General features: G+C 45.3%; 1 protein-coding gene across 2 annotated transcripts; it reads right to left on the minus strand.

The window, feature by feature from the left end:
• Nucleotides 1-102946: 102946 nt before the first annotated feature.
• On the minus strand, nt 102947-213191 carry MAP3K14 (mitogen-activated protein kinase kinase kinase 14). Of its 2 annotated transcripts, none has more exons than XM_069237969.1 (16): nt 213083-213191; nt 169181-169447; nt 168315-168387; nt 162744-162957; nt 161989-162627; nt 160555-160692; nt 153368-153497; nt 151917-152048; nt 150362-150466; nt 144863-145026; nt 135275-135425; nt 120708-121094; nt 118943-119049; nt 110986-111139; nt 110385-110485; nt 102947-109609 (listed from the first exon to the last, which is right to left on the minus strand). In XM_069237969.1, the coding sequence occupies exons 2-16, from the start codon at nt 169422-169424 to the stop codon at nt 109436-109438; spliced, it is 2913 nt and encodes a 970-aa protein (XP_069094070.1). In that variant the 5' UTR covers nt 169425-169447; nt 213083-213191; the 3' UTR covers nt 102947-109435. The 2 variants fall into 2 exon arrangements, with proteins under 2 accessions (XP_069094070.1, XP_069094071.1); XM_069237970.1 differs by lacking the exon at nt 213083-213191 and adding an exon at nt 201122-201247.
• Nucleotides 213192-288358: the final 75167 nt, after the last annotated feature.

Below are 288358 nucleotides of genomic sequence, written 5' to 3' on the forward strand. Positions count from 1 at the left end.
AGAGGCCCCCTAACTTTTTGTCCCCATTTTCCACATTTTGCTGGTGATTTCCTGACTCTGATGGTGCCCTGGGTACTGCTAACCAGTCCCAGGGCCTGTGCTCTGTGTAAAGTGGATATGCAAATTAGGCTAATTATAACTCGCTAAGTCAACCTTACCTATAAGTCCCTAATATATGGTACGGCATGTAGGTTTAGGGACCACAGAATAGGTAGTGCACCCATAGGTGCACTGCTGAGGTGCCCAGTGTCATTTTAAAGGCAGGCCTGCCTTGCTGGCTGCTTTTAAATTAAAGTTTTAAATTAAAGTTATATGCAAATTCGACTTTGGAAATAAAAGTAATAAAAGTAGTTACAAAGTCTTAAACTACCTTATTTTTATATATGTCACCCCTAAGATGTGCCCTATGTGCCGCTAGGGCTGGGTGCCATGTAACTGTAAGCAGGGACCTTATAAACATAGTTTTATAAGCCCTGGTGAGGTAAAACAGCCAAATTCGTTTTTCCCTCATTGTAGCGAATGGCCTCCATAGGCTAGAATGGGGAGACTTTATTTAATTATTAATTGTTATAATAAATCCCACAACTTCCAGTTGTTGGATTTAATATAATTTGTTCGGGTAAAGAGTTTTCAACTTTACCTTTAAAGTTACCAATTTCAGCCCTGCATTGTTTTTGCTGCTGTGCTCTGATTGGTCAGCCTCTGGCAGCCTGGCCAGGCTGCCTTGATGAGGTGTGAAGTGGCCTGGCTTCACACAAAGAGATGTGCCTGTGGGAGGGTATCTCCCCTCAGCAGATGGTGAGGTAGGAATGGGGAGGGCTGCCAAACTGGACTTCAAAGGCAGAGAAGGACATTTGGAGCAACCCAGCAACACCCCCACATCCTGCAACCCCAGACAACTAGGTGCCCCCTTGATTAGATTAGGAGCGGGCAGGAGAGGGGTGTGTTTATGATTTTTAGCCACACCAGTGGGTGGTCAGCCAGATGTTACCTCCAAAAATCACTTTCAGCCATGATGGATTTTTGAGGAATGTTGCCTCCTGGGATTGATTTTTGCCACACTCCCCAGGAAGTGGTCATCACAGGGGGAAGGACCCAGCACCTGATTAGCGAACCAGGACCCCCTTGTTTTTCACCCAGGAGCAAGGATAAAACTGGCAGACCTGCACCCACACCTCAGTTCCCTGCCACATCCCTACCAAGAAGAACTACAGAAGAAGGACTGCCTTGCTGGACCCCTGGCATGCACCTGGAACCTGTAATCAGAAGGACTGCACCAGCTGCACACTTGGGCTTCACCACAAGAAGGACTTTGCCTGGCTTCAACTGGTTCAAGGAGGGACTCCCTGTTTGCTGCAGGTGAAAAATTGCTAACCAGAGTCCCCTGCACCAACTCCGGAAGAAGTCAACCAGCTGACCACTTCCCAGTGGCCAAAAAGGAGTTTGCGCCAGGTGCATTCTGGGAGTTGTAGTCCACACCCCCAAGGATCATCTCAGAGCTTCTGGAACCTTGGGGTGAGCTGTGGACCCCAAAGGAACCTTAAAGGAACATCTGGGAGAAGATCCAGAAGTTTGGAGAACTTTTGAAAAAAAGCTCCATAGAGGGACTGACCCGCCGCGGCAACTCTAGCCGGCTTGCCTCAACCGTGACTCAGCCTGATTTGCAGGTTCGTCCCAGTGAAGAAAATCTCCAAAAAAGAGACTAAGTCCGAACGTAGAAAGTTGACTGGGACCTCCTAGCCAGCATATCTGCGGATCAAGATCCAGGTTTACCCCGGTCGAAGGATTTTCACCTCGAAAAAACGACTAAGTCCGAAGGTAAAAATCTCCACCGAGGACTCCCGTGACGCGTACCCGGATAAGAGTTCCAGGAGGTCGGATTGGACTGGCAGGTTCGTCCTGCTGAAGAAAATCTTCAGAAAAACGACTAAGTGTGAAGGTAAACTTTTGACCGAGGCCTCCCGCGGTCGGCGTTAAACTTTGGCTTTGCCCCGGTCGAGGTGCGACCAGATGACCAGATTGGCGCTTTTTGTTTCTAGGCGCTAGAAAACAATAATTCTTACAAAATTCATATCTCTGGTTCCCCTTATCCGATTTTATTTGTTTTTGTGTCATTTTAAAGATAAAAATATAATCTATTTTTAGGAATTGGTTTTGGATTTTTAAACTATTTCCTGTGTTTCATTTATTTAGTGTTTTGTGATATTTGAATGCTTTACACTCTGTCTCCTAAGTTAAGCCTTGTCGCTCGTTGCCAAGCTACCAAGGGTTGAGCTGGGTTTAATTTACTGAGACCTAACTGTACCTAAGTGGAGGTTGGTGGCCTATTGCTAAGTGTAGGTACTTACCTGCCCTTAACAATAACCCATTTTCCAACAATTGGCATAAAGTGGAATGGCGTAGAGTGGAGGACAGTGGAGTAGAGTGCAGTGGTGTAGATTGTTATAGAATAGAGTGAACCGGCATAGAGTGGAGTGGAGCAGGGTAGAGTGCAGTTGCGTAGAATGGCATGGAGCAATGGCGTACAGTGGTGTGGAGTGCAGTGGCACAGAGAGCAGCAGTGCAGAGTTGATTAGTGGCGAACAGTGGATTGGCATAGAGTGAGGAAGCATAGAGTTGAGTATTACAGAGTAAACTGCCTAGAATGTATTAACATAGAGTACAACGGTGTAAAGAGGAGTGTTGCAGAGTGGAGTAGAGTACATTGATGTAGAGTGGAGCTGTGAAACGCAGACTGGTGTGGTCTAGACTGGAGTAGTGCAGTGCAAACAGTGCAGCGGTGTAGAGTGGCGAAGAGTGCACTAGCATAGAGTACAGTGATACAGGGTACAGCAGAGAGGCACAGCGTGAAGTGGTGCAGAGTGCAGTTGCGTAGTGGAGTGGTGCTGAGAGCAGTGGTGTAAAGAGGAGAGGTGCAGAATAGAGTGCAGTGGTGTGGAGTGGTGCAGAGTAGAATGGAGATGTATAGAGTGGAGTATTCATGCTGTGGTAGCACACTGCCATTAGGCAACACATTTTCAAATGAAATGACCATTACATTTGTCCAGACATACAGTTTTAAAACTATACAGGGAACAGATGAAAATGTCTGGAAATTGCATCACCTAGTTTAATGATTTGTTTTGATCATATTAGAGAATTTATTTTCAGCACACTTCAGAAATAACAAAAGTGTGCTTCATTTGTACTTTCATAATTCTGCTATATTCTGAAATAATTACATAGTTCATTTAAAAGTTGTTGTGTGATAGAAAAAATATCTTTCCTACCATCAGTATCCAGCACGATTGTCACATAAATCCTCTCACTTTGATGTCAGATAAAGTAAAGTAAACAAGCACTCTTGGAAGCCAGTGCGATATTTTACCTTGGTCTTTGAATGCACAGCAAACGTTAAGAGATCAGAACAAGATTTAAAGTCCTGTTAACAGAAGGCAGGTTTGTGGAAGGATACAGAAAAAGTGGTTTAGGCAACTGGAAGGATGAACTGAACCTGGAGAGTCAAAAGCAAATAAAGCCTGCAAATGGAAAGTCAGAAAGTAGGAGTTACAAACCACAAGGGCAATGATTATCGACCGCATTCCCAGGTCAAATTTCTGAACGTCCCCAAGATGTCTTAATCAAACAAGACTGCTGCGCTCGCTGTCTGGTGGGCTAATATGAGAGGTTGCTTCAACTGCAATGGTATTGTAAATAAGGGTATAGTGCAAACGTAGCTACTCAAAACGGAGAAAGTCTCACCTCGTCTTCTTGCTCTTCCATGCAAGCTCGCCTTCTTGGACCTCAGAATGTGCGCAACATCTCTCCCCCATTCGCACCCCGGCCTGCTCTGATGAATCACCACGGGATCAGAGGGAGATTGGGCAGCAGTGAGAGAATTAAGCTGCGCAGTCCAGGAGTGACGTTGTGCGTCCTGTGCAGCATGAAGTCGCGCAGAGTCACGCTGTCAAAGGAGGCCAGCTCCTACCGCGTGCGCAGTACGAAGCCTCGTCTTGCGCTTTGTTCCTTCAGGGCCCTGTTGTGGAGATGATGTAGCGCGCTGCGCGTGGGCATTAAGGGCCCGCCTCATCTGTCCAGATCTTCACGGTGCAGCCCCAGACGCAGACTGCGGGTGGTGTTTATGATGTCAAAGGTGAGCTATTTGCTGGGTATTGAGAGGAGAGGGAGGCGAGGAAACATGGGTGTTGCTTTAAAAGGGCAAATACCGTCAGGTAGATTCAGAGGGAGTACCGGCACTTCTCAGTAGATGTTCAGTACTTCTAATGGGCGAGTCCTGGCACTTCTCAGAAGCAAGCTATAGTCAGGGGTGTAATACCTGCACTTTTATGTTTTTTTCTATTTCAAGCATTGACAGAGCGCGATGTTTAATTGAAGCATACATGCCAACAAACCCAGCTCAGGGTGAAGGCTCATGATTCTGTAAGCCTAAAATTACTTTAACCCCTTCGCTGCCAGGCCTTTTCCCTCTCAGGTGCCAGGCCTTTTTTTGGCTATTTGGGACAGGGCGCACTTAGGCCCCCATAACTTTTTGTCCACATAAGCTACCCACACCAAATTTGCGTCCTTTTTTTCCAACATCCTAGGGATTCTAGAGGTACTCTCCCTGAAGGAGACCAACAAATTAGCCAAAATACAGTAAAAATGTATTTGTTTTAAAAAAAAATGGAAAAAAAGGCTGCAGAAGAAGGCTTGTGTTTTTTCCCCCTGAAATTGGGATCAACAAAGGGTTTGCAGTGCTAAAATCACCAGCTTCCCAGCTTTCAGGAACAGGCAGACGTGAATCATAAAACACAATTTTGGCATTTTACTGGGACATACCCAATTTTTACGATTTTTTGCCCCTTCAGCCTCCTTCCAGTCAGTGACAGAAATGGGTGTGAAACCAATGCTGGATCCCAGAAACCTAAACATTTCTGAAAAGTAGACAAAATTCTGCATTCAGCAATGGGTAATTTGTGTAGATCCTACAAGGGTTTCCTACAGAAAATAACAACTGAAATAAAAAAATATTGAATTTGAGGGGAAGAAAACAGCCATTTTTCTCTACGTTTTACTCTGTAACTTTTTCCTGCAATGTCAGATTTTTTAAAGCAATATACAGTTACATCTGCTGGACTCTTGTGGTTGCGGGGATATATAGGGCTTGTAGGTTCATCAATAACCCTAGGTACCCAGAGCAAATAAATGAGCTGCACCTTGCAGTGGGTTTTCATTCTATACCGGGTATACAGCGATTAATTTGCTGAAATATAAAGACTGAAAAATAGGTATCAAGAAAACCTTTGTATTTCCAAAATGGGCACAAGATAAGGTGTTGAGGAGCAGTGGTTATTTGCGCATCTCTGAATTCTGGGGTGCCCATACTAGCATGTGAATTACAGGGCATTTCTCAAATAGACGTCATTTTTACACACTCTCTTATATTTGGAAGGGAAAAATGTAGAGAAAGACAAGGGGCAATAACACTTGTTTTGCTATTCCATGTTCCCCCCAGTCTCCCGATAAAAATGGTACCTCACTTGTGTGGGTAGGCCTAGCGCCTGCAACAGGAAGTGCCCCAAAACACAACGTGGACACATCAAATTTTCCCAAAGAAAACAGAGGTGTTTTTTGCAAAGTGCCTACCTGTGGATTTTGGCCTCTAGCTCAGCCGCCACCTAGGGAAACCTACCAAACCTGTGCATTTCTGAAAACTAGAGACCTAGGGAATTCGAAGATGGGGTGACTTGTGGGGCTCTGACCAGGTTCTGTTACCCAGAATCCTTTTCAAACCTCAAAATGTGGCTAAAAAACACTTTTTCCTCCCATTTCGGTGACAGAAAGTTCTGGAATCTGAGAGGAGACAATAATTTCCTTCCACCCAGTGTTCCCCCAAGTCTCCCGATAAAAATGGTACCTCACTTATGTGGGTAGGCCAAGTGTTTGTGACAGGGAAGCCAAAACACGTCGGAATTGAGGGGGAACCAAAGTGGGTCCAAAAGGGCAGTTTGAAACAAGACATTTTTAGGCTGACAGAGTGAAGCAGAAATTGTATCGGTATAGATGAGACAATGCTGGGTGGTAGGAATATTTTGGGTTCCTGCAGATTCCGGAAGGTTCCATCACAAAAATGTGGGAAAAATGTGTGCTTTCCAGCATAGTTGCAGGTTTGCAGGGCATTGTGGGTAAGGAAATGGTGCGGGGTGCATGTGAAGCACACCACCCTGGAATCAACTAGTTGTTTAGTTTTCAGATGTGTCTAGGTCTTGTGGATTTTTCTACATGGCAGCGTCCCAAAGTACAAAAAAGTGCAGCCCTCACCATTCCAAGTGGGACGATTTTGAGAGTTACCAAGATCTCATGGCCCAAATGTAAAACAAAAAACAAAAAAATCAAATGTCCTCTTGCTTTCCATGGGATAAGATGTTTTAGTGTGCGGGGGAGAGCTGAATGACTGTTAGCCCCTTCAGTTCGGGTGAGGGCATAACCAGGCCCATACTGGTTGGTAGTCACCACCCCACTATTTTTTTTTTCCATTGCCCCCCCGGGGTGTGGATCAGGGTAATTGCCCCATCTGCCCACTGGTGGGCAGAACAACTTTGGCCCCATTTATTTGGGGTGGGGGTATGGCCATAACCCCACCCTCTTATTTTGAAAAATAAATCTACCCCGGTCTCAGGTGAGCTTTCTGCCCCCCTTGGGGGCAGATGGGCCTTCCAAAAATAAGCCAATCTGCCCCCAACGGGGGCAGATATGGCCAACAGTAATGTGTCCCCATGGGGAGCGACCCTTGCCCAAGGGGCTGCCCCCCCAAACAAAACACACACATACACACACACACACACACACACACACACCAATCCCTGGTGTCTATTGGTTTCTGCCCCCCTTGGAGGCAGATTGGCCTAACAAAAATAGGCCGATCTGCCCCCAAGGGGGGCAGAAATGGCCTAAATAAAATGTGCCCCCCAGGGTAGCGACCCTTGCCTAAGAGGCCGCTCCCCATACATAAAAACATAAAGTAAATAAAAATATATATATATCCCTAGTGTCTAGAGGTTGCTGCCTCCGGGGGGGGGGGGCAGAAATGGCCTAAAAATAATATGGCTCCCTAGGGAGCGACCATTGCCCAAGGGGCAGCTCCCTTTATTAGAAAACACAAAAAAAAATGTGGCCCCCCAGGGAGCGACCCTTGCCCAAGGGGCCGCTCCCCTCATGTAAATTAAAAAAAAAAAAAAAGTCCCTGGTGTCTATTGGGCATTTCTGCTGCCCGATCGCATCGCGATCGGGCAGCAGGAATGCTCAGAATGACATCGAAAGAAAGGAAAAGCCTTTCCTTTCTTCTGATGTCTCTCCCGCCCCCCTCCTCGGGAGCTGAAGAGAAATGCTTAGCATTTCTCTTCCGCATCGCGCTGGAAGCATGCTTCCAGTGCGACGGAAGGCGACCTCTGATGAGGTCAGCACACGATCGCGTGCTGACGTCATTAGACGTCACTGGGGGGATCAGGGGATCGGGGTTGAAAGGGGAAGCGATTCCCCTTTCATCCCTGACGGGGGGTGTGGGTGGGGGGCTCATGGGGGGAGCGCTAGTGCTTCCCTGTGGGCCCGGTGCAGGACGAGGTGGTCTCGTCCCAGGCACACGGGAACCGTATGCTGGGACGAGACCACCTCGTCCAAGGCACCGAGAGGGCTAACTCACTTCCGCCTAACATTATTTCTGTTTTAATAGAAGGCATTGGTAAAAATACACTCTTGACGATTTTCTTTTCCAAATCTTCCACTTTCCTATTCTAAAATGTTGGCATGTATATTGGAGAGGCAACGGCCTCAACCTGTTGCCTCTGTGTGTGCCAGAAATGGTGGTGGGAGATTAACAGACTGTGGCCCTCATTTTAACCTCAGTGGTCTTTGGAAGACCGCCGAGGTACTGCCGTGCTGAAGACCGCCATTGCAGGTGGTTTTCCGCACAGCGTATTATGACTGCTGGCAGCCCTCCGTTCTTTTTTGGATGGAGAGCCGCCAGCAGCCATGCTGGCGGTCGGCGGGGAAGTGGAGGCTGCTCAACCTCCACCGCCACGTCATCAGAACACTGGCCACCGAATCACGTCCCATGATTCGGTGTGGCGGTGTTCTGGTGACGAGGAGCTGGCGGCGGAGCAGCCCCCATGGATCCCGTTCCCTCCCAGAGGATCACCGGACCAGGTAAGGTGATCATCCGTTAGGGGAGGGGGGTGTGGGGGTGTTGTGTGCGTGCATGGGTGTGTGCATGTGAGTGTGTAGAGGGTGTGTGTGAGTGCGTGTATGCATGCGGGGGGGTGTTGTGTGTTTTGAAAATGTGTGTCTGTTTGTATGTCTGTGAGTATGTGTGTGTGTATGTCTGTGAGTATGTCTGTTGGAAAGTCTGTATGTGTGTGGGTATGTGTAGTTGTAGTGTATGTGTGCGTGTAGGGGGGTGGGTGTCTATGTTGGGGGGGTGGGGAGAGGGGTCCTGCCACCTTTGGGGGGGTGGCAGGGGGATCGGGGGTGTGGGGGGAGGACTCGGGAGACCCTTATCAGTGCCTACCGCCATGGATTTTATGGCGGTACTGAACCCCACGAAATCCATGGCAGTATGCGGGGTCGTGATACTGCCGGTGGTGTAGTGACAGCCGCTGGTCTGGAGACCGAAGTCTCCAGCCCAGCGGTCGTTACCACCCTGGCGGCCGGAGTGGAGAAGTGGCGGTTTAGCATGGCGGTCACCGCCATGCTTGTAATTGCATTTTTTTCCGCCGGCCTGTTGGCAGTATTACTGCCATTTCTCCACCGACCGCCAGGGTTGTAATGAGGGCCTGTATGTCTACAGGTGGTGTGAATACCAAAACATCTTACACACCAAAAATAAAATTCAAACATGGATACAATGGACAAAGGCTGTTTAACAACACTTAGAACATATGAAGTGTCTTTCCAAACAAGGTACCAGCGCATTAAGAAACTGACCTATAAAGTTATGAATGTCTGTAATCTGATCAAGGCACCAAGAAATACTTTTCAGTGTGTGGCACTGGAACATGCATGTCTTTAACAAATTAAAGAGGCCTCATTGAGCCCTAGTGTGCCTATTACTGCAAGTCATCTTGGTAAATTTTGAAACTGGTGGTTAAGATGTCCTCATCACCAAGACACCCACGTGTGGCAATCCAAAGAAGAAAGAAGAAGGGACTGCCGTCGTACGTAGGAATTTAATCAGTGACGGGAGGCAGCTTAACATCTGCCCGTATCCATGAAAGATCAGCTCTCCACTCCAACTGTCACCCCCTGACATTCCACCCCCCAACATTCTATCCAAGATTACAATGGTAGCTATACATGCATACCACACATCTTTACCCCCTTTTTTAAAAAGAAAGGAAAGAAAAAAAAACAATAACAAAACGTACCCCCACAAATACAAACGACGTAGTACTAATTACCACATTGATAACAATATTTAACCATAAATAAATTCAATACAACCATAAATAAACAATAAGTTCCAAAAATAACATAAACAATGCAATTATGCTATATATATTCCTTAAACTATATGCACAATATAGATCTACATAAATTATACATAAAATTGGGAAACGCATAACACTACTGTAAAAAAAGATATATTAATTCATTACATAATCCTTGCATTCCTCAGGAAGCTTTAAATTACGTTGGCTTCTACGAAATATTTCGTGAGATTCTCTTTGCAAGTTTTTGGAACAAAATGGAAAATTCTCCACTCCACATCCTTGTTCAAACCAGAATCATTCTCTCACTAGGAAGTTTATTTGAAACATTGTTCCCAATATTAAAATGAACGTTTGTGTCACCTTCACTGAACAAATGATCTGTAATCTTATTCAGGTTTCCTTTATACATTGATATTCTTCTAAAATTCCAAATGTTACCATCTTCCACACGCACAGCTTTGCTGAAAACTTCTGCCACTTTCTTAGGTTCAGACCACCTAGGAAAGCCTTTCCCGACTACATTTGGAAGCTTAATTCTTACATAGTTCCCCACACACAACTTAGAATTAGGAATGTTTTTCTTCACTCCTGCCACCCTCCTTTGGTGATCCATTATGTTCCTCCTAGCAGCAGAAAAATCCACTAAATCATCATCTTGTCTCTTCCCTCTCAACCACCAAGGAATACGTTTACATCCTGGTTTTCTACCTCGTAAAAATTCGAAAGGTGAAATCCCAGTGACAGAATTAGGAGACGTCCTGTATGTTAACAAAGTTGCTTGTAATGCCTTTTTCCATGACATACCACTCTTTGCCGCCAACTGGATAGATTCCGTCACCACTCAGTTGAACCTTTCTATCTGACCATTTGTTTGAGGATGGTAATTAGATACCTTTTTGTGCTTAATTCCACATCTGGATAAAAACAATTCAAATTCATTACTGATGAATTGAGGTCCATTGTGTGACACAATCCCCTCAGGTAAATCTTCTCCGCAAAAAATGTCATCCAAAAATTCAATCACCACATGAGAATCCACTCTCTCGACCATTTTTACTTCTGCCCATTTTGAAAAATAATCAATTAAAACAAGAGCAAAGGATAATTTCCTTGGGATAGCCGCAGATGGACCCATTATTATATCAATAGCTAGCTTTTTCCAAGGACCTGAAGGTACTTCAATGTAATCATTTTCCACCACACATGCTTTAGCAGTTTTATCACTGCCCGCACAAGGAGTACATTCTCTTAACCAATTGTCTATCATGTCATCCATTTTTGCCCACCAATAGAAATAATTTTCCTCTACAGATTTTGTGAAGGCACAACTTTATCACCTCTCAAAATAATGCCCTTATTAAACATTACCTTATTATTGACTTTCTAGAAAGAAGCTAAATCCCCTCTGAATTTCCTCTCTTCTGGCCATCCCTTGACTAAATATTCACTCACCAATTTCAACACCTCATCTTTTAGTAAAGATTCTCTCCACATATCTTCAGAAATTGCACACAAGGATTCACCAGCCACACACTCATCCTTCAAATCTTCAATTGTATACGTAACATCATATTCATTCACATCCTCTAGTTCCCTATCATCCTTCAATGGAAAGTGTGACATGCAATCAGCATGAATATTTTTTCTACCAGGAACATATGGTTCAATGCATTGACACTCTTGCAATTTTGCAGCTAAAAGAGCAAGACATGCTATCAATGTCCTCCCTCCTCCAGCTGATAATATATTGATTGTAAATTTTGTTCCCCACAAAAATTGTCTGAAATGTTGAACAGCCCACGCACATGCCAATAATTCCTTTCCAATTACAGCATAATTCCTTTCAGAAGAATTAAGAGTGTGCAAAGCATATGCTACAATCCACTCCTTTCCATCATCCTTTTGCATGAGTGTCGCACCTAAACCCATACTACTTGCATCCACAGCCACTACACAATCTTTACCAACAATGCACGGTTTTAAACAAGGAGCCTGAATGTCCTTCTTCAAAAGATCAAATGATTCTTGCTGTAACACAACCCACTCAAATGTCATGTTTTTCTTCTGCAGTGTTCTGAGAGGATCAACTTTTGTAGCATAGTCTTGCACAAATCTTGCATAAGATTCTGTCAATCCCAGAAAGGGCAATAATTGTTCCTTAGAGGTAGGCGCAGTGGCACTCACAAATGCAGCTACATGGTTTATTTTGGGTTTGCTCCCCTCTTATGAAATTTCATGGGCCAAATATTCAATAACATTCCTTTGGAAACACATTTTTTTCAATCTTACAGTTAAACCCCTCTCCTGCAGCCTATTTAACACTACATGTAAATTCTTATAGTGTTCTTCATACATTTTCCAAACACTAGAATATTATCCTGAAAAGCCACAGTACCAGCGACCCCTTCCAGTGTAATCTTCATCAAGCGTTGAAATACTGAAGCCGCACTCGCTAAACCAAAGGGCATTCTCAGAAACTGATACATTCCCTCCGATGTTATAAAAGCGGTAAGATACCTGGAATCCATCTCCAGCTCAACCTGGTGATACGCACTCACTAAATCAATAGTTGAAAACACCGCTGCACCTGCAATAGTAGAAAGCATCTCATGCAAATTAGGCAAAGGATGTCCATCAATCCAAATGTTATTTAGACTACGCAAGTCCACATATAAGCGTAGCTCACCAGAACTTTTAACAGAAATCACAACAGGAGCTACCCAAGGAGATGATTCGATTGGTTTAATCACTTTTTTGAGACATAAGTCTTGTAACATCACCTTTAATTTGTCCCTATACACCAAAGGTACCTCCTGACTTTATGTCTAACAGGAACAGCCCTTTCTTTCAGAATAATCTTATGTCTGAAACCCTGAAATTTCCCCAACTCATCTCTAAACAAGTTTCGGAACAAACATTTTAAGTCATTCACAACCCCAGAGTTGTCTACCACTGATGATATAACCAATACAACTGGAAAAGCATTGGAATCTAACTTCATTCCCAACTCTTGCTGATGCGGCCATCCCAAAATAGAATCACCCTTCTTGGCCACATAAATCTTTCCTTTTGTTCTCCTATTCAATGACAGACCAAAAGTATCCTTCCAAATCAATTTTGCGCCCAGAATAACCATCTAGGTTGTTCATCTGGAGGACATAACTCTCGTTCATTCCATAAGTCTTCAAATTTCGATTTCCCTATTATACTATACCATGTGCAAGAATCTACCATCAAAGAAATGTTTTTCCCATTCAATTTCAAAGTACATTTAGGAAATCCTTTAGCTTGCTTATCAGAAACACGAAGTACAGAACCACTACTAAATGTTTCTGAATCGAAGTCATCACTTGTCACACAATTTACTTTGTTGGACGTAACAGCCCTACACACTCTTCCAAAATGTCCTTTTTTTTTTACATTTTAAACAAATGTTGTCTAAAGCTGGACACCCTTTAAAATTGCCAACATGGTAAGGACTACCACATCTGAACATAACATGCCATTTATCTTCCTATTCCTGTTTCTAAAATATGAATCTTTTCTTTGTTTAACATTAACCTTGCTTTTGATGGCATTAACTTCTGTACAGACATTGATAGTCTTTTGATGTTGGCCTCTAATCTCACTTGCAGATTTCTCCTAATTTTCAGTACGTTTGGAAATATTTATTAAAGCACCCAATGACGTCTCTGTACCAGCCCACAACCTTTCCTGGATTTTTTTTTCTTTTCGTCTTCATCATTATTTGATCTCGAAGTACTTGATCATCTCAAATTCACAAAAAACAGCTAGAGCTCTTAATGCTGAAATATAGCCTTCAATCGATTTATCTTCTTTTTGAGAACAAGACTTAAATTTGAACCTTTCCATCACTGTAGTTATTTTCTTCCCAGATCTTTTTTTTAACTTTTGCACCGCTTGCTCAAATATATACATTTCGCTTGTGTTTTCTAAAGGAGGAATTATTGAATTAATTCAACCCCATTCCTCCCAAACAATGTTTGAGTAAAGCAAGTTTCCTTTGCGAAAAACAGTTTTGTCTTCTAAAACATCTACTTATGCTTGAAAAACTAGAATCCATAATTCCTATTCCATAGGAGGTTCACCTGCAACTTGCAAAATTGGTATAGGACCCACAATGTTTGACATTTTGACAATGGTTGTCAAATAATAATATCTGTTACAAGCTTTAGAAAAAAAAAAAGAAAGAAAATCTGTAAAAATTTCACCCAAACCAAAATGTCTGCCGTAGATACATCAAAAATATGGATTTCCAAAATAAGATTGAATGAATCTTTCCCAATCCAAAATGTCCGCCGTAAATATTGCCCATTCCAAAATGGCCACCGTTATAATGTGGTAAGTGCAATTGTGGGAGAATTAAAGAAAGAGTTCTTGCTCCAAAATGTGGTAAGTGCAATTGTGGAAAAGAGTTCTTGCTCCAAAATGGCCACCATAATTTTCCGCCCAATCCAAGATGGCCGCTGCAAAGATGTACTATGCGCAATGCATTGTGGGAGATGAGAATTCTCTTGATTTGAGGAATCTGAAGAACAACGAAAACGGCACAATAAAGTACACGGCCTTACCTAACCCTTCAGGGAATACTGTCCCACTTGAGCCACTGCTGCTGCAACGAGGCTGCATTTAATAAATCCTGCACAGACAACAATGGACGAACGCTGCCTCCAGCCTCCCACTTGTCGCCAAATAAGTGTGGCAATCCAAAGAAGAAAGAAGCAGGGACTGCCATTGTAAGTAGGTATTTAGACCCTCATTACAACATTGGCGGTAAATCCCACTTACCGCCATTCAGAAGACCGCCAACACACCGCCGCAGCCGCGGAATTCCGCCACAGGTATTATGACCCACAGTTCGGAATCCGCCAAAATCTAGACACCCACACAAGTCCACCACACCAAAGGTCAGTGATAAACTGGCGAAAACAAAACCTCCAACGTCACGCCAACAGAAATACGCCCACACTATCACGACACACTAATCCACGCGGCGGTCTTTCAACCGCGATATTCCATTGGCGGTACACACCGCCGCGCTCAAAATACACACACATTTACAAAACACATCCACATTGGACAATTCCAAATACACACACCTGATACACATACACACACCACTCCCACACACCCAATACAATATAAAAAACACACCCACATCACCCACAAACTCTTACGACAACAATTCACAAACGAAAGCCAGAGAGAGACAGCACCCGCAAGAACACTAGCATCCACAGGCACACAACACCATCACCCACATAACTTCCACGCCCCTTACACAACACCCCACTACATATCAGCACACTTATCACCAAACACACCACCCCACACATCACCTACACCACCCCATGGCACGGCAAAGACACCCCAGGTTCTCGGAGGAGGAGCTCAGGGTCATGGTGGAGGAAATCGTCCGGGTAGAGCCACAGCTATTCGGATCACAGGTGCAGCACACCTCAATTGCAAGGAAGATGGAGCTATGGTGAAGAATAGTGGACAGGGTCAATGCAGTGAGACAACACCCAAGAAATCGGGAGGACATCAGGGAGAGGTGGAACGACCTACGGGGGAAGGTGCGTTCCGTGGTCTCAAGACACCACCTGGTGGTTCAGCGGACTGGCGGCGGACCCCCACTTCCTCCCCCACAACTAACAACATGGGAGGAGCAGGTCTTAGCGATTCTGCTTCCTGAGGGCCTCGCAGGATTAGGTGGAGAAATGGACTCTGGTAAGACAAATCTTAACTATTACATCCCCCACCCTACCTGCATGCCAGCACATACCCCCACCCTCACCCTCAGCACTCCAACTCCTCACAAATGTCCCAACATCACAAACCACACATCCCAACACCAAGGTCTGCATGCAACAACAAAGCATAGACACCCATCACTAAAGCATGCCCACTGCACATACTCATACACCCCCCTAAACCATCGTCACACGAGGTCCCACACAGGACTGCAAGCACTGGGGTACACGGTCACCCACCCATTGCACACCATGACACACACAGATGTAATAACCATCCTTTTATACCCATGCAGGACCCCTACCCAACGTCACCGGACATGAGGGTCCACACATGTCCACACCACCAACAGAAGAGGCCCACAGTGATGACAGCACTTCTGTCCAACTGGATCTAGATGACCAGCCGGGCCCGTCAGGGACCTCTGGACAGTCGGTTACCTTGACACAGTCACAGCACACTACAGATCTTCCCCCCTCTGGAAATACCAGCACAGCAGCCACCCAGCGGCCCCATACCTCCGTCCCCAGGACACGTCAATCAGCTGTGTGTCCACTTCTACAGGGAACCCAGGCTAACCCACCACCCCAACAACACCAGGGACCTGGGGGCAGTGGTAGTGGGCACACGGTCCAGGGGACGGAGGCCCAGGAACACAGGGGAACTGGGAGGGCTGCTGTGCGACAGGGGGCGGACAGGCCAAGTGAACCCACTCTCGACAAGGCCCTCTCCTCCATCATGGGAGCCTACCACCACTCCCAGGAGATGATGGCAACGATACTGGCCAAGTTTCAGGAGACCCAGCGCCTGCAGGAGGAACAGTATATGGGCTTCAGGGAGGAACTCAGAACCATCAACTCCTGCTGGATCACTGAGTCCCTGTTGTTCATGTCTTCTTCCTCTGCTTCCTCGTCTTCACTGTCCACCGGCTCCACAGCTGCCACAACACCTCCATCTGGACCATCCTCCTGCAGAAAAGGCACCTGTCGTCGCAAAGCCAAGTTGTGAAGCATACAGCAGGCCACGATGATCTGGCACACCTTCTTTGGTGAGTAGAATAGGGATCCACCTGTCATATGGAGGCACCGTAACCTGGCCTTCAGGAGGCTGAAGGTCCGCTCGATCACCCTCCTAGTTCGCCCATGGGCCTCATTGTAGCATTCCTCTGCCCTTGTCCTGGTATTCCTCACTGGGGTCAGTAGCTATGACAGGTTGGGGTAACCAGAGTCACCTGCAAATGGCGAGGGACAACTGTTAGACACACACTAACCTGGAGAGATATCCCCAGACCCAGACAACCATTCCCACTGACTAGCTTCCAGGTGCTCACCTAATAGCCACACACGGTGCCTCTGGAGTTTACCCATCACATAAGGGATGCTGCTATTCCGCAGGATGTAGGCATCATGCACTGAGCCAGGGAACATGGCATTTACATGGGAGATGTACTGGTCTGCCAAACATACCATCTGTACATTCATCGAATGATAACTCTTCCGGTTTCTGTACACCTGTTCACTCCTGTGGGGGGGGACCAAAGCCACATGTGTCCCATCAATGGCATCTAGGATGTTGGGGATATGTCCCAGGGCATAGAAATCACCTTTCACTGTAGGCAAATCCTCCACCTGAGGGAAAACGATGTAGCTCCACATGTGTTTCAGCAGGGCAGACAACACTCTGGACAACACGTTGGAAAACATAGGCTGGGACATCCCTGATGCTATGGCCACTGTTGTTTGAAATGACCCACTTGCAAGAAAGTGGAGTACTGACAGCACCTGCACTTGAGGGGGGATTCCTGTGGGATGGCGGATAGCTGACATCAGGTCTGGCTCCAACTGGGTACACAGTTCCTGGATTGTGGCACGGTCAAGCCTGTATGTGATTATCACATGTCGTTCCTCCATTGTCCACAGGTCCACCAACGGTCGGTACACCGGAGGATGCCGCCATCTCCTCACATGTCCCAGCGGACGGTGCCTATGAAGGACAACAGCGAGCACAGAGTCAAACAACTCAGAGGTACGTACCCACAGCTTACACAGAACACCATTCATACTCAAAAAGTGGCCTGTATGTGTGTTGAGTCTAGGCCTAGGTATGTGTGACGCAGTTGAAAATGAAGCCATGTGGGACCCTGAAATGGCGGCTGCCTGACCTGTAAAGTGGGAAAATGGGATGTGAGGTAACTGCGCTGGCGTTGTACACCGTCGCGGTAGGTGGTCGAAGACCGCGGCACAATGCTGCATTGGTTAACATTGGACCCTATGGGTCCCAGGAGCCAATGACGATGTACGCCAGCGGTGACGGTACGCACCGCCGCGGACGTGACCGCCATTTTCTATCACTTCAATCACTCGATACCTGATCTTCGACAGGAGAGGACCTACACTGCAAGTGCTGCTGTGACCTCTGTCTGGAAGAGACAATGGCTCGTGTGTCTGGGAAAGGGCCCCTGCCTTCACATCGGAGGAGTTGGAGAAACTCGTGGATGGGGTCCTCCCCCAGTACATGCTACTCTACGGTCCTCCAGACAAACAGGTAAGTACACAGGGAGCATGCTGTATGGGCTATGCCTGTGTGGAGAGGGCTGGATGTAAGAAGGAAGGGGGGAGAGTGCGGCGTGCATGCGTGAATGCATGTGCCACATGGCAAGGGTAGGGATGGGGGCCAATCACTTTGATGGTGCAGTTGGTAATAAGTTTCTCTTCCCCCTGTACAATTCATGTTAGGTCAGCTCCCACCAGAAAAAACATATTTGGCGTGCCATCGCCAAGGACGTCCGGACCCTGGGGGTCTACCACAGATGGAGCACCCACTGCCAGAAAAGATGGGAGGACATTCGCCACTGGAGCAAGAAGACGGCGGAGGCTCAGTTGGGGGTGGCCTCTCAACGTGGGAGGGGTGCCCGTCACACCATGACCCCCCTGATGTTCAGGATCCTGGCGGTGGCGTACCTGGAGTTGGATGGGCGCTTGAGGGCATCACAGCAGCCACAAGGGCGTGAGTACACTCGCATTCTGCTGACTTTGCGCGCAGTGGAGGGGTCTGGGTGGGGAGGTGGGCTGTGGGTTTCCCTAGGCCAGGGTGAGTTCTGTAGGCAAGGTCCCTCAGTAAGACAGGCCATGTGGCACCCCACCCCACCTCTGTAGAGTGCCAAGTACACCTAGTCATGCCCCTGTGTCATCTATGTGTGCAGATGTCATCCATAGCCTTGTAGGCCATTTCCCAGGAATTGAACAGTGGAGCCCAAGAGCGCAGCGTAGTGCAGGGGACTTCTGTGTCTGTCGTGTCCGCCAACGGTAGCGGTAATGCATGCACTCAACATGTCTTTCTTCTGCCACCCCCCCCCCTTTTTGTAGTCTCCCTGTTCTTGTCTGCATTAGCATCACCAGGTGGAGGAGCAGTGGCAACGGAGCACCAGGGGGCTGCATCCCACATGGCCATGGAGGGCCACATTACGGGCTCAGACTTCAGTGGGACGGAGGGCGAGGGGAGCTCCATGGCGGGGACAGGAGCTGAGACCAGTGACACAGACTCGTCCTCTGATGGGATCTCCTTTGTGGTGGCGGCAACATCTGTGCCACCCCCATCTACAGGTACAGCCACCACCCCCCCTTCCAGCACCGCCCTCCCAGCAGCCCCTCAGCCTTTGCCCCATGCCGGCTCACCCGGGAGGGTGGGCATCACCTTCGCCCCAGGCACCTCAGGCCCTGCCCCAGTCACCCCTGCTGCCCTCAGTGAGGAGGCCATTGACATCCTCAGGTCCCTCACTGTTGGGCAGTTTACCATTTTGAATGCCATCCAGGGTGTAGAAAGGCAGTTGCAACAAACAAATGCATTCCTGGAGGGCATTCATTCTGGTCAGGCGGCCCTTCAGCAAGCTTTTCAGACTCTGGCCTCAGCACTGATGGCAGCCATTGTCCCTGTGTCTAGCCTCCCCCCTCCAACTTCCTCCACCCAGACCCAATCCCCTCTACCTCAGCCTATCCCAAGCACACCTACAGACCAGCATGCACACACATCAACACACAAGGGAAGCTCAGGCAAACATAAGCACCACACATCTCACAGGCACTCACGCAAGCATCACACACATGCAGACATACCAACATCCACTGCCTCCACTGTGTCCCCCTCCTCCTCGTCTCCCTCCTCCCTCCCTGTCTCGTCTACACTCACACCTGCATGCACTACCTCTACAGCCACTATGTCCCTCTCCAGCACACCCACCACCACACCCCGCTCACGTGCACTCACCACCCCCACTACCATTCACACGTCCCCTGTGTCCTCTCCCAGTGTCTGTGACACCCCCTCCCAAGATACACGAACGCAGGCACACACCCACCCAACAGCCATCCACCTCACAACAGCCTCCAGCGCATGCACCTTCACCCAAAGTCAGCAAACGAACACCTCCTACAACCACCACCTCTTCCTCCACTCCCAAACCCCCTCCAGCTACCCGTCCCAGTGTCTCCCAAAAACTATTCCTGTCCAACCTTGACCTCTTTCCCACACCTCCCCCACCCCGTCCGTCTCCCAGGTCCCGATTTAGCACCTCAGTCACAACATCTCTGGGACCTGTGGTGCCTGTAGTCACCGGAATCTGGAGTGCACCGGCCACCAGGGCAGCCAGTGTTGCACAGATCCACAGCACAGACAGTCCCTCACCTGTGAACCATCAGAAGTTGGCCAGTGCCCGGCGGGAGAGGGGGAAGACTCCAGCCACCAAAGCCGCTCCCAGTGGTCCCGGTGGGAGTGTGGAGTCAGCTGTGACACCTTCCAAGGTGGGGAAGGGCCACAAGAAACCCGGCAAGTGTGGGAAGAGCAGCACGGCGGAGAAGACCGCCATCATCCCCGCTGCCCAGGAGTCCACCGCCATCATCCCCCCTGCCCAGGAGGCCACCGCCAGCACAAGCCCAGCTGCCCAGGAGGGCACCGCCAGCACAAGCCCAGCTGCCCAGGAGGCCACCGCCAGCACAAGCCCAGCTGCCCAGGAGGCCACTGCCAGCACAAGCCCAGCTGCCCAGGAGGCCACCGCCAGTGCAAGCCCAGCTGCCCAGGAGGCCACCACCAGCAAAAGCCCCGCTGGGCCATGAAGGACCACCAGCAAAAGCCCCGCTGGGCCATGAAGGACCGCCAGCAGCTGAGTCCCTGCAATGGAGACCGCCGCCTCAAGCACCGCTGAACAGGGCACCGCCGTCTCAAGCACCGCTGGCCCATGAGCGCCAAGGGCACTGACGCTACTGAGTCTGTCACGGGGTGAATGAAGCACTCTGGGCACAAGGCCCCCTCCAGAACCAGTGGAGACTGTTATCCACTACCTCTGTTCTTAGCAGGATGAAGCACTCTGGGCACAAGGCCCCCTCCAGAACCAGTGGAGAGATCCATCCACTACCTCTGTCCTTGGCAGGATGAAGCACTCTGGGCACAAGGCCCCCTCCAGAACCAGTGGAGACTGTTTTCCACTACCTCTGTCCTTAGCAGGAGGAAGCACTCTGGGTACCATGCCCCCTCCAGAACCAGTGGAGACTGTTATCCACTTGAGAGACTGTGGCTTTGCACTCCCCAGGATGGAACAGTGGGCAAGCCACCCACTGTAGAGACTTGAGAGACTGTGGCTTTGCACTCCCCAGGATGAAACAGTGGGCAAGCCACCCACTGTAGAGACTTAAGAGACGGTGGCTTTGCACTCCCCAGGATGAAGCAGTGGGCAACCCACCCACTGTAGAGACTTGAGAGACTGGTGCTTTGCACTCCCCAGGATGGAACAGTGGGCATGTGGCCCCCTCGTGGATTTGGCGTCGTGCACTCAACCGGCTGAGGTGCCTCCCCCCTTTCCCTCCCCCTGAGGTGCCTGTTTTCTTGCTCTCTGATGCCCCTGCAGTGTTCTCTCCGTCATGGTCGGGGATCGTGTGTGGGCCTCACCCATACCGTGTGATCCCAGTGTTCCACGGACTTAATTGGAGCACTACCTGGACTACTATGCTTGGTATATATTTTGTCAATGGTGTATATATATATATTTCTGCCTACTTGCTTTTAATATATTACAATGGTTACACTCATTTTCTATTGTCTTTGCATTCTTCCGGGGGCTTTGGGGGTGTAACTGTGATGTATTAATATGCATTAGTGTGTGTGTTGTAGTGGGTGGGGGTGTTGCGTGTGTGAGTGTCCCTGTTTTTTCCCTCCTCCCTCCCCTGTGTCGCAGGTGCAGTACTCACTGTGGTCTTCGCCGTCGGCGTTCGTGCTCCTGGAAGAGGAGCAGGAAGACTATCGCAGGTAGAATTTGGAGTTTGGGTCCAGCGTTTTCCCTTCGGAATTCCTGTTTCCGCCGTGTTTTTATCCGCGGTGAATCTGCCCCGGAAAAGGTGGTGGATTGGCCTATCATAATAGTGTGGGCGGTATTTTGTCCTCTGCCTGTCTGTTGGCGGTGACCACCAAGCTGTTTGTTTGTACCGCCGTGGAGGTCGGAATGTTAAAGTGGCTGTCTTTGTTGGCGGTTTCCGCCACGGTCGTAATTGCACATTTTTTTCCGCCGGCCTGTTGGCGGTCTTACCGCCGCTTTATCACCGTCCGCCAGGGTTGTAATGACCACCTTAATCAGTAACAGGAGGCAGCTTAACATACGCCAGTATCCATGAAAGATCAGCTCTCCACTACAACTGTCGCCTCCCAACATTCTGACATTCCAGCCCCCAACATTCTATCCAAGGTTACAATGGTAGCCATACAAGCATGCCACACCATGCCAGACAATGGATGTCCACATTAAATGTGTGTGCTTATCACTGATGCACTCATACAGTGTTGTCACAGAATTCTCCCACACTGTGCAGAGTCTAGGCCTCAGTTATACAGCTCCAAAGACTTCTGTAAAGGCATCCGGATTGTTTTTTCAAACGGTGCAGTGTCACATTGATCACAGCACCTAACAATAAATATCTGCTCATGAAGGACTAGGCAGGCTTGGTGTAATGATGTGCTTGCCACATATCTCTTGCTTTGCGTGCATCATGTAAGTAGGGTCTGAGGGTTTGAATGCTATATGTGTTCCACTGCAGCCTGAGAGAAAAAAATCCTCCCACTTCTCAGCGTAAAATGATTCATTGTATCAAATGGAGCAGATAAGTAGAGAAGAATGAGACAGGAAGTTGAGGATAATTACTCCTGAACTGTGATAGGGAAAACTCATATGTTGGCACTTGTGCAAAATTACTTTTAGGAGTGCAGATTTACAGTTCCCTTTGTGAATCAGGCCCTTATTGTATTTTTCTTGATTGAATCAGCAGTCAAAACAGCAATCATGCAAAAGTCTTGTTTTGTAAATGCAGTGCTAGTCTTTAACACCCTATTTTGATTCTGTAGCACAAATCCTTTCCACTTTAACTGGGCTACTGAACCTACTCTTCCCTAATCTGCACATGGACAGAAGACTTGAGACAAACGATGTATCCAACCTTCACAGTGACCAGTTTTACACTTTTTTAAGTCATACCAGCCTTTCTGCTTTCTTGTGTATGGTTCACATTCTTCTTCACCAAGGCCATCAAGTGTTCCACATCAGGCTCACTCTTCAGCCATTTTGCCATCCATGCTGGACAGAAACTGGTATTTGCCCTCCTACCCTTCAACAGTTCAAAGAAAGACACTTTTGTGGTAAGAGTGTGGCGTAGTTCTATATAACCAGAACATACTGTCTCAAACTTCACCACATAATGATTTGCACTCTTGACCCACTTGATACACTCACCCACCACCCTGCTCATCCTCTCCACAAGACCATTGGTTTGAGGATGGAGCTTCTCAGGTGTCTGACCCCACATGACTCTAGGAACACCTGCAGTTTTTTTTTACTAATAAACTGCATCCCATTATCTGAGGCAAGGCACTCAGGACAACTCTCTCTCAGAAACAAATCTCTAAGAAACTCAATAACTGTGCCCACACTAGGTTCTTTAACCATCTTGAGCTCAGGCCATTTTGATCCATAATCCACCAGCGCAATGATTAATCTGGCACCACCCAGCAGAGAATCATATGACCCCATAATATCGATTCCCTTGATCAATGGCTCTGAGGGACACCCAGTCTGCATGAGGGACGGTGTAGCCACCTGCAGACTCTTGTCAGCTGACCTGCATACAAAACACTCTTCCAATTTCCCATGTACCTCACTGTCCATTCTAGGCCACCAAAAGTATTTGTAAATGCGTCACTTGGTGAGGGAAGACCCCAGGTGTCCTTCATGAGCCTTTCTAATTATGTTGTTTCTCATGGAATGTGGAGGGATTAACTTGTCTGATTTTAGAAGACGACCATCCTCAACTGATATTTCATCACGCACCTTACTATACAGTTGTAACAAATGAGACAAAACCTCCTTTGTAAGCGGGCCTTCTTTAACAAGCTCTATAACTTGTGGCAAAACTATGCCATTATTAACATCTTCAATACATTCTCCCTCAAAATAAACCTTCAATTTAGGCATTTCTAGAAAGGCCGCTAAGCAATCGTCAAAGTCTTCATCCATCAAATCAGCCAATCTTACATGATTGTCATTATCCTCTTTGCACGGAAACCATGAAAGGAAATCAGCTCTACCACTTGGGATGTGTGTCGACATTGAATTGGTACTGTTTCAATTTGGTGGAGAGTCTTAAAATTCTAGGTCTACTATACTTACTTCCATCCCCACCCAGAATATAGACTAGAGGCTTGTGGTCTGTTTGTAGCTTAAACCGTCTTCCCCACACATATGTGTATGTGTGTGTAATTTCTCTATAGCTCACCAGCATGCCAACAGCTCTTTTTCTATAACAGAGTACTGCAACTCTGCCTCCCGCAGCACTCTAGATAGGAAAAGCTGCTTTGTGTTTGCTTTCACCATCCCTTTGCTTGAGAATAGCACCTAACCCTTCATGGCAAGCATCCACTGTGATGCAACAAGGCAGACTAAAATCAAAAGGCTTAAGCGCCTTATTTGACTCAGCAAAGATTCAGTTTGCTGAAAAGCTGTAGAACGTTCCATATACCATTCAAATTTGACACCTTTTTGAGTAGATTGCTAATGGGCCTCACCTTAGACACAAAATCAGGAATAAAATGAGAATAAAACTTGCACAGTCCAAGGAAAGCTTTGACTCTCACCTTTCAAAGTAGGGGAGGTACTGCAACAATGGATTCCACTAACCCAGGTCTGGGTCTAAAGCCATCCTTGGGGACATATCTCAAAAATTCAACCTCTCTGCATAAAAATGTGCACTTCTCTTTTCTCAACACAACTCTATGCTCTTTGAAAATTCCCAACACTCTTTGTAGAATGGCACTGTGGGGTACAACATTTTCTACGAATACTAACACATTGTCCTGGAAGGCTAAGCCCCCCCTTTATTCCCTTTTGTTGTACATTAGTCTCTGAAAGATAGAGGCCATTGAGGCCAAGGCAAATGGCATCTGGCGATTTTAGAAAGTGTCTGTAGGTGAAATAAAAGTAGTCGAGTGTCTCAAATCGGGATGGAGTTTCACTGGATGATAGGCAGAAGCCGTATGAAGTTTGGAAAATACAGTGGCCCCAGCAGTGCAAGCAAACAAATCATTAATTTTAGGTAATGGATGAGAATCTACCAATAGCTCCTTGTTGAAAAACCTAAGAACCGTACATACTCTCAATAGACCACACCTCTTGCACACCACAACTAAGGGAGAAAGTAATTGTAAAGATTCAGATGGTTCGGTAATTCCCTTCTTACGCCACCTTCTGAATTATTTTTTAGATCTTCCCAGACAGTAAAGCGTACCCCTTTAAGGTTGTGCTTTAATGGCATTGCCCTTTCATTCATCTTGATTCTGACGAGATCCGCACCAAACACAGAATGGAATTTCTTGCTTCATTCTAAAGACAACTCATCACATTTAACAACAAGAACCTGTTTTTTGGTGCCCGGCTTTAAAATCATCCCAAACAAACCTAGGTGAACCCAACCAAGAATGTTGAGACCCTTGACTGCCACATACACTTTTCCTCTGATCCTCCTCCCTTTGAACTCCATTACATCTTCAATATATGCCAGAAGCTCAATCTTGCGGCCTTCATATGAAACGGGAGATCGATCCAGGGGCATTAAAGGTCTATCACCTCAAGTATCAGTGAACTGCTGCTGAGTACTCATGGTGATTTTGGCACCTGAATCCACTAAAAGCTTAGAAACTTTTTTTCCCACCATAATGTCATCAATGGGATCAACACACATGGAAGGATCACCCACCCTGGGTTAGTCATCCTTGAATTCCTCATCTACCCCAAGAACTAGATCTTGCATGTCACATATCTCGGAATCAGATTCTAGATCCAAATCAATCACACATGCAACAGACCTCTTGTTGGTTTTCTTTGTTAAACAAACCTTTGCAAAATGACCAACCTTTTTGCAAAAGTTGCATGTGACATTGGTTGCAGGACACCTACTCCCCTTGACATGTGATTGTCACACCGGAAACAAGCATTACAATTTTGTGAAAATTAAACCTGCACTTTCTTACTGTTGAACACATCCATTTTTCTACTGTAATTAGCAGATTGACAAGGTTGCCCTGTTGAAGATTTTACAACACTGACGGCCTCAACAGGTTTGTCCTCCAATTCCTTTACAGCAGTCTGCGAAATTTCAATGCTTTTTGCCACTTTGATGGTTTCATCCAGTGATGGGTTACCCATGGCCAAAAGTTTCTGTCGAATCTGTTTGTCCTTGCAGTGACAAATAAATTGATCTCTGATGAGTTTGTCTGTAAAATGGTCAAACTGACATTCAGAAATCAACCTGCACAAAACACAGAAATCTAAGCACCAACATCGTCCTCAGTACCTTTCTTACGTTTAAAAATGTGAGCCTTAAAATCATCAAACTAGGTTGTTCGTCAAAACGTAATTTAAGCTTCTTCACAGGTTCCGCATTTTCATCTAGATCTTCCGAATCTTTCTGCAATAACTCCGGTAGATGCTTGAACACAGACCTGTCCTCAAAGCCAAGAGAGTGCAGAAGAAGACATTGTTTTCTCTCAGCTCTGAATCTCAATGCCCCAGTAGCCCCCAAATAGGTCTCAAAGGCATCAAACCACACACCCCACCTGACGGTTGTTTGCGTTGTGCATTAAAAAATGAGGGTGGAAGTGCACTTGTCTGCATCATGCAGATCAGGAGGATCACTAAATAAAATAATTCACCTGTCATTAGGCAACACAAATAGTGAACTCTGGCCCCATTTAGTAATGTACCTGCAGATAACAGAAATGAGCAAAATATACAAACTTTGACATGTCCCTATAATATGTGACAAATAAGGAATGTCTTTAAGGAGTATGAGACACTAAGGAGACACGTCCTAAATTTTCTTCCCAACAGCATGGTGTGCGTATCACTCGATTAATAGCTGCTTACTTAAAGTGTGCGCATCACAGTAAGAGAATGCACAAAGGTGTACGCACAAACTCCAAACTAGTACTTCCTTTTCAAGAGAGTATAATGAGTGCACATCACAGACTGTGTACACTAGGAGAAGTAGTTTTTGTCTTTTTCAGAAAATAGGTGCTCATCACAGTGTACGCTCAGAGAAGTAGACACAGTGCGTCTTTGTAGTGAAGATATGGAACTCACATTGACGCACAAGCTAGTGTTGGCATACATAAAAGGTGTGCACATCACCGATAGGAGACAGACGCAGCTCCCAGCAAAATGTACACCAACAGCTTAATTCTCTATATTAACAAATGTACAGATTCTTTAAAGGTGTGCGTGTCACAGATAGAAGCACACGGCTTCACACAGCTGATTCGGTACTGAAGTTTACGCATAGATTGCGGCACCTTCATCACAATGTCCTAAATATACATCTGAGATGGCTACCTGACATTGTGATGCACAGTGTGCGCTACAATGATTATAGATTAAAACAATGTTGCTGTAATGTCTGCTTGCGTACTGATGAAACTGTCCATGTTTCACACAAAAATACCCCCAAGATGGCGGTGATCGAAACTGCTGACATAAATCTTCTATCAGGGAAATGATTCAGTGTGCAGTGTTGGGGATCTTGCGGCTGCACCAGCACAGAGGAAGACTAAAGAAGTTGCAGACAAGGAATCCCTCACCAAGGACACTCACCCCTGGACTCAAAGGATGAATGTCGAAACAATCTGTGCACCAGCCTGCAGAAACAAAGGTGTCATTGATAAGCTGTACATAACGACCAGCCTCAAGGAATCTGGTGGCAAGAAGCTTTCTGGGTCCCACTGTGTAGCACAGCTTGTCTCCAACAAATTGTAGTAATCAAGCCAGAATCAGCTGTTGTTTACAGGTAAGTTTATTACCACAGTAGAGCTACACGGTAGCGGAGGATGGACACGCAGGAGCTCCTCCGCTGCCGTCTGCAGTTCAACTGCCAGTCGTAACTATGAACATTCCAAAACCCACCCACATCATAACCTTCTCATCTAGAATCTCTATCAAAAGAGACTCCAGATGTGTGTTAAGTATTACAGGTTCCCAATTACATTTAAAAGGACGGCCCCATTTGGAATGTCTGCATCTTTAACCATAGGTATTGCTGGCATAGGTAATGCCAGAATACAAGGCTACCAGGGCAATACTAGTTAGTCTGTGAAAAATGGGAAATAACATGCAGAAATGTATGTTTTCACACCAGTTCCCACATGCATTCCTACATTACCTAGTCTGTTTTCACCTGGACATTTCACCTGCTTTTAGCAGGTGAAAAAAGAGGAGCTGCAGATTTCCTGCAGATCTGGTATTTTCTAATTTGGCCACTAACTGTTGTTACCAGCCGGACCAGAAATGATGGCCTCTTTTAATCATGACCTGCGCTCTTTCAATTCCTAATTCAGACAGTAACTCTTGTTATTAGTCAAATAAGAAATGATGGCCTCTTTTAATCTTGCCCATAGTGATTTTGTAGTATAAGAGAAGCACATTGTATCAGTTGTATGTCTCTCAGTGTATTTATTCTTCATACCAGGTGAAGACAGGTGTTTGTGGTGGTCAGTGGCGGTGGTCAGTAGCGGTAAATAATATTTTGGAAAATGAAAGAGGTATGCAAAGCTGGTGACCTATTGAAATATATGGGAAGCATTTAGCATGTTGGTGGATAAATATTATGCCACATAGAATGAAAGTGGGTTGAGAGTATGCCATTTGTGGGTTGAGAGTATGCCATTTGTGGGTTGAGAGTTTGCGATTTGTGGGTTGAGAGTTTGCCATTTGTGCTCTGTTTTACCACAAGCATATTGCTGGCTATAAATTAAGTGCAAAAACTAACTGAAAGCAGTGTGTACTGAACTCAAAATAAATTCAAGTGTAAAACCTGGCACTAAAATTGTTTGCCATGTTTTTTTTAATTTGCGTTGATCTCTGAATTAGGTCCCGGGTTTTACTGGGTGAGTGAAAACAGCATGTTTGTCTACCCTGATAAGGAAATCAGTGTTCCAAATCCTCTACCAGTTCCTGGAGTGCCTTGGGGAAGCAAACGTTCCATAACCTTCAAAGAGGCACTTTTACAAGTGAAGCTTTCATTTCAGAACCATTGTCAGAGAGCACTTCAGAATCAACATTGTAGCTGTGATTTACACAGAAGGCTGAAGAACTCCAGGGCCTCTTTTTCCTATTGTGACTAAAGTCACCATATCTTGTGAGGGATCAGCAGACCATTCAATATTAGGTTCATGTTTGAGGCGGCATGTTCTGGTTGGCTAAAGCATGGCCCCAACCAGGCAGAACCTGCCACTCCTGCCAAGGGTGGGTGATTAAACTTACTGTATAACCTGTGCTCACCCTTTGGTAGTTTGGCACAGAGCAATCAGGCTTATCACAGAGGCAATGTGTAAATCAAAGACACAGCACTTCCCCGCCACAACTATGCTGCGTGGCACAAAGGAGACTTCACACTCAGTGTATGTATAACAATATTGTATTCAACACACACATTGTCAACACATTATGATTATAATGTAACTCTTAGCCTATGCCCCAGCTAGCAATGGAAGTCACTATATGAAGCTCAACTGTCTTGAACACTACTACTGTATGTACACATGAGGCAAATGGTACATTCCCTCCCCACACCCACATAAGGTACCAAACGTTGTCAGCACCAGCACAAGACCCTCCCTAGAATTCCCCACAATCAGTGTAAGACATAAATTCAGGGTGCACCCTGGTTCCCAACGTTAGCAGCAAAGTGTACATACACGGTTTACAACACTTTTGCATAGTACTGCTGCCTAATTCCTGACAGGATAAACGTGACCAGTAGCACCACGGTACTGCCTTCGCCTTCACCCACACTCACTCTGGCACATGCACTCTGCACCACTGTGCCGTGACGCGGGTATCAGCTGGCGCGTCCACATACTTGTACGCACTCACTCCCAGCACCCATAATGCCATAATACCTGGATAGTGAATGCCACTGTGTTTGCTAGCACCCTCGGTCCCCAAACCGCCCCTTACCCATGAACCAGCTTCAGCTATTGCACCCCTCCACGAACCAAGATTGCATCAATCTTTCCCTGGTTACTCAGCCACTCGTGGCCAAGTCACCAGTCTCAGGGTTCCGGAGTCAAGGTGGGGAAAAAGAAAGACAATAGCTGGTAAACAATTAAGGAGGAGATGTTCAGGCTCCCCACAGGAGGTTCACTCAGGTCTGCAATACACAAGTGGATGGTCACTGGGGCCACCGTTAGACACTGAGGTGCTCAGCCCAGCCAGACAGTTCAATATTAACAAATAGTTACCAATTTCAGCACCTCCGGAATGGAGAGGAGCCGTCAGGGCTTGTTGACGTGAGTCACCAGCGCCACTTCCAGTTGCACACAACTAGTTACTAGGCCTACACCTTCTGTCGCAGGTGATCCCACGTCTGGGGCAAGAAGACTTAAGTGACCTTGGACACATATGTTTCCATGTGAAAAGTGCTCAGTGCTGTACCTCCACAAAAAGGAGCCACAACGTCAGGGGTCCGCTGATCTGAGTCACCCTGACTATATGCAAATTCACAAGCCAATTCCCATCTGGTGCATGATGACTTCAACCGCACTAGACCCTCCCGGACTCTCCCACAAAAGAATGTAAATCTCGCACCCCACTATGAGGCACAACGTGTAGCACACTATGACTTGAGTTGCACTAGACCATCCGGTCACACTCGGAACTTAGTTCCCTTACCTCTTTAGAATGAGGCACACTGTCTAGTACTCAATAACTTGTAGCTGCACCAGACTCTCCGGTCACAGACTTCAACACAAGTTCAGTCGTGCCATACAAGGCCAGATACTGCAAGGCTCAGGTTTTACCCCCACCTCCGAGGGTTGCAACCAATGAACCGGGCACCACACACAATGAGCATGCAGCAGAGTCTCACACACAAATGTGCCGCAACCGAGAATAGTGGGCCCCATGGGGTCCTGCACTGGGTGATCCTGTTCACACCAACAAGACGTTTCACTGTGTTGTGGTCCCCACAATGAAGGGGCGCCCACCTGAAGTGTGGGTAGTCCTTGGCAAGCTCCGCACCCGGCAGTTCCTGTTTCCAGAAACCATACTTAGGCCATGCTAACGCTGCTGCTGACAGGTGAAGTCCAGCATATGATGTAGATGCAGCAGAGGGCAATGCTCTTCAGATATTACTGGTTTTCGATGCAGGTCCCGCTCAGGAGGTCTTTGATGTCCCTGAGACCTCCTTAAAGAACCGGGGGCAAGCCAACCTGCCCTTGGAGAGTTATCCTTTGGGATGCAGTAGGCAATCAGCCCCAGGCCAGTCTCCAAGCAGGAAGGGGGGCTTGGATCACCTCCTCAGACAGTTATTCTCCTGGGCACAACAGATTCCTATGGCAGTATGCCCACACGGTCCAGCAGCACCGGTCCTGCGTTGCCGCAAAGGTTACTCTGCCTTTCAGACATTGAGTACCCCTAGTTTTACTAGATGGTTCCTTTAAAGTTGGGGATGGTTGTAAGGGTTCTTCCTTGAACCACAAATGTGTTCCCTAAATTTCCACCCTGTCCATCCTGGGGCTCTTGAATGCAGTTCTTTATCTTTAGTGGGGAAATGCTCTGGTTCCTTGGCCAACTGTCAAAAACCTCTCCCCCAATCTATCTAGGCCCCTAATGGCAGGGATCTGTTGTTCTGGATGCCGGAGTTTTTTAGCAGTCACCTGGGGAATGCACAATTGTGCTCTACCCCAATGACCCGTAGAATTAAGCCTAATTTACAAGGCACCAGAACCACTTTGGAACCTAGAAATGCCTACTTCCCCGAAGCGGTATTTCTAGGGCATCGATGACAAAACTACCTTTACCATCAGAAGGGGTTTGTCATTCTGAATTCAGCAATACTAAACATCGTGAGGCTGCTCCCCTGCAATCCACTATTGCAGCTAGACTTAATAAGACTAGGTAATGCGCACATGCGTGGGTGTTCGGCACTCCCTAGGTACATATGCCCTGGCGCACACCCATGCCCACAGGGGCATGTGGGACACTTTTGTTAAAGCCATCACAAATCAATCAATCAATCAATCATAGTATTTATAAAGCGCGCTATGTACCCGTCAGGGTTTCGAGGCGCTGAGGGGGGGGGGGGGAGGGCAGCGCTGCTGGTTTATCGGTCGAAGAGCCAGGTCTTGAGGAGCCTTCTGAATGCGAGGAGGTCCTGGGTCTGGCGAAGGGATGTGGGGAGAGAGTTCCAGGTCTTGGCGGCGAGGAAGGATCACAAAGGTGCAAGGGTGCCAATACTGGCCTGTACTGTCAGGCTCAGTTCCTATTTGAGATTAACCGTGCTTGAATTTGCACACCCTGACAAGTAATACCAGCTCCAGTACCTATCTAGGAAAACCACCAGGGTGCAAGATGCACACCCAGGCAAGTGATACTAGTCGCCACTCACACATTGCAACACCCGCATGCAAGTATGCACACACAGGCAAGTTGTGCCAGTCTCATTTAGGCATATGTCGCCCTGAGGCAAGTAGGCACCTTGAGGCCGGCGATGCCAAGCCACCCCAAATATATGAACTCCCACGGGCACACAGGCACGGAGAGGTCCTATGGGCCTGGCTCACTACATGATCTGGTGCCCCTTGACAAGGGTGCCCCTGTTGGCAAGCTATGCTAGGTGCAACATACATGAAATCCCCCCATCGTGTAGGTGTGCACCCACTGGCCTGGTATACCAGGCTCAGTACCTCTGAAGGCCCCATGGCCTCCTTGCACACCTTAGACCCTGCCCTGGTGTGATCCATTGGTCAGTGCCACATCCCGTCCAGGGGAGGACATGCGCATGCACTTCCTGTCTGACCATACAGGGGGACAGTGCTCATGGTACACGGCCACTAGTAGAGGACCGGCCCATCCTTATGGATGTTGCTAGCTCTCCCCACCCCCCATAAGTAGGGGACACCCACATCAAAGTGATTCCCCTACCTGAACAGGGTACACCTTTGTTTCCCCACCCTGCGCTCCGCCTGTCACCAGTCCCACAGTCGGGACTGCCACTCTGAACGCAGGCAAGCTAGCGCCCCTGCAGGCCTCTTTCATAGGCCTAGGACATGGTTAAAAGGGTGTTCTAGGGGGTGGCACACCCAATGCATGTCTCCCTAGTAGCCAGTACCGTACCCGCCCCGGGAATGTAATATACCTGTTTCACAGGGCCCTTGTGGGTACAGCACCCTACTTGCCTCATCCTACCATCGCTAGGATGGGCGTGCCCACTTTCCCACTGCCAGACAGTGGGGAAGTGCCCAGAGACCTACAGTCACACACAGAGTCAGCAAAGACTGGGAGAAAAAAGGCAAAAGGATTCAGGAAAATTCCCTCAGAAATCCATGTCCAACACTTCACTTATTAGTTTAGGTATGGGAACAGGAGTTTCTTGTGTAGAATATGGCTTCTCAGTTGTGGTCGGCAGCCATCTTCTCACTAGTTGGATGCTGATTATAAGAACCATGCAATTATTCCCCTGAAACCAGTCGTAAAAAAGCAGCCCCTTGTCAGGATCTTTAGACTGGTGTTTGTGTCTGTGCCAACAGCTCTCTAATTGATGTCTCCAAGCATGGACATCCACTCCACATATTGCATTGCTATCTCCAGTATGGATCCATACTAGGATATGTTGTACAGTAGGTTGGATTTTTCTGACAGCTTGTGAGTCACCTCTAAAGTTGTAATCACTGGGTACATTGGTGCTAGAAGGAGCAACACCATTGGTTTTAGGCTGATAAAACATATTGGTACTTAAGGGCACTAGATCAATAAACTGCATGGGTACTTCAGATCTATCAATGATCAATATTTTTGAGCATTGCATTGCTATGTTCCTCCGAGTTTCTGTTACTTTCTCTGGTACAAGGTTTGGGCATGTGAGGGTTGGGCACTGACAATATTTCTACAGTGGGCCTCGGGTGGGAGCAACTGAGGTTGTGGCATACTGTTAGAAAAGAACAAATAAATCAGATTTATTGAAAATGAAGGACCACTCACCTAGACTGGTGGGTCCTTGCCTTTGTCTGTGCAGCACAGTTTTAGTATTTCTGCAGTGTAGCAAATGCAAACAAGGCTTCCTCCAAAGAAGCAAATTCTATAGGACCCTGAAGAAAGTAAATATATTAGGATCCTTGAGACACTGCAAGCACAAGCAGTATACTTCAGGTTTTGGAAATTGGCCTTACCAAGATCAGCATTTCTAAAAGGTGTGCATGAACAGCATGGACAGAGGCAGAGACGGTGGACCTTTTCCAAAGAAGGTGCAAGAAACAAATTGTGATGCGCACGTCTCCTCACTTACAAGGGTGGAGCCTGCAGTGCATATGTCCCAGCAAAAAAGTGAACTTCAGTGCATCCAGCTCAATCGTTTATTCACTACTCTTATTGCCAAGTCTTGATTAACTGCACACTTCTATGAGCAAGTTGTGCTGTACATGGACCAGAGGAAGCTTGTCCTGTAGAGCAATTACCTTTCCACAAAGTTGTTTAGTTTTAATTTACTTTCAGAACTTTAGTGTGTCTGTGTCTACTGCCTTGAAGTCGCCATCTTTGAAAATTCCCTGCACTGCAGCACAAGTCACAGAGTATTTTTGTTTCATACCAACCTCAGGCTGGGTAGGGCCGTCCATATAGAACATGCTCTTATACTCGTATAGATAGAATATTCAGAGTTTGTGGTACATTTTGTGTGTACTGCAAAAATTATTGCATGGAACATTGTAGGGCCATATTCACACCTTATATGAGCAACATTTAAAGAATTGGCCCACTATAGCCACTGCAGGTGCAGAGCACGAGCATTAGGAAAACCAGTTGTTTTGCTGCTTTTATCTTAGGTATGGGAGAAACTGTGATTTGTTTCTCCTGCACCAGAGGACATGCCTTTAGTATAGCTGTTTGTACTGCAGCCAGCCCTTTTCAGTAGGAGTAAAGTGTTCCTCAGCGGAAGAATATAAAGTGACTTGCATGTTATGGGACTGGTATGTCCCTCATTTTACACCACATATGTATAGCCTGGAGTGCTGGGAACAACCTTATTCACTAGGTTTGTTTTGTTGTCCCTGTGTCTGTAAATATTTAATCTTTAATATGTCTGCTTTTGTCCAAGGAAAATACCTGTGTGTGTACTTTTGTCCAATATTGTTTAAAAGATTTTGCAGTGTTTAATTCATATGAGGGCTTCACTTGCCCAGCATAATGTGGCCATTAAGCTCTGCAGAAGTTAAGTAATCCCATTAGCGCTTGTAACTTCCTTAATGTGTTCCGAAGTTGTAAAGTAGCACACTTCTGTAGGAAATAAGGGGCTAAGCCTTTACCCTAATTGGATAGTTCATAATCTAGAAAATGTAGATTTCTTAAAATTGACTTTATACCCATTGTGGGCCAAAAGAGTTACTATACTGTCCATCCTAACAAGGTGTCCAGTCAAGTCATTGTCTGTCATGTATATGGGCCTGATTTAGATGATGGTGTAGGGCAATACTCTGTCATAAACATGACGGACAATCTGTCTGCCGTATTACGATCCCATAATATCCTATGGTGATCGTAATATGGCGGACAGGATATCCGTCATGTTTGTGACGGAGCATTCCATTCACCGAGATCTAAATCAGGCCCTATATCCTCAATGTGTGATAGCACCTTTGGATCATCGTATATGATCTCCATAATTGCTTCAAAAAGCCCATGGCTGTTTTTGCACCCTTGTGGTAATTGTGTATACACCTTTTAAAAACCACAAAATGACAAAGCAGTTAAATATTGGAATTAGGTGCTATATTTTGACTAAAGAAACTATTAGCTATGTTTAATGTAGTTTTAGATGTTTTCTTCATTTGATTAGTCATTAATCCAGTATTGGACATTTTATGGAGATTTTGTCAGCTAGTGGCTGCTGATTATACACTTCTTGCACCACTGCCCTTTCATATAGATTGCAGGGGGGAATAGTAGAACTACAGATTCTGTTGTGCAGGATTAAGGGGACCTTGCAGGTAAGGGTCAGCATTTTTTCTTTCCCTTATTACACTTTCATTTCACATTTAGGTGCATAAACCACACACACTTGTGTCTCTATTTTGGGTGCCCCAGACCAGAGTTTTGCCTTTTGGTCTCCTATAGCCTACAGGTTAATCAACACACAGTCCCTGCAGGCATTAGAGTCGTGGCTTGACCCAAGGCACCATAAGCAAACCTGGTGAGAATCTTTCACAGACATTTGTTGACAACAGTCCTTACTGGGCTTAAAACCTGCCGTTTTTTTTTAGGTGACATTTCCCTTGCACAGAAAAGGATTTTGAAGTAAGTTGTCTCATGGAGACGAAAGGTAGCTCTGGATCCGCATCTGGTGGCTTGGAAAGAAAGGAACTGATGTCAGCGTTTGGCAGTGGCATCTATATAGGCTGCTATGGTAATATGAAACATCATCGTAAGTCAGCTCAAATGCTGGTCCACAAATGGGACCCTTGCCTCGTCTGTCAAAAGAGATATTGATTGGTGTAAGGATTACTGTTTCTCCCGGGCCGACTCAATCCAATATCACTATGGGAGACAATAAGAAGATGCAATCCTTTAACCTAGGACATTTAGCTTTCTTGGTGCTACTTTTTTGTCCTGATGAAGACCCTGAGGAAATTAGATCAGTAAAGGGGTTGAAACGTTGATGATCTAACATGTGGATACATATTGATGAATACCCGTTTTGCAGTGGACTCCAAAATTGAGTCTGTTATTTGACTAAGTGCAGACTAAGGGGGTCATTCTGACCTCGGCGGTAAAAGGCTCTTACCGCCGGTCAGAAGACTGCCATTCTACCGCCGCGGTAAACCGCCACGGTCATTCTGACCCACAACTGCCAAGCCGCCAAAAACCCGACATCCACGGAAGGCCGCCTCATCAGCGGTCAGCGATAAACTGGAGATGACCAAACCTCCACCGTCACGCTGACACAAACACGCCCATGCCATTACGACCCACGAATCCACGCGGCGGTCTTTCAGCCGTGGTATTCCATTAGCGGTACACACCGCCGCGGTCAAAATACACACCCAGCTCCAAAACACAGCCACATTGGACAATTTGAAATACACACACCTGATACACATACAAACACCACTCTCACACATCCAATCAGCTATAAAACACACACCCACATCACCCACAAACCCCCACAACTAGAAATTCGGAGAGAAGGCGAGAGAGAGAGAGAGAGAGAGAGAGAGAGAGAGCACAGCTATCGAAAACCCCAACACACACAGGAACACAACATCATCACCCACACTACATCCACACACCACCACACACACCACACTCATCACCACAAACACCACCCCACACCACCCCATGGCACCCCAAAGACACCCCAGGTTCTCGGACCAAGAACTCAGGGTCATGGTGGAGGAAATAATTAGGGTAGAGCCCCAGCTATTCGGCACACAGGTGCAGCACACCACAATAGCCAGGAAGGCAGAGCTATGGCAAAGGATCGTCGACAGGGTCAACGCTGTGGGACAGCATCCCAGAAACCGGGAAGACATCTGAAAGCGCTGGAATGACCTACGGGGGAAGGTGCGGTCGATGGTGTCAAGACACAACATCGCTGTGCAGAAGACTGGCGGCGGACCCCCACCCACTCCACCCGAATTCACAGCATGGGAGCAAGAGGTCTTGAACATCCTGCATCCTGCGGGCCTCGCTGGAGTAGGCGGAGGAATGGACTCTGGTAAGTCTAATCTCAACTACCTTACCCCCCCCAACCACCAGCATGCCAACCCACACCCCCACCCTCACCCCCAACCCCTCAGCACACATCCTCCCTGCCAATGTCTCACCAGCACAACCCACCCAACCCAACACCAGTCCCTGAATGCCAACACAAACCATGGACACCCATCACCTAAGCATGTCTCCTGCACATACCCATCCCCCCCCACAAACCACCCTCACAACTCCACCCACAAGGGAATGCCAGCACTGGGGGACAAGGGCACCCACAAATCGCACGCCATGGCACACACAGAAGCAATAACCATACTCTTTTACCCCTGCAGGGCCCGAACGCCAACACACCGGCTAGGAGGGTCCAGATTTGTCCATCCCGCCCCCAGAACAGGCCCCCAGTGATGACAGCAGCTCTGTCGACCTAGAACCTGATGACCAGCCCGGACCATCGGGGACCTCTGGACAGTCGGTTCCCCACACACAGACACAGGCCGCAGCAAACCCAACCCCCTCTGGGAATACCAGCACAGCTCCCACCCAGCGGGCCCATGCCTCTGTCTCCAGGACGCCTCAATCAGCGGTGTGTCCGCCACTACAGGGCACCCAGGCTGACCCACCACCCCAACAGCAACAGGGACCTGGGGGCAGTGGTAGTGGGCACACCGTCCAGGTGACAGAGGCCCAGGGAAACAGGGGAACTGGGAGGGCTGCAGTGCGAGAGGGGGTGGACCGGCCCAGGGAACCCACTCTCCAAGAGGCCCTCACCACCATCATGGGAGCATACCACCACTCCCAGGAGACGATGGCGACGGTACTGGCCAGGTTCCAGGAGATCCAGGCACAGCAGGAGGAACGGTACATGGGGTTCAGAGACGAACTCAGGAACATAGGTACCGCAATGGGGACCATCGTCCTGGCCCTCAACCAGATAGTCACCACATTGCGGGACCATGTGGCACCCCAAAGGGCCCCTGTCACTAGCCCGGACCACGAACAGCCTACCACCTCCGCCGGCGCTAGTGGACAGGAGGCCCCCACACAACGACAGGCCACCAGAACCCCACCTCCTGCTGAAGATCAACCACCCCGCAAGCGGAACCTGAGATCTCACAAGAAGACAGAGTAGGATGCCAAGACCCCCGCCAGCAAACAATACCCCCTGATGTCATCCCACTGTCCCACATTGTCACCCTGTCCAACCTTGAACTGCCCCTGCTCCATCCTTCCACAGGCATATGGACAATGCACCTGTGCGAATGAGAACTGGACTCTGCCATGGACATTACTCCACCCCCACCCATCACCGTTTTACTATCATGGACCCATATGCAGCACTTAAAATAAATCACCAATTGCACTTCAAAAATCAGGAGTCTGCTTTTATTCTTTACAAATGTATTACACATAACGGTGCAATAATGTTCAGTCACAATGTGATTACAACATACCAATGTCCATAAGCATTAGTCCATGGGCAAACAAAGCAGCAGTCACGCTGTGGGTCATACAGCTCTGAAAAGGGAAGGGAAAGTCAAAAATCAGTTAAAAGGAACTGGGGGGAAACACAGAAAGTAGAGATGCAGGAGGGCAGAAGTAAATGTAAAAAGGCGTGGGTGATTCTTACCTGTGTGCTACTGAAAATACTGTTGTATAACTGTGTCCCTGTTGTCCGTGTCGTCCCCGTCGTCTTCCTCCTCTTCACTGTCCACAGGCTCCACAGCTGCTACAACACCACCATCTGGACCATCCTCCTGCAGGAAAGGCACCTGGCGTCGCAATGCAAGATTGTGAAGCATACAGTAGGCCACGATGATATGACACACCTTCTTTGGTGAGTACATTAGGGATCCACCTGTCATATGCAGGCACCTAAACCTGGCCTTCAGGACCCCGAAGGTCTGTTCTATAATCCTCCTAGTTCGCCCATGGGCCTCATTGTACCGTTCCTCTGCCCTGGTCCGGGGATTCCTCACTGGGGTCAATAGCCAAGGCAGGTTGGGGTAACCAGAGTCACCTATTAGCCACACACGGTGTCTCTGTAGCTGTTCCATCACATAAGGGATGCTGCTGTTTCGCATGACATACGCGTCATGCACTGATCCAGGGAACTTGGCATTTACATGGGAGATGTACTGGTCAGCCAAACAGACCACCTGGATATTCATCGAATGGTAACTTTTTCGATTTCTGTACACCTGCTCATCGTCTTTTGGGGGTACTAAAGCCACATGGGTCCCATCAATGGCACCAATGATGTTGGGGATATGTCCAAGGGCATAGAAATCACCCTTCAAAGTGGCCAAATCACCCTCCTCAGGGAAAACAATGTATCTCCGCATGTATTTCATCAGGGCAGACAACACTCTGGAGAAAACCTTAGAAAACATAGGCTGACACATCCCTGATGACATGGCCACTGTTGTCTGAAAAGACCCACTTGCCAAAAAATGGAGTACTGACAGAACCTGCACCAGAGGGGGAATCCCTGTGGGTTGGCGGATGGGGGACATCAGGTCAGGCTCCAGCTGGGCACACAGTTCATGTATAGTGGCTCGGTCAAGTCGGTATCGAAGTATAATATGTCGTTCTTCCATTGTCGACAGGTCCACCAGCGGTCGGTACACGGGAGGATTCATCCTTCTCCTCGCAAGTCCCAGCGGACGGTGCCTAGGAAGGACAACATGGAGCACAGAGTCAAGCAACCCACAGGTACATTCACACAGCTTGCACAGTACACGAATCGCTATGCATTGAAGGCTTGTATGAGTGGCAATGCAAGGCCTAGGCCTGTGTGACGCAGTAGAAATTAAGCCATGTGGGCCCTTGTAATGGCGGCTGCCTGACCTGAGAGGTGTGACAGTGGGATATGAGGTCAACGCGCTGGCGTGGCACACCGTGGCGGTCGAAGACCGCAGTGCGAAGGCGCATTGGTTAACATTGAACCCTATGGGTCTCAGGAGCCAATGACGATGTGCGCTGGCGGTCGCGGTACGCACCGCGGCGGTACGCACCGCCGCGGGCGTGACCGCCATTTTCTATCTGCTTAACCACTCGAGACCTGACCATCCACAGGAGAGGACCTATACTGCAAGTGCTGCTTTGACCTCGGTCTGGAAGAGACGATGGCTGCTGCGACTGGGGAAAGGGCACCTGCCTTCACTTCAAAAGAGTTGGAGAAACTTGTGGATGGGGTCCTGCCCCAGTATGCGCTACTCTACGGTCCTCCAGACCAACAGGTAAGTACACTGGGTGCACGTTGAATGGGCTATGCCTGGGTTGTGTATGGTGGATGTAAGATGGTGGGGTGGGGAGCGAATGAGGAGTGCAAGGCACGACAGATGAGAGCATGTGCCACATGGCAGGGTTGGGGAGGGGGGGCAATCACATCTAACATGCAGTAAATTAATGAAAATTCCTTTCCCACCCTGTACATGTCAAATAGGTCAGCGCCCATCAGAAAGTCGACATTTGGCGTGCCATCGCCAAGGAAGTCCAGGCCCTGGGCAGACACAAGGGGGTGAGTACCAGCACATTCTGCTATTTTTACACGCAGTGGAGGCGTCTGGGTGGGGGAGGAGGGCTGTGGGTGACATTAGGCCAAGTTGCTTCTGTAGTGTAGTCCCCTCCTTTAGGCATGGCCCTGTGCCCCCGCCCCCCACCTCTGTAGGGTGCCAAGTACAGCAATCGATGGTCCAGCATCACCCATGTGCGCATTTGTTGTCCATAGACCTGTTGGCCTAGTCACAAGTACTGAGTAGTGTACCCCGATTGCGCGGCGTAGTGCATGAGGCTCCTGTGTCTGTCCTCTCCGCCAACGGTGTTGAAAATGCATGCACTCAACCTGTTTTTATTTCTCCCCCCACCCTTTTTCTTTATCTTCTTGTGCATGTGTGCATTAGCATCATCAGGCGGAGGAGAATTGGCATCGGAGCACGAGGGAGCTGCAACTCACAAGGCCCCGGTGGGCCATGGTACAGACACCGAGGTCACCAGTGATACGGAGGGCGAGGGGAGCACCACAACGGGGACCCGTGGTGACACCAGCGACACCGACACGTCCTCGGAAGGGAGCTCCCTAGCGGTGGCGGCAACATCCGTGCCCCCCGCCTCAACAGGTACAGCCGCCACCCAGCGCACCAGCTCCGCCCTCCCAGCAGCCCCTCAGCCTTCGCTTCGTGCCCGTTCGCCCAAGAAGGCGGGCATCTCCTTCGCCCCAGGCACCTCAGGCCCTGCCCCTGTTACCCCTGCTGCCCTCAGTGAGGAGGTCATTGACCTCCTACAGACCATCATTGTTGGGCAGTCTACCCTTTTGAATGCCATCCAGGGGGTTGAGAGGGAGGTGCATCGGAGCAATGCTTACCTGGAGGGCATTCATTCGGGTCAGGCTGCCCATCAACGATCGTTAAATGCTCTGGCCTCAGCACTGACGGCAGCCATTGTCCCTGTTTCCAGCCTCCCTCTTCTAACTGCCTCCACCCTGTCTCTGTCTCCTGTTCCTCAGCCTATCCCATCCACACCATCAGACAAGCCTGCACACACCTCAACACCCAAGGGCAGCTCATCCAGACATAAGCACCACAGATCCCACAAGCATTCACCCAAGCAACACCCAGATGCAGACATGCCAACAGTCATTACCACCTCTGTGTCCCCCTCCTCCTCGTCTCCCTCCTCCCTCCCTGTGACGTCTCCACTCACACCTGCATGCACACCACCATCAGCCAGTACTTCCATCACCAGCACACCCTCCAGTACAGTCCGCACACGTGCAGTCACCACCCCCACTGCCATTTACACGTCCCCTGTGTCCTCTCCCACTGTGTCTGTCACCCCCTCTTCCAAGACACACAAACGCAGGCAGCCACCCACCCAACAGCCAACCACCTCACCACAGCCTACGTCACAAGCACCTGCACCCAAAGACAGCACACCTGACTCTCCTACAACCACATCCTCTTCCTCCACTCCCATACCCACTACACCTACCCTTTACATTGGTCCGAAAAAACTTTACCTCTCCAAACATAACCTCTTTGCCCCACCTGACCCACCCCCTCCATCTGCTAAGAGTCCCAAGAGCACCTCAGCCACCACTAGCCCTGCTTCAAGTGTCACCATTGTGCACGGGTTTTGGAGTCCACCCTTTCCCAGCACTGATACATCGGCCAGCAGCAAGGGAACAGCCAGCCCCCCCCCTGGAAAGAGGACCCGTAAAATCAAGGGCCGCCGCGAGAGGACTGACACGGCTGCCCCCAAGGAGCAAAGTCCTGGGCCGTCACCTGCCACAACATCCAGGGGAGGCAAGGGCCAGAGAGCCTCATCGAAGGAGGGCAAGGGCAGCAGGGCGGAGAAGTCAGCCAGCAGGGGCGCGGACCAGGAGGGCCCCACAAGCCCCATCCTGGGTGTGAGTGAGGACACCCACGGGCCCAGGACTCCGTCACACAAGGGTCCAGCAACTGCACGGTCGGAGGGCGACTAAGCAGGGAGTCCTGGCCAGGTCTGGCTCCCTTGAATGACTGGACAGGCACCGCTGAAGAGGGCCCCGCCGTGCAGAAAGGCACCGCTGAAGAGGGCCCCGCCGTGCTGAAAGACCCCGCTGAAGAGGGCCCCGCCGTGCAGAAAGGCACCGCTGAAGAGGGCCCGCCGTGCAGAAAGGCACCGCTGAAGAGGGCCCCGCCGTGCAGAAAGGCACCGCTGAAGAGGGCCCCGCCGTCTCAAGCACCGCTCCGCTGGGCCCTTCCTGTCAAGCACCGCTCCGCTGGGCCCCGCCGTCTCAAGCACCGCTCCGCTGGGCCCTTCCTGTCAAGCACCGCTCCGCTGGGCCCTTCATGTCAAGCACTGCTCCGCTGGGCCCTTCCTGTCAAGCACCGCTCCGCTGGGCCCCGCCGTCTCAAGCACCGCTCCGCTGGGCCCTTCCTGTCAAGCACCGCTCCGCTGGGCCCTTCCTGTCAAGCACCGCTCCGCTGGGCCCTTCATGTCAAGCACCGCTCCGCTGGGCCCTTCCTGTCAAGCACCGCTCCGCTGGGCCCCGCCGTCTCAAGCACCGCTCCGCTGGGCCCTTCCTGTCAAGCACCGCTCCGCTGGGCCCTTCATGTCAAGCACCGCTCCGCTGGGCCCTTCCTGTCAAGCACCGCTCCGCTGGGCCCTTCATGTCAAGCACCGCTCCGCTGGGCCCTTCCTGTCAAGCACCGCTCCGCTGGGCCCCGCCGTCTCAAGCACCGCTCCGCTGGGCCCTTCCTGTCAAGCACCGCTCCGCTGGGCCCTTCATGTCAAGCACCGCTCCGCTGGGCCCTTCCTGTCAAGCACCGCTCCGCTGGGCCCTTCATGTCAAGCACCGCTCCGCTGGGCCCTTCCTGTCAAGCACCGCTCCGCTGGGCCCTTCCTGTCAAGCACCGCTGGCCCATTGACAGTGCCGGTTCTGTGTCGAGCTAGTGTTCACGCTGCACTCGGGGCACCCTGCCTCCTCCATTACCTGTGGCGTCTGTAATCCACCTGATGGCCTGTGTCTCTGCACTCCCCAGGATGGCACAGTGGGCAGACCACCCACTGTAGAGACTTGTGAGACTGTGGCTTTGCACTCCCCAGGATGGCACAGTGGGCAGACCACCCACTGTAGAGACTTGTGAGACTGTGGCTTTGCACTCCCCAGGATGGCACAGTGGGCATGGTGGACCCTTCGTGGATCTGGCGTCGTGGACTCATGTGGCTGAGGTGCCCCCCCTTCCCTTCCCCCTGAGGTGCCTGTAGTTTTGTCATCTGATGCCCCAGCAGTGTTCTCTCCAACGGACTCAGGTCTCCTGTGTGGGCTTTGCCCATGTGTTGATACACTTTGGCCCACGGACAGTGGAAATTTAAGTGACTGTGCAGGCCTTAATGCCTATGTTTATAGATTTCGCATTGTTCATTCTTTATTTTTTATATTTCATATTGCTAATTTACCATGACTTCAATGAACCTATTTTATACATAAATTTAAAGTCTCAATTTTATTTTGTCTTTGCATTTTTCCGGGGGGTTTGGGGGGTGTCACTGTGACTTGTTGCTCTGCATTGGTGTGTAGATAGTTGGGGGGGGGGGTCGCATATGTGTGTGCCCGTAACCTTTCGTCCTCCCCCCTCCCCTGTGTCGTAGGTGCAGTACTCACCGTTGTCTTCTGCGCCGGAGTTCGTACTCGTGGTAGATGAGCAGGTAGACAATAGCTGGTAGGATGTTTAATTTGGGTTCCATGCTGTCCTCCTTCCTCGTGGAGTGTGTATAGGTGAGCGTTTTCCCGTTCGTAGTCTGTTTCCGCCGTGTTTTTATCGGCGGGGCTCCCGCCCCGGAAAAGGTGGCGGATTGCTGAGTTGTGATAGTGTGGGCGGTACATTGTCTGCCGCCTGCCTGTTGGCGGTGACCGCCGCGCTGTTTGTTTGTGCCGCCGTGGCGGTCGGAGTGTTAAAGCGGCGGCCTGTGTTGGCGGTTCCCGCCAGGGTCAGAATTCCCTTTTTTTGACCGCCAGCCTGTTGGCGGGTTGGCCGCCGCTTTAACACTGACCGCCAGGGTCAGAATGACCCCCTAAGTGTTTTTTCATCATATCTGTTATATCATTTATTGTACACTTGTCTTCCCCGTCCCACTATTTACTGCCCTGTTCACTAGAGCACTGCTGACTTATTGACAAAGTCTGTAATGATCACTGTATTATTGGTCAGTTAACAGTTGCATTAAACCATGTGATGAAGAGTTTGGTAAACAGGGCCCATGTAGAGCCTGTATGATTGTCTGTTGGAGCCAGCCCCTTACTTGCAAACATATCATCACATCAGCTATGTACCTCTGCCACAATGCAATATGAATGGTCCTTTTATTATAAAAGATGCCTCTGTGCTACATTCAGCGGAGGAACACTTCTGCTGGGATTATCCTGGAACGCTTTGCACTATGAGCGAGACTTAGCCCTTCTAACTCTGTCCTCCATCTTTTAAGGGATGATAACCTGCACTCGACCAGACTGTCTTCCTGGCTTCCCGGCACATCTTATCCAGGTATGGGGGTTATGCTGTCCCGATTTATCCGGCAGAGGGCACTCCCACTGTGCTCCTGATAGTGTAGATAGTAACAGATAGGAGTGTGCCAATACAATAACAGTATCACGGTTGTACTGTTTATCTTTTTTACCATTTTGGTAATGCTTGTTACCTTGCTTTCTTTTATCTGCCTAATAACTGCAGCTCATTAATTGTATACAAGAATACAATTGTTGCAATAAATGTTTGAAAAGAAATTGTTGTATCTTTCTTGGGTCTCGTCTTGGATAGGCAGAGAGACCATGAAATTGTGGATCTGTTTCCATGATTTCCTCGGGAGTCTGAGTAGTCATGTTCAAGGGTTCAGATGGGGCACTGTGGGCTAACTAGAACTGTGTCAACATTACCTGATGGTATAGGCAGACTGAGTCCCTATGATGTGAAGTTTATGTTGACCTGATTCACAGTCCTACTTGATTCATAGGAACCATATAACAGAATAAACCTTTGGTACCTGGTGATATTTGCCTAGGAAGCAAAAGCTTGTTTTGCTTCCTCTGAGGGAACTATTGTATATATTGCATATTATACTTCCAGGTTCCCAGGTTCCAAGGAACACAGGATTGCCCCTTATGATTACGTAACCAATAGGAATGTAGCAGCTCCAGGCACCCTTCCCTCTGGCATCCCTTTCATCCATATTAATTACTTTTTCATCCACCCATGTACACACTCAGCCATTGATCCATCCATACACTTACCCATTAATCCTTTAATGCATCCAGTCCCTCACCTTCTTATCTATCCATATGCACATGAGCCACTCACCTATACATGCATCTACCCATTGACTCATTCTCATTTACTCATTCACCAATTTGCACAACCATGCAACTAAAAATCACCAATCAATGAAAAAGCACCACCATTGAAAGAAAACCCAGAACTGATAGCTGTGCCGTTGTTTGAGTTTTATTAAAGTTTAATCTTTCATCTACACACCCTTTCATGGAGGTCAGAATCTGAGACCTATAATATCCTCCACAAGACTTCCTTACACCAAGGTCTGTGGTCTCTGACCCTTAGACTTTCTTTAAATACTATATAATATTTAAATTGACAAGGTATTTTGTGAGTGTTTATTATCATTTCCTTTGAATTGGTTGGGTTGTAGAGCAAGTTACTTACCTTGGCTAACATATTTCCGGTAGAGACTATTTGAGTACAGATTCCTCAACTTAGAATATTCCCCAGGCTTCAGACTGGTTCCAGAAAATCTTGAGCAGTACCTTTGCGTGTCGGCAGGTGGCATTGTTTAGCTTTGCGCTGGTGTTATTTGTGTCAGAAAATACGTTGCAGTGCCTATGTAGGCACCAACCCGGTGTGCTGACATCAGTTTATATTGTGACTGGTTCCACGCCAAAAACTAAGAGCCACATAAAAATCAATATAATGTTTTGAGCAGTATGCACAGTTTAAAGGGATCTTTCTGGGAAAAGAGCCCAGTTTGCAGAGCAGGGAGGGTGGAAGGGTTGGGTAGGAATCTGCTGTTAGAGGTTCTACCAGAAAAAGCATTACCAAAGATAACTTGTTCCTCTGATAGACACATTTAATGGCAGATTCCTCACCTTAGACTAGATACCCAAGCAATGCCATCCTGGAGGTAGGCCTAAAAAAATGGCTTAGACTTAAAAGTCTTGCAGAACTAAACTGGCAAAATGCCTGTCATGAGGACCTTTTGAGCCTGAGTTGGTTCTCCCTGTTATAGCTTCATTTTATATTTCATATTTTATTCATTTTAGTGGCACTGCTTTTATCAATGACATTTTACATGCATGTTTCGCATGATATTCTTCTAGGGATATGTGGTACGAGTTGCTTGTTTAGTTAGCCTTTGCACAAATGTAATCAATACTTACTGTTCAAGACTAGGAACACTGTACACAGTATCCTAGTTTCTTGTGTTGCCTGTTCAAGAGACAGCTTCTAATATCTAGACACAGTATTGTATCAGAGCTGTGCTTCCAACACAGTATGCCTTTCTTATATAAATGGATTGTTTATTTGCTTTACCATGTTTATAATGCTGACTACTTCGCTTTTTTCATCTGCTTAATCATTGCAGCTCATACTCTTTATGCCAGATTGCAATTGTTATTTTGCATCTCCTCTGTGTTTTGCCTGGCATGCATGAGTAATACAACAAAAGGGGTAAGATCTGTTTCCATACTTTTCTGAGGAGTCAGAGTGTCATGTTTAAGCTGCCGTAATCACCTTCGAATCCCAGTTGGTTTAGGAGCTCTGGTAAATGCACTGTGAGCTAGCCAGTGAATTGGGCCAACAGCTCCTGATGGTGTGACAAAGTTAGTCCCCAACATTCTGAAGTTCTCTTGTCCTATTATCTTAGCAGATACTGCATAACCTATTCAACATGATGGTCCTGACTATCCAAGCAGTAGTGCTTTGTGACCATATGGAGAGACACCCATGTGGCAGCTTGGCAGATGTCCAGGACAGGTACTGCTAACGCAGTAGTGGAAGCTTTGGCCCTGGTAGAGTGATCCCACAAGCCCTCCATGATTGCTTCTTTGCCAGTGCATAGCATGTTTTTATACAGAGCACTTTCCTTCTGGAAATGGTTTGTTTCTGCACAGCCTTGCCCTTCTTCACTCGATGAACCCAATGAATAGCTGATTGTCCACCCAAAGATCTTTGGTACCATCAATATAGATTGACAGAGCTCTTTTAGGGTCCAGACAACGGAGTCTTGCTGCCTTCTGGGACTATGTGGTGGAGCGTTGAATGCAGGCAGGGTGATACTCTAGTCAGTGTGAAAAGGGGTGACCACCTTTGGAAGGAAAGAGGCACATATTCTAAGAACCAATTTGTCATGGAAGAAATTGATGTAGGGATACTGGACCAACAAGAGCCACAAGCTTGCTGACCATCCTGGTCGATGTAATGGCCATGAGGAACAGAAGGCAGCTATGCAGGGATTCAAAGGTAGAACACACAAAAAAGTAAGGCCCAAATTAAAGCTCCATTGGGACATGACCAAAGGAGTAGGAGGGAACAAATATTGTAAATGCATACCTTTCAGAAACTGAATCACAATGTGTCACTCAAACGAAGGTGGTTGATCCAGCAGCTTCAAGAAAGCTGAGATAATTGACAAATAACCTATTACCAGTGCCTAGAACAAGGCCTTGCTGGGCTAAAGAAAGAACAAACAAACCTCAGAAAAAAAGGTGCAGAAAGGGGGCTCACGTGGTGTGAGGAAAACCAAATCACAATCTTAACCCTACAGCAGGTATAGACAACTTTGGTGAAAGGATCCCTGGTTGCCAAGATGATATCACAAACTTTGTGAGGGTAGATGGAAACCCCTCGACCTTCACCACTCAATCTCCATGCATTACGGTGAAGTGTGCTCAAGTTGGGGTCCAAGACCCTGCCCTGTTGTTGCATCAGAAGATCCTCACAAAGGGGCATCCTGACATAAGACAGCTGCTCATGCTCAGGACTTTTGGATGCCACACTCTCCGTGCCCAATTCAGAGCCACGAGGATGACTTGGATCTGGTTGGTCCTGATCTTCTGGAGAAATTTGTGCAGGAGTGGTGTCGGTGGAAAGGCATACAGGAGTCCTTAGTTCCACTAAAGGCAGAACAGGTCTCAGAGTGAGAGACGCTTTGGAAGCTCCAACAAACAGATGTGTTGACAGTGCATGTTCTTGGTGGTGAAGAATAGATATAACCAAGGTTCTCCCAAGTCTCAGAAGAGACCTTGCACCACCTCTGGATGTATATGCCATACGTGATCAATGGAGCATTGATGACTGAGTTTGTCCACCCTGGTGTTCAAAGATTCCACCAAGTGTTGTATGTACAGGAAAATGCCCTGACTTTCAAGCCATGTCCAGAGGCTCAGAGCCTCCTGGCACAGGGTCCCGACCTCCCTCCTCCTTGTTTGTTGCAGTACCACATGACTGTGGATGTTGTCCATGAACACCTGAACCAGCCTTCCTTTGATGGGTGGAAAGGAGGTTTTCAATGCCAGACAAATAGCTGTAAACTCCAACAAGTTGATGTGGAGCTGAGATTCCGCAGGAGACCAAAATCTTCTGATTTCCAGCTCTTCCAGATGGCCATTCTAACCTAGGAGGGAAGCATCTGTCACTACTTTGAGCTCTGGTTGGGAAAGGGAAATTGGTCTGCCTCAGACCCAATCACTGTTCGCCAGCCTCCTTTGCAGTTTCCTACAATATCTGGACCAAGTCAGAAAGATACCCCTGATTCTGCACCCTTGGAACTTCAGGCCCCCACACTGCAGAGTTTGCATATGTCATCAGGCCTGTTGTACCAGCAGAATGCAGGAGGCCAAAAGCCCGAGCAGCCTCCAAGGCATTCTTGCTGAAATCCAGGCTGGAACATCGTAATCATAGCCTGAAAATCCTGGACTCACCATTCTGGAGTATAGGCGTGGAAGTCATGGAACTGCACTGTGTCCAGAATGGCTCATATGAAGGTGAGTGTCTGAGAGCGAGTCAGGTGTGGCTTTGCATGTCGATAGTGAACCCCAGCAAATGCAAAAGATCTGCCGTGGTCTGGAAATGGGCGACAAATGCCTGGGGTGAGCTAGCCTTCAACAGCTAGTCACCAAGGTAGGGGAAGACTGGAATCCCTCATCTCCACAGATGGGCTACAATCACCACTATCACTTTTGTGAACACCTGAGGGGCAATGGTGAGGCCAAAGTGGAGCTCAGCTAACTGGAATTTTATGTGGCCCACCATGAACTGCAGGTAAGACCAGGGTGGCCAGCAGGACCGGGATGTGAAACTATGCGTCCAGCAGGTCCAGCACTACCATCCAGGATCCAGGGCAGACAGGACCTGAGCCATCATGAGCACCTTTAATTTCTTTTTTTTTTGTTTTAGGAAGGTGTAGAGAGGGTGCATGTCTACTTTAGGAAAGAGGCCCACATCCTTTTTGAGCACGATAATGTAGCAGGAATAACAATCATGCCCTACTTCTGGTGCTGGCAACTACTTGATGGCTCCTTCGGGGAAAAAAGCCTACACTTCCTGATGAAGCAAGGAGAGATGGTCATCCATCAGCCACCCTTAGGATGGTGGGAGGGTCGGAGCTGTTTCTAAAAATAGTAGAGCGTACCCCTTCTGTACAATCTGAAGCACCCACTTGTTGGATGTAATCCCTGACCATTGGGGCAGGTGGTGCCCCATTCTGCTGCCAATGGGAGGTTTGTGCTGGCTGGAGGGCAGGCTAGAAGGGTTATGAGGCTGTGGGGGGTTGAGCAGCACGCTAGGACTGGCTCCAGTGGCCTTTTTGGGCTCTGCTGCTCCTTCCTCAAAAGGGCTAGACAGGCTGCCGGACTGGGAACAGCTGGTACTGCAGGTGTCCAAAGATTCCCCTTCTGTGTCCACGGCAAGGGCGACTGCTGTTGCGGTCAGGTCAAGAGGGAAAGGCCAAGGAATTTGGCAGTGACTGTTCTTGCAAAAGCGCTTGAACGCCGCAATGGCCTTGTCACCAGTTAGGCAGAAGCCATTTAAGGGCATGTCAGTCAATGAAGACTGGGCATCCCCGAGAACCCAGTAGACAGCAGCCAGGCATGGCGATGCAGAACCACCGTAGATGCAGTGGGCTCCGTCCAGGAAGTCCGTGGGGTCCAGTCCACGCTGGATGGCGAGTTTGCCGCATCCCTACCGTTCACCAAAACTTCCTTGGGCAGCATGGGATGCAGCAGTATAGCCAAAACCCACTGTGCTTGGGAATATACTCCACGACGCATGCCGTGTTAACCGACAAGGCTGATGGAATAAAAATTGTGGTTCCCAAAGGTGTCCAGCTTCTTGGATTCCATATCCAGTGGTGTGGTAGGGAACGAGCTTGGATGACTGCTGTTGAGGCCTGCACCACCATTCTGTCAGACTAGTGGTGCTTGGAAAGGAAGGCTGGGTCTCTCGGGATGGGGCAGTGCCTAAGGACAATCAGTTGTTGCACAGGAGCCCCTATGCAAAGTTTTGCCCAGTTTCCCAGGAGCACATTGTGAGGGCTTCATTAAAGGGAAGCATGGGTTGAGACAACCCTCTCCCCCCACCCTCACACAGGTTGAATCACCTCTGTTATGACATTAGTCTTGCCCTCAATGACCAACTCATCATATGGTGAAAGATGCAACTTCTTCTGAAATCTGGCCCAGAGGTGGAAATCGTGCCTGAGTTTGGTGAGGTATCCAGGCCAGCTCCTCATACCAGTTGTCATCCGAGTCCTCAAGGAGACTATACACCTCATTTTCATCACCCACTTCAGGAAGGTAGGGATCAGGGGGTGAAAAATCCAGGACTGTGAAAAATGCTGGGGGTGAAAAAACCCGGACGGTGCCGCAGGAGCAACACCGGGTCACTGTCGGGGTGATAATCAGCTGGTCGTAGAGCAATGCCAGCGGCCCCGGGGATGGTGCTGGAAGGGACTGAGCTGGAGTGTGTGGAGGGATCAGTGACAGCGATGGTCTGGGAACCAGTCCAGTGGGCTCTGTTGGCGTCGAGGGTGAACCCACTGACGGTAACCCAGCAAGAGGCACTTCTCGGCTCCCTGGGGCCCAAAGATGGTGTGTATGGCATCATAAGATTTTTTAACTTGGGTGGGTGTTGCTCCGGTGCCAGGGAACTCGGGATAGCACAGAGAGGGCCCCAGCACTGGCTTCTCAGGTGGAGTGTGGGAGTGGGGCCTAGAAGCACGATGCAGAAAAGGTGACGCTGAAGTCCGCTTTCTTCTTCTTGTGCTTTTTGGACCAACACTGACAAGGAAACCTTGGAGCAGGAAGACGATCGTATGGCTCTGGGAACAAACTAAGTCAGGATCAAACACAGACATCTGGTTGTGACAGTCCCAGCAAGGCTTGAACCATGAAGGTTTTGCAGGCGACATGATGTCCTAGCATACTGGGAACAAAGCTAAAAAATGAAATCGGAAAAAGTTGGTCAGAAATGACCACAGTAGCTGACTGGATCTGGGCTGTTGGTGCATAGGCGATGTGCACGTCAGGGTGGCAACTGTGCGGCTCATTATGAGTTTGGCGGTCAGACGACCCGACCACCAAACTTGCGGGGATGAGATGGCCAGCAACCTGGCTACCTCACCCCCGCCGTATTACGATATTCCCAGCGTTTGCCCGGCAGCAAAAACGGGAACAGTGCTATTGTATTGGTCTTAGCTCCCTAAAGGGCATATATCATAGCACACCAGCACCCTCAGAATGCCCACTGCAAGAGGACTGGCAGAGGGCATTATGACCCTCAGCACTGTGTTTCTGCAAGCCTGTCCATGTTGGGGTCCCCGCCATGGAACAACTACCAATAACAGGAGTCGTCATCAGCATGGTGGCCCTCAGTTTAGCGACGTTGTGACTGACCACGAGTCCGACAGCCGTCAGCCTGTTGGGAACCATTTTCCTGGTTGTGACGGCGGTACCCTGGCAGTCTGACCGCCTGCGTTGTAATGTGCCAGTCAGACTGCCTGGAGTGCGGCGGTCTGACCACCACCATGAGGCTGTGGTCCTTGGACCACCAGACTTCTAATAAGGTCCTAAATATCCAACCCGCCACTTCACTTCCGATGCAGACTATGTGGATCTGAACAACACCTCCTACTGCCACGCAGAGGTACTGCACAGGATTTTCAAGATCCAGTCTGACACCTGGGAAATACTCTAAGATTGAGTATTCTGTGGTTAGAAGTCTATATCAGAAGGTATATTTACATATAATGCCACATACTTCTGACAATGCACATTACCATTTCTCCTCACTTCCATGTTGCATTCCTTAGATGAAGAGTCATAAAGAGAAACGGACAACCGCACTAGCCCTTTACATTTAATAGAAACGTTTACCCTCTTCCCCACTGATCCCACCATGAAATCTTAAACACCTAACTCTCAACTGAAAGTCATGTTTTTCAATTAGACTCACACCCTACACTGTACAGCGCCAAGTTCCCATTCTTCTTTTGACTTGTTTGCCTTGGGTACACTTTGAGAGATTCTGCTTCTAGAGACCTTTTTGTTCACATCCAGAAAACTATTTTGCTTCTTTATTCCTGGTTTAACATGATCAACATAGCCGTGCAAACATGGCATTCCCCATGGGGTCGGCCTGCATTGTGTGGGCTTGAGGCTTCTCAGTGTGTATGGACTAGTAGGGGGTTGTGCGCACATGCCAGGCCCTGCTTTTAATACCTTTTATTTTTCAGTCTGTGTTGATGGCAGCAAGAGTTCTGCATGTTCCTTCTCGCCCAGTCTCCTTCGTTAAGATTATCACTTTCTCTGGATCTTTGGGGGATGGAAGGATGCATCGAATGCGGAACTGTACGCCATACCCTTTTTAGGGTCGAGCCTGCGTTGCATGCGCTCGCGCATGCGTATCGCAGCGAGACGCTTTAGTTGTTAGAAAAGGGCTCAGAGCCCTGTCCACATCACGTCAGTGTGTTTGATTGGTTCGTGGGCTTGCCTCGTAAAATCTGCTTGCTTTCATTAGTCGAAGGCATGCCCACGTCATGCCTTTTCCGGTGGATAGCCCTCCTCGAGCGCAGCGACCAAGTACTGAAAACATGCGAGGCTCGCTGTTTTCTGTCCGGCCCGTGGACTACTTTTTCTCTATTTTCCTAGCGCGATTTCGCTTGGCAGAAGTCGAGCGCTTTACACAGTTAATTGCACTTTTTCGGGTTACGTACATAAAAGCACTTTTGCCGATAGATGAAAAGTCGGGTTAGGAGTTTACAACGCGATCAGCTCTAACATGAGCAAACGCGAGACCCGTTGCTTTGCAAATGCTTGTTAGGTTTTGCTTCCACAGCGCTTGCGCTGTGCTTGCAAAGTCTTTTGTTAGTAAAAAAATATATATATAACTTTTAAGGGGCTTTAACCGCCTCTAACTTTTCTTCAACCTTAATTTGTTTTCATGCTTGTTTGTCACTGTATCTTGCTTTTTTATTTGCTTCCGCATGTTTTGGGGAGCAAAACACTTTCTTCGATCTCCATGTTTTCGAGTTTGTGGAGTGTGGACTAAGTACTCCCTCCTATTGTAGATTTTATCCCCCATACCGAACCTACTTTTTTCTTTGGAATTTAGCTTGTTTCTTGAGTGAGCGTATATTGCCCCTTCAGCTCACTCTTGCAGCTTTCTGCTTTCTCATTTTGTGGCTCTTTTTCGTTTCTCTCCTCCTCCATCTAAAAGCTTGTTTGTTCAGTTGACATATATTGCTCCTTCGATTCACTCTTTCAGCTTTCTGCTTCCTCATTTTTTGTATGCTTTTTCGTTATTCTCTTTCTCCGTTTAAGCTATCTGAGCCACTAATGGCATTCTTCATGGTTATGTTTAATTCATTCTCAGAAATATGTTGACTTTAAGAACGTGGGTGTTTAAAAATCCACTTGTTTTACTAAACAGTTTTGGCCCTTTTAGCGCGTGGCTTTTTATTATTACAAAATGTACATTAATGCAGATTACTTTCAACATTTTTAAAACCATTTTACAACATGGATTGCAGTATTCTTAAAAGGTGGAATATAGATTGGAAAACATATTTGAAAATTTTAATTTAATTTATGCTTTTTACTCTGTTTTGTGAATAAAAACGTGCTGGTTCCCAAAGCTCTACTTTGAAACACGGGACTGCTGCATCTAAATGTGCAAGCACTGAATGCTGAGGCACCGTAATCCTAAGGACATCTTGAGCCTCTTTAATTAATTTACAGCCACTCCTTGCCCCTTCACCTCACTGTTGCAGCTTTCTACTTTCTCACTTTGTGACTCTTTTTCATTTTTCTCTTCCCATGTCTTTCCTATATGTGTCTTTTGCTCTCAGTAAATGCTGGATACTGAAAATAAGTGTTGGCCCTCAAAAGAAAGTACTGGTGCCCCGCACCAGAAAGCACCGGCCTAAATTAAGCACTACTTACAAGAGCACCGGCTCAAAATAAGCACTGCTTACAAGAACACTGGCTCAAATGCTTACAAGTAAACCAAAGTTGTGCCTTCTCCAGGGCCAGCTGTAAGTCTACCCTGCACGTTTATTTTCAGTTTCGGAGCGAAGGCATGAGCTTCTGTTTTTAACATGTGGAAGCCATAGTGTTCCCTGTTAGTTTCAGTGCTTTACATATTTACCAGTTACTTTAAATAAAACTTTTTGTTTGGGACACGTATACAGAGTTCTATATTTGTTTTTGATATATTGTTTTTGCCTTCCCTTTTTGTGACGCTTTTTAGTTTTTCTCTTTCCCCGTCTTTCTTATATGTTTATTTTGTTGGCAGTAAATACCTGATGCAGAAAACTAATTGCCTGCCATGACAAAAAAGTAATGGTGCCCTGCACCGGAAACCACTATGTTGCTGACAGTGTACCATGTGGTTCTTTTTGCCATTTTACAGTCTGTAGGGGTGATTTTTTTCCCCCGTTTTAAGAAACCTTTAGAACGCATGGTAAAAATGTTGCTGTTTAAATATTTAGTCAGCCAGCCAGTAGTTTGCAGTTTTTAACCCGTTTTTTCCCCTTTTTTCATGGCAGTGTAATTCTAAAGCTATCTTGAACCTCTTTAATCCATTTAATGCCACTCCTTGCCCCTTCAGCTCACTCTTGCAGCTTTTTTGCTTTCTCACTTTGTGACGCTTTTTTCCATCCTTCTCTTCCTCTGCCTTTACCATGTGTGTCTTTCGCTCACAGTAAATGCCTGATGCAGAAAAGTAAGTGCCGGCCCTCAGAAATAACCGCTAGTGCCCCACATCGGAAAACACCGGCTCAAATTAAGCACTGCTTACAAGAACACTGGCTCAAATTAAGCACTGCTTACAATTAAAGCAAAGGTGTGCCTTCTCCAGGCCCAGATGTAAGTACACCACGTTCTGATTTTCAAATTGGGAGCAAAGACATGCACTTCGTTTTCAGCATGTGGGAGCCACAATGTGCCCTGTTAGTTTTAGTGCTTTACCTATTCACAAGTTGCTTTACCTAATGTCACATTTAAATTAAATCTCTCCATATAGGAAAAAATTATAGCTAGGCTCCACTTGCCTCTCACAAACATACCCCACTACACTTCACTACAAATTGCTGCACTCCAATATACTGCACCACAGTCAAATCTTCCACACTCCTCACATCTAACCAACTACAACACAATAAACTACCATATAATCTATTCTACCACAATCTACACTACTCCAAAATACACCTCACCAATCTACCTCACCCCAACCTACAACACTCCAATCTAACCCATATAAACCACTACAATCACTCCAGTCCAATCTAACCCGCTATACAACCACTTTAAACCACTTTAACCCAATCTACTCCACTTCACAACACTCAAAACCAACTCAGTACGATCCACCCCACAACAGTCTAACCTACACCAATACACCACACTCCAATCTACCACAGTCCAACACACTATAACTCAGTCTACCCCTACTCCACTATATGCCATTATACCTCTCTAATCTAACAGAACCTACCCATTTCACTCTAACTCAAACTACCCCATTCCAATTTACACCAACCCAAACCACACCACTAACATTTAGCTATACTCAATGCCAGCCACACTGGTCTACAACATAACTAAAACACAAACCCCCCAAAAAATAGATATTGTATAGGTGAAACCTATTGACTTTGCCAATGCTTGTTTTTACTGTACAAAGCCAGGCCTTTGTGTTTTTGTGTACACAAAGTTTGAACCTTAATCTACAGTGTGGGTTCAATACCCCAGTCTCCTTCTTGATACTACACTATTTTGTGATGTTGAAGGTGGGCGTGGCATCCCTGTATTACCTGGGGATTTGTGCACATCTCTCTACCCTCTTTCCCCAGGAGCAGAAGGGCACCACACTGTGGCTTTTATCATCCCTTTGGGTTTGTTACCGAACGTTTGTACCTTTGTGGCCTGTCCAAATTTCAGGTTTAAATATTGTTTTAAGTCTTGAAGTGTCGGTCACATGCCCTAATTGTGAGACGTCAGGATTATGCATCTCATGACCATACAAGCTTGATTGCTGTGAATCTTAACAAGCATATTTATGGCATACTGTAAGGAATAGATGTTACTATGCTGCTACTATGCCGGTCATGGATATTTCATATTCAGTGGGCTCAAGCTAAGCCTTTTTATTTGCATTTATTATAATTGAAGTTTTTGTTCTGTACCCTGTGATAAATGCTCAAACATTTTTTTGGTTCCACAGTATACACTGAAATAGACTTGGTGGGGCTGTGCAGCAACGCATTTCCTGCCCTGTGCCACAGGGGCTTGTAAATCAGTCACAGATGTGGTAATAGACCTTAAGCTACTATGCCACACTTTGCATGATGTCTACACATACATATGCATGCCAGCTAGGAAATATGGATAACAGCTCTGTGTGCAAGGGAGGTGTACCATGTCCACGGGGTGGGGCACATGCAACACACAGGGCACAACACCCGTCTCATGGCACACACAACAGAAACTAGGACAATACTCACAGAACATGGCTATTGACAGGTCCCATGTTACTGGACACGTGCAATAATCTACAACATCACACACTTCCCCCCCTGGGGGAACTGTCAAGTCACACTAATCTCACAATCACACAGCCCCTAAGCCTGTACCCGTGACTGGAAGGTGCACTATCATACACAAATACAATCATGCATGCAAACAGGAACCCACGCAATGCCACATTCAAGTCTGAATCTCTACTTCATACACAAATACTGTGCAAGGCCAGTTAGTAAGAAATACAAGGGCAAGTCTGACAATGTCTCTCGTCTTCCATTACAGCTGACCAGGGATATGGCATCCAGCCATTAATGATGACACCTTATTTCCATCCACAGAGCAACGCCGAGAAGGCATACAATGTGGCTCACATCCGCACCTGGAATGCTGTGGAGCGGGCATTCGGCATCCTTAAGTCGCGTTTCTGATGCCTTGATGTATCAGGGGGGAGACTGCTATACTCTCCTCCCCTTATCTGTAAAATGATCATTGTTTGCACAGTATTGCACAATATCTGTGTGTGGACTAATGTCCTCTGGGATGAACAGGTGGAGTATCCCATGGAGGAGGATGAGGACAATGACACCCCCCTTTAGGATGGGGAAGAACATAATACAACTGCTGGGGAACACAGGCGTGCACGTATTGTTGAGAATTTCTTCTCATGAATATTGCAATTCATATGTCACTTTGAAAAAACTTGTAAATATATCACTGAATCACACAAGTGTCTTGGAGTATCTGTCCCATGCAAATGCAACAGCAATTCATACATATCTAGGAAAGCAAGACTAGACAACAGTGGGAAAACAAGTAGGAACAAACTCAGGAACACCAAACAACTACACACAAAGCAATGAGAATGGAATGCAGGTGTAATGTATGCATTGCCAGTTTAACATACATTTTACATAGCAACACATATATTTCACCGGTCTGTTGGGTTGAAATTTGACAGCAGTTACATTGTTACTCCATGTGAGGAATGTTTTGGTAGGACAAGAGCCGTCACTACCCACAACACTAGGTCCATGTCGGCTATGTGACCACGCAGTGTCTTCATGTCTCAATCACAGGTGAAAAATCATAACATACCCCTCAGTGGCACCCACATGTATGACAAATAGTGTGTGACATACAGAGGACACTGCACTAGTATATCTAGGCCTGTCCTACTCAAATAAGTAATCTCCCATGTATATCAAACAATGTCATAGCATCTCTCATACCCTTGGCAAAATCAATGTGTCTATCAGGACACAGACATATTTCCACATGCATGTGTGTACCATTGCTGTCAGGAGTATACATACAATCCGCCCACACTTGTGCATCTGACAAAGGATGTAGTTAGCAGCTGTGTGTAAGTGCCCACGTTTAACACACATTGAAGGACAGCTGAGACACTTCTGGATTGAACTGGCACAGCCAATTTGTGGAGGTGACTCACAGACTACCCAAGTGCTGCGGCTGGAGTCTGGAGACGTGTGGATGTCAGTCGTTCATTCTGCATACAATTAATATGCTACAGTAAATATTGTTTGCCCTGTATCAAACTCAAGGTTCATTGGCAAATATCACATGGACAAAATATAGTGACATGCATGAAGGACTGGAGAGTGAGGATGATGAAGATGAGGAACAAGTACCAGTTGTCCAAACAGTGGCAGCAATGTGGCAGTTGAGCCCTACATTACATTATCTGGCTGCTACAGCTTGGAATGTCTAAACCACCCACATAAGCAGACACATTGTGCGGGTTACTTAACATCCCAGTCACACTGTCCTAGTCACACTGTCAGCAAGTACACCTGTGTGTTTGCCAGCACAAACAAGTATGAGTGATGCATGTTTAAATTGACAATATCTGTACCCTGGGTCTGCAGACATGTCCCCGTCCCATCATCTACCAAATGTGTTTGCGATCTTGGTACCCTGTGAACCCTGGCAACACATGGCCTTAACCTTACAAATTGTTGAATAACTGCACCGTTCTCCCATGGCGTCTGCCCTAACATACTACCCATTAGCTGAAACATCGGGGGCCTTAATAACATGACAAAAAAGTACAAAGTATACACATACTTGAAACAACGGGATAGTGTATACAGAAGGCCAACCTCACCGCTGTTGAGAGAGAAGCACTACATAAACGATGGAGGGGTCAGTTATACGCAACATCCTACTTGCCCTTGCTAGAGGGGGCCTAGTTTGGATACGTACTGGAGTACCATTCCAGCTGTCCTCTGAAGTGATCAACCACAATGGACAATTCGTGGTGGTCACAGGCTGCTTAGTGGGTCGATTCTTGATAGTGGGAGTTTATGCCCCCAACTCAGATCAAGGGGGATTCTTAAACACTGACCCAGGTTTTGGCCCCATATGCGATACATGATATACTGGTGGGAGGAGACTACAGTTGTGTTGCGGACCCGATCTTAGACTGATCTGACCCTCCACTGAGGGATTCCCGGTTGACCAACCAGCACAAACCTTCAATGAGTTATGGGATTCCTGGAGCGGAATGCATACTGGGGGTCAGATATTTCTCTTTTTACTCAAGGATACAAGACTTGCACATATGTCTCATTAACTTTTTGTGCTCCCTAGATTCATAGGAATACCCAGCATATTGAAAATGTATGTCACACAATGTCCGATCACTACCCAATTCTGCTATCTCTGGGTTGGCAGAGGGAACGCCTGTGTATACGCGACTGACGCTTACGGCCTGAAGCACTGGAACTCCAAATATGTTTATACACCAAGAGGGGCGCGTCTAACAATTACTTTGTGGATAACGTTGCCACAGCTGCCTCCCCCCTCATCGAGTGGGATGCATTTAAAGCCTTTAACAGGGGACCATGTATTGCTGACATTGTAGGAGTACAACATACGCTGGTGAGAGAGGTGGAAGCACGAGAGGACGCTGTGTGACCTGGAATTCGCTCACCCCAGGCATCCTAAATTAAAACAACTACTTCTAGATGTCATAGAGTGACTAGTAGTTCACTGAAAAAATCTGTTGTTTTGACCACTGCACATATACGGTAAGGGTTCATTCTGAACGGGACAAGGCCGGGACTCTGTTGGCATGGTTGATTTAACCCAGCATCTACTGGATCCTTGATCCTGGACATAGAATCGGACTCAAGGGAACACCTATATACCCAAGAAGATATCAATAGCAGATTTATCAGGTACTACACAGTACTATATGCCCCTCCAGTGGCTCAACCCCCCGATTTAATGGGGGACTACGTGGGCACAACCCTCCCAACATGTACTCTGGAAAAAACTGAGGGCTTGGGAAGCTCCATCACAATCCAGGAAATATGAGGGGCTATTAAAGCTATAACAAGTGGGAAAGTCCTGGGGACCGACGGTTTACCCGTGGAATTCTATGCGGCCTATGCTGATGAGTTGGCACCACAACTGGTAACCCTTTATGAAACAGCCTGAGACATGGGACACCTACCAGCAACTACTAGCGAGGCACTGGTTGTTCCATTGTTCGAACCGGGATGCCCACCCCATGATGTCTGTTGGTCCGTGCTAAACATGGACTATGAAATCCTTCGCTAAATGCCTCAGCTTATACACGAGGACCAAGTGGGATTTATTCCTAAACCTAGAACAGCAACTAACATATGTAGACTTCTCTCAGTCATAGAGGCAGATATCCCTGGCAAGCACAAGGCAGTAGTAATGGCCATAGACATCGAAAAAACTTTTGATAGTCTTCGATGGGACTTCTTATACCATTCAGTGCTACGAATGGGCATAGGACAGAGGTTTGTGCAATGGACTAAACTACTATATGGGGGCATCCACTTCCTGGACTCCTGCTGGGCTTTCCACTGTGGTCTTCATCCCCACCGGCAACTGCTGCGCCAGCTCCCACTGGACTCCTACTGTTGCATTTTGGAAGATGATGTCTGGGTCCTCGGAATCCATGGCTGTAGGTGCGGTGGCAGGTGTTGTGTGTTGTCTGTTGGGTGGTTCATTTGGAGACTCTGCCACGCTGTGTGTCCTCCCTGCAACTGGAGATGGTGTCTGGATGGCACCCAGGATCTGCTGGATAGTGTCAGAATCGATGCTTTGCAGCTGATCATTGACATCCTCGGTGAAGACTAGGACAGGCATCTGGCCATGAGGTATAGCATCATCCTCTGCAAGGAGATGGAGATATGTCAGTGTTGATCTGTGTTTCATATGAGTCTTCAGGTTGTTAATCATTGTACCTCACTTACAGAGCTACACATCAGCTCCCTCATTTATGGGCCCCTAGCAGCACATTGTGCCACCAGCGTGTCATTTTTTTGGAGCGCACTGCTGGCACATTATGGCAAATGCATTTCTTAGTCATATGTGCTGGTATGGGGCACCAGACAGGGGTCGCCCTCTATCCCCACTGCTATTTGCCATCGCTGTTGAGCCTTTTGCCAGCAAGGCCAGAATGGGTACTTCTTTTTCGTGACTCAAAACTAAGGGCTAATTTCACCACACGACCCTTTACGCTGATAACATGCTATTATTTCTGTGTGATACATAACTGAAGACCTGCTGGAGGCAATAAAGCTCTTAGAGCAATTTGGGGGAGTGTCAGGCCTCGGTATCAACTGGCAAGAGTTGTACCTTTACCCATTATGTAAGGAAATGCCCTGCCCATCGGATCTCCATGGATTGGCCTGGAAAGGGTCGTGCCTGAAAGCCTAGGGGATCGGATTTACCATAGTCCCCTCAACCTATTGGAGGGCAATATTGGAACAATCATCAGAGGGCTCCACACCAATGTAGACTTCTGGAAACCTTTACCCTTATCTGTAGCTGGCAGGTTAGCAGTAGCTAAGGTGGTAGCACTCCCTGGACTATTGTATTTTTTCCTCTCCTCCCATTATTAATCCCCAATGGGTTTTTCGGGACCTGAATTCCCTGCTGACTGACCTTATATGGGCGGGACAGGTAGGCGTAGAGTAGCACTGACTAAACTGCAACGTTCAACCGTGGAAGGGGGCCTTGCAGCAACAGACTTAGAGGTATATTATTTTGCAGCACAACTGCAGTGGTTTAATCAGTGGCTAGCTTCTAGACTGAGACAGGAGGGGGAACTGGAAAGGGGAAACCCCAAACGTGGAGATGTTACTCCAGATTGTAGGAGGCTGGACTGGCTTGTAGTGAGTACCAAGGGGTACTTGCACCTTGCACCAGGCCCAGTTATCCCTTATTAGTGTATAGGGTGTCTAGCAGCATAGGCTGATAGATAATGGTAGCTTAGCAGAGCAGCTTAGGCTGAACTAGGAGACGAGTGAAGCTCCTACAGTACCACTAGTGTCATATGCACAATATCATAAGAAAACACAATACACAGATATACTAAAAATAAAGGTACTTTATTTTTATGACAATATGCCAAAGTATCTTAGAGTGTACCCTCAGTGAGAGGATAGGAAATATACACAAGATATATGTACACAATACCAAAAATATGCAGTATAGTCTTAGAAAACAGTGCAAACAATGTATAGTTACAATAGGATGCACTGGGGACACATAGGGATAGGGGCAACACAAACCATATACTCCAAAAGTGGAATGCGAACCACGAGTGGACCCCAAACCTATGTGACCTTGTAGAGGGTCGCTGGGACTATTAGAAAATAGTAAGGGTTAGAAAAATAGCCCACCCCAAGACCCTGAAAAGTGAGTGCAAAGTGCACTAAAGTTCCCCAAAGGACATAGAAGTCGTGAAAGGGGAATTCTGCAGGAAAGACACAAACCAGCAATGCAACAACGATGGATTTCCAGTCGAGGGTACCTGTGGAACAAGGGGACCAAGTCCAAAAGTCACAAGCAAGTCGGAGATGGGCAGATGCCCAGGAAATGCCAGCTGTGGGTGCAAAGAAGCTTCTACTGGACAGAAGCAGCTTAGGTTTCTGCAGGAACGACAAGGGCTAGAGACTTCCCCTTTGGAGGACGGGTCCCTCACGCCGTGGAAAGTCATGCAGAAGTGTTTTCCCGCCGAAAGACCGCCAACAAGCCTTGCTAGCTGCAAATCGTGCGGTAAGCGTTTTTGGATGCTGCTGTGGCCCAGGAGGGACCAGGATGTCGCAAATTGCGTCAGGAGACAGAGGGGACGTCGAGCAAGACAAGGAGCCCTCTCAGCAGCAGGTAGCACCTGGAGAAGTGCCAGAAACAGGCACTACGAGGATGCGTGAAACGGTGCTCACCCGAAGTCGCACAAAGGAGTCCCACGTCGCCTGAGAACAACTTAGGAGGTCGTGCAATGCAGGTTAGAGTGCCGTGGACCCAGGCTTGGCTGTGCACCAAGTATTTCCGCCGGAAGTGCACAGAGGCCGGAGTAGCTGCATAAGTCGCGGTTCCCAGCAATGCAGTCTGGCGTGGGGAGGCAAGAACTTACCTCCACCAAACTTGGACTGAAGAGTCACTGGACTGTGGGAGTCACTTGGACAGAGTTGCTGGATTCAAGGGACCTCGCGCGTCGTGCTGAGAGGAGACCCAGGGGACCGGTGATGCAGTTCTTTGGTGCCTGTGGTTGCAGGGGGACGATTCCGTCGACCCACGGGAGATTTCTTCGGAGCTTCTAGTGCAGAGAGGAGGCAGACTACCCCCACAGCATGCACCACCAGGAAAACAGTCGAGAAGGCGGCAGGATCAGCGTTACAGAGTTGCAGTAGTCGTCTTTGCTACTATGTTGCAGTTTTGCAGGCTTCCAGCGCGGTCAGCAGTCGATTCCTTGGCAGAAGGTGAAGAGAGAGATGCAGAGGAACCCGGATGAGCTCTTGCATTCGTTATCTAAAGTTTCCCCAGAGACAGAGACCCTAAATAGCCAGAAAAGAGGGTTTGGCTACCTAGGAGAGAGGATAGGCTAGCAACACCTGAAGGAGCCTATCAGAAGGAGTCTCTGACGTCACCTGGTGGCACTGGCCACTCAGAGCAGTCCAGTGTGCCAGCAGCACCTCTGTTTCCAAGATGGCAGAGGTCTGGAGCACACTGGAGGAGCTCTGGACACCTCCCAGGGGAGGTGCAGGTCAGGGGAGTGGTCACTCCCCTTTCCTTTGTCCAGTTTCGCGCCTGAGCAGGGCTAAGGGGTCCCCTGAACCGGTGTAGACTGGCTTATGCAGAATTGGGCACATCTGTGCCCAAGAAAGCATTTCCAGAGGCTGGGGGAGGCTACTCCTCCCCTGCCTTCACACCATTTTCCAAAGGGAGAGGGTGTAGCACCCTCTCTCAGAGGAAGTCCTTTGTTCTGCCATCCTGGGCCAGGCCTGGCTGGACCCCAGGAGGGCAGATGCCTGTCTGAGGCGTTGGCAGCAGCAGCAGCTGCAGTGAAACCCCGGGAAAGGCAGTTTGGCAGTACCAGGGTCTGTGCTACAGGCCACTGGGATCATGGGATTGTGCCAACTATGCCAGGATGGTATAGAGGGGGCAATTCCATGGCCATATTCGGAGTTACCATTGTGAAGCTACATATAGGTAGTGACCTATATGTAGTGCACGCGTGTAATGGTGTCCCCGCACTCACAAAGTCCGGGGAATTGGCCCTGAACAATGTGGGGGCACCTTGGCTAGTGCCAGGGTGCCCTCACACTAAGTAACTTTGCACCTAACCTTTACCAGGTAAAGGTTAGACATATAGGTGACTTATAAGTTACTTAAGTGCAGTGTAAAATGGCTGTGAAATAACGTGGATGTTATTTCACTCAGGCTGCAGTGGCAGGCCTGTGTAAGAATTGTCAGAGCTCCCTATGGGTGGCAAAAGAAATGCTGCAGCCCATAGGGATCAACTGGAACCCCAATACCCTGGGTACCTCAGTACCATATACTATGGAATTATAAGGGTGTTCCAGTAAGCCAATGTAAATTGGTAAAATTGGTCACTAGCCTGTTAGTGACAATTTGAAAGAAATGAGAGAGCATAACCACTGAGTTTCTGATTAGCAGAGCCTCAGTGAGACAGTTAGTCACTACACAGGTAACACATTCAGGCACACTTATGAGCACTGGGGCCCTGGGTGACAGGGTCCCAGTGACACATACAACTAAAACAACATATATACAGTGAAAAATGGGGGTAACATGCCAGGCAAGATGGTACTTTCCTACACAACCCCCCCCCCCCAAACGAAGGACAATAAGACTAGCCATGACCTGATGAGTCTTCATTGTCTAAGTGGAAATATCTGGAGAGTCCATCTGCATTGGAGTGGCTACTCCCAGGTCTATGTTCCACTGTATAGTCCATTCCCTGTAGGGATATGGACCACCTCAACAATTTAGGATTTTCACCTTTCATTTGTTTTAGCCAAAGTAGAGGTTTGTGGTCTGTCTGAACAATGAAGTGAGTGCCAAACAGGTATGGCCTCAACTTCTTCAGAGCCCAGACCACAGCAAAGGCCTCCCTCTCTATGGCAGACCAACGCTTTTCTCTAGGGGTCAACCTCCTACTAATAAAAGCAACAGGTTGATCCTGGCCCTCAGAATTAAGTTGTGATAGGACTGCCCCTACTCCTAATTCAGATGCATCAGTTTGGACATAGAATTTTTTAGAGTAACAAGGGCTTTTCAGGACAGGTGCAGAGCACATGGCCTGCTTCAGCTCCTCAAAAGCTTTCTGACAGTTTGCTGTCCATAATACCTTTTTAGGCATTTTATTGGATGTGAGGTCATTAAGAGGGGCTGCAATGGAGCCATAGTTCTTAATGAACCTCCTGTAATACCCAGTGAGGCCTAGGAAGGCTCTCACCTGAGTCTGAGTGGTAGGGGGAACCCAATCAATAATTGTTTGGATTTTCCCCTGTAGTGGTGCAATCTGTTCCCCACCAACAAGGTGTCCCAGATAAACCACCTTACCCTGCCCTATCTGGCACTTTGAAGCCTTGATAGTGAGGCCTGCCTTTTGCAGGGCCTCCAAAACTTTCCATAGGTGGACCAGGTGATCATCCCAGCTGGAGCTAAAGACAGCTATATCGTCCAAATATGCTGCACTGAAAGCTTCCAGCCCTTGCAGGACTGTGTTCACCAACCTCTGAAAAGTGGCAGGTGCATTTTTCAATCCAAAAGGCGTTACAGTGAACTGGTAATGTCCTCCAAAGGTTGAAAATGCAGTTTTAGGTTTAGCATCTTCTGATAATTTGATCTGCCAATACCCTGCAGTCAAATCAAAAGTGCTTAGATACTTGGCAGATGCCAGTGTATCTATGAGCTCATCTGCCCTGGGTATAGGGTGAGCATCAGTTTTGGTTACCTGGTTGAGACCTCTGTAGTCTACACAAAACCGCATTTCCTTCTTTCCATCTTTGGAATGGGGTTTTGGTACAAGTACCACAGGAGAAGCCCATGGACTCTCAGAGTGCTCAACCACTCCCAGTTCTAGCATTTTCTGCACCTCTTGCTTTATGCAGTCCCTGACATGGTCAGGCTGCCTATAGATCTTACTTTTGACAGGTAAACTGTCTCCAGTATCTATAGTGTGCTCACACCAAGAAGTGGTACCTGGCACAGTAGAGAAGAGTTCAGAAAACTGACCCAGGAGATTTATGCAATGGTCTTTCTGCTCAGCAGTAAGACAATCAGCCAAAACTACACCTTCCACAAGAGCATCTTGTTCTGTGGAAGAGAAGAGATCAGGTAGAGGATCACTGTCTTCTTCCTGTCCCTCATCAGTTGCCATGAGCAAGGTGAGATCAGCCCTGTCATAGTAGGGTTTCAGGCGGTTGACATGGAGCACCCTAAGGGGACTCCTGGCAGTGCCTAAGTCAACTAAATAGGTGACTTCACCCTTTTTCTCAACAATTGTGTGGGGTCCACTCCATTTATCTTGGAGTGCTCTTGGGGCCACAGGCTCCAAGACCCACACTTTCTGCCCTGGTTTGTACTGAACCAAAACAGCCTTCTGATCATGCCATTGCTTCTGGAGCTCTTGGCTGGCCTGAAGGTTTTTACTGGCCTTTTTCATATACTCAGCCATCCTTGATCTGAGGCCAAGTACATAATCCACAATATCTTGTTTTGGAGCTTTTAAAGGTTGTTCCCAACCCTCCTTGACAAGTGTTAGTGGACCCCTAACAGGGTGTCCAAAGAGGAGTTCAAATGGGCTGAAGCCCACTCCTTTCTGGGGTACCTCCTAGGCAAAAAGGAGGCATGGGAACAGGATATCCCATCTCCTGCGGAGTTTTTCAGGGAGACCCATAATCATGCCTTTGAGAGTTTTGTTAACTCTCTCCACCAGTACATTTGTTTGTGGATGATAGGGTGTTGTGAACTTGTAAGTTACACCACACTCCTTCCACATGGCCTTTAAGTATGCAGACATGAAATTGCTTCCCCTGTCTGATACTACTTCCTTTGGGAAGCCCACCCTGGAAAATATTCCCAGGAGGGCCTTTGCCACTGCAGGTGCTGTAGTGGTCCTTAAAGGAATAGCTTCAGGATATCTTGTGGCATGGTCCACTACCACCAAGATAAACCTATTGCCTGAAGCAGTAGGAGGGTCAAGGGGGCCAACTATGTCAACCCCTACCCTTTCAAAGGGAACCCCAACCACAGGCAGTGGAATAAGGGGTGCCTTTGGGGTGCCACCTGTCTTGCCACTGGCTTGACAGGTTTCACAGGACTTACAAAATTCCTTTGTGTTCTCAGACATCCTAGGCCAATGAAACAGGGGAACAAGCCTGTCCCAAGTTTTAATTTGCCCCAGATGTCCAGCTAGGGGAATGTCGTGGGCTAGAGTTAGGAAGAACTTTCTGTACTCCTGAGGAATCACTAACCTCCTGGCAGTTCCAGGTTTAGGATCCCTTGCTTCAGTGTACAAGAGGTTGTCCTCCCAGTAAACTCTGTGAGAGTCACTGACATCCCCATTAGCCTGTTTGACAGCTTGCTGTCTTAGACCCTCTAGTGTGGGACAGGTTTGCTGTGCCACACTCAGCTCCTCCCTGGCAGGCCCCCCTTCACCCAAAAGCTCAGCAGTGTCTGCTTCCAGCTCCTCTGGTGTAGGTTCTGCACAGGGTGGAAATTCTTCTTCCTCAGAAGTAGAATCCACTGTAGAGGGAGGGATAGTAGGAAGTGGTTTGCTTCTACTAGCCCTAGCTTTAGGGAGCACTTGGTCCATTGTTCCAGGATCCAAGCTTCCCTGTCCTTTTTGCTTTTTGGCCTGAGCCCTGGTTAAAGCAAAAATATGCCCTGGGATGCCCAGCATTGCTGCATGGGCCTCCAACTCCACATCTGACCAAGCGGATGTCTCCAAATCATTTCCTAGTAGACAGTCTACAGGTAAATCTGTGGCAACCACAACTTTCTTTGGACCAGTAACCCCCCCGCCCCCAGTTGAGATTTACAACAGCCATGGGGTGGCTAAGTGTGTTGTTGTGAGCATCGGTTACTTGGTACTGGTGACCAAGTAGGTGTTGTTCAGGGTGGACCAGTTTCTCTATGACCATAGTCACACTGGCACCAGTGTCCCTGTAGGCCTGAACCTCAACACCATTTATTAGGGGTAGCTGCTTGTACTTATCCATATTAAGGGGACAAGCAACTAAGGTGGCTAAATCAATAGCACCCTCAGAGACTAACACAGCCTCTGTGGCCTCCCTAACAAGACCAACCCCAACTAAGTTGCCAATAGTGAGCCCAGCTACTCCCTTGGATTGGCTATTAGTAGGTTTGCTCCCACCACCACTGCTATTAGTAGGGACACTAGGTGTAGCAGTAGGGGTTGTAGTGGTAGGAGGCTTGGTGCTTTTCTTTGGACAACTGGGATCTGTTGTCCAATGGCCTTTTACTTTACATAAATAGCACCATGGTTTCTTTTCTTTGTTTTGATTAAAGGAGGATTTGGGCCCACCACCCCCACCAGAGTGTTTTTGTGGGCCTGATGAAGACTCATTTTTAGATTTGTCCCCACCCTTGTCAGAAGACTTACCATCCTTCTTTTTGTTGCCATCTTTGTCACCCCCTGTATGAACTTTTCTGTTCACCCTTGTTCTGACCCATTTGTCTGCCTTCTTTCCCAATTCTTGGGGAGAGGTCAGATCAGAGTCCACCAAGTACTGGTGCAACAAAACAGACACACAATTATTAAGAATATGCTCTCTCAGGATCAAGTTATACAGGCTGTCATAATCAGTAACTTTACTGCCATGTAACCACCCCTCCAAGGCCTTCACTGAATGGTCAATGAAATCAACCCAGTGTTGTGAATGCTCCTTTTTGGTCTCTCTGAACTTTATCCTGTATTGTTCAGTGGTTAAGCCATAACCATCCAGGAGTGCATTCTTAAGAACTGTAAAATTATTGGCATCACTTTCTTTCACAGTAAGGAGCCTATCCCTACCTTTTCCACTAAATGATAGCCATAGGATAGCAGCCCACTGCCTTTGAGGGACATCCTGTACAACACAGGCCCTCTCAAGTGCAGCAAACCACTTGTTAATGTCATCCCCCTCCTTATAAGGGGGAACTATCTTATGCAGATTCCTGGAATCATGCTCTTTTGCAGGATGACTATGGGGAATACTGCTGCTGCCACCATGGGTTTCTAAACCCAACTTCTGTCTTTCCTTCTCTAGTTCTAAAGACTGTCTATCCAAATCCAGCTGTTGCTTTTTAAGCTTCAGTCTGGTTTGTTCCACCCTCAACTTATTGAGTTCCCTCTCTAACAATCTGTCATCAGGGTTGGTGGGAGGGACATTCCTAGACACAGAAGTATGATGGGAATGAACAGAAGGAGACCTGTACCTTACAGAGGGCACCCTAACAGCTTGGCTGACAGTGTAATGTGAGAGCACATCATCTGTATGATGTGACTCCACCTCAGTACCAACTATGCTAGACTGTCTAGTAATGGGCAGACTAAGAAGTTTCTTTCCTGAATCTTTTCCTGGGGGAGTCCCTGGATCAGATTGGGAACCATTAGCTACTTTTTCAACAGATGGGGCACCTTTAGCCTTATCTTGTTCAATAAGCATGTTAAGTAACAATTCCAAGGAAGGATTCTTCCCTACACTCAAACCTCTCTCTATGCAGAGACTCCTTGCTCCTTTCCAGCTAAGGTGATCATATGCAAGTTTGGACAGATCAACATTTTGGCCTGTGCCAGACATTTTTAGAGAGAGTTAAAGTGATAGAAAAAGAGAAAAAAGTTTGTCTGAACTTTTTAGAAAGACAGAAAAAAAACTTTTTTAACTTTTAAGAACTTTTTGAAAGTTTAGAAGTACTTTTCAGCACTTTAGAAAAGAGTGAAAAGAGGAAATGCAAAACTTTTTAGCTATGTGTACACACACTGAACTTGTTTTGTATATTTTTCTCTTATGAAAAGTACAATGACAAGAGTGGTAAGTAGTCTCAAAGCACTTATCCCACCGCTGCACAACCAATGTAGGAGGCTGGACTGGCTTGTAGTGAGTACCAAGGGGTACTTGCACCTTGCACCAGGCCCAGTTATCCCTTATTAGTGTATAGGGTGTCTAGCAGCATAGGCTGATAGATAATGGTAGCTTAGCAGAGCAGCTTAGGCTGAACTAGGAGACGAGTGAAGCTCCTACAGTACCACTTAGTGTCATATGCACAATATCATAAGAAAACACAATACACAGTTATACTAAAAATAAAGGTACTTTATTTTTATGACAATATGCCAAAGTATCTTAGAGTGTACCCTCAGTGAGAGGATAGGAAATATACACAAGATATATGTACACAATACCAAAAATATGCAGTATAGTCTTAGAAAACAGTGCAAACAATGTATAGTTACAATAGGATGCAATGGGGACACATAGGGATAGGGGCAACACAAACCATATACTCCAAAAGTGGAATGCGAACCACGAGTGGCCCCCAAACCTATGTGACCTTGTAGAGGGTCGCTGGGACTATTAGAAAATAGTAAGGGTTAGAAAAATAGCCCACCCCAAGACCCTGAAAAGTGAGTGCAAAGTGCACTAAAGTTCCCCAAAGGACATAGAAGTCGTGAAAGGGGAATTCTGCAGGAAAGACACAAACCAGCAATGCAACAACGATGGATTTCCAGTCGAGGATACCTGTGGAACAAGGGGACCAAGTCCAAAAGTCACAAGCAAGTCGGAGATGGGCAGATACCCAGGAAATGCCAGCTGTGGGTGCAAAGAAGCTTCTACTGGACAGAAGAAGCTTAGGTTTCTGCAGGAACGACAAGGGCTAGAGACTTCCCCTTTGGAGAACGGGTCCCTCACGCCGTGGAAAGTCGTGCAGAAGTGTTTTCCCGCCGAAAGACCGCCAACAAGCCTTGCTAGCTGCAAATCATGCGGTAAGCGTTTTTGGATGCTGCTGTGGCCCAGGAGGGACCAGGATGTCGCAAATTGCGTCAGGAGACAGAGGGGACGTCGAGCAAGACAAGGAGCCCTCTCAGCAGCAGGTAGGACCCGGAGAAGTGCCAGAAACAGGCACTACGAGGATGCGTGAAACGGTGCTCACCCGAAGTCGCACAAAGGAGTCCCACGTCGCCGGAGAACAACTTAGGAGGTCGTGCAATGCAGGTTAGAGTGCCGTGGACCCAGGCTTGGCTGTGCATCAAGGATTTCCGCCGGAAGAGCACAGAGGCCGGAGTACCTGCAAAAGTCGCGGTTCCCAGCAATGCAGTCTGGCGTGGGGAGGCAAGGACTTACCTCCACCAAACTTGGACTGAAAAGTCACTGGACTGTGGGAGTCACTTGGACAGAGTTGCTGGATTTAAGGGACCTCGCTCGTCGTGCTGAGAGGAGACCCAGGGGACCGGTGATTAAGTTCTTTGGTGCCTGCGGTTGCAGGGGGACGATTCCGTCGACCCACGGGAGATTTCTTCGGAGCTTCTAGTGCAGAGAGGAGGCAGACTACCCCCACAGCATGCACCACCAGGAAAACAGTCGAGAAGGCGGCAGGATCAGCGTTACAGAGTTGCAGTAGTCGTCTTTGCTACTATGTTGCAGTGTTCAGGCTTCCAGCGCGGTCAGCAGTCGATTCCTTGGCAGAAGGTGAAGAGAGAGATGCAGAGGAACTCGGATGAGCTCTTGCATTCGTTATCTAAAGTTTCCCCAGAGACAGAGACCCTAAATAGCCAGAAAAGAGGGTTTGGCTACCTAGGAGAGAGGATAGGTCAGCAGCACCTGAAGGAGCCTATCAGAAGGAGTCTCTGACGTCACCTGGTGGCACTGGCCACTCAGAGCAGTCCAGTGTGCCAGCAGCACCTCTGTTTCCAAGATGGCAGAGGTCTGGAGCACACCGGAGGAGCTCTGGACACCTCCCAGGGGAGGTGCAGGTCAGGGGAGTGGTCACTCCCCTTTCCTTTGTCCAGTTTCACGCCAGAGCAGGGCTAAGGGGTCCCCTGAACCGGTGTAGACTGGTTTATGCAGAATTGGGCACATCTGTGCCCAAGAAAGCATTTCCAGAGGCTGGGGGAGGCTACTCCTCCCCTGCCTTCACACCATTTTCCAAAGGGAGAGGGTGTAACACCCTCTCTCAGAGGAAGTCCTTTGTTCTGCCATCCTGGACCAGGCCTGGCTGGACCCCAGGAGGGCAGATGCCTGTCTGAAGGGTTGGCAGCAGCAGCAGCTGCAGTGAAACCCCGGGAAAGGCAGTTTGGCAGTACCAGGGTCTGTGCTACAGGCCACTGGGATCATGGGATTGTGCCAACTATGCCAGGATGGTATAGAGGGGGCAATTCCATGATCATAGACATGTTACATGGCCATATTCGGAGTTACCATTGTGAAGCTACATATAGGTAGTGACCTATATGTAGTGCACGCGTGTAATGGTGTCCCCGCACTCACAAAGTCCGGGGAATTGGCCCTGAACAATGTGGGGGCACCTTGGCTAGTGCCAGGGTGCCCTCACACTAAGTAACTTTGCACCTAACCTTTACCAGGTAAAGGTTAGACATATAGGTGACTTATAAGTTACTTAAGTGCAGTGTAAAATGGCTGTGAAATAACGTGGACGTTATTTCACTCAGGCTGCAGTGGCAGGCCTGTGTAAGAATTGTCAGAGCTCCCTATGGGTGGCAAAAGAAATGCTGCAGCCCATAGGGATCTCCTGGAACCCCAATACCCTGGGTACCTCAGTACCATATACTAGGGAATTATAAGGGTGTTCCAGTAAGCCAATGTAAATTGGTAAAATTGGTCACTAGCCTGTTAGTGACAATTTGAAAGAAATGAGAGAGCATAACCACTGAGGTTCTGATTAGCAGAGCCTCAGTGAGAAAGTTAGTCACTACACAGGTAACACATTCAGGCACACTTATGAGCACTGGGGCCCTGGGTGACAGGGTCCCAGTGACACATACAACTAAAACAACATATATACAGTGAAAAATGGGGGTAACATGCCAGGCAAGATGGTACTTTCCTACACAGATCCTCTTGAGCCCTGACTTACCTCTTCAGGAAAGCACCATGGCCCTTAAACTAGTTTGCCATTGCTGATGGCATTCTCTCCAACGCACCAGGTCCAACAGACACCATTCTCCTGATATCCCGTTAAGAGGACTGGCACAACTCACGACGGGGCATGTGCTCAGAGGATTGTCAGATTGGACGCAATATGGGGTCACACGGGTGGGCGATATCTATTATGACAGGGAACTACTTCCATTTGACTGTTTCTCCGCAGTATTTGAGATACTTGGCCCTGGGCGCTCAATGGCATGTTGGCTTCACAGAGGTTGCCAATTTTTGTGTATTACAACAGGCAGCTTCAGGGCAGTAACCTGCCTATATCGAGCTTTGCGGGCCGATGTGGTTACACCTTTAAAAAATGACGAGAAATGGGAAGAGGACTTTGCATCACCAATGAGGTCTGTGCGCTGTGGCATCCTTATGCGCCATCATAACTTGCCATTGGCGGCGTGCACTAAGCACAGTTAGTGAACCACAACACGTTCACCACTTGTTTTGTTTTCTTTAGGTACTCGAGTCAAGATAAATATGCAAATGTCCTTAAGTTGTTTATATCTGAGTGCAGTCATTCCTTAGCAAAACTTTAATTCTCAACTTTATCAAAACTGCACCAATGGTTTCTTATGAAAATGCTGGTTATGTTTGTGATCCGATTTATACTTTGGAATGGCTCGGGTCAAGTATATGTTTGATTGGCATGGCTTAAAAATGCCCAGTTTTATGGAAGAAAACCTGGCTAAAACGATTTCCTTTGTTTTGCATACAAGAAGCTGTTTATTTTGAAAATGGCCTGAGGTGCCTGTGCCCTTGGCATTGTATTGTCCTCATTCCTTTCTTGATGTTGCTGCCCAGTTCAAATGTCCGATCTCGCATAGTTACTAATGCAAGCCTTTTGATGTGAACTCTGCAAGCTTTCGAACTTAGGCGCACGCACGCGTGTCTTTGTACAATTAGTGGTTTAACAAATGTGCTCAAACGAGATGATGTGAGGCTGTGGAGTGCAATGCTGTTACCTTAAGGGAAATCAGATTTTTCCTTAATGCACTCGCAGTATATAGCATAGCTCGAGGCATGGGGCTTTAACCTATTAGACACTTCAGTAGTCTCTACGTTTAACCTGTGCAGTTGATGGGGCTTGGTAAGAAAACTGATATGTAGCATAAGCTTTTAATTGTTCCCTGACAGATACAGGTTTAAAGAGTGATAAAACAAGAAGCACGGTTGAATGTAAACCTTTGCTTTTTTAATCCAATAATGCATAGCTCATCCTATTGCAGGTACATGTGTACACCAAGGTATATAGTTCATCACGTGCAGTGATGTGTACGTAGCTTATTTATGTGTGTACAATGAGGGGCACAGTTTGTACAAATACAAGTTGATCTTCAACCCTCAATGAAGTCGTTATTGGCATTTACTCGTGTCTTCATGGGGGATTAATAGGAGTTAGGAGTGATCATTAGTGGCAGGAGGAAGTCTGTGTTCATGTATGTCTTGGGGGAGATCAGTGCTACAGTCAAGCACTCACACAGCACTGTTGGGAAAAGTCATATTACTTGAAAGTGTCCACTACTCCGTGCATTCTACACCACAAGCATTGCCTGGCCCTCATTCAGAACTGAATGTTCAGCATTGCTGTGAAGCTCATCCTGTAAGGGGCTGTTATTTGCCAAGAAAAACAAGCAATAACTAGCCTAAACCTGAGTCAGCGGCATGAACTTTCATACTACGCCAAGTTAGCTGGATTCACCCTAGACACGAACCTCTGTCTCAAGGACCACACTGCCAAGGCTACAAGGACAGCCTGGTACTGTCAGACTGGAGGCAATAATGTGCAAAAAATAACAAACTAGACCTCAGACGCAGCCATTCTGTCTCAGTGCACCCAGCATCTGAACCAGCATTCCTGTATCTATCAGGGCCTCACAAACCCTGCTCAGGAATGAGATAAAGACATACCTCTTTAAAGAGCACTACATCACAGTGCAGTAATGGGTTACTTCTCCAAGAACCCTGGGTCCCTCCAATCAGTTGTTGACACTGCATGGGGCTCTGCAGTGGATAGGATTACATCTATGATTATACTACCTTCATTGGCTTTATCCCATTTGTTTTCATAGAGATAAACTGAAGTACTCCTGAGGCCTGGCTTACATCCCACCACCTGCAAAAAAAAAAGTAACATAATGGAGAACTGCGGCCTATGGCCAGTAAGTCAAGTGAGCGGTGGGTCAGAAAACGTGTGGGAACCACTTGCATAGGGCATACCTCACCCCTGGTAAAATTATTTGTTTCCTTAAAGTGGCTGCCACAGAGTGTTCTGGATGTGGAGCACAAGGAGCTGAACTGTGTCACATGTTGTGGGATTGCCCTGAATTGACAGATTTTTGGGAAGGGGTGGTTGAATATATCAGTATGGTCACCCACACACATTTCATTGACATGCCTACTATGGGGGTCCCGCACCCACATGCCCTGAAAACCAACACTACATTTCAGATCTCACCCTGATATTAGCACAAAGGGAGATAACTATGAATTGGAAGGCGCCCAAAGGTCCAAGTATAACTAAATGGAGGAACAACCACATTAAGTGGATGGGCTACTAAAGCACGGTTCTACTTCAAGAGGCAAGACGAGGAAGGGGATAATCTAGTGGACTGCCTACAGGACCCTAATTCAGAAACCTCGGGCCACGCCCCCCTACCTGTAGACGAACGGCACCAGAGTGACAAGATCTGTGGATTACTATCTTTCATGACGATAAACCAGGGGCGCCACTTAACTAGAGGCTCTGCAATAATACATATCCTCAGAACTATGTCATTCAGGGAATCACCCTGATGGATGGGAGGTGGGCAGGCACATGGGGAGAGGTGAGTTTGTATTGTATGAACAGGCCTGTACCGACCTTTCTTCTACATACCTTGAACTCACTTCCGTTAATACTCCTGTTGTTATTTGACTACTGATGTACGACAAATTAGTGTGTTCAGCTCAAGCTGAACGAAAGTTGATTGTACTTTTGGAAAAATCAATACAAATGTTGTTTTAAAAAATGTGCCGTTCACAAAAAAAATTTCTCGCAAACATACAGTACCAATGCGAACAACAGAGCCTGAGTAACTGTTGTTCACATTTCTTTTGTTTCTTTGCGCTAGGCACACCCACATCCAAAATGGATGCTAGGAAGCATTTTGCACTAAATACAGTACTTAATGCTCGTTTTGCGTTACACATGATTTTGCCGGAGTTTTGCTTAATTACGCAAAAGCAAATTATATGCATTTTACACACCCCTAGTAACAAGTTGCCAAAATACACAGAGGCTTTGCATCCGTTGCTTGCAGGCGCGATGTGCAGTAATGTGCTTATTGTATACATGACAGTCATGGCGTAAATACTGCTACAAAGGTCATGTACCTGGTGCGGACAGGCATGCAGAAAGATTGCAAAAGAGTTACATCTATATCACACGTTTAGAGAAGAAGACAACCATACAAAGATGTCAGCTTCTGAAACATATTTCCGGACTCCCCGCCAAGTGGCACAGTGTCCTTCCTGGGAGCCCCCTTCTTATAGCAAACCATTGCGTCAAACACCTCATAGGTGTGAGCAGAAGGCTTAGATGATGGTTGCCTGGTGAGGCCAGACAACTGTAGGACATAACTAAGTTAACAAGGCTAAAATGGAGGTAAGGGTGACATCAACTAACGTTCTGAAACGCACCGACTGCATTAAAGGACTAGGGGCTGCTTCTGGCCAGACCTCATCCACGTACTCATGTGAAAGAAAGAAAAAACTGGCTTTAAGTGTGAAAATCTAGAAATATAAACAACACGTAGAAGAAGGCTGATGGAAACCAGATGTGGTACTTATAGCTTATACTGATGCTAACCACTAGACGCTTTAAACATGACTTATGTCTAGACACAATATGCAAAAGGAAGCATTGGGGTCTGCGTAGCAGAAGTAGAAGCTCAAAGCAATCTGCCTGGAAGAACACCTCCCATCTCCCTGTCTGTTGACTCTTTATTTTTCACAGCTGTTCGTTAGTCCTGTTGCTCGTTTTCCACTTCCTCCCTTCATATGGAAACCTCGGGGGCAGTCATTCTGCCATGCCCATCTTTACTGGGACACACACAGGCCCTTGCCTGTGGAGGCGTCAGTGATGAAGCACACAACCGACATGAATATATTGAAGATTAAAATGGCCCTTTGCTGATGTCACAGGCTCAAAGCTATTACTCATACACATCTTCCTGCTGCACAAACAGTGTCAGTTCTTGCCAGATGGAACTGATCTACAGCGGCCACACGCAGCGGCCTTCTGTTTCTCCAAGTGGCCTACTGTTGCGTTAAAGTATTCCCCTTTAAAGATCGTTTGGTGACTTCCCCTCTCTCCTCTGACATTTTCTGTGATCTGTGGATTATTAGTTAGAGAATTTAGCTATCCATCCTTCTGAAGTTTGAGCTGGGTACCATTAAAATTGATACCGGTAACATCTATCATTGAAGGCCGTTAGATGAAATAAAAATGCAGCATGGCTTGCTGTTTAAAACTCAATTTCTTACTATTTGCGGGGTAGGGTGGGGCTCATAAAAGAGGCCTAGAGTGGGTCTGTGTGTATGGAGAATTACCCTGTTACCAACAAGACAACACCGAAATCGACCTACCACAAACCACCTATATTGCGAACAAGATTTAGCACGTTCCCACATTTAATTAACCTTATCAATAGAAGTGTCTGTTTGACCAGCGGTAAACTAGGGTCAATTTCTAAACGTGAGCAAATCAACCACAAGTATGTTATACTGTAAACATTAATTCTACAAATATAGACTCACACAGGGCTTGTTCAATGTTGAGGTGGCGACAGTCAGTATGCCATTCTCGTTGCCAGTGTAAAGAAGAAGAAACATCAGGTAAAGGTGGCAGCTAGTCTTTGTTAATGCCACCTCCACCACCAATCTCCGCGCAACTCCCAACCTCCACCCTCAGATTTCCAGTATCTAAGACCCCGGAAACACAAGTATTAAGCTTGAAAAGACACCACATTCAGCTAAGTGGCTTATATGTCTCGTAAGACAACAGAACAAAAGTCAACGAGCAAGGCAAATGTTGCTTACCCTGTAAGCATCTGTTTCTGGCTTTAGTGCTGTAGCATACTCTTGCCATCTACTGTTGAGCTCAGACGTGTGCAGCTTGTTTTTCTTCTTAGAAGTTATTGAGTCACAAGGTATAGTGATTCCACCTATTACTAGTAATGTGCATGGCATCGGCTCCATTGTTAGATTGTTTCTCCGTATGGAGGGTGAGGATAGTAACAGAGTGTAGAGACACAGAAGGTCATCTGCAGCATCCAAAGGTTTCTGGGGAGGGGAGTGGGGGCATGTGAGTCTACAGCACTACATGTCACGAGGAGATGCTTACAGGGTAACATTTTTCGTCCGTGACATGTGTAGCTGTAGATACACATACTTATCATAGATAGTAAAGTAGTTCTCCCCTAAGTGGTGGCTAGCCAGAAGATGTTGCAGAGGACTGGTAGAGTGCACAGAGAACAGCCTGGCAAACCTTAGCTTGTTGGTTTGCTAAATCATCCACAAAGTATGCCTGGTAAAAGTGTGTGGAGTAAACAGGTAGCTCCTTTGCAGATGTCAACTATAGGAATATTGCCCTTGAGAGTCCTTGAAGGATCCTTTTTGCGTTTAGAATAGAGCTGTGAGGGCCACGCAAAGATCATTTGGCTTTACCGTAGCAGGTTTGGATACATTTGGCATACCATCACGCTATTCCCACTTTAGAGAGAGCAAGGCCTTTGTGTGATTTGGAAAAAGAGACAAAGAGTTGTTGTGTCTTACAACAGGGTTTTGTCCAGTCAGTGTAGTACACAAGGGCTCTTTTGATTTAGAATTTGAAGTGCCTTCCCCCCACCACCAACTCTGGATGTGGGAAGAACAACGCCATGAATGAAAATAGTTACTCACCGTTAAGAGTAGTTTTGAGCTTGAAGAATTTTCTGGATTCAAATGCTGTGCATTATTCCACCATCTAGTGGTTGGGTTCAGAAAGTCTCCTTGAAATCTCTTTTATTCGTGGCTGTTGTTGACTTTTTGGGTTTAAACTCCACCTTGTGTGACGTCAGAAGTATGTCCTGGATATCCTTTGACGCAGTCATCATCTTCAGATTGTTTTTTCTTCCTTTGGTTAGTTAGAATTCTCTTGACTTGAGTTTGTAAATGCACCCCTGTGGGTGGGGTGGGTCATAAGTGAATACAGGAAATTCCTCAAGCTGCAAAAGACTCCTACCAGTAAGCAACCATTTTGTTTTGCAGGGTGATTTTTTTCTGGATTAACATGCTGTGCATAGGTTTCAGAGTATTTATTCTTCATGTGGTTTGGTTGGGTTCTTTAGAGTGTGTGTTCGCAAATAGATGTTTCAGTACTCATTGTCCCACTTCTGCTTCTCTGTTGATCAGAATGTTCACGCAGTAGTGTTTTGTGAAGGTATGTACAGATGACCATATAGCAACTGTGCAAATGTCTTCTAATGCTACACTACCTAGGAAGGCAAGTGTTGCTTGTGACAATATTGTATTGTTTGCACCATATTGCAATGGTCCCTTTGGTGACTGGAAGTCACTTTCTTGCATGTGCAAAAGACACAAATAATTGTTTTCCTTTCCTGATGTCCTTTGTTTTTTCCAAATAATACAAAATTACTCTTCTGACATCTAGTGTGTGCAATGCTCTCTCCGCTTGTTTTTTAGGCTGTTGAAAAAAAAGCTGACAGGTGGATTGCTTGATTAATGTGCAACTTTGATACCACCTTGGTGTGAATCTTGGGTTTGTTCTCATAACTACGTTGTCTCTGTGTATCGGTAGGTATGGCTCCTGACTTAGAAAATCTCAGTTGTGCATTCTGCATTGGTTCAGAGGATGACGTAATCAGTTGAGTGATTACTACATTCAGGTTTCATGTAGGCATTGGCACACTTCTTAAGGGTGTTACTTTCTTTGCCACTTCTAGGAAGCGCTTTACCACCAGTGTGGTGTAGAAACTTCTACCCAGTATGCCCCTTTTGTATGGTACAATGGCTGCTAAATGGACTTTGATAGAGGCATAGGAGAGCTGCCTGTCCAGTCGATGCCTCAGGTATCGAATGACGTTGGCCTCTTGTGTCCAGCTTCTGTGTTTTTTCAAGTCTAACACTATTGATAGAATCTCTTTCATATGGTGCTGTAAGATTTCCTTGTTGTTGGTCACCTCATTTGCTTTTAGAATCTCCATCATCCTTTTTGGTAACTTGAAGGTGGCCAATATTCTAAGTCTAATGTATCAAATGTTCAAGGAGGACTCATTTTAATAATTAACTCAATATAGATGACTATCAACATTTAGGCCCTAATTATGACATTGGCGGGGAAAAAACGCCTACCGCCACAGCCAAAAGACCGTCACTGCGGCTACCATCCATCCGCCATATTATGAGCACTGCCGGACTTTCGCCACAAGAAGGGCAGAAATCCGGCAGTGATCATAGTGGTGGATGGTGGTAAGGTGGCGCTTCTACCACCAGCACCGCCACGCCAGTAGACCTCCGCCTGTGTTCTGCTGGCAGGTGCTGCTGGCAGCAGCAGTGCCCCTTCCGGTTCCCTGTCTGAAGACCACCTAGAAGAAGGTAAGTTGGGGTTCTGACAGGGGAGCAGGGTAGGGGTTGTTGTGTGTGTGTGTGTGTGGGGGGGGGTTGTGTGCATGAATGTGTGAGTATGTGCGTGAATGTGCCTGTGTGTGTGTAGTGTTGTTTGCGTGGGTGTATGCATGTGTGTGAATACATGTAAGAATGGTAATGTGAGTGCGTGTCAGTGTGAATATGTGTACAAATGTGTGCGAGCTTGACTGGATGTATGCATGTATGAATGCGTGTATGCGAGTGAGTGGGTGTGTGTGTGGTGCGTGTCTGCGGGTGTGTGTGTGTATGGGGGTTGAGAGGATCGGAGGTGGGTGGGGAGTATGCATGGAGGGGGATGGGGGTGTCTGGGGGGGAGTGTTGGGGGTGAGCCACCTACCAGTGACAGGGAAGGAATTCCCTGTCACCGGTAGGACCTACCGCCATGGTTTTCGTGGTGATAGGCTGGCTCATAATGCCGCCGGTGGTACTATAGCAGCCGATGGGCAGGAGATTGACATCTCCATCCCGGCGGCTGCTACCGCCATGGCGGTCTGAGCTGCAGCCAACCCGCCATTCTCATAATGTGGTGGTATGTACCGCCAGCCTGTTGGCGGTACTGCTGCCACATTACCAGTCACCGCCGGGGTCATAATGACCCCCTTAATGTTCTAGTCCGAGCATGGACCAATTCTAATATGCCTCATACTTCCACCCACTTTCAACCTTTTGGTTTGCAGCTGTCGGGACTTGCTGAACGGAGCAGATCTGTGTGTCACGCTTGTAACCAGGATGAATTAACAGAGTCTGGTTACCTTTTTGTAGAAGCAGTATTAAGGATTCCTCACGCATTCCTCACTGTGGGTGGAAGTATGAGGCATATTATGTTGAGCTGAGCGGATCGTTGGACTGCAATGGGAAGTTGGATGAATTAATAGTATCCTGATACAGTGTCTCAGAAACAGGGAGCAACAGTTGTTGTAATTAATACCTTCATGACACGTTGTCCTGAGGATGGTCTCAGGGACTGTTTGAGCCGCAGGAAACGTCAACCATAGACCCTTATGACGAAACTCATCGCATTTCTGCTGGAATATTTTGTGAAGGATTCTGATTGCCTATGTGGCATCAGACAGGACTGATTCATTTTTAACTATTGTTTGTATTAGATAATCAGGGGGTTAGCGTCTTCCTTGTGTCCCCTAGATGTGGAGTTAGTTAGACTGGAGTAGGTTACCTGTGCTTGTAATCAGTATTATTGTTGCTGCTTTAGTTTCTTGTATAAACTTGACAGTCATAAAATTGACATCCATTTTATATTACGCACATGTGGATTTATTCAAATATTGAATTGGTCCTTGCTTGGACTAGAACATTAAATGTTGATATTTATCTGTATTGAGTTAATTATCAAAATGAGTCCTCCTTGAACATTTGTTACATTACAATTATAAGTACCCAGTTATTGGGGGAATACTGGGTTACTCTGTCTATTATGGCAATATTCTAAGACTTCATGAGGCATTCTGCCAGGTTGAGGGTGTTTAGTTCCAGGTGCCATGCCTGTCCCTCCTGTATCGTTAACAGGTCTTAGTGTTACTGGGAGTGGAATGTTCTGCCCTTGGGACATGTTTATGAAGTCTGAGAACCATGTATGCCGAGCCCATTGTGGGACTATAAGGATCAGGCTTGCTTCTGACTTTTGGATCACCTTCAGTATCATTGGTGGAAAAGCATAAACAAAATTCTCTCACCATTTTATTGACAAGGTGGTCCCTGGTGACTATATGGTAGAACCACGATGCAAAGCTTTGGTATTTCGCCTTCTTGTGTGTTGCGAATAGGTCTACTTGTGGAGTCAACCAGATCTGCCTTGGCACTTCTTTTTTTAGTTCCCCCCTCATGTGTGGTGTTTGTCTTTTTGCTTAGCCTTTCCTCTTGTGTTTTCTTTTCCAGGTAGGTGTATTGCCACTACTGATGCCTTGTTCGCTATCGCCTAACTCCATATCTCCTGAGCAAAGATTCTTAACAGGTCGGGTCTTGTTCCGCCTTGTTGAAGTAGTGCATTGTCATTGTGCTGTCCATTTGAATTAAAACTGTCCTCCCTGTTGCATGTTTCCAAAAGGCTTTTAGTGTCAGAAATACAGTCTTCAGCTCCAGCACATTTGTGTTGCACCACTTCCTTGGGGGTTCAAGAGACCTCTGATGTTCAGCTTGCCCTTGTGAGCTCTCCATCCCATGTGGGACTCATCCATTGTGATGGTCACAGAGGGAGTTTTTTATTTTATTTTAAATGGTTTATGTTTTGAGGTTCCACCATTGCATCGCTCTCTGAACCTTATCTGTAACAGCCACTAGATCGTCCCAACTCCCTGCTGATTGTGACCATTGCTGCTGGAACCATTTTTGTATTGGTCTCATGTGTAGTCTTGCGTGTGGTACCAGGGGAATACAAGAGGCCATCATGCCCATTATTTTCTCCACCGCTCTCATCATCAGAAATTACCCCTTAGCGTAACAGTGACTCTGCTCCATGATTGCTTTGACCATCTTGTCCACTGATCTCACTTTGGCTTTTTGGGAAGCCAAGATTGCACCCAGGAATGTATTTTCCTTGTCTGAGTTCTGTGATGATTTCTCGTAATTGATGGAGAACCTTAGTCCATGTAAGGTTTGTATCGCCTTTTTTTAGATTCTTTGAGGACTGGCCGCTTGTCTTTGCTTTCACAAGCCAGTCATCAAAGGATGGATCAACATGTATTCTCTGACATCCGAGGTGTGCGGTTACTACAGTTAGTGTTTTGTGAACACCTGTGGTGCTGATTTTGTTCCGAATGGGAACACTTTGAATCGGTAGTGTCTTGTTCACTACAAATCTGAGAAATTGTCAGTGACGTTTGTTTCCTGAAATGTACCTCCCTATCTTAACCTCTTGTAGTGTGGCCATCTTGCATTTTTGCATCTTGACCTTAGGTTCAATATTGGTCTTATTGCTTTGCCTGGTTTTGGTACCAGAAAGTAGTGTGTAAACCTCTTTAAGTCTTTGATTCCAATTCTGTAGCTTCTTTGCTTAACAACTCTTCACTGACTGTTGCAAAGTACTGTTGTTCATTTATTTATATTTTTTTTAGTTTAGGTGTTGGGTGTGGCTTTGTTAACTCTATGCAAAAGCCATATTTCATGATGTATATAGTATAAATTTGTCAGAGGTGATCCTCTCCTATTCTTGCAGGAGTCCTCTTGTTCTTCCTCCTACTGGTGTAGGAGGATTCCTTTGGGCAGTTGATAGTGCGGTTCCCCCCTTTCTGGGTTCGCTCTCTTCTGTGTCCGTGAAAGGGCTGGATGGAGCTTGAGCGGTACTGCCATTGTGGAACTCTGGTGGGATCACTCTACTGGCTGCTGAAATCTGTGTGGGTGTATTTGGTTGCATAGCTCCTTTCGTAGAGGTTGTTCTTTTTCTCTGGGTAATGCCTCCCCTGATGGTCCCTTTGTATTGTGGGGCCCCCATTGCCTTGGCGGTCTCGTTGTCCTTTTTCATATGCCGAAGCACTTCACCTACCGCTTTTCCAAATAGGCTGTCTCTTGTGAAAGGCACATTGTGTATGGCAGACTGGTGCTCCTGTTTGAAACCTGAGATTCTCAGCCAAGCGTGCCTGCACAAGGTCATGGCCATGTAGAGCTCTCTACTAGCCATGTCTGCTGTATCCACCTCATATTTTAGGCGTGTGTTGGCAATTGTGTTGCCCCCCTGCAACACTGCACTTGCCCTCTTCCTGAATTCCTTTGGAAGATGTTTGTAAGGAAATGCCTCCTTGGCATGGTTACCCCCTGACTTTTTGCCTTTGCTAATGCTATGTTTACAATTGAAAGTGTGCTGAGGCCTGCTAACCAGGCCCCAGCACCAGTGTTCTTTCCCTAACCTGTACTTTTGTATCCACAATTGGCAGACCCTGGCATCCAGATAAGTCCCTTGTAACTGGTACTTCTAGTACCAAGGGCCCTGATGCCAGGGAAGGTCTCTAAGGGCTGCAGCATGTATTATGCCACCCTAGAGACCCCTCACCCAGCACAGACACACTGCTTACCAGCTTGTGTGTGCTGGTGAGAACAAAATGAGTAAGTCGACATGGCACTCCCCTCAGGGTGCCATGCCAGCCTCTCACTGCCTATGCAGTATAGGTAAGACACCCCTCTAGCAGGCCTTACAGCCCTAAGGCAGGGTGCACTATACCATAGGTGAGGGTACCAGTGCATGAGCACTGTGCCCCTACAGTGTCTAAGCAAAACCTTAGACATTGTAAGTGCAGGGTAGCCATAAGAGTATATGGTCTGGGAGTCTGTTTTGCACGAACTCCACAGCACCATAATGGCTACACTGAAAACTGAGAAGTTTGGTATCAAACTTCTCAGCACAATAAATGCACACTGATGCCAGTGTACATTTTATTGCAAAATACACCCCAGAGGGCACCTTAGAGGTGCCCCCTGAAACTTAACCGACTATCTGTGTAGGCTGACTGGGTCCAGCAGCCTGCCACACTAGAGACATGTTGCTGGCCCCATGGGGAGAGTGCCTTTGTCACTCTGAGGCCAGTAACAAAGCCTGCACTGGGTGGAGATGCTAACACCTCCCCCAGGCAGGAGCTGTAACACCTGGCGGTGAGCCTCAAAGGCTCACCCCTTTGTCACAGCCCAGCAGGGCACTCCAGCTTAGTGGAGTTGCCCGCCCCCTCCGGCCACGGCCCCCACTTTTGGCGGCAAGGCTGGAGGGAACAAAGAAAGCAACAAGGAGGAGTCACTGGCCAGTCAGGACAGCCCCTAAGGTGTCCTGAGCTGAGGTGACTCTAACTTTTAGAAATCCTCCATCTTGCAGATGGAGGATTCCCCCAATAGGATTAGGGATGTGACCCCCTCCCCTTGGGAGGAGGCACAAAGAGGGTGTACTCACCCTCAGGGCTAGTAGCCATTGGCTACTAACCCCCCAGACCTAAACACGCCCTTAAAATTAGTATTTAAGGGCTCTCCCTGAACCTAGAAATTAGATTCCTGCAACAACAAGAAGAAGGACTGCCTAGCTGAAAACCCCTGCAGAGGAAGACCAGAAGACAACAACTGCCTTGGCTCCAGAAACTCACCGGCCTGTCTCCTGCCTTCCAAAGAACTCTGCTCCAGCGACGCCTTCCAAAGGGACCAGCGACCTCTGAATCCTCTGAGGACTGCCCTGCTTCGACGACGACAAGAAACTCCCGAGGACAGCGGACCTGCTCCAAAAAGACTGCAACTTTATCCAAAGGAGCAGCTTTAAAGACCCCTGCAATCTCCCCGCAAGAAGCGTGAGACTTGCAACACTGCACCCGGCGAACCCGACTCGGCTGGTGGAGAACCAACACCTCAGGGAGGACCCCCGGACTACTCTACGACTGCGAGTACCAAAACCTGTCCCCCCTGAGCCCCCACAGCGCCGCCTGCAGATGGAATCCCGAGGCTTCCCCTGACCGCGACTCTCTGAAACCTAAGTCCCGACGCCTGGAAAAGACCCTGCACCCGCAGCCCCCAGGACCTGAAGGACCGGACTTTCACTGCAGAAGTGACCCCCAGGAGTCCCTCTCCCCTGCCCAAGTGGAGGTTTCCCCGAGGAAGCCCCCCCTTGCCTGCCTGCAGCGCTGAAGAGATCCCTTGATCTCTCATTGACTTCCATTGCGAACCCGACGCTTGTTCTAACACTGCACCCGGCCGCCCCCGCGCCGCTGAGGGTGAAATTTCTGTGTGGGCTTGTGTCCCCCCCGGTGCCCTACAAAACCCCCCTGGTCTGCCCTCCGAAGACGCGGGTACTTACCTGCTGGCAGACCGGAACCGGGGCACCCCCTTCTCTCCATTGAAGCCTATGCGTTTTTGGGCACCACTTTGAACTCTGCACCTGACCGGCCCTGAGCTGCTGGTGTGGTGACTTTGGGGTTGCTCTGAACCCCCAACGGTGGGCTACCTTGGACCAAGAACTGAACCCTGTAAGTGTCGTACTTACCTGGTAAAACTAACAAAAACTTACCTCCCCCAGGAACTGTGAAAATTGCACTAAGTGTCCACTTTTAAAATAGCTATTTGTGAATAACTTGAAAAGTATACATGCAATTGAAATGATTCAAAGTTCCTAATGTACTTACCTGCAATACCTTTCAAACAAGATATTACATGTTAAATTTGAACCTGTGGTTCTTAAAATAAACTAAAGAAAATATATTTTTCTATAACAAAACCTATTGGCTGGATTTGTCTCTGAGTGTGTGTACCTCATTTATTGTCTAGATGTATGTACAACAAATGCTTAACACTACTCCTTGGATAAGCCTACTGCTCGACCACACTACCACAAAATAGAGCATTAGTATTATCTATTTTTACCACTATTTTACCTCTAAGGGGAACCCTTGGACTCTGTGCATGCTATTCCTTACTTTGAAATAGCACATACAGAGCCAACTTCCTACATTGGTGGATCAGCGGTGGGGTACAAGACTTTGCATTTGCTGGACTACTCAGCCAATACCTGATCACACGACAAATTCCAAAATTGTCATTAGAAATTGATTTTTGCAATTTGAAAAGTTTTCTAAATTCTTAAAAGACCTGCTAGGGCCTTGTGTTAGATCCTGTTTAGCATTTCTTTTAGAGTTTAAAAGTTTGGTAAAAGTTTGAATTAGATTCTAGAACCAGTTTTAGTTTCTTAAAAAGTATTCCAACTTTTAGAAGCATAATGTCTAGCACAGATGTGAATGTGGTGGAACTCGACACCACACCTTACCTCCATCTTAAGATGAGGGAGCTAAGGTCACTCTGTAAAATAAAGAAAATAGTAATGGGCCCCAGACCTTCCAAACTACAGCTCCAGGAGCTGTTGGCAGAGTTTGAAAAGGCCAACCCCTCTGAGGATGGCAACACAGAGGATGAAGATAGTGACTTGGAGGAAAATTCCCCCCTACCAGTCCTATTTAGGGAGAACAGGGCCTCTCAAGCCCTGACTCCACAAATAATAGTCAGAGATGCTGGTTCCCTCACAGGAGGGACCAACAACTCTGAAATCACTGAGGATAACTCCAGTGAAGAGGACATCCAGTTAGCCAGGATGGCCAAAAGATTGGCTTTGGAAAGACAGATCCTAGCCATAGAAAGGGAAAGACAAGAGATGGGCCTAGGACCCATCAATGGTGGCAGCAACATAAATAGGGTCAGAGATTCTCCTGACATGTTGAAAATCCCTAAAGGGATTGTAACTAAATATGAAGATGGTGATGACATCACCAAATGGTTCACAGCTTTTGAGAGGGCTTGTGTAACCAGAAAAGTGAACAGATCTCACTGGGGTGCTCTCCTTTGGGAAATGTTCACAGGAAAGTGTAGGGATAGACTCCTCACACTCTCTGGAAAAGATGCAGAATCTTATGACCTCATGAAGGGTACCCTGATTGAGGGCTTTGGATTCTCCACTGAGGAGTATAGGATTAGATTCAGGGGGGCTCAAAAATCCTCGAGCCAGACCTGGGTTGACTTTGTAGACTACTCAGTAAAAACACTAGATGGTTGGATTCAAGGCAGTGGTGTAAGTAATTATGATGGGCTGTACAATTTATTTGTGAAAGAACACCTGTTAAGTAATTGTTTCAATGACAAACTGCATCAGCATCTGGTAGACCTAGGACCAATTTCTCCCCAAGAATTGGGAAAGAAGGCGGACCATTGGGTCAAGACTAGGGTGTCCAAAACTTCCACAGGGGGTGACCAAAAGAAAGGGGTCACAAAACCTCCCCAGGGGAAAGGTGGTGAGACAGCCAAACATAAAAATAGTAAAGAGTCTTCTACAGGCCCCCAAAAACCTGCACAGGAGGGTGGGCCCAGAGCCTCTTCACAAAACAATCCTGGGTACAAGGGTAAAAACTTTGATCCCAAAAAGGCCTGGTGTCGTAGCTGTAATCAGCCTGGACACCAAACTGGAGACAAGGCCTGTCCCAAGAAAGGTTCCACTCCAAACTCCAATCCAGGTAACACTGGAATGGCTAGTCTCCAAGTGGGATCAACAGTGTGCCCAGAGCAAATCAGGGTCCACACTGAAGCTACTATAGTCTCTGAGGGTGGGGTGGATTTAGCCACACTAGCTGCCTGGCCGCCTAACATGCAAAAATACAGGCAGCAGCTCTTTATTAATGGGACAAGTGTAGAGGGCCTGAGGGATACAGGTGCCAGTGTCACCATGGTGACAGAGAAACTGGTTTCCCCTGGCCAATACCTGACTGTAAAAACCTATACAGTCACCAACGCTGACAATCAGACTAAAGCACATCCCATGGCAATGGTAACTTTAGAATGGGGAGGGGTCAATGGCCTGAAACAGGTGGTGGTCTCCTCAAACATCCCAGTAGACTGTCTGCTTGGAAATGACCTGGAGTCCTCAGCATGGGCTGAGGTAGAACTAAAAACCCATGCAGCCATGCTGGGTATCCCTGAACTGGTGTGTGTAAAAACAAGAGCACAATGCAAGCACAGGGTGAAAAAGTAGAGCTGGAGTCTGGAAGAAAGGCCCAGCCTACCAAGAGAAAAGGAAAGTCAGTTGGGAAACCAACTGCAACACAGTCAGAAAAAGAGAACCTCTCTTCTCAGGAAGAAGTTCTGCCCTCTGAGGGAACTGAGCCTTTGGAGCTTGAACCTTATCAGGTTGAGCTCTTAGGCCCAGGGGGACCCTCAAGGGAGGAGCTGTGTAAGGGACAAGAAACCTGTCCCTCTCTTGAAGGCCTTAGGCAGCAAGCTGCTGAAGAGTCCAAGGGCAAGAAAAATGGAACACATAGGGTCTATTGGGAAGATGGACTCCTGTACACTGAGGCCAGAGACCCCAAACCTGGTGCCACTTGGAGAGTGGTAGTGCCTCAGTCGTTCAGAGAGTTTATTCTGACCTTAGCCCATGATATTCCCCTTGCTGGGCATTTGGGACAAGCCAAGACGTGGGAGAGGTTAGTCAACCACTTCTACTGGCCCAATATGTCCCAGAAGGTTAAGGAGTTTTGCCTCTCCTGCCCCACCTGTCAAGCCAGTGGTAAGACAGGTGGGCATCCAAAGGCCCCCCTCATTCCACTTCCAGTGGTGGGGGTCCCCTTTGAAAGAGTGGGTGTGGACATAGTTGGTCCACTAGAACCTCCCACAGCCTCAGGAAATATGTATATCCTAGTAGTAGTGGATCATGCTACTAGGTATCCTGAAGCTATTCCCCTTAGGTCGACCACTGCCCCTGCAGTAGCCAAGGCCCTCATTGGTATCTTTACCAGAGTGGGTTTCCCTAAGGAGGTGGTGTCTGACAGAGGTACCAACTTCATGTCAGCATACCTAAAACACATGTGGAATGAGTGTGGGGTGACTTACAAATTCACTACACCATACCATCCACAAACTAATGGCTTAGTTGAGAGATTCAACAAGACATTAAAAGGCATGATCATGGGGCTCCCAGAAAAGCTCAAAAGGAGATGGGATGTCCTCTTGCCATGTCTGCTTTTCGCTTACAGAGAGGTGCCACAGAAGGGAGTAGGATTCTCACCCTTTGAACTTCTGTTTGGCCACCCTGTAAGGGGACCACTTGCTCTTGTTAAAGAAGGCTGGGAGAGACCTCTTCATGAGCCTAAACAGGACATAGTGGACTATGTACTTGGCCTTCGCTCTAGAATGGCAGAGTACATGGAAAAGGCAAGCAAAAACCTTGAGGCCAGCCAACAGCTCCAGAAGTTTTGGTATGACCAAAAGGCTGCAATGGTTGAGTTCCAACCAGGGCAGAAAGTCTGGGTTCTGGAGCCTGTGGCTCCCAGGGCACTTCAGGACAAATGGAGTGGCCCTTACCCAGTGCTAGAAAGGAAGAGTCAGGTCACCTACCTGGTGGACCTGGGCACAAGCAGGAGCCCCAAGAGGGTGATCCATGTGAACCGCCTTAAGCTCTTCCATGACAGGGCTGATGTAAATCTGTTGATGGTAACAGATGAGGATCAGGAGGCAGAGAGTGAACCTCTCCCTGATCTTCTGTCATCAGACCCAAAAGATGGCTCAGTAGATGGAGTGATCTACTCAGACACCCTCTCTGGCCAACAGCAAGCTGATTGTAGGAGAGTCCTACAACAGTTTCCTGAACTCTTCTCCCTAACCCCTGGTCAGACACACCTGTGTACCCATGATGTGGACACAGGAGACAGCATGCCTGTCAAAAACAAAATTTTTAGACAGTCTGACCATGTTAAGGAAAGCATCAAGGTGGAAGTCCACAAGATGCTGGAATTGGGAGTAATTGAGCGCTCTGACAGCCCCTGGGCTAGCCCAGTGGTCTTAGTCCCCAAACCTCACACCAAAGATGGAAAGAAAGAGATGAGGTTTTGTGTGGACTACAGAGGGCTCAACTCTGTCACCAAGACAGACGCCCATCCAATTCCTAGAGCTGATGAGCTCATAGACAAATTAGGTGCTGCCAAATTCTTAAGTACCTTTGACTTGACAGCAGGGTACTGGCAAATAAAAATGGCACCTGGAGCAAAAGAGAAAACAGCATTCTCCACACCTGATGGGCATTATCAGTTTACTGTTATGCCCTTTGGTTTAAAGAATGCCCCTGCCACCTTCCAAAGGTTGGTGAATCAAGTCCTTGCTGGTTTGGAGTCCTTTAGCACAGCTTATCTTGATGATATTGCTGTCTTCAGCTCTACCTGGCAGGATCACCTGGTCCACCTGAAGAAGGTTTTGAAGGCTCTGCAATCTGCAGGCCTCTCTATCAAGGCATCCAAATGCCAGATAGGGCAGGGAACTGTGGTTTACTTGGGCCACCTTGTAGGTGGAGGCCAAGTTCAGCCACTCCAACCCAAGATCCAGACTATTCTGGACTGGGTAGCTCCAAAAACCCAGACTCAAGTCAGGGCATTCCTTGGCTTGACTGGGTATTACAGGAGGTTTGTGAAGGGATATGGATCCATTGTGACAGCCCTCACTGAACTCACCTCCAAGAAAATGCCCAAGAAAGTTAACTGGACTGTAGAATGCCAACAGGCCTTTGACACCCTGAAACAGGCAATGTGCTCAGCACCAGTTCTAAAAGCTCCAGATTATTCTAAGCAGTTCATTGTGCAGACAGATGCCTCTGAACATGGGATAGGGGCAGTTTTGTCCCAAACAAATGATGATGGCCTTGACCAGCCTGTTGCTTTCATTAGCAGGAGGTTACTCCCCAGGGAGCAGCGTTGGAGTGCCATTGAGAGGGAGGCCTTTGCTGTGGTTTGGTCCCTGAAGAAGCTGAGACCATACCTCTTTGGGACTCACTTCCTAGTTCAAACTGACCACAGACCTCTCAAATGGCTGATGCAAATGAAAGGTGAAAATCCAAAACTGTTGAGGTGGTCCATCTCCCTACAGGGAATGGACTTTATAGTGGAACACAGACCTGGGACTGCCCATGCCAATGCAGATGGCCTCTCCAGGTTCTTCCACTTAGAAAATGAAGACTCTCTTGGGAAAGGTTAGTCTCATCCTCTTTCGTTTGGGGGGGGGTTGTGTAAGGAAATGCCTCCTTGGCATGGTTACCCCCTGACTTTTTGCCTTTGCTGATGCTATGTTTACAATTGAAAGTGTGCTGAGGCCTGCTAACCAGGCCCCAGCACCAGTGTTCTTTCCCTAACCTGTACTTTTGTATCCACAATTGGCAGACCCTGGCATCCTGATAAGTCCCTTGTAACTGGTACTTCTAGTACCAAGGGCCCTGATGCCAGGGAAGGTCTCTAAGGGCTGCAGCATGTATTATGCCACCCTAGAGACCCCTCACCCAGCACAGACACACTGCTTACCAGCTTGTGTGTGCTGGTGAGAACAAAATGAGTAAGTCGACATGGCACTCCCCTCAGGGTGCCATGCCAGCCTCTCACTGCCTATGCAGTAGAGGTAAGACACCCCTCTAGCAGGCCTTACAGCCCTAAGGCAGGGTGCACTATACCATAGGTGAGGGTACCAGTGCATGAGCACTGTGCCCCTACAGTGTCTAAGCAAAACCTTAGACATTGTAAGTGCAGGGTAGCCATAAGAGTATATGGTCTGGGAGTCTGTTTTGCACGAACTCCACAGCACCATAATGGCTACACTGAAAACTGAGAAGTTTGGTATCAAACTTCTCAGCACAATAAATGCACACTGATGCCAGTGTACATTTTATTGCAAAATACACCCCAGAGGGCACCTTAGAGGTGCCCCCTGAAACTTAACCGACTATCTGTGTAGGCTGACTGGGTCCAGCAGCCTGCCACACTAGAGACATGTTGCTGGCCCCATGGGGAGAGTGCCTTTGTCACTCTGAGGCCAGTAACAAAGCCTGCACTGGGTGGAGATGCTAACACCTCCCCCAGGCAGGAGCTGTAACACCTGGCGGTGAGCCTCAAAGGCTCACCCCTTTGTCACAGCCCAGCAGGGCACTCCAGCTTAGTGGAGTTGCCCGCCCCCTCCGGCCACGGCCCCCACTTTTGGCGGCAAGGCTGGAGGGAACAAAGAAAGCAACAAGGAGGAGTCACTGGCCAGTCAGGACAGCCCCTAAGGTGTCCTGAGCTGAGGTGACTCTAACTTTTAGAAATCCTCCATCTTGCAGATGGAGGATTCCCCCAATAGGATTAGGGATGTGACCCCCTCCCCTTGGGAGGAGGCACAAAGAGGGTGTACTCACCCTCAGGGCTAGTAGCCATTGGCTACTAACCCCCCAGACCTAAACACGCCCTTAAAATTAGTATTTAAGGGCTCTCCCTGAACCTAGAAATTAGATTCCTGCAACAACAAGAAGAAGGACTGCCTAGCTGAAAACCCCTGCAGAGGAAGACCAGAAGACAACAACTGCCTTGGCTCCAGAAACTCACCGGCCTGTCTCCTGCCTTCCAAAGAACTCTGCTCCAGCGACGCCTTCCAAAGGGACCAGCGACCTCTGAATCCTCTGAGGACTGCCCTGCTTCGACGACGACAAGAAACTCCCGAGGACAGCGGACCTGCTCCAAAAAGACTGCAACTTTATCCAAAGGAGCAGCTTTAAAGACCCCTGCAATCTCCCCGCAAGAAGCGTGAGACTTGCAACACTGCACCCGGCGACCCCGACTCGGCTGGTGGAGAACCAACACCTCAGGGAGGACCCCCGGACTACTCTACGACTGTGAGTACCAAAACCTGTCCCCCCTGAGCCCCCACAGCGCCGCCTGCAGAGGGAATCCCGAGGCTTCCCCTGACCGCGACTCTCTGAAACCTAAGTCCCGACGCCTGGAAAAGACCCTGCACCCGCAGCCCCCAGGACCTGAAGGACCGGACTTTCACTGCAGAAGTGACCCCCAGGAGTCCCTCTCCCCTGCCCAAGTGGAGGTTTCCCCGAGGAAGCCCCCCCTTGCCTGCCTGCAGCGCTGAAGAGATCCCTTGATCTCTCATTGACTTCCATTGCGAACCCGACGCTTGTTCTAACACTGCACCCGGCCGCCCCCGCGCCGCTGAGGGTGAAATTTCTGTGTGGGCTTGTGTCCCCCCCGGTGCCCTACAAAACCCCCCTGGTCTGCCCTCCGAAGACGCGGGTACTTACCTGCTGGCAGACCAGAACCGGGGCACCCCCTTCTCTCCATTGAAGCCTATGCGTTTTTGGGCACCACTTTGAACTCTGCACCTGACCGGCCCCGAGCTGCTGGTGTGGTGACTTTGGGGTTGCTCTGAACCCCCAACGGTGGGCTACCTTGGACCAAGAACTGAACCCTGTAAGTGTCGTACTTACCTGGTAAAACTAACAAAAACTTACCTCCCCCCAGGAACTGTGAAAATTGCAGTGTCCACTTTTAAAATAGCTATTTGTGAATAACTTGAAAAGTATACATGCAATTGAAATGATTCAAAGTTCCTAATGTACTTACCTGCAATACCTTTCAAACAAGATATTACATGTTAAATTTGAACCTGTGGTTCTTAAAATAAACTAAAGAAAAGATATTTTTCTATAACAAAACCTATTGGCTGGATTTGTCTCTGAGTGTGTGTACCTCATTTATTGTCTATATGTATGTACAACAAATGCTTAACACTACTCCTTGGATAAGCCTACTGCTCGACCACACTACCACAAAATAGAGCATTAGTATTATCTATTTTTACCACTATTTTACCTCTAAGGGGAACCCTTGGACTCTGTGCATGCTATTCCTTACTTTGAAATAGCACATACAGAGCCAACTTCCTACAATGTTCTATTAGCTATTCCATCTCGTCCCACTGTTGGTATGAATATCTATTTAGCAGGGCATTTGAGTTGGCTATCCGCCACTGTGTTGCTGCTGACCTTTCCATTTTTCTCCCCATCATGTCTATTCTCTTGCTTTCCTTGTCAGGAGGTGGTCCATTAATGGGTATATTAGCTTTTTCCATGCTGTGCTACAATAAGGGTGTCGCCTGGCACATTATCCTTGATGTAAGGCAGGTCTTTTGATGAGATGCTATACTTCTTCTGTACCCTTAGTGTTGTTACCTTAGCCGCTGCTAGTTCCTTAAAGGCTTCCCTTCCTTGCTTGGGAGCATTGGGAGGAATGAGTTTGTTTTGTTCAGGTAGTAGTGTCACAGGGTGGAACCATGCCTCTGGTTTTCCTTCCTACAGCTGCACCTCTTAAGTGTTTGCAGCCTTCTTTACTACCAGGTTGTATGCAGTGATGTGATCTGGTGGTGATGGTTTCGATGAGTAAGTCTCCACCCCCTTCATCTTGTGAGCCTGCATAAATGTTTTGCCAGTCATCTCTTGTTTCCCCTGTGTGTGTGAGAGTCCTTGTTGTTCTTTCTCCATGTCGAATAACTCCTCTTCCAATTCTTCCTTTATCTCTGTGGTCAAGGGTGTTTCAGCTCCTCTATGTCCTCTACTTCCACTTTATTTTTTCAGTGGAAATCTGTAACCCTGCATGGAATCTTCAAATTAACTCTTCTTTTTAATTTAGGATTCGAGTTGGGCCTTGAATTGCTTTTTTTTATGCTCCACCTCTAGCCGTTTCTCAGACTTGTCTTTTGCTTCAGCTTTGATGCAGAGGAATTTTTCAATATCAATATCATGTTTCGGAGGCCTTTGGCCTTGATGCAGAGTGGCCCTTCGGTGTCGCTGTGGATCCTATCTGCACAGACAGCGTTGAGCTGGAATTCCTTCCATGTCTTTGATCCTCTCAAGGTTGAAGCAGGTTTTAAGGGTTTGCCTCCATCGATGTCCCTTGCCTTGGACTCTGCCGGTCGGCATCGACAATTTTGGCATCATTGCTGGTTTCATCACATCCTTGTCTCAACTGTGTCTCGGCTCTGAGGAACTAACTTTTGTCTGTGCTCCTCCCTCAATGCTTTCTTTTGGCTTTTGCTGGTTTAGCTCTCGATGATCTCACCGAATTCTGGCTCTTGGGCCGTCTCTGTCTCCATGATGTCTTACTTGTCGCTCGACAGACCCAGGTATTTTAAGGAGTCTTGTTTTCTCTGTGGTGATGCCATTGCATAGTGTGCCTACCTCTGCTTCTGTCTTGCCCCAGTGGTCTTGTGCAAGAACTTGGCGCATGCTGTGCAGTCCTCTGTGCTGTGGTTCTTAGGGAGGAAGAGGTTACATACCTTGTGTGTGTCCTTCTGCGTACTTGTGGTGGTACTTTGGGCAGAATCTAAATGGAGTATGCTCCATGCCCCTTTTTCACTCTCCAACTACGTGGTCTTTTGCGTCGATCTTATCACCCCGGTGTCACTCAGTGATTTACAGTGTCTTCTCTGTGTTTTTTCTGTGTCATATGTCCTAGCATTCATTGCCACTCCTGTCCCTCAACGGTGGTACTCGGTGAAAAAACATCTTTCTTCCGACAATTCCTTCTTCCTCGACTCCAGGGCTCTCTCCTGGGCTTCCAAATCCAATAAAAAAAAGAATCTGAAAATGGCCACTGCATCCAGAGATTTTCAGGGCATACTTCTGACGTCACACAAGGAGGGGTTTAAACCCAAATGGTCGACAAAGCCCACAGGGGGGGGGGAAGGTGGAAAGAGACTTCAAGGAGACTTTCTGGACCCAACCACTAGATGGTGAAATAATGCAAAGCATGTGTATCCAGAAAAAAATCATGCTGCAAAATTTGGAAGAAGGGTTAGAGCCTAAGTGTGACTCACATGCCTAAGGGATGGTATGGGTACCAGGAAGGCTGCATTCCAGGAAAGGCACTGCAAAGGACGAGTGGTTTGGTTTGAAAGTAGGGCCATAATTCTGTTGAAATTCCACATAGGGGTAGATGATACCCTGGTGAATTGACTCTTAAGTCTTTCCATGAAAGCCTTTATGACTGGAAGTTTGAAGACTGCAGTATGCAACAGCTGCCAAGTGAAGTCTAACAGAAATATAAGCAAGGCCTGACTTTTGCAGGTGAAACAGATAATAATAATCTTAGACTGCTGCCTCGAGAGGGCTGATGTGCCTGGGACTACAATAGTGCACAGGCCTTTTCTGTTTAACTACATAACAGGCTCTTGTAGGCCAGTGTGTCACCTTGAGGCTGGACATACACACTCGAGGTAGGTTGAGGTAGCAAATTCTAACACCTCAGGAACCAAATCGCAAGATTTAGCTGCTTGGCATTCAGGTGTGTGAGCGTGACCTGGCTTTGAGAAAGTCTGGCCAGTTAGGCAGCTTCTTGTGAAGCACCAGGGAAAGGTTGAAGAGAGTGGTAAATGAGGGCTGTCTGGCTCAGGTTGGGGACACTAGGATGAGAGTGAGGGATGCTTTTGAACCGGTAATGGAAGAAGTCAGAGAAGCAGAAAAGCGTAGGCAAATATTCCTGACCAGTTGATTCATAGTGCATTGTCCATAGACTGTGGGTATGGATACCTGGATGTGAAGCTTGGGAACTTTGCATTTTCAGTGGAGGTAAAGAAGTCTACATTTGGGGCTCCCCAACAACGGAAGTACAGGAGTAGGACTTACAGATGGAGTTCCCACTCATGGACTTGTTGCTGCATCCAGCTGAGCAGATCTGCAAAGTCATTGGCCACTCCTGGTAGATATTCTGTTAGTAGATGGACTTTGTGATGCAGTGTCCATTGCCAAATGCCCTGAGCCACTGCAGAAAACCATTGGGTGTGAGTGTCACCCTGCTTCTCTAGGTAGCACGTGGCATCCATGTTATCTCTGCAAATGAGAACTACCTTGTGCTGAACATGAGTATAGAACGACTTGAGTGCTAGCTGGACAGCTAGTCGTTCCAGGTGGTTAATGTGAAGACACTACTGATGGGGTGCCCAGACACCTTAAACATTCAAACTATTGAAGTGTGCCCACCACCGGGGGAGGGAAGCATCTGTTGTGATGGTCACCTGTAGAACTAGGTTGAAAAAAAAAGCCTACCTTGTAACAGTTTGATGCTATTCCACCACTGCAGACAGTGATGAGCGTGGCCCCAGATAAACAGTAGATACTCTTGGGGACCCTCTTCTTTTGACCACTGTGCAGCTAGGCACACCTGGAACAGGCGCATGTGTAATCTGGCATGGGGAATTGTGGTAATGCAGGAAGCCATGGTGACAAGGAGGAGCATGACCGTCCTTACCATTAGTTGGCAATCTAACTGAAAAAGAGGGAGCAATGTTTAGGAAGCTTGGACCCGTGCCAGGATGGGATAGGCTTTCCCAGAGACTGAGTCGAGAACCGCTACTAAGAAGGGCTGGACCTGAGGGACTGGAGGTGGGACTTACCTATGTTGATAATAAAACCCAGATTGTGTAACAGGTTGATAGTGAATTACGTGTGTACTAAGTGCTGCTGTTAGATTGTGCTTTTGATAAGCTAGTCGTCAAAGTAAGATAAAACATGGATGCAGTTTTTGCTGAGGCGAGCGGCCACCACAACAAGACAATTTGTTAACACCCTTGGGGTGGTGTGGTGGTGACCTCAAATGGCAGCACTTTGAACAAGTAACGCTGACCAGTTACCACAAACCGGAGGTACCGGTGATGTGCAAAGTGGATCAGGATGAGTAGGTGTCCAGGTCGAGGGCAATCATGAAGTCGCCTTGATGCGGTAGAGGGATGAAATCCTTGAGTGGCACCATGTAGAAGTGCTCTGACAAAATATATTTGTTGAGGGGCCTGAGTTTATGTATGGGTCTGAGAGACCCGTCTTTTGGGGATGAGTAATACAATGAGTACACTTCCTTGCCACTGTGGTGGAGCGGCACTACTTTTGTGGCCCATTTGCAAATGAGTGCCTCTACTTCCTAGGGAACGAAGCGCTGGTGTTCTTGGGAGAGGGTGTGTCTGAGTGATGGCTGGTGGAGCTGAGGTGAGTTCTAAGAGTAGCTCTGCCTGATGGAAAAAATCGCTGATCGGAGGTGACCCCCTGTCAGTGGGCAGGAAACCTCTGCAGATTTCCCCCAACTGGTGTAGTGTGATCGGGGAGAATAGAGAGGGAATCACTGCTTAGCTGTGGCAGCTGATTCAGCTGCAACCCTTCTTGCGCCACCTCTAGATTTACTACACTTCTAACCTCCCCTGGAGTAGTCCCATGATGGTGTGTGTTGGTGCTGCTGCGTCTGGTAGGAGGTAGATGCCCCGGTGGAGGTGTCTTGGAGCCCCTCTAAAGTGGAAAGGAAACCTGTGGAGAAGGCATTTGGAGTGCTCCTATCACCTTTGCTGTGTTAATGTCATTTTTGATTATTTCCAACATCTCATCAGCCAGCAATCAAAAGAAATGCTCCCTATCGAAAGGCAGGTTGAGGAGATGCTGCAGTTTTACCTCTGGTTTAAAACCAGAGACATGCAGCCAGGCATGCCGTTGAATGAGAACACTGTAGTTAATGACTGGCGCTGAGGTGTCAGTTGGGTCCAGGGCACAGTTGATGGTGGTGTTCGAAATTAGTTTCCCTTCCGAGACAAGCTTGTGTCGCTGCCTTTTTAACTTATCTGGGAGGGGTTGGAGGAGCTCTTCCATTTCATCCAGTAAGCACAGTAATAACATGAGAGTAGTCCAATGGCGTTTGCAATTCTCCACTGGTTTGCTGTTTGAGTGGTGACATGTTTGCCTGCCACATCAATCTTTCTACTTTCTTTATCTGGTAGAGGAGCATTGTCAATGCCCTGTGCATTTGTGCGCTTTATTGCTGTATGTACCACCACCTTTGAGTAGGAGAGTGTCTCCATGAGGAAGTCTTCATCATCCTGATCCATTTGCAGCTCTACCGTTTTGGAAGGTGGTGGTGGTATCATATGGAACAGATGGCTTTGTGGGGAGAAGTCTGGGCCTGTGTGTACAGGAGTGTTGATGGTGTACTCATCCCATGGATCATCTCCAGCACGTGGGTCAAACAGTGCCTCGTACAGATCAAGGGGTTATGAGGTGCTCTCCCCATTAGAGGAGCGTGGTGAACCCTCTAGTGAGGGTGCTTGAGAAAGTGGTTGGTAGAGAAGGTACTGGTTGAGGAGGAGGGGTGGTTTAGTAGGAAGTGGAGGAGACGCAGGCTGCCCCTATTGTGCTGGACTAGTACCCAGTCATGATGCTTCCTCAGCTCAGGTGAAGGAGGGGGTTCTTGAGCAAGCCTCTCCTCAAACGCCAGCTCTCGTTTACAGGAAGGAATGTTTTGCTCTTTCGGAAGTGGCCTCGTGATAATTGTCCCTGTCTTAGGATGGGTATCATGGGTTGCTGTCTGGCATCAAGCTCCTTCTGGAGCCAAAGCAGGATGGGCTGCTTTTGGTCCTCTGACCTTGCCGCAGATTGGGCTTTGAGCACCAAACATGCTGACACAAGATTTTGCACATCTTGTTCCAAATGGCTTTTTGGAGCCAAAGGAATCTTGGAACCAGAAGCAAAAGACTGGTGGCCCAAAGCCTGTAGCCTAGGCTCCACCGTGATGTCTTGGTCCCCAAAGAGATCAGGGATGGGGTCTTGACAATGCACTATGGTATGCTGAGCTAGGCGCCAATCTAGTTGGTATCAGAGCTCTTTTTGGATCAGAAGACTAGTCAAGTGGTGCAGAATGCCTTGTCATGTTCCGGTGAAAGACATAAGTTACAGACGAAATGGTGTTCTGTCCAGGGGTTTTTCAAGTTGCACGGTGGACAGGAGTTCTTTCCACCATGTAGTCTGCACTCTTGGTGGGAGATGAGAAAGGGCAAGTGACCAGAGGAGGGCGATAGAATTTACTTGGTCATTGAGGTCGACGGATGTTACTGGGGTCAAAGCAGAAAAAGGATTGTTTATATGGATCGGGATGGAAGAACCAAGAGGTATTGGTGCTAAACACCAGAAGTTGTCGACCCGACACTCACAGGATGCACGTCCAAACCCAACGGTGGAAAGAACCAATCTAGCAGTGGAGCCAGTGTCCATGCGCATTACCATTAAGAAGTAGAGTTACCACCATACATTGTGACTCAAAGACTACTTCAAAGAAAAATAAGTTGCACAAATCCAAGTCCAACAATAGATGGCAGGAATATGCACAGCATGAGTATCTGTTTTGCTTTACTACAGACTAAGAAGAAATACACAAATACTGAAAGTAATTTCTGGTATACAACCCTCTCAGTCCGAGAAACACATTTATCAAGGCACTTTGCAAAGTTTGAATAAAAAAGTAAATTAAGTAAAATACGAGTGCACATTTGAAGAAAGTCACCGCACTGAAATAAAAATGTACTGCCTCACTCTAAAATGAGAGGAAACACAAATAAAAGGAATTCCAACAATGCAGAACTCTTAGTCTGAGTAATAAATTTATTAAAGCACTGTTTCAGGTTTGAATAGAGGAGACATGTAGGTCAAATGCAGCAACACAAATACACTTCCAAAAATAATCACAGCAGTAGGATAATTAAGCTCATAAAAACAAACAATGAAAATACACTCCTTTCATCATGGATTATGTATCTGCATATGCAGTAATTATATACTCATGCACAATGCAAAGCTAGAAATAATAATCAAAAGAGAATTCATCACCATGGGGCTCCCTTGCTTCATCTCCTTGCCAGGAACAGGCAGGCGACCGTGAAGAGAGAGAACTACACTTAAGGGAGTGATGGGGGGCAAAGGTGTCCCTTCCCCTCCTGAGCTCAATATTTACACAGTCGCCTAGCTTCCTCCTCTTATATACTTTTAAACAAGCTGTAGAAGAGAGTTCTAGAAATCCCTCCTCTCATCCAGTGAGTTGTTGTTCAAACGCTGGCCAAAACAGATTGGTTTTGAGAAGGGCATGTTGTAAATTGGCCACATCCCAAGGTGCTTTTCCAAGACCAAACCGTTCCTTGCCGTACTATAAACAGCATCCTAGTACATTCTTATCTCACTCATACACCTCCAAGTTTTATGTTCTAGCCCTTGGTGATAAAGATCACGAAGAGTGAAAACATGAGCGATAAACACATTGCATAACTTGTGCGTGGAAAAATACCTGCACCTCTAACGTGACGGTGGCTAAAGCTAAGTTAAGCACAAAATGGAGTCTGTAATCAAAATGGAGCTAGTGGCCGCCAATGTGACGGTGTGTGAAGCTAAGATAAGCACAAAATGGAGTCAGTGGACAAGATGGAGCAGTGGTTAAATACAGATATCATTACAGTATCTACAGCTACATATGCCACAAACACGGGTTTTATGGCCGTGACAAAGCACACGCGACTTTAATTTTGTTTGGAAAGTCTTTCTGTGGAGTAAGACAATTGTGCTTGACTAACAAAGTGAATTTACATCTTATTAGTTTCTTTAATTTATACTATATAACACATTTTGTTAACGGTTTAAATATTTACAATTAAGTCAAAAAAGCAAAATGTGTAGACTTCATTAGTTAAAATACAGCAAAATAGGTCAGATTAAACAGTATCCTATAAAACAGCCACAAGGCAAACTAGACCAGCAGATTGTGGAGAACCAGGTCCTTTTGCCATAGGCAGATAAGATGGTTAGCAAACCAAGAATGGGTTAATGTGGTTTGTAAAACTTGCCTTAGAATGCAGGCAGGCATGTTTTGCACTAGAGCCACCTGAAAAGGCATGGGGGCATGCTCGCCAAGCCACATAAGTGTTCTCAGCCCCATGAGCACCCCTTCCACTCCCCCCCACAATGCTACAACCATGATCTGGCCCGTTTTATAATCTGTACTTCCATCTGAGCAGGTGTTTGTGAGAACCCATCCCCTGTATTAATTTTACACTATTTTAACTTAATTGAGGTACTTTCATGCATGATTACACTGACTACACACTGGCCAGCCAGTTGTATGCTTTTGTTAAAGAACTCATGTCAAACAAGTAACTACCTAGTCCTCTATTTCAATGAATTCTAGTAATTGTAATGTGTTTTCACGATAAAGGTTATAGGAAAAACAAACTGGAAAAGCGACTGTTGCACCGGATTCTGCCCAGCTGTACACCTGGATTTTTTTTGCTTTTCTAATCACCTGGTTTTTGGACTTTTTACTGTGGGTGAGCCTCACTACCAGTATCTCCCCCCCGGTAATCACATAGTAAGCAGACTGCTAGTGTCCGCCTTTTAAGATAAGGCCACTGCGACGCAGCAAGAGCAAGGGAGGGGCACTTGGCTGGTTACATGTGGACATGTGCACACGCGAGTGCACAAGTACTCAAGCTGCGCTTGGGAGACTACTGTCATGCACAGCCTGGTACAGCGCACAGGTAGCCTGGCGCAATTGGGGACTCTGCAGGATTAGGCTTTCAGGTGGGCTAGGCCTCATAAAAGTAGTGTAAACTATTCCAGGGGAAAGTCAGTGTGCTTTAATGTTTTAACTGTAGTGACACTGCATTATACACATAGGGAAGGAACTGCCTTAGAGTGTAGTATACCTTCCCCTTGGCCTACAGAGACCACTGACGTCTTGAATTTGAGTGTAACCTGTGCGAGAAAGCCAAACTTGCAACTTTTCTTTCAAAATGATAACTATGCATCTTGTGTGTCATTCAGAGTTTCCATGTTTTCCTGGCTTAGCTCAGGATCAGAGATCAGACCTTTTGTCAGCTTGCTGTGCCCAGTAATTGCTTATTCTCCAGCAGCAGGAACAAAGGCTCCCCCCCACTAAAAGGAGCCATTAGTACTAGTACTCCTGAGAAGGGGTGTGGCGGAATGATCTGTATCAATCACACAGCTGTCATACTGTACCACGGATGGGCTTGCCCAAGTCCACTGAACAAAGGAAAGTGTCCACACAACTGGAGCCAATCCACCAGGGGGCTTCCTTTGAAATTCTAGTGTGCAAGTCCCTGGCAGTGGTGTCAGTGAGGCCCCAGAAGCTAATGTTACCAGTGACTCTTGTATGATGCCATTTTGGATTGTCCCAACATGCTGTACAAGAGGATTAGGACAGGGGTCCAGAGGTGATGTGGCACCCCATGATGGGTTAGGGGTGCCTGTCTTCTGGAACTTTCCTCTCCCCTTTATAAGCTCTTTCACAAGCGGGAAGACTCTTCCCTTGCCTGAAAAGTTTCTATCTGCTTAGCAGCTGAATCCTGGGACTGCCATGGAAGGAGGAACCTCCTGACCCCCATTCAGGACCCAGAACTCTGTCCAGTTGACCCCAGGACCAGAAGGTCTCCCCAAGGATCAGTGAGGCTGGCCCTCTGACTTCCCCCTAGGACCAGTTGGGGGAAGTTCTGGAATTTTCTGCACCCACCAAAAAAGCCTCAAAAGAGAACTGGTGCAGGGATCCAGGAGGACCAGCTTTTGGAGGACTACACCACTTTGGAGGTGAGGAGGGTTGTTGCAACTGCTGGATAGAGCTCGCCACAAGGAGTAAAATGAGCCCAGGCTCATCCAAATTGGCCCAACAGGGCCAGAGGTATGACATTCTAAAGTTTGTTGACCTTTGACCTAATTTTCTTCCCTCAGAGAGGATGGCCTCCACTGTTGTGTGATCCATTTCCCCCAGGCCACACGTAGGGCCGGGGAGCCTGTGGGACAGCCGGTGATGGGTTCGCTGTGCTGCCCCCCCAACTTCATTCAGCTGTAGGACCAGGCACGCCCTCTCCCCCAATCAAAAACAAAAAAGGAAAAACGCGGCACGAGGCCACATTTAAAAAGAGGAAAAAAAAGCCTCATTGCTACTGTCCTCTGCACAGCGGGAGAGCCGCTGCTGTAATATTCACTGCACTATGGAGACTCGCCCCCTTAATGCTTTGCGGGGCCTTTTACTTAAAAAGCATATTTGCTCATATCTCTGTCTGTGGTGGTTCTAGGACGATGGACCACCACCACATTGCTCAGCACGATGTGCTCTTGCTCGTCCTATCATCTTCTGGGTCCTGACCCTCAGTTGGGGGTGGGAGGACCCCAAAATCATCACTTCCCCTGGTTTTACTTGCATTTTCAAGCTCTCACATAGCTACAGCTTTTGCTATATAGCTGGGAGTAGCTTGTCTTCTATGGGCCTTGTGTATGGTAACATTTCAGAAGGCGTAAAATGTGTAATCCATTGTTTGTGTGGTTACACTCTCTAGGGGATGAATGTACGGTTACACTGCAATGCTTTCACTGTGCTATTTTATCTGGTTATGCCCTCTAGGGGCTGATTATATGGTTATACTACAATGCTTTTTCAACATGTCATTTTCAGCATGATGCCCTCTAGTGGCTGTTCTGACCGTTAAAGTCTAATTCCAAGTATATAAAAGAATGCACACACAAAATGTCCTGATAACTGTTTTATAGTATTTTCATGAGAATAGCACATTTTATTGATACATACTTATTGCAATTAATATAATGAGTCATGCCAAAGCAATATAGTTACTACAGAATGACTGTTGAAACTCAATTGATATGTTTGGGTGATCCCTCTAGGGTCACCAGTGATTTATACATTATCTATGGTATGTTCCATATGCCAATGTATATTTGTAAATTATTGTATTACAGTAGTGTGTGCGTAATAAAAGTATTTATTTTTTCTAAAGAAAAAGTACTGACTGGACAATCGTTTATTGAGTGTTACTATTGTGTGCCTGTGATCGGTGATTACTAGCCCACACCACCTCTCCAGAATAGGACTTAGACTGCTCCACCTCGCTACCTTGTAAGAGTCAAGCGCTACAATGGGGTGTTTGTTCCTACTGAGGAACTCTTCTTATTCATGCTGGCCATACAACTAATAGCCCAGTTTCCAACAACGACTCACACCAGACACGAAACAGCTGTGGAACAATTCATAAATGCTAATTTTGGTAGTAGCTTATGTGAAAGAAATTGTAAAATAAAATGTATTTGCATGTTGATAATGCCATGCAAATCTAGTTGGGGGTTAATGGACCACTGCAGGTACATTACAACCAACAGAGAAGGGTTGGCAGAATAATAGGAGCAGCAGTGAGCATGGCAATTTATAACTACCATTAAAGATGGAATTGAGAGTTTGCAGATCTCGATCAAAGATATATGGGAACCTTATTAAGAAATGAGAGCACAGTCTTCCTGACGATTCTTCGCAGAAGTTACTATTATCAGTTCAGACTAACCTGTCTTCTCCCTTCATCTACTTTATCCCGTAAGCCCTGGAGATAGATTATCACAGGGCGCCCACTGTATTGTGATGTCTGCAGCACAGATGGCCTAAAAAGTGCCCAGATAATGCATGCAGTGCTGCATAAATACATCACCATTTCAAATGTGCTCTGTTAGGTCAATTATGTAGTGCTTTGTAGTGCCTCATAGTGTGTGTGTTTTAATTCATGGCTTGCTGGAGAATGCCGCCACAAACAGCTCCACAGCCTCTGCTGAATGCAGGAGAGGCAACCACACAAAGAGATCAGACTGCATTGTTTATGTCTGGGCTCCTGCAGTGAGTTTCTAGATAATGGCAAAGTACTGGGTCTCTACTTGGAGAACAAGAGTTTAACACCGCAGAAAGACCCGGGCTAAGGATAGGAGGCTGTAAACTAGAACTTTCCCAATGACCCAATCAAAAATGAGTGGCAAGACCAATAACAGATTACTACGATGCCTAAAAGTAGCAAAATATATTGAGGTCCTATACAGCGTGTTGTACAATAAAAGAACCAGACCTAGAGAAGAAGCAAGGGAAAGAGAACAACTACGCTGAGTGTGAGAATTGTATGCATACTCCAAGAGGTGAGAAGGGGCAAGAGACTGGGAAAGAACTCTTAAATTTAACCTACTCCCAAATAAATTGTGGGAGAAATAACAGTGGTGAGGAAAACTGATAAAAGTGAAAACATAAGCAGCCATAGTAATTACCAATGGCTGAGATTAATTAAGGCATTCCACCCATCACCACATGTCTGATTTCTCCTCAGTGCATAGGACTGAATATGACAGGACATTGGCCAAGCGCTCAAGCTATACTTCTCTAATGAGGCTTAAGAAGACGTAAATAAGTCTGGGATTGTCTGGAGAAAACCTGGGTGGTAGTTTGGGCTAGATCTTTCCTACTGGAGGATGACCAAAGTTGATATGGCCAGTTTCTCTCTAGTAGCAAAGTGGGCATAAACAACGACAGACTAGAATCTGGCCTGATTACTTTCTAGTGGACTAGATCAATGTAGGCAGTCCCTCCCATCACATTTATGTATCTCTTATTTGCACTGTGGCAATTTCCTGCAAATCCTAGGAACCTGGAAATCCCAACTCATAACTGTAGGCCCCAGCCATTTGTAATCTAACAACAGGTATTTTTAATGCATGTTCTAGGGAGATCAGATCAAATTAGTTGGTCGTTTGGATTCGTTTAGAGGAAGAAAAAAAAGTAGATGAACAGTTTGGGTCCAAACAGGATGAAACGAATGGGACGGGGAAAGCGCTGCACAGAGAGACAAAGGGACTTCAGAAAGGAGTATGCTATTCAGGACCTTCTACCTATGTACTTTCCGTGCATTCCTGCATTGGAGGAATAGCACATATTTTACATAAACCTCTTGCACTCATTTATTCTTAGATCGACAATCAACTTCAAATGTCACACCCGTGTAGGAAAAAGAATGATGTCGGCAATACACAGCAGGAGCAGGGCTTAACACTCTTATCATCAGATTCATGCAGGTTTTTCAACAGGACAGCTCTGAGATAGTTCAGCAAAGAGGTGGTTATCACAAGATCGTGATCCCAAGGATTGAGGCTCAAAGGCACTTTTAGAAATCCAACTTTCCATAACTCTCCAATGCCCTCCTACACATTCTGCGCAGACGAAGGAGTCTCATTTATCCTGTTGGAGGTTCAGATGTGTCAGGACCCCTTCTGCCTCTTTTCCAGCTTTCCATTCTTCACTCTCCAGGTCCACCCAGAAACGCAGTCTGGGGCCAGGGTGCAATACAACTCAATTCCAGAGTCTGGGACCTCCATATCATACTCAACGAGCTGGTCATCCTTCATCATCAGGCTGAATTCGGACACTTCAATCTGTGGATGAGACAAGGCAGATGGTCAGACCTCTATCCATCCATCAAACTACCATCTTAGAGACGTTAGCATTTCGAGACGGGATGAACTTAGCATGTACCCTGGAAGCTGAAAAGTGGGCCTGGATTAATGGTGCACTCAATAACGTGCATGAAGGGCCTCGCCCTAGACAAATTCTCTTCAGGCCTTACAGCAAAAGACCATAAGCAAAAAACGATTACACACCAACATGAGGGAGCCATTCAGCAACAGCTAAAGAACACACCACACAGAAATCTGGATGGCTTTAACATCCACATTTGGTGCACATGTTCCACGTCGAACATGAATACATCCCAACTTTCACCTCTAACTCGCCGAGCTCATTCTGATATGGAGTCTGGTATAAGTTACAAACTTGGTGCAGAGTTCTCTAGTATATACGATATATGCTTAGCAGAAAGCATTACTTTGTCACTTTAATGACCTGCTCAAGTGGTGAAGTGGACAAATGTCTTATGAAGCACTGTTCAGTGAAGGCTTAATTCTAGCACAGTGTAGCCTAGTGACCGAGACTGCAAACCAGTAAACACCGGACTGAACAGAGAAACATTTCACCAGCATTCATTCATATTTCCCACATCTTGCAGGAATGGAAAGAAATCTTGTCAAAGCTTGTCAAAATGGGAAGCTTGTCAAAATGTAGCTGCCGTTGATAGACATTCCCTAGGAAGAGCAGGTGACCAATTACAATCACTACCAGAACTCTTTGTTCCTCAGCAGCTCAATTGCTTACCTGGCCGCTTATTCCCAAAGCGACGTCTCTCACCTTCACCTTACGGTACTCTCGTATGTGTAGGGTGTCCCCCCTCATGGACTGCACTTGGATCTTAACTCCTGCAAAGGAAAAAAAGAATTATAAGAAGGTCAGTTTTTGCCACCCACACGTTCCTCCATGCTAAAAGAGCAGACACGGCATTTGTATTAGTGGGAAAGGTAAAAATCTGTAAGTTGTCCCATTTAATGTGAAGTTTGACAAGAAAAGACAAGTTAATTACAGAATTTGGAGAAGATATCTCCAGGGCAACAAAGGTAGACCACGCCAGCTGTCATACATGCATTCTTGCATCATAAAGCTACCAGTGACTGAATGTACAATGACTTGGGCGCGCATGGAAGTGCCTCCAGAAATACAGTGGATGAAGATTCATGATTTTCTCATTGGTTAACCTGTCTGCCATACACAGGTAATGAAGCTAGACGCTTCCATGTGTAAGGTCCAACAGGTAATGTGGTACACAGGTAAGGGGGTTTAAGAAAAAGCAGATCAAACATGCCTGTGTGGGTGGAGGGAACTGCAGCAAATCTGCAACATTCACAAAACAAGTTTCTCCTACCATTGAAATAGCTTGGAGTGTCTGTCTGCCGACTCCGACTTAGTAGACAGTGCCAGCTTGAGTTCTGTCCTTCTGCTTGACTATTCCAGGAGTGTATCCCAGAACTCCCAGAACTTACATTGTCCCTCCGGCTCAAGGACATATTAAGTGAGTCCTAAAATGAAGAGAATAAGCATAATTCCTTAGCCCATGCAAATGGCAGAATGCACATTATATAAACACGCGTGACATAGCATTTACTTTCTGCTCCAGTAGCATGCATTTTACTGATTATTTGGAGTCATTCTGAAATCTCGGTCAATGATACGGCAGCTATTGTAGAGAGAAAACTGCCAGTGTAAAACGTTTTTGTTACTGTCATGCTCACTGCACCGCAATACTAACAGATGTTTTCTCTACAAGGGGTGACTGTACTGCACCATGTCACGCCCCAGTAAAACCTGCCACCTAGCTCAAATCCTCATGCCCTAGCATTATATAACTGGTCGATCTGTGGGAGAGGTTAGGGTCTAGCTATCTCCTTCCTAGGTCAATAAAGAGAGTTGGCGGGTGTCAAACCAAGGAAAAATATTTAGGCGTCAGTTCCACTTCAAGAGATTTACTGGAGCCTTCTTTGAATGTTCCCCTTTACCAGTTTTATTATCAGCACCAATATATTATATTTCTTACGGCTCTCAATTTACGATTTTTTTACCTTATTATATAATAAAATCATGAACCGTAGTATTATTCCATCACTATAGAAGGGGTATGTTTTGCAATCAATGGGTCAATTGATAATCCCAAAAGCTACGAAGTAATCACTTTGTTAGATAGAAATTTGTCAGAACGATCTTGGTTAAAGTGGAAGCCTGGCTGCAGACTGCAAAACTACTGTACTTTACCCAGAATGGAATCCGCAAAAAAAACCGCTCAAAGTGGATAATAATGACTTTTTCTTTAATAGTGCACAATGGCATTAAACAAGCTCCTTTTGGCCAAACTCAGTAGGTGAGCGATTTATAATACCTTGCTGAGACTTGTGAATAAATTATAGTCAAACACAGGGGTTAAGGTTAAGTTATCATGTGGCGAATTGTACACATCAAAACAATAAAAATAGGCCCCATTCTATCTCCTTATACAGGTCATATCTCCCAGTGCAGCTCGATACTCCTGGTGGTGCCTCTCCAGAGCTAGGAGAGCAGAGAAGTCCCTGCTTACCCGATGGGTGCGCTTCAGTGATATTAGCTTCTAACCCACCAGGCTTTCAAACATTGTAGAGACTAGGAAAATATAACCAGGATAATCTATGCACACCTAATAGCGAAAAAAACAAGAATTGTGGTTTCACAAAAAAACAGGTAAGGTTTATCTGGTAGATAATACCATTAGAATAAGCAATTACCATTCGTCATTTAAAAAAAAAAAAATACAAACCGAGATGTGCACTTTTTAATTCTTTAAAAACGATAGTTAAGTGTGTCATGATCACAATAAGGAGGTAGGACTATGGTGGCTGATTAAATCTATTCAGGCTAAACACGAACCAATTCTATCACTCACCTGCCTATTTCGGAAAATTGAAGGGGTCGTGGAATACCTCACCAATCATCAACGGTTTCTGATTAATACTTCTACCTGCAGATTCTTCACCTTTGAATATCCCAAAAGCTGACTGGATACATTCTTCAGCTTCGGGATACCCTTGTAGTGAAGGTGCGATTTACAAAAAGACATAACATTACTTAATCCACAAACATTTGCAATAGCTCTTTTTTTTTTTAATCGGCAGGTGCCGCTGGCTTCACCTTAATCCTGGAAATAAATATCCTAGGATGCCACTGAGGCCAAAAAAGAAGCCACTTCAGCAACATAACTTGAGTGCTGTTTTTTACCACGCCTTTCGAGGCGGGTCCAGAACTTCTGTCACCTCACATGAGAAAATAAATTTAATGCAGAACGTCATAATGTCACCCCCATAAGAAACCAGGATTCATTATTTGTCGAAAATGTGACGGACAAATGTCCATTTCGGATCTAGACGATGATGGTTTTTCTAATCCAGGCATGACTCGTTGAGGTATGATCCTTGCATTAAAAAGATACCTAAGGCAAAAAGAAACAAGCGGGCAAACTATGAGTAGGGTGAAGAACGACCTCAGAAGCCATTGTCGCACTAGTTCTTGGTCAAAGGCCAGAAAAAGACTGAGGTTTTCCTTCCACTCCACTCCCCATTTAAATCATCAAGGGAAAAAAGGCACTGTCACAAGAAAGAGAAGCAACAGTCTTCTTCTTCCCCCAGGAGATACAAATCTAAAGGTAAGACTCCTCCCAGGTCTTTTTCCCAGCCCTTACCTGTACCCCAGATAGTGGACATGTTCCCACAACAGACTTCGCTGACGCCACAGACTCCACTGCCCACATATATGCCTCCCCTTTTGTCACTACTGACATTAACATACCTGGAGTTTCTGGTGTCTGGAACAGACCAGCATACTTTCTCCAAGCAATGGTGGAGATATTTCAAAAGGCAATGGTCCTCTTTGGAGGCCACCTCGGCCCATGGGTCCATTTGAGCCTTCATTCAGCTCTCTTCTGATACCTAATGTTCCATTGGCGCCCTATGCACAACTGGCATAGTCAGGTATTATACTAATGCGGCTCTCTTCCCGACTACTATTCTGACATCAATACCACAGACGCTTGGATCGGCACAGAGTTCAACCGCAGCATCGGCCCCATTGATGCCACAAGTGATGCTACCATCACTATACCCACATCCCCACACAATACCGGAGGTCAAGAAGGGAGATACAAAAGCTGAAGATGAGCAACACAGAGGATGGCACTCAGAAAGTGTATTGGAAATCTATTTACGACCTATTTTCTGACACACAATCAAGATCAGGTCCAGGCAGAGATAGAAGACCCTCTTACCTTCTACTAACTCTACCAACCTCACGGCTCTTCAGGAAGCCTAGAAAAGGCTGCACACAATGTAGAGCTTCTTCTCTTAGTAGAACACTATCCCAACAGCCTTACAGATGTTCTAGAAATGTCCACTGCACCCAAAGAGCCCCTTCATCCTTTTAACAAAGTCTTACAGAGACAGTCAAGGAACCCTGCTGGAGAAGACGGGATGATGTCTCTCAACTTTCAGGATGTCTACTTTCACATCACAATCCTGCAGTGGCAAAAAATGCTGGGGAGTCGCTTATTCATGGGGACATTATTGGATACCATCTCACTCCGAGCTTTTACTCCTCAACTGAGGATTCAGCACACTCAGAATATGGTTCCAAACCGTCTATTGACCTTCAGCATTCTCTTGGTCACTTATCCTTGGTAAGACATGAGTGCTTCCCAATGGTCACTCCGGAAAGCAGTGGTTAGAACAACAGAGAGAAGTAACATGCTCCATTGTGATCTCCAGTGACACTAAAGCAGATTTGGCCTGCTGGGAGGCAGAAGACAATCTTTTGCAATGACGGCTGTTTTGTGCCCCTGAGGCTGTGGAAACAACAGTGACAGATGCATTCATCTCCAGATGGGGTACGCATCGGGGGAGGGATCTGGAGATCACATGCCTCTTGTCTTCAGAAAAGCAGAGATTACTGATCAATCTGTTAGAGATACAGGCCATTCGGCTAGAGCACAAGGCCTTACTCCTGTACACTCATGGTTAGTTGTACCAGATCGTAATAAACAATATGCAGTGTGGTACATGAACAAGAAGGGATGTCTGGGATTTCTCAAGCTTTCTTAAAAAGCGTTGAGACTGGCCATAGGTGCACCAATAAGGGCTTTGGATGGTTGCCAACCACCTGGCCGGCTCGCTGAACATCCGGGTCGACAGCCTTAGCTGATGGTGTCATGTATCACATGTGGCGTCTCCATCCAGAGCCGATTCAAATTCTCTTCACCCATTGGTGCACCCCTTAGGAGGTCCTTTTTGTTACTCACAAGAATGTCCACTGCCCAGGGTTCCGTGCCCGTCCAGCATCTGTTGCAAGAAACCATGGGGGGACACATTTAATTTGAAGTGGACATTTCCATTTCACTACGTGTTTCCTCCCATAGTCTCGATTCCTCTGGTTCAGAGCAATATTTGTCAAGACCAGGCCCAAGTCATCTTCATTCCACGGGATTGGCTGAGACGGGTATGGTACGCAGACCTTCTGTATCTCTCCCGGTGTAGTCCTGTTCGACTTCCACTCAGACTGGACCTAGTCTTCCAATTAGGAGGGCAAATTCTGCACCCTAATCTCAAAACTCTGAACCTTCATGTCTTGATGACTGAGTGGGGCATGTACATGCTTTCAGTCGCCCACCAAAAGTGGTCCATGTTATCGTATCATAATGTCGGCTATGAACTATTGTGGCAAATTAAACAAATGTTTTTTCCTAATATTACAATAAGAGTAATGACCCTGAAGGTAGATCCGGCTATTATCCTACAGCTCCCAATGTGCTTAGCTCAACAGAGGTGTACCATTGGCAACTTTAAAGGATACATTGTGGCCTTTGCAACTTTTTTGTGCCTAAAAGATCAACTATCCTTATTCAAGTCACAGGTGGTCATTTGCTTGATGAAGGGACTCGCAAATTTATTTCCACCAGTCTTTTTTGTTGTCCCTCAATGGGACTTGCACTTAGCTCTAATGTTCTTGATAGGGCGTCCATTTCAGCCTTTACACAGTTGCCAGCTATGGTTCTTAACCTTCAAACAGTTTTGTTTTGGTTGTTGTTAGCTCTGACCGGTAGTGTAAGTAAATGACAGACCTTGAGTTTCCAAAGTAAGGTGGCAAGGTGGGCAAAAAAAAAAAACTGATGGATTGGAATGCGGCCCCTGTGATCGCCAGTGGCGGAGATTCATTCAAGCATTCCATCCATCACATTGTTGTTTTTGCATTTACCTTTTATCTCCTGCCACATCCAGCAAAGAAGGATATCAGCTGCACAAGCCAGGCGCTAGCTGTGCAGTCAGTTTTTACGCTGACCGCACAGAGGTCAGGTCAGAACTTCAGCTCTTTATAGGACTCACAGTCAAAAGGAAGGTGGTCCAGACAAGAACTCTCTCTCTTGTTGGATTCTTTTATGTATAAAGTATTCTGTGCACTGGCCAAGATGGAGCCACGTGAAGGGATCCAGAGAGGTGAGCATATGTAGGGCATCAACATGGGCATTCCCCACACCTTTGCCAAACAATACTGCTTGAATTCTGAGGTGACGAAAGATGGATATTTTGCTCATTCACTACTACGAGGTTTCCTTGTATAACCTTATTTTGAGACTCACTGCCTAACTAGTATTGCTTTGGAATTTATTCAACGGTGAGGAATCTGCAAGTAGAAACCTTCAGTAACAATGTTTCTGGTAGATACTCATACACCTGCAGATTCCTCATCGACCCCCCCTTCCTGATTTAAAGGCCTTTTTTACATATAAATAATTGTATATACCTGTACGTATGATTATTTTTATAGCTATAAATTCATTTAGATGCATATAAAAAGTTAGTTCTTGCACTGCACCTATACAAAGTTAATGTTCTCTTAAAAAAATGCACCTGAAAAAATAGATGAGGGGTCATTGAAGTGGCCGCTTAACAGCTCTAGTGAAGTCAACCTGACTCCACTTCCAGCTTTGAAAGTTAGCCAGTGCCACCTACTAGCGTCTGAGAGCTATTGCAATAGTTTCCGGATCCAGCCTGTGCCTGGGATATGCAAAGTTGAGGAATCTGTAGGTAGATTTCATACCAAAGGTAATTAACTTTTCCATCAAGCTTTTATTCAATCTACTATAATCAACTCACAATGCTGTATTAGGTTAGTACTAGGCTTTTCTTTCATGGCATCATTACAGGATTAAAAACACATTTAATTATAGGATTGCCTAAATTAGAGCGAATACTGCCATTTTAAAACACTAATTGCCCTAGAATTTCACTTGTTTACTGCTAGATTTTTTTTTTTTTAAATGCACCAACATGAGGAATTATTTGTCTGAACTTCGGATGTTTTATCATGTAGCTCCATGGCAGTCATTATGTAACCTGAATGAAACTCAAGTGAAAATAATTTTAGCTAGAATTATAAAATAATAAAATCCATCCATATAGACCTGGGCTCATTCAAATGAAAACAAAACTCACATGATATTATCGATTCACTATCCCGGAAGTGAGAAATATATATTCATGGATGTCCTAAATCATTGGTTAAATATACACATATCATTGTATAGTTTTTTATCTGCAAATAATTACATTTGAGGGATCCTGGAATCTCAATATTGCAGGAGTAACAAAATGCTGTTGGTGTTTTTCAGCAAAAGAAACAATTAAACATATTTTGAATATTTGCCCTGCTCTATTTGACTTAAAGATAAAATAGCTTGTCTTTTTTTTTTTTTTAACAGAAGATGGCTGAGATTCAGTACTGCTGCTGCTATTCTTTGTTTTGAATGGAATAATAATTATGTTATCAGTCAGCTTACAAATTCATATTTTTGGTAGAACAAAGATATTTACAAACGTAAATGCCATGCCTGATTTTACATAGTCTAGTTTATATAGCCTTGCCGTTTATCAGGACAGAAGTCTTTGACATCAGGGATTTAACAGTGACTAACCATTTTATAGCTTTGTGAAAGTTGAGGGCCAGACTACTTCCTATCATGTTATATTATACTGTAACATGCCATTATTTAGTTTTTTAAATATCAGTTTCTTGTTCATATTTAAATATTTATCTGCAATAATACAGTACAATTTTATTTCAACTTCCAACACTAACGCACATCAAATTTGTTTCTGCACTTTCCATGCATCGTGGATGCCAAACTCTTGATGACCAAACTCTAAAATGGTTTGACTAAAACCCACATTAAAAACTGTTCCACAATTCCTCACCAGCACCAGACACTTGGACATTATCAGCCCTATGCTCATCCAGCAGTGCTGGGTCCATGTCAATCCATGAACCATCCCCCCAAAAAAGGAATGGTCAATACCTCGTATAGATCTACAAAATGTTTGAAAAGTACAGCAAGCATTAGAATTTAAATGTCTAAAGGGCAGGGCTGTAGTTCATTGTCATACTGGAAACACATAAAACTAGTTTCCATTCACACTCACAAATTTGTCTTTCCCTCTACTCCACTGGCTTTTGTTCTGCATCCTTAACTTGCTTCTTTTATTCTTGAGCTCAACTCTACTAAAGCCTCAAAATGTAACTCTTTATCTTAGACTTGATAAAGAAATGTGAAACACTCCTGATGGCCCTGTAGTCCAATTCAAATAAATTAGTTTTCACAGTGTTATGCTGCACCTCTAGTGGTCCGATTTCTTGCTTTCTTGCAGACATAGTTATAAATGTTTTTGCTTAGGTATCTAACCTTTGGATCCATAGCCAGTCTGTCCAAATTCCCAACTGTCTATGTTCCTGTATGCTTGAAGATCCCAGGAAACTCAGACCAGACCTACTGAACAGGCCAACATACTCAAAAACTTTGATTTTTCCCCTCTTACAGCTGACAGACTCTAATGAGACCCCTTAGGTGAAAAATATTGAGACCCACAAGCCCAGCCACAAGCAGTATCACATTCTAATTAACCACCAAGCTTCACTGATACCAACAATGTATGCTATGGACTGTCCTACCAAGCCCTTCAGAATCCAGTAAAAAGGGTATTTAGATCCCTTCCACGGAAGAGCACCGATCAATTGTCCGAATACTGTTTTATATTCTTTAGGATGCCTACGTTCAGGAACAATCTGGATCTGCCCCCAAAATATGGTTTATTCATTTTGGTTAGTTATCATATGCATGGAACAGATTCCTGCCTGACGTTTCTTTCAATACAGTCTAGTTTTCAAGCCTGCAATTATTAATGTTTTTGTAGTTGTATTGCAGGTGAATCCAGGACTTAAATATTTTAAAACAGAATGGCATCATAGTTGAAATATCTTACCTTCTTATATGAATCGAAATCGGACATACTGTCAATGCTGAGGAATGAAAGCATCTGTTCGTGCTCCTCCAAAGAATACGGCTGGGAGAGGCTATTCAGTAATAATTCTAGTAAGTGAGACACAAAGAGCAAGTAAATGCCTGGTTTTCAATGCAAGCAAATCTAGCAATCTGAACAGGGGTTTCAATAAAGTTTGCTACTTAGAATAAAAGTAGAAGTGTCAAATGTGGTGCTTTTAACAATAAAGAATTGTTGAATTGATACTAAAACGAGCTTCACAAACTAATTTAACGTATATGAATATGAAATTTACTCAGACTTTTTCTCTTAGTTATGATTGTATTTAAATGAATGAAAAGGACTATGTTTCCCTGATGCCTAAAAATTATGCTGATCTGATTTAATTACGGCGTTTAACCCTACAAGTGAAGCAAATGTTGAACATTCATGCAACAGGGTGTTATTATCTTATGGTCCATAGAGATTTGTTGGCATATTTGTTGAGAAGGGTAACCGATACTACTTAAACTTTACTTTTTATATGATATACATACACACAAAATCGTTTTACACTCTTAAGTAAACAATAACAATTTTGTGATATGTGTTGGTCTTTGGAATATCCAACAAGTAGTTTTGTCTATATGTTCCAATTGTGACCTAGTCAGAACAATTTGGATTCTGGTTCTGAACCTGAATTATGGTTCAAACCATTGTTTGATCAGTTGCTATTCCTGGGATTTATTTATTGCTGCAGCTCTGCAACAAATCCCTTTGTGCTGGCAAGAAGCAAGTATAGGCGGTTATCAGTGAAACGTAATCATTAAAACAAAATCTGATCAACTGCCTCATTCTAAACCTGTGCCTACTACAAAAAAGTATTTTGGATGCCTGGGATTCGCTTCTTATTGAAATGAAATAACACTTTACAGTAATAATAGAATGTTTACAAATGTACTGCTGTAATTATATGTTATAACTTTGAAATTGCATATTCGTATTTCCCTCTCCCCATTCATTCCTACTACTAAATTTCTATTTTGAAAATCTTATCGATTTTTCTAGACTTTAATACTCAATCAGTATCCTGTGATTCAGATTGGGTATACATATTTTTAAATACTTGGATTAGTCTACTGTAGTTTCTAATGCATGTAATAATCTTAATTTTACTATATACTCCAAGTGTAACGCGAGTTTGCAGTAACTGTACTAACTTTCTAACTAAAATTATGATTTAAAAAAATCAAACTTAAAAAGAACACAGCTTTCCAGACATGGTTTGTCTCGCAACAGCTTACACATAGCAGCTGAATCCGGTCCACTCCTGGTATGGAACTAAGTTCCACGCAAATCAGGTAGACATGACCTAGGATAGCTGCAGATCAATCGTGTCAGCACTAGTCAAAACTCAAATTCATTTACAAGATAGCCATGAGTTCTTAAAACCTCACCTCTCCTCCACTACTATCTTAAATGAACAGTCTAGGTGGGAATTTTTCAGCCACTGTAACGTTTTGGATAGCAGAAATTTTTAGGGTTTTGTTTTTGATCTACATACATTGACGTTGTTACGAGTATAAATGGTAATGATGTTGTGTACGGTAGTGATGCTGAGTTGCTCTTTAGCAGAATGCCTCGCAATGTCCCTCTATTCTTCAATAGATCGCAGACAAATGATTCAGCTTATACTTCTTTCGTGCCCTCTAGTGAGTTCACTGGCCTGCCCATAAAAGTCCAGCTACAACAAATGCAGAGCAGTTACCTATCTCCATCTGATGAAGCTCCAGCTCAGAACACGTCCTCCTCCTCTCAGTGCTACCAATGGTCTTGAGGGACCTTGAGGACTGGCACATAATCTCACAGGTTACCGATTTCTCTTTGTCCTTATTGCTGGATTGTGATCCAGTCTCCTCATGCATGAGTGGGAGCTGCTGTTGAGTGATAGCCTGGAAAGGAGGACCAGTGGCAGGCTGGAGCTTGGTGGCAGGTTGCAGACTTGTGGCAGGCTGAGGACCGGTTTTGGGAATCTTTAGGATGGGGTTGGCTGGTGCAACAGGAGAAGGTTGTGTATTCGAGCTGTTTTCAGCAACCGGGGGGAGATGTCTTGGTTCTTGGTATGCTCCTTTCCATGGGCTTCTCAAACCTCCAACTAGAAGGAAATGCAAAATAAAACAGTATTGAATTCCATCAAAAGAAGGAATTCAGATATTTAAGCAAAATAAGAAGCTGTCTCAACATGGATCAATAATACATCTCTGACTACCTTAGTTAGTCAAATACAGGCATAGAAAAACAATGAGATCACAGACATCCTCCTGTGTTTCTCTGGTCAGGATAACCCTGCCTGGTATTAGGAAGTACATGTTAACACCTTGTATTCCACCTTTGACATGATTACGCATGTGAGGGTACAAGATGAAGCTCAGGGAGTGACTCTGATGTTGTACCTGATACCCTGCCATAGAAAAAGGCAGTGCTTCTAAACAGATGCTAATGCACAAGAAAATGGAATGTTTTCAAGGGTATCTCCTTACGAGGCCCTCCTCTGAAAAAGGCCCCAGAAAGATCCTGTGTACAGGGGGACTGAAAACAAAAATAAGAAACATGTAAGGATTGAGCCTTCTAGAATTTGGCGTCACTGACTTCATTGTATTTTGTGGTCAGATGAACAAAAAGCACCTTTGTGTAAAAGAATATAGATGAACTGAGCAGGGCCAACTGAAAAGAGGTACATACTGGGTAAATTAAATACATTCTGAATGAGCTCCGAAGTTAATTGCAAATATAAAATGAGTGAAAGAAAACATAGCCAAGACAGTGCAGCGAGTTAAATGCTGATTGTTGAGGTCATGCTTGCAAGGTTTCTAAAATCAGTTATAGTACCACCTGTTACAAACAGTGCTTAAAAAGGACAAACGGTGACTGAATCTACCTACCGAAACTATTTAAGAAAATGTTTTTTGTCATTATAACTTATTTATGTTTTTTGCTAAACAGGTCGTTACAAAGTGTTCTTGATTCTTACATATGATTTGTAATTGCTTTATTAAGCTCAAGAATTTCGAAGTCCTGGCCGCTCAATAATGGGTAACAATACACTAATTATCAATGTCACATCTTCAAAAAAAAAAAAGTTTTGTCAGAACTCCATTTTAGCTTGAAATTTGTGTAAATCGCACTCACCTGAAACAGTTTATTTTTCTTAAGATGAACTCTCAGCCAGGTTAACACTTATTTTCTTATCCACACGCACATAAACATGTTTGCATGCCAACTAAACTATTAAAATGTACAGCTCCCATGTCCTCATCCAATCTTGCGGTTGCCAATATTCTGTTTTGTAGTCTACACCTCTCTGAAGAAAGGTGCAGAGGTCACGAACAAGTATACCTAGAAGTAATCATCTATTTGAAGTGCATTTATAATTCCCATGTAAGTAGTAAAAAAGTGCAGGAAAACGCCTGATGCAGACTTGGAAACAGAGAAACAGTAAGTCTGCCTACAAATGAAAAAGTGTTTTTCTGTTCTATAGTGTAGATCATACTGTAGGAGTAATGCTAGTGCAAGCGCTTTGCCTGCATTTATAACATGTAAAAAGTACGCTGTAACAAGGGACATTAAATACAGAACAGGAAAATCACTGCAATTGACCAAAACTCTCCCTGAACACAGAAGAGGATTCTGTGTCCTCTCACCACAGGTATGACTAGTTTCTGTTCAGATACCTTAACACAAGATATCACGGGAGCAATGTTATGGACCACAAAATGCAGCCTGCCTGCGCACTTGTAACTCTCTTTCTCTCATTATATATACATTTCTTAGCATCATCAATGTTGGACATTTGCCCTTTCTGCAGGGTCACCCCAATTTTGTTTAGGCCTTTTTGCTGAACCCTGCTTTTGCTGGCTATGGAACTCTATGTACTTTACCCCTGCTAACCAGGGTAAAGTATGTGTTCTGCTCCTTTCAACATGGCAGAACTGGTATACTCCTGCTTGGCATATTTAACTACATACAAGTCATTAGTATACCCACAGTGTTCCGATGACCTGTTTGTTATGTCACCAGTGGACTGCAGCACTCATTGTGCCAACCATTACAATCTGAGAATAAAGCATGTCTCTAGGCCTGCCACTTGTAGCCTGGCTATGCCGTTTTCAATTGCCAATTTGACCTGCCAAAATACAACCTTGAGGCAGGCCTAAATCTTACTTTTAGATATTAATAAGCCACTCCTAAGAAGGGTCCTATTGCTCATTGAGTAGGGCGCATGGTATTTAAAAGTAGGACATATAGAAGCTCAGTGAAAAAGCATAAAAGCTATTTTCACCATGGAAATGCTAGCTGCTTCTCTAGCGAAACATTATAACACCTTATATGCTAACAGTGGATTGGTAAGATCTAAATTACTATTTCAGAATGCATGGCCATTCAGAGAAACACATATTTGACAGAGCTGAGAGCTAGGACTGGGGAAGAAATGTGTTATATTGGAACAAAAGTAATATATTCTTATTTCATTTCAAGTATAACTAGAAAAGGTTGGAATGACTGCAGACAAGACTTTGTTCTAAAGTCAACAGGAAGAAGATTCCTGAAGCAGTTGCAGCTTCAGTGAAATACTGATTGTGAGCTTGGACAGCTCTGAATTGTAGCACTTTTAGAGGTATTCTGCTTTGGAATAATCTTTGTCTGACTGACACAGAGAAAGTATGCACATAGGTGGGCATAAGTTTTAGTAGCTAAAAACACAAAACAATCCTCCTGGGACAGTATGTGGCTCTGTTGAGTGAGTCTCTGCACTGGGTATCAAGGAAAGTTGAATGCATTCTGCCGCTCAACTACAATGATAGTCTTCTTTGATCATAACTAAAATTTGTTTCGGCTTAGAGAGACTATGATCAATTTAGAACAAAGGACTTGGGACCAGTTCAGAGGCTGGAACAGTTAGCAAAATGCCAGTAGGTGGAATGGAGCAAACACCTGTAGAATTAAGAAGCTAATGTGTGTCTGTTTATACACACGCTGTGCATACTCCTGCCATCTAGGGCTGGGCCCAGATGTGTGCAAGTTATTTTTGTTTGCAGAATTTTGCTAGAGTCACGAGGTACTGTGACTCCACCTCTTGCTTGCAATGCTCATGATCATCGGCTCCATTGCTAGATTGTTTTCTTTCTGTCGTGGGATTCTCACATGTACTTCCGTGCTCTGAGTCAACGCCATTGCGTTGTTTGTTTCAGTCATAATGATTCCTCTCCCTCCGTCGCTATTGTATTTGATCACGTTCCAGCCTCTTTTGTATTGGGTTGACGCCTGCAACTTCGTCTGGGGTTCCCCGGGGCTGCTTTCCCTTCCATTCGGTCCGGTCCCACCATGTCTCTTCTGTGGTGTAACGGACGCCTTTTTGAAACTGCCTTTGGTGGTGTGCGAAATATCCCTGGGCCGACCTGCACCAGGTCTGTAATCTTTGCCTTCACCCAAGCATGACGAGACATTTGGCGACACTTGCCAGTTCTTCCGATCGAAAAAGACTCCCTGAGACTTCCGGGCCCATTGACCCAAGACATCGCATAGGAGTGGGGAAGATACTCCAGACCTCTTCGGCACCCAGGACCTACAGGGGAAACATCGCGCTGAACCTTCGGCCACAGATGAAGAGCCTTTCGCTCCAAAAACAGTTCCCACTCCGATCCAGAGATCAAAGACTTTTTGCTAGCTCGACAGTTTGTGAGTACAGTGCTCCTTTCCCCTTGACACTGCTGAGTTTCCACCTCATAGGGGACATTCAGTTACCCTGGACACACAGAGACAGGCTTCTGTGCCATCACTGCCTTCGGGTCATGGTCGGCACGGACCACTGGCTTCAGACACCACACCCAGCTCCGGCTCTGCTGAAGAAAATCGTGAAATCGACTCCCCTGGCGCCGGCCTCTCCCGGCTCAGCACCGACCCAATCTTCGGATCTAGAGCAGTTGGCGTAGAAACCTAGGTTGTGCCATAACCTTCGGTGCCGGCCACTCGCCTTCCTAAGAGGCAACTCAGTTTTGAAGCATCCTAGGAGCCCCTCCTCCTCCAAAGCATGGGAAAAAGCAGGATAAAGCCACCAATCCTCTTCCTGAGCATGGACTGCCACCACCCTCTTCCAGCCCACCTACCTCACCGCCATCACCTTCCACACCTGCTTCTCTGCATGACCCACTATCCTACACTTCACATGGGTCCACACCCTCCAACACCAGTGAACGATGGGGTGTGAGGTGCTGGGGGAGGGGAGGAAGATGTCTTCGACTCTTACGATATGGATCTACCTGAGGATACCAATCCTGCTCTTTACCCTGCCCGACGCTCTCCGCCTGAAAACACCAACTCCTACCATGAGGTTCTAGGTAGAGCCGCTGCCTACCATAATTTGCAAATTGTAGGAAGTTGGCTCTGTATGTGCTATTTCAAAGTAAGGAATAGCATGCACAGAGTCCAAGGGTTCCCCTTAGAGGTAAAATAGTGGTAAAAAGAGATAATACTAATGCTCTATTTTGTGGTAGTGTGGTCGAGCAGTAGGCTTATCCAAGGAGTAGTGTTAAGCATTTGTTGTACATACACATAGACAATAAATGAGGTACACACACTCAGAGACAAATCCAGCCAATAGGTTTTTGTATAGAAAAATATCTTTTCTTAGTTTATTTTAAGAACCACAGGTTCAAATTTAACATGTAATATCTTGTTCGAAAGGTATTGCAGGTAAGTACTTTAGGAACTTCAAATCATAAAAATTGCATGTATACTTTTCAAGTTATTGACAAATAGCTGTTTTAAAAGTGGACACAGTGCAATTTTCACAGTTCCTGGGGGAGGTAAGTTTTTGTTAGTTTTACCAGGTAAGTAGGACACTTACAGGGTTCAGTTCTTGGTCCAAGGTAGCCCACCGTTGGGGGCTCAGAGCAACCCCAAAGTCACCACACCAGCAGCTCAGGGCCGGTCAGGTGCAGAGTTCAAAGTGGTGCCCAAAACACCTAGGCTAGAATGGAGAGAAGGGGGTGCCCCGGTTCCGGTCTGCTTGCAGGTAAGTACCCGCGTCTTCGGAGGGCAGACCAGAGGGGTTTTGTAGGGCACCGGGGGGGACACAAGCCCACACAGAAATCTCACCCTCAGCAGCACGGGGGCGGCCGGGTGCAGTGTAGAAACAAGCGTCGGGTTCGCAATGTTAGTCTATGAGAGATCTCGGGATCTCTTCAGCGCTGCAGGCAGGCAAGGGGGGGATTCCTCGGGGAAACCTCCACTTGGGCAAGGGAGAGGGACTCCTGGGGGTCACTTCTCCAGTGAAAGTCCGGTCCTTCAGGTCCTGGGGGCTGCGGGTGCAGGGTCTCTCCCAGGCGTCGGGACTTTGGATTCAAAGAGTCGCGGTCAGGGGAAGCCTCGGGATTCCCTCTGCAGGCGGCGCTGTGGGGGCTCAGGGGGGACAGGTTTTGGTACTCACAGTATCAGAGTAGTCCTGGGGTCCCTCCTGAGGTGTTGGATCTCCACCAGCCGAGTCGGGGTCGCCGGGTGCAGTGTTGCAAGTCTCACGCTTCTTGCGGGGAGCTTGCAGGGTTCTTTCAAGGCTGCTGGAAACAAAGTTGCAGCCTTTCTTGGAGCAGGTCCGCTGTCCTCGGGAGTTTCTTGTCTTTTCGAAGCAGGGGCAGTCCTCAGAGGATGTCGAGGTCGCTGGTCCCTTTGGAAGGCGTCGCTGGAGCAGGATCTTTGGAAGGCAGGAGACAGGCCGGTGAGTTTCTGGAGCCAAGGCAGTTGTCGTCTTCTGGTCTTCCGCTGCAGGGGTTTTCAGCTGGGCAGTCCTTCTTCTTGTAGTTGCAGGAATCTAATTTTCTAGGGTTCAGGGTAGCCCTTAAATACTAAATTTAAGGGCGTGTTTAGGTCTGGGGGGTTAGTAGCCAATGGCTACTAGCCCTGAGGGTGGGTACACCCTCTTTGTGCCTCCTCCCAAGGGGAGGGGGTCACAATCCTAACCCTATTGGGGGAATCCTCCATCTGCAAGATGGAGGATTTCTAAAAGTCAGAGTCACCTCAGCTCAGGACACCTTAGGGGCTGTCCTGACTGGCCAGTGACTCCTCCTTGTTTTTCTCATTATTTTCTCCGGCCTTGCCGCCAAAAGTGGGGCCTGGCCGGAGGGGGCGGGCAACTCCACTAGCTGGAGTGTCCTGCTGGGTTGGCACAAAGGAGGTGAGCCTTTGAGGCTCACCGCCAGGTGTGACAATTCCTGCCTGGGGGAGGTGTTAGCATCTCCACCCAGTGCAGGCTTTGTTACTGGCCTCACAGTGACAAAGGCACTCTCCCCATGGGGCCAGCAACATGTCTCGGTTTGTGGCAGGCTGCTAAAACTAGTCAGCCTACACAGATAGTCGGTTAAGTTTCAGGGGGCACCTCTAAGGTGCCCTCTGGGGTGTATTTTACAATAAAATGTACACTGGCATCAGTGTGCATTTATTGTGCTGAGAAGTTTGATACCAAACTTCCCAGTTTTCAGTGTAGCCATTATGGTGCTGTGGAGTTCGTGTTTGACAGACTCCCAGACCATATACTCTTATGGCTACCCTGCACTTACAATGTCTAAGGTTTTGTTTAGACACTGTAGGGGTACCATGCTCATGCACTGGTACCCTCACCTATGGTATAGTGCACCCTGCCTTAGGGCTGTAAGGCCTGCTAGAGGGGTGTCTTACCTATACTGCATAGGCAGTGAGAGGCTGGCATGGCACCCTGAGGGGAGTGCCATGTCGACTTACTCATTTTGTTCTCACTATCACACACAGGCTTGTAAGCAGTGTGTCTGTGCTGAGTGAGGGGTCTCTAGGGTGGCATAAGACATGCTGCAGCCCTTAGAGACCTTCCTTGGTATCAGGGCCCTTGGTACTAGAAGTACCAGTTACAAGGGACTTATCTGAATGCCAGGGTGTGCCAATTGTGGATACAATGGTACATTTTAGGTGAAGGAACACTGGTGCTGGGGCCTGGTTAGCAGGGTCCCAGCACTCTTCTTAGTCAAGTCAGCATCAGTATCAGGCAAAAAGTGGGGGGTAACTGCAACAGGGAGCCATTTCTTTACACAAGCCCCCCCCAGCCCACAGGCCAGGAGACTCAGCCCAAGCTGGGAGAGTCTTCCTAGTCTGTCAGGCGAGGAAGAGTAGGAGAAATAGGCTGGTTAGTTGCAGGGCCTACTCTGCCTTACATCCTTCTGTTCAGGTCATTCCCTTTGGGGAACTGACCTACTTCCACAGTGATAGGACCTAGTCTGAATTGCCTCTTGTCTGCCTCTTCAATGTCTCCACCCATTCTTTCTATCTTGGTCTTAGAGGTATCCACCTCTGCTAACCTTATCTTGGCCAGGGTTACCCCTAGCTTACCCAGAGAGGTTACCCAGAGCTGGAGTAACCCCACCATGACCAATAGGGTCAGGGGGCCTAACTTGCTATTTGGCATGGGGTCAGACCACCATGCTAAGGATAGTGCAGCCATAAAGGCTAACACCCAGCAGAGGCCACTGACAGCTGTCAGTGCCCAGAACCACACCTTTAGCTCTTCACCTAAAAGGGAAGGGGCTAAGTTAAAGGCTTCTTTGGGTTCAGGTTGCCTGTCTGCTGTATTGGAGTGGGGGGTTACCACATCTTGTAGTAAACACCCTTCTTCCACTCTTTCTTCTGTTAGCTGAGGAGCCACCCACTCAGGTTTAACAGTTGCCTGACTAGCCAGGACTTCTTGTGGGTCAGGTTGGACTTTATCAGGGCCATTTTTGGAGTTCTCCCCTACTGGAGCAGAATCTCCTTGGCTTGCTGTAACCTTGGCTAAAGGTTGTCCACCCTTCCTACTCTGTTTTCTTTTCTTCTTCTTCTGGGGCCTGCTTGCATTTACTGCAGAGGCAGGACTTCCAGAATCCTTGGGAGAGGACTGGCACTGGACCAGTTCCTCTCTTGAGCTCTGACTAACCTCTGGGTAGTCATTTCCAAGGAGACAATCAAGGGGGAGGTCTGTACTGACTACTACCCTTCTCCAGCTAAGAGTGCCACCCACTTCTATGGGCACTAAAGCCACAGGCCTCTTAGTGACCCTGTCTAGGCTAACTCTTACCCTGGCAGTCTCACCTGGGATGTACTGGTTTGGGAGCACCAGCCTGTCATGCACAATAGTGTGACTGGCACAAGTGTCTCTCAGGGCAGTGGTTGGGATTCCATTCACCAGTAGGTGGTGGAAGTGTCTACTTCCCTCTGGAATCTCCAACTCACCTGTTGGGCCCTGTTTCCAGTTGAAGGCTAGGAAGACCTCCTCATCTGAGGAGTCATCTCCCATGGCTACACTGGTTACCCCAGGAATTTTGTTCTGGGGTTTGTTTTTGGGACAAGAAGTGTCCTTGGTGTGGTGCCCAGACTGTTTACAGTTGTGGCACCAGGCCTTAGTGGCATCCCAGTTCTTACCCTGGTACCCACCTTTGTTTTGGGTTGTGTCCTGGGGCCCACCCACCTGTTCTGGTTTTTGGGGGCCTACAGAGGACTCTGTTTCTTTGTTTCTAGTGTTACCCACTTTCTCCTGGGGAGTTTTTGTAACCCCTTTCTTTTGGTCACCCCCAGTGGAAGTTTTGGTTACCCTAGTCTTGACCCAGTGGTCTGCCTTCTTTCCCAATTCTTGGGGAGAAATTGGACCTAGGTCTACCAGATACTGATGCAACTTTTCATTGAAGCAGTTACTTAAAATGTGTTCTTTCATAAACAAATTATAAAGCCCAACATAGTCACACACTTCATTTCCAGTTAACCAACCATCTAGTGTTTTTACTGAGTAGTCTACAAAATCAACCCAGGTCTGGCTCGAGGATTTTTGAGCCCCCCTGAACCTAATTCTATACTCCTCAGTGGAGAATCCAAAGCCCTCAATCAGGGTACCCTTCATGAGGTCATAAGATTCTGCATCTTTTCCAGAGAGTGTGAGGAGTCTATCCCTACACTTTCCAGTGAACATTTCCCAAAGGAGAGCACCCCAGTGAGATCTGTTCACTTTTCTGGTTACACAAGCCCTCTCAAAAGCTGTGAACCATTTGGTGATGTCATCACCATCTTCATATTTTGTTACAATCCCTTTGGGGATTTTTAGGATGTCAGGAGAATCTCTGACCCTATTTAAGTTGCTGCCACCATTGATGGGACCTAGGCCCATCTCTTTTCTTTCCCTTTCTATGGCTAGGAGCTGCTTTTCCAAAGCCAATCTTTTGACCATCCTGGCTAACAGGGGGTCATCCTCACTGAGAGCATCCTCAGTGATTTCAGAAATGCTGGACCCTCCTGTGAGGGAAGCAACATTTCTGACTATCATTTTTGGAGACAGGGCTTGAGAGGCCCTGGTCTCCCTATTTAGGACTGGGAGGGGGGAATTGCCCTCCAAGTCACTAATTTCTTCCTCTGTGAAGTCATCCTCAGAGGGGTTGGCTTTTTCAAACTCTGCCAACAGCTCCTGGAGCTGAATTTTGGTAGGTCTGGAGCCAATGGTTATTTTCTTTATATTACAGAGAGACCTTAGCTCCCTCATCTTAAGATGGAGGTAAGGTGTGGTGTCGAGTTCCACCACATTCATCTCTGTATCAGACATTATTTTGCTAAAAGTTGGAAGACTTTTTAAAGAATCTAAAACTGTTTCTAGAATCTAATTTCAAACCTTTAACAAACTTTTAAACTCTAAAAGACAATGCTAAACAGGGACTTAACACACAAGGCCCTAGCAGGACTTTTAAGAATTTAGAAAAATTTCAAATTGCAAAAATGAATTTCTAATGACAATTTTGGAATTTGTCGTGTGATCAGGTATTGGCTGAGTAGTCCAGCAAATGCAAAGTCTTGTACCCCACCGCTGATCCACCAATGTAGGAAGTTGGCTCTGTATGTGCTATTTCAAAGTAAGGAATAGCATGCACAGAGTCCAAGGGTTCCCCTTAGAGGTAAAATAGTGGTAAAAAGAGATAATACTAATGCTCTATTTTGTGGTAGTGTGGTCGAGCAGTAGGCTTATCCAAGGAGTAGTGTTAAGCATTTGTTGTACATACACATAGACAATAAATGAGGTACACACACTCAGAGACAAATCCAGCCAATAGGTTTTTGTATAGAAAAATATATTTTCTTAGTTTATTTTAAGAACCACAGGTTCAAATTTAACATGTAATATCTTGTTCGAAAGGTATTGCAGGTAAGTACTTTAGGAACTTCAAATCATAAAAATTGCATGTATACTTTTCAAGTTATTGACAAATAGCTGTTTTAAAAGTGGACACAGTGCAATTTTCACAGTTCCTGGGGGAGGTAAGTTTTTGTTAGTTTTACCAGGTAAGTAGGACACTTACAGGGTTCAGTTCTTGGTCCAAGGTAGCCCACCGTTGGGGGTTCAGAGCAACCCCAAAGTCACCACACCAGCAGCTCAGGGCCGGTCAGGTGCAGAGTTCAAAGTGGTGCCCAAAACACATAGGCTAGGATGGAGAGAAGGGGGTGCCCCGGTTCCGGTCTGCTTGCAGGTAAGTACCCGCGTCTTCGGAGGGCAGACCAGAGGGGTTTTGTAGGGCACCGGGGGGGACACAAGCCCACACAGAAATCTCACCCTCAGCAGCACGGGGGCGGCCGGGTGCAGTGTAGAAACAAGCGTCGGGTTCGCAATGTTAGTCTATGAGAGATCTCGGGATCTCTTCAGCGCTGCAGGCAGGCAAGGGGGGGATTCCTCGGGGAAACCTCCACTTGGGCAAGGGAGAGGGACTCCTGGGGGTCACTTCTCCAGTGAAAGTCCGGTCCTTCAGGTCCTGGGGGCTGCGGGTGCAGGGTCTCTCCCAGGCGTCGGGACTTTGGATTCAAAGAGTCGCGGTCAGGGGAAGCCTCGGGATTCCCTCTGCAGGCGGCGCTGTGGGGGCTCAGGGGGGACAGGTTTTGGTACTCACAGTATCAGAGTAGTCCTGGGGTCCCTCCTGAGGTGTTGGATCTCCACCAGCCGAGTCGGGGTCGCCGGGTGCAGTGTTGCAAGTCTCACGCTTCTTGCGGGGAGCTTGCAGGGTTCTTTCAAGGCTGCTGGAAACAAAGTTGCAGCCTTTCTTGGAGCAGGTCCGCTGTCCTCGGGAGTTTCTTGTCTTTTCGAAGCAGGGGCAGTCCTCAGAGGATGTCGAGGTCGCTGGTCCCTTTGGAAGGCGTCGCTGGAGCAGGATCTTTGGAAGGCAGGAGACAGGCCGGTGAGTTTCTGGAGCCAAGGCAGTTGTCGTCTTCTGGTCTTCCGCTGCAGGGGTTTTCAGCTGGGCAGTCCTTCTTCTTGTAGTTGCAGGAATCTAATTTTCTAGGGTTCAGGGTAGCCCTTAAATACTAAATTTAAGGGCGTGTTTAGGTCTGGGGGGTTAGTAGCCAATGGCTACTAGCCCTGAGGGTGGGTACACCCTCTTTGTGCCTCCTCCCAAGGGGAGGGGGTCACAATCCTAACCCTATTGGGGGAATCCTCCATCTGCAAGATGGAGGATTTCTAAAAGTCAGAGTCACCTCAGCTCAGGACACCTTAGGGGCTGTCCTGACTGGCCAGTGACTCCTCCTTGTTTTTCTCATTATTTTCTCCGGCCTTGCCGCCAAAAGTGGGGCCTGGCCGGAGGGGGCGGGCAACTCCACTAGCTGGAGTGTCCTGCTGGGTTGGCACAAAGGAGGTGAGCCTTTGAGGCTCACCGCCAGGTGTGACAATTCCTGCCTGGGGGAGGTGTTAGCATCTCCACCCAGTGCAGGCTTTGTTACTGGCCTCAGAGTGACAAAGGCACTCTCCCCATGGGGCCAGCAACATGTCTCGGTTTGTGGCAGGCTGCTAAAACTAGTCAGCCTACACAGATAGTCGGTTAAGTTTCAGGGGGCACCTCTAAGGTGCCCTCTGGGGTGTATTTTACAATAAAATGTACACTGGCATCAGTGTGCATTTATTGTGCTGAGAAGTTTGATACCAAACTTCCCAGTTTTCAGTGTAGCCATTATGGTGCTGTGGAGTTCGTGTTTGACAGACTCCCAGACCATATACTCTTATGGCTACCCTGCACTTACAATGTCTAAGGTTTTGTTTAGACACTGTAGGGGTACCATGCTCATGCACTGGTACCCTCACCTATGGTATAGTGCACCCTGCCTTAGGGCTGTAAGGCCTGCTAGAGGGGTGTCTTACCTATACTGCATAGGCAGTGAGAGGCTGGCATGGCACCCTGAGGGGAGTGCCATGTCGACTTACTCATTTTGTTCTCACTAGCACACACAGGCTTGTAAGCAGTGTGTCTGTGCTGAGTGAGGGGTCTCTAGGGTGGCATAAGACATGCTGCAGCCCTTAGAGACCTTCCTTGGTATCAGGGCCCTTGGTACTAGAAGTACCAGTTACAAGGGACTTATCTGAATGCCAGGGTGTGCCAATTGTGGATACAATGGTACATTTTAGGTGAAGGAACACTGGTGCTGGGGCCTGGTTAGCAGGGTCCCAGCACTCTTCTTAGTCAAGTCAGCATCAGTATCAGGCAAAAAGTGGGGGGTAACTGCAACAGGGAGCCATTTCTTTACACAAATGCATTAAGAGCCTATTGAGGAGCATTCCCTCTTTCAGACTCTATCCTCGACCCATCAATCCACGCAGTATGTGCCCCTGCTAAAGGGGATGCTCAAGCCTGCTCCTGATATCTTCAAGGAACTAGTCAAAGCCCAGGTTAAAGAAGCCATTTCAACCAATAACTTGCCACTCCTCCCCCCTCCCCAACCACACAACATCTGATGGGAGACCGCTTCAGATGTTCATCCCCACTTGGCAACAGGTCACCTCAGACCAGTGGGTGTTAGACATCAGTCAACATGGTTAATGCCTGGAGCTAATACCCACGCCACCCAACATACCACCTGCAGACACGTCCTTTCCCCAGAACACCAAGGCCTGCTTTGGGAAGAGGTCCAAGCAGGCCATCTCAAAGGGACCATAGAGCTTGTGCCAAAACACCTAAAGGGCTCAGGGGTTTATTCCCTCCATTACATCTTCATTACTAAACAGGACAGGCCCCTAAGGCCCACTCTGGACTGAGGCCCCTGAATGAGTACATCCTGACAGAATGTTTCCACATGCTCACTCTTCAGGACGTCATTCCACTGCTACAGCAAGTCAACTTCATGGCTGCACTCGACCTTACTTCCACATTCAGATTCATCCAGCGCATCGGCGTTACCTCAGAATTTGTGGTGAGTGGCCAACATTACCAGTTCAAAGTACTGCCCTTCAAAGTCACTACTGCACCTTGTGTTTTTACCAAATGCCTTGCAGTTGTTGCCACGTGCCTGCAAAGACAGGGCATCTATGTATTTTTGTACCTGGATGATTGGCTGATAAAGAGTGCAATGCAACAGCACTGCCATTGACATACACCAGCCACAGTACTGGGCCTTACCATCAACACTGTGAAGTCCCAGTTTCAGCATCTTCAAATTCAATCCTATATGGGAGCCATGCTCAAAGTGGAGTTCAGCAAAGCCTATCCAAGTTCAGCAAGAGTCCAGTCCCTCCATGTGCTGCTTTCTCTTTTTCAGCCAAATGAACAGGTCACAGACCCGGCAGTCATGTGCCTCCTAGGAACGATGACCTCCTCCATTGCTATAGTATCCCACGCAAGATTGCACATGCACCCACTACAGGAATGCTCATTACGTCAGTGGTCTCAAGTTGAGGGTCATGGTAAATTTTAGTGTTGATCTGCCCTTCATACATCGCTCTCTGCAGTGGTGTAACACCAACAACTTGTTGCATGGGCAGCATTTTCTCTACCCAGTTCTGCAACAGACGCAGCTCTCGGTGGATGAGGGAACGTGGCACATCTACAAATGCCTATTATCCTTCAGAATTTTTGAAATGACCAAAGTAAGTGGATGGGAAGGTACGAAGATGAGGGGGAGCTCTGCAAAGATACTGCCCCTTTAACACACCTTTTTCTTGATTATGGCTACAAGTTCACTAACTTTGGGACTGAAGGCCACCCACCATTCCGATCAGATATGGTTCTAATCTTGGTCTTAAAGAAAATCCCCAGCTCATTTGCTGGTTCTTGAGAGGTGTGAGTAAATTAGTTCAGACAACAGGGTCACAAACATTTTTTAAGCAGTTCCATCAACACATATTTCCTAATGCACATACGTGTTCTCTCACTAGGACTCTGACTTAAGTAAATCACTGGGTGGCACCCCTCACATTGGAGGCTATTGTGGGGTATATGGGATTTGTATTCACCTTCCACACTCACAAGACATGGCATGACCTTACATCCTTACCTTTTTGTAGTGCCAAGTTAACCTTCTCCGTCAGTTCAGCCGCCGTTGCCCTTTTCACTGGATCCTTTACTAGTCCTTCTCTAATGGCTTCGGCAGTGAAGGGGTTACAGCACGGTGGGATTTCCCTCACAGGAGGCGGTTCTCTGGCAATCTGTTGAAAAACGTAAATCAAGGATGAGGGTGGGGCAAAAGACGTATCAAATAAGCTCACCTCAAGAAATTTAACCTCTAGGACAATTCATTTAATTTAATGCAACTCGTATTTATTCTATGGCATCATTACAACTATAGTGCTTGAAAACCACAATGTTCTGTCAGTCTTTATCCTTGCCTAACCCCACTTAATACACTGACTGTAAGCACTTTACAGTTTTTTGAATGCACATCAAATGTACCATTCAAAATGCATCATTGTAACACTAAAAACAAAACAGCCGTGTTTCCAGCGTGCCCACTTTACATCTCACCAAATGAACCTCAAACTGCAGTTATTAAAGTCACTTGGATTTCATAACAAAAACATGCTTTTATAATATAAATGCACTTATTTTAATATATAAAGCACTTTATTGCATAAATGCTTATTTTTTTAGACATGAAAACTAATTACAAATATGCATTAGCATTATATGGTAATTGTACATTATGAATCTCATAACCAAAGACATGTATAGGTATCGGATATCAAATGACTGCGTCAGCCTAAAAAAAGAAGAAAAGAGGTTCCAAATAGAGATAAAGTCCCATGTTTCGCCTTGGGTTGGTATCGGGTATTTGCCAAATGATTAATAATATCCCTTGATATAGGATTAAACGCAGATAAAGTCAGCACAACAAATACACTAAAAAATTGCAGAATTAGTACAAAGTATAATAAACAAGAGCACAACACGAAAAATAAATATAGTACAGAAAACTACTTAAAATACAAGCGAAAAGGTCCCAGTCAATAAGATGATTTTTTAAAACTAATATTGATGGGAACGTTTGACTGTTGGAAGACGTTCATTCTACACCATTGGTTTATTAAAGGTAAAACCAAGAAGAAACACATGGTGACTGCAATAAGAAAGGGGGCCATGCTGGACATAAACTACAAACAGGTTGATAGAGAAAGCTAATCAAGCAGATAAGATGGAGCAAGTCTTTATTACAAATATTGGCCATGTCTAAGTAAACAAACTGAAACTGATAAAATAGGCAGCCAGAGTAAATTCATAAGGAGTGACAGAATCAGATTTAAAAATACCAAAAATAATATGGACAGGAAAAGAAGCATAACATACTATGGAAGAGTTACACACAAGAAGCAAAAGTAATTCAATCATGAGGGAACTAGGAAATGAATGGGGAGTTCAGCAACAAAGAATGAAAGACAGGGCTACATTTTCTTGGTGTTATGCAGCTGAAAGAAGACACTACAAGAAACCAAATAAGGTTTATGTTACTTACACTGTAAGCATCTGTTTATGGCATCTAGTGCTGTAGATTCCCATGCTTTGCATACTCCTGCCATCTAGTGTTGGGTCCTGATATGTGTAAGTTGTTTTTCTTCAAAGAAGTCTTTCGAGTCACGAGGTAAAGTGACTCCTCCTCTTGGTGATAACGCACATGGGCATCAACTCCATTGTTAAGATTGTATTCCCGCAGACGGGTGAGAATGGAGTGTGAGTACGTATCAGTAAAGAGATGTCCATACATATGAAATAGTAAAAAGGAACTGCAGCTGCCACAGGTGTCCGGAAAAGAGGGTGGGTGCATGTGAATCTACAGCACTACTTCCCACGAACAGATGCTTGCAGGGTAAGTAACAATCCGTTTGAGGCATATGTGGCTGTAGATACACATGCTTTGCATAGACTGTAAAGCTTTGCCCTCCAAAGGCGGTGGCTAACCTGTGGGTGTTGCAGTTGTTTGGAAAAGTGTACGTAGGACTGCCAGACCTACATTAGCTTGTTGGTGTGCTAGAATATCCACACAACAATGTTTAGTGAAAGCGTGTGGTATAGACCATGTAACTGCCTTACATATGTCAGCTCTTGGGATATTGCCCAGGAAAGCCATAGACGTCCCTATGTTATGAGTAGAGTGTGCTCCAGGGGGTGTAGGTAAAGTTCTTTTAGCTTTGGCATAACACGTCTGAATACATTTAATTATCCATCTAGAAATGCCTGATTTATATGTGGGATTTCCTTTGTGAGGGGGCGAAAAAGCAACAAAGAGTTGTTTAGTTTTACGAAAATTTTTGGTTCTGTCAATGTGATATATTAGAGCTCTTTTAACATCTAATGTATGAAAAGGTCTTTCCTGAACTAAGTCTGGTTGAGTAAAGAAAACAGGTAACAACTGATTGGTTAAGGTGGAAAGGGGAAACCACCTTTGGAAGGAATTTTGGGTTGGTGTGACGGACCACCCTATACCCGTGTTGTTGGGAGAAAGGTTCTTTAAGGAAGTGCCTAGAGCTCATTGACACGCTTAAGTGAAGTAATAACAATAAAAAAGTGACCTTCCAAGAAAGAAAGTGAAAAGGACAATTATGTAATGGTTCAAATGGTGGACCCATAAGTCTGGTGAGAACAATATTGAGATTCCATGTGGGTGTAGGTGGAATTCTGGGTTGAGTTAACCTTTTAAGGCCTTCCATAAAGATAAATGTAGCCAGTTTTGTAAATAGGCAGCCACTGCAGCTAGATGTAAGCGTATTGAAGTGTAGGCAAGGTCAGAAAGCTGGAAATGAAGGAGACAGCAAACAATGTTTTGCACAGTTGTATTAAACGGATCAATGTGCTCATTACGACAGGAAAAGACATATCTTTTCCATTTAGCTGCATAACATGCTGTAGCTGTAGGCTTAGGAGATTCAGGTGGGAGATTTAGGTTACCCAATTCTGTGACCTCAGGAGCCAAATCGCAAGGTTGAGTTCTTTTGGATTTGGATGCCTGATTTCTCCATGGTTCTGAGTGAGAAGGTTGGAGTTGAAGTGAAGCTTCTCGTTGGAAACTAGAGAGAATTAGAGAAGTATGGTGAACCATGGTTGACAAGCCCAAGTGGAAGCTAATAGAATGAGGGTGAGAGACACTTGCCTGAGCTTCCAAACCACAAAAGGAAGAAGAGGGAGAGGAGGAAAGTGTAAGCAAATATCCCTGACCTGTTGATCCATAGAGCATTGTCCTTGGCTAGTGAGTGCGGAAACCTAGAGGTGAAATCTGGGCCTTTTGCGTTGTCTGCAATTGCGTACAGGTCTATCTATGGAAACTCCCACTTGTGGAAGTACGGGAGGAGGACTCGGTGGAGTGCCCACTCATGGACTTGTTGCCGCATCCTGCTGAGAAGGTCGGCAACTTGTTGTCCGTTCCTGGTAGGTATTCCCGCTAACAGATGGATATTGTGACATATTGCCTAACGCCAAATGGTCTGAGATCTGCATCGTAACTGTAGAGGTTGTACACTGTTTTTGTATATATATATATATAGTACATGGCTGTCATACTGTTCGTCTGGAGTAAGACAACCTTGCCTATCAGGTGAGATAGGAACACTTTTAATGGTAGGTGAACAGCTTGAAGCTCGAGGTAGCTGATGTGGAGATGCTGGTGTCCCAGAGTCCCTGAACTGTGAGATCCTGTAGGTGGTTTGTAAGAGGTGTGTCTGTTGTGAGAGCGATTTGTAGAAAAGGGTCGAGAACGGCCACCCATTTGACAGGTTTTGTGTGTTCCACCACTGCAGAGAGCGAAGAGTCCAGCTGTCTATCAAAACTAGATCTTCTAACTGACCCTGTGACTGAGACCACTCATGTGCTAGATATTTTTGCAGTGGACGTATATGCAATCGTGCACGTGACACTATGGTAATGCATAATGCCACCATACCTAGCAGATGTATAGCTGTTCTGACTGTTAATTGTTGATTGGTCTGAAATTGTGGTAGCAGTGTCTGGAAATTCTGAATCTTGCTGCATTGGGATATGCTAATCCTATGTGTGATGAGAATAGCCCCCAGATATAGCTTAACCTTTCAGGTTCAAGATGTGATTTTTGTACACTGATTGTAAACCCTAGTTGATGAACACATCTGTAATGACCAGTGTGTTGGTGACACAGAGAAAGGGTACCGACTTTGATAAGTCAGTCGTCCTGTAACTGGAAAGACATGGATGTTTATCTGCATAGATATGCTGCTACCACTGCTAAACATGGGGTGCAGAAGTGACCCCCAATGAGAGGACTTAAAACTGATAATGTTCGCCAGCTGTGACAAACCTGAGTTATATGCGATGTGCTGGATGGATTGGGATGTGAAAGTAGGCGACTTTTAAGTCTAGTTCTGACAAAGTCGCCTTGCTGGAGAAGTGGGATCACATCATGGAGTGTGACCATATGGAAATGCTGTGACAGGATGTAATGATTTAAGGGCCTGAGACCCAAGGTGGGCCATAGTGAGACATCTCTTTTGTAAATGAGAAAGTACAGGGAGTATATTCCTGATCCTTGATGTTGAAAGGGGATGGGCTCTATTGCTCCTTTGAGAAAGACAGCTTGCGCTTCCTATTTGAGCAGGTTTTGATGCTCAACAGAGTTCGTGTATGCGAGGTGGAATGTTTGGAGGTGTGGTGATGGGCTCCAGACAATAACCATTTTGGATAATGTCCAACACCCACTAATCCGATGTTGCAGATTGCCAGGTGGGGAGAAATTGTTGTAAGCAACCTCTGACATGTTTTAAATGATCAAGGGAAGGAGAAGGGAATCACTGCTTAGTGGTGGATGGTGCACCACGTGAGGAAGCACCTTTGACACAACATCTGGAGTTGTTACCCCATACGTGCCCCTTTAACAGCCTTGTGAAAGGGAGTTCTCACTTTATGGTCGATATGACAAAGAAGAGCATCGGAAGATGCTGCTTCTGAGCCTGGCCTATATGAGGAGCAGTGAAAGGAGCCATGGAGAGCAGGGGTTTGGAGTGCACCCATGGATTTAGCAACATATTTGTCCTTCTTCATCTCTTCTAATGCTTTGTCAACTTGTGGACCAAACAGGTGTTCCTTGTCAAAAAGTGACATTTAAGAGCGTTTGCTGAACTTCCGGCTTGAAGCCAGATATGCGCAACCAAGCATGCCTGCGCAGCAACACACTGGTATTTATACCCCTGGCAGCTGTATCCCCTGAATCTAGGGCACACCTAATGGAGTTATTAGAAATGAGTTTGCCCTCCTATACTATTTCTTGCCCCATTTTTTTATGTTCCTTTGGGAGGTACTGGAGGAGTGCCTCCATTTAGTCACAGCAGGCGCAATCATACCTGCCTCTGACCTTGTGTATTTGCAATTCACCAGTGATTAGGGGACTGCGCCGCTACTCATTTCCCTGAAGCAGCAATTAGTTTAGACTTTTTATCAGGAGGTGGAGCGTCAGCTGTGGTTTCAATCAATCAATAAATCAGTACTTGTAGAGCACGCTTATCAGCTGTAGGGTCTCAAGGTGCTGTGGTAAGCATGCTTCTCACTCGAAGAGCCAGGTTATGAGATCCTTCCTGAATTGCTTCAGTGATGCGGCCCGAGTTTGAGAGGGAGCGTGTTCCATGTACGGGCTGCGAGGTAGGAGAAGGATCTGCCTCTAGCTGTGCTTTTCTTGATTCTGGGGATGGCAGCGAGGGCGAGATGGGAGGATTGGAGTGGCCTGGATGGGATGTAGAAGGTCAGATGGTGGTTGAGGCCATCTAGTCGGGTGTTGTGAAGTGCCTTATAGGTGCGAGTCAGTAGCTTGAAGGTGATGTGTTTGTTGACAGGTAGCCACTGGAGGTCTCTGAGGTGGTCAGAGATGTGGTTGTGGCGGGGGATGTCCAAGATGAGTCTGGCTTCTGCGTTCTGGATTCTCTGTAGTCTTGCTTGTAGCTTCTTTGTGATGCCGGTGTAAAGTGTGTTGTCGTAGTCCAATTTGCTGCTGACCAGGGCATGGGTGACCGTCCTAGTCTCAGTGGGGATCCACTTGAAGATCTTTTGAAGGAACCGCAAAGTGTGGAAGCAGGCTGAAGAGATGGCTTTAACTTGATGCGTCATGGAAGGCGTTGAGTACAGGATGATGCCCAGCTTGCGTGCATGGTCGGTGGGGCATTTCCCAGGGCACCAGGAGTTGTCCCAGGTGGAAGTGTTGAAGACCAGTACGAGGATCTCCGTTTTCTCCAAGCTGAGCCTGAGGCAACTGGCTTCCATCCAGGCGGCGACTGCTCTCATGCCATTGTGAAAATTTCTCTTGGCTGTTGATGGGTCGTTGGTCAGGGAAAGGATCAGTTGGGTGTCATCGGCATAGGAGACTATGTTTAGTCTGTGCTGTCTGACGATCTTAGTGAGAAGGCCATGTAGATGTTGAAGAGGGTCAGGCTTAGTGAGGATCCCTGGGGTACTGTGCACCATGTTCCTTTGGGTGCAGAAGTGTATGGTGGGAGTCTGACAATCTGGGTTCTTCTGGTGGGGCAGGTTTTGGTTCTTGAATCCTTCATATATGTCCTGGATTTTCTGGTGGAAAAAGGTGGCAAGGTTGTTGCAGAGGTCTTGAGACCAGGGTTCATGAATTTATGGCCTATGGTAAATAGCTCCTTGCTGTTGTGTGCGTTGGTGCTTATACGTTTTTGAATGAAAGCTTTCTTGGCAGCACTGATGCGCTGGTGGTGCATGATGACTGTCTTTGTAGACCGTGCAATCTGGTTTCTTTGCTGTTCCTCCATTTTCGTTCCAGTCATCTGCAGTTGCGTTTGGCTTCTTGGAGTTCTGTCGTGAACCAGTTTGGTTGCCTCTGGTGCTGGTTTTCTGAGGGGGGCTATGGTGTTGGTGCATTATGTATTCTAGCGGTGCAGGTTGCAAGCTGAGTCGTTCGCGTTTGTGGCATCTAGTGGGGGTGGGGGAGAAGTGGTTGAGGGTATTGGTGAGCTGAGTTTCATTGACTTTGCTCCAGTTTCTTCCTGGGGGGGCGTGGTGGCATGCAGCAGTCTTCGTAAAGATGAAGTGAATGCTTCGGTGGTCAGTCCAATGGTGTTCTTAGGTGTGCGAGATGGTGCAATTGTTTACAGCCGAGAAGACAGGTCGAGGGTGTGACCTGCTGAGTGGGTGGGGAGGTTGACTAGTTGCTTGAGACAGAGGGTGGCGAGGTTGTCCAGTAGGGATGAGGTGTTAGGGTTGTTGCAGTTTTTAAGGTGGAAGTTGAGGTCACTAAGTAGGATGTAGTCAGTGGAGGCAAGTGCATAGGGGGTGATGAGGTCAGCAAAGGTTTCACTGAACTGGGGCTGTGGTCTGTAGACAAGCGTGCGATGAAGGGAGGTGTTCGGGTTGATCTGAATTTGGAAGTGAACGTTTTCAGTGGTGGTTGGCTGCTTTGGTGTCTCGATGGTGGTTGAGAGGTGGAGGGTGTTCCTGTAGACTATGGGGACACCTCCTCCTGATCAATTGATTTTGTCTTTGTGGATGATTTTGTAGCTGTCGGGAATGGGGTGGCGTTGTCCGGGGTTTGTGAATTAGCCCTCTTACGGGCACTGGACACAACCACTTAATCAGAAGGAACTTGCTCTTGGATGTAAATAGGGTCTGAGGATGCCGCTTTGTATTTTTGTCAACCCTGGGGCTGATAATGCCTGCTTGCGTAGGGTCTTCAACGATGTCTTCAGTGTGATGCAGCTTGCCTTTTAACATAGGGAAAAGCAAAAAGAACAGATGATGGACGGAATGCTGAACAATGCAAACATTCACCCCAGTCACAAAGATCTGGGTTCAATCCATTGTTTTTTTGCCCACCATGCTACCTCAGTTTGGACCCAGCCATAAGCAAATCAGTCTTGACTCTGTTCCCCATGGGAACATTCCAGCCTGAACTGCCAAGCCAAGTCCTCCCTAGACCGGAATCAAGCATCCTGGGACCGTTTTCGGAGTATCACCCTTCATCAGCCAGGCTAGCTTGAAACCAGTGGCGCAATGAGCACGGGACCCACGTCTGGGCATACCCTTCCCACTTCTGTTCAATATCCAAACTTTCCAAACAACAGAAAAAGAACAACTAGATAGATAAGAGAAAATCTGAGACTAATCAGAGTCAAAAAGAGAAACAAAAGGATGAAATACAGAAAGCAGCTGCATCTATAGCATTACCACCAATTCAGCACCTTAGTCTTAATTTCAAGCACTGGAATACATTCATAACTATACATACCTCAGACCAGATCTGTAGAACACAAGCTATCACAGCACTAGTGCCCAACAAAAGCCATGACCCATTGTTCTTCTGAAGCAAAATCAGGTATCCTAGCATAAGAATCAAGAAACATCTCTGATAATGCACACAAATCCAGTCCTACAGCACACCCTTGCTATTCCCACACTAGGACAACTACAAATAGATTGTATTTGGAACCTTAATTTTAGTTTTCAGTGCTCTGCACTCCTGTCACAACTCAAATTCTTATAACACACTTCAATCCAAATAGAGAAGGTTAGTTTACCGCTGGCAATCCTGCTCTCCGTTATCTCACTTCCCTTTTAATTCCAGGCCCTATTCCAAGTCTAAACCAAAACCTTACAATGTTCTAGCTAAGCTGAATTAAACCCTCTATTTGGTTGTCAGTGTTCTTCCAGCTTTCCCAATCCTTTATGCTATCCTATATTTTCAGTCCCCTCTACAGCTTATATCATGCAAGTACTTCCTGCCTTGGAGTTGTAATAATCAGCCATTCTATCATAGTTTCTATATAGTATAGAAACATGAAGGTTGCAGTTGTCCCTGTATTGTGCTGCGTGTCCTTTTTTGAGGCTAAGGGATCAGTCAGATTCAATTATACAGTTCAGTGCATACCTTGCTGTGCAGATTCCCATCCTGGAGTTGTAAGTTACTTTACAGTACACTAAATTCTGCTAACTTACACAGTATCCACTTGAACAGTAGGCCACAATTAACTTTCATGTGACCATAAGGCAGGACAAACTGAATGAACTATATAATATTAATAATGTTTATTTAAACAATGTCTCTGTATATTTGAATTTCTATTGAGAAGTTATGCATATTTCTGTCTTGGGTTTTATAACACCCAGACTGAAAAACTGCCACAACTTAAGTAATGAAAAAACTGGATGGTAATATCTCATGAAGTATCCAGAGTCCAGACAAACGTTTTTCATTAGAAATATTTCAGGTATTGCTTTGTTTTGTTACATTTTATGTCATAGGTATTGTGTGCTTTACATGTTGCATACAATCTTACTTACAATTACGTCCTATAAAACTAAGCAAGACAACTTTCAAGGCAATAAAAGTCAAATGACTAATAGCCCCATTAATACAACTCATTCCTTTTCAGCACCACCTCCCACTTTCTCAATGCTAGTCCTCGTACCTTCCAAAAACACTGTGGCATGCATGCACGTGCCTGCTATTGCTGTGGGTAGTGTTCAAACAGAAAAAAATCTATTATCAGGTGGGCCCGATTAAAAGCACACAAAAAAAAAAAAAACCTTTCCACCAATTTAGACCTGGACCAACAATATGGGTCAGTCCAGGGGAGGCCTGCCTCAGCTTCATTTAGTACTGTGATTGTTGCACAACACTCACCTTGAGACAGAAAGGATGGGAATGATAGCGGGTCCAAGGGTGGCACCCATTCAGCATGTGCAGCATCATGCAACAACTGCTCCAAATGTCTACCTTTGAGTTGCATTGCTTCCCCATTACTATTTCTGGTGCCATATGAGTTTCTGTGCCGGGAGTGTAGTCCCCTGGAGAAAAGAAAGCAAACATAATTTAGCACATCTTAACTATGGCTCCAGTACACTGGTATGCCCCAGCATGAAAAGGTGGACTTAGTGCTTTAAGACATGACTGAGAAACCAGATATGAGGCCCCTTCTCTTATGAAAAGGAGCAATTAGCAATGATTTTGTAAGGCACTGACATGAACTAACAACTATGGGCCTGATTACAACTTTGGAGGAAGGTGTTAATCCGTCCCAAAAGTGACGGATATACCACCAGCCGTATTACGAGTCCATTATATCCTATGGAACTCGTAATACGGCTGGTGGTATATCCGTCACATTTGGGACGGATTAACACTTTCTCCAAAGTTGTAATCAGGCCCTATATGTTAAGAGAAAAGCACTAAGATTGTTCAATAAGATACAGGCAACGAGCTAGTAATTTATGAAAAAATTACCACAATGAGTATGTCAAATGATACGATTTCAAGAATGGAACACATAGAATAATAAATGTATTTCATTTTCTTTCATTGTATCTCATCTAAAATATCTCAAATAATTGACTCTTACGTCTCCTCATTGTACAGATTGCTGCTCATTGTTCTCTGCCATTCTGTCATCGGTAGCTCGCTATGTTCGTTTCACTGTACAATCGATTACTCATGGTTACCATCTCAACCCACATTTCTTGACTCATTAATTAATGTTTATAATAAATGCTTGTATCTCATATATTCATCTTTTACATATAATTTTTTAATTGAATGCTCAAAAAATCTACTCGACCACTCCCTATGGCGAGTCTTATTTGATCAGGTTGTGCTACTTTTAGGACTTACTTGCCCCTTGTGGCGAGTAGACAAAGAATATGTGTTCTGTTCAGTTGAGAAATGGAGGGGCACTAAAAGATGCCTTTAAATCTTGTTCTTATGTCACATTTGCACTGTGTCAAGACTGAAGTCAAAAGACAGTTTGTCTTACAATTAATTTTCCTTCTGACTGCAGAGTTCCAGGACTTAGTAAGGTGAACTGTGTGACCTTCTGTTTAGAATGTAAAATAAAAGGATATAGGGTGCAAACATTTCAAAATATATTTCAGTAGTTGTGAAAGCCCATTTTTTATATTTCTGTGTGATGAAAAAAATAGTTTACTAGGATAAAAACAAATCAGAATACTTTACGTGTTGATGTCAAAGGATATATTTTCTGAAACCTAATTTTTACAGATTGTTAATACACTATATAGTTTTATCAATAAAGCTGCAATTTAGTGGAGAGGTTTTTGGACATTTCTTGGAAATTTACTGTGTAGATGACAATATGCTACCACACCATGGTTTAGTAATATATTGATTAAATCTCAGTGTTTAACCAAACACTCCTGACCTGATGGCAATGCTGTTAGTAAACTAAAAGAAGTCATGGGTCATGTGTCCCCTATATGTGGGCTAGATTCTTGTGATGCATACATCAAACTTTAGTCTACTTAATCAAACAAAATAGTTTTTTTGTACTGCAGAAATGCTCAGCTCACATACTTGAAGGTGGAATCATATGTGGGAATGAAGATAAAGGTGACTGTAAACTATTCGCCTTGGATCACACAATTTGAGACCAGTTTACGGGTCAAGTACATTACAGTTAGGTCGAGTATATTATTCAAGTTACTCGACCTGCCGGTCTATTAACATTTTTATGATTTTTCACGGCCTCCATAGTGTCCATCGCATTCTGCAATGGTCCATCCTGCAAATGTCCAACTCGCTACATAACCAGTAGCTTGCTTCTATCTTGTTAAACTGCTGTCTTATTGTTTGGCTCTCATAGTCTAAATACTTGATTAACGTTTTCATCTTATCATGTAAGTGCTAAATGGTTGTTTCCTGCTCATCATACAATCAGTGACTTGTGGTTTCCAGTAGACTACTTTTACTGTTTCCACCTCATCATGCATACATTAGGTTATTCTTTCCATGTTATCATAGAATAGTTGGCATTATGCTTCCATTTTGTACATCTGCTTGACCAATATCTCCAGTTCATCCTATCCTTATTATTTCCATCTCATCATACAATCACTGGTCTAGCAACATCGCCATATAAATATGCAAAAGGTGTAGGAGGCTGGACTGGCTGGTAGTGAGTACCAAGGGGTACTTGCACCTTGCACCAGGCCCAGTTATCCCTTATTAGTGTATAGGGTGTCTAGCAGCTTAGGCTGATAGATAATGGTAGCTTAGCAGAGCAGCTTAGGCTGAACTAGGAGACGTGTGAAGCTACTACAGTACCACTTAGTGTCATATGCACAATATCATAAGAAAACACAATACACAGTTATACTAAAAATAAAGGTACTTTATTTTTATGACAATATGCCAAAGTATCTTAGAGTGTACCCTCAGTGAGAGGATAGGAAATATACACAAGATATATATACACAATAGCAAAAATATGCAGTATAGTCTTAGAAAACAGTGCAAACAATGTATAGTTACAATAGGATGCAATGGGGAAACATAGGGATAGGGGCAACACAAACCATATACTCCAGAAGTGGAATGCGAACCACGAATGGACCCCAAACCTATGTGACCTTGTAGAGGGTCGCTGGGACTATTAGAAAATAGTGAGAGTTAGCAAAATAACCCTCCCCAAGACCCTGAAAAGTGAGTGCAAAGTGCACTAAAGTTCCCCTAAGGACAAAAGAGTCGTGTTAGAGGAATAATGCAGGAAAGACACAAACCAGCAATGCAACAACTGTGGATTTCCAATCTAGGGTACCTGTGGAACAAGGGGACCAAGTCCAAAAGTCACAAGCAAGTCGGAGATGGGCAGATGCCCAGGAAATGCCAGCTGCGGGTGCAAAGAAGCTTCGACTGGACAGAAGAAGCTGAGGTTTCTGCAGGAACAAAAAGGGCTAGAGACTTCCCCTTTGGTGGACGGATCCCTCTCGCCTTGGAGAGTCGTGCAGAAGTGTTTTCCCGCCGGAAGGACGCCAACAAGCCTTGCTACACGCAAATCGTGCGTTTGGCGTTTTTGGACGCTGCTGGGGCCCAGGAGGGACCAGGAGGTCGCAAATTGGACCTGCAGAGAGAGGGGACGTCGAGCAAGACAAAGAGCCCTCACTGAAGCAGGTAGCACCCGGAGAAGTGCCAGAAACAGGCACTACGAGGATGCGTGAAACGGTGCTCGCCGAAGTTGCACAAAGGAGTCCCACGTCGCCGGAGACCAACTTAGAAAGTTGTGCAATGCAGGTTAGAGTGCCGTGGACCCAGGCTTGGCTGTGCACGAAGGATTTCCGCCGGAAGTGCACAGGGGCCGGAGTAGCTGCAAAGTCGCGGTTCCCAGCAATGCAGCCCAGCGAGGTGAGGCAAGGACTTACCTCCACCAAACTTGGGCTGAAGAGTCACTGGACTGTGTGGGTCACTTGGGCAGCGTCGCTGGATTCGAGGGACCTCGCTCGTCGTGCTGAGAGGAGACCCAAGGGACCGGTAATGCAGCTTTTTGGTGCCTGCGGTTGCAGGGGGAAGATTCCGTCGACCCACGGGAGATTTCTTCGGAGCTTCTGGTGCAGAGAGGAGGCAGAGTACCCCCACAGCATGCACAAGCAGGAAAACAGTCGAGAAGGCGGCAGGATCAGCGTTACAGAGTTGCAGTAGTCGTCTTTGCTACTATGTTGCAGGTTTGCAGGCTTCCAGCGCGGTCAGCGGTCGATTCCTTATCAGAAGGTGAAGAGGGAGATGCAGAGGAACTCGGCTGAGCTCATGCATTCGTTATCTAAAGTTTCCCCAGAGACAGAGACCCTAAATAGCCAGAAAAGAGGGTTTGGCTACCTAGGAGAGAGGAAAGGCTACTAACACCTGAAGGAGCCTATCAGCTGGAGTCTCTGACGTCACCTGGTGGCACTGGCCACTCAGAGCAGTCCAGTGTGCCAGCAGCACCTCTGTTTCCAAGATGGCAGAGGTCTGGAGCACACTGGAGGAGCTCTGGACACCTCCCAGGGGAGGTGCAGGTCAGGGGAGTGGTCACTCCCCTTTCCTTTGTCCAGTTTCGCGCCAGAGCAGGGGCTAAGGGGTCCCTGAACCGGTGTAGACTGGCTTATGCAGAATTGGGCACATCTGTGCCCAACAAAGCATTTCCAGAGGCTGGGGGAGGCTACTCCTCCCCTGCCTTCACACCATTTTCCAAAGCGAGAGGGTGTCACACCCTCTCTCAGAGGAAGTTCTTTGTTCTGCCATCCTGGGCCAGGCCTGGCTGGACCCCAGGAGGGCAGCTGCCTGTCTGAGGGGTTGGCAGCAGCAGCAGCTGCAGTGAAACCCCAGGAAGGGCAGTCTGGCAGTACCAGGGTCTGTGCTACAGACCACTGGGATCATGGAATTGTACCAACAATGCCAGGATGGCATAGAGGGGGCAATTCCATGATCATAGACATGTTACATGGCCATATTCGGAGTTACCATGGTGAAGCTACATATAGGTAGTGACCTATGTGCACGCGTGTAATGGTGTCCCCGCACTCACAAAGTTCAGTGAATTGGCTCTGAACAATGTGGGGGCACCTTGGCTAGTGCCAGGGTGCCCTCACACTAAGTAACTTTGCACCTAACCTTTACCAGGTAAAGGTTAGACATATAGGTGACTTATAAGTTACTTAAGTGCAGTGTAAAATGGCTGTGAAAAAACGTGGACGTTATTTCACTCAGGCTGCAGTGGCAGGCCTGTGTAAGAATTGTCAGAGCTCCCTATGGGTGGCAAAAGAAATGCTGCAGCCCATAGGGATCTCCTGGAACCCCAATACCCTGGGTACCTCAGTACCATATACTAGGGAATTATAAGGGTGTTCCAGTAAGCCAATGTAAATTGGTAAAAATGGTCACTAGCCTGTCAGTGACAATTTGGAAAGAAATGAGAGAGCATAACCACTGAGGTTCTGATTAGCAGAGCCTCAGTGAGACAGTTAGTCACTACACAGGTAACACATTCAGGCACACTTATGAGCACTGGGGCCCTGGGTTACCAGGGTCCCAGTGACACATACAACTAAAACAACATATATACAGTGAAAAATGGGGGTAACATGCCAGGCAAGATGGTACTTTCCTACAAAAGGAAGCTACTAGAAACTTGCTTCAGCCATTTACTTCAGAAAGTAACAGATTCTAACTATAAAGCAACACACTACCAGTGTAACAGTGTAGGCCGAACAGTTACTACAGCATTGAGTAATATAGGTTGAAATTACTGTTACAATGAAGACCTACCATATTATGTAATAAATGCAAAGGTTTTTGATATATCCATAGGGTACATGGATAACATTGTAAATAAAATAATTTGTCTCTAGAAAGGTTTACCTGTCACCAAGGAATTTCCCAAGTGGTCTGGAGAAAGATGAGCAGAGTGCCCAAAGTCACAAAGAAACACCTGATTTCCATCCCCAGAGAGCAGGATGTTGTCCGCTGTGAACAAAACAGAAAAGAAAGAGGTCACGGCTCCTGCTGCCAAACAGACTGTCTTGCTCATCGCTGCTCCAGTTTTCAACTGCAGAAGGAGAGGCCCTTACCCAGTAGGCAAGAGAACATGACTCAGGGCACTCATCCTTTTAAGGTAGTATTTTACGCAAGAGGCAGGCAGAGAAGCAGTGAAAGTACGAGGGGAAGTATTCACAGCACAAACAGTTGCAAAAATAAAAAGACACCCAGTATTATCTGGCATCGACGCTTCCTCTTTCAGTTTTTAGTGAGAAAAAGAATAAAACTGCAATGTTATTAGGCCATACACCCCATCCAAAAAGAAAATAGTAAATATAACAAATAATACTTTATAAAACACGGGAGCAGTAGCAGCTATGGGGGTCACGTGAGGGCCTTTTTAGAAGCTGTGCGCTCCAATTCTTATATCAAATGAGTTGTGAGTTTCTACAGACCTAACAATTCTGTTAATGAAAAGATCCAGGCAGAGCCCCTTTGCCGTTATTCAGCCTAATCACTCCACTTACATTCTGCTCCCTTCATACTGGTGCGCCAATACCAGACCCTCTTTGGAGTTTCATTCATTTCTTACTCTTTACTACTCAACTTGGATAACTGGGCGCAAGAACAGTTGGAAAGTTAGGTTGTGGATGGTGCTAGTAATTGGTGTGGTGGTGGGACAGTGAAGTAGGCCCAATGACAGGAAATTAGGTTATTCTTTAATAAAATGAGTGAAAAGACAAAAAAGGTGGTTTATAATAGTGAATTCCAAAACAAACCGGTTTATGGTGACTCCTAATACGTGTTAGAGTCTAAGACATCAGTAGTGGGTAACAACAGCTGGGGGGAAGGGAAGATGCAAGTTTTGGAGAAAAAGTCTAGCAGTTTGATTTCAAGTTGCTCAATAACTGAAAACTGTCTGGTTACTGGAGAAGTAAAACAGACTAGTGGAATTAACTGCACCAAAGCATCCCTATAGCAGAAGAAATTCACTGGCATGGTGTTCTCAGTATTTAGTACTTCCTCTAAAAAGGAGCTTAGCGTCTCCAAATTCTGTAGACTCTATGGTTGACGCAGTTAAGTGGACAGGGTTAAATTAGTTGCAAATGATCCTACATGTAGGATGGTGCGTCAAGAGTGTGAGAAAAGGCTTCAGGAGCTGGTAGTAGGTTGACTAACCAAGAAGCAGGGCACAGTTGGACTGATATGTAAGGTAATACCACTCTGGGACGAGCCAGTTCTTGTAGTTCAAGGGACAGACTTTAGGTGGACAAGACTGGAACCACATGGCAGTCACTTAAAAAATAACAATGTGCGATGTTTGGGGATGTTAATTTCAAAGCAAATCAAAACTAAATCTTCCATCAGGTGTTGTCAAACTGTTTGGACCGCTTACTTGAGCTAAATAAGGTTCAATCCTCTTCTGTTTGTACTGTACCTTTCACATCTCCATGGAGAATATTGTGAACGTGGAGGTGTTCCAGTCCCGCCAGCACCTGGCTCATATAATGCAGGGTCAGGTCTTCGGGTAGGTAGCCTCTCTGCTGAATCAGCTGACCCACTGAACCACCTAAAATGAAAGTATGAAAAGTCAGAAAATGAAACTTCTACCTGTTAAACCATCGAAAGATCAACAGCGTCCCACCAAACGTCAATCAATCATGGATTTGTAAAGCGTGGCTAACCACCCATTGGGTCTCAAGGTGCTGAATGTAGGAAGAGCCAGGTCTTGAGGTCCTTCCTGAGCTGCTTTAGTGATGCAATCTGCCTGAACTTGAGGGGTAGTGTGTTCCATGTCCAGGCTGCTAGGTAGGAGAAGGATCTATCTCCAGCTGTACTTTTCCGGATCGAAACATATTAATTAAGGTAGGTTGTTTCTGGAATGTCCTCCTGTATTTGGCCTCTGTTCATGGCTCTTATTCAGTGTCTCTTACCATCATTGTGTTCACTACAGCAATAAAGGGGTCTCTGGTGCTCTAATCACAGACAGTGAAATAAAAATATTCAGTTTGATGGAAATGTAAAATTAAACAGCACAGCACACTTATGATCCCCAAAACTGAAGCTAGTTAGGAAGCTCATTTCTCCAGTCTATAGATTGTGTGGAGACAGTTCTTTATGGTGGATTCCCACTCTGTAAACCAAGAGGAGGGGAGTGTGGCTCAGCTCAACTGAGTACACACAGAACAGCACTAGTTCAGGAAGTTCTATCGCTACAAGCGCTAGATATGCAGACCAGGAGGTAACCTGTATGAGCAGCTGCAAATTACCCAGTGTCTTGTACAATTACTTAATGCTCTCTGCTCTGCCACATATGGGGGATCATGTGACAAGTATGTTCCTTTAATCTACTTAAGTTGCCAACACTGAGGTACAAAGCATAAACCAGAGCTTTACAAAGTGCAGTATCATCTCAACGACTATTAATACAGAATGGAAAAAACGAATGATACTACAGAAGGCAATAAAGGTCAAAACAAGCTGTTCATTAGCATGGATTTCTTGTTACAACAACTGGACAAATACTAACAAAACATCACAATCTAATATTAAAATATAGTTCCAATTATTTAAACATTATCATAAAAACTGAGAACTACCTTTTACTTCAAATGTATAAAAACAGAGTAAAACAATCTTAATTGGTGCCGTGTTCTCTTAATTTCTAGCAACTAAGTGGGAGCAGACAGATTGTTATTATACATCTTTCACCCCATTCTAAATACATTTCTCTTGTTTTTGTTTTTAATTCGAACCCAGGGTAGCTTGGCCTCTATTCCTCTTCTCTGCAGCGCTCACTCTAGTGATGAAGTGTTGCTAGGTTAACCACACCCAAGGATTCTGCACTTTCATGAGTCCCACATTTAGTATTCTCTAGGCTTCACTCACCTTCGAGTAGCTTCATAAAAATAGTGATCCAGTGACCCTCCTTCACGGCTCCATACACTGGGACCACCTGAGGCACTGTCAATCCTGTACATGTCGTCAACTCCTCTGCACGAAAACGACTGACATGAATCTAAAAAGGAAAAAAAAGTTAATCATATAGTCTGTTTTAACGGGTCTCCAAAAAAGTGAAGATAGCAAATAAAGTAGTGTGCAAGGCAATGCTACACAGAGCAACCGCGCTTCAAGGATCTGAAATAAAGATAAAATACTGGAATCACGTGAAGTGTGAGGCCTCTGCACAGAATGTACATAGTTATGTCAAGCAAGGTCTTTAGCAGGGAACCTTTAAGATAGTTTCCATACCTAAAATATTCTCTTACGAGAGGGAGAATACTATTGTTAACTTTTGAGTCTTTAGGTAATGAAAATGTCACTTACCCAGTGTACATCTGTTCGTGGCATCAGTCGCAGTAGATTCGCATGTTCTGCAATAGCTCGCCATCTGGTGTTGGGCCGGAGTGTTACAAGTTGTTTTTCTTCGAAGAAGTCTTTCGAGTCACGGGACCGAGTGACTCCTCCTTTTGTCTCCATTGCGCATGGGCGTCGACTCCATCTTCGATTGTTTTTCCCCCGCAGAGGGTGAGGTAGGAGTTGAATTGTAGTAATAGTGCCCATGCAATGGAGTGACTAAGTATGCACCTATTTAAGGTTGAGATGATACATATATAAATAATTGAAGGTAACTTCCAAACTGCTACAGGCTCCCGGGGAGGCGGGTGGGCACATGCGAATCTACTGCGACTGATGCCACGAACAGATGTACACTGGGTAAGTGACATTTTCAGTTCGATGGCATCTGTCGCTGTAGATACGCATGTTCTGCATAGACTAGTAAGCAGTTATTTCCCCAAAAGCGGTGGATCAGCCTGTAGGAGTGGAAGTAGTCTGGAATAATGTCCTTAATACGGCTTGACCTACTGTGGCTTGTTGTGCGGATAACACGTTTACACAGTAGTGCTTGGTGAATGTGTGAGGCGTAGACCATGTGGCTGCCTTACATATTTCTTGCATTGGGATGTTTCCTAGAAAGGCCATGGTAGCACCTTTCTTTCTGGTTGAGTGTGCCCTTGGTGTAATGGGCAGCTGTCGTTTAGCTTTAAGGTAGCAGATTTGGATGCATTTAACTATCCATCTGGCTATACCTTGTTTTGAAATTGGGTTTCCTGCATGAGGTTTTTGAAATGCAATAAAGAGTTGTTTAGTCTTTCTGATGTTCTTTGTTCTGTCAATGTAATACATCAATGCTCTTTTGACATCTAATGTATGTAGTGCCCTTTCAGCTACGGTATCTGGCTGTGGAAAGAACACTGGAAGTTCCACTGTTTGATTTAGATGGAACGGTGAAATAACCTTTGGCAAAAATTTAGGATTGGTCCTTAGGACGACTTTATTTTTGTGTAGTTGTATAAAAGGTTCCTGTATAGTAAACGCCTGAATCTCGCTTACTCTTCTCAGGGAAGTAATGGCGATGAGAAATGCCACCTTCCAGGTTAGGAACTGTATGTCGCAGGAGTGCATGGGTTCAAAAGGTGGACCCATAAGTCTAGTTAGGACAACATTTAGGTTCCATGAAGGAACAGGTAGTGTTCTTGGTGGTATAATTCTCCTAAGGCCCTCCATGAATGCTTTAATGACTGGTATTTTATATAGGGAAGTTGAATAGGTAGTCTGCAGGTATGCAGATATTGCTGCAAGGTGAATCTTAATGGAAGAGAAAGCTAGGTTAGATTTTTGTAAGTGAAGCAAGTAACCCACTACATGTTCTGGAGTTGTGTGTAATGGTTGTATTTGATTAATATGGCAGTAGCAAACAAACCTCTTCCATTTACTTGCATAGCAGTGCCTGGTGGATGGCCTTCTTGCTTGTTTTATGACTTCCATACATTCTTGGGTAAGTTGTAAGTGCCCGAATTCTAGGATTTCAGGAGCCAGATTGCTAGATTCAGCGATGCTGGATCTGGGTGTCTGATCTTTTGGTTGTGCTGTGTCAACAGATCTGGCCTGTTGGGCAATTTGATGCAGGGTACCACTGATAGGTCTAGCAGCGTTGTGTACCAGGGTTGCCTTGCCCAAGTTGGTGCTATCAATATGAGTTTGAGTTTGCTTTGACTGAGTTTGTTTACCAGGTAAGGAAGGAGAGGGAGAGGAGGAAAAGCGTAAGCAAATATCCCTGACCAGTTCATCCATAGGGCATTGCCTTGGGATTGTTTGTGTGGGTATCTGGATGCGAAGTTTTGGCATTTTGCGTTCTCCCTTGTCGCAAACAAGTCTATCTGAGGTGTTCCCCAGAGTTTGAAATAAGTGTTCAGAATTTGGGGGTGAATTTCCCATTCGTGGACCTGTTGGTGATCTCGAGAGAGATTGTCTGCGAGTTGATTTTGCATCCCTGGTATAAACTGTGCAATTAGGCGAATTTGGTTGTGAATTGCCCAATGCCAATTTTTTTGTGCTAGCAGGCTTAACTGCGTGGAGTGCGTCCCTCCCTGCTTGTTTAGATAATACATTGTTGTTATGTTGTCTGTTTTGACGAGAATGTATTTGTGAACTATTATTGGTTGGAAAGCTTTTAGTGCTTGAAAAACTGCTAGAAGTTCTAGGTGATTGATATGCAGTTTTGTTTGATGTACGTTCCATTGTCCTTGTATGCTGTGTTGATCGAGGTGTGCTCCCCACCCTGTCATGGAAGCATCTGTTGTTATTACGTATTGTGGCACTGGGTCTTGGAAAGGCCGCCCCTTGTTTAAATTTATGTTGTTCCACCACAGAAGCGAGAGGTAAGTTTGGCGGTCTATTAACACCAGATCTAGAAGGTGACCCTGTGCTTGAGACCACTGTGATGCTAGGCATTGTTGTAAGGGCCTCATGTGCAGTCTTGCGTTTGGGACAATGGCTATGCATGATGACATCATGCCTAGGAGTTGTAATACCATCTTTGCCTGTATCTTTTGTGTTGGATACATGCGTTGTATGATGGTGTTGAAATGTTGAATTCTTTGTGGACTTGGAGTGGCTACTCCTTTTGATGTGTCTATTATGGCTCCCAGGTATTGTTGTACCTTGCGTGGCAGAATTTTGGATTTTGTGAAATTGACGGTGAACCCTAGTTTGAAGAGGGTTTGTATGATATGATTTGTGTGATTTGAGCACTCTATTAACGAATGGGCCTTGATTAGCCAGTCGTCTAGATATGGGAACACATGTATTTGCTGCCTTCTTATGTGCGCTGCGACTACTGCTAGACATTTGGTAAAGACTCTTGGTGCGGTTGTTAATCCGAAAGGCAGTACCTTGAATTGGTAATGTATTCCTTTGAATACAAACCTTAGGTATTTCCTGTGCGATGGGTGTATTGGTATATGGAAATAAGCATCCTTGAGGTCTAAAGTTGCCATGTAGTCTTGCAGTTTTAGCAATGGCAATACTTCTTGTAGTGTGACCATGTGGAAGTGGTCTGATTTGATGAAAGTGTTCACTACTCTGAGGTCTAGGATTGGTCTCAGCGTTTTGTCCTTCTTTGGTATCAGAAAGTACAGTGAGTAAACTCCTGTGTTTATTTGTGTGTTTGGCACTAATTCGATCGCATTCTTTTGCAATAGTGCCTGCACTTCTATCTCCAGGAGATTGGAATGGTGTGTTGTTAAATTTTCTGCTTTTGGTGGTATGTTTGGAGGGAATTGTAGAAATTCTATGCAATAACCATGTTGGATAATTGCTAGAACCCAAGTGTCTGTAGTGATTTCCTCCCATGCTTTGTAATAATGACCTATTCTTCCCCCCACTGGTGTTGTGTGGAGGGGGTGAGTGACATGTGAGTCATTGTTTAGTAGTAGGGGTTTTGGGGCTTTGAAATCTCCCTCTATTTCTAGGGAATTGCCCTCCTCTATATTGTCCCCGAAAACCTCCTCTATACTGTCCCTGGTAAGTGGACGGTGTTGCTTGTGAGGTGCTGGCTTGTGTGCTTTGACCCCGAAACCCCCCTCGAAAGGGCGTTTTACGGAATGTGCTGTAATTCCCTCTGCTCTGCGGGGAGTAGAGTGCGCCCATGGCTTTGGCAGTGTCCGTATCCTTTTTGAGTTTCTCAATTGCTGTGTCCACTTCTGGACCGAACAGTTCTTTTTCATTAAAAGGCATATTGAGAACTGCTTGTTGAATCTCTGGTTTAAATCCAGATGTTCGGAGCCATGCATGCCTTCTGATAGTTACAGATGTATTAATTGTCCGTGCAGCTGTATCTGCAGCGTCCATGGAGGAACGTATCTGGTTGTTGGAGATGGTCTGTCCCTCCTCAACCACTTGTTTTGCCCTATTTTGGAAGTCCTTGGGCAGATGTTCAATGAGATGTTGCATCTCGTCCCAGTGGGCTCTGTCATAGCGCGCAAGTAGTGCCTGGGAGTTTGCGATGCGCCACTGGTTTGCAGCTTGTGCTGCGACTCTTTTACCAGCTGCATCGAACTTGCGGCTTTCTTTATCTGGGGGTGGTGCATCTCCAGATGTGTGAGAGTTGGCCCTTTTCCTAGCTGCTCCTACAACAACAGAGTCTGGTGGCAGCTGTGTAGTGATGAAAACCGGGTCCGTAGGAGGCGGCTTATACTTTTTTTCCACCCTTGGTGTGATTGCCCTACTTTTGACTGGCTCCTTAAATATGTCTTTTGCGTGCCGGAGCATACCAGGGAGCATAGGCAGGCTTTGGTAGGAGCTGTGGGTGGAGGAGAGTGTGTTGAACAAGAAATCATCCTCGACCTGTTCTGAGTGGAGGCTTACGTTGTGAAATTGTGCTGCTCTAGCCACCACCTGAGAGTACGCGGTGCTGTCTTCTGGTGGAGATGGCTTTGTAGGGTATGCCTCCGGGCTGTTATCTGACACTGGGGCGTCGTATAGGTCCCATGCGTCCTGATCTTGGTCACCCTGGCTCATGGTGGTGTGAGCTGGGGAGTGTGACGGAGTTTGTGCTGGTGAAACGTTAATCACGGGCGGAGGAGAGGGTGGTGGTGTAACTCTTTTCACCACTTTTGGTTGTGGTGCTTGTTCCGTCTGGAACTCCAACCTTCTCTTTCTCCTAATGGGGGGAAGGGTGCTTATTTTTCCTGTCCCCTGCTGAATGAAGATACGCTTTTGCGTATGGTCCACATCAGTTGCTTGTAGCTCTTCCTCAAACCTATGCTTTTGCATTTGGGAGGTTAGCGAGTGCTCTTCTGTATAAGAGCCTGAAGCTGGGTCGCTTGCAGTTTGTTTCGGCTTCGAAACTTTGTCTGCGTGTTTTTTCGGCTCCGAGGTGACTTTTTTCCTTTTCGGGGCCGAAACCTCTCGGCGTCGATCTGTTTCGGTGCCGCTGTCTCGGCGTCGAGCCGTGTCCACACCGGCATCTCGGTGTCGAGGCTTGTCTCCAGCACTTTCTCGGTCCCGAGAAGGCTGCGTGCCGGTGTCTCGACCGGAGTCGGACGATCTCGGCACTGTTTGGGCCTTTTTCGGTGCCGACGGTCGGTCACCGAATTTATGGGTCGAGCCATGGCCTGGTGGCAGTGGCGTCCCCTGGGCCTTGTAAATGTTTCTTTGTGTGGTTTTCGACGTCTTACTCACGGTTTGTGTATCGTCGAATCCTTCGGAGTCTGAGTCTTGGATCGAGAAGGTACCTTCTTCTTCCTGTTCCTCGAACTCCCGTTGGGCTGTCGGTGCGGACGCCATTTGAAGTCTTCTGGCTCGACGGTCTCGGAGTGTTTTTCGGGACCGGAACGCACGACAGGCCTCGCAGGTGTCTTCGCTGTGCTCAGGTGACAGGCACAGGTTGCAGACCAAGTGTTGGTCTGTGTAGGGGTATTTATTGTGGCATTTGGGGCAGAAACGGAACGGGGTCCGTTCCATCGGCGTTCTTCAGCACGCGGTCGGGCCGACCAGGCCCCGACGGAGGATCGAAAAACTACCCCGAAGGGCACCGGAGCTCTTCGATCTTCGATGCGGTGTGGAATCTAAGTACGCCGATCCCGAACGCAACAATACCGACGAAAATCTTCCGAAATTAGCTAATTTTCCGTTCCGAAACTCGGAGCGACAGGAACACGTCCGAACCCGATGGCGGAAAAAAAACGATCGAAGATGGAGTCGACGCCCATGCGCAATGGAGACAAAAGGAGGAGTCACTCGGTCCCGTGACTCGAAAGACTTCTTCGAAGAAAAACAACTTGTAACACTCCGGCCCAACACCAGATGGCGAGCTATTGCAGAACATGCGTATCTACAGCGACAGATGCCATCGAACATTTAGTTTAGGCATTTATGATGATGTGCAGTCTTGTAAGCACAGAGTCATTTCCTGACAGCTGGTTGCTGCTTTCAGAGATCATTAAGTAACTTCTTTCAGGTGACTTTGGGTGGAGGGTTGTATTTGGAACTGAGATGACCTGGGCACGTTGTAAAAAAAAGTTCTTTAGGAACAGTAATCCCGATTAAGGGTATGTAAATCCAAAGGCAACGCTTACGTAGAAGTTGTCGTGTGTAATGCCCTTACTGTTTCATAAGTTAAGGCATATTTTACATAGAGCTGAACTTGTCCAGAATTACAGGAAAGTCCTACCTGCAACACTGAGTAGCAGGATAAAGTAAAATTAGTACAACCAGCCAACTTTTGTGAAAAGACCAATCTCGATAGTCCTGCAGGTATCCATCTTATTGCCCTGGTGTACTCTATACCAACATGTCTTAGGAGTACTGGTTCAGTTATGTATTCTATCAAGTGGACTCAATGGCTGAAAAAAGAAAGAAATTCACTCTAGTTTACTAATCTTAAAAGAGGACTCCATTTATTTTATACCATGCGTGTCTTATTCAGGGAGATGTTAACTCTTCATCACGCATCCATTTGTTTTTTCGCTTTCTTTTGCAGGTTTTTTTCTCATTTTGTGGACTGTACGAGTGTCGTAATGTAACCTTGCAATGCAAATAAAGTGTGCAATCTAGACCGTCTTCTATAAATGCTCCATTTTAGTTCTAGGCTGCGTGCTAAAAGGGAACGCGTCTCTTTTCACAACATGCCTGTGCCTGGCAGTAACGTCAAGAAAGGATACAGCAGTACGATTATATTCTACTTTGGAGCACAGGCCTACCTGTCTGCCACAGTGAAAGTACAGCCATACCTTTTTTGCAGCACACTGGAATCCTGTGGTTGTGTCCTTCACTTTGTACACGTCACCAAAAGAACCAGATCCTAAGATCTCTGGAAACTTCGACCACTGGATGTCCTCTCGGTACTCGTAATCGACAGGCTGCAGCTTCTATGAATAAAGTAACATGAAGGGAAAAAAAAAACATTTAACGACCGATGCCAGCAGAAGCATCTTGGATTATGAGAAAAAGGTGGACAAGAGGGAAGTCTGACAACGAATAGGAGGCACGTGTGTGAGAGCCAATCAGACGTGTGGGAGCCTAAGTCGTGTGTCACACAAGAGACGCCAACTCACCAGAGGTTTTTAGTGTGTGGAGAAGGGAACCAAACAATCAGAGGTATGGGTAGTAGCACTGGAGACCTGTCAGCACTTTAGCGCTCATCCGAAACAAATATCCAACCAGCTGTATGTGGTGGAAGCAAAATATAACTGGGGCACCTGGGGAAAGCAATCAGAGCGAATCATAGGTATCTAGAGGGGGCACCAAATTACTTCAGTGAACTGAATGACAGGGCGTATGATGGGAATCATGAGACAACCTGGGCTTGGGGACTGAGGTATGAGGAATGACCAGAGGCTTTGGAAATATATAGAATATGCAACTAGAGCCATATGGGAGAGAAGCATCACAGTCAGAAACGAGGAATCGTAACTATCTAGAAGCGTACGGAAGATATTTGTGAGAAAAACAATTAAGTGCAGAATATAAGGCCTGTTATATGCACGAACTCATTATTTATGATAATTCCACCCTACTCACAATGTCAGCAAACGTACCCATTTGCTTCTTGTGTCTAGAAGACCCTGGAGCTTAAAAATCCTTCAAGCTTTCTAGCCACTACAAGGCAATTGTACAAAGAAGTGCAGTGGGCGTGCAGTTATACACAGTGTCTTTTGGAAAACAAGCCACCGGTGATACCAGAGAAATGCCCTTTTGTATTAAAAGGAAATCTTGGCCGAGGGTTGTTTAAAAGGAGCACAAGTCTGAATGCAGGAATAAAACCGCTTCGAGAAAAAAAAAAAACCATGCAGCACGGCGTTACTATGCTTCCAGAATGGACAGCTTGCCATTTCACATCGAAAACTGAAGACTGTTAGACCCCAAAAAGTAGTAATGGATAAGTAAAGTGAAAGCTTTTCAGGGACGTTATCTGGAAAATTACATTCTTTACAAAGGCGTTTTGGCGATATTTATGTCCATTTGACATCGATGCGACGAAGCATTCATTGATGTGCATATTTGTGCTTTTCATATGAGCTTCCGCAGTCATTTTCAAGATTCCTGTATAGGCCCTATCTTTGAGAAATGAGGTGTCATTTGATGAAATGAAGGGGTGTCTTTTTTTCTGTAGCATTAGGCTGTAACTCTCTACCAGTTTCATGACCATTGGATTGTGTTCTTACCTCTGAAAGGATGACGCCTTCGTTCACGCTGTCATCCTGATCATAACCACAAGTACGATGCTCGCACTCACGCCAGGTCTTGGCCAAGCCTGTCAGGTTGTTAGGTTCCCCGAGGCTCACACTTCCTTTCAAGGCATCCACAGTGCATTCTTCCACAGAAAGGTTGTCGGAAACAGTGTGACTGGGTGAATCGCCATATTTCTGAACACAGTGCTCTAGCTTCAGACCAGAGAGGTGATACTCCTCGATGGAACAAGTTGGGTCATCCAGGAATAACTTCAAGGATGCATTACTTTGGGACTGATAATGCAAGAAGTCTTCAAGTGGAGAAAGTTTGGGGTTTAAGAATGAAGAGTGCTGCAAGGTACAGGGATCGGGGTGTGTGGTCTCTGGCTGAGGAAGAACATCTCCACGATCGTGAAGCTTTCCTACAACACCAACGTGGTAAAAGTACTGACTCGGGCTTATCAACTTGTGAAGCTCTTTAATTCTTTTCTCTGAAGCTGTGGCCAGCTGGTCTGTTTGTAGGATTTTTCCATCTTTTGCAGCATTAAACTGGGTGCCAGAAGGCTCTTTCAGAGACCCAGTCAGCCACAAGGTTCTGCTGTTGTAAAATGTGCTGTTCCAAGGTTCATCTTCCTGCGAGCACAGAAGAAAAACAACAGCAACGGTTTAGATTCTACTGAACACTTATATTCACGTTGCGAACAAAAGATGACCTGTCGCTCCTTAGACCCAATGAAATTAGTTCTTACCTGGACTGGTATCGGAGGGCAGCTCTCCTGCTCAGGAGTTTTGGCAGGTCGGGTTTCAGGTTGCTTAACCACTTGCAAATGGACCTTTGATGCTTTTTTGCGCCTCTTCTTCTTGGCTTTATTGTGGCTCCTGGATTTCCAGGCAGCAGGTGACATTTTTCCCTCCGTTGCATTTGCCACATTGTTGGGAATGTGTTCAAAACTCTCCAACAAGCTATACGGGTAGAATGGAAAATGTTACGAAATACTTTGAAAACACTGATTGAGCCTCTAAGCGGTATACTATGTATATCACAGCTATTAGTAACCCTTCTTTAACTGTCCATCTTGTCAGATCGCCTGCATAGTTGTCCACTGAAAAAATAACACTGGCAAGCCCAAATTCAGTGAGTCTCGACTACTGGTCTCAGCATAATCACACAAATGCTGACACCTTCACTGATGAGACAACATGGTTGGCACTATCTTCACCATCGACCTGCTGCAGTGCAGTCCGATTTATGATAATACTGAAGTAATGCAGTTTTCATTAATTATTATGTTTTGAGCCTGTATAAAATGCAATTTTCTGTTTCAATAGTGCAATTCTTGTTCAAGATCATTTCTAGGTAACGTCTGCAGTGTATTTTTCAATAATGACAAGACAGTAGATATGCCTGCACAAAATGCACTTCGCACGATCACTATACTCTTACTACCGCTTCTATTCTCATTAGCAAAGACTTTATTTATTGTAGCAAATAGTGAAAACACAGTTAAATGAGTTGCCTGCGCGTGCCACTGTTAAATCATAAGTAATTGGCCATAAGCCAGTCTACAGTAGAGTTCTGCTTGAAAGAGAATTACTTATTGAAATCTGGCTGTCTAAAGGGGAAATAAAGTATGAATTTAATTTCTGAATGTAACTGTACTAAGCCATCTATGCAGAACACAGGCTTAAAGACAAGTAAACTCGGTACATATCCCAAGACTTAGTTGATAAAGAGCTTTTAGATGCGGATACAGGGAAGCTTGAACTTAAAAAAAAAAAAAAAATACAGAACAGCCAAAAGTTTAAACTATGCCTTCTGGGGATAACCACAAACTGGGTAAATGGCAAGGCAAATAGTGCAGAGGAAACTCTGTGAATAGCTTACTCTATTTTTTATTTAGCTTGCAAATACAGATCTTGTTATCTCAGTTTCTCAATGTAGGTTTTACTACTCTTCTCACTCTCTCTTCCCCATCGGAGTTCTCTTTGTTCCTCTACTTAAATTATCTTTGCTCCACCATTTAGCTTGTCTTTTCCTTTTTTTATTCTCTCGTCCTCAAACTTCTCTCCGTTAATTCTACTATGCTCTGCCCTGCTCTGTCTAGTCTTCTGTGGTGGCGGGGTCCCGTGTCGTGCTCTGCATTGCATCTCTCCCCATTTATCAATTTAATAACTTTCAAGGCTTTTTTCTAGGGCTCCCCCCTTACAGGTCTTCACTACTCTTGCTGTGTTACAAATTCATGGCTATCTATCATCCCTGGTGTCTTTCTTATGTCATGGTTAGCTCTTTGTAGCCCTTCACAGCTGTGCCAATGTCATAGCTCTGTCCATCAGTCCATTTCATGGATCAGTTCGTGCAGCTCATTCATGGCTAGGTCTTTGCATCTGTTTTAATGTTGTTTCCTGTTGTCCGTCTTACAGCTCTATCTGAGCATTTGTTGTCATGAGGTGTTCGCAAGAGTCCTTTAGATGTTAAAAAGTCAGTATTTCCTTTGGTTCACTTTTCTTCTTCTCTGTGAATGCTACATGCAATTCAAAGTGTCTTGCTGCCAGTCGGGCCATGTTTGTGCTCAACAAATGTCATGATACCCACTTTACGTTCCGTCAAAGCAGCAAGTTGGCTAACAATCATATCTAAATTTTCTCTGGTTCTTGAGGCCAAAGGACACCATAAACAGAGTTCAAAGTTTATCAAATTAAATCCGTCCAAACCTGAAATCCTTTTAAAAAGTGGTAACATTGGGTACAGTAATTCAAGTCCTAGCCTCCCTCTATAAACTGTTGTGTTACATTGGTTAACACCTAGAGAACTCTGGGGCCTGTGATTGATGCAGATTTGTCATTCATATCCTAGATTATAATGGTATCTAAAAACTGCTTCTATCAACCTAAGAAGAAATATCCCATTTCTAACATTCTCCCAGAAGTTCTCAAAGTATTTGTCTAACCTAGGCATTACTTGGATCTATTTGGCCTTTTCAGCAAATAAGCTGGTATTATAGCTCAGTAGTTGGGCCCTTACTAATGAGATCTGTGTGAGATCTTCAGGTCGAAGATTCAAATCCCAGCAAGATCGACAGTCTTTAATCATTCAGAGTTGGGTAAAATCAGTAGTAATTTTGACTGGGTAGTAATGATTTTATATTTAAAAAATGTTATACCCAAAGCACTTTGGATTAAAGTAACATATAAACTGTTCAATATTTTTCCATGGACAGGGTTCAAAATTCTACAGATGGAATTCAGTTTGGTCTAAAAGCCTCTGAATGGGTTTCCTCTGAACGTCAGTCTCTACATGGGCTGTTAGTCATAATGTACGCAAGAGAACTCTACAAATACCCTACAACATAACTATCAAATAAAATAAACATCGTTTACCAAGGCTTTTTTTTACTCCGGAGCATGTGCTCTTCTGACCCCCCCCCCCCCCAATTATATGTGCTGATGTGCTCTGCGCTACTGCTGGGATAAAAATATCCACTGCATGGTAAACAGATAGCCTTAAGTGCCAAACTGCATGTGAAGTTAGTATCCCAAATATATTGGCGCCTGGTGTCACACTATAAGCCTAGCCTGACAATGTGAGGTCCAAAACCTACCCTATAACCTGCAGGGACACACCAAGCATGTCCTCATCGTAACCAATGGCCTACCGTCTATGTCCTAGGTACACTTCATAAAGCAGTAGTGGCAGCGTTCTGCGTTTTGTGAATTCATTGTATGACCAGACCTTTTTTTCTTTGTCAGCAAGAGTGGCCTACTTCCCCTCTAGTGTATGTCTGGGGCCCACCTAATACTAATATGTAAAATTCTGAATCTTAAGTACACATACTGTGTGCATGTTAAGTGTGTCTGTATGTGCTGTATGTGTGTGTTGTACGAGTCAGAGTACTGGGGCCAGAGGCATCCATTTTCGATGCCCACGGTTTAGCCCTTGTAGAAGATGGAGAGTGAGGAGAGCTTTCCCAGACAGGGGAACTTTATTGCCTGCATTCCTGTGGCTGGAGAGTGGAGGCCTAAAAACTAAAGTGAGAAGGATGGAGACAGGGCTATCTTTAGAAATTCCATGAGGGTCTAGTTAGTGAAGGCTGATTAGTTCTTCAAGAGCAATGCCACCTTTTGGATTGTAGAGGGGAGGTGGTACCGTTTCTGTTGTTTAAGGTGAGGAAGTGTCTTGGTAGTGACGGCCCTTCTGTCTTTCTACAATTACTACTTCAGGAAAGCTGATGATAGCCAACTGCACATTTCATTGAGCCCATGTTCCGAGTACTCTTGCTTGGAGCCACCCCAGTTGCTACCTGCTGTGAGAGATGTCACTTTACCGACAGCTGTGCAGGGAAAGCAGCCTTGAAATTACATTTGAAAGATAACCACCCCAAATTGCTTCTGAAGTTTTTGACAAGGGATTAATTTCCCATATGGAAAATATGTATAAAAGTGGGATCCTAACTAGCAGGCTTTCCAGTCCTAGTTCCATGTTCTCCATAACCAAGAAAGGAAGTTCTCCACAGAGTACAGGTCTGCTGTGTGCATGACAGATAGTCTCAGAGAGTAAAGACAACATCACAAAGTCTGCAAAACTCCATGTCGAAGTTGCAGATCTGCCTGGCACCTACAAGACTCCCTGCCTGCTCACAGAGGGAAGGTGAGTTTCTGGCCCTGCAGGAAAGCAGATTGCACAAGCCTGCTGTGTTTCCACATTGAGGAGCACCCAGAAGTTGTTTACTGATCTTGGGAGATATGCTGGAGCTAAACTGAGTGCCAATATTAGACCATCAAGTCATCCTCTGCTGCCTCGCATCGGAAGGCTCAGTGCAACTGCTGCCGACCCCCCAGCAAAGACCAAGAAGGACTTAATGTCACCCCCAAATAGGAGTCAATGCTGGCCTGGAGGTGGCAACTGCCTAAAGAACCACAACACCTGTGTTAAACCAGCGTGGAGGCCGTACCTGCACCACAAGCGCTTGCTGGATCTTGCTCTGGAGACTGCATCTCCCTGGACATCTGCCCACCAAACTGGCCGGCGAAGCTGCTCCTTCACCACAGCTCTGTGTCAGAGGAAGTGTGCTGAGAGAGCTGGAACGAGAAGTGCCCTGAAGAGCCTGCTGACCAAGACAGCGTGGTCACAGGACAGACTCGAGCAGACATACAGACCGTGTTCTGCGGTGGGAACAGTGACCCCTGTAAGCTGACAACAATCCCTTGACCTGAACTACAAACTGCTCTGAATGAGTGTGGACCTAGCGAACTGCACCTCTGCTAATATGTGCCTATGAGTAGATTTGAAGCGCTATAGACACTATAAAGATTCCTAGAATAGAGAGAGATGGGGTCATAGCATGTGTGATGTTTTAGGCATCATAGCTGCATATACATTCTTATATCGGAGCCCTAATGAACTGTGTCGTATTTTGTTCAACTGTGTAAAAGGAAAGTACTTCATTACTAAAGGCGAGCACTAGGCCAGACAACATATTTCCGTCCGCTGAGTTATAGGCACTTGTCCCCCACACTATCTGCCAGGGGATCCCTGGGCTCCTCACCCTTTCTACCCTGAGAGTCATGAGTGGAAAGGATTCTTCTTCGCTCAGTTTGCAAAGCCATAGTAGGATAATCTCAGGACCACAGCGGCAAACTACCTCACCCAGATTATATGTGGGTCTGGCAGCTAAGTAGAATTATGCATCAACCAGCGATGAGTGCTTGGATTCACGTCACAGGTGTGACTTCCGGTGTACCTTTAGCATTCAGTTGTAAGGAGTGAATGCTCTGGTGATGTGCATGCGGAATGTGATCAGTGTAGCAGAAGCGACCTCGCCTTCCAGCGCTGCACACTCTCTTCCAGTGGTGATGCCCTGTAGAAGAGACAGGGGCAGACCACTTCAGTGAGGTCAGGATCTGAAGAGGTCAGTGCTCTGAACTGACCATCAAAGAAGAGTGAGAGGGTTTACAGGTTAAACTGCACTGACTAATTTGGTAGCCCTGGCCTGATTAAGGGGTTAGCGCCATCATTTGAAGTCTATAGCACCCTTCAGTCTCTCAAAAGAGCAATCGGTTGGCAGTATTTGCTGGAACAAGAAATATTCATTCAGCAGTTTGAACAAGACAGAGCAGGCAGTCACTGGGCCGGAACCTGTGCTCTTCCCAAGACTAGTTTGTGTTAACAGCTTATGAACTGCATTGTGCAATAGGAAGAAGCCATTTTAGCCCCACCCATGCCACGTTACTCTGCTCAACATATTACATTTGTACAAGCAGTATCAAAAATAGGATTAGGACCACTGCGTCACTTCCCTTAGATACACAAGCCAAGCGCTCACCTGTACTGTTTGGAGCCGGTACTATAAGGCACTCGCTCTGAAGAGCTGGGGCAGATCTGCTGGTTATTTTCACCTGTGTAAAAGACAGTTATAAAGTAATAAATACAAGCTTGTGACTGCCATCGACTGTGTAGTCACAGTTCCTCCCCACCATGCAAACAGCCAGAAAAATGATATCACAGAACCACACACTTCCATTGAGAGAAACCGCGCCCGTGTACGGTGGAGTAATCTTGCAAATGGAGGAGCACAGCTGCACTACCCTCGCCTTGTGCTTGATCTTCCCTGTCCCTCACTGGCTAATTTAATTGTTCCACCAAAATCCAGAGAGACAGGCCTATGGTGGATGTAGTAAGGGATGAGGAATACTGCTGACACCACCACCATGGAAGGCATGTAATCGCCCTGCAAGACAAGGCTAAGAAGCCAGAATTAGGCGGCTACTACACCAAACGGCATACCTTGCACTGAGCATCCAAGGCGTCACCTACATTTGCTCACTTTGGGAATCATTCATCTTATTTCTGCATCTTCAAGGCCGGAATAGGAGACAGTCAGCTGCTCTCAAACCTGACCCTCTCCAACTAGTGCTACCTCCAATGAAGATAACAGAAGCCAGTTAGAAAGAAGAAGCCCTTCCAGCACCACAACACCACCTGGCCCACCACGCCTGGCTAGACCCAGTGGGCTTTAATTATGTAGAAAGACCCTGCTACTCAACTCAACTACATCTAATAACCAGGCACCCGGCGATTAGAGGTGGCTACTGAAACCATAAGTTCAGCTGCGACCTCCCTCTTCATTCTCATCTTTATCCCACACTCCCCTCTCCCACAAGGACAACACATCGCCTTCCTGCCGCTTACACTCTGGGTGAGTGATGATAGAGATGCTGCTAGCAGCGCCTCCGGTCTCTTCTTTGGCGGTCCCTTTGCAGATCACGTTGTAGATATTCGGCCAAGTCACTTGAAACGCCGCCTGTTCCTCGACTTTGTCCACACTTTCTTTCTCTCCCGCTGCCTCGTTGGGCCCCTTGGCAATCGAAAGGTCCTTCTGGTGCCCCGTGGCGGGGCAGGGCGCTCCTTGGCACTCCGCACGGAGCACGGCCATTTTCTCGCCACTCTAGAACGGTTCTGAAAAGGAGGACATAAAGATTATGCAAACAAAAACGTTGTTATTGGCAGACCAAGCACAACAGACTGTAGATACAAGGGACATCGCAAGACTCATAATAATGGAGTTAAATACCTATTGCCTCATTATATACCGAAAGGAGACAACCCTGTGCTTAATTTGAGTCGCTTGTTGCCGGTTGGGGCATCGGCACTTATTTTTGAGGGCCGGCACTTGTTTTTTTGCTTCAGTCATTAACTGCGAGCAAAAGACACATATGGTAAAGACGGGGGAAGAGAAAAAACGAGAAGGCGTCACAAGGGGAAAAAGCTGCGAGTGTGAGCTGAAGGGGCAAGGAGTGCCTGTGAATTTATTAAAGAGGCCCGAGGTGGCTTTAGGATTACGCTGTCTCAGTATTCTGTTCTCACTCATTTAATTGAGGCATCCGCGAGTTTCAAAGAAGAGTTTTGGGCACCGGCACCTTTTTATTTACAGATTAAGCACCGAGACAATCAATTATCTAACGTAGACGTTTGTCTAAATTGAAGCTGTTTGATTTTGCGCAGTGTAAGCAAGTGGTGTATATTCGATTAATTCAATTGTTCGTAATGGTAAAAGACAGCCCAGAAAGGACTGTAGATGAGCCAAGAGGTATTTTTCTGCTTCCAGTGTCTGTCCGTAGGTGGCTGTGGAAAAGCGTTTAAGTTGCTTTCCAATGAAAACCTGGGTTGCATGCAAATTTGTTCACTTTGTGTCAGACATTGTGAAGCTCTCAGGACGTCCCCAGATGGCAGGATGGCCCAGTGAGCTAATCTGTTCCACTGGCATCTGCTGGAATATGAAGGTCACAAGTCTGAATTTCACAAGACAAACAGCGTGTCATCCTGCCAATTTCAGTGAACTGGTTAAAATCAAAATGGGCAATAATATTTACAATACTTAAAAACTGCGGAAATACAGGATGAAGCACTATGCATACAAATAAGTGATTCTGTGAACACAAAGAAGGAGGAGGAGGGCCACTGGCTTAGCAGGCAGGAAACGATCCACGGGTTCATACAGGAGATAAAGAAGGTGGTGCAATTGAAGGGGAGAGAAGTGAAGCACACTTCTGGCCTGGGCAAGAACAGCTTCCCTTGACCTGGACTATTTAAATCTTGCCTCTCTCCAGGAATTTTTGTTCCTCTGAAGACAGCAACAATGTCACCCTCCAAGCCAGGGACTTGCATTGAAACTAACAAGCATACAAATAAAACAGACCTTTGTTGCAGCAGCCACAGGTTACAAGGCGGGGACCTGCAGCAAGAACAGCTCGTAACCTCCAACCCAGACGCAGAACTCACCGCGACTCCGCTCTGCTGCAGCAAGAACTCAAAGACGTTCCGGCCTTAGAAATATAGGCGTGAGCCTTCACCTGTAAGGCCATTATGGCTAAGAACGTCCGGAAGTGTACCACCACCCGGAAGTAAAACGAATCGAAAGAATATACTACAGCGGCCAGATCACTATGAATAAAGATCAGGTGTCGATCTTCTTAACTGGCGTGGATCAAGGTTGGGGATTCGGGTGGGTGGCTGAGTTGGGGTACCATCGCTATGGGGCGCGGAGAGACCGCATAGCCTAAAGATCTTTGTTACTACGCTTTGCTCTGCTCAGTATTTGCCGACGAGCACTGGCTTCAAGGGCACCTGTGCAGACTGGCTACAAGTGTCAGGTGTGTACAGGTGTCGTTCCGGAACGCTACAGGGTTCATCAGAGCATGAGAAGTAGGCCTCATTTAATCCACTGCAGCGTGAGTCACTGGACCCCCGTCGGTCCGGGCGGGTGTGGGAACAATAACCACAGTGAAAACTGGCAGGAAGGAGAAATCAAAGCCGCGCAGCTGCCCTGCGGACATGCGCTGGCACGGCTCCCGGGCTCTATTAAAGGCATCCACGCCCTCTCTCCCGCCACTCGCCCACGGTAATTCAATCCGCAGCAGGCAGTGTAAAAACTATCTCCTGGCGAAGGAAGGGTCACAGCCTGACTCAGATCCGCCACCCCTGCTCCAAATACTTGTGCAGAGTTTAACCCCAGAGTGGGTGTGGATCTCAGCTTCCCTTCAGCCCCAAGCGACCGGCGAGTTTAAGTATCCCTCAGAACAGCACAAAGACCCCCAGACAAGGCGATGACGACAGCCGGGCGACAACTGTGGCCAGCTACAAAAAAGAAATTCTAGTCACCCACAAGCTTATACCCCTCCCGCCCAGGCAGACACACATGCCTGCCCACCCCCAAAACTATCCCCCACCAAATATACCACTAGATTAAAGATTTTCATTTCGTGTAGAAGGAATAAGCTACAGAAAGAGGAAAGAAAAAGTAAAATAGTACCTCAATCACAATGTAAGCGGCGGAAAGACACTAATCAAAGTGAAACAATGAGTACTTGGTTCATGGCCCACACAACAGAAGAGAAAGTGAAACTGGCATGCACTGGCCAATCAGGAGGCAGCACGAGAGTGACAATGAAGCCAATGAATGGTAAGCAATGAGCGGGATCCAAGCCCCTTGCAGTACACACTATCCCTTGCATGTGCGATGTCTTAAGCAACATCTAAAAATGGGAGAGGGTGGTTAATTAAGCACAAACAGCTACGTATGGACAGATTTTTTGCATTGCATTGTTAATGTTTCATAAGTGTGTACTTATGCATTGTATATGGTCATTTAGAGCATTAAAACGGTTTCAATAATCAGTGAGTGTACTTTTATTGGTTAAATAAAACATGAATCTCTAATAGCCATGGCTTCATTTTTTCTTCAAATGAAAAATAAATTTGGATAATACAGGTAAAATGAGCAATAATAAATACAAATTTTACAAATTATAAATACAAATGAAAATGTCAAAAATGAAATACCATAAAACCAAGACTCCTGATTATCTTCACACAGAAGATTACCAAAGAGCGCCCACCAGTACTATTGAAAGTAGTACTATTGCAAAGTCTTGAGGCTGCTTATGAAGATAAGACTTTTGCTAAACTATCTTGTCTCAAGAGGAAGATTCTCCCCCGTAACAGTGCATTTATCATTAAGGCACGCACCACAGGTTCTCAGTAAGAGAAACCTATGGACACGAAATGATGCTGTGGCTGACAGGCAGAGTTCTTACTGTGCAACTCTCAACCTCAATTTGGCACTCAAAAAATGTGACCTTAACCAGAGGAGGCCCTAATAGCAATGTTTAGCAATTTTAAAATGAACAGATAGTATACATGAAAGCAATGATAGGAAGACGAGGATGGTGAGATAGGGTCACATGCCCATACAGATCGCTGAGTTATGCATCTGCTGAAGCAACTGGACCCAATACTTGTGTAACAATAATCCAGGTGTGGTATGATGCACTCAAAATCTCTTGGTCCTTAGGGGCAAATGACAAGTCCTAGGAAGGATTTTAAGAGGGAATGGCACAAAAAAAATAATCGCAGCAGAAACCAAATTTATGTGCTGAAGGTTGAAGAATGCAAATATTTCTCAAAATAGTTATCAGACTGCACCAGAGTACGGGTCTGACCTTAGCGCAGGTTGCTACTCTACACCAGAGCTTGGGATCAGACCAAAGTTTGGCTACAATACTACACCAAAACCTGAATTCCGCTCTAGATTAAGACAAATATCACAACCTGAAATCTACATCTGCACCAGATCTCTCTGTTTCTACATTCCGAGGGTGCCAATTTAATTGATAATTAACACAGGTATGTAAAATATACCTGCTTCTATAATTGTAAGTAGATAAACATTGGCAACAAGGGGCATCCGACCACTCTAATTTGGCTTGAAGATGGGCATATTCAAATTTATACAAATAATAGGATTTGCTCAAACATTCAGGTTTGAAAGGGGTCTCCGCACACTCTCGGAATCTTCGATAATTTTATACACCACGACTACCTCCTAAGAGGCAGTGTCTCCAGAAAATACTAAAAACACTGCAGCAATGCAGTTCATTGTGTCCAATGAAGGCTTAGCCATTGCAGCATGCGTTTGTCAGTGGTCATTGATATATCCACACTTTCTTTTGCCTTTATTTCGAATGGCAATTTTTAACTGGGGCCTAATGAAGGTAGAGGACGAGGTTAACCGTTCGTTTTCTAAAGTAACTAATATTCCTGGAGATATTTTGTTTTTGTGCTTTCAGAAGATGTGACATGCCGCTCACATGGCGGCCCGATGGCACTATGTAAGGGAATACAAAATAGAAATGTTCTTTGAATTATTTACATTAATAAATCTTGCTCTTATATTACTTACATCCAAAACACTTTATATGGAATCGTCTGTGTGCAATTATTCCAACCTAGTTTTACCCTGTACTCAATTTACGGACCTTGAAAAGATGACAGACTGAGTTTAAAATACCAGGATATAAACTTGTAAACCAGAGGTGGCACACAGATCTCAGCACTGGCAACGCATTCCACCGAGCTGTGGTGAAATATGAACGCAGGGGTTTGAGACTGAGATCTAACAAATAAAGAAATAAAGAGCATAACGTGCGAACATGTTTCGATCTGGGCACCAAGACATAATACTGGTCATGTAAATATAGGGGTTATTAGATTATTTTTGGCTAGAAACAGAGGCATTCCCGTTAGTATGCCAGAGATGTAATATCCGCTGTGAGGTCACTGACGTTGCTATGCATTGTGAGGACTAATTAGCCCTGCAAGCATGTGTTTTAAGAGGTGTGTTCTATCACAGAACGAAGAGATGTCATACACTCGCTAAAACGAACTTAAATAGACACAAGTCAAATAGCTTTATGGTGCAATTTGAATGGTGCATCACTGATGCAGTTCAAATGTGTTCCTTGGTATTCTAAGCCGTACACTATTATTCTGCAATTTAGTTGCTCTTTCCACAAGATCTCAACTCTGCCAAAAAGTTGAAGCGCATTTTCAGACAGATAGCCCACTGCTCCATGGATGCTATGGATGGACGATCGTGCCTGCCATGCGAACTATATGAGTACTTTTATGGTGTGTGTAAGGACCAGACTTTTATTATTTTTGTGTTCTGTCGCTGGGCGTTAATGTGAATTTGAAGTGAAAAGGAGTGAGTGATACGACAATTAAGCACTAGGCGTTAGTGTACGAATGTACAGAAAATGTGTGGCTGTAGAGTGGCTTATGCGAGAAGTGTTTTGGGGAGAATGCTCAAATTGCGTTGCAGCAAAGATACGGCAGCACCTATTGTAGTGTAGGATAGTGGTTCCCAACCTTTTGACTTCTGTGGACCCCCACTTTATCATTACTGGAACCCAGGGACCCCAAATGAATCATTATTAGAATCCGGGGACCCCCTACGCTGACTGCTGGGACCTAATCTGTTAATATTATTTAATTTTCTAAGCAGTCGCGGACCCCCTGAGGAGGCTTCGCGGACCCCCAGGGGTCCCCGGACCACAGGTTGGGAACCACTGGTGTAGGAGAAGAGCACAAGAAAAGAGTTGTGCAGGCATGGGAATAATTACCAGCATTAGACAGGTCTGATTCAAGCAGTTTAACTAACATTGAATATATATATATATATATATATATATATATATATATATATATATATATATATATATATATATATATATGTTCCGAGGCTAAAGGTGCGACTCTTGGAGTGCAATCTTGCATCAACTGAAGAATTCCCTCTTAGGTTCACACAGGAGTGGAAGGAGGATCACCCATAGGAATGTTCATTACGTATACAGTCTTAAGGGTTCACCATGGAGTGACAGAAGACGAATCATTGTACAGGCATACAGGGTGCATGCCTGCGGAGTCTACCCAGGTGTGGCAGGGAGCAACCCATTAAAAGCAGACATTAAACAGCCAGTTATAGTCATGGCCACTAGGGTTCCATTTAATTATGGAAAATCCAGCATAATCTGCAGGTTTAAAAAAAAAAAAAATGTTTCTAGCTTAAACAGATCAAATGTTACCGAAAATGTAAGGACACATGACCGCTCAGTGGAAGGCCCTTTGCAAGTGACTGGCCCATATTTCAGTGACTTTTTTTCTGAATTTGGGTGTTAAACTGGTCCATATAAGGTGAAATATTTGCCCAGTTACAATTTGTAAGAAATACAAAATTATAAAGTAATACGATCACAAAATGCGCTGCATTAAGCCGCATAATTTGCATTTTCTTGACCTCCCCAGCCACATAATTCCAGTCACAGTATAAGCTTTGATGGGTCGCAGTGAAAAATAAACGAGCAACTATCAAATGACAATCCATTATATATGCCTGAGGAGCACACCCAGGTGTAGCAACCCAGAGAATTAGCATAATACAACAGTCAGGGTATTTAGGCTGAGGAGTTCATCCAGGAGTGACAGGAAGCAACCCATAAACATGGCCTTTATACAACCAACCATATTTTATGCTCAAAAGACCCTATCCCAGATCACCAGTAGAGTAACCATTATGCATCCAGCCACAGTATATGCTCTAAAGCAGTGGTTCCCATCCTTTTGACTTCGGTGGACCCCCACTTTAACATTAATGGAACCCGGGGACCCCCAATGAATCATTATCGGTAACCGGGGACCCCCTCACTGAGTCATTACTGAACAGTGGGGACCTAATCTGTTAACTTTATTTAATTTTCTAAGCATTTGGGGACCCCCTGAGGAGGCTTTGCGGACCCTCAGGGGTCCCTGGACCACAGGTACAGAACCACTGCTCTAAAGAGTCCAGAAGAGAGCAGCAGAGGATAAACACATGGGACTGCTTATCCTAACCATGCTGTATGGCCGAAGAGGTCCAGCTAGAAGCAAGACAGTATAACAACCCATAGAAACTGGCATTACAAAACCAGCGATGTGCAGCAGAAGAAAATCTCGAAGGGTTAGGAAGCATACAGTCCACCTTGGTATATGCTTCATGGCGGTAACCACGGAGCAGAAGTTCAGCAAGCAACAGGTATGACCAGCTTCTATCTGCTACAGTGACCCCTTTCTCTACCCTTTGCCAAGCCACAACAGCAGGGAGCAATGCATTACAGGCCCAGAAATCAGAGGAGAACAAGGAACCCAACACATCACGTACAGGGGTCTCTAAACACCACCCAGGAGAACAGATAGTACAAGCCACTGGTATCAGTGATGTTAAGGAATCGAGAAAGAAGAGGCAATCAATGATTGCGAGAAAGAACACATTCAACCTACAGAACAAGACATGGGCAGCAGTTCATGATTCAAGGAAGATTTGGGAGAGGGTGAATATTGCTGGGGCTCAGGCAGGTCCTAACAGTTCAAACACTACAGAAGATCCCTGTAAACTCTCTGGCTATCACCTGAACGCACATGATGGAAGGCTGCAGACACCAGACTACGTAGGGTCTGGATGGCCATGGAGAACAGGTCAAGTAGAGGGTGGATGGGGACAGCTGAGAGGACTGCTAAATGTAGCCCCAAGCTGGCAAGGCATGACAGGTGAGCAGCTGGCCTCTGCTTCGGAGGCAGGCGAGGAGTGGGAGGAGAGGGACAGAAACCTGCAAAGAAAGGCGGTAGCAGCAAACAAACCCCAAAATATATTCCTAAACACCGACGTAATGTCTGCCCTAAGGAGCAGGGCCTATCACTGAGCCTCATCAATGCACTTACAATGAAGGACAATCCAAAAGCAATAACGTCGCCACACACTGTCACAGCACAGGGAACAATCTCCGTTTTTGGGGCTGAGTAGGAACTATCACAGATGCGCCCTCGCATTTGAGGCCCCATTCAGCCCCGTCAGGAGAGGTCTGTGGCCCTGGAAGCTTCTTTCTCGATCATTAGACCTTCAAGTAAAAAACATAGTGTTTTTTAAAAGTCAAATGACCAAATTTGAAAGGCTGAATCATACTGGCATAAACACAATCCAATACTTTTTTATTTTTAGATGCTTCATTAATGCCAGAATGAGGCCTGTTGCTGGACAGTTAACAATACTTCAACTTCCCTGCAAAACGGTCCTCGAGGCGCTGGAATTATCGTCACAAAGAAAAAGCCAAACTCATATTCTGACTTCCTTCCGATCTGCAAGGCACCTTGCCTTATGTGGTTACCACATACCAAAAATGTAGTTGATAAAGGAAAATTAGCTTTTTTAGGATCAATCCAGCAAAAAACCCTGAAGTCCAAAAATATTGCAGCAAGGACCACACCAGCTAAACACAATATCACCCATAAGGTTCTACTGCAGTGTTATGTCTGTCCAAGCGAGCCACAGTTCCAGCGTGGCTAACGTGAAAAAGCCGAGTCCAGAATCGCAGGGAATAATACCCGAAAGGAAGTGGTTCTTACCCTATGATTCGAGGACTACTGAGGGTCCACGAGGCCTACCCAAAGGGTCAGCAACTGTTTTACAAAACTGTTTTACAAAATTAAATGGTATTACAATTGGTACATTAAAATGAATAAAGTATATACAAAGAAGTCAAATTGAAAATTTGAAAACTTTTTCTCCATTTGGTAGCTAAACAAAATATTTTAAAATTTGAGCATTTGTTTGGTGTGTACTCGTTTCGGTATTTTTGTGTATTGCTTTGAGGTTCAAATTACAGAACCCAATTACAGTATTGAGTCTGTGGGGGCAGGGTGTGCGGGGGACATTGCACAGTAGTCAAAAATAGTTTTAAAAAAAAAACGCTGTTCTAGCCAGAAGAGTGTGGGAAATGTGGAAGGTCCAAGGAACGGAGGTCAAGCAGAAAGTGTGCACCACATCTCCTTCGCCACACATGAGCCTTAAATGCAAAACTCGGAATACTTCTTTTTGGGGGGGTTGGGTACTCGGCAATTCCTTTCTCCTTATGTCCTACTATTCTGTAACTGCCCTCAGTCTGAAAAGAAATCTAATTAATTCCATCACATAGCACCAGGAGAGTGATATGCGTCAAGAGCCTCGCAGAGATGCCTGAATAATGTTTTTAAATAGTTGCACAAATATGGGGGTACAATAACTGCAGAAAGTCGAGAAAACGAACTGCTTGGCCTAAACAATATTTACCTCTCAGTCTCTTCTAAGTGTCGTATCATTAGCTACTTTCATAAAATGGATGAGCTACATACTCAAACTGAAGAGACGTGTAGCCATTTTAAAGAACGAGCAACAAGTTCCCACTCTAGTTTCTGTTGACGGCCCTACCAACGGGTGACTAAAATCACGAAGAAAATAAATTAAGAAGTGAGAGTTCTGCTGTTCCCTGGCTGTCGGTGTACAACTGCCCGAGAGGAAGAAGACGTGCATAACTGCTGACTGACAAGACCGACGAGTTAGAACAGCAGTGCCCGTAAAACGCCCACAGAACCATGCGAGTTTAGTTTCAGTGTCTAGTGCCTGCCCGCGGCAGAAACTGCTCCGACTTCAGAGAAAAAATACTTAAAGAGGTAGTGCGGCCCGCAGATGCTTTTTAAACAGGGTGACCAGATTTTCACAACCCAAAACCAAACCGGGACGGGCACAAACAGAGAAATAGGGCTACATGTTGACTGTCATTTATTTATATATATATATATATATATATATATATATATATATATATATATATATATATTAAAATCTCGCTGAATGTGTAGTTTAGCGATATCGCTCATATAAAATAAACTCCCACCCCCCCATTGCTGTCAGAAGCTCCAGGGTCTGACTGTTCACGAGCTGGGCCCTACCCTGACTGCAAATGTGAAGTTGTGTCTCTGGTGAAATACGAGGGCCGGATAAAACGGGAGCCTGCAGAACTCTGTTATTCTGTTCATCTGTTCCTCTCTCAAAAACCGGGAAATGTCTTTGTATTGACAAAAAGTGTCGGACACCGAAGCAGTCCTTAAAAAAACAGGACTGTCCGGGCAAAACCAGGACGTATGGTCACCCTATCTTTAGAAGAAAAAAAAAGGCCCAACCCCACTCGCCAAGGACTAGAGCGTGCCGCGTCTTAGGAATTAGGGCCTGATTTAGAGTTTGGCGGAGGTGGTTACGCCATCACAAACGTGACAGATATGCCGTCCAATGTACTACAATAATGGGGATCGTAATACAGCGTGGATGGTATATCAGTCACGTCTGTGATGGAGTAACCCATCCGCCAAACTCTAAATCAGGCCCTCAGTGATTAATGAATCCTTGGCAGGGATCTGCGTTTGCCCCCCTAGTCACAGATTCGAGTCTGAAAATAGATCACACACTTTCAAACAAACCAATGCATACAAGTAAATGAAATGTCTTTATTTGGTTCCAGCACATGATTGTTACCCATTCTGGTGGAAACTGTCAGGCAGGGGCGGCCGCCGCAAATCTCAAGACGGGTGCGAACGACGACGGGAGACATAATAAAATAATAATTTAAAACCAAGAAAACGTACCTGTCCCGCCGTCACCTTGCTCCTCCTTTCTCCTGATGGTGTCCCAGCAGTCCCTGGGACACCAGCACAGGCTCCCCCATGCAATCCTGGTGCTGCTCTCATGCTATAACTAGCACAAAAGAAGCGACAGGATTGGTCTGAGCGGCTTGGTTTGCCACTGAGACAGGGCATGGGAATCTATGCTGTTTCTCCAACCCGGCTGTGCAACACAGCCAGGTTGGAGAAACCCAAGTGCGCATGTCAGTTTAGCCGGCCTAAGACAGCCGGTCAAACTGACATGCATAAGCACAATCCAGTCCTCCTCCTCCTCCCCCCTCCCATGGCCCAACTCCGTCTCTTCCTGCACATGCTGGCTCAGCCAGCAGCTGAAAAAGAAAAAATAGTAATAAAATATGGTTTTATTTTTAAGCTGCTGGCCCTTAGCTAATGGAGTGATGCTCCTTCGCCATTGCGGAGGAGTCGCCCCTGCCGCCAGACAACCGTCAGAACTGAAAGCTTTCAGTGAGCCCTGGCACGGGAACACACCTTAAAATTAACCTATAATGCCACTGGGAGTCACAACAAGGAAGGCAGTATCCCGTTTACGGATAATTTTATTGAAACAGAAAGGTAACGTATGCCGGCCATGTAAGTTTGCTCACCTGGGCAGGTCATATGTATGATGCAACACGGATGTACACAGAGACACGCAGCAAATAGAGGTGCCGGCCCTCCCTGGCCATAGCCCTGACTTCAGGAACCATCAGACTTAGAGCTCCGCCTTTGGTTCTACATTATAGACAAATTACTGTGCTGCAAGTCGGCTGTTACTCTAGGTTACATCACTATTACTGTCCCTCCCCAAACCACCAACCAATCCAGCTGGACGCAGACACACACGGCTCCATCAGTGAACGGCATCCTTATATTAAACTTTAAAGGTCCACCTCAAATTTAACCTTGTGATCCTATCTCCAACAGGACTTGTAATACTGACAGCTGAGTGTGCCAGTCACATCTCCTCCTCACTTTCAGCTCCCTTCATAAGATTTCTGTCGCACCATCTTGATAACTTCTCTCAATTTGGCACCTGGTGGTAGAATGCAAAGGCCTAACTAATGATTTCTACAAGGAGAAACATGCCTTCCACTGGCTTGCCATTATGTAACCCCATCAAGGATATGTTCCTTTGTGGCAGTCTTTACAATAAAAAAATACAACCAAAAAAAAACAAAAAAAAACCAGCTCATCTTGTTTTCCACTCCAAAGTCCCTGTCATAAACGCATCCATTAAAACTTGGAGAACTTGAATGAATGAAATCATTGCAGGGCAACGTGGCTGTCAAGGTGCATCCTATGTGGACAGCCCCGTGTTCTCAACTACCCGCCCAGACAATCTGGAACCAGGCCCCCTCCACCACTGGGGGTCGGGAGTGTATTCCATGACTGTCTAGACGCGGTCTCATCAAACATTGGAACAGCTGAAGCGCCTTCCGAAAGTCAGGCAGAGCGATTCCTACGGGTCTGCTACAGTTATTTTCATTCACGAACAACTTCCAGAGTTTACGGAAAACAGTTCTTTCTGTCTGGCCTGCGGGCAGAGGCTGGTTTTATGCAGACGTGTGTTTAGCACCAGTCTAAGCCACGGGTTTGTGTTGTTACCATCCGCCAGCCGTGTCTGTCTCAGACTGCTGTCGGCCAAACACCAAGGCCCTGTATCAGTGGGTTTGGTGTGAGCTGTGAGTATAGAGGTGTGATCGAACCCCTGCACAACTGACAGGGACTTTGTTAGCTGCCTGGTTCGGTGGGATGTTACGTTGCAAACTCCGCTTAATTATCCCATTTTGTTATTAAGCGAGTGTATTTTACCCGTATTGCCTTACACGTAATACTCCGTGGAAGGAGGGACGCCATTTCCCTATGCCGAAAGGGTGTCTGCTAGAAGATCTGGGTATTACAGTATGGGCACCGATCCAGACTTTTGATTTTAGCCTAAAATCACTGCTATCAAGTGTGCTAGTCTCGTTAGTTTAAGTGAGGTAAAATAAGACTACAACACCCAGAATGCATCAGACTGTCTAGTGAAACCCTGACTGGAAACACTGTCCGTAAGCGATATACAGCAAGTTATTCACCACCAACTGGAATTTCTAGTCTAACCCTTCTCATAACTATGAGGCTGCAAGTCCCAGCATGCTTTGCGCACTTGACTGAAAAAGCAGAACTGGGTGGAAGTCACCTTGTCACTTGAGAACTTAACAGGGCCATATCCATTCTGTGGTGGTCGCAGGGGTTTACAGGTGGGGGTCAAGCAGGAGTTACTGCAGCAAATGACTAGCAGGACTGATCCTAAATATATAGTCTATACAGGAAGCTGAAGCAACAGGTGTCGTTTCCATCACTTCACAGTCACGTGAAACCGGGGTGTTTTTCCCGTCACCTGTGAGGCTTTTACTACAGCACTATAGACTACTCCCACCACCACAGACGCTGGAATGTATAGTTATTTACTTAAATTGCATTTCAGGGCTTAATACATCTCCCTCTCTTCCTCCAGACTAACAGAACCCCCTGCCCCGCACGCCTATGGACCACCTCCCAGGCTCAATTTCTGCTTGCTATCTACAACAAAACAAGTCACCAATTCACCTGAAAATAGATCCTGACACTATAAAAGGATGAAATAACCCAGCCCCTTCCTATGTTCAACCAAAGGTACTCACAATTCTAGCGCTGCTAACTTTAACTCTAATTAGAACACTGGATTTTTGGGTGCTCCATTGAAGACAACGAAGTGGCGAAGGGCAATTAATGGGCGGTATAAATATTCTGCTCAAACATTCAAACTTTGTCTTTTTGTCTCCACCTTTTAAATTTACAATCTATCCTCGGTGATAGTAATGTTGTAATAGCCTTCTAGCCCTTCTGCCGTAGGCTATACCGGTTGTTAAAGGCCCCCTCTCTCCAAGGAAAGAGGGGGCCTCCAACAACCGGTATAGCCCTCGGCAGCGGGATATCAGCCCATTATAAGACATGGAAAACTTATCAAGTGAATAAAAACTGGCTCATGAGCGAGTAACTCATCCAATCCAGGTTTTCTTTGCAGTCTATGATAGTAGTCTTTTTGTATCCCAATGCACAACCAGAACTACAAGTCCCAGAATGCAATAGGATAAACCGGAAGGAGTTACTCACACAAGGACCCTGGGGAGGTGACAGCTCTTATTACATAACCTGTTCCACGGGAGCGTCGCTGCACAGCGTGGTGCACATCTGCCAACAATATGTCACCAAAGAAGAAACATCAGATGCCATGTCAGGGCCGGCCTCTCCCCCGCGAACAATACCAGTTGGCTGCCATCCAGCACATTCCGGAACTCTAGGTCCCACCCGCACTGCCGCTTCCCGGCCGCCCGCGACCTCCAGCCCACGCCTTCACGGCGCTCTCAGGCAAACAGGTTTCAATTCCGTTTCTCCACGTTTAAAGGACTGCAGCCCTTCCTTTCTCACCAACATAATGTCTTTTGAAATCAGGCTCTTCTCTGCAATATGCAAGTTGCACAGATGCCACTGTTCTCTTTAGGTCTGCTTAGCAGCACAGCTGTCGGCTACCTTATGTGATTAAAAAAGAGCATTCCGAGTTCTACTGAGAGGGTCTCAGCTCCACCCACGTGCTAGTTCTCACAAGTTCAGGGTTCGGCCAAAGTTAGGTCTTCCTACTAAAAATACTGCGTGTACAGCACTTTTTGGCTTCTTGCAAAGCTTATTGGCTATGGGGCCAAGCCACTAGGCCTGGCATATTTATTGTGAAAAGCACGTTCGTTAATATCAACCCGTTTAAGGGTGACTTGGTATTATTTTGTATGAAAGGCGCTAGCGAAGGGCTTTGATACACAGAATTTCACAAATTACTGTAATTGTTCCCTCCGTGACAAACTACCGATATATTAGACGTGCTCTAAGGGAATCCCTGTTAGTCCCTCTTAGGAGAGATAGTATTTTGTTTAGCCAACTGTAATTTTGTATACCTTTGTTATGCCACGCTTGCGTGCCCGATGGCTGCCTTGTGAGAAAGCTTATGCTCAAAATAAAAGACCCGCGTTGGTTATGGTGAGGAGCTATAGGCCTGACTGGTGCACTAGAAAAGGTTTCTCCCAATACTATAGGTCTGCTCTGCTTATTATGAAAAGTCATGACTAAGGCAGTAGGCTTAACTTATTTACTGCAAAAAGCATTTATTAAAGCCAGTAGGTCTTTAACATTGGATTGTTTTCGCACTGTGCTACGGTTATAGACAAGTATCGTGTTACAAGTAATCTCCGAGTACCATAGTAAGCAAGGGGATTTGATGTTTGCCATCACTTCGACAAACTCTACTGTTCTGACTGCCATCATTTTTGTTAAGGCCTATTCGAGAAGGGATAGAACATGTCGAGCTAATGGTAATTCCTATAAGGCCTTATCGTTTCACTGGAAAACGTTATGCCAGGGTACATAGGTTTGATCTGTTAATGATGAAAAATAAGGGTGATATGGTGAAAAGCATATGCCAAAGGCAATAGGTGTTTAAGGATGGGTTCTTACTACATTTTTCTAAAACCTGTAGGTAGATATTTTGTTTACATGGAAACTCACAGATTAATGTACTAGGCAAGAGTATTGGTTTTTGTGACCCAAACCATGGTGACAGCCAACTTGCAATATGGTAATCCCCATTCACATCTATTTGAAGGGATTTTATAATGTGATAACTAATTTTGTACAGATTTGTAATTTTCATAGTATATATGATGGTTGCCTTATGGTAACGCTTATGTCCAACAAAGTAGGTCTGAGACGGTTACGTGACCAGCTAATGATATAGATTACAGGTCTGATGATTTATCATGAAAAGTTATGATAAAGACAATATTGATTGTGAGAACCATATGTTAAAGTTATAAGGCATTTAAGGGTAGATTGTTATCTCTTTTAAAGCCTACAGATAGGTCTTTTTTCTTACATGGATACTGACAGATTACTGCATTCCCCATGGTTTTGGTGTTGGCTGCCTCCTCGGACAAGCCTTGGGCACATGAGATTTACACTGTGAGAATTCTTGTTTGACGCTGTTAGGACAAATAGCACTTTGCAACTGTAATTTTGTATACTTTTCTAGTTTTAAAAAGTGTTTTTCTGTTAGTTTCCCACACATGGCCTCCATGAATGCACAAGCAAGCTTAGCAGTCACCGTCGGCAGACCAAAAGAAAAAAAAGGCAAGCTTAGTGGGTTGGTGCCCAGTATCTATTGGTTTGATGGGTGCTCTAAAAATATTGTTTTCTGGCAGAAGAGGAGAGTATAGAGCAGGACGCCAAGCATGGACTTCTCCATCTACACAGCTCTCGCCTCAAAATAAATTTATGAGTGAATATTTGCTGTGTGTTTAGAAACCAATACAAAGGTGTATACAAAACACAATGACAGGCTGACTATAACTGTATGTAACTAATGGGTACCTGAAATAATTTAAAGGCATCAAAAAGATAATAAGAAAACAATCTGAGAACTAACGACTGTAATATCATTTAGAGCTCTAAATGTTATTACAGTCGTTAGTTCTGCTGCTTACAGATATGTTGCTGAAGTCAGTCCTGGATTACATCAGATTGCATCAGGGCGTTTTAGAGTCAAGTCAATAAAGCATAGGATATGACAAAATCTTCAACTGAGGGAAGCAAGCGCTTGAGACTAAACAACCTGGGGATCAAGGGATAGTTTGCAAAAGGTGCTTCTTTCTCTCAAGAGATCAATTTTCTAAAAGATTAAACCGTGGCCCAGAAGTTACATTTAAACCCCATCTTAAAACACAGCAATCTGATTTTGCTGGATAATCTGTTTTATGTGATAGTCTCTCTAAACATAAAAACACCGAAAAATATTCCACATTGCTTTGATGTTGACAAATACTCTACTAAGACTTTTCTTCATGTTTTCCCAAGCTTGGGAGCAAAGATGAGCAGCATATTTTAGGTGTCCTATGTGAGAAGCAAGCATTGGACTAGCTACCTCACATATGTAAACTTGTATTCACGAGCTCACTCTTATGGAGAAGTGGCCAATGGACTACCACAATGATTAAGCCCTGCGTCTCATTTTCTTTAACAGTGACAACCCAGGGGGTGCTTCAACCAACTATAGGGAATAAAGATACTCCCAACAAAAAGACAGGAGTATCAAGCTATGCAGAACTATCCCACCCTGTCCTGCTGCCCAGCTCCCCTTAACCCCACACTGCTGATTTAGTGTTGGGAAACACAGCCGGCCAGTTCTCTCAAGTATCTTTAGAGTGCTGAATGGGAAGGCTCCTAGTTAGGTTGTCATGGCGAGATACGATTCAAAGATCGATCGTCTACTATGTAGGATAATGACACTTGGGTCACGTTGGACCAAAGTCACAGACATTGCTTATTGCTAAATTTCAGTCCGGCATACCCTAAAGGAAGGTCAAAATGTCTTCTAGAGCTAGAGTCCATCAGCCGTCTCAGTCAAAGCAGATTTGGAAAAAGATCCAAAGGCAATTTTTGAAATTTTGACTACGAAGTACATCTTTCTTGATACTGGATTTATCAGCTTCCGATCTGGCTTAGGGTAGGGTTCACCATAATGACATCTACCATCTTTTTGTGTGCACCAGTGACACACCCCAAGCAGACGCTCTTAACACATCAGTTTTCAATAGAGCAATACAGCTCAGACAGCTGTCTCCAGTGTACTTGATCCAAACCATAGATCAATGGCACTCCTAGTGACAGTTTAGAGAATTGTGGTGTGGAAGTACACAGCATGATCTGGTCTAACTGCTGTTTACCTCGTTAAACCCACATGCAATAGGGGGTTGGGATCGTGGGTGAAAGAGGTGTAACCAGGTAGGCCAAAGATTTTAGAATTACAAATAATTTCAACAAGGACGGATACCCAGAGGATTTGACAACATATGTGGTATTTAAAGTTCAATCTACATAGCACCATTGTCACAATAAACATGCGCCTGCCCTTCACACCCTGAGGTGCTCTTACAATATGCACCATTGTCACAATACGCATGCGCCTGCCCTTCACACCCTGAGGTGCTCTTACAATATGCACCATTGTCACAATACGCATGCGCCTGCCCTTCACACCCTGAGGTGCTCTTACAATATGCACCATTGTCACAATACGCATGCGCCTGCCCTTCACACCCTGAGGTGCTCTTACAATGTGTGCATCATGCCAAACTGCTGCAATCGCCGCACTTTTAAAAAGCCAAATATTATAGGTGTTTTACTCCTTAACTTAACCAACAGGACAATCAAAGGTTCTGTATTTTCTATTTGTCTGATTACTACTTTATCCCATTTGTAAAGAGCCTAAACCAGCCTGAGTATCCAAGTAAACACAGTTACCAAAACACCGAAAGCGTGCAGTGTCAATAAAAAACAAAATACACCTTGGAGAGGGACAAAGACTGTGTTGTAGCATTTCCTGCTCTCTGGACATAGAGCAGGAAGAGAAAGAAATGTTTAAATCAAGTATTAAAAATAAATATACAGCCCAGTTGCAGGTCTCCATGGCACCTGTAAGTTTGCCAGCTATGAACGAATGACACGTCCTTAGTGGAAAGCGCCATTCGTTTTGCTTACTTAGTAACTACTGCTTTGTGGAAATGTTTCTCTTCCCCCTTGCCCAGGTGAAGAGAGATTTACTTTGGCTTAAACTATTTTTTACAATAATGTTAGTGATTTTCTTTTACCATTCAAATAAGTGTTATAAAAACAACTGCGTCCATTTTGTGGTTCCAGGAGCGTGTGAGACAAAGCCAATAAAAAGTAACGGGTACAATGGACAAGAAGCTAAGCTCAAACAAATTTCTAATTAAACTCTGGAGACAAAAAAAATCTTAGCACAGTGAATCAGAGTTAAAATTAAGTTTCTATTGTTGTTACAAAGGGTTTGGGCAGCTGTTGCTTAGAAAAACATTCTGTGATGTTTTGCTGCATTAACTGGGATTTGAGCAGACAATAGGCCTATACGAACCAGAGATGTACATATGGTCATCTAAAAGGACATACTTAGGCTATTACTGATGACGCGCAGCTTTTTCTACTTCTTAATTGGGACAAGTCCCTTTTTACATAATCAATTTAGTTTTGGACTAGAAGTTTTACTCTTAAATTTCAATGATTTGTATTTCTAGCACTAGTACTGAAGGATATTTACAAAGCTTACACCTGATGTTTTGCTGATAGGTGCTCTAAAACATTTTGTGGAGCGCGTGCAGGATTTTTAAACCAGTTAAACAAATCTGCCCACAAAGGGATAGAAAAAAATAAAAACGAATCGGCAGCACCTAAGTGCAAAATTTGCACCAATTCTGAATAAAGTAGGCAGTGCGTTGATTATAAGCAGAGATGATGTGCTGGGTTTCTCTTGTTTACTAAAAATAAGTTATTGCACAGTGAACCGCTTTATTATTCTACATCATGGTGCTGCGAGAATCAGCAGTCCAAAACTGACATAGATGTGAATTCCAGCTAGGTGAACCACTTTAAACTTGCATTTTAGCAGCATTTCTGAAATTGCACTGCACACAAGGAAATTGCAAATGTTGTGAGAACAAAATTGCTATGTACTCGGAGGGCCTAACTCGAAAAAGATGCCATTAGCTCCAATTACACTTTTTTGTGAAGGAAAGCGACCTGTAATACCAGCTGTTCAGGTTTTGCGAGTACACCTTTTGGCTTTCATATTTTCTACCCTGATAGTAAACCTGAAGATAACTAACCAGAGGTGCCGCCACCCTCTTCCGCCATCAAATATATGTGCAGATCAGCAAGGATTCAGATTTTTTTTTTTTTTTTAGCAAAGTAAAACAGGGTACAGATCTTCAGCAGCACCAATACTGTGAAGTAAGAAAGGTGAGCCAACAACAAAATACATACTTCACTTGTATTACATTTAAGTTATTGTTTCAACAAAGCTGATGAGTAAATAAACAAGTTCTTGGTTTACTTCAAGAAAGAACGGTGCTCAATGTGTTTCTATAACCAAGGAGATGATGGCATACTTACTCAGTATCCAAATAGGCTTTCCGAGCTGCGATCGAGGACGAAGGTTTTTGGACATGAAAGATCCTCTGTCTGCAGCCGAATAGTTATGCGATGTGACACAGTTCAGAGTTATGAATACAAAGTAACTGCCATTTCTTCGGAAATGCAGAGTCAATTCACTAAAGAATCTTCAGCGCTGTTGAAATAATACCCTGAAGAGGATCTAACATTTCAATTATTGGAAGTAACATAAGCAGAAAACAGATTCCCGTAGGGGGAATCAGGATAACAGGCTATTCCTTTTCCCCTGAACTTTCACTGTGTGTGTGTGGGGGGGTAGGAGGGGGCAAAAGGGATTCTCTTTTGCTCCTAGACCGAGAAACTGGAAAGATGGCTCTTTGAACAAACCATCAATCCACATGATCCCCGATTTTTTTTTCTACCCCAAATCTGTTTATTATTATTTTCAGCATATTATAACATTTGACTTTCAACAACTTTAGGATAACAACTTTGTGCAATTACAATTCACTTGAATACGCACATCCGAAGAAGCTAGGTGTCAAATCGGTTTATAACTAGAGCTCAAGCTAACAGATTGAGCCATAGTTTGCCCAAGCTCACACAACACATAATTGACGGACATGTAAATCTCAGAGAGAGGGTTCATATGTTAGAGGCTTGAAGCCTGCAAACCATTAGAAGGATAACAGATAATTCCATACCTCTGCAAACCATTCCTGAGGATCAGCTTGTTCATTCCTACGTTTTACTTTTTTTGTTTTTTTGCTGGTAAGTATATAGCTTAAACAGATCACAGATAACAGTGCGAACATTAACAACCGCTGGAGTACTATTTATACAGTCAATAGATTGCAATTAAAGCCCGCCGAAGTCGGTACGGGAACCTCCCTGCATCATCCAATCCCATCAGTGGAGAACGGGATTACATGCAGGCCACAGATACATGTCGCCCTATCCACATGATCCCTGATACAATCTATACAATTTCTAAGTCTCACATTCTATCAGTGCAATGGATCACAATGTCGGAGATTGATTGTTCAGCTCTGTACAGCACACGCCCATTGGGTGCAGGACTTCTCTTGTATCTGCGCTTGGATACATGTGCTATGGAAAAACAGTGCAATGGCACGTAGGACCAGGAGATACAACGCAAAGTCTATACAGAGTGCAACAACTCCCAATTGCAATCAAAATGATGCAACTGTGAAGCGCTCGAGAACAACCGCTTATGTTACTGAACGTAACCATGCCAGAGCAAGCAGTCAACTCACATCTGAAAGTTGTGCAACAACAACACAAACTCATTTCGAAAACTGCAAGGCCGCTCACAAAGATACCAACCACATTCAGCTACCAAACATTCAACTGTAGAACGCCAGGATGGTGTGATCATATATACTTCAATTTCTATAAACATATTCTGTTCCAGTCATTTTAGTAAATGTCCTCGCCATTTCTCAATATGAATGTGGGCACAAGCCGAGCAATTCTATAAATGTGGCGAATGTATCTTCACCGAGGATCACTCTGGTGTTCAAACACTGCTCCTCCACGCTGAACTTTCATTCTGAATTTACAGAAACCGCCACACTTTTAAATCCAATTTTAAAGAAAAAGAAAACACAATCTCGAAGGCTCGAACAGCCAGTTAAAGCACTAGCTGTATGTACATTACACAAACTTCAGGGGCTCTAGGGTCTCGATCCCGCAGCCTAACTGACTTCATAGGTCACAAAAAGGAAACTACTTACCACAGGGTACCGACGATGGAACATAGAACATTATACATTTTATTTTTTGGATAAAAGGTAACTGGGCACAGTATTCCATGACTTGTTTTAAATAAAAAAAGAAAATGCATATCTATCAGCACAGTAGTGCAAAGCGCTTGTATTAATGATTCCTGAAGGAGTCACTAATACAGCTGATCAATCTTTTAAACAGATGCCAAGAGCTGGCACAGGTCCGTTTCAGAAAATTTTCAGAAATTAACAGATTTTTCAATGAAGCACTTTGGATTTATCCATCAATTTTTTTTTTTTTTTGCCGCAAGGCCATTTACGTTGTATTTTGCTAATTGACTACCACTCAACGTTTTATGGAAACGCACTTACTCCAGCGTTTTGCAGTTGGTTTATGTCATTTGCAGGATGGGAAACAACTTCTTAAGGGATCATGAAATGCCACAAATGTAAGAGTTTCTGAGTGTTCTCTATCTTTACTGTAGAGTGCGGGCAGAAATAAGATCCATCCATAGGCGAAAGCCCAAACGGATCCTAGGATCTTGGCATGCATGCCAGCAGGTACCTTTTCCCTGCATCTAGGTTCTACTTCGGTGGGCAAAAAATGTAGTCAACCAGGCCTGTATATATTTAGTATGGCACCAGGGCTAGAACCGGCTTTGGGGGCCTTTATCAAAGCACACCACCGAAAGGCCCTTCCAGATCTATACGTTTCCAAGTAGTAACCATAACACAGAACACAGCGATATTTGCTTGTGATAAGGAGTAAAACTCCATGTAGCACTGCCACACTTGGAGGATGTATGTATAAAAAAAAGTGCGCAACTCAACTGTGGCCCAGTGCCTTTACAGCAGTTTGAACTTCCTCAGGAAATGCTTGGGATTTTTTTTTCTTATTACAGGAAATGCTTTTTTTCTCTTTTACAGTTAAGTTGTCAGTTTTGCAGGCAGAGCAAGATTCATTGCTATTTATGAACAAGCACTGGCAAAGGCAACAGGCCTCGACTTTGGGACCTATTGACTTTTGTTATGCTTTTTGCTAATGCTGTGAAGAATCATCAAAACATAGAAGGAGAAAAAAATAGAAAACTGTGATAATGCCACTGCAGTGGCTTCATTCTGTAGTTGCTTGCGTGCATTATGACGTATGAATGTGCTTGCTTCACTGCGCATGTACGTTCCTGCAGAATGACACAGGTGCTGATTTCTTATCTTATTAAACAATCTAAGGCCGACTCCACTTTGATCGGTAAAAACAATAAAAGTACTAAAGTGTTTAAGTTGTAGGGGAGCGTCAACTATCAAATTATTGAGCCCTTAAACAAACAGAAGTTTACATGTTTTTTTAAGTTGTATTACTTTTAAAATGCCTTTTACGAGTATAGGAAAAATGAAGGAGTGGATGGGGGAAAAGTATTAGGGAGTGGGAGCCAGGGATAAAATACAAATAAAGCCTGGTGAGTGAGAGGAGGGGAAAAGCACTAAAAATGGGAGCAGAACAGAGCAGAGCACGAGTTGTAGGAGTCCCCATTTAGATTAAGAACGAGATGAGTATCATTAGCATGTAAGTAGAACCCACATCCTTCAGAAAGATCAAATCTGGCTGGTGGCTCAATGTTGAGGTTAAATAGCTGGGGAGATATGGTGGGAGCCGTGGGTACCTCTGCTGGGCAGGGTAGACGGGGGCATAGAAAAGAAAGGAAGAATAACTAACTGGAAGCTAATGGCAAACATGCATTTGCAACGCAACAGGTCTCACATTTGCTTAAGTTAGAGCTATTGGCATTGTGAATTCATAACTGGACTTTTCTTGCCACTTTAATTGGTCAACCCTGCCTCATAATTTTGTCTTTTCCTGCCACATAATTCCAGTGGCCCTCTATATGTGCAAAGCCCTTCCATTTACCTTCTTCCTCTATCTGCAGCAAAAAATGAAAATGTTGCCATTTAGCATCCTGATTTATATCTGCCATGTAAATTCCAACAGAATACCACTTTCACCACTGCTGGCTGGCTAACACAATTACAGAGGAGAAATAAACTAGAAGGGTCACTCAAACATATCAAGAGTGTTCAAACAGTCATAGTGTAATAAGGATGTTTAGTTGGCCTGGATCATGTTTATAACTGTAATAAGGAGAGATTGTTAAAATGTGTATAATTATCTTATTAACCTTTATCAGAAATAAACTTTTGGCATTAGACTGTGATGCTCAAAACATCCCCTAGAGGGCACCATAACCAAAAATGTTATTTGTAAGCAACATGGTCATGTAACCATATTGTTAGCCCCTAGAGGACATAACCCCATGAAAAAAACAGGAGAAATGAATGCAGTGTAACCATATATTTCAGTTGCCTCAGAGCCGTTGATCAGTGGATGACCTGGAGCCATCTCAAACTAAATACCTCCAAAACAGAAATACTCATATGTGGTGACTGGAAAAATTATGACCCTCTGTGCGTCTGGCCTGAAGATCTCGGACCACCTCCTCAATTATCCAAGGAAGTGAAAAACCTAGGAATCACCATGGATTCCAAGCTAACTATGAATACCCAAGTAGACAAATTAGCACGCACAAGCTTCATCACCTTAAAGACTTTACGACGCATCTTCCCCCACCTCGGATTTCCACACAAGGTGCAAGCTACTATCTCACTTGTATTATCCAAACTGGATTATGCCAATAGCCTCTACCATGGGTCATAGCTATCTGTTATGAAAAAACTACAACGTATCCAGAATTCCGCAGCCAGGCTACTACTACATATAAAGCCGCAAGCCCACATCTCCCCTGCCTTGAGAGCACTACACTGGTTACCCGTTGCCAGAAGATGCACTTTCAAGCTGCTTTGTATCACCCACAAAGCTATACATGGAACAGGACCGCTTTTTATCAGAAAGAAAATTACCAAATACATCCAACAAAGAATCCTCCGCTCAAGACTGGCACCCCGCCTTAGAACACCACCATACAAGAAAAAGACTGTAGGTGGTACATCCTTCTCCGTCCAAGCAGCCAAACTTTGGAATTCATTACCCCCAACTATAAGAGCCACAGATAACTTTCTTGTTTTCAGAAAATTACTCAAGAGTTGGCTCTTTCCTTCATAACCACCTTTTTCAAACAACTATGAACTGCATATGCCTATGTGGATAAATATTTTTTCAGATGATATGTATATTTCTATTTATTTATAGTTTTCTTTGGAAAATATGTATTGCTACTGTCATAACAATAAAATACACACACACTCTTTTAAACCTGTCTGACTAAGTATTTTTTACCCATGATTCTAATTATGTAGTGTATGTGCATATGTGTGTATTCATGTGTGTGTGTATAAATATATATATATATATATCTATATATGTGTATGTATGTGTATATGTTGTTTCTGTGCTTGGCATGTTTGCGGATCATTGCATGGCTCCTGGTTTTTGGGTTGTTATACTAGATATCTATGAATTTCTGCTTTAATTTTTCATCACTCTTATGTCATGTCTCTATCAAACTATCCTCCATTCTCACTCTGACTCATCCCAAATCCCTTCAACCACTTTCATCTCCTAAATATCTCTGCCTAAACTCTTCCCTCCACCTCCACATCTAACTCACCAAACCTCACTCTACCTCTGTGACCTCCCACACAACCCTACTAAATTCTCCTGCATTCATCTCACCCTGCTACTATGCTCTCCCTAACCCTTCCACATACTCTTCCCCCCTCCACCCCCCTTTGTTCATCCCAAGCCTTTGGATTGAGTAAATGAAGGATATACTCCCAATTAACACTTCTGGATTTCTTTCCTCCCCCCCCCTCCATTACTCCAGTCAATCTAACTAACAAACTCTCATATCCGCGGCTCAAATTAACTCATAATAATACTAAAACTGTACTCATTATTAAATGATACTAATCCATCACTAATTCTTGTTGGGTTCCGGAGTAGCGTGCTACTCATCGAAAAGCGCTTCGACGCCTCATCAGGGGTAGTAAGCGCTATATAAATACGATTACAATACAATACAATACAATATACTTAGCACTTAGAGGGCTTTTTACTGCTAGCAGACCTACAGCAATGATATTACAAACAAGGCCTTTATACAAAACTTCTTCCAGCTGTAAAACTAAAGTTATAGCCATGACAAAGCTTAAAAGACAGACTGGTGGGAGGGGTTATTATTTCAGGGTCCCACTAACCTAGTATGGAATATTGTAGTATTAGCTCTCCCCCTGTGCCAGGAGAGCCACTTCTGCTTTGAAGATTTCTGTTTTACGTTAAGGGGAGAGCCGCTAGAAATGACTGAGTAGGTAACTGCGAACAATCTGACCAGCTCTCCAATACCGCCGATCGTGTTCACGCTATTGTGTCTGTTCACGCTATGGCCGCCATGCAGCACGAAGGGGAGAAACGAAAGAAAAAAAATAGTTTGCCCACGTTGAAGTATATTGGCAATCATGCAATAATCCATGTAACAGGGGCAGTCTGCAAGGCGTGACACCAGCCTCAAGGTGGGACAAACAAAGCATTTACCAATGACATCAAGGGACTTATGAAAGGCAAGCCCAGGAACGAGATAAAGTGATGGGCGTGGTATAAAACCCCCCAATACAACAGGTCGAAGCGCTTGCGCACCTGACCTAAAAAGAAGATGAGACAGTAAAAGGCACAGGGGGTGAGCCTAATTGTCCACAGTCTGGCAAACAGGATGAAATAATATATGATGTCAGATGCTCCTGGCAGAACATGAACTTGGATCACACACGCCGGTTATCAACTTTCATCCTAAGGTTGTCCATGGCAGCCACAAAAAACACCTTGGTGCTAGTGCACGGATGAAAACCATCTCAAATGCATCAAATAAACTGGAGAATAAAAGGAAGTTGCAGAGGTGTTTGGACACATGGCCTTCTATAATCTTAATAGCGGATGGTGAATGGAGATGGGTCAGCATTAGGTGTCATTAGTAAAAGGATGGCCTGAGCCTGCTATTACTTGTCAGGAGCAACACTCAGAGAGGGAAACATTAAGAATCCTTGCGGACTTACAAACCTGGAGAAAAACCCTTGTCTACGTATGTACCATACCTATCTAAAGAAACTATAACTCATGCCCGAAAGTAACTATAACTCGCACACTGCCATGCAGCTTTCTCATCAATTGCTTTATTGCAAATGTTGCAGTGATACTATCAATGATGTCATAGAAGATGTCATGACTGATGTGATATGTGGGGTAATTAGTAGTGTATGGCAAGGGCGCAAATTATAGTTACCTTAGGGTACAAGTTATAGTTTCTTGAGATAACTATCACTGCTGAATTTCTGTGGTTTTTGTGTGTACAATCTGCACAAAACTATAATGTCCCTCTAACCTTTGTTTTTGTTGGTGAATTTCTAAGGTTTTTGTAAAAATTCTATTTCCTAACTATAACGTCCATGTAACCTTTGCTTTTTTCAGTGAATTTCCAGGCTTTTTTTTTACGTTAAGTTATATTTAATTACCATATGTTAATCCAACTGCTTCCGTGCATGGCCTTTTGCCGTGCGTGGCAGCGTGGGGTGGCTGGAGCCTGCAACCAACGCCTGCATGCAGCCAACCCCACGCTGTGGGTGTGTGGGTTTGTGATTGGTTGTGGTAGTGGTTTTGTGGGTGTGTGAGTGGTTGTATGAATGTGAATGGGTGTGCAAGTGGCTTTGGTGGTCTGAGTAGCTGTATGGGTGTGTGAGTGGTTGTGCAGGTGTGTGTGTGTCTATGTGTGGACTGTGAGTGGGTGTAGTGGTGGTTTTCTGGGTGCGTGAGTGTGAATGGGTGAGTGGTTGTGTTCTTCCCCCCCCTCCAAACACATCCTCTGGAAATCGAGTCCCGATACACAAATCGGCAGCCACAACATTTCTCTCAGGTTGTAGTCAGCAAATCACAGCATTGCTGTTGGCATGTGGATCCACGTCTCCACGTTTAATAAAAAAAAAAATATATATATATATATATATATATATATATATATATATATATATATATATATTGTAATCCAAAACTACTGAAAGGATCTACACCAAATTACAAAGAGAGATCTTGCTGAACCGAGATCTAACTTTCTGCCAAATTTGGTATAATTCCATCCAGCGGTTCGGGCCATAGCTGTGTCGAAAATCCCTATGGGAAATTGCATGGGGAAAACATGATTTGGAACACCCCTTTTTCTTGGCCCGCTTGATGAATCACCCCAAAACTTTCCAGCAGCATCTGCAATGAGTGGCAAACTAGTTTTGAAAATTTCATGAACATTCAGCAAATGGCACTAAAGTTATTAGCAAAGCAAAAAAAAAACACTTTTCCTATGGAAACTGGTTCCTAACTATAACTACCTGGTACATACACACACACACACATATATATATATATATATATATATATATATATACATACATATACACATACACACACACACACACACAAACACATGCATTTACACTTTTTTTTTTTTTTTTTTTTTTTAGAAACTTTCATGAAGACTCATCCAACAGCGCCAAAGATATAGCCAAGTCAAAAAACACTTTACCAATGGAAACTAGGTTTTATCTATCTACTGGCAAACACCAGTAGGATATATGTGACGACTGTGCTGCACAATATAGAACATGTAAATCTACACAAACACATATATATTTTCAGTGAAAAAAAAAAACAAAGGTCACAAGTAGTTATAGTTAGACTGACGTTTTACACATACAAAATCATAGAAATTCAGTAGTTATAGTTCTACTTATGTCAAGAAACTATAACCCGTTGCCCAAAGTTACTTTCCGGCACAAGTTATAGTTTCTTCAGATAAGCATAACTAAAATTATAACTGCTGAATTTCCATGGTTTTGTATGGGTAAAATGTCAACCTAAGAATAACGTCCCTTGAACCTTTGTTTTTTTCAGTGAATCTCTATGGTTTTTGTAACACATGTTAATACTTCTGTCAGGTTGCGGGCAGCCAATCAGAGCCTTGCTTTTCTTCTGGCTTCGAGGAGGATCCTGTGCGCATCAATCGAAAAAAGTAAAATGGGCAATTTTTGTTTACCTAAGAGACCCCTCCATGTGTCCTATGAGGTCAGGATATCTGTATCCTGACCCCTTATATGTTTTTACACTTCTTTTTTCCCCAAGCACCAACCAATGTAAGAAACAAAATTGTGGCCACAACTTTTATGTTAGGTTGTGGTCAGCCAACCAGGGCCTTGCTTTTCCTCCAAATCCGCAGAGGATCTGCACCTCTAGATACACAAATTTGGTTTTCCTATAATTGCTACCAAAGGACTGAAAGGATTTACAGCAAAAAACAAAAAGCGTAAGCTACCTTTCTGCCAAATTTGGTGTAGAACTGTCCAGCAATTCAGGCTGTAGTCATTTTCTAAGCTCCAATGGGAATTAACATGGGAAATGCACTTTTTTTGGACCCCTCCCCCCACCTTTTCTGAGTCCCCTCTTCAAGGATCATCCCAAAACTTCCCACGCACAGTAAGATTCCCCGGCATACCTTTTTTGAAAAAACAATTGTGAAGATTCGTCAAACGGTGCCAAAGATATAGGCAAGTCAAAAAACATGTTTTCTATGGAAACTAGGTTCTAACTATAACTACCTACTGGCGAGTGTGTATGTATATACATACATATATTAGGCTGACTGTGCTCCAGTTCTGATAAACAAGCTCTTAAAGATTTTTGCTGATAAAAAATAAATAAAAATAAAAAACACAACATGATTGAAAAAATATATATATTTTGACCAGAAAGATCAGCATTAATGTTTTTTTCTAGACAAACTAAACTCTTCCAAAGGTAGCAATGGCATTTGTCACACAGTATATGCCACACAATGCTATAATATAGAAAAGGTATAAGAGGAGAAGCAAATGTAATAAGTCATGTATTGTAGGAGAAAAACTGCTCAATGAAAATACAAGGTTCGTAAGAAAAGAGTGTTAGATCTCTGGAATTACGGGCAAAAATGTGCATCCTCCTAGTGTCGGTTGGAACGCCCTCAATCTGCGTAAATGCACACCCTCTGGAACTGTGGGTAAGCAAGTTATTGCTTCACCTTAAATAGCCTCTACCACTTCTCTTGTATAGCGCTTTGCTTTCCATACCGCCCAGTCTTTCACTGTTTCCGTGCTGCTCTAAATTGTTTGAAGCCCGCCACCTTCTTCTGGTCTTGCACTTCCTGTGACAGATGGGTTGACGAAGTCCTTTGTCACAACCTACCAGTGGAAGCCCACTCTGGGTGCAATTTAGAAGCCCAGAAGCCTTTTGGGTTACACACTACTTGATGGACCATAGGGAGTGTCATCCTGGAATTTTTCATGGAGAAAATATACAGTTTTCCTTAAAGTAGTATTATTCACGTTATTATTATTTTTATTAAACGCAGGTTCACTACAGTTTAGCTTAGCACTGATCATTTCGCTTCGAACGAATCCAGCATGAATGGGACTTCTGAACTTAATGGAGTAAAGCAAAATGGTGCAGATCTGTGGCTCAAAGCAACATACCTGAGCAGCAGCTCCATTTACTCTTCCAGGTACCTACTGCTGTGGGCTGGAAAGCGCTTGGTGCTATTTAGTTGGACAACACAAACTATTCATTCACAGCAGTCCAACAGCCCCTCGTCACCTTGGGTGTAAGCACGCCAAATGAAATGTAGGAATCCTGGAGTTATGGTGGATGCAGAGATTATTTGACTCCCATGATGGGCTTGTTGATTAGAAACCCTGCCACCCATTTCAACAATGTAAATGCATTATGGCATGTGTTCTCTTGAAGACAGATGCCAGAAGATGTGCACAACTGTTGCATCTCGTCTTGCAACCACACACACTGCTTTGACCTTTACCAATATTCCCGAAAATTGCAGCCTTATTGCCATGGGAAACCATAAAATATAACCCATCTCCCATGGTAATTAAGGCACCTTTTGTCAACATGTTGCTGAACAAAACATATCTGAACTGATGTGCCTAATGCAAATCTTTTTAAAGAGTAGCTCAGCTATAAGATTCATAAATACCGGCCCTCATATCTGTGCCCCTCTAGCATTACTCAGTAACTAGAGCCCAAATTCCACTGTTGCGCAAGAAGCAGGAGTGTGGAATGAAGGAGCCAGGAAGGTCCAGTGGCTTTAAAGTGCCCTCCAGCGCCTTTTTATGTACCAACAAATGACACCTTCAAGAAACCCCTGAAGGCTTTACCCTTCTTTTAAAGCACTCTGGGTGGGCTTCATCTGCCTAGAAGCCATCTCCATAACTTGTGTGAACTAGAGTAGTTTGTATTAATCAACACTGATGTTCCTTAAGTGAGCCCTCAGTTTCTCTCGATGATAAAAAAAAAACAGGCAGAAGAATCCACTGTTAAATTCAGTGGAACTATCAGTCTTCAAGTGAAGTACTGGACAAAGGAAGTGGGTGTGTAAAACAACGGCAATGCAGACCTTCTTCCCCAGTCACACTTCTGTAACTGTGATAAAAGGCAGTTCTCCGGAATTCCGTACTCTGTTCTATTTGTGTTCTAGTCCAGTTGATTCAATCCACACATAATTAACTCACAAGTTTCAATTACTGCTTATTACCAGAATATGATTAAGGCTATATCAAGCCCAAATTGCATCCACTAATAAAAAAATAAATAAACTGCACACAAAATAAAAATAAAAATGTATGCCTAATACACTTTTTGCAGGCCCGTGTGGTGAAGCGAAGTAAACAATTAGCGTCGGTGCGCTTGGAAATCGAAAGTTCAATTTATCTTTACAAAATCCAGTCCCTCACGCTGCAAGCAAACCAACCAGCACTCAAGTGCACAGAAAAAGGCAACCAACCCAAAACGTGGTCTGAAATGACTGCGATCTTTGAGACATGAAAGTACCAGTCACAATAAGGCGGCGTCGCGCAACATTGTTCCCTAACATACGAACAACTACAAACAAGCAAGACAAGCAAAAACTTGAAGCCAGCGACATTAAAGGGATTTTATTTGTCTTTTCTGCTGAGTGCTTGCTGTCATCCGGACTCCTTTTTCGCCCATTTCCATGTGGTAGTAATTTATATAGTCCACGTATTTACTATGTATTGTTGTACATGCAATGTGACACGTATAAGGAGATAAACATGACTGAAAGTACCAAAATCAAAAGACATAACGTGGACTCGATAGGCTACTCACAGACATTAAATACGAAACAAAGCGCAGGAGGCTGTGGATGAGTGAAATGATATGGGGTTCAGAGAAGAGTAAACCTCCATTCGGGAGGGGCAGTGGGGAAGGAAGTAGGCACATTCGGTCTGGGCGCTGGGGACTTTAAGCCCCGAATTCTTAAGTTTGCAGCTCATCCAGTCTAGGTTTTGCATTCTGAGATTTGGTGCGGAAGAGGAAATCACAGAGCGTAACGACAAGGGCAAGAACTATACACACGTAAGGTCCGGGAAAATAACTCACTTTAATGGACACCGGAGACCGTGTTGCGACTCCCGTAGCTTCTTAAAGTCAGACAAGGGCGGCGGCGCTCCCAGCTCCTGCCCGCCGCTGCTCCGAGGCCTGCGTCCGTCTGCACCTCCGGCCGGCCGAGCGCTCGTGGTCGACACCAGCGCGCGGAGGCGGGAGGAGGCCCAGGGCCGTGTCAGCGCTGAAGGGGGCGGGGAGGAGGAAGTGAGTTTAAAATAACACGCATCTGCTATCGGGCCGAATCTAACGCTCTAAACTTTAAAAGCCGTGGAACCAAAAATAAAAACACATTTTCTGTTCCTCCATCGCGAGTCTGTATTTGTAAGAGCTTGTGCGTAACACCGCAGACTCATGCTGGACGTTGAGAAAATGTGTTCGGGAATGCTGTCAGTTTAGAAGTTGGGGCGAGTGGTATATTTTTTTTATTATTTCGTTTTCGGAGCTCAGTGTAGAGCGAGGCAAGCCTCGAGGCTGCGTAGCACGGTTCAGCAGATTTTGATTTGCATGCATAATTAGGCACTAAGGCTAGGAACACATGGGGGGGGGGGGTTGGGGGGTCACAACAAAACGCAGAGAAGCAGTATTGGTCGTCAAAGTAAGGAAAACACATGAAAGAGCAATAGCCATTGTTGCCATCAGGGTGTGCCAGCTAACTAGTGAGTTATGAAATGTGACAGTAGGGCGAAGCGCGTTGTCCGCACATCCACCCCGTGCATAGGTGTAGCCATAAAATTAAAATATCCCCACTTTGAGCCAAAGCTCTAATGGCACCAAGAAAGTGAAACAAGAGAGGCAGATCCTCCCTAGAAAAGCCCCTTTTGTCTTTTCCATGCAAGTATATATCCATTCATATTTTCACCCATCTATCCATCCGCTGATATCCACCATTTCACCATTAAATTCTGTCAACCATTCATTCTTACAGCAATCATTCAATATTTCGCCATTCCATCCACACTTTGACCATTCCATCCATCCATCATATATGCACACCGCCGTCCACCCACAAATCCATCATTTCACTTACCCCTCCATGAATAAAGCTTTTCATCCATCAGTTGATTCTTTGATCTATTTATCCATCCATCCTTTCAGATTTCCTTTAACTAAACCAACCAACCAATCTATTCATCCATCCTCTCAGATTTCGGTGTACTCCTCTGTCCTTTCACCCACAAATTCTCTCTACCACTCATTCTTTTGCCCACTTTTCCACCCATCCTTTCACCCACTTGTTTAGCCATCCTTTCACCTATGCAGCCTTTCACTCACCCAACCTTTCACTGACATATCCTTTCACCCATTCCCCCTTTCGCCCACCCACCCATCCATCCATCCGCTTAGATTACCATTTTCTCTGCCATTCCTTCACCAACCCATCTTCTCAGATTTCCATTTACTCTGGCATCCTTTCACTCCCCCATCTGTTCTGTTAGATTTCCATTTACTCTACCGTGCTTTCGCCCAACTATCCATCCTCTCAGATTTTAATTTACTTTGCCATCATTTTACTCACCAATTCTCTCACCCATTTATCTACTTATCCACCCATGCTTTTACCGACTCATCTATCCATCTTTTTACTCATTCACACTTTCACCCACTCGTACATCCAGTCAACCATGGGTCCTTCTTTCCCTTTTCCATTAACCGTCTTTCTTTCGTAGATGTTAATTACAAGCTTTTGCCTGCAAAGTTGCAGACAGAAGAGGCCCACAAAGAACCCAACCCCGCTGCACCTGCTTAAGGGGGGTCCACAATGCCATTGATCCCATAGGATGGGAAGTGAAACGTGTAAAAACTGTGTTTTAAACCAACTAAGGCAGCATAGGTGAATGTGACGCATCTTTCAGAAAATGAGAAACAAATGATACATGAATGTATCAAACTGAGGTACAAATGTTCAAATAAGGGCTTGGCTTGGGAATTATAAGGAACTTTAGTTCAGGTAAAATAACATTTACTCGCTCATTAGAAAGGATTTGAGCTCCTTTTTGAAGGTGTTCGGAAAAGTAGCTTTTGGGTGGATTGTGGCAGAGTGTTACACAGCCTGCAGGCTGCTCCATAAACCATTTGTTAAAGGGTCTTTTTTTGAAGTATCCCTAGAAGTAGAGTACTGTTGCCCATATAATCCCAACTGTCTCCAGAAATCTTGAGCTTCTTTACTGGGTAAAGAGCTGTGGTTAAGTGGGCTGCTTTCTTGGTTATACATTGAAGTGTCATTCGGCACCTTGATGGGAGATGGATCCACTTCAGGCCGTGGAGGACTGGCGAAATATGTTCCCAACCATGTACTCCTGCCACCAGCCTTCAAGGGGTATGGATCACTACTTGGATTAGTGACAATCTTCTTTTGGGTAGACCGGTAAGGAGAGAATTACTGTAACTGAGTTTGCAGAGGGGCAGAGCTTGAACAGCTACTTTTAAGTTGTTCTTTGGGAAGAAATGATTAATTTTTCGGATCATTCTCAGTTGACACTCGACCACTCTAACCATGTTTTTGATGTGTTCATTAAGAAGAAGATGGCTGTCAAGGATGAAAAACAGAAATGTAACCTTTATGACCATTGATGGTGAGATTCCTAAGGGTGAAAGGGCGGGAAGTAATTTTTGAGTCAGAAAGTGATCACCTAAGGAGCACAGTACAGAAATTCTGTCTTGCTGGGATGGAGACTAAGTTTGTGTTGTGACATCCGGTCCCTTATTCTGTCCAAGCTTTTTGTTAAAAAATAATATATCCATCAGAGTTTTCACTATAGCTGCTGCATATCCTCTCCATATTGATATTTATTGTGCAGGATGCTAAGAAATTCACCCAGAGGCTTCACATATACACTGAACAGGATGGAGCCTTTAAGACGCCATATGGGTTTCCCACGCACATTTCTATCTTTCTGTTTGAGAGAAAAGATCTGAACCATTTTTGTATCACGTCTTACAGACCAGTTGCGTGTTTTGAGTGTCAAGGAGAATGTTGTGATCAATAGTGTTGAATACCCCACATAGTTAAGAGTAAGAGGGAGGACGCCTCTCTGTTCAAGACATTTTGGGCATTGCCATAACCTAGGAGGTAGAAGTTTCTATGCAGTATTCCGGTCTGAATCCTGGCTGGAATACTCAAATAAGGTTGTGGTTAATGAGGTCTTTATTCATTTAGTTTGCTGCACAGTGCTTTAGTAATCTGGCCACAAATGAGAAACTTGTGACGGGCTTGTTGTTACTGAGATCCTCAGGGTAGCTTCCTGTTTTTATAAAGGGGTCTTACATGGGCTGTATTATGGAGGCGTTTATAATTGTGAGTCAAGCAGAGTTTAGGTCAGATTAGTGTTTTTTTTGTTTTTTTGTAAAAGGCACACTGGCTGGGCCATCAGTGAAAGGGGATAGTTTTGTTTTTGCTACCACGTCTGAAAGGGAAGTCTCTTTAATGGGTTCAAATCTAGACCAGCTTGTTTTAGTTTATGGCTGTATTTTGCTAATTTGGCTGGGAGGACTGACTAATGTCAAAAGCTTGCCGAATGTCTGAGATCTTGTTTGAGAAATATTCTCCTGTTGCAGAGCAGCTTTAATTTGAAGCTTGAAGTGTTTTGAAATTTTGAATTAGATCTTATTTTAGCTGAGTGAAGAGTTTTTGGGATCTGTTTGTTTGCCTATAAAATTTAGGAGCTAAAAATGCCTTTTGCTTTGAAAATGTTGTTTTTGTAAGCTCTTATTTTTGTTCGAGGGGCCGTAAGGGAGCCACAGGAGAGTTTATTTTGCCACTGCCTTTCCATCCATCTTATTTATCTTCTCTAGTTGTTGAGGTCTTGAGAACACCATTGTACTGACTGCCTAACGTTCCGCCTTTCTTCTTTGGAGAAGCAACTGAGTTAAAGGCTGTGGCTATCCCCTCCTGCTACCAGTCTACCAAATATGTGCTTAGAGGGGCAGTGTTTGTTTGCAACACAGAGTCCAGCATCTCAGTGGCATTTTGATTTAACTCTTGTTCAATTATTTTCTTTTATTGGATAGCCCTTTTCTTAAATGATTTGTGGACTAGGTAGAAATAACTTAATTTATGGTATGACCAATTCACCTGCAGAGGATCTGTTGTATTTTTAACTAATATCTATCAGCAGAAATGATGAGCTTAATAGTGACTCATTTGGAGTGTGTTGGGTGTTTGGAAAGATGGGCAAAATTGTTTGCGTCCACAAATTGCTTAAGGTAGGATGTAGCTGGTTCATCCCAGACATACTAGTCAAATGTAAAATCTCCTTTATAGATATTGGCTGAGCTGGAGAGAGAGGTGGACAATAAGTCCATGCGTTGTTTTGTGAACTTGAAATGTTTGCCTGGAAACTTGTGACTTTCCAGCAGGGATCTTGTTAGTGATAGTCACACATCAGCGGTAACATACTGGAGTTATATTGTTTTGTGGGAAGTGTGACATGAGATACTAGTCCTACCTATAAGGGATACTCCACACTCTTTTCACTGTCCTATCATGGTATTCTAGGGTGAACTCTTCATAGAACATTAGATCCATCGAGGTTTGTGAGATTTTGTGAAAACAGAAAGTCGAGTTTTTCCAATCAAGAGGAGGTCTTGTATTTCAGTGTGAATCTGTGCAGCAGTTTATTAACGCTGCTTGAAAGCAAGTGCTGACCTTGATGGTGATCTGTCATAGAGAGACAGTTTATGTGAATAAGGTTATTTATGTTAGCTTCCTTAGGTTTCCCGTTTGCGGCTGTACGCATCTGCAGAAAACAGGAGCAATATGGAAAGTGTTTGCATCATGAGTGCAGTCAACATTAATAATGTATGTTTTATTGTACAGGTATTGTAGAGGGTCCTATTAGCGGTCTAGGCTACAGTTTGGGTCAGTGATAGTGAATGTGTAAGATCTGTAGGTTGGTAGACAGCTTGGATTGGGGTAGTCTGGAGGGCGAAATTAACTACTTGAGATCTGAACTTCTCTAAGGAATTATCTTGAGCAGGGGTAAGTCTTTCGGGAAGGATAGCCTGATCAAGATGTATTTTTTTTAGTTGTCTAGCGATATTAGTGTTATCTGCGCAGTGACTGCCATTATGTTTTTGGGTACCAAAACCAGCATCTCGTCATAGACAGTGAGTAATTCCGTAGTGTCCGAGGTGTAGTACTGGAACAAGCCTGTCAGCTCTTTGTCCAGTTGGGGAAGGTATCTGCTATGCAGGAGTGTGCATCTTCCTTAATTGTTAATAGTGGGGTTGAATTTAACAGGGGTGTTCAATTTGAGGTACACGTATGCCCAGCAATGGGTCCTAAGCTCACTGTGCAATAGAACGCAAACTGCACCCTACCGACAGGGCCAAAACCAGTCTGGGGTTGCTTTTGCTCCTGTTCAGAGATGAACTGCCTGGTAGTTCGAGCTGGACTGTTCCTACTGGAGCAGGATCAAACTGATTTGCACAACGGGAAAAAAATGAACTGAACTGGAAATAATCACCAGTGACTGAGATGAATTCAAGCAATTCACCCATCATTGTTTTCTTCACGTTGTGCAGGAGGCAGGACACTGTCTTGTTACAACTAAGGCTGTAATTTAGATTTTGGGTTCCCTGATAAGTGGACAAGTCCTACAAGTACCTGTGATTTGGATCTTGTGCCTTCATTGAAATGAGGGCATTCTTCTGGAACTGCACATGTGAGAGGTGTTAATTCGGAGGTTCAATTCTACATTGTGTTCTGCCAGTGCCTGTAAGTTGGGTTCTGTATTTCCATTTTAAGCGGTGTTGCCATTGAGCATGCGTGGATGGATGGCTGTGATTCTGAGGTAGTGTTCTCAGCTAAGTAGGGGTGTTGTGCCTGTGTCTTCGGTTTTGTCTTTTCAATGTAAGGTGAGTTGTCATCTAGGCACGTGACAATGTGGTAAGTGGTAGTATTGAGACCACTACTGGATAAAAGAGTATCAGGACTTTTAAAAAGGACAGAGAAAGCTAGTCACTGGCCTGATCATAACATTAGTTACTGTTGATTGCAATTGTGGTGTTAGATTTGAAAGGTTGTTTACTGCTGTAGTTGTGTCAGGTGTATTTTAGTGACTTCTGACTAGTATTTAAATATACTGTATACTATACAGTGTTTGACCACATTTGTGTGTTCCCCGTGTAAAAGATTGGGTTGATTTTAAGTGTTCCTAAAACTGCTATTTTGATATGGGTCCGCGAAAAGCAGGTATAATAACATTTAATAATTTTATATTTGAGCAACTTTGGAGAGGTTGGAGTAATTTTATTTCTGCATAGAGTTTGTTCGATGACGGGATCACTTTCAAGTTGCAGGTTACTGCTACCAAATTACATTGGTTTATTCAAGGACATTTTTAGGTAGAAAAAGGTGTGCCTCATTAAACTGAGTCATCGTACCCCTTAATGCGATAATGCGAATGGTGACTTCCTAGCCTGATCGTTTGGCACGAGTAGCGCAGCATTTTGATGTTTTCCAATGTGTATTTTTGTGGCTGGATTAGTTTTATTAAAATCATACAATATACATTTCACAGACACTTGCAAGTGTTTATAATTGTCCCCCAGAGCTGGACCGTAAAGAAAAGGCTATATCGCCACTCTTCACAAAACAACTTTTGCAATATTCACTGGCTACGACTAAGCCGCACGGTTCTTTCATTGCAAACTGGCTGTGAGCCATTAAGTTACTGTTACACATTTTGAATTAAGAAGGACCGTTTGGCATCTTTCATCCTGCTAAGGGTCCCTTTGATCACATGACAGATGTATTTGCAGCAAACTTGAAAATCACCAATGAATGAACTACAACGTATACAGTAGGGATGGATGCATTATAACATTTGCAAAATCGCAAAATAAACAAAAACAATTTTTAAGTGAAAATGAGATAATAGAAGAAGAAAACATTCAAATTTCAGACGTTTTGTGTAGTTATGTTCACCCTGGCAAAATGTGGCCTGGGAGAAGCACACATACTGCATAAATATTGAGTATTTTATGCAGATGTGTAGCTCTTTCTAGAAAAAAAAGTGGCCTAGAGAGTAGAGAATCACATCAACTTCCCAAAAATGTTTGTGGTTCTTCGGGATTAACATTTGTCTTCAAGCTTGTTTTTCACCCGTGGCAAGTAGAAGTAAAACGTAAAATCTTACAGCTCTGCGCCTTGATCCAATCTAGTTTAGTGCAATATAAAAAATAAAAAAATAGTTTTGTCCCACATGCAATTCTAAGATAAAATAGACAGCATATTTATATTTAAACAATGATTGCTATTTCGGAGAGATTTGCTGGGCAGCATATTTATATTTAAACAATAACTGATATTTGGGAGATATTTGCTGCCAATTTAAAACAGCTAAGTATGTCACAGCCCTTGTATAGGGTAGCTCTATGAATAAAGCACCCGAAAAAGTTGAGTTTGCCACCCACTTAATATTTCACTGTCGTAGCCATTTTAATCAATGTTGAAGTAACAATAAAACATGGCAAAACATCCAAAAAGCTCTGTGTTCAGCCCTTTGGAATACCAACCTAAAACACCAACATAAAATAATAATACACTTCACAAGTATTTTAGAGCTGTCGAAAGTAATCCAAAATGATTGTTAGAGCAAATATAACCTAAACGTTAAAAAAATGACAAGGATTTATCACAGATTCCTTTTTAAGTACAACCTTCTGTTTTTCCCAAAATCTTAAAGCATGTGCAGCTGGCGAGAGGACCTGGTGGGCTCATGAACTAGCTGCAAACACTGCACAAATGTGTGGGTGTACAATATTTAAATGGTGGTCTACAGTGAAAAGTGAATTTCATGTAAAGGTCCTCGGGATCTTGTAAAAGGCCGATGGACTGCAAAGGCGAGACTAATTTCAAAAGAGAGCAGCGCTGTCTGGAAGCAGGAAGAAGGTTGCAGGCAGAGCACAAGCATTGCCAAAGCCAATAGGTTTCGCCTATGCAAGTGCTATTGGCCTTGGCAATGTGTTTTGCCATGCTATACACCAGTGTGGCTGCTAAAAGTTAGTGGCGTGTCAGAGTGCAGTGGCAGAGTAGAGTATCATAAGGTACATTTGTTGGAGTGTCGTAGAGTGGAGAAGGGGAGTGGAGTGCCCCAGGGGAGTAGATTTCAGAGGTAGAGTATTTCATAGAGTGGAAAGGGGTGGAATAGGGTGGAGTGGGTTGCAGTAGATTGAGTTAATAGGGCAGATTTAATTGGAGTGGTGTGGATTGGATTGGAGTAGAGTGGGTGAATTGAGTTGGGTGGATTGGTGGGTAAACAGGAGTGGGGAGAACTGAAATGGGGTGAGGTGGCTTGGATTGGAGTGTACTAGAGTGAGGTAGACTGGATCGGATTGGGTGGGTGGATTGGAGTGATAAGGGTGGGTGGGGTGGACTGGAGTGGGGTGAACTGTACTGGGATTGAGTGGGGTGGGTTGCCGTAGAGTGGGGTGGGTTGATGTAGAGTGGGGTGGGTTGGAACAGAGTGGGGTGGGTTGGATTGGGATGTAGTGGGCTGCAGTGGGATGGGATAGATTGGACTGCAGCGGGTGGAGTGGATTGGAGTGGGATGTGTTGGACTGGAGTAGATTGGTGTGGAAGTGGAGTGGGTTGGGTGGACTGAGATAGATTAAGGTGGTTTGGAGTGGGGTAGATCGGACCGGAGTGGATTGGGGTCAGGTGTATTGGACTGGAGTGGGGCAGATTGGACTTGTCTGGATTGGATTGGTGTGGGGTGGGGTGGATTGGAGTGGGGTGAATGGGGATGGAGTGGGGCAAATTGGAATGGGCCAGATTGTTTTGGATTTGAGTGGGTTTTTTGGGATTGGAGTGGGGCAGGGTGGAGCCGTGCAGTTGCAGTGGGGCAGACTGTTTTGGATTAAAGTGGGGCAGATTGGAGTGGGTGGTTTGGAGTGGGACAGATTGTTTCGGCATGGAGTGAGGCAGATTGGAGTGGGTTGGATAAGGGGGCAGATTGCATTAGGGTGAACACAATGGAAGTGAGGTGAACTGGGATTGAGTGGGTGGATTGGATTAGAGTGGGCCATATTGTTTTGGATTGAGTGGGGCGTAATGTTTTGGATTGTAGTGGGACAGATTGTTTTAGATTGGATTGGGGCAGACTGGATTGGAGCGGATTGGAGTGGGACAGATTATTTTGGATTGCAGTGGGGCAGATTCTTTTGGATTGGAGTGCAGCTGATTGTAGTGGGGCAGCTTGTTTTGGATTTAAGTTGGGCAGAGTGAAGTGGATTTCAGTGCAGCAGATTGCAGTGGGGCAGATTGTTTTGGATTTGAGCTGACTGGGGTGGGGCAGATTCTTTTTGAGTGGGCATATTGTTTTGGATTGGAGTGGGGCAGATTGGAATGGGGTAAATGGGAGTGGGGCATTTTGTTTTGGCTTGGAGTAGGGCATATTGTTTTGGATTGGAGTGGAGCAGGTTGTAGTGGGGCAGATTAGATTGTGGTGGATTGGAGTGAAATGAGTGGGGTGGTTTTGATCTGGGGGTCAATTGTAGTGGGGTGGATAGGAATAGGTGAACTGGGGTGTACTGCACAATTATGTGGTAAAGCACAAGTTCAGAAATTACACATAATAAACAAACAATGTCACGTTGCAATAGTTAGAACAAGGTAATCGTCATCTTTTGAGAACCGCGACCAAAAGCAAAAACAAAAGAAAACACGAGTGCAAAGTGAGCAAAGGTGACTTGGCAAAATAAAAGAAAGTCATAAAAAAGAAAAATTTGCAGTTTTGTTTGCCTTGCTGGGCACATTTTTGACAGTCACACGCCTTGTGTTTGCAGAGCACTAGTAGTTAAAAGGAACAAAATAGCACCTCAATCACATCGGGGGCAGCGGGCGGGCACTGATTATGTTGAATCAATTTGTGCTTGGCCCCTGCTCCAGAGAGAGGAACTGACATGATGCCAGGCCTGCAGTAACGAATTACAAGGCTGAAAAGCAGAGTGCCACACAAGCCAACAAGTGACAAGCGACAGGCAGGCTCCAAGTCCTTTGCTGTATACAACAGAGTCTCACAATCGCAGACCTTAAAAAAGCATTAGCTTAGCCAGTAGGCCTAACCATGACAAGCTGGGGCAATCTTTTTTTTATTTTAAGCATATGCCACAAACATAAAAAAGAAAGAGGGTGCTGACTAAGCTTGCAAACCTATATATATATATATATATATAAAAGACGCATCAAATATAGCATAACATTTTATTAGCGATGTATAGTGCTTCCAAGAACAGAATCACTTATTTAGCAGGAAAACATGATTGGCGCAAAGAGTACTATTTCCTTTGAATTACTGTAACTTTAAGACACACTTTGAAGACACACGGGTGGCTCAAAAATTAGAAAAGGATCAAGCATGGAAAGAAAAGAAACACTGACAAAGTAATGTACTGGCCTTCCAGCCCCGGCATTGAAGTTCACTTATTTTTAGGAGGATGTGTACATGTGATCATGAAACATTCTGTCACTCCAAGTGCAAGATAAACAATGGCTAAAGTGGACTGAGCCACCGTCCCATGCTGTGGTGGGCATTAGCAAAATATTAATGACAGCTACACAGAGAAACGCACTCAGGGGGGAAACTGACCCAAAGCCTCACTATGTATGTAAAGAGCTTTGCACGATTTATTTATATATTTCTATTACTTGAAGCAGGCGAAAAACCTAAAGCTATCTCTGGGCCAGGCCTATAAGGGTGGCTGGCAGCAGGGAGGAGGGATGTGCTAGCAGCAGCTGGGCTGCAAGTAAGCAGTGGGCTTTAAGTGTTAAAAACTGTGTGAAGACTTCAGCAGTTGATAGGTGGAACTAGTGCTAATACAGGGCCAGCAGGCCCTCAGCACAGGGCAAATTAGGAGCATGTGACAGGGTTGCATCAACAGAAGTTGCCGATGCTTAGATTCAGCAGATGGGTGAGCATGGCATTGACCTAGGGTAAAATGGTATGACGTAATGAATCAGTGAATGAGCAGCAACGGCGTTGCAGGCTTTCTGGCAAGAAAGGGCAAGTCGTACAGTGCTGGTGCTCAGTGGGATTGGCTGAGTCTCAGTGCCTGCATGGAACATGGTGGCAGCAGATTAGTTATGTGGCAATGCATGGTATAAGCAGATGGTGCGTGATACCAGCAGAGGGAGGGCGTAACTTTGGACTTGTCATTCTGCCACTCCGACACTTGAAGTGTGCAGGGTAGGGGCTGTTTTTAAAACAGATGAGATGCCATGACCCAATCCTGGGCCCATGACCCAACCATATTCATATCACGGGCGTTTAGAATGTGGGTCTCTTTCGAACATGTTTGCCATGGCTGATTTTTAGCTTCCAGTCCAGGGCTGGGTGGGGTGTGCTGTCAGAAGGCAAACATGAAACAGTGACAACTAGAAGGTAGGCATAAAATCAGCAGGAAACTTGAAATGCGTTCCAGCAGTACGTAGGGAAATGGTGTCAGTGCGGGTGAAAAAGCACAAATGCACAAAAGTACAATTACAGCAGCCTGTAGGGCCTGGATGTATTTTGGCGAATGGGCATGTGTCAGCCAGGCAGTGTAAAATGTGAGGAAAGGATAGGTGCATGGTTTTAGGGAAAAAATGGTTGGAGATTTATCTGCAGATTATGTTTTCAAACACGGTGCTAGCAGATGCTTGGCGTCAGACGCTGATTTAAGCGCACGTCACCAGCGAGAGGGCGGGGCTAATACTGCCTAATTACATGGGGTTATATACAAATCTCAGGGGCGGGGCCACGTAAAAGGCGGAAAGGGAACTGGTAGTACTCCAAGGGGGACGCTTATGACAGAAACACTATGATGCAATAAATTGCGCCTCTTCAGAACCTAGGGTTGCACACTTCAGTCTTTAAGGGATATAGGTTTGCTCCTCTGATGCAAGTAGTCCAGTCATAACTATTCGATTAACAAGTAGACACATGCCTCCGCTACTAGAGACCCTCCCCTCACCTTGTTAGCCACAGCTCGCTTCAGCTCTCCAAGACTCCTCGTTTTCCTTGCCCTTTCCTTATACAGAGCCTGTTGTCCTCGGGTGTTTCTGCGATCCTCTCCTGTTGTGCACTCGGTTCGGACAAGCCAGGTGACGTAAGATCCTTCTCTTGTCATTGGTCAGGAAGAGCTGTGGTTTCCGAGAAGAGGGCGGGGCTGCCAGAAAGTCCATCGCCTCGGAGGAACTTTACTGGGCATGCGCTTTGATGTCTCGCCCCACTCGCTCACGCCCCTCGAAGTTTTTATGACTTAACTTAGGCTACACGAAAAAGGTTTTATTTCTAAAACGACCCGAAAGGGAAATACATGCTTTTTTGATTACCAGAGATTGGATTAATTAGCAAAGGCTGTATTGCATGATCTAGGTAAAAGCAAGCATTGGCAAAGCCAATAGTTCTCGGCCAAGCGAGGGCTATTGTCTTCGTCAATGCTAGAGTATTTTAGCACTCTGCCTGGAGCGTCCCTTTACAGCCGAAACTAAATCACAGGCCAAAGCACGGCACAATCAAAGAGTCTATCTATATGAGAAGAAAGGGGAAAGGAGAGTGGAGAGGGAAAACTGAAGGAAGTAGGAGAGGAGAAAAGTAGAAAAGTGCAATGTGGGTGAGAAGAGAGAATGAAGTCAGGAAAGAGTTACAGTTGGGGGTGGGGGAAAGGTGTAGAAGGGAGAGTAGGGGTTGAATGGAATTGCAAATGAAAAAAGAAACAGTGTAGAAATTAGTTGAGGCAAGAGGTAATGTTCAGGTGAGAGGTGGGTAGCAAAAGACATGAAGGGGGGAAGGGGAATTGAAGGGTTAGAATAAGAAGAAAATTAGTAGAAGGGGGAGGAAGGGGAGATGGGTGGAGAGAGGTAAAATGGACAGCGTGGAGAAGAGGAAGGAAGACAGGGTGAAAAATGAGAGATCATGAATACAAGAGGAAGTGAGTGAAAAGAGGAGGGTAGACATGAGGAGACAGAAAAGTGAGAGGAGCAAAGGGGGAAGTATAGAGGAAGATAGTAATGGATTGCAGGGGCGGCCCCTCCGCTATGGCATAGGAGCATGGCCCCACTGCTGAAAGCAGAAAAATAAAGTAATAATGAAAGTATTTTTATTATCACTTTATTATTCTGCATTAGTTAGGGTGGGGCCAGCCACCCTGATGCCACCAGGGAGGATTGGTATGTGCACTTCTAAGTGCGCATGAGAGTTTGGCCGGCTGAGGCACAGCTGGGCGAAGAAACCAAGCGCAAGCTCCCACTCCCTCCCTGAGCGGCATTGCTGCCCGCTCAGACCAATCCCGGCACTTGTCTCATGCTGATAACAGCATTAATGAAGCATCAGGATTGGGTGGGGAGGGCAGGAAGAAGTGAAGAAGAATCGAGGCGGCAAGAGCGACCAACCACCGAGGTGGCAGGCACGTTTATTATTATTTTTTTAACACCCCGTGCCCCCTGCTCCGCGTGCTGTCCCCCCCCCCCCCCCCCCCCCACCCCACTCACCCCTTCCTGGCAGCAGCCGCTGCTGGTGGATAGGGAAGCAGGAGAGTGATGTAGAGGGCAGATGGAAAAGACAAAATGAAGAAGGGGAGTTAAGACAGTAAATGGGAGATAGTGGAGATGGAAGAGGGAGGTGAATGAGAAAAGGGTTAGGTTGAGAAAGAAGACAGAGGGCAGCTGAGTTTGTGAGTGAAGAGTAGTGAAGTGAAGAAGGATTCTGATGGAGAGCAGAGGTAGGCAGGCGATGGGATAAGTGGAAAAGATAGAGGAGTGAGCAGGCGAAGCCCGTCCTTTACGGTGGAGGGGCCACACCCCCCACCTTTTGCCCCTCATGAAGAGAGTGTGTCAGGCTGAACAAAGGTCAGCCTGACACACACTCTTCATGTTCAGGTCAGGCAGTCAGGAGAAGACATGCGCGATTTGTGCAGTTTCCTGGCTGCCTGAGCTGAACTTTGCTGGGCCGAGGAGGTCACAGCTCCTATGGGCGTGACCTCCTCGGCTCAGGAAAGGTGCCTCAAGGCCCTCCCCTGGCTGACGAGAAAAGCGTTACCCATTGACTTCGACATGGGTGCTTCAGGTTTATGCCCTGAAGTGCCCAGGGCGAGGGTCAATCAGTGACACCTCGTCAAAGAGTGGGGTGGGGGTCAGCAGTCTCACTGACCCCATCCCACTCTGTGACAAGGCTGGGACTGCTACCTTCCCTCATTGGCTGACCTCATGTCAGCCAATGAGGGAAGGCAGCAGTCCCAACCCTCCTGGGACCTCGAGGCTGAAGGTAAGTGTGTGTGTGATATCAATCTTTTAAAATGATTTTTGGGTGCGTGCTTGCATGTTTGAATGTTATGAGTGTTGTTAATGGATGTGCGTGTGTGTGTGAAAGAATGAGTGTGTGTGTGATCTTTTAAAACTAATGTTTGTTGCATGTGCGCATGTTTGAATGTTAAGAGTGTTGTTAATGGATGTGCGTGCGTGTGTGTGTGTGAAAGAATAAGTGTGTGTGTGATCTTTTAAAATGATTGTTTGGTGTGTGCGTGCATGTTTGAATGTTATGAGTGTTGTTAATGGATGTGCGTGCGTGCGTGCATGCATGTGTGTGTGAAAGAATGAGTGTGTGTGTGCTTCCCGCCCGCCCGCCCCCCCTCACTCCTAAAGCTGCCGCCCGCCACTAGGAGTGAGTAGGAAAGGAGGGAAGTGGGCTGATAGAGTGGCGAGAGAAGGTGAGTGAGGGTTATGGAGGGAAGGAAGAGGTAGGTACGGGGTAGTGGTGGTGAAAGGGCGAGAGGAAAATATGGGAACTTTCTTAAAAGATGACACTGGGGAAAAGGGGTGAGAGAGGAGGGTCGATGGGTAGCATGAGGTTGGATAATTCAGGAGGGAGATTGGAGAGTAGTGAAGGAGAAGGAGGGATGGTAAGCGAGATAGGAAAACATTGAAAAGAAAGAGTAGTGTGGGGAGAGGGGACAGACCTACTGCAGGTTACGAGAACGGAGAGGGAAGAGAACATCAGGGCAAAGGAAAGCAAAGAGCTAGGTGCAGGAGCTGAAAGGGAAGGAAGAAAAAACACAGGAAATGACAGGACAGGTCGCAAGTGGAAGAAGGCGTGAGGGCGACAGTAGAGGAGTAGGAAGGGACAATGATAGCAGAAGTGGTGGAAGGCAAAAGTACATTAATAGAAAAGAAGTGGAGGAGGTTTAAGACTGGGTGGTAACTAGAGAAGAAAATGGAAAGGTGAGAGGAGAAAGGAGGGTGACATAACGGGTGATGGAGAGGAGTCAAGGGTCCGGGAGTAGAAGAAGTGAGGTGTAAATGAAGGAGAGATGGGCGGTGTTGGGTAGAGAGGAGATCTAGAAGACCAAGGGGACATGAAATGCGGACAGAGGAGGTGAAAGAAATTGTACAAAAATTGGAAAAAAGATAAAGAATGTTATGTTACTTTTAACACTTTCATTGATCGCTCTATCAGCTTCGAAAAGGCCTCTTGGCGCTACCGGCTGAGCTGTGGTTGAACTGAAAAAGTTGACTCCTATTAAGAGCCACATCACGGGTGAGAAATGTCAGATGAAAAGTGGGCGGGGTCAAGGGGAGAAGAGGGGCGAGGGGCAGCATGATGAGAAAGAACAAAAGAAAAGTAAAGAAGACGGGGTAAAGACAGTTCTTGGAAGAGGTTTGGGAGGAAGAGTAAGAGGGGTGTGGAATGACAGGAAGCGAGAAAGGTGACAAGAAAAGTCGTCATGGAAAAAAGACAGAAGGGGAAGCTAAAAAATGCACTATGATGCGACCAGCACTGGCCATGTCATAGTGGTTTTTTTATATGACAGGCAGGGGAGGGGGCAGCATAGGCAACAGGAGTGTGTGGGGTGGAAGGGAAGAGGCAACACACACAATGGGAGAGTGCGGGTGGGAGAGAAAAGGCAACATGGACATCGGGAGGGTGGGGTGTTGGTGGGAAAATGCTTACCTGTGCAAAGTTTCTCATACAAGGCCAATGGTTGCTGTTTCCCTACTTCACTGAAATATGTAGGCTCTGCCTCTGGAAAGCACCGCTCAAATGTAATCAAACAATTATAAATAGCTGCCAGATGTTCACAACAGAGCACAACACACACAAGCCTGAAACTGGCATTCAAGGAAAAAATGTTGATCATCTCAAATCATGATACTCTGAGATGAATTTATGTATTAATGGTGCGCCGTTCATCGGAAGACAGGAGACATGACCCTGTTAATATGTGCAAGTCAATGCGTCAAAAGACGCAGGCGCATTCTTTCCAGGTTTATGAGGTTTCAATACTGCCTCCACATTATAACAAGCAATGATGGATGGAGAGGGCAAGCAGCAGTAAGGGAGGGGGTGTGATCGCTGTCAAGCAGTAAAGCGAGAGGAGCTTGGGGGGGCAGGCAAGCAACAGCGGGACATTAACAAAAAAAATCCTCTCACTCTGAAGTCAGAGAAAGAAAAGTAAACAGGCTTCCTCTGAAAAAAGCATCTGACATTTGATAGCTGTCTCTGAATGCACAGCAAATGTGACAAGATAAGAACAAGATTTACAAGCCTGTTTACAGAAACATAGCTTGAGTGAGTGAAAACACTAGCGCTCCTGTGAAGTGCTCAAAAACAAAAAAAATAAGTTCCTAAAACAGTTTCTAAAATGTGAGCAGTTGATGGATAGTAGTAATTGGTCCATGCTCGTGAGGAGGGCTAAACACAGGAAGAGGCATGATGCAGACATACGATGGACATGCCATGGGCATATAGGGAGAAAAAATATGAGAGCAACGATGGAGCCAGCAAATGGGAAGCCTACAGGTGGGCTGAAGCCCACATATTGACTACAACATGTCTGTTTGAGACATAAAAAATGACTTGTGCATCGGGAGATTACGTTTTGCTTAGTAGCCCAGCTCCCACATTCCCTTGTTTGATAAAAAAGCACTGGCAAAACCAACTGGTCTCACCTATACCAGAGCCATTGGCTTTGTCAATGTGTATTAGTAATGCTGTACACAAGTGTGGCTGATGTGCAGCATAGTTAAATGTTAGCATACATGTCTACATTTTAGAAGAAGAAAGTGGGAGATTAAAAAACATAATCAGGAGAATGCATTTCCCTCATGGACTTCTATTGAAGAAGAGACAATTTCCAGTGGGAGAGAGCTAAAATAAAGCCATTTGTGTCACAGGAAGGACAAAGACTTCAGAAATCGGGGGTCTCCCACCTGAATCAGGTATATTGCACACATGCCAACATTTTACAAGAGAGAAGTGTGAGATATAAAAAAAATAATCGGAGAATGCATTTCCCTTGTTGACTTCTATTGAAGAGGTAATTTCAGAAAGAAAACAACCAAAACGAAGCCATTTTTGGCTTTAAAAAAATCAGGAGTTTTCCACCTGAATCAAATCTATTGGTATGTATGCTATTGGCATGTGTGCATTAATGGCATGGAGTGGAGTGTCGTTGAGTGGAATTTCGTGGAGTGTAGAGGCATAGGGTGAAGCGGCAGAGAGTGTTGTAGGGTGGAGAGGCATACGGTGGAATAGTGTGTCATAAAGTGAGGGGAGTAGCACAGAGTGGAGCAAAGTGGCGTAGGGGGAGTTGTGTAGAGTAGAGTGTTGTAGAGAGGAGTGGAGCTGAGTGTCAGTGAGTGAATTAGATTATTGTAGAGTGGAGTAACACAGAGTGGAGTAGAGTGCAATAGATTGCGGTGTTGTAGAATGAAGTGGCATAGACTGGAGTACCATTGAATGGTGTAAGGTGTCGTATAGTGGAGTAGCGTAAAGTGGAGTGACATATAATGGAGTGGTGTGGACTAACCCAGCGTGGAGTAAAGTGTCATAGGCTGGAGTGGCGTAGACTGGAATAAACTGGCTTGGAGTGATGTGGAGTATATTGTGTAGAGTGGAGTGACATAAAGTGGAATAGAGTGCTGTAGAATGGCAAAGAGTGGAGTAGAGTGTAATAGAGTGGAGGAGCATACAGTGTTGTGGAGTGTCATAAAGCGGAGTGGAGGATCATATTGTGGAGGTGTGTAGAGTGGAGCAAAGTGTCGTAGAGTGGAGTGGTGTAGAGTGGGGTGGTGTGGCGAAGAGTGGAGTGGGATAAAGTGGAGTGGTGTAGAGTGGCTTAGAGTGGAATAGAGTGGCATAGAGTGGAGTAGAACAGAATGTTGTAGAGTGTCATAGAGAGGAGTGTTGTGGGGTGGCATAGAGTAGAGTAAAGTCATAGAGTGGAGTGGCTTAGAGTGGAGCAGAGTGGCCTAGAGTGAAGTGACCCAGAGTGTTGTAGAATTGAGTGATGTCAAGTAGAGTAGAGTTGAATGGAGTGTCAGAGTGGAGAGGTGTAGATTGTAGGGGCATGAAGTGGAGGAGCATGGAGTGGAGTTTCATTTAGCGGCGTAGCATAGAGTAAAGTGTTTTAGAGTGGAGTGACATAGAGTACAGTGTACTAGTGTAGCATAGAGTGGAGCAAAATATCAGACTGGAATGGTGTAGAGTGGAGCAAACTGGTGTGGAATGTTGTTAAGTGGAGTGGCATAGAGTGTTGTAGGGTGGAGTGTCAGAGTGAAGTGTCGTAGAGTGGACTGTCATAGAGTAAAATGGCATAGAGTGAAGTGTAGTAAAGTGTTGTGGAGTGTTGTAGAATGGACTTTCATACAGTGGAGTGGAGTAGAGTGCTGTAGAGTGGCCTAGAATACAGTAGCATAGAGTGGAGTGGCATAGAGTAGATTGTCATCTTGCGAGGTGGAGTGTCGTGGAGTGGTATAGAGTGGAGTGTCGTCGAGTGGAGTGTCACAAAGTGGAGTGGAGTAGAGTGGAACGGTATTGAGTGGAGTGGAGTATGTATGGTGTGTTAGCGCACTGCCATTACAGAAAACACATTTTCAGTTGAAATGACCATTATACTTGTACATGCAGTTTTGGTGACAAAATTATACAGTGCACAAACGATAATGTGTGGAAATGACATCACCTGTTGTATTGATATTTTGGGTTTTTTTGTATTCAAATATTTGTTTTCACCACACTTCAGAATTATGAAAAAAGTACTTCTTTGCGCTTTCCTAATTCGGATATATTCTGAAATATATGCACAGTTAATTTATAGACATTTAAATTTTATGACTTGAAAAAACCTTTCCTTTCCCACCCCCAGTATCTAGCAAAATTGTCACATAAATCCCTTCACTTTGACGTCGGAGAAAGAAAAGTAAACACCAAGCTCCCTCCGATAACAGAGCCTGGCAGCAGCCTTTGAATGCATAGCTGCTTATTAATGCATAACAAATGTAACAAGAAGGAACAAAATTTAAAGGCCTGTTAACAGAAAGAGAGCACTCGATGAAGAATACAAAGAGTATTGGTAAACAGGCTATGCTTCACAGGAGGGACAAAGATATGCTGGACAGCCCAAAACAAAACTAGCAAATTGAAAACAAGCAAATGTGAGTTACAAGCCACAAAGCAAATGGTACGCAATGGGAGGAATGCATTCCCAGGGAAGCTGTCATAATGTCCCCAAGAAGTCTTTTCTCAACCAGACAGCTGCATTGTCTGGTAGGCTTTGACCTTAGAAGGGATCCCCTACCAAGAGACAGAGACTACATTATTATCTCAATTAAAATTATGTTTCTTTTGTAGGCATGAGTTTATTGTCTGCACCTTTAAGAGCACCTTCCTTTGTTTCATACAAAAAAGTGCATATCATAATTAAAAAAAAGGACATGCATGTAATATAGATTTCTATAGCGCTTACTACCCATGACGGGCCGCTGAATGTCTTTGCAGATGGGTATCACTCAGGTAGTTATTTAAGTGGTAAGGCAAATAGTATTGTATCGTACTGTAGTGTTAATACAGCACTTCATACCCCATTGTGAGGTAAATGCTCAAGTTAACCAATTTCATGTGTGCAGAGCTCGTCGATTCCATTTTCTTTAGTTTTTTTGGCTTGCTGTGCTGCTTTTTTGAAATGGGTTAAACAGGATTACAAATCTTTGTATGTAACCAAAAACCTGGATTGGATGATCTACTGGTGCATGGAACTGGGAAACTTGAAAGCTCTATGTAGGGTATTGTAGTTGCATTTATATACTGCTTACTATACCTCAGGAGGAATTGAACTGCTTTATGCCAGGCAACACACTGCTCCTGAACCTAAGGTTAGTGTTTAGTCCAATGTTATTGGTTATCGCTGGTTTCTGGTATTAGTCCTGTGCGCTCAACAGACCGTTCCAAGCGTTTAATCTAGTTTCTCTGTGGTAAATAAAAATAACAGGACCTAGATGTTATCATTAGTGTGGGAGGTGTATGTGAGTTCACGCTGATGGTTGTTGGGGTCAATTGAAGAGACAGAATATTAGTTATTGCTGGTTTATAGGGATATAACCTTCAAAGAAGGAGAAGTTATGTTCTTTGAAATGAGCTATAAACAGTTTGCATAAATAAAATAAATTGAGATTAGAGCAAACATGCATTTTACTTAGAGTTGGTTGTGCTCAGAGACAAGAGGCTTTCAGAAAATGTAAGCAAAGAAGAGGGTAATTCGAAGGTAAAAACGAATGGCAACAATCAGACGCTTTACCTAAAGGTCAGTATTTCATACAGAGTTTCACAAATATAGAAGGTGTTTTTTTGAGAGAGCATGCCAAACTTTAGAAATAAGCAGTATTGTTTGCATGTGATGGTGCTACATTAGGTACGCACTGGAATCAGGTGAACAGTCTGCTGCTAGGCTACTGCTGCAGCAGGTTGGGCTGGTCAGCTCAGGAGGGGTTTTTAGAGTAAAGTAATTACTGGGCGCTTATGTGAGAGCTTTGGACTGCACTCAAAGGAAGCAGTAACCACAAAATCATGACAATGTGGGAAAATACATGGGTAACAAATACAAACACTGAAAATGCTGAGATGGTTGTCTTGTATAGTTTTTGCATCAAGTTTGACTCACCGTATTTATTACAGAAGTAAAGTAGGGTCCATTTGGATGCCTCTGGGTTGGCATACACAATGTGGAGGGTGAATACAACTTCCCCAGGTAGTGCCTGAATTTGAGGTTGAGATCTCTGAGACACTGAGATGAAGCGAATGGTGACTGGGCTTCCATTACTAAATCATTGAAGGCACTGTTAGCAAGGGGCTGCTGATTGGAATTCCTGAAGGAGTGAGTTTTGAGACTGCAGATTGTTTGTGCAAGCTGAAGGGGGCCTTGAGCCGAGGCCCAGCCTTTTGACTTCCTTGGTCACACTTTCAGTGGGCAGATGACCTCAAACTTGTCTGGGCTTCTGTTGTGGGTGCTCCAGGCTGGAGGTCACTCAGTTGGTAGAGCATCACTCCACACAAAGGCTGTGACTTTAGAGCAAGCTGAAAAGGACACTTGAAAGGAGAACCACCACAAACCAGTTCTGCAGTACGAGACGGCAGATGCACTTGCAAAATGAATCAAGTTAAACTTCTGTAGAAATAAAGCTGTAAATATAACACATGCAGATACAGTGCCATAAATGCAACTCACAGGCTAGACAAATTAAACTATAAAGTGGTCCTTTCATATACAATTAAACAACATGTTCACCAACAACTGTTCATAATCCGCAGAGAGAAAAGTGAAATAAATGCCCATCCACATTAATATCCCTCTCAGAATCTTTGTACAGTTCTACAGAGAATTGTTTAATTTTAGTATGCAAGGTCAAAATGGAGTTGCCTACTGTATCGTGAGAGGAAAATAAACGCTTAAAAAATGTACAATAATAATTTATCAATTAACAACTTGAATAATCCTGTTCCACTCTGACCACTGATAAACCAAACCATACATTTAGCTAATAGCAATGCCACAGCCATTGAAGTTAAAAAAATACATGAATCAGTTTAAGTCAAGAAGTTTTTGTTTCTTTTATTCAAGTGAAATTCTTCAGAAATACTGTACATTTTCAAACTCATACATAATACATTTTGAAATCATAAAATAAAAATACACATAAGCACAGCCAGCGCTTATGACAACCCTAAAAATCAGTATAAAACAGTAAATAAAATATCTTCACAGCTAGGATCCATTTTGGGGGACACAGCCCTTTTATCCCAAACACCAAGTACATAATATTTTTAGGGCCTGTTAAAATGCAGGACCAGTTCCAGTACCTAAATAATAAAGTGCATTGTGCAAGGCCACATGTTTTAGCCCACTCAATGGAATATTCATATTTTAAAAATACCTTTTAAAATGTATCCTAAATACATCTAAGAACAGCCTGGTTATACCATACATCATATACATTGTATTTTCAAGCATGCATAGGTTAGCCTATTAAAATGCAGGGCATAATGACATACAACAAAAGTGGTTTGGTAGAGAAAGTGGAATGTACAAAGCCAATTGGCGTTAACAACATCAATGGGCAATTCATATTAATTATAATTCATAAAAAAAAATACATCTTAGTAGATCTACAGCCGGACACTTTCATAAACATATCATATTCAGATAAGCACTATTGACCCTATCTGAGTAAACAGAATGAGGTCACTAAAAAAGTGCAATGTGCCAGACCGTTGTTACAAAGAACTTAAACCTGTCCGGTGATATTAAAAGTCTATTTTATTCTGTCTCAAGGTTGAATTGGTACCCCATGTGTCCTCCTAAAACAATCTGCATCTTCCCAATTAACATGAAAGTCATCCCTACATCCCAAGACAGGGAAAGTACACCAATCAAGGGCAGGACGGAGGGGGGAATTACCTGTCATAAGATGATACAATTTTGCACAAATACTGGCTAATAGCAATGGCTACATCTTGATGTCTCAAACCGACAAGCCAGGCTTAACCCCATATAGCAAATTCCATATTTTTTAAAACAGGACGCAAAATCTTCTTTTCCTCAAAGAAAAATACACAGTCCACTAATAGGTGGCTCACTGAGTACCTTTTACCCCGCTTACATGGACACTGACCATAGCAATCTACACTTTCATCCCTGGCATCCACCACCTTGGATCAATTCCCACCCTTAGGCACAGAATTTCATTGCACAGTGTCATATCTAGGATTCTATACAAATGAGATAAGAGGTCCATGCCCTCCTGAGATAGTAGAAAGGGAGCAATCAGATTTCTTATTACTCTGGTACTTTAGATTGTCACTCCAGCTTGTTTCCTCTGCACAGCGCCTAAGCGTGCTCTTTGTTTTTTTTATTTTGCTCATTTGTTTCATTTCGTTACCATCAAAATGTATATCTGGGACAGCTAGATCATCCACATTGACTTTAACTGGGTACTCCTGACCAGGGAAGATTGAGATTACCTTTGGAAATATTAGTGCAGATAATTTTTCTCAGTGAGAAACATTATTAATCGAGAAATAAAATAACAAGGCCCTTGCGTCAGCCAGAGCACTGCAAGCTACAGTGTCCATCCTCTCCTCAAGAGTCATACTACTGATAGCTAGCGCCCTCATATCTCCAGGAAATGCGGGGGTGCCTATTCGCCTATTGGTGTTGGGGCAGGCCTTTATTTCCCCTGGTTTGGGCGCTATCATTTTGAAATGAAATGGTCACTATTCTCTCTTGTCACTCATCTTGTTCCTGCCAGCTCCTAACACCACCTGTTCTATGTCCTACACCTATGGGCCTAGGATTACCTATTTGCATTTTATCCCACTGTGTCCAGCTAAAAATTGAACTTTCTACAAGCAGCCACCCTCCCCTTGCTGTCTGGCACGCACCAGTTCTTCCACAGCACCTTTGTACCAGCTGATGCCATGCGCTACTACTGCTGACTTTAAAGCGTCAACTAAACTCTTCACCTCCTCAGAGGCAAACAGTACACATGTTTTAAAAAACACTTAAACGCCTGGATCGATTTAGGAGGCAACATACTGAAAGCAGCGTCTTCCTATGTGTAGGAAGCTGGTCTGGTTTGTAGTGGGTTATACCAGGTCCAGTTATCCCTTATTAGTGAAATTTAGTCATTGTCTAGAAACCAGGCTCTCTAGGGGTAGTGTGGGCGAGCAGCCAAGGCCTAACTAGGAGTCATGCAAAGCTCATGCAATACCACTGCAGTCACACAGTACTTACACACATGAAAGAAAATACTCTGTGTTACAAAAATAAAGGTACTTTATTTTGGTGACACAAATGCCCAAAACACCTTAGAGACTATACTCCCATAGGAGGTAAGTAATATTACCAGTATATACACTAGAATGCAGAATTAGCTGTAAAAACAGTTAGAAAACAGTTCAAATAGTGAAAATCACAATTGTTAGAAATGGGCATGGGGGAACACCAACCATATACTAAAACAGTGGAATGGGAAAGTCGGTTTCCCACCTAGGCAAGTGTAGTGTGTAGAGGGGTGCTGGGAGTGTAAGAAAACACCAAAGGTAAGTAATAGAACCCACCCAGAGCCCAGGAAAGCAGGACTAAATCACAGTAAGTTTCCTAGAACTCACAAGAACACGTGATAGAAGATTATGCAGAAGCCAGGAGAGACTGCAAGATACCAATGTTGGATTCCTGGGTCTGAAGACCTGTGGAAGAAGGGGACCAAGTCCAAGAAACACTGAAGAGTCCAGGGAGAACAGGAGCCCCTGCTAACTCGGATGAAGGTGCAAAAGAAGAACCACTGGTGAAGAAGAACAGTCAGCACTGCACCTAAGAAGACAGATGCGGGTTCCTGGTTGGTGCAGATGATGTCCCACGCCCGATGGATGACTGCAGTCTGGTTTGCGTCTCTGGATTCCGGCAACAAGCCTTGGCACACGCAAAGCACACGGTCAGCCGAAAATGGCACTGCCTGGGACCAGGAGAGACCTGGTGGCCTCTACCCTAGTGGTAGGGTGGGTAAGGGATACTTTGATACCCTTTTTACCTGTGGGGCGAGGAGGATCCTGAGGCTTCAGGGCTCCTTCTCTTCTTTGCTTTTTCATCTCACCTGAGATTAAAGGAAGCAATTCCTTGGGGATACCCAACATGGATGCATGGGTCCTAAACTCTACTTCAGCCCATCATGAGGCCTCTAGGTCATTTCCTAGGAGACAGTCTACAGGTAAGCTAGGTGACACCACCACCTGCTTAGGGCCAGTAACTCCAACCCAAGTAAGGTGCACTACAGCTAAGGGGAGAGACTGAGTGGAGTTGTTGACATCAGTAACCTGGTACTTCTGTCCAAGGAGATGTTGTGCAGGTGACATCCCGTTTTCAGTCACTAAAGTGATACTGGCATCTGTGTCCCTGTAGGCCATTTATTTCAATTGACTGCTTCTACTTATCCATGTCAAGGGGACAAGCAGCCAAGGTGGCAAGGCCAATGCCACAAGGTGAGACAAAAACTTCTTGGGGGTTTCTAGACCTGCCCCAGTTTCTATGAGGGACCCAAAAGTGAACCCAACCACACCTTTGCTTTGACGACTGCCAGTAGTCCCACCACTATTACTTCTTCTACTAGGGGCACTAGAAGTTGAAGTGGGTGTATTAGTGGTGGTAGGCTCAGGGGCTTTAACTGGACATGACTTATTCCCTGGCCTATGGCCTTTACCTCTGCACACATTGCACCAAGGCTATTTATTGTGTGTAGAAGAGGAGAAAGAAGAAGTTTTATCCCCACCCCTAGAGGAGTGTTGCGGACCTGAATAGGAATCTTTATATTTATGTTGGTCCCCATGCTTGTCCTGAGATTTTTCACCATCTTCCTTCTTTTCTTTGTCATCCCCTGTATGAGCTTTTCTGCTCACCCTTGTCCTGACCCATTTGTCTGCCTTCTTTCCCAATTCTTGAGGATAGGTCAGATCTGAGTCTACCAAGTAATGGTTTAATAAATCAGACACACAGTTATTCAAAATATGCTCTCTCAAGATTAGATTACATAGACCCTCAAAATCAGACACCTTGCTGCCACGTAACTAGCCTTCTGAAGCTTTGACAGCACAGTCCACAAAGTCTATCGCAATCCTGTGAGGATTCCGTTTTGGTTTCTCTGAATTTAATTCTGTACTGCTCTGTGGTGAGCCAAAAACCATTGCTGAGTGCATTCTTAAGGATACTATAGTTATCTGAGTCCTCCTCCCTGACAGTGAGGAGTCTGTCCCTCGCTCTATCAGTGAAGGAAAAGCAAAGAATAGCAGCCCACTCCCTGTGAGGGACCCTCTGAACTTTCCAGGTCCTCTCAAGTGCAGTATCCCTCATTTTGTATGGCAGAACAGTTTTATGTATGTTTCTAGAGTCAATGGTGTCCTCCCTGCCCCCATAACTCCTGAAACTGCTGCTTCCACCATGGGGAACTAACCCTAACCCCTGTCTCTCTCTCTCTCTCCAGAGCCAAGACCTCCCTATCTAGGGCCAGCTGTTGCTGCTGCAGCGTGGCCTCCTCAGGTCTCAGTTTCCTGAGCTCCCTGTCTATGGAGTCATCACCTGGAGTTGAACCATGAGATACCTCAGAAACTGAGGTGACATGAGAGTGGGCAGAGGCAGATCTTTCCCTAACCTTAGTAACCATAGTAACCTGACCTCTAGGTGTGAAGGGAGCCCTCCCAGAATGACTACCCCTCCCACTGCCAGCTACACTAGATGGTTTGCGAGGGGTAAGATCTTTTGAATGATCCACTGATTCTAAAGGGGTAGAATCTCCCTCCTCCTCTTCTTGGTTACTAGTCTGCTCCTGGTCATCCTGAAGAAGGAGATTCAAAAGAAAATTCTTATTAGGGTTCTTCCCTACATCTAAGCTCCTCTCTGAGCAAAGCCCCTTTAGGTCTTTGAAGGTCATGCCCTCATAGGGAGTACCCATGACCTCAGAGCTAGGCCCAGCAGTAGACATAGGGGGTCATTCTGACTCCCGCCGGCCGCGGTAATCGCAGGGCCGGCGGGAGCCGCCAGAATACCGCTGCGCGGTCAGAAGACCGCCGCGGTTATTCTGAGTTTCCCGCTGGGCGGGCGGGCGACCGCCAGAAGGCCGCCCGCCCGCCCAGCGGGAAACCCCCTTCCACGAGGATGCCGGCTCCGAATGGAGCCGGCGGAGTGGAAAGGGTGCGACGGGTGCAGTTGCACCCGTCACGATTTTCAGTGTCTGCATGGCAGACACTGAAAATCTTGGTGGGGCCCTGTTACGGGGGCCCCTGCAGTGTCCATGCCATTGGCATGGGCACTGCAGGGGCCCCCAGGGGCCCCACAACACCCCTTACTGCCATCCTGTTCCTGGCGGTTGTGGCCGCCAGGAACAGGATGGCGGTAAGGAGTGTCGGAATCCCCATGGCGGCGCAGCAAGCTGCGCCGCCGTGGAGGATTCCCCAGGGCAGCGGGAAACCGGCGGTACACCGCCGGTTTCCCGTTTCTGACCACGGCTGTACCGCCGCGGTCAGAATGCCCAGGGATGCACCGCCAGCCTGTTGGCGGTGCATCCGCGGTCCCCGGCCCTGGCGGATTTTACCGCCAGGGTCGGAATGACCCCCATAGTGTAGTGAGTGTTGTGAAAAGAAAAGAAAAGAAAAACCTAACCTCTAGTCTCTTAGAAAGGAAAGTAAGAGACTAGATCCTGTACTAGGTATAAGTATGTATAGCTCTAGGTATAGAGTATACTTTCCTGTGGAAAACACCGGTTACAGTGATAAGACAATTGCAAGTACTTATCCCACACCTGCACCACCAGTGTAGGAGGCTGGCCTGGTTTGTAGTGGGTACCAGAGGTACTTACACATTATACCAGGTCCAATTATCCCTTATTAATGAAATGTAGTCAGTGTCTAGAAGCCAGGCTCTCTAGGGGTAGTGTGGACGAGCAGCCAAGGCCTAACTAGGAGTCATGCAAAGCTCATGCAATACCACTGTAGTCACACAGTACTTACACACATGAAAGAAAATACTCAGTGTTACAAAAATAAAGGTACTTTATTTTGGTGACACAAATGCCAAAAATACCTTAGAGACTATTCTCCATTAGGAGGTAAGTAATATACACCAATACTCAGGAGGGGAAGCCAGAGGGGGCTCTCAGCAACTCAGAGAGCCCTCAAAAGACCAGACTGAGCGCACAGAAGTCCCACAGCATTGGGACAAAGAAGGTGCAAAAGGAGGCCCACGCACTACTACACAAAGTGATCCCACGCTGCCTGAGAACCACTCAGGAAGCTGCGCGTCACAGGATAGAGTGCTGGGGGCCGGAGCTGAACGGTGCACAAAGAACTTAGTGGAAATATGCCAACAAACCTTGGCAACTGTAAAACACGTGGTGCACGGGGGTACTGTCTTGCGTGGGGAGACAAGCTCTTACCTCCACCAATGTTCGACAGCTGGACCTTTGGACCATCGGGACTACTTCAGTCCACCACCTGTGTTGCTGGATCCACGCACTTCTTCAGGAGAGGGAGCCCACACCACTGGTAGTCGCTGCAGGGGGGTGCCTGCTGAAGCAGGGAAGTTACTCCTTCACTTTAAGGGATATTCCTTCGTTCTTCTGGTGCAGGCTGAAGACAGGCAGTCCTTGGAGGATGCACAACTTGGAAACAGTTGCAGTTGCTGGCAGGAGCTGAAGATACAATGTTGCAGAAGTCATCTTTGCTTCTTTGTTGCAGTTTGTTGAGTTCCTGGCAGGTCTAGGTGCAGTTTCATCGTTAGAAGGTGAAGTAAAGGATACAGAGGATTCCTGCTGGAGTGTTGCAATCCGAATCTGAGGAAATACCCAGAGGAGAGACCCTATATAGCCCTGAAAGGGGGATTGGTCAGCTACACAGGTAAGCACCTATCAGGGGTGGGCTCTGACGTCACCTGCTGGCACTGGCCACTCAGATGCTCCCAAAGGGCCCCACCACATTGGAATCCAAGATGGCAGAACCCAGGGACACTCTGGAGGAGCTCTGGGCACCACCCCTGGGGTGGTGATGGACAGGGTCACTCCCCTTTCCTTTGTCCAGTTTCGTGACAGAGGAGGGACTGGGGTCCCTGAACCGGTGTAGACTAAATGATGTAAGGAGGGCACCATCTGTGCCCTTCAAAGCATTTCCAGAGGCTCTGGGAGGCTACCCCTCCCATGGCTGTAACACCTATTTCCAAAGGGAGAGGGTGTAACACCCCTCTCCCTCAGAAAATGCTTTGTTCGGCCTTCCTGGGTGAGAGCTGCTAGAGCAACACGAGGTCAGAAATCTGTCTGTGAGGTGGAAGCAGCTGGGGCTGCCTGAAAAACCTCAGAAGGCTGGTAGGGCACTACTGAGGGTCCACCGTGGAGCCCCCAGAGTGCGTGGAATTATACAACCAATACTAGAATCAGTATTGGGGTATAATTCCAAGATGTTAGACACCTTATATGGCCATATTCGGAGTTATCATTGTGCAGCTAGAAATAGGTATTGACTTATGTCCAGTGCACGTGTAAAATGGCGTCCCTGGAAGTCCGGGAATATGGTCTTGGATGATGTAGGGGCACCTCTGTTAGTGCAGGGGTGCCCTCACACACAGGTACTTTGTACCTAGCCTTCAGGGTTGGAAGGCCTGACATATAGGTGACTTATAAGTAACCTGGTGCAGTGTGAATGGCAGAGAAAGGGTGCATGCACCTTTTCACACAGGCTGCAATGGCAGTCCTGTATAAGTCTTTGCATGGGCTCCCTATGGGTGGAAAAAGTAATGCTACGGCCCATAGGGATCCCCTGGAACCCCAATTTCCTGGGTGCCCAGGTACCATCTACCAGGAACTTATAAGGGAGCACCAGTATGCCAATTATGAGTGGAATATTGTGTTAAGAGTATCCAACATCCAAATTGAAAGGGGAGAGAGTATAAGCTCTGGGGTCCTGGTTAGCAGGATCCCAGTGACACAGTCAAACACACTGACAAACAGGCCAAAAATGGGGGTAAACATGCTAGAAAGAGGCTACTTTCTCACAAATGGGGTTTAAAAAATAACTGTAGCGGAGTTTTAGAGCTAAGATCATTCCTCACCTGCCACAAGGGGGCTTTTTTGAAAAAACCTTGGCTTCACTCTTCCTAGATTTACTATTACAGAACTTAGAATTGGGTAGGTCTCACAGTACTACTTCTTCCTCTGAGTTCATCCCTTCTTTCATCTCCTCTGTTTTCCCACCTTCTTAAAGTTTTCCTTGACCTCCCTTGGCCTGTGCTACTAACTGTTTGCCCTTCACAGGATGTGCTACTTTTGTGGGTACCATAGGAGGTTGCCAAGGAGATGTAACTTCACGCACCTTCTGCCTTCTTCACCTCCTGCTAGTTGCCATCCTCTCCCCCATTCTCCCTGACAGAGCAATACTTAACTTTGACAGGCCCTTCTCATCCCGAAGACATTGCCTTATTCAAAACTCGATAGGGGTGCTTTGAGATGAATGTCCCACCCCCTGCTCCACAAGAAGCAGATGACATAGGTTCCTGGGACCTAGAGGACTCTCCTGTCTCCAGGACACACCCTTTTAACCCAGCTCCCTGACTTGGTGGGCTCCTCAGACCCTTCCTTTAACGTTATACTTATACTTTCAAGAAGCTGGATCTGCTTAACATTAAAAGGAGCACCACCCCCACTCTGGGATACACTCTGGAATACATCTGTACAATGCCTCCCAGATTCAGCAAAATGTTGCCTCCCCACGTCCTTGGGTAATGCATCGTCCTCAGCCATGCCACCATCACATAGAGGTTAATTTGCTTTCAGGGGCTGACCTATCATCAACCAACCAAGAATGGAACTGTCCAATGTAGTCACTTTAGAAGATTCTTCTGAATCAACCCCCATTTCACTATCCAGTTTAGTCACTTCAGAAGATTCTTCTGAATCAACCCACATTTAGCCATCCATCAGCATCTTGACATTGACATTGGCATTGTCATGGTTGTCATTATCAGTATCATTGCCATTACCCAACTCCTTGTTACCCACCCCCTCAGTTGCCGGGCTCTTTTTGAAAGGCTTCATAACAAAGTCCAGCAGGGATGATGGTAGCCTGCATCTGACCTGACAGACTTCTGCTTTGACTTTTGATTCTGTTTCCTACTGACCACTGGGGGGCAGACGATAGTGGTGACTGCATTTAATGAATCGGATAAATGCCTCTGTGAGTGTTCCATTATGCATTTGTGGGTATCTTGACTGAATTCAGGGGTAAGTCTGGGAGTAGAGGACCTTTGCGGCTGGGCCTTGCATAGCGTCAAGTACGCAGGAAGTACCCAAAAGAACCACAATCACCATTTCAACAGGAGCACAAACTTCCAATACAACATCCTCTGTGATATCCTCAGGGACACAAGGAGGATCTGAAGCAACATATCAGCTCCAGCCATTTCTCTCAGACAGCCCAGACTTCCAGGCCTCCCCATGTCAAGAGCATCTGATGAGCCAGGTGTGGCATCCTCAGCTAGGTCTGGTAGATCCATCACAGCGGTAAGGAGAAGTTGGGAAAATACTGGGGGAGGCTTGATTAAAGCACCTGTACCTGTTCCAACAGAATCTTTGCATCCACCTTTCTCAGCACTGCACCCTTTGACAGGATCCACCAACCACCCTACCGCTTGATCGCAAGGACCATTCAGACTTGATGGGATTTTGGATCACAACTCAACTGTCAGAATCTGTCTAGTGATTGAAGCACCCAGGGACCTGAGGAGTTTAAAGTAGTTGTAACAGTTGTAGTGCTGCGGTTCTGGATGGTACTGTGCAGTACAAGAATACTGCCTGATCACAATCACATGCATATGTTGGTATGTAAGAAGAAAGGAAGAAATGAAGTCAAGTCTTTACGAAAGCCCAGGATAAAGACTGAGAGCTCACAAGGTCACCCGAGTCATAAGGTTTGCTCCCCCCACTCAGACCACAACTGGGGACTGCTTTTTGGGCTTTTAGGGCTTTCTGGGCTTTCTATCCACTTCCTGGTACGATTTGCCGATGCTGTTAGAATGCTATAAGGGTGTCATCAGATGTCATCAAGCTCTTCTGCCTCCTAACAATGCTAAAGATGTAACTGACCAAGGAGTGCCCTGGGCAAAAATTGGCTTGGTGGCTTCTATTGACTTGTTGACTTGGTTTGCAAAAAAAGAAACAAATTCAAGCAGGGAGGGCACGGGGGCTCTCGAGCACAAGACGCACAAGTCTCTAGGTAGGCCGCTTCCATGCACCGAGATGCCTCAGTCTGTACACCTATCACAGCACCGAAACCCCCCTAATCACTGTCACCGACAACATCAGAACCCATCTTGACCAGGAAGAAACGGCAGCCCTGATCCTCCTTGACCTCTCAGCAGGATTCAACACTGTATCACACCACACCTTTAGAAAGAGGCTTCCTCACATTGGAATCCAAGGAGATTCCATCAAATGGATTGCATCCTTCCTCAACAGAAGAACCCTGAGAATCCACCAACCACCTTTCACCTCAGAACCCAAGAACATCATCTGCAGCATCCCTCCAGGCTTGTCCCTACATTGTTCCACATCTATGTGACTCCCTTGGCCAACATCGTCAGAACCCACGGAGTGAACATCATATATCCTACGGAGACAAGACCCAGCTCATCTTCTCACTAAAAGGTCTTCGTGGTGCAGGGGTCTTCTGTGGTGGAGGGGTCTTCTAATTAAACTATAAAGCGGCCCCTTCATATAAAATTAAACAACATGTTCACCATCAGATGTTCATAATCTGCTGAGAGAAAAGTTAAATAAATGCCCATCCACATTAACATCCCTCTTAGAACCTATGTACAGTCTCCACAAAAGAACCCTCCACCATGAAGGCTAAATTCCGCAGGTGCATGACGGGCATCGTTGACTGGATGAAAAACAACTGCCTTAAACTCAACACAGACAAAACGGAAGTGCTGATCTTTGGGAACAACACCTCCCTGTGGAGCAACTCCTGGTGGCCTACTAAACTAGGATGAGCACGCACTTCGACAGATCAGGCTCACAACCTTGGCATCATCCTGGACAGTAAGCTTACCATGAAAAATCAGATCAATGCATTCTCTTCCGTCTGCTTCCTCACTCATCGCATTGTCCGTAAGTTCTTCAAATGGCTCCCTGTCAATACCAGATGAACAGTCACTCAACCTCTAATCACCAGCCTGCTGGACTACGGCAACACACTCTACGTAGGAATCTCCATGCACCTACTGATGAGACTAAAGACCATACAGAATTCAGTGGCCAGACTCATCCTCGACCACTCCCGATGGACCCACGCCACTCCCCCCTCCCACCTCAAGAAGCGCCACTGGCTCCCCATTCAGAAGAGGTGTCAATTTAAAATGATGATCCACACCTGCAAGGCCTTTCACAATTAAGGACTAGCACACATCAACCACCGCTTTCTCCCTCGAACACACCTCCTGCATCTGCCGAAGCAACAGTGGAGGACATTCCATCTCCTACCTCACGGCAAAATCCTAGAATGACCTCTCCCTTTGCCTACAGACCTCATCCTCTCTTCTGGAATTCAGGACAGAACTCAAGACCTGGCTGCTCCACTGAACCCCTTAGCAGCTAAGTTCTCAGTGCCCGCATACCCTCGTGGGTGATTAGCTGCACTCTATAAATCATATTTGATTGACTGATTGATAGTGTCCCCCACATTTCAGACGCTTTTCAGCCTGTTCTTCCCCTCTCCCAGTCTCTCACTCTTCAAAGGCTCCTGTAGCTCTTCAACATAAATACTCAGGCCCTCTTAAACTTCCCCCCAGAGCGAGTCTTACTGCTGACCGACCTCTGAAGACTCTCCTGAATGCACTCACTGTGCCTGGTCATCCACGGCTACCTACCCTTCAGACCCCCACCACCCTGGCAACGATTGAGGAGGTTTGGGGAGGTATTATGATTAGTAGTGGATTGATGACTGTCGTGGGTCATCTGCAAAACACAGCGAGCGGCACCAACAGCCAGAAACAACTGGAGGCAGCAGATGTGGGCGATGCAGTTTCTTCACCCCACGATGTTTCCTGCTCACAGCTGAGCTCACAGAGCTTCTGAGGAGATCTGGCGGCGGGGGGAGAGGGTTAAAAAAAATTGCGGCCTATTCATGTCGCACTCATCCGTGACCAACCGCGATCCAACCCTCAACGTCAGCCCCCACGGACTCCTGTACCAGATCGCACCAGCGACCCAACAGCTTGCGGCCTCCCTCGTCACTGCATCCGCGTTATCGTGCTCGTCTGCGACTCTGTGTACTCGTGTTCGTCATCATCCGCCACGCTCCACTGCATCATCCTCACCTCATCACCCCGCTCCACAGCGTCACTCCGTTCCACTGCGTCACTGGCCGCTATTAATCAAGCATCACTAGTGACTCGGACTCACTAGTGACTCGGATGTCAAGAGGTTTGCACCACAGAAGGGTTTTCCTGATAAGGGCATCCACTCTGCATTTCTTAAGCCACAGAATGAAGTATTTGACGAGTCAAAAGGAGGATGTAAGAGATTGCTAATAATTAAATGCCTTATCTATTCATGTTTAATCTTTTTGAATCCAAAGTGGACTAAAAAGTTTCCTCGATAAGGAGAATATCTGCCCTTTTAGTTCTTAGTTAATAGGGTCTTACAATTTACATTCACTGATGTTATCTTCTCCTGGTGTGGGAAGTGATGTCCCATAGTCATGTACATTTTTACAATAGTATGTAACGGATTGCCAACAATAGCCAGGGGCCGCGGATGACTGCAGGATGGTAGTCAGATTGAGAGGATACTGGAATCACCACTTTACAGTGAGAAGGCCCAGGGGTAATTTGAAATACAGGGACAGCAATACGACTTGAACTCCTCGTAGGAGTTTAGACCAGGAGGACTTGGGGCCAGTAGGGCACTGCTAACAGAGATCATGAAAGTGGTGATTGCCAAATCCATCTGCACGGTAGAACATTACTAATTGTATGCAATGCACTATATGCCTATGAACCTTGAATGTAATGCATTGATTTCCCTGAGCTTGTTGTATGTTGTAATAATTGTTAAAACTCTAATAAACAAATATTTTTAAAAAGAGATCACAAATGTGGGGTACAGTAGCCTGCAGGAACTCGGAATAAAACTATGGCCTAAATTCCATCCCTTCCACTGGCATTCCAGTGCCATCAATGAGCATGAGTGATTAAACTGAGGTACATCAGTACCCATAGCAGTGCTATTGTTCACCCAGAGGGGTTTGAAATATAGGTATGTTATTAAATCTAAAACACTTTTTGTTTGCCTTGTAAGACCTCAAGTCAAGACGTTTTAGGTATGGACACTACATCTGACTCATAAAGGTCCTTATTAGTATTTATCATGGAGATACCTAACAACAGTGATAAGATATGAGCACAAAAGGCAAGCTCTTTGTGAGAAGGAAGAGCATCCTTAGTTCAGTACCCAGTGAAAGGAAGTGCCCTTTCAACCAAAGGATCTATGTAGCATAAAAACCACAATAGGGTACCGGGTGGAAGTATAAGGAGTGGAGGTAGCAGCCTCCTGTAGAACTATGGCAGACGTATCATTCAAAGGCGGAACAGGACCTGTTGCTTCAACGATCCAGTGGAAACCTTTCGTATCAGATCATCCTAGAAACCCCAGGTTTACAGAAGTGTGGGGCACTGTACTACCTTCCTGAGCACGTAGGAAGCTAAGTCATACTAAACTGTGTCATTGTAAGGGTGTTGTCAACGAATGTGTGCCTATGTGGGAAGCATTCTTGTATTGTGCATGAGTGACCAGAGAGGTACTCTCATCTTGTTCTGGGGCTTGGCTCTTAGCGGTATCATGGATGAAAGCAAGGTGAAAGGCAGATATACAGATTTTTCATTGGAGTAGGCTGGTGGCTATGAATTAGCTCTCAGATACCTGCTAAATTATGATTTCTTTCTTTTGTTACATTTCTATGCAGACTTCACTAGAAGGATATCCCCTCTGAGCTCTTATGTTGGAGGGAAACAGGCATAGGTTGGGTGTCGAGATCCGCCTTGTGATTGTGTTAAAGGCAAGAGATTATTTGATTGGAATGGGACCTGCAGGGATTGTTTATGTTGAGGGTCCTCTGCTTTGCCAGCTGTGAATTGCAGATATCTTTAACAGGTGCCTGCTCATCTAGTAGTGAGTCCTGGCCTGGTGCTTTGACCTGGCCCTCTCTGAGGATCACCCCCAAACGTTTTTCCCTTTTCCCTCCACTTTTTGCTGATTTAATTTTTGTTGGCCTTATGACTCTGTGCACTTTACCAATGTTAACCCATGCTAAAGTGCTTGTACTCACTCGCTTAAACTTTGTTTGATTGGCTTATACCTGATTTGCATATTTAATTTACTTATAAGTCCCTTGTAGAGAGGTACACCATATACCCAGGTCCTGTAAATTAAATGCTACCCGTGGGCCTATAGTACTTATTGCGTTACCCACTTAAGTAGCACCTTAAAACACGTCTCAGGCCTGCCACTGCAGAGCCTCAATGTAGTTTTAAACTGCCACGTCGACTTGGCATTCAAACCCTTTTGCCAAGCCTTAAACTTCAATTTTATTACATGTAAGTATCGCCTAATGTAGGCCCTAGGTAACCCATAGGAAAGGGTGTTGTGTAATTGAAAGATTGGGCATGTAATTTCAGCTGTGTTAAAGGAGACAGAGACATGGATCGCTTGGAAACATGCACACTGCTGCGTAAACAGAGAACAGGTTTTGAGCAGAGAAAAGGACTGTGAGGACAATATATTAATAGAGGAACTATTTCAGAGCCCCACAGAAGACTTCTCTGTGCTCCAGGAGGAGGTAAAATCATTCATCCATTCCCTCAAAAAAGACACAAATGGTGATACTGTGATAGTCATGACCTTGAATGAATAAAGCAATGCATGAGAAGAAGAGATGGAAAGCCTGGAACAGGAGATCCTCATGCTAAAAGATAGCCAGAAAATCTCCATGCCTATGTGGAAGACGTTGAAAAATCATCAATGCAGGCAGAATATTCGAATTAAAGGGGTACAGTGAACATCAGAAGGGGACACCGAATGTGCAGCAAGGACCACTGTTGGAGTGGGACTAAATCCTTCAGCATACCTTGACTGTGCCAAGGGGAGATGGCACCCAGTCATGTCACACTCATAAGCGCTTCCCCTAACCGCAGTGCAGGATGCCAAATTTGCAGCAATTAGTGCTGTTGTGGGTTGAATACATGCCCCAGCAGACCTTGAGTTAGACAAAGGGAAGGGCACACAGCCATTCTGGGCTCATAAACACTTTGCTCTAACTTCTGTGTAGGATGCACCCGGGTGAAGCCAAGGCCAAGGACAAGCCTGTCCACACCTGTTAGAGGCCAGAGGAGACGACTGGGCTCGGCCATCCCTCTAATACCTAGCTCAAGGTACTGGTATAGTTTTTGGGAGCTGTCTTCTTGATGCTTCAAAGCCCTTGAACTTATATTATTGACTAACAGGCCTATAGACTTGATTGGGCAATTCAAAGTATTAATTATTTAAATGTATATTGTTTTTATATTGGTGCCTTTTAGAATATTTGCTTTAGTGGGAACGGTTGGGTCATAATTCGTTTTGGTGCTATAGGCTAGTGAGGTTTGTATGCTAGGACCATGCTTTTTCTATCCCCCAGACATAGTTGTAGTGCTCCTAATCTGTTGTAGTAGTAGTTAAATGGCCATATCTGTCATAGTGGGGAACACCCCTTTAGCCCTTACATTGCAGTCATTTTACAACTTGAATGGGAATAAGAAAGGCACCCGATGTGGCAGCAGGACCCACTAATGCAAAAAAAACTTTAGTCTGTAGGGGAGAATTGTGTGATGAACAAGATCAACGACTTGTTGGAAGATGTCAAAGAAATCCGCAATTCTACTGCTCTGCTCATTCTAACAGTACCATCATCTCATTCTTGTCTACCTGTAAGCAAAGAAAATATATGCATCCTGAAAATTTTGAAAAAGTAAAAGCACTGGTGCAAGCGTTGCAAGACGCTCAAACTGAAACCCCCCAGAAGGTTCCTATTCAGGACCTTGATATAGTGGCCCAGTTGACTGAGCAGGTTAGCCCAGACATTGAATGACATAACAGATACTCTTCTCTGTATACAGATGAAGTAGGCAGTGACAGAGGTGGAGGGGAGGGGAGCCAATAGAATTAACAAGAACCCAGTGAGCAACAACGTGTCCTGTTTGTTTTGGAAAGATTGGTGGATATCATTCTTGGACTAAGGGATGAATTTAGTGACCTCAAGAAGGTTATTGATGTTTTGGAGAAAATTGTTGGGGATGCACTATGGCAAAACATAGCCAGACAGGATGAGAGGACAATGGGAGGATTGTGGGCCCCCCAGAGAAATGCTTAGAAAGGAACCCCCGTTCCTAGGTCCTAATGTATCTCAAACGCTGACCCAGAACATGTATATAACTCCAAATCCCATTAGCCTTTTGGAGCCTTTGCACTGGTCTGGGGGGTTGGGTGGGGGGGGGGGGGAGGGGGGTTAGATCGAAAGAGAAATCCCATGAGGGGAAACCCAAAGGCTGAAGTCCCAAGGGTTGGAAACATGGAATGGTGCATCTGGTAACAAAAGGCCTGCTCCTGTGCAACCACACCCATATGGCTCAGAAGCATACAGATATAGGGGGATTGTCCATAATGGGATTTACACTTGAACCCCAGCCAAATCAAACCAAGCTCTAATTGATCTAATTCAGGTTTCAAAGCTGGCAGTTGGTGCAAAAGAAAACCAGGATTCCCCAATAAATAAAGTTACACATTAGACACGAAAGATCAGGCTCTGCTATCTGATTATAAGGAGCGACATATCTGGACCTGAGAGTAATGAGAACCCAGGTGTCCCCTACGACTCTTTGAGAGTTGTTTTTAAGCACATGGACCTGGCGAATGACTAAATGGCTATCAACACACACATTATTTGCAGTGCTAATACTCAAATCCAGATTAAGTATAAATACCAGACCAACTTATCAACACAAGGAAAATTATCACATGGCATAGATCATGGCAACCAGGCGATCTCTAGGCAAAGGGGGTCTAGTGAAACCAACTGGTGAGTGTAAGGAGTGAATCCAGAGACTATTTGGATAGGAGTAATAGAGATGAAAGAACTGAAGAAATCAAAGTGTGGAGCTATTAAATGTTCTGGGTATTACATGTGGGGTGGTTGAGCTACTTGATTGAAAGCAGATGTGGTGGGGAAAGCTCTGCCATGATAATTGATCGGAAAACTCCACTGATGATTGAAGCTAAGGCAACTAGTGGTAGTGAGCAGACGGGTCACTCAGCATATGTGATTCCTTAAGTTCCAGTGATGGCCCACCTAAACAGATTAAAGTGTTGTCTTGGTATTTGGCAGGGATTAGCACAATGCTGCCTGAATCAGACTGTGGACAGTTCATAGATGCCTATGGTATTTGCCTCTTTCAGGAGCCTTAGTGTACTGCTCCTATATTTAGAAATAGGTTGCAAAAAGGCTGTCCAGTCATGCATGGGAATACCACCGGGTGTAGGTAAGGGGGTAGAATCTGGCGATTTGGGTTAAGATATCACTCCAATGTAAAATCAGTCCTATCCCTGTTGACTCTCTAGAAGTATTGGCAGTCAGATTGGACCTTCCGTCTGACGTCCCTTTGAAAACATAGAATGTATATAATCGGATAGAAGTTCGTAATGGCGAGCCCATGGTGATAAGCATGCTTCAGAACACCATCTCAGATTTGACTGGAAACGGATAGTTAATAGTGGCTGGAGACCTTAATACTACTGTTGAACAACTGGCGGCTACTCCCCACGACTCACCATCTGAAGATAGCCAAAGGAGGGTCCCGCACTTAGAGCTTCCTCCAGTGAAATGGACATGCAGAGCATTGCAAGTAATAGCACTGACACTAAGTTATGGCTTAAAAGCAGCTAATGGGAGGATGCTCTCTGATTGGGAAGGCAACAGACCATGCCATTCTAGCCAAATTGATTATTTCTCAGTTGTTTTAAGACTATAGATCTTTTTTGTCTTATATGGTTGTCTTAGATAGAGTGGATAGTAATCTTAATGCCTTGAGCCTGACTTTATTGGGTAACATAGCAGAGAGACCTTCAACTATAGGTAGTACTGATATCTCCCATGCTTATTATGGAAATGTAATTCAGTGGGTATGGGAAGTTATACACCGTGAGGCTTTGAAGACAGTAGTCAGGAAGGTTAAGGTGGAAGTAGAGAAACGAAAAGACCTCCCTCCTCAGCACAGAATAACAGCATTACAAGAAGACCATAAAATACTTTTCTCACAGATCAGAGAGTTCCTAGTCCATTGGGTAAAAGGGTTGATACTAAAAAATGCAAAGGAGGTGTTATGGTACAATAAAGCATGAAGACAGTGAACGCAGATTTAATAGTCACAGTCAAATCCAAATGTAGGAGTCATTTGGTGAGGTACAGAATATCATATAAGAGGGAGTTGGCCAAAGCTGAGAGAGATTGGGAGAATACTTTGTGGGAACATTTGCATTGTGCAATGATATCCAAGGGCAACAAATCATTTTGGAAAATGCTACAGTGAGTGCTAATGGTATCCGGAGAGATCTTTAATTTTTTGTCCAACCTCATGCCTGGGTAGCCCACTTTAGTTATCTATACGCAGGCAGAGAGGAACCATGTTGGGACGACGAAGAGCTACCATTCACTTCCAAATTGGGAAATTAAAATAACCTAGAAATTTTGTTAAGTGAAACTTTGGTGCCCATTAAGTCCAGTCCCACAACCAGAGCACATGGGCCTAATAAGAGCCCAAATGATCTCTATATAATTCTGGAACATCTGGAAGTATGGTGCCCATATTTCAACTCACTATCAAATGCAATCTTAAAGATTCCTTTATCCTGGAAATTGCAGAGATTATACCAATATGTAAGAAGGGGCAAGTAACTAACAGCCAACTAGTTTGATATAAGCTCTGCAAAAGAACTTTTGTAGACAGGTGTTGGCTCATCTTCAAGAGTGGATTCAAGACAATGATGTGTTATCAGATTTTCAGGTGGATCTTAGAAGTAGCGTTAGTGCCATAGACCAAGCCTTTCATTTTAATTGTATTTACTGGAAGTTTTCAGCAATCAACAGGAGCAAACTGTATGTTATTGTTGTTGATTTGCATGCAGCCTTTGATATGGTACCCAGGTGAAAGCTGTGGAGAGTCCTGGATGCGATGGGTATTTCCTCAAACCTGTTGGCCATCCTTGTGCGATACATTCAGAAAACTATGTCTGACTTGGGTGGGGGTAACAGGGGCAACTAACAAACCCAATAAGAACTAGATGTGGACAGGGTTGTGTTTCTGCCCCTACTCTGTTTTCCTTGTACATAAATGGGGTTGGGGATTGCCTGAATAGGGATGGGTGTGATTCACCAAAAATGGGAGGGGCTGAGGGTGACTGCCCTGATTTTGATGGATGACAGCCTGTTGCTCTTGAGATCCCCCCCAGGACATACAGCAGTTGTTAACTAACTTTAATGCATTTTGTGTGGAGCGGGGGTTAGAGCTGAATAGCTTGAAGACCAAATGTATGATCTTCAGCCCTATAAAGTAAAATAATTGCAAGTGTAATATATATATGGACAAGGACATAATGGCGCAGGTCTCAAACTTTGATTATTTGAGAGTAAGATTACCCCCATACCTGAATTGGGCTTTGCAACTACAAAAAACACAACTATCACAAACTCACCATACTGTGAGTCTTTTGAGGATCCATAAAAGAACTGTATCCAAGAGGGTTCCACCTGCCCTGGAGATATGTAATATTAAGTCTTTGCGGCAACCCTGTATGATTCAGAAATTTGGGGGGGTGCGCACATTAACATTTTGTCAGTGGTCAAAAGTAAGATTTTTAATCCCTTTTGGGGCTTCCATTGAGTACTCAATGACTCCTGTGTACCTCGATTTGGTAATAAAGAGAATTATTCAGAAAGTTGAGTGTAGACTTTTGATCTACTAGTATCGGTTATGGACCTCAACAGCTTTAGAAACATATCAACAGGGCTTAAGTGATTTTATGTCACCTGCTTTAATTATGTTCGAAAATACCTTGGCTGAGTTTTGTTAAAGTATTACTGGGGGGAATTTGGGACTGGAGAGATTTTGGTTATCTTCAGAGGAATTGAGCTCAAAGTTGGCTGAAATAACCTGTTTTGGGAATATGTGGTTGTCCAAACTGTCTAAAAGTGCACTGACAGTGAACAATTCCCTCTGTATGAGTCTTCAATTGATGAAATCATGCCTCCACTTGCACGTAAATTGTTTATACAATTTAGATATAAATCCCTTCCCCTAAAAGTGTTCTGTAGCAAGTGAGCCAAAGCTGCACCCAGGGGAGACCTCTGTCCCATTTGTGAAGGGGCTTCAGAATCAATAATACACATATTATTTTTCTGGCTGACCTATGGTTTTCAAAGCAAATTTCCTACGTAGGAAATTGGGCACTAACCGGCTTATGGACCCTTTTAGGATTCTTAGTGCCGATACTAATTGAGTGGAGGTATATTCCATCCCGAAATTTCTTATGTCGATTTGGATTTGGAGAAACAAGTGCATTCAAGTCAGAGAGTAGATGTTGATATTACACCCAATTTTGAAGGTGGCCAACCTATTACTATTTTGCACTTTGCCCCCGGAGTCAAAGGGTTGGTCTGGGAGAAAGCATATGTCTTCACCTCACTGTTATCTTGTCCTCTGATATCATGCACATACTTTTTTTAGAGTCAAGTAGGCCTCCTAGCCCGAGGGAATACGAGGATCTTTGATGTCCTTGTATTTTTTCCTACAAATGTGCACATCTTTTTGCACACGCTACCAAAACATACAAACAAATTATTCTGAGATAATATGTTGGATATACAATGTTTCTTGCACTTTACTGTCAATTTGCACAAACCCAGCTGCGTAGTCACAAAATGGTGCTTGTGTGTTCCTGTAAGTGAATATTCTGATTTATTTATATATGTTATAATCTTGACGTTTGAACATACAATCTTGGATGATGAATAGTGTGATGGATTATCTCCCCTTAAGGTGTACATGAAGAACAACAGTTTTTTTGCCATCTAGACTAAGGTCATTGGTATAGTTGAAAAGAAAATTAATGAGTGTTTGCATGTGAGCACCTTGACCATACTGTATGATGGTTACACTTTACAATGGTTAACAGTTTTTTATGTAAATTGATGTGATGCTTTTTATGTTTTTATTTGCATGTGTATGATCCTTGCTGATCGAAATAAAGTTACTATGATGGCAATTTTATGTTTTACATATTCTGGTAGTGACAAACTCCTAAATTCATTTTTCGCTACGGTGAGGCCTACCCCTCCCAAAGGATAACATTGGGAATTCCTCATTACATTTTATAAGCTGTAATTCCTAATTGAGAGCAGGTAGTTATGCCATGTGTGGTACCTGTTAAACTGTACAATTATAAACCCTCCTTAATGGTAAAATATTATTTTTCATTACAGTTTTGAAAATGCCACTTTTTTAAAGTTGACATTTTTTCCTGTCCTTAGCCATTTGCGTCTGCAGACTGTCTTGGCTCACATGACTGGGTGTAGCTGAAAGTTAGACTTTCTGCATTCCTCACAGGCAGTCACACAATATAGGGATTAATGAGCCATCTGCTAGCAGGATGGGGGAGGGGAACTGAATGGAGCTTCACTTATAACTAATAGCCTGTGCTATGTCTTCAAGCAAAGGACCTGGATCCAGCTGATCCTGAACCTGTTACGACTCGGTCGTCCCATTTCCAGGGGGCGCTGTAAGGGGACTGTCAGAAGCCTGGGAATCACCTTGAACACCTATCTAGAGTCCCTTGCTGACTGCTGTTTGTTTCTCTTTTCTCCATGGTACACTTGTGTAGGACTACATTTGCTTCTTGGGACTGCAAATCCCATAATGCACAGCTTGGTAGTCAGGAAAACCCGGATTCTGTTTCCCATTGTCTTCTATGGGAGAAGTCCAGTTGCTCCTTTTCACTGGATCCTCTCCTCCAGGACTTGCAAGTGTCCGAAACCACACACACCTGAAACCTCTCCTGTGCAGCCCAGCTTGGAACTGCTTATAAGCAGCCATTTCCTCAAGCTCCCCGTCGTGCATCGGACTTCAATTCCTTTGTGTTACAGACCCCTTGTCGGATGGTGTTCCAGTTTTGTTCCTGTTCTGTTCCAGCCTGATCCTGTTTCCTGTTTCTCTGCCCTGCTCCTGATTGTTCCAGCCAGAGTCTGCTCCCTACTTCTTAGCCTTGTTAGCCTTGTACCTGTTTGTTTCTTCCAAAGCCTGCTCCCTGTTTCTCTGCCCTGCTCCTGCCTTGTTTCAGCCTGAACCTTCTCTCTGTTTCCCAGTCCTGTTTACTGCTCATTTCCTACTCCCTGTATTCCAGTCCTGTCCTTGCCTGTTCCAGCCAGAGCCTGCTCTCAGTTTCCCAGTCCTGTCTCTGTTTGTCCCAGCCAGAAGTTTGCGCACTGTTTTCAAGTCCTAGTCCCGCCTTTGCTTCAGCCTGAGCCTGTTCCTAGTTCTTGCCTCTGCCTCTTTGTTCCCTTCTGTTTCTGTTTCTTCTTGGTTCTTTGTGTCTGGTAAGTGTAATCCTTTTCAGCAGTCCCTCGCCAAAGGGGTATCCAAACTCATGGAACTGTTTTTGGCTACAGCCCTCTGCCTCTTTTCACTGGAGATTTTAAACTTTTATTTCGACAACTAACACCGAACATAGAAATCTTCACTGCAGTGCAACCCAAGGCCACCCGACTATAAAGTTTCCTCCTCTGGCACCTCCTGCAGCCTTGTTCTGAGGAACTTTACCTTCTCAGAACCTTTTTCTAAGAATTTCTTCTAAGTCTGAAGGTAGGCGATGACCGGGCCCAATCTACTACTTGTATCCGAACTGCACTCCATCGCGGTCGGCCATATTTTTCCACTTGGACCCAGTCTTGCTCGTCTAGATGTCCGTGGTTTTCGCTTTGAACTTTTAGACGGTAGTAGTTACTAAAAACGTTAAAAAATCATAACTCCTGTACCACTGATTAAAATGTTGTCATTTGGGTGCCAAACAATATATTAAAATGTACTCTATTTTACTAAATTGGTTTGGGATTTTTCTTGTCTTGTGTTTTCACTTTATTGCTGTTTGTGTGCTGAATAAATACTTTACACGTTGTCTGTAAGTAAAGCCTCACTGCTTTTTTGTGTCAAACGTCCCAGGTGTAAGCACAGGTTAATTTAATGACTTTTTGTGGTTCACCGTGCAAGGGAATGTGGCTGTTGCTTGACTAGGGTTCACACCCCATTCAACCAGCAAACCAGTTTGTCACAGGTGCTTAAATATAGGGCACTCTACATTGAATTGCTATAAACAGCATGCCCAGCAGGATGATGTTTGGTTGTAGTTGATATAATCAAATCTTTTTGTGGCAGACAACAAGTCTTACAAGGTGAAGATTGTTTAAGATTGCTGTGACCAAACTATTTGGGAAGGAATACTTGCTGTGCAACTAGGGGGATTCCACTTTTCTACGTGATAATTTAGAAATAGGTGTTCGGGTAAATCCTGGACCACAGAGAATATTAGTTTTCATTGCTGTTATCTCATCAGTCTCAGAGTTTATCTTGGGAACAGGGACGTTTTTACTTCTGTTATGAATTTCAGGTTATCCTGGATATTTTGTGTTCTGGCTGGCTGCAAGTTCCAATGTATAGGCATCTGAATTGTGAATGCAGAGCTACCAAAATACTTATTTTAGTAGGGTGGTATGACAATTCTTGGAGCTAAAGTTGAGTGTAGGGCCTGGAATTGAAAGTATCACCTGCATTTCAGTTGTAGGTACAGTTGTCATTTTCCCAAGGTTGCTCTGTGAACAATGCACTGTTCCATGAACATCAATTGTCTAGCTATGGATATTCAGTGAAGGACTTGCACAACTGGCTTCATGTGTTGCCTTACATGTGGGTAAAATAGTAGTTTTAAAGCAGTGTTCTGAATCCATTGTAGTTTGCCAAAAAACAAGCTGGATTTACTGAGGTACAGACAATTAGTTTAGGTGATGATGGTGTCTGAGGTAGGGGGGTGTACACCTCAGCATTCTCATTGTGTAGAAGGTGTTCTTTCTGGTTTAAAGGACACGGGAGATCAATGATAATTATAAATCCATTATCTTTCCAAGATTCTCACTTCCCACGATGTCGATTTTGAGGCCTCAAGTTCCTTGGGCCATGTATCATCAAGCAGTCTGTTCACTGTCCACTGGTCATAATCATGTTTTTGCATTGATAAGGTTAGTCATCCATAAGACTTTAGGACAACGGCAGTCATCGAGTCTCTTGGAATGAAGATCCTTAGGTATGTCCAGAATGATTTGTGTGTCATCAGTGTAAAAGTAGCATGTAAATTTGAAAGGTTCCGTCAGACCAGTTAAAGAGGTCAGTTAGAGGTTGAATAGGAGAGGGAGATAAATGATCCCTGTGGGATGCTGCAGTGTGAACCATGTAGGGGGGATGGTGGAAGTAAACTATGCATTGTCAACAGACTTTGTTTATCTTTGATTCAAGAGCCAATGAAGTTCTCTGAATGATACAACATGTTTTGTGCTTGACTGGGTCAAAAGATGCCGAAATGTCGAGAAGCAGGAGAATGCCTACACCATTTTTGTCCACATGTTTTGAATTGTCACAGATGGTCATCTGCCTTGTCAAAAATTTCAAATGTTGATTTAACACTAGGTTATTTTTCTCAGTGAAGTTAGAGTTGGCCGATGACTGCTGCCTTAGTCTGCTTACCTGGGAACAGACCACTGGCGATTGGTCTGTAGTTTAGAGAGTTGGAAGGACCAAAGGAGTGGTTAAGGTAGCTGTTATGAGTCTGGGATATAAGTTGGGATTTGCTTTTAATAAACCATTTTTATTAGTTTTATGTGAAACGGCTTAACAGTCCAATAGGTCACTGGAACAATCAGCACAGATAAAGTAGTACACCATATAGATCCAATGCATGATACACTAATGCACACACAGGAACCACTGCCCCATTTGTCAGATTACACACATCCCCCTAAGGAGAAACTAGGTTTATTGTCCCATCCCAACTCCCCCACACCTTTGTGTATTTGGCTGGGCAACCTTGTACTTCGTAGACCACCTTCTCCGCTGTGCACACCAGTCCACCCCCTGACACCATTTTACGATCGTGGGAGCGGCCTTGGCCTTCCAGTTCGCTGCAATCTCTCTTTTGGCCACCAAGCAGGCCACCCCCACAAATGTCCACTGTGCTCTGCTGGAATCCACCCCGTCGAGCTTAAGTTGGGATATTTTATGGAATCTAAAGCTATACATAATCATAAGCAGAGGGAACAATCTAATATTCTCTTTTACTCATCTTGTATGCCCAGACTGCCCCCCTTCATCCTAAAGCTCAGTTTCCAGTGCTCTGCAGCATTCTCCCGAATTAAGCCCTTTGAATAGCCAGCATTTGAGGAGTGGTGCTGGACCATCCCTTGATCACCAGGACCAGTTCCATCATCTAAAACACTGACGGCCTCTCAATCTCTCACATCAAGAGGTCTGTTAATAGCTTCAGGGTTTCTGCTGGATTTGCAGCCCCCTAGATGCAAATACTTACAGGTACTTCCATCCTCTCTTCCATCTTCTATCATGCAACTCCTCACTGTCTCTTCGCCAACAACATCACAACTCAAAGAGTCCACTTCAGAAGCAAAACACAAACTACATAGAAATACCCCCAATTGGCCTGTACCTGGCTGTAGTGAGCACAGACCTGACAACAATAGTAACAGGTGCTCAACGGTCACAAGAATCACCATATTTTGATACCATCTCGACTGACTGTAATCAGTGCTGGCTGAATCACAGTGATATTAAAATGCCCTAAAAATTACTGCAATAGACTGTATCATGACTGCTGTAGTCAGTACACATCAGAGGATGTTTTACCCTTTTGTGGCCCTAATAAAACACTTCTAGCCCAGCTGGATATTACTGAACACCATCAATCCACTAAAATGTAGCCAATCGATATGGCAAATGATATACAACCAGGGCAAGGAGGGATCTGCCGTGGGTAGCTGACATTCTGGAGGATTTAAATATAGTCCATCCTGAAGGTGCTGCCGCCATCTCTCTCTCTGTATTAAACACTTTACAATCTAAAGCACTACTCAAAGAGGGAATGACTGATGTGCAGACCATCCTGTCTGTCCTCTCTCCCTCTGCCATATATCTGTCCCCAGACCCCTAGATCTAATATTTGGATGGCCTTAGTGTTCTACGCTTAGAAGATTGATTGACAATATTCGCTAACAATCATTAACTCAGTAAAAGACCTGCAGAGTAAACTAAAACAGTCAGCTAAAATAATGTGGGTGTGTCCTATCTCTCACATACTGTTTCTCAAGGCTCAATAAGTGGCCACTTGCACACAACTATAAAACATCAATTCAACCAAACAGTCCCCAGCTGCGTAGCACGCTACCTGAAAATGCACTTCGGCCCCCTGTTTGGAGTATGAGGTGCTATACAAATACAATTAAAATACAATACAGAATCTACACTTCTTAGTGTTGCCTAAGGTCATGCCTGATACTCTGCAGATAACCATCATAGGGTAACCTACTCCTATTCAGAGCTGCGATGCTCCAGAAGAGTTCATATCTTCCAACAGAATTCTTTCAAGAGGGAGGGTCAACTCTGGAAACTCTCACAATCTACTAGTTTCTGGTAGCATCTTTCCAACTTCAATGTGGGTTGTAGCAGTGGTTAATATCCTGTTGGTCACATACATGCCACAAGCATTCTGAGGCATCTCCAGAGCAGGCAGAAATTTGTGACTGTCCACCATGCTGCGCCTTCACATGTCTTCATTCACTCTCACTCATCATGGCATGCACTTGCCCAAGGCACTGGTAAGATTTTTTCTTTCAGAGATAACTTGTCTTGATGAAAATCTTTCCCCCTCGCCCCCATGTATTGTGCCCAATCTCAGGGTATGTAACCATCCCCTTACTATGACGGAGGCACCAAAAGGACACTTATCTGACAGGCATCTTCCTCTCTATATCTCAGACCAGGGCTTCTAAACAGGGAGCATGCTTAAAAACTAAATATTACGTTTTGGAGACAGGGCCAAACCTTCTATAAATCTGCTATGTCCATGTTTTAGCTTTATTGCTTTTTGCAACGTGAAAATTGATAACATCTATAACATGCAATATTCAAATACTGCAATTCAAAAGCAACAGTGTGTCACACAGCGGCAACTCCTCCATTGTGATGGAGGAGCGTCACCCCCCTGCCAACAGCCTCAAAAGTAAACAAATATAACAATAATGAAGAAGGTTTATTATCATTTTGTTTTTCAGCTTGGGGCGGGCGAGTCATGGTGGCGGGGCCATTGCGATAAGGAGGCGGAGAGGAAGTGGTGGCACTGCTATCAGTGCGCATGTGGGTCTGGCCAGCCGTCTTAGGATGGCTAAACTGGCATGCACACTGAGCTGTCTCTCACCCAAGCTGTGTTGCCGGGTTGGAGACAGCAGGCACCAGCTCCCAGTCTGCCTAGGAGTGCAAATCGAGGGTGTTTGGCCAATCCTGATGCTGCCCTCATGGTGTCAGCAGTGTGAGAGTAGTGTCAGGATTGGCTGCAGGGCAGGCAGACTGGAAGGTATGGCGCTCTGCTCTCAAGAAGAATGAGGCAGAAGTCAGAGGGAAACACTGCAAAAGATTCCACACCACTGGTGCAAAAGAATCAATTAGGGGCCCTCAGGGTCCTTCCTGATGATTGAGCGCCAGTTGCCCATTTTGTCCCTGGGTTTTTTTCTGGCCCTTTTAGGAGATAAGTAACTATCTTTCTCAAATTCTCCTCTGCAGCTTAATATATATTGTACTGTAAGTTAATTTATATGGTACTAACAAACTCTGTTGATGCCCTGAAGTGCACACTACTCCAGAACCCAAGGTTTTTTTAAAAACTTGTTTTTATGAAAGTTTCATACTTCAGAGACATACTCATCATTATTACAAAGACACGTAATGTAGTAATATAAGAATGCAATTGTACAGTAGCATGCTAACACATCCAACACCGCTGATCTGTGTCAGTCCCAGAGTTGACCAGCTTATACATAAGTGCATCATGCCCGTCATACAGTAAAATCTTATAACAGAAAGTTTCAATAAACAACATCTCCCCCAAGCACACCATGTTGTAGCCCACCACAAATGTAATTGCCCCCAGGAGGACTTAGCAGCAGTCTCCCACACCCCTTCCCTAGTTGCCTCATCTGCGTTCTCCTGTGTGATGTGGGGGCAGACCCTCACATACCTACTTTGTCCCCCTGTGTCTCCCTGTTTAGCCCCTGAGAGCCCTGGCTAGCTGCCGGGATCTCATTCTCCGCTAGCGCCCACTCTTACATGTTTTTCTGCCATCTTTCTACCATGGGCCAACACACTGGCCACAAAACGGATCACCACCTGTCATCTAGCCAGCAGGAGACCCAGCTTTGTGAATTTATAATGCATCGTTCTCTTCTGGGAATCAAGCTTAGTTTGCAGTGTTGGATTGTGAGCTGGATGTCTATCCCCATTGTCCCTTCAGTTTCTCGACCACGTCCTCCCAGTATGGCAGTAATATCCTACATGTCTGAGTCATATGTAAGAATGCAGTATGTGCCTGGAGTACTCAGAGGGCTGTGTAGGGAATATCCTGTGCAGTCTAGTGGGGGTAATATACATCTGGTGAAGGAAGTGAAAGTGCGTGAGTTTGAACCAGGCGTTACTTGCAGCCTCCTGGACCTGTGCACAGGCCAATGTCCATTCCTCCAGGACTCAAGGTTAGTGATTATTCCAGTGGTTATTGATTATTGTTGGTTAAGTTATTGGTTATTCTGATTAGTCTTGTGCTCTCAAGGAAGTCATTCCAAGCATTTCCTCCAGTTTGCTTGTGGTAGATTCAATTAACAGGAGTTAGGTGTCATCATTTGTGTGAGTTCATGTAAATGGTCAAATAAATAGATAAGCTAGAGGACATTATCTCTTGTTACGTTGCAGAGGTACGGTTGCCAAAAGAGAGGCTGTGGTCTATGAAGTGAGGTGTGGAGACATTGCAGGAAACCAATAATAGAGAGATAGAAAGGAATGAGAAAAATCCCTAGCTTTATGACAAGGTCTATTTCTCATGCTGGGCTTTAGGAATATAGTGGGAGGAGGCATTTGTAGGTAGCATGCAATCTGAGTGTGTAAAACTATAATAGGAAAGCTCATGATTTGCAAATGAGCTAGCATCTGTATAGTGTCAGTCACCCCTATGTGGGGTGTCTAAGCACCTAGCCACATTGACGGCATACTATATTGAGAGTTATCCAACTATGTAGTGTCACGGTTTTCAATGGGCTTACTGTCGAAGTTGAGGAGGGTTGGGGAACGACCCCGGTTCCGGCAGGTTCTGCTCTGGCCGAGGTAGGGGCGACCCCTTCCGGTAGCCACGGTGCTGTTGACAATAGCAAGCCACTACAGTCCATGCTCTCCAGAAGGAGTCCCAGAGGAAAAACCCCAATGGGGTAAAAAACCTCCAACAGGAACTCCCTGAAACAGAAGGAGGACACCAAGGCGTTAGAGCTGAAGATCCGAGAGTACAGGAAGACTGGAAACGAAGATAGGTCAGGAAATACTGGATTCACAGGAAGAAACCAGCCGGAGCGTGACTACCACCAAAGGAGTGTTGCAACGCAATGAGAAAGAGGCTAAAGTCCCTTTATATACCCATTGACAGGAAGTGAAAAACAGGAAGTAGAAATACCACCATCTTGGATTGGGGAACAGGTCATGTTAAATGATAGGAAATATGTGCCTATAAAAAGGAAAGCAATGCATGCAGGGAAGAGAGGATGTGAACAGCATGCTGGGAAAGGAGGAAGCATGCATAAAAAGAAATCATGTGCATACAATCGGCTTTTGCCCTTGTAACCGGTAAGTAAGTGACAAGAGGGTTTCTGCATGTAAAGGATTATGTAAATGCACCTTTAGGATGTTCAGCGCACTAAATGCGCTGTACGCGGCAGGTTCGAGACCCGACTCCGAGTCTCTTCCCCTGCCGCGTCTGCCCTTGATGTGCGAGGCAAAAGAAGGGAGCGCGGCGAGTGCCGCGACCCCTGACCTGCGTCGCGGCTTCTCCAGCGATCCGTCTGCAAGCCGCGGCTTCCCCAGCGGCTTGCCTGCGGACCGCGGTATTCAGAGAGTGCCGCGCCGCGGCGGCCCGTGCTTGCAGCCGCGGCGTGACATGTAGACAAAGGTCTGTTCCACAACGGTAATGTAAATGTAAACTTGCACAAAGCACTTGCTTAGATACGTAAGGGAAAAAATGAAAGCACAATGTATTACAGTAGCGGCTTGCAGCCTGCAGAAGGGGTGGGGTGCCGTGCCTGAGGGGGGTAGGTAAATAAAAATTAAATTAATTACAAAAAATGTATGTTTGCAGCTGCTGGTGGGGGGGGAGGGGACGCTCCTCCGCCCTAAAGGAGGAGCCACCCCTGTTACTGAATAAATAAGATGTGGGGTCAGACATTCTTTTGTACACGTCGTTAAGAAAAGACACACGAAGAAGGTGGACAGCATATACGTAAACATTGCCAATTTCAAATTACGTGTGATATGCTTTCAGGCACATTACAAATGAAGGGCTACAAATATTTAGCCATATGTGCCTTTTGCGAATTGCTGAGAAACTTCAGGAGAGCCTCGCATGGGTGCGGAGGGGGTGGGAAAAGAGATCTCTGTAGGCTATCACTGGGTGGGGGATGGGGAATAAGGTGGGGGACGAAGTGGCTTCATCTGTTATTTAAGAGCGGCTCTTTATTTCAGTTTGTAATATCATATAAGCAAGCGTGAAAATAGCTGCTTGACCTCGAAATATAGGCCCTCATTATGACTTTGGTGGTCTCTAAGCGAGTCTGCCAATGCCACGGGTGCCAGAAGACCGCCAGTGCTGGTGGTCTTCCACCCGCCATATAATGGGTACTGCCGGATTTCTGCCACACTTTGGGTGCACATCCAAAAGTAGCCATGCTGTCGGATGGCGGTACATTGGCATTGCTACCACCTCAGGAGCCAGACACCTCTATCAGTGCGCATCAGTTAGAATACCCATACTCTTCAGTCTACGGGGCGTATAGTACAAGTGGTGCAAAAAATGTAAGTGAATAAGACACAGTGTATAGTTAGGGGACAGCTCTCTCATATGCGTGCAGCATCGTCACCACACTTCATCAGAAATATGTTCGCCAATGTCCGCCTCCCATTGGGCTTTGGCTTTAATATCAGTATCAGACACCATGTTCTGCATACAAATATATAAACTTGTGATAAGCCTGCGCGGGGATCGGGTTTGATATAGAAGTTCAAATTCTTGGCACACTGGGAGTGCTGCTGGAAAGCAGAGATAACGCGCACGGAGCACGCACGAATTCTGAGAAAGAATAATCTGTGCAGTGCAGAGTCATGCACATCACCAAGTGCAGCCTCCAAGGAGATAAACATCCCATCAGAAAACCAAGATTCCAAAGTAGTTAAGTTGGACTCTCGAAAAAACTCACAGACTCGGACATCCTCTGATAACGGCACATCTGCAACATCTCACAACGGCATTGAAGGTGCAAAGGGCTCTCGCACAACAGCGTGGCACAAGAAATTCTGGGTTGCCTACCAGCCCAGGCCAGAGCCACAAGCGCAGACTTAAGCCGATTCAGAAAGATCACAGTAAGGACAAGATGCAGGTTAATAAATAAATACAGAAATTTGGGCAGAATAACTATCTTCGCTATCGCTATGCGACCCATCAGTGAGAGCAGCAATGAACGCCACACTTCCACCTTATCTTCCAACCATGCAATAGCTTTGCCGTAATTTGCTGACCAAAGTGTATTAATGTCCCTATTCAACCAGATACCTAAATACCCCACCAGTCCATCAGCCCAGCCGAGGGGATATCTAGAGGGGCACCCCACCGTAGCCTTGGACAAGAGCAGCACCACCGACTTGACTAGTTGATGGTGATCTCAGAAATATGCCCAAAGCAAACTATCTCATCTAGCAGAGCGTCAAGGTGCAGCTGCGGATCACAAACATATAGGGCGACATCCGCCGCATACATAGAGATCAATATTGGATGCTGTCGGAATACCAATCCCCTCTGGTTATGGTGCTGTCTCAGACCTAGAACTCAACCCCACCCGAGCTAACAAAGCGAACAAATATGGCCACGCAAGAGGGTCAAAGGCCTTAGTAGCATCAAGGAACACCACCGCTGCACGGTCATCAGGATCGATCATGCTAGATATTGCAAAGTAGATGCGGAGGTTATACAAAGTAGAGTGCCCCGGCACAAAGCCGGACGATCCGGCAGCACCAAGGAATGGAGCAGAGGCTGCAGTCGTTCCGCAATAAGTTTCGCCAGAATTTTATTCCGAATCACTTCAGCACGTGCTCCATGCACAGCAACTGTTCCCCGTCTCCGCAATGATTATCCTCCAAATCCGCAGTGCGTGATTCCAGCTGCTCAAAGCGGGCATCCTGACCATCAACCTGTTCCTTCAAACGGTCCATTTACTTAGTTAAGTGGTCAAGCTTGGCGTCAATGCTAGCCAGGCTTTGCTTAAGGTCTAAGAACATAGCCTTCATGGAGCTGCCTCCTCCTCAAGCGGCAGATCATCCGCTGACCGCCCGGCCGGGACGCTTTTCTTTTTCCCACCATCAAAAGTGAGCTTAGGCTGTCTCTGGTCTGCCTTCCTCATCCTCTACGCAGCCGACCAGGCCAGCAGGCAAAGAGGCGCCCACCACTCCACACAGTAGTAGTCACCAGCTAGGTAGGGCCACCAAAGAATAGAAATTTCTTGCGTGCACTCACTCCCGCCTACCGCACATGTCATGGCAAAGAAGGAGGGAGGTGGGAGACGTCAGGCACCAGAACCAGTCCCACGTTCGCCACCGTGCAGCCGGCAGCAGCCACAGAAGTCCGTCACGGCGACCCACAGCAGCAGCACTCCTGCCCATGGGGCCATGCGGCTCGAGCCCCACCGCTAATCAGGCCCCACAGGTCACCAATTGCAGGGCCGCCGCCTACCAGAGAGGCCAGGCCCAGGATCGCCGGCAGGCCACCCCCAGGAGGAGAAAAAAGGGGGCGGAGAGGGCCAATCCCCAGGCGCCCTGAAAGGTGTCCTCCAGAAGCACAGCTCACCTTCAACCTGCCCGAGCCCACCAAAACACGAGAGGGGTGACAGGTGGAACCAGCTCTCGCACCTGACACAGGTTAGCTACCCTACGGGAGCCCGCGGCTCGACCAAGCCGCCGACCAGGCCCCATGGGAGCAGAACAGGAGGGTGTCGGCCGAATAGGCTGAAGAGGCAGCTGTCAGATCCCTCGTCCCCGATCGTGGGGGTGAGACAAAAGAAAAAGGGGAGAAAGGGGCCGCTCCCCACGCCACTCACCAGCCCGGTCTCCGGCGGCCGAAGAAGCAGGTGCTGTTGAGGCCCGTGCGCACCGCGCACCAAATCAGGGTGTCCCTCGCAGGGCCGAACAGGCCATCACGGTCCCTGGCCCAAGACTGGCATCCCGCCATGGCCCGGAGCCTCCCCGAACCTTCCCCCGCGGCAGCCAGGAAGGATTAGGAGGCGGGCGGCCGATCTTTAGGAGAAAAAGCACTGAAAAAGTCCCCTGCCGGGCAGAGCCTTACAGTGTGGCGGCCATCTTGCTGGACGGCCAGGCCACGCTCCCCACCGCCATCCTGTTGGTGGTGGCACCGCTACATAAACCCTGGCAGTCAAAAGACCGTCAGGGTCTTAATATGGGCCATAATGTTGTTCTCAGACAATGCAGCAGGCACTACCTTACAGTGCACCTCAAATATCTCTTATTTGGGTCAGAGTTTAACACTTCACAGCAGAGTGTTCTGGGAGCCTCAATATTTGAGAACAGCCTCCCTTGGGTATTTCCCCTACCTTATGCTATTGATAGCTGGGATGTGTGTAGTGTGTGCCTCATTGTACTCTTCCACATGCTTTGGTCTCTATGCACAGTTGTCTTCCAGCACTGTGTGGAATCCGCATGACCTCTCATTGGGGTAGGTGGTGTTTCCGCCATTGTCCTCCCTTGGGTCACCAGTTTTCAATGCCACAATTAACTCAGAAGAGACTACCTCATTTTGCCAATTCAGTATCACGGTGAGCCTCGTACATCCTGATGTACCATAAAACCCTTCAATTCTTTTCTCATATTAGTGAGATGGTCAAACCCCTCGGTTAGGTAAGAGGTGCTTATCACAATCCTGCATGGTAAATGCCACACAACATGTTCTGATGGATTGACTCCTATCACCTCAATTTTGCCCATATTTCTCAAGCCTCGTAGCTGAGGAGGCTCCTGTATGTATCTAACCATGTCTCTACCATGGTGCTTCCTAATGCCACTGTTCAACTTTGCCTGCATCCCTCCTCTCTTTCACCTCTGGCACCTACCCATTGCTGTCTGTTTTCACTCTCCAGACATCTCTCACCTATGAGCTTGATGCTCCTCCAGGTGCCTTGAGGCGCCAGTAATCCAGGGAGTTTACAAGATCTCTCTTTTTGTATCCACTCAGTTGACAGTCAGATGCCACCACTTTCACACATGTGGACCACTGCTGGAAGCTCTCCAAATCAACGACTGCACCCTCCTCTTTGGTGCAGGTGGGACTTTTCACAAACCACAGGTCGGCCATTTCAGTTGAACTTTGCTGGAGACGGGGGCAGACATTCCCACAGGTTCTCAAAATCTCAAATATAGGTCCATCAGGCGAGAGCCAGGAGTGTTTTCCACATTACTTCAACCCTGTTGATATAACTGTGGCGTTCAGATGTCCAGTCCCCTGGGAACCAGCTGTCACACTGTGGTTTCAGGGACCTGGGCTCCAAAGGACACACCCGCTACATGACTGCTCAGGGTTGTTTCTACAGAGAAGGTGAATATCCCAAGGAAATAAGTTCCTGAAACGTTGATACATACAGTACCAGACTGACCTTGCAATAGTCCAAATGTATAAATGACAAGCAGCTTTAGCAAAAAATAGACCACAAGTGGGCTTCAAAACACTATGGCCCTCATTATGACATAGGCGGTAAATGCTGCCTACCGCCACGGTGACGGCCACCACAAGACCATTGGCGTGGCTACCTACCATCCGCCACATTATGACCGTAGCTGGAATTCCGCCATAAGGATGGCGGAATTCCAGCTACGGTCATGACGGTGATAAGGTGGAGCTGCTGCCAGCAGCAGGGCCACGCCAGTAGACCGCCGCCGACTGTATCATGATCCATGATATGGCCCGGCAGTGATACGGCCTGGCGGTGTTCTGCTGGCATCCCGTCTCCTGCCGGAGGACCCCCCCCGCAAGCAGGTAAATCGGGTGCTCCGACAGGCATGGGGTGTGTGTTGTGTGTGTGTGGGGGTGTGTATGTTTCTGTGTGCGTGGATGTGGGTGTGGTGCGTTTGGAATGCGTGTGTGCATGAATGGATGTGAGTGTGCGTGTATGTTGGGATGTGTGAATGTGTGAGTGTATGTATGTCAGTGTGTGTGGATGTGTGTGCATGGATGTATGCATGCGTGGGTGAATGTAGGTATGCTTGTGTGTATGCGTGTGTATGTCGGTGTGTGTAGGTGTGTGTATGTCGGGGGTGTCGGAAGGGGGAGGGTTGGGGAGGACTCAGGGGAGGGGGGCATGGGAGACCCCTATCAGTGCCAGGGATGGAATTCCCTGGCACTGATAGTGCCTACTGCCATGGTTTTCTTGGCGGTAAAAAAGCCACAGAAACCATGGCGGTGGGCGGGGTCATATTACCGTGGGCGGCCTAGTGACGGCCGACGGGCTGGAGACTGTAGTCTCCAGCTCGGCGGTCGTTACCGCTGTGGCAGTCGGTGTGGTACATTGGCGGTCTGGCTTTCGCCAATCTGCCAATGTCATAATATGGTGGTAATTACCGCCAGCCTGTTGGTGGTAGTACCGCCACTAGAACACCGACCGCCGGGATCATAATGACCCCCTATATAAGTTAACTTGTAAATAAATTACAAAGAAACAACTTTGTGGGGAAAGCACAGGCTTCAGGGACAATAAACTTATTCACGTCCTTTCCTGAAAAACTAGGAACCACCATCTCCCTAATCTACGGAAACCTCTCATATTAGAACTTACCAGGAGTTCATTTCCTCGAAATGAAGGTTCAGGCTTCACTAAGACTTTCTAAAGGGAAAGCAGGGAACGTCTTTCCCAGCGAGGTATAGAAAATGCAGAGTCTGACCTAAGCAGTCAAGGTGTTAATGCTATCGTACAAGTGGGGCTTCCAGGGAACTTCCCTATCCCCACATCCTGCTCTTCGGACAGTGTTCACTAAGCAAATAAAGCAGTTCCTAAAACTAGTAAAAGGAACCAGCAACCAAGTCCTTGTCGAGATTACTGTCTTCTCGGAGAACATCTCACTCCCTCACCCAGCACCTCTCCTCTCGAGCTGCCAGGACTGCACTTACTTTCAGGTACCCTGGCAGACCCATATCTAGTATATTATTTTCTTTCTCAAATAAGTAAACTACATAAACCATTGATTGACAAGTACACTGTCCAAAGACTTGTTATATTGCCCCAGACACCCTCTAGTGCACCATATGCACTCCTCTAACCTCAGTCCACGTACTATTTCTGTTTTCCATCACTCTGCTATAAAACGCCCATGAGCATACAGCAGTGATTATTTGGTTCTCAAGGGCCCACACAGAATCCCCAGATGGTATGCATCCATGTAATATGACGACCTGGCCAAACTTTGCCTACAGTGCATAGATCTAAAAAAAAACTTCCAGCAGATGACACGCCATGCATACTTACTTCCCAAATGACAGAATGAAACTGTACTTACATAGATTCTCTAAATCTTAACATCCTGCCAGAATTACACTGCCACAACATTTAGATAAATGAATTCAGCTAGGGCGGATGAGAGGATCAGCGTTCACGTACAGCAGTTGTCCTCTGGTGCACTATTAGTTGGTTTTTATTAGTTGAAGATAGGCAACACAATATTGATGTGACTGTCTCGCGTTTATGTTTTCTGGCATCGATACACTATCTTAGAGGTGAAATATTAATTAACTGCATATTATTGCCTTGATTCCATACCGTGGCACCACCTGAAATCCCACTGCACGCGCCACCAAGATTGGTCTGCCATAAAGCAGTGTTTCTGTTCCACCCCTATGATGTGAGAAGAATGTAATTGTCACGCGATCAATGCATGCATTGAAGTAATGGTACTCACACAGTAGTTGTCAACATGCCGAATGTCATAAGAGTTACTTTTTGCCACCCCTGTATTTACTGCCTATACCAACAAGCATGTGACTTGTACATTAACTTCGATTTATTAGTCTAAACAGACCCTGCATGCCTGCCGCAAGAGAAAGCAGGAGGAAACGCCTCCGGGAGAGGGAGGACACTGGTGCACTTCCTGTAGCAGGTCAGCGTTGACAAAACGTCTGCTTGCAGTTAGAAACATCTTTCTTCAGAAAGCGCAACAATTTGTTTTGCACATGGTGTTGCATTATTATTTCCCATTCTTAACTTTGCTACGATAGCTAACTATATTATATTACATAACAGCGATCAAACATCTACACTCATATACATCACTGCGATTCTTTGCCATAGCTGGTGCAAATGGTGCCATAGTTCCTATCCAGAAAGCACTTCAAGTTCCAACACATCCCACTCTTCCCCAACTCTACCTTTACCTCGGTGCTCTTGTGCCCCTTCAGGACCTATAAACTGCATCAAGCAATTGACAAAGATGGAGAAGAATAGCCCAGCTACACCAACTAACCTCTAATATTGCTTTGTTCCCACAAGGATCCAACAATAGCATCAGTGAACCTACATTGGATATAAGTGGTGATAGGAACCCACTTTACTGATGGACCAGCCAATGCTCTTTTGACCAGGCTGTCAGTTAGATTATAACCAGGGATTGGCTGTGCTAAATGTAACTGGTCTAACACAATGGTGAGTTCTACTTCACGTCACTATGATGGATTCTCCTGATCTGACAATGGGACCAAATATGAAACCACCAGCCTCATCTCCCTTTGCCACCCTGGGGTGCAACCACCCTTTGCTCACATGCAAATAAAACCATACAGTTTCTCCAGCCCTCAATTTGATATTCTGATTGAACTAAATACTGAGAGACTTGGTGCACCTTCACCAAAAGTTTCAGAAAGCACTTCAACTCTTCCATCTCCATGAAAAACATATGTGCTGGGTTAAACAAGTCACAAGACTTCTTCCATATTGCAGAGAGAAACAAACCCATGGAGACTATTTCATGGATGCTATTCCTACCACAAGCAGATCTCTCTTTTCAGACCTTAATGATAACCTGCCTGCAGTAACAGCACTTTAAGGGAGTGTTAACTCGCACCTCATATCTCTTCACCTTGGTTCCTACAGTAGATTTATCCTCAAGTACAGAGTTCGAAGTAATAAAGATTTTTGCATAATTAAGCCATGGCTTATCGATTTAATAAATATAGATTCGAGCTTCATATGACTACAAAAATGAAGGTTACAAAAGTACTCCATGGGAGACCCAGAGGGTGAGCAGCAGCGAACAGGTGTGGAATTAGAGAAGCAGTGACTCAAACTAGGACATCCTGATTGAAATGAAGCACTGTTGAGGCCAATAGGGAAATGAGTACAGCTCTGACTTTCAGATGCATCAGACAAAGCTGCATGTCAGCTGCAAAAAAAGACTATTTGTAATTGAAACTTGACTGAAGGACTCCACCTAGTTACAATTGATCTACTTGTTCCACTGATTACTCTGTTACTCAACGTGATAGATTAAGAAAAACAAATAGAGCAGTGGCGATTGTCAACAAAGACTTGACAATGCAAGAACCTAACTGTAGTGTCTAATGTCTTTTGGTTCCTGATGGACTCCGTAGAACTGTGACATAAGTGTTAAGGTGTGGTGAATAGATTTCATGTTTAGAATTCTGTGTTTGTGTTTGCTCGTAGAGGATTAAAGATGTGTAAGACCAAGCTCAGTGTGTGGCATATTCATTTACTAGTACCCAGGCTGGGAAGAACACTACACTAATTAAAGGTCAATTCCTAAACATTACAATGTCGTTCAGAGGAAATTAAAAAGTTCACACAATCCCTACCAAATTCCATCCCATCTTTCCTCCCACCAGAGGCAATCAGGTTTGTCGATTAGATTACTGAATCTACATTAAGAAAAACAAATAGCATCCTCCAACTGCATCTTCTTTGAGGATTTTAATTTACAATTGAGAAATGAAAATTATCATGGCCTCATCTTTTACGCAGCTGTGAACATACAAAACACTATTCTACTCCCACAATCAAAAAAGGTGCTATTTTGGACCTTTTAATCACAGGTGAAATAACAATTAAGGGCCAGATGTATCATCCGATTTTGCACTCGCAAACAGCGAAATCGGCCGTTTGCGAGTGCAAAATCGGGGTCTGCATTGCATCAAATGCATTTGCAGACCAAATACCGAAAATCGCAAAAATTGCGATTTTCTGCGTTGCGACCTGGATTTTGCGAATCGCAATTTGCGAAATCCAGGTCGCAATGCAATTCTGCAAAAAATCGCAAATAGCGATTTTTCGCAGAATGGTATTTTGCAAGTGCAAAATACCATGTCCAGCAACCAGGTGGTAACCTGGTGCAAAATTTAAAAATGCAGTAAAACTGCATTTTTAAATTTGGAATGTAAAGCACACATGCCCTTTTGGCATGTGTGTCCTTTACATGTCTAAAAAAAAAAATGGGGTGCAGGAGAGGGGGCCTTAGGCCCCCAGCACCCTGGCCCTTTGCTTTTCTCAAATTGCGATTTCTGTTTCAGAAATCGCAATTTGCGAAAATGCAAAAAATTCGCAGCTATGGGCCAACAGGCCCATAGCTGCGAATGGGGCCTGTATCGCAATTTGCGATTCGGTAATTGCATTTGCGATTTGAAAGAAATCGCAATTACCGAATCGCAAATGTGATACATGGGGCCAGATGTAGCAACGTAGAAATTTGCGAGGTGCAAAGTGCGAGTCCATGCGACTCGCAATTTGCACCTCGCAAATTGGTATGCAGTACGGTGTCTCAGACACCGAATGCAACTCGCTATGGGGTCGCAACGACCCACCTCATGAAGATTCATGAGGTGGGTCGCAAATTGCGGCCCCATAGCGAGTATAGGCACTCGCAAACATGGAGGCCTGCTGTAGTCAGCAGACCTCCGTGTTCGTGACTGCTTTAAATAAAGCAGTTTTTTTTTTTTTAAGTGTAGCCCGTTTTCCTTAAAGGAAAACGAGCTGCACTTAAAAAAAAAAAACGAAACCTTTAGTTTCGGTTTTTTTTCAGGGCAGGGAGTGGTCCCTGGGACCACTCCCTGCCCTGAAAAAATATTTGTGGGTCCATTCACAAAGTGGAAGGGGTCCCCATCCACTTGAAGTGGATGGTAACTGCGATACGATTTGCGACCGCGTACGCAGTCGCAAATGGTATTGCATACCACTCAGACTCGCAAATAGGAAGGGAACACCCCTTCCTATTTGCGAGTCGGAAATTCATTTTGCGAGTCGGTTCCGACTCGCAAAATGCATTTCTGCATAGCAAAGAGGCATTTGCGCCTCGCAAACGGCGATTTTCGCCGTTTGCGAGGCACAAATCCTTTGCTACATCTGGCCCATGGCCCTTTGCGATTCGGTAATTGCGATTTCTTAAAAATCGCAATTACCGAATCGCACTGGGCCAGATTCATACATCTGGCCCTTAATCTCCAACTCCAATCCTGTCGACTGATTAGATCATTTGCTCATTCCGTTCTCCATCCTCCCATCAAATGTAGTTTGTAAGTGCCAGCCCACAAAAAAACCTAAATCAAAGAGTATAAAGACATTAACCTAGTAAGAAATGAGTACATTTTTTGTCTACGTTAATTAAAACTATAATAATCCAGACTAAAGTAAAGCACAGTTAAAATTGTAATAACAATAACTATCTCTAAAACCATTCTGATACATAATTCAGTGGCTGGAACTGGACCTATTTCTGCAAAACATAAAAAAGCAAATTATTCATAGAAGCTTAGCAACATATCAGAAATAAGTATTCTGTTTATTTAGATACCTTAAATTTCAGAGTCTCCTCAATGCTGCAAGAAAACAGAGTCTCTTCAACATTGCAAGAGACCCTTGTTTCGGAAGGGGTCACCAGACTAACTAATGTCTTTTAAAAGAACAAAGGAGATCATGGATGATCTAATCCCACAAAAACCTCGAAGTCATAAATCTAAAACGTCAGGTCAACTTTTCTAGAACTAATTAGAAAAGAAACACCCTCCCAGATGCTGAATGGATCTGACATCTCAGTCCTTCTATTGAGATCCTTAAAGACTCAGGTAAGAGAAAACAATATAAAATGCATATTTTGAGGCATAGCATCATTTGTCACATGTGCAATCAATCAAACAAAAATAGACTTTGAAAAGCTATTAGACATAGTTAAACAGTAAGCCAGTAAGCCCGTAAAGACGCTTCTTAAAAAAATACTAAGATAGCAAAAACTTTGCCATATTCCTTAAATAAACAATGCAACAACTGAAATTCACTTCTTAATTATGACTCACAAATAAATCATGTTCTGAGTTCTAAGAGGTCTACCATGAGGTGCTACTGAAAGCAGTCTCAAAGGTTAGACTATCTTCTGACTCATACACCTCATACATTTGATCTCATCCAAGACATAGGTATACCCATGATGACGGTCAGAGCAAATTTGATAAATATTTCACTTGCCCTTGGAGTGGTCTCATCATTGTCTGCAAATAGGTCAGGACCCTGCTCTGCGGAATAAATAGGATGCAGATCCAAGAAACGTGAAGACATTTCATCCTATGTCAAATCTACCCTTCGTGCCTAATGTCCTAGACAGCTGCATGGAGAAGCAACTTTAACATTATAGAATGTAAAAGGACCTGCTTGGTAAATTGCAATCAGGCTTAAAACCACACTCTGGAACAGAGACTATGATACCACCAACCATTGATGATGTATTCTGTGTCTTAGACCAAGATAGCTCGTGCTGCCTCGCCCTCCTCTATCTGTCTGCAAATCATGACACAGCAACCAATCCACTAAGTACAAAAACAGGAACAAACACAGCAGAACTAAACTGATTCACTTCTTACCTTGAAAACTGATGTCAATTTATAAATATCACAAATCATCCCCTCAAGTCCCTCCTCTTTTACCGCAAGGAGTACCTCAAGGCTCAATACTCTCCTTGATGCTATTTCATTATACATGGAACCTCTGGGACTCTTAATAATTTCAACATTTTGTGTGACTTCTAGTTTTCTCCACAACTATATCAAAGTTATGAAACTCTTTCCCGACTGCCACCAAAACATCCCTCTTTTTTCATTTTGCAAACTGGCCCCCACTGGATACCTTATTTGTAATGCGTAAATGCATCCTAATTTTTTCAGCAATGGCATCCTATTATCATTAATCTCCTATTTTCTATCCTCATTGACTCTCATTTCAATTTTGTATGTAGTCCTCTTTTATCCATTTTAATCCATTTCCCACTATATAAAATTACAGCTAAATAAATACTTGTATGTAATTATGTAGGACTGTGGCTATATGAGAAGTCAGTTGTCATCGTTACTCTCTTTAAAGCAAAGCATAGTCTTTGAACTTTTCTCGTGAGAGGTTTATTATGAAATTGTATAGCCCCACAGCTACTCCATTTCTTGATCAATGTAATCTTGATCAATGTAAAACTGATGACAACCTTGAAATATGGTTGTTGGGGTTTGAGAGACGAGACTCACCTCCTAGTACAGGTTTGCGTGGTAAATAAAGAGACTCATGGAGTCATCATGACCCGTGGTTTCTCTCTCATTTTTCTTTATGTCCCTCAAACACAAAGCAAATTCTCAGATGGGTTGGTTGTGACCAGAAAGCATGCTGTAGATGCAGCTGAAGTGTCCAGAGAGAAAGTGGACATCTCATCACTGAGCAGTCTGGAGCAACAGACCAAGCCAGTTCCAGTGGCATGTACTGTAACATGTAAAGATAGACCAGGCACCCAGCTTCATTGTGTTAGACTTGGCACCCTTGGCGTGGTCTCCCCTAACTTTTTGCCTCTGTTTCCCAAGTTGTTGATGTATGCTGGAGTCTGTTTTTGCTGTTTTTATTACTCTGGGCACATTACCACTGCTATCCAGTGCTAAAGTGCAAGTGCTCCTACGTAAAATGTATGTGTAATTGACTTTCTATGATTGGCATATTTGTTTTACTAGTAAGTCCCCAGTACAGTGCACTAGAGGTGCCCAGGGCCTGCAAATCAAATGCTACTAGTGGGCCTGCAGCACTGATTGTGCCACCCACATTAGTAGCCCTATAAACACGACTCAGACCTGCCACTGCAGTGTCTGTGTGTGCAGTTTTAAACTGCCAATTTGACTTTGGAAGTGTACCCACTTGCCAGGCCTAAAACTTCCTTTTTCCTACATGTAAGGCACCCCTAAGGTAGGCCCTAGGTAGCCAGATGGGCAGGGCACAGTGTATGTAAAAGGTGGGGCATGTACTTATGTGTTTTACATGTCCCACCAGTGAAATACTGCCAAATTCGGTTTTCACTGTTGTAAGGCCGATCCCTCTCATAGGTCAACATGGGGGATGCCTTTTAATATTATTAAAGTCTAGGGGCCATATGTATGAAAAATGGAGCTTGCAAATCGCAATTGGCCATGTAACAAAATTGCGATTCGGAAATAGCGATTTCTTAAAAATCGCTATTTGTGGTTTGCGAGGCCCATTTACCGAATCGCAATTTGCATTATTGCAAATTGCGATTTTTTTTTTCGATTCGGTAAAAAATCGCAAATTGCAAGAAAGTTCGAGAATGCACACCTGGAGGAGCCTGATGACATCACCAGCAGGAAATGAGTCATCCCAGGCAGTTTCAGGTGCCACACCCAAACCAGCATCCTGAGAGAGAGCAGCCCAGCCACACAGAGCAGCACTCAGAAGGAGCAAGAACACCTGAGTCAGGATGGACACCCCAGGCCAAGCACAGGAGAAGGCTGAAAGGAAGCGCAAGCTGAAATTCAGCAAACAGGAGCTTGAGGTACTAACTGAGGAGGTGGTGAGGAGCCATGACCGCCTGTTTGGAAAAAGCTCACTCCAGGTGCCTGAGAGTGAAAAGAGGATACTATGGCTGGACATACAGTCCAAAATCTGTGCCATTGGAGTGATCAAAAAAAGGTGGTACGACCTGCAGTCCTGTGCAAAGGAGAGGGTGGCAAGGAGACTTGTGGAGGCCAGGGGTACAGGTGGCGGTCCACCAACTGAGGCACCATGAACACCATTGGAGGACCTAGTGAAGTCCACACTCCTCCCTGAAGCTGTGACTGGGGTCACAGACATCGACACCTCCGGCACACCGAGTACCAGCCAAGGTAGTGCAATATTGTATATGCATATGCACAAAAGCCCCTTAGGAATTAGCATGTAATGTGAAACAGTGTGTGAAGTAGTCCAGTCCACATCTTAGAAGCAGCACTACAATGCATTATGGGAGTGGCAGTCCACAACCTAGAACTGAAAGTAGCACAACAATGTAATTAAGTATAGTGACACCCAAAGAAACACAACACACACAACACCGTGTAGAGCAGTACCTGTACCTATATTGCCATTGTCTGACAGATAATGTAACATACAGAACTGACATGCTGCATATTGTTGTTGCAGGTGGGCCAGGCCCAGCAGCCACACCATCTGCATGTGTAGGAGAGACAGACACCCATCTGCCCTCAGATTCCAACACCAGTGGGTCCCTCCACATGTTGACTGTCGGACGCAGGCCCAGGGCACTGCCACTGCCAGAGCTCAGCAACGACTCTGATGAGCAGCAGGAAGGTGCAAGAACACCATCAGCACCAGACAGGCGCAGCCAGATTCAGGAGGCCAGGTGTCAGCCAACCACAGCACCATGAAGGATTGCGACGGAGTCCCGGGCACAACAGCATGAGGCAGGTGAGGGTCCCTCCTTATTCGGGGGCCTCGAAGCTCCTATGTTGCAGCAGCAGCGTCTGCAAAATAAGCGGATCCTTGGTTTAGACCAAAAGCTGCGCAAACACAACCGCAACATGATGGGCTTGCATCGCCAACTTGACACACTCAATGGTAATATTGTACAGCTGCGTGAGGGACAGGTGCAGGCTTCACAGGACACCAGGGACCTTACAAGTGCTGTCCGTGAACTGTGCCAGGAGCTGCGCCATGAGAGGGTGAGCCAGCGCAGACAGGAGCGCAGATTCCGGACAATGTTTGGCAGCTACTGCCGGTCCTCTAACAGGATGGCAAATTCTACTGCATTGATTGCCCGTCGCGCAGTGGCTGCGCAAGTGGAGGCTGCACATAGCAGCAGGGACGTTGTCCAGGTACTTGTTCAGATCACAAACGTGATCAAACACATCATGGGACCACGATCAGTCACTCCAAGTGAGCTAGCACTGGGGGACACTGAGGACAGTTCCAGCCTCAGCAGTGTTGCTGTACCAGCAGCAAACACCAGACGGCGCAGTGACAGGCACAGCACTGCCACTGAAGGTGACAATAGAGGTGCCAGTGATGTAACTGGGCACCCGAGTGCTGTGCGTGGTAAAAAATAATGACTCTTGCTGCCATTAGACTGCTGTTGCCACTATGAGGAAATAGTGCATAACTCTGGTTATTTGTTGTTTTGCGTTTGTAACATCACCTGTTTCATTTATTACTCACTCGTACATTACCTGACATAAGGTAATACATTTATATCACTACAGGTACAGTTGTCAGTGGATTTGTGTCATTAATACTCACGTCTGAAATGGTTGTGTGTGATGTCGGCACGCCTTTGCCTTCCCTCTGCTGCACTAGTCCTGTCTGCTGGCTGTAGAGGTGGTATGGGATTGTCATCCTCATCTGATTCAATATCACTGATTTGTACAGGTATGCCCCTGGTTGTAGCTATATTGTGCAAGATTGCACAAGTAGCCACTATCCTACATGTTGTCTCTGGACTGTACTGTAGTGCCCCTCCACTTTTGTGGAGGCACTGGAAGCGACTCTTCAGCAGTCCAAATGTGCGCTCCACCACGTTGCGGGTTGCCCTGTGTGCTGCATTGTATCTCCGTTCAGCTGGTGTTGTAGGATTGAGGTAGAGCGTCATCATGTAGGTGCGCACTGCATAGGCACTGTCACCTGGAAGGGAAGGGACAGAGGGTGTGATGAGTAACAGAGCCATCTGACATGGGTTTGCCATCTATGCACCAGTGTACAGAGTGACATTACCTAGTAGATATCCTTCACCAAACTCCCCAGCTAGCAGTCTTGTGTGAATGCCGCTGTGGCGAAAGATGTACAAATCATGTGTGCTCCCTGGGTACCTGGCCACGAGATCAGTTATGATATAGGAGGCATTGCATATCACCTGAATATTCATGGAATGTTGGTATTTACGGTTTCGGTACACATACTCTGTGGCTGATGGTGGACATATTGCCACATGTGTGCCATCTATGGCTCCTAGGACGTGGGGGAACTGTGCTATCTGGTAAAACTCTATTTTAGTCAGCTGTATTTTCTGTGGGGTTTGGGGGAATCTGATGTACTATTGTAGTTTGCTCAGCATGGCGTTGTTGAAAGAATTAAAAAATCTAGAGAGGGTACTCTGTGAGACCCCTCCAGCTGCTGCTATGACCCCTTGATAGCTCCCTGAGGCGAGTAGGTGTAGGGAGCATAATACCTGCACATGGGTGGGTATGCTATGACTCCTATGTGTTGCGCGCTGCAGTATGGGTTGTAGCTCAGCTATCAGGTCAAGTATCATGGCTGAGTTCAACCTATACCTCTCATATATGTCCTCCTCTGTCAGGTCAAAAAGAGTCATGCGCACTCTGAAAATGCGCTCCTGTCTCCTCTTCCCGCTCCTCAAACCTGCCAAGATCCTCATCCTCCTCGCCATGACGTAGAGTGCAGCCATTGTGGAAAAGAGTCTGAGGCATTCTGGGCCTCTTTATATACGTTGCACCTGGTTACCACCTGGTTTCAGTTCATGGTATTTTGCATGTGCAAAATGCCATTCTGCGAAAAATCGCAATTTGCGATTTTTTGATGCATCTCTTTGCGATTTGGATTTTGCGAATCGCATTTTGCGCCTCGCTATTTCCTACTGGAAAGCCCTAATCGCAAAATGCGACTCGCAAAACCTGGTCGCAACGCAAAAAATCGAAAAAATTTCGATTTCTTATTTTTGGTCTGCGAATGCCTTTCATGCATCGCAGACCACGTTTTTGCATTCGCAAACAGGCGATTTTTGCGATTCGCACCACTTGCGAGTGCAAAATTGCTTGATACATCTGGCCCTAGATTCCCTTTGGGGGCAGATAGAAAAAAGGAGTTTAGGGTCTCTGAGCTCACAATTTAAAAATACATCTTTTAGTGAAGTTGGTTTTTAGATTGTGTGTTTGAAAATGCCACTTTTTTAAAGTAGGCAATTTCTTGCTTAAACCATTCTGTGACTGCCTTTTGGTGGATTCCCTGTCTGGGTCAGTTTGACAGTTGGGCTGTTTGTACCTCTCTCTAGACAGTGACACAAAGCGAGCTGGGGTGTAGCCTGCATGTCCTGATGAGCCATCTGTGCTGGGAGGGAGGGGAGGAGTGGTCACTCACACCTGAAAGGGCTGTGCCTGCCCTCACACAATGCAGTCTCCAACCCCCTGGTGTGTGTCTGGGGCCTTGCCTGGGCAAGGCAGTATCTCACAAACAAGAGAGACTTTCCTTTGAAGTAGGCCTACTTCAAAGGCAGAAAGGGGTATAAGAAGAGCACCCAAACCCCCTGAAAATCAGATCACTTCTGGAATCAAGAGGAACCTCTGCCAAGGAGAAGAGCTGAAGAGCTGAGGAGAAGTGCTGCCCCTGCCTGTGATTGTGCTTTGTTGGGCTATCCTGCAGTTGCTGCTTCTACCTGTGAAAGGGGACAAAGGCTGGACTTTGTGGTATATTCCCGCTTGAGAAGAATCCCCAAGGGCTTGGACTGAGCCAGCCCCCTGTTCTGAAGTCTCAGGGCCATTAAAGACTTCCCCCCCTACCAGCATTTGGACTCTCTGCTGAGACTCCTGCCCTGACAAGTGGAGCCCTACCCAGTCCCTGGGCCCTTGAAAGGAAAAGCTGGTGAAAATCCAAGGAAACCGACTTCGGACGACTCCGGACCGATGCCACTGCCGAATCCTGTGACGCTGCCTGCAACTGACTCCGTAGTCCTTGCTGGACAACGACAACCCTCGCAGGCCCGACACTGCTGCAGCCCTGCTGAAGTCCGAGACTACGTGGAAGTCGCCGCAACAGGTCGTGACTGCTGGATATTGACCCCACCTGAAGTGCACGGATTCAACGCTTTGCACCAACGCTGCCTCACCTCCACCACTCCGCAGCAAGGATACGACACCTCTTTGTGATGCCTCAGCTCCTTCGCCCTGCAGCACCGGAACTGACGTTGCCTAGGATCCAGCGACGCTGCGATCCCCAACTTCGCGCACCGGCTTGTTTTCACATTCTACTCAGGTACTGTACCTGGGGGTCTGTGTGACTCTGTTCCCGGCGCCATTGGCGTTGGATTGTTGGGAACGACTCTGTCACCACACCGTGTTATCACCTCATCGAAGCATTTTGTGTTTCTAAGCGCTATTTTTGAGTTTAAAAATTCATAACTTGACTTGTGTATGTCGGATTTTGGTTGTTTTGGTCTTGTTTTGTTTAGATAAATATTGGCTATTTTTCTAAACCTGTGTTGAGTCATTTTGTGGTGTTTGTACTATATGACGGTGTGTGTTGGTACAAATACTTTACAGTTGGTCTCTGAAGTTAAGTCTGCCTGCTCGTGCCAAGCTACCAAGGGGGTGAGCGGGGGTTAACTGAGGGTGATTCTCCTTTATCCTCACTAGAGTGAGGGTCCTTGCCTGGGCAGGGGGTAATCTGACTGCCAACCAAAGACTCAATTTTTAACACACTGCCTGCTCACCACCAAGGCTGGGGATTAGGTTCATACATTCAGATCATGGCCAAATAATCTTTGTGACAGCATGAGGTGATTTTGTTTGCTAATACTGACTCCTTCACACATATGTAAGAGAATATTAACTCCATCATAGCAGAAATCTGGCCCTGGGGACATCAAATGACAATTTTTTACCAGGCAGATGCATACAGCCTTTGTGGGCCCAAAACTCTATTTAGCTCTTTTTCTTCTGAACAGCTTTCCATAGAGATTCATGTTGATTAGGTAATAAGGAGGCTTTTGTTTTTATTTATTGCACGTCTGGAGATCACTCCAATGAGGCGGAAATTATGGGCGCCTGATTTAGATTTTGTCAGACTGGTTACTCCATCATAAACGTGACTGATATCCTGTCCGCCGTATTATGATCTCCATAGGCTATTATGGGATCATAAAATGGTGGATGAGATATTTGTCACGTTTGTGACGGAGTAACCCACTCTGCCAAATTCTAAACCAGGCCCACATCTGCTTACACTAACATGAGTTTTCAACAAATTATGCATTAGATACATATTTGCGTGTTTATTTTTTCTGACAGTACAGATGTCACATTCATTCCACAAACATGTAACCAGAGTATATCTTGCTTTGACGGAGCATAGGTCAAGGAACTTTAAAGCAGCACCAGGGAGGGGTAATGGTGTGTATAACCAAAATAAAATACCCCACACAGTACGTAAGAAGGATACTTCAATTCACCTCGAGTTCTGTGACGTTATAAATGATCTTGGCCCTTGGCGGCATTCCATTATTTGGTTACAGAACTCCTCGTTGACTTGCAATATCCTTACAATGTATGGCACAGAGTATATGGCGATTGTAATATACTATTGAATACCGTTGCTGATTGAGGGTTATGATGACCCTCCCCTTCCTCAATAATAATAAATGGCTTATTACACTCTATGCATCTGCACATATGGTTTAGGGCGTGGCATGTTTACATGTGAAGTGTTTATAAAGAAACTATTTAACCATAACCAGAGTTCAAGTAAATAAGCTGTCCAGTGTGATAGAATCGCAGGGACTAAGATTTGTTAGTATGGTCTCAACAGTTTTCATTTGTAAGGTTATTTAAAAATTGAGTTTTTGATACATCAACTCAAGTTAGTTAAACTGTAAATTAATAAGAACAGAAAGTTGAACTCCCTATTACAGTAATACATGTGTAGGTTTGTGTTTATTAGTGCATTTGTTCTGAATAACACGTGTGATTGGGCTTTGTGAATCCATGGTCGGAACCAGCAACTGCAAACATAGACACTTTATAAAGTGATTGGAATGAAAATGACGTGAGCACACTGAGAACCCGGGGAATAACACAGACATTGTCTTTAGCAGATGAAACGTGCCTTCTCCACATGGACCGAAATTCAAGAAAAGGAAAAAGGAAACTGCAACTGCAAAACAAGGATGTAAAAAAATGAGGAGAGCTTTTGGAGCCAAAGAAAGGAACCACGAAAAACGAGAAAAATAAATTGAAAGTTTTGGGGATGAGAATGTCCACCACATGGTGAACCAGGGTGTAAACCTGCCTTGTGTGCCTAACTGTGTGTGAAACTGGTATCCTGACTTTTATTTTGGCCTTCATCTAGAGTGTGTGCAGAAGCTTAGGCTTGTCTCTGGTACTGAAAGGTTCAACACATGTTCTGTATTCTAAAGGGAAGGACCAGGTGTGCCCTCGGAGATGGCACTAGACTAATGCCCAGGGCCTGGATTCATCACATAAAGCAATGGTGGCAGCATATTGTTTTCTTTGAATCTGTAGTGTGGCCCAACCTTTTCTTCTGTGTTATGGAGAAGTGAGAATACATCTTCTCTTGGAAGGTAATGGTGTTATGTGAAACCTCGTACCTTGTGCTGGTTTTCTAAGTGCATGTTGGCTGTATGCTCAGTGAGTGTGTAGCACGGTATGGTAGTAAGGCTCTGTGTCTTGTATGTGACAGAGTAGTGGGATACATTTTGGATGCACCTGGTTTTAGCATGGTATAAGATAGTGGATGAGGAAAGCTTTCCCCTACAGTGGAAGTGCATCGCCTACAGTCCTATAGCTAGAGCTTCATGACCCAGACACCGAAAAGAGGGAAGATGGAGAAATTCAATGAGGACCTTGTTACCAAATAGTTGATGATTCATTTTTCCTGAGCATTGCCATGTGGTGGATGTTGGGGAGAGAGGTGGGACTGTAGTTTTGGTTGTTAAGGTGAGGAAGTTTCTAGGCTGTGCCTCCCGTTATATGTCTGTTCCTAATTACTGTCTTAGGAAGGTTGATGACAGCCTGGTGAGGAGAACTCACACTTCAATGTGCCCCTCATTTGGATACAAGCAGACAGCCTCCTTGTTTACTGCAGTAAGAGAAACCACTTTGCACAAAGACTCTCGCCAGAGAGCAGCCCAAGAGTGACATTTGAAAGAGATTCTGAAACCTTAGGTAGTGGATCCACATTTGCAGTCTGTAAAATATTGATAAAAGTGGGATCTAAACCAACACACTTTCTTTCAGTCCCAAGTTCTTCTTTACAAAAAAAGGAATGTGCGTGGCTCTGCAGTACGAGAGTCTGCTCAAAAGGAGAAGTCCAGCATGTTTTTGGCATAAAGGGCACCCAGAGAAGCTGTCCTGCCCAGAAAGCAAAACCAGGAGTGACCTGTGTCATCCAGGCTCTCTCCAGTTACTCTACACAGTTACAGTGTGACCTGCATAAGACTGTACTAGGACAAGTTCCCTGTTTTGCCTTGCAATTTCCTGCAGGCGTAAGAGACTCGTGCTGCCACTGTCAATGCTATGACTTAAAACTATGCGCCTGCCAGAGCCGGAAGCTCAGATTGGAGCAGAGGCCAAAATTGCTAGGAAGACAGCACAACATGTAATTTAGCTTGGATGCCACAAATGCCATACCAGAACATCTGTCTGCAGCTAGCCTGCAGGGGCACTATTGAAAACAATTAATGACACGCAGAACTACTTCATTGATCACCTCTGCAAACTTCATCAAAACCCAGGCTGTTGGCACAGTCCCAGTCGAAGAGAAGCCACTGCTGTGATAGCATGAGCCTAGAACGCATCTGCCACACAGACCTAACTGCTACAATAACCAGCAGGTAAAATGCGGGGCTTAGCCTGCACCTGTGGCAAGAGACTAAACACACACACATATTTCTACTATGCACAATAACATTTTTTGCGGAAAGGTTGATACAATTTGAGTCATCTACACCTGCAACTAATCAGTAGGCCCGTCTGCCCTGTGGCTTTCCGCACAGGGTCAGCCCAAAGTTATCTAAATTTCAGACAAAGTTCTTACGGTGAAGGGGACAAAAGTACTAGTAGAAGGTCTTTTTATGCCCCAAAACTCACCAGGATCTGTCTGGAATTAGAGTTGATATTTACAAACATATCACAAAGATCAAACTGGCTAAAACTCACACAATGACAAAGAAAAAGAAACACAAAGGAGAAAAATTTACATTAAGTGACATAAACATTGACATACTTTAGGAAATTCTGACAATTGCTGGAGAAGCGACTTATGATGGAAATGGGTGTTAAAGAAAACATTAAAATCCCCACTGATTTGAAACAAAAATTGAGATTCTGTCATTACTCTCTCCAGGCTACAGGACTAAGATTCTACATGAGGAAATTGTGAAAGATATAAAAAAATGTCTAAGATGAAAACTGTGAACAAACAAAAACTGATGATTGCGAAGGACAAGCACTCAAACAGTCACAAGACAATACGAATGAGCATAACCAGCGATAAAGGCGGAAGCAGTAATAATGAACACAAATCAGTATGTTAAGGAGACACGTATTTGATTATAACAACTATGAAAGATGGTAAAAGAATTTCATAGAGGAAAGAAAAGAATGGCATGGAAGATCATTATTTTAGAAAGTTAAACATCTAAGACTGTAATATAAGATCCACACATCAGAGCAGAATGGAACGGATCAATTTCCTGCATATCAAAATCTACATAAAAGTTGACAGAATACAAAATTAATTGCATCAAAAATTAACTGCCACCAACAGTATCATACTTGGCAGCAACCCCCATCCAAGATGATTAATGGAAAGCATTCCATATTGGGAAGATGGCAACTAGGGCCCTGAAAACAAAATGATGCTAATGTGCCACAAAGAGGTGCTAGGGGCTCTTAAATCAGCTCTGAGGCTTCTGTAAAGAGGGTAAACATAAAAAATGCATAATTAGAGGAAGGAAGAGAGCCAGCCAGTAGAAACAAAAATAAATCATGCCTCATGAGAAGGTAACAAAAAGAAGCAAAGAATAAAGCATAATAACAAAAAAGCACAATAACAACATCAGACTTACATTGACATGTATAATGGAAGCAAACAAAATTAGAAACGTTTTGAAAAAACACTTGCTATTTATGAGCAAATATAAGCACATAAAGATTGAATGGTGGACTGCTTAGTACTAATAGGAAGGCAAGGTCTTCTAGTCTTCTTTCTAGTATTGAGTTCATATATCATTTGGCAGAAAGAAATGGTTAAATCAGCAACCACAGGTTACTTGCCCACATTGTACGGCCTGTATCAACGGAAAGAGCTCAAAGACATTTGTGCTAAAAAATGGCAGACGCAAAGGGATTAAAATGTTCCTCATACCAATAGCAAGTATGCTGTTTTTGTAATTGAATGCATGTGAAAGTTTCAATATGTGGCTGGCACAACAAATGCCTAAGGAATAATTTCTTAATACATTCAAGCAGTAAGAAAGAAATATTGTAGCTGCCTAGCATCGAACCACTTTGATCAAATCCAGAATAACGATTGAAATGGTTTACATTTATTTGCATTAGACTGTGTCAAAAGATCAGAGAGTAGTGCTGTACGAACCAGGATACCAAGGCAGCCGGAATTGAAGTATACCATTAGATTGGAAATAATGCAACTGAACGATCTAAAAACTGATGAAAAAGTGTTTGTTCACTTAGAATAAGAGATATCACCAAGGATAGTGATTAATCAATCCAGGAGGGCCGCTTACAAAACTGGCGAGATCAGCCCACCCATGCACCCATCAGCAAAGCCCATCACAAGTTAAAAACATTCTGCCATTTAACATAAGCTCCATGGTGGCAGTAGCATCCTTAACGACTTGTTCATGAACATTTAATTTAATTATCTCATTACTTGGAGTGCATCGTGTAATTCATGTCATTTCAATCAATAATGTAATTAGGTTTTAGCAAATTGCCATATGGTGATGCACAAACAATAAGGACTACAATTGTCAACGGGGTCACATTAAAGTAAATATGGTGTTATCACACAATCATGTATCGTTCGCGATAATGGAAAAAAGGACAACCATCTGTGTTCAAGACCAGTATGTAGAAATGCATCAGAACAGAGAGAGCACCATGTATACTTAAAAAAAGCACAGTGGGAGCATTTCCTTTGAATGCCGAGTCCTTCATCCCTGGAAAGGAGAAGTTTGTATATATTTATGCACACCACATACACACAGAAACATATATACACATACACACAAACTATATATATATATATATATATATATTACAGATAATATGTGCTTTCTTCTTTGTCCTTCCAAAAAATAAACACTATTTAAACAATGTGTTTTTACATGTAGTGAAGTGTCGGCCTCTTTATTTGTGCTCATACATTTATACCTGTGAAGACCTATTTAAATGTGTCTATGTATATATGTGTATACATGTCTGTGCATGTGCATATTATTGTGTCATTCTTTATGTGTGTTCGAAAGCATGCATCTGTGTTTATTTATACACAAGTGCGTATATGTGTACATGTGTATATATGAGTGCATGATGTGTGATTATCTATGTGACTTCTTACTGTGTCTGACTGTGTGCTTTTCTATGCATATTTGTGTGTGCTTTTCCAATAATTGTCAGGGCGTTACTGCTGTGCAAAAAGATCGTACCAACAGGCTTGAACCATGGCTATTTTACTGCTGACTTGAAGGAGCTTTTGCAAATAAAATGTACCTTCTATGGGTCGTATTTGGGCTCTCGCTCCTAAGTGACACTGCTGGTTTAGGGGTGACAGCACTTTTGTTTGTAAGCGACTGTGTCACTCCTACAATAAGTCACAACTGTTGGCCCAATCCTCCCAGCTCACAACAGTACCTCACCAAAACTCAAAAAGCAAAGATGATTTCTGGCATCCTTACGCATGGACTTTAAATGAGACCTCTGACGGAAGTCGCGGTGGGGCAGAGTTAACCTTTTTTCTCGTTAGCAACAAGTCTCATACACACAAAGGCAATGAAAGAGACGCAGGAGAGTTTTCAAGATATTTATTTAAAAGACTACAATCTACAATAAAATGCATGTGCTGCAATGATGAGGATAAATGGGCAGTAAAAGAAGCAGATTTGTGAAGATGAGAGTTGTGAATATAAAACTCCCCACCAACTTACAATAAACATGAGGTATAAAGTTCCTTACCGAGCAAGCCTAATTCTCTACCCTAGTAAAAGCTAGGTATGATAAACCTAATCTGCCAGTACCATGTCCATGAGAAGCACCCCCAACCCTCATTACCTTGGAATTAGGTCTCTAGGTAAGACTCCGTGTCAACACAAAGGCTGAGTTCTGCAGTGGGGTGACATGCAGCATAGATGGCATCTGGAAGGAACCCCTGTAATAACTTTGTCCATGTGAGGTGTATTTATACAGATCATGTAGGATCCCTGACACAGGTATGTTCCTAAACAACTGCTAATGTGGCAGACTTGTTATCGGCAATTGCATAAACAATCCCTAATAAGTGCGCATTATGTTTCCATCATACATAAGTAGGAAGGGACATGATGACAATACCTTCGTGTATTACTTATAGTGATGTCGATAATAACGCCTTCTCAGAATGGCACTGATAATGAAAATCATAACATTTCTTATAAAACGTAAGAACATGGCGAAAGCCAAAAGAAATAATAAAATAAATGAAATAAAACACAGCAAGCTAAATAGGTAAAAGGTCACAAGGTGACGGGGCACAGGCCTGCAAGCCAAAGGCTAAGCTGACTCCCGTGCCCCAAGGGGAAACTAAAATGGATTCACCACATTGCCACTGCTTAAATCCCTAATGTGGTTTGTGTAATAAAATACACTCATGTAAAGATCGTGCCCCTGTGTACTAAAGACCTTTTTTACATGTAGGAAATACCTTGAATACAGTGATTAATTTGTAAAAGAATGAGTACTGGTTCCCAAACTACTTCTCAGAAGCTTGCAACCAGAGTTATTAAATCTCAACGTGCCAATTACCAAGGCTGTGCAGTCTCAGCTCATGTTTCTTAAATCCACTATTAGACACTCTCTGTTCTTTTATCTCAGTCTTGCAGTTCCTTGCTTTCTCCTTTTGTGATGTTTTTCTGTCTTTCTCTTCCTTCTTCTTCTGTCCTCTTTGTAAGTTTTCCCTCTCTAGCTCTTAGGAAATGTCTGATGTGGAAAAATAAGTGCCATTCCCCAAAAACCATCCCCAGCAGCCACCACCTCAAATTAAGCACTGCTTGAATGTTTAAATGGTTTGTATAGCAGGACTACATTTAACTCATTGCTCTGCATATTTTCCTAGCTCTGTAAGTGATGTTTTTCATAATGAAAATTAGCAGTATGCCTATAATTATGTACTATCAGCAGCAGGATCTGCCATGGTGCGTAAGTAAGGAAACCTAGTAGCCAAGTCTGCTTCCACGGACCACATCTACACACCTTCTATATCTGTGTTTGCCTCTCCTCGCTGTAAATGAGCATGCCTGTACACTCGTGTGGGTATGCAAATACTGGTGTTCTTTTGTGTATTTGTTTATTCCTCTTTTATGTTTCGTCTACAGACTGCTTTTAGCTGTCTAGTGTTGTTGACCTACTGTGGACAAACCTGAGACTTCCAGTGGGCTTTGGGTTTGCCCATTGTTTACTAGTTGTGGCCTTTCTTGTCAGTCTCATTTTCCTGCTTTTTATTTCATGGCTGTCTCTTATGTTTGTCCCTTCCCTGGAGAATTGGTTCTTTACCATCCTTTAGATTATATGGCTTGTACCCTGTCACTGCTCCACATCACAAAACTATGGGGCATATTTACAAGCCTGTTGCGCCGCACTAGCATCATTTTTTTAATGCTATTGTGGTGTTAAGGAGGCATTTTCATCGCACCATATTTACAAAGTGGCGCAATCCAAGCATTGTGCCACTTCGTAACTCCTTGCACCATATTAAGCCTGCACCAGGCATAATGTATGCAAGGGGGGCGTTCCCCCATCAGGAGGGCCGGAAAAATGGCGCATTGAAATTTACATCTTATCACTGTGCCATTTTTAGCGCCATTTTTAACACCTGCCTTAGGCAGGCATTAAAGTGATGCTCCCATTGTATTCAATGGACCTCCTTCGACTTTGGTGGATTAGTGCCATCATTTTTGGCACTAATCCACCAAAGCGCCACAATAGCATCAACATTTTAGACACTATTAGCCTATCGTGCACCATGGTGTTTTGCATGTGTTAAGAGTGCCTGTGTTTTCTAGCTGTCTTCCTTGTGTCCTGCTTCGCAGGTGAAATCCTTAGTCCTTGCGCTGTCATTGACAGCCACCCCTGCTCATACGTTGCTTCTCCCACCCCTTCTCAATTCGCTTGGGTTTTTTTTTTTTTTTACAAGGTTCCTCCATTACTCTTCCTACCCCCAGCTGCTCCCGTGATGTTTGCTAATTACTCTATCCCCCTGGCACTGCCTGCTCGACCATTGCTCTACTCTTCCCCATCCTGTTCTTTTTTACATTTTGTTTATTTTTTTACTTTTTTTGTAGGGCCTGGTAGCTACAATTTACTGCTGGGCCGCTCCTTTATTCAAAAAAGATACTTTGGTACCTTTGGCACACTTTTTATGTTTTTTATATGTACTGTTCCAGAAACTTTTAAGATTCTTTTTTAGACCAGGGAGTGGTCTGTAGGACCACTGCCTGCTATTAACAAGACATATTTTTTTGTACATTCTCAAAGTGGAAGGGATCCCACAGGGACCCCTTCTAGTTGTGAATCAGTTACCACTACTTTTGAACTGGTAGTAAAATATATTTTATGACAGGAATTTGGTCGCAAAACAATACAAACTACTTCGATATGTTGTTTGGAAAGGACACCCTAATCACGCCCCTTCCAAATACCCTCCACAAATGCAAATTGTGATTCGGTATCAAGTAACCAAGGGCCAGATTTATGAAGCAGTTTTCAAGTCGCAAACGGCGAATCGGCTCGTTTGCGACTTGAAAAATGCTATTTGGGATGTACAAAGCTCAAACTGCGATTCAGTAACTTGTTACTGAATCGCAGTTTGGGTTTTGTGAGTCGGTATTAGGAAGGGGCGTGACAAGGGCGCCCCCTCCTAATACCGAATCCAGATGGTATGTGTGATTGTTTTTTGACAGAGAATACAGTCACAAAACAATTGCAGTTAGCACCAGTTTCAAACTGGTTCTAACCCATTCGCAAATGGGAACTTCTCCTTTGTGAATGGTAGCGAAAATATTTTTTCAGAGCAGGCAGTGGGCCCAGGGACCACTGCCTGCTCTGAAAAAATGAAAAGAAAACTTTTCATTTTTGATTTTGAAATGAATCTCGTTTTCCTTTAAGGAAAACGGGCCGCATTAAAAAAAAAACAGCTTTTTTAAAAGCCGTCACAGACATGGTGGTCTGCTGTCTCCGGCAGGCCTCCATCCCTGTGAGGGCGGCCATTCCCATTGGGGTCCCAAATTGCGACCTACCCCATGAATATTCATGAGGTAGGTCATTTGCCACCCCATTGGGAATCGCAAACAGTGTCATTGACGCTATTGTACATCTGGTTTTGCGACGAGCAAATTGCAAGTCGCTCTGACTCCCAATTTTCGAGTAGCAAAACCTGATTTTTTTACATGTGGCCCTAAATCGCAATTTGCCTTTTGTACATTAAAATAAGCTTTTCTGCCAAAACAGTTTTGTACATCTGGCCCTATGTCTCTAAGAAAGGCTGGATTACGACGTAAGCAATAAACAGAGGCCTGAGCGTTCTCTTACATTCCTGTATAATGCACTGCTGAGTAAAAGGTTTCATAAAATGTTTGTGTGTGTTTGCCGCTATATTGGTAAGCATGCCGATTGTATGTGTAATTTCTGTTTGCATGTATATATACATATTTACATTCTAGGTGTGTGCTTATCTTTCTGCATGTTTATGTATGCGTAACTCGTATGCGTTATTTTGCGCATTTGTGTAGATATGTATGTGCATCGTTGTTTGTCAGTGTGTACACGCACGTGTATGTAATTTTGCGCCTTTGTATAGATATGTATGTGCATCGTCGTTTGTCAGTGTGTACACGCACGTATGTGTAATTTTGCGCCTTTGTGTACACGCACGTAAGTGTAATTTTGCACCTTTGTATAGATATGTATGCGCATCGTCGTTTATCAGTGTGTACTCGCACGTATGTGTAGTTTTGCGCCTTTGTATAGATAAGTACGTGCATCGTCGTTTGTCAGTGAGTTCACGCACTCACCCTTCAGATGCCACCAATGCTTGGGTTTGTGGGGCTGCAGCCAGAGTTGTGAAAGTGATATTGCGCGGGAGGTGTATGATGACTCAGCATGTGGCTTCAGCATGAGCACCGGCCGCAGATAGTACTCTGACTAATTTTGAAACTGTGCACTGCTTAGCAGGGTCTTGGCGTTTCTTAATGCTTAGATCATTCCCTTCTTAACCAAACAATTTGCACCGTGAGCAGAACAGAGTTGACAGCTTGCGTGCAGCTAGACTCTCCTTGAGGACCAATAGCCTTTAGGCGCTTTTTTGTTCATTGTAATGTTCAAGTCTGTGCAAAGTGGAAAGGTGGGACCTTATGTAAATGTAAATGACCATATATATGGCATGCAATTTCTTAACCATTTTTTTTTATACCAACGGCATTTTGGTGAATATTGCCACCGTTTATTTTGTGTTGCCATTGCAAGTTTACCTAATTTTGCTTAGCAACTTTTTGCTTTTTTCAGCATTTACAGTAAAATGTACGGTTTTGTTTGTAATATTATTTTGCACGCATGCACACTGTGAAAATGAGTAGTACGGAATTCTTGTGGGTGCCGGCAGTTTTTAGGTCTGCTTGGCAAGGTAATGTCCACGGGATGTTTTGTTACCACTTGTTTAAAATTTAAATAGAGCGGTGTTGGTTTGTTGGTCCACCCAGAGGAGAATTACTGTGTCAACCCATGCTGTTGGCCTCTGTCACCCTATGATGTTGGTTGATGTTTTGTGGATCATTCCACCTTCCTGGAAGTGCGCCCACTGATTTGGATGACGGATATTTTATATCTGATAAATACACTTAAAAAGTATGCTGTTTATTTTCTCCTAGATACGTTTTCTAAAGAAAGCAGTATTTTTTTGCTACTTCTTTCCTCACCACGCTACGCATGTAAATAGCATTTAGGAATGCATGTGTTTACTTGCGTTGGCATATTAAACCTAGAGCTATTGACTTTGCCAGTGCTTGTTTAAAACAGAGGAGAGGACCTGCGGTGCAGACAATGTAAGGCTTCCCCTAAAGTCATGCTAATAAATAGGAATGTGGCTTCCAGGCTCTAAGGGCCAGGTGTATCAAAGATCCGTTTTCCATTTCTTAAATAGCGAATTTTAAGAAATCGCAATTTAAGAAATGCAAGATGGGATGAATGAAAATTGGGATTTCTTAAAATTCGCAATCGCAATTACCGAATCGCAATTAGAGAATGCGACTCAATTCATCCCTATGGGCCTGTAGGCCCATAGGTGCGAATGGTTTTGTATTTCCCAATTTGTGAATTCCAGTTAGGCAATTTGCAATTCTCTAAATGGGATCTCAATTTTAAGGAATCACTATTTTAGCGATTCCTTAAAATTGCACTGCGAATGCCTTTCATACATTGTGAAAGGCATTTTTGCATTCGCGAACGGCCGAATTTTGCAATTCGCACCATTTGCGAGTGCAAAAAAGTGATACATCCGGCCCTTAATCCTTTAACGCACCCAGCTTGCTAAGGTGCTGCCCGGGCCACTCCTGAACACAGGTAAGTGGTGCAGTTCTGGCTACAGGACACTGGCATGCAGTCTGGCATCAGGCATTGCACCTATTGGGCCCCGAAGCCCAGCTTTTGAAGGAGTGTAGCTCTGCTGAACCACGGAATAGAGACAGTCTGCAGTGGTGACAAAGAAGGCAGAGAAGGCTCTGTCTTTTGTAGATTGCTTTACCGGATGCAGAAGGCACCCAAGTACTCTGATGGGGGCAGCACTTAATTAAATGCTCCATGTCCTGGGATGTGCACCTGAGGGGAGACTTTACACTACAGCCAATAAACAACTGACTTTCAAAGATCCGTCTTTGATGTCCTCCAAAGAAACAAAGCTCCAAACAAAAGCACTGTGGGGGTGCACATCTTTTATTTATATCTTACCTAAAAGATTCAAGGATCACTTACAGTTCCACCGATTTTTGCATTCACTTTCTGGTACTGATAGTTCTGTAGTTTCACATGTAAAAACTACAAGTACCAAAATTCAAAGAAAACAAGCACTGGCAAAGCCTTTCGGCTGCTGTGGAAGCTGCTCCTCATCAATCTAAAAAAATTGGTTTAAGGCAAAAATATTTTTCTGTCTGCAAACAACATACACATTACCAAATTATTCTCTGGCACCTAACAGAACTATTTTGTGTGTGGATGTACTCCTTGGGAGAGGGCAGCATGCCACGACTCACAGTGAAGTCACCTAGTGGTTGAAGGGGACATGCTCATTGCCCTTTGATGCATGGTGAAGTGGGTGGAAGAAAATGTAATCGACACAACAGACTAATGTATGAAGTCTGGCCGAAAAGCCCTACCACTATGTTGCACACATAACTTTAGAAAAATCAAAAGGTCTTGGATAACACCAGACCTAAGAAAAAGTCAATTATTGGCTGACAGCCCTGTTGCTAATGCTTTGTTTGCAATGTTCCTCTAATTCCTTATTACAAATAGATAAGAAGCACTGACAAACTGACAAAATAGGTAAAAAGGAAGGCTTGTAAAGACAAATAGAGAGAGAGTTGTATAGATAGGTAGCCTGTCAGATAGATAGATAGATAGATAGATAGATAGATAGATATACAGACAGTAAGGTAGATAGGCAGATAGTCAGCCATAGATAGTCGGAAATTAGCAGGTAGCCAGTCAGATAGTTAAACAGACTGACAGCCAGGCAGACACACACACGAACAGGTAGACAAACAGGTAGACAAACAAACAGGTAGATGGGCAGCTCATAGGCAGACAGAGAACACAGAATTAGATAGGAAGATAGATAGGAAGTCAGGCAGATAGATAGATAGATAGATAGATAGATAGATAGATAGATAGATAGATAGATAGATAGAGGAATTTGAAATAGACAGCAGAGTCAGAATTAGTGATATAAAAGTTAAATGTCCATATAAGCACAACATACAACAACACTGAAAGCAATCTAGAAAATCATATATGCAGGATATACAGAGACATTTGGAATACAAATATTACGAGATACAAGAGCACAGAAAGCAAACTAGAAGGCCATAGAAGATTGACCTAACACGAAACCTGAAAAGGAATGTATTTGTGGCACAGAACTGAGATCTCCCTAAAAACCTAGCCACTGAGTAACAAGAATATTACGTTTTATAAGCATTTGTATCACTTTTACGCCATTTCTAAACAGTAAAAAATGTGTTATATTGTCCAAGTCAAAATGATTCAATTTATGGTTATGAGACGATAAAATGCCCTTGCTAAGATGCTAAGATTTAACATTAGGACCCATAGATCACACCAACAGCAAGCACTAAACGGCTAACTATGCTGTTTGACTCCATCATCACAGCAATCTGGCACAATAACTCCATTACACACAAAGGGTAGTAAGAGCAAACCTGCACACTATAAATCTACTTTCCTACTAGATGAGGCAGGTAAAATGTATGGAAGAGTATTACCCAATCATTTACGGTGTTGGGCAGATATGACGAGAGTTCTTACAGATGTCCAGGTTGGTTTTAGAAAAGGTGTGACTACTATGGACCAGACTATTCAACTTTATATGATATGAACAAAATAGAAGTCAAGAAGATGCCACTTTATTTGACTTTTATAGATCTTAATCTGCATTTAAGAATACATTTAGGGTGTTGTTGTAGGCAAGTAGATATATATCAAGGAAGTAGTGCAAAAGTGTGTCTGATCAGAGTGATGCATGCACAAACAGTTTCCAAGTGAAATTAATATGTGGTAGAGACATATTATTCAAGACTAAGGCCTCAACCATGTATTCATTTGATGAAAGGACTGTTCTGCTTAGCTTCAAACTAAGAGGAAACAACGCTAAAGAATGCAAAGAATGCAGCACTCTTCGTCTGAGTAATACATTTATTAAGGCACTTCCCAGGGCTCAAATGAAAGTATACAAAAATATTAACTTGTGCATTTAACTTGAATGCAGCAAAACATGTGCAGCTACTAAAATAATCACAGCAGTTGAATAATAATAATCAGAAAAGGTGCAATATATCAACAATGTATATGTATGAAGGAAATATATATATATATATATATATATATATATATATATATATATATATATATATTTATGCATGTACACAGCAAAGCTAGATAATTAAGAATTAAAAATGCATCACCATGGGGATCGAATCCAACATCATCCTTGTCCTTGCCAATGTCAAGCTATGGAACCCTGGACAGCTGAGACGGAGAAATTTTCCCCAGTGGGACTCTGATTTTTCTGAGCAATGCATCCACCCTCAGAAATTAGTTCCTTCTGCCTCAGCACCAAGTTTCCCCACGTTATATACCTTAAATAAACTCAAGAGGAAGGTTCTGGTAACCTCCCCCTCCCTTCAAGTAAGATGTGAAATTCAAGCCCTGACTGTACTTGGTCAGTGTTGAAAATACGCAAAAGGATTGGCCAGATCCCAATGTGCATTTCCAATACAGAGCCATACCCTTCTCTGCTATAAACTTTCTCATCCTTGTACACTTTTATCATCTTTGCATCCCCCATGTTATATTCCCTTTCCTGATGAGAAAAGCAAGAACACATTCATTGTAGAGAACAAGCTGTGGGTGGAAAAATACCTGAGCCACCGATGTGACGGCATTTGAAGCTAAGCTAAGCACAAAATGGAGACAGTGGTCAAGATGAAATTGGTGGTTAAATATAGATAGCATTACAAGTACTCTTCCCAAAAAGGCTATAATTTGATGGGTTATTGTATTCTCACATACTTAAATCTTTGTATATTTCAGCGCATTTTTCACTTTGTTTCTCTTACACTGCGCCGTCACATAGAGCACTTTATATGACAAAAATATTGGGTGCACTGTTCCAAGTTAGAAGGCACACAAAAAAACTCTCACAGGCATGCAATAGTACTGAAGCAGGGGCCCTCATGTATCATCATTGGGGTATGCTCCACATCAGACTGGCGCTGCAATGTCCGACGGGGCCCTGTAGAGTGCCACCTAGCCATAAAAATCATACAAATCTCTGTACTAAGAATCTTGGGTTAATGAGAAACAACTGGAGAGATACAAATTAAAATTGGCTCGGGCACCTCCTCTGTGGAAAATTTTAGCATTTAAAACAGTAGTACGATGTAAACACAAAGTACGTAGCCAAGCAATATCAACTAAATTACAGATTTACAGAAACATGTAGGACAATTTGTGAAGAGGAACAATGGGAACAAATACAAAAAAATCCAAGTTGTGAAAATAATTTTCTAAGAACTTTGTTATGGTTAGGACCATGAATACCACTATTAGCACTTCATCAGGAAGTGAGTATAAAACCTGTATCCGCTATTACCTCTTTACTCCCAGTTCTATAATGGGTGAGGTTAAATGGGAACCATTAGGCAAGTGCTTAAATAATATCAGTAGGGGATTAGGTAGCTTTTAATGGTTCATCATAGATTTAATGGTTTTGCATGTGAGAGGGATACTTGCTAAAG

The sequence above is a fragment of the Pleurodeles waltl genome, chromosome 6 (genome assembly GCF_031143425.1).
Source record: "Pleurodeles waltl isolate 20211129_DDA chromosome 6, aPleWal1.hap1.20221129, whole genome shotgun sequence".
Taxonomy (NCBI): domain Eukaryota; kingdom Metazoa; phylum Chordata; class Amphibia; order Caudata; family Salamandridae; genus Pleurodeles; species Pleurodeles waltl.

Coding starts and splice junctions, on each gene's coding strand:
- MAP3K14 (XM_069237969.1), bottom strand. CDS start 169,424: ATGGCCGTGCTCCGTGCGGAGTGCCAAGGAGCGCCCTGCCCCGCCACG. Junction 168,388..169,180: donor TATCATCACTCACCCAGAGT/GTAAGCGGCAGG, acceptor TCTTTTACACAG/GTGAAAATAACCAGCAGATC. Junction 153,498..160,554: donor TCCAGTGTGCTGCAAAAAAG/GTATGGCTGTAC, acceptor TTTCCTTTTTAG/ATTCATGTCAGTCGTTTTCG.